This window comes from Aotus nancymaae, unplaced genomic scaffold (genome assembly GCF_030222135.1).
Source record: "Aotus nancymaae isolate 86718 unplaced genomic scaffold, 86718_ANA_hifiasm-v0.15.2.pri h1tg000263l, whole genome shotgun sequence".
Taxonomy (NCBI): Eukaryota; Metazoa; Chordata; class Mammalia; order Primates; family Aotidae; genus Aotus; species Aotus nancymaae.
The window spans coordinates 556,009-792,500 of NW_026988678.1; the positions used below are offsets into that span (position 1 = coordinate 556,009).

The following is a 236,492-nucleotide window of genomic DNA, read 5'->3' on the forward strand; positions in this document are numbered from 1 at the left end:
GAAGGCAGCACGGGAGGGCCAGGAGAGCGTGTGGACGCGCTGCATGCGGCTGCTGGAGCCAAGCGCCACCGGCGAGCAGCTTCAACAACAGGAATGTGCTCAGTCCTGGGGCCGGCGTCCAAGCGGTGGGCAGAGTGGGGGCCCTGGGAACGGTCCCAGGCCTGCCTCCTAGCTTCTGGGGGCCACCGGCCTCTGATGTTTCTTGGCTTGCAGAAGCACCACCTGGTCTTAGCCCCTGCATTCTCATGGTGTCCTCCACGTGTCCAAATTTCCTATTTTTTAAAAGTTTGTTTGAGGCAGGGTCTTGCTCTGTTGCCCAGGCTGGAGTGCAGTGGCATGATCACAACTCGCTGCAGCCTCAACCTCCTTGGCTCAGCGGTCCTCCTGCCCCAGCCTCCTGAGTAGCTGGGACTATAGGCATGCATCACCACACCAGGCTAATTTTTGTATTTTTTGTATAGATGGAGTCTGTCTACGTTGCCCAGGCTGGTCCTTAACTCCTGAGCTCAGGCAGTCCTCCCACTTGAGCCTCCCAAAGTGCACAGGCATGAGCCACCATGCCCAACCTAAATTTTCTCTTTTTATAAGGATAGCAGTCATGTTGGGTTAAGGTCCATCCCAATAACTTCATCTTAACTAATTACATCAGCAGCAACCCTATTTCTTTGTTTCGTTTTGTTTTTTAAGACAGAGTCTCTCTCTTGTTACCCAGGCTGGAGTGCAGTGGCTCTATCTCGGCTCACTGCAAACTCCGCCTCCCAGGTTCAAGAGATTCTCCTGCCTCAGCCTCCAGAGTAGCTGGGATTACATGTGTGCACCACCACACCTGGCTAATTTTTGTATTTTTAGTAGAGACAGGGTTTCACCATGTTGCCCAGGCTGGTCTCCAACTCCCGACCTCAAGTGATCTGTCCGCTTCAGCCTCCCAAAAGGCTGGGATTACAGGCGTGAGCCACGGCATCTGGCACCAATTTCCAAAGCATTCTAAGGTCCTGGGGGCTAAGACTACCATATGAATTGGGGGGTCACTACTCATCCTATGACAGAATGAAAGTGTATTGTAAGTGGCAGAGCCCAGCATTTGCCTGTTGATGTTGTCCTGGCAACAGCAGTATTGGGAAAGGGCTCAGCGGAGACCCCAGTTCCTGCCCGCAGAGTCTCCCGCAGCCCTGAACCTGTACCCGCCTGCCCTGGCCCTGGAGGAAGTGGATCACTGGCCCTTCCAGAGCACCATGGGCTGCTGAAGCTCCAGCCTCCACCCTCCACCCATTCATTCATCCTACCCATTTCACAATGGCTGCCACGTGAAACATAGTGAGACCCCATCTCTACAAAAATAAATAAATAAATAAAATTAGCTGGGTTTGGTGGTGTGTGCCTGTAGTCCCAGCTATTTGGGAGGCTGAGGTGGGAGGACGGCTTGAGCCCACGAGGTAGAGGCTGCAGTGAGCCATGATCACAGCACTGCACTCCCCGAATTAAGTAAGTAAGCTTTACTAGTTGCCAGCCAGCAGACTTCCCGCCCCTCACAGAGGTTTAGGACAGATGGATGGGGATCTGGCACTCTCACGTGCCAGGCCCTGAGAGTAAGCACAGTGGGTCCCCAGCAATGCTGAGTTCGCAGCCTGGCTCTCTCTGGACCCTGGTATGGCCCGAAACCACTGTTGCTTAGGAGCCAATTCCTGCCACTTCCCAGGAGTTGCTTGCAGACAAGGGCTTGGTCAAGGCGGCCAAACAGCCCCCACCGCAGGGCCTGCCCTTCTTCAAGCCTGGCCCAGGTGCCCCCTCCCACTGAGGCTTCCAGCTCTCCTCCTCCCTCGCTGGGCCCTGATGAGCCTGCCCCTCTGCAAGGCCTCTGTTAGATTCTTCTCGGAGGTTGGACTGTGCTCCGTGTGGCCCTCAATGTTTCTGGACCGCAGGGCAGTGGGGACCTCACTGCTGAGGCCCCAAGAGAGGGCATGGGGGCCAGGCGTGGTGGCTCACGCCTGTAATCCAAGCACTTTGGAGGCCAGGGTGGGCGGATCACCTGAGGTCGGGAGTTCAAGACTAGCCTGACCAACATGGTGAGACTCCGTCTTTAAAACAAAAAACAAAAAACAAAAAAAGAGAGAGAGAAGGCCTGGGGCTGCAGGAACCCAGTGTCAGGGCCTTGACAGGCCCTTAAAACTACAAAAGGAAAATTGCACCTTGTTCCTGTCATATAAACAACTATTTTACAGGGCTAGAACCAGGGGCCCACATACTGGGTTACTCATTAATATGCTTCCAGGGATGTAAACAATGGGAGCTTTTATTACCCAGCAAAGGGCACTCACTCACTGGACTGGAGCAGCAGCTTAGCAGTGGAAGGACAGCCCCTCCCTTGGGGCTGCCCTAAGCCTCTCTGTCTGGGAGCCCCAAGGGACCTGTGGCCTCTGGAGGTGACAGCCAGCTTTTAATTGATTGTCACCTGGCAAATGATTATTGCTTTATATGAGGTCTTTAGCTGGGAGAGAAGAGGAAGGAATTTTTCTGGGCAGTTCCTGGATAAAAAAGTGGGGATGGGGCGGGGGCGGTGGCTCACTCCTGTAATCCCAGCACTCTGGGAAGCCGAGGTGGGTGGATCACTTGAGCACAGGAGTTTGAGATCAGCCTTGGCAACATGCTGAAACCTGTCAGTTCTCCACAGGAAAGCCTGGATCCTGAAAGTCTGAAGTCCTGCTTGCCTCTGCTAAATTCTCCCGCCCTCTGCCTGCATTCGTCATTGTCCCTGGCAGAGCTTCCCCTGACGAGCCCCTCACCCAACCCTGCCATCTTAACTGTTATTATGATAATGTAAATAACTCTCACCCAACCTCATCACTGTAACTGAACTTACTCTGCAACACCCCCACCCCCCAAAAAACTACCCAAACCTATAAAACCAACTCCTATCCCACTGCCTTTTGCTAACGCCCTTTTCGGCCTTAGCCCACCTGCACCCAGGTGAATAAACAGCCATGTTGCTCACACAAAGCCTGTTTGGAAGGTCTCTTCATTCAAAGCTCCCGTGTTTCAACAAAACCCTGTCTCTATAAAAAACACAAAAATTAGCCGGGTGTAGTGGCACACACCTGTAGTCTCAGCTACCTGTGAGGCTGAGGTGGGAGGATCATCTGAGCCCTCGGAGGTTGAGGATGCAGTGAGCCAAGATCGTGCCACTGCACTGAAGCCTGGGCAAAAAAGTGAGACCCTGTCTACAAAAAAAAAAAAAAGAAAAAGGAAAAGGAAAAGCTCGGAGGAAAGAATGGAGCTTGCTTGAGACCCAGCCATCAAGGCATCGCTCAGCATTATCCACCCGGGATCCCCAGAGCCTCGAACAGTGCCTGGGATGCTGGGCGTGCTCTGTTATAGTTTGTGAATGAATGAGCGCAGTTAAGCAGGTATTATTATCCTCATCTGACTCACAGGGGTCCCATCCCTCACTGAAGCATACATGGCTGTGTTTGCGTTATCTGCCACTGCATAACAAAGCACCCCATACTGAGCAGCAGTCATTACCCATGAACTCGCACTCGGGCAGGTCTTGGTGGAGACGCTCCATGAGGCCTCGACTGGGTTTGCTCCACTTCGGACTGGAGGATCCACTCATGGTGGTGCATGTGGCTGGCAGGTGGGCTCAGGGTCAGGTGGGAGCCTGGCCATTGTTCCGTGGGCCTGGGTTCCCCTCCACATAGGCCCCTCTACAATCTAATGGGCTTCCCCACAGCATGGTGGCTGGGTCCCTAGCACAGGTGCCCCAGGAAACCAGAGGAATCTGCATCACTGGGTGTGATCCAGCCTCCACCGTGGTCACAAGTGCCCACCCAGATTCAAGGAGTCCACTCAAGAAAAATTACATGGCTGGGCACAGTGGCTCATGCCTGTAATCCCAGCACTTTGAAAGGCCAAGGTGGGTGGATCACTTGAGGTCAGGAGTTCAAAACCAGCCTGGCCAACATGGTGAAACCCCGTTTCTATTAAAAGTACAAAAAAATTAGCTGGGCTTGGTGGCGCAGGCCTGTAATCCCAGCTACTTGGAAGGCTGAGGCAGGAGAATTGCTTGGACCCAGGAGGTAGAGGTTGGAGTGAGCCGAGATCACACCACTACACTCCAGCCTGGGCTAAAGAGCGAGACTCTATCTCAAAAAAAAAAAACAAAATTACACTTTCAAATAATTAAAGTTAGTTTTACTAGGATTCCTATTGAGCACTGCAACCCAGGAGAGTCTTCCAGAGAGTTTCTGTTCCAATGCTCCAAAGCAATGTTTTGAGCCACAGCTTATAAACAGGTGGCGGGGGCTTTGCAGGTGCTCAGAGAATACCTTACAGCCGAATCTGATCATCAAAGTTTTGGTGCGAGAGTCCATCTGGTCATAGATTACAGCCTCTGATCCTGTCAGGCGTTAGCTTATGTACAGGAGGAGGCAAGGGCTAGGATCGTTGATTTTATCTTTTTAAAACTGCAGTGATTCAAGCAAGAGCCATGGGAACCTATGCAGTGCCTGCTCAGCCTGGCGGGGGAGAGGGGAGTGGGCATTCTTCCAGGGGGCTGCGCCCAGCCATGGAAGCAGGGTGCACATTTTTTGCACAGTTGCAGGGATGCCTTAAAATAAATTCCTGGAGGCCGGGCATGGTGGCTCACACCTGTAATCCTAGCACTTTGGGAGGCCGAGGTGGGTGGATAACGAGGTCAGGAGTTCGAGACCAGCCTGGCCAAGATAGTGGAACCTTGTCTCTACTAAAAATACAAAAATTAGCTGGATGCAGTGGTGGGTGCCTGTAATCCCAGCTACTCAGGAGGCTGAGGCAGGAGAATCACTTGAACCTGGGAGGCAGAGGTTGCAGTTAGCCCAGATCACGCCACTGCACTCCAGCCTGGGTGACAGAGCAAGACTCTGCCTCAAAAATAAATAAATAAATAAATAAATTTCTGGAAACTGGGTCACTGAGCCAAGGGCCTGTTCCTTTTTGATGTCTGATGGACCTCCAGTGCGCTGCAAAAGTGTCCCATGAAACACCATAGGCAGAACGATGAGCAAACATAGCTTCTGCTCTCTTACTTTGTTTCACAAAGGGTTGGAACACAAGCCCTACCATGGAGGGAGAAGCGCAGTGTCACATTATGCAAAGACAGTGTGGTTGGGAGAATCTATGTGGCCATCTCTGGAAGCCGCCATCTCCTGCAGCCAACAGGTGTGGGGCTGAGTTTGGAACCAGGTCTGCCTGACTCCAGCCCCTCTGGGGGAGCCCACCTGCCCACCCACCCCACCAACCCTGCCTCTGATGTCAGGGCCGGCCAGAACTTGAGCCAGCCAATCAGAGCACTGCAGTCCTCCTGGTCACTGGGATGACTCAGGGTTGAGTAACTGACCGGCAAGGCTGGACCAATCAGGGCCGATCAGAACAGTCCTAGGCTCCACTACAGCAGCTGGGGCTGCAGTCGGCATGTGTCTCTGCAGGGTGCTGGAGGACCACCGGACATCAAAATGAAACAATCCCTTGGCTCAGCCGCCTGGTTTCTAGGAATTTATTTTAAGGCATACTTGCAAGTATGCACACAGGTATTTTTAGCAAGATGTTCTGTGACAGCCTAAGGTTGGAAACAATGTGAATATGCATATCCAGCCATGCCCCCTAGAGAAACAGGCCGCAGTTAGAGAAACACTGTCTATTCCTCAGGAAAGAGTTACTTTAAAAAGAGGGCCAGACTCTGGGGCTCACACCTGTCATCCCAGCACCATAGGAGGCCGAGGCAGGTGGATCACTAGAGGTTAGGAACTCGAGACCAGCCTTGCCATCAAGGTGAAACCCCGTCTCTACTAAAAATGCTAAAATTAGCCGGACGTTGTGGCAGGCACCTGTAATCCCAGCTACTTGGGAGGATGAGGCAGGAGAATCACTGGAACCCAGGAGGTAGAGGTTGCAGTGAGCCAAGATCACGCCACTGTACTCCAGCCTGGACGACAAAAGCGAGACTCTGTCTCAAACAAAAAAAAAAAACAAAAAAGAAAAAGTAAAAAAGAGGCTGGCCCGGTGGTGGCTCATGCCAGTAACCCCAGTGCTTTGGGAGGCTGCAACAGGGGGATCACTTGAGCCCAGGAGGAGTTCAAGGCCAGCCTCTAGACTCTGTCTCTATAAGAAACTTAAAAAATTAGGCCAGGTGCAGTGGCTCACACCTGTAATCCCAAAACTTTAGGAGGTTAAGGCAGGAGGATTGCTTGAACCCAGGAGTTTGAGACCAGCCTGAGCAACATAGTGAGACCCCATCTCTACAAAAATAAATAAATAAATAAAATTAGCTGGGTTTGGTGGTGTGTGCCTGTAGTCCCAGCTATTTGGGAGGCTGAGGTGGGAGGACGGCTTGAGCCCACGAGGTAGAGGCTGCAGTGAGCCATGATCACAGCACTGCACTCCCCGAATTAATTAAGTAAGCTTTACTAGTTGCCAGCCAGCAGACTTCCCGCCCCTCACAGAGGTTTAGGACAGATGGATGGGGATCAACAACCCCACCACCTGCCACTCGGCAGCCCTTCCACTGTCCTGTCCCAGCTCAGACGGCTGCATCCCCTGCCCAGCAGCAGCCCTCAAACAGCCTCCGGGAGCAGGCTGCTGCAGGGGTGAGAGCACCCTCAGTGAATGCAGCTGACAGCCTGTGAGGGCTGTGGGATTTGAGGCCCCGCATGGGCTGCCCCGAGGTCTCACTCCTGTCCCTTGCCCCGTGGGGAGCTGATCAGGGAGGAGCTGGGTGCACATGGATAGGGTTTGGGAGAGGCCTGCACATCCCGAGTGCCACAGGGGCCCTGCTCAGAACCTGAGAAAGGCGGGGGGCTCCCCTCCAAGCTGGGGCCTGGGCCCCAACGCCCTGTGAATCCCAATTCTGAGGGGTGGCCCGGGCTGAGGGGCCCGGACTGGTGGGTCCACCAGAACCAGGGACAGAACAGTCAACATGCTCTGTCCTTCTCCCCGGACAGAGGACATGGATGCCGGACCCCAGAGGGCCCCCAGTCCTGCCCTCCCCTTCCTGGCCCCAGCAGGGCCTCAGCCCCACATTCCATGAAGGCCTGTAGCTTGAAGCCGCCCGCTGGGGGCTGCCCTGCGAACTGCTCACTCCACATTCTCGAGGTGGTAGGGAGGGTGGGTGAGGTGCGGGCACGCCTTCCAGGGGAGGCCCATGAAGGGTGGTGGGGAGGGTGGGGTGCGGCACGCCCTCCCAGGGAGGCCTATAAGGGTGTGGGGGGGACGAGGCCCTGGAGGGGAGCAGAGCCTCACCAGCCACGTCCTCATGGCCCTGCTGATCCTGCTGCTCCTGGGCCTCCTGGGGCTCTGGGGACTGCTCCAAGCCTGGGCCCAAGACCCCTCCCCAGCCCCCCGGTGGCCCCCGGGGCCTCGCCCGCTGCCACTCATTGGGAACCTGCACTTGCTGCATCTGTCGCAACAGGACCGGTCCCTGATGGAGGTAGGTCAGAGAACCCGGCAGCTCTCACCACCTGGGCAGACCTGTGTCCTCGCCCCACCTCTGGGGCAGCAGAGCCCTGTTTCCACTGTCCATGCCCACATGGTGCCGGGCCCAGCGGGGGATGCAGGAGGCCTGAGTGCCCACCCTGCCTTTGGGAAGGGAAAGCCGCCCTATCCCACAGGGAAGCAGACACCCTAGGAAGCAGCCCTGGAGGTGGTGCCCGGGTCTGGGCTCAGGAGCAGGAGTTTGGAGGGCTCCCTGGAGGAGGCAGTGACTGCTGGGAACCTGCAGGAGGCCAGGCTGAGAGACAGCAGAGGGAAGGAGGGCAGGGGCTCTGGAAATGGTCTGAGACAGGACCTGGACTGCACACAGAGATGGCCTGGGCAGGTGGGAGCCTCCCAAGTGTGGCCCCTTCCTTCCTGGGCTGGAGGTGGAGCCTTGGCCCCCATGTTGAGGGCAGGCTGCCCTTCCCCACAGCCAGGAGTTGGCTGCCTCTACCCTGCCCTGCCCCATAGAGGTGGCCAGCCCTGCTGCCTGACCGACAGGCACCCTGCCATCACCCCTCAAAGCAGTCCCCTGTGCTCAGCCTCTGAGGCCCTCGACAGGGACAGGCCATCCCTCCCCAGCCCTGCCCCCCAAGGAGCTCCTGCCAGGTGACCTCCCCCAGACCCTCCCTGCCTTACCCTACTCCTGCCCAGCACAGGCTGGGCTTTCAGGGCCCCAGGGGACCTGGTGGGTGGAGGCAGACCCTCACTGGAGCTGCCCATGATCTCCGAGGTGGCCTGGGCCTCACCCAGTACTGGGGCCCCAGAGGCCACCACCCACCTGGCTGTGCTGGGGGCTGAGCAGGCAGCCACGGGCCCAGGGTGGAGCCCCCTCTACCCTCAGGTGTACAACAGCAAACACCTCCCACTTCCCAGCCTCCATTTCCTCATCTGTGAAATGGGAAGAGGACGGCCGGTGCCTCCTGGGGCAGGGATGCTTAGGACAGAGGGCATGGGTGGGCACTCCAGCCTCCTGCATGCCCTTCTGGGCCTGGCATGGGGCACTGTGACCGGCACTGTCATCCTGTCCTTGCTCAGGTGGGCAGGGCCAGTGGGACAGGACTCACGGTCATGCCCGGGCCCTGTCTCTGGCTGCCCCCACATTGTCAGGCCCTTACTCTGTGCAGACTCTGGCCTTTCAGAACGTGCCACCCCAGCAGACAGCTCCCCATCCTGCTGCCTGGACTTGGGGCTCAAAGGAACCCTCCAGGAATTTTGGCTAAAAAGAGAAGACCACAACAGCCATGCCATGCACCAGATGGCGAGGGGGCTCTGGGTGCTCCAGGCTGGACGTTGCCCTCCACCCTGCACAGCCCGCTTTATGGCATCTAAGCACCCCCTCTACCTGCCCTCATTTTCCCCCTCTGTCTCCACCCCTACCCAGTATAGGCCCAGTCCAAGGGGCCCCAAGGGGGGCCTTGTGGTTGAGGGCTGCCTGGGTGACCCCTCCCATCCCTGCCAGCTCTCGGAACACTACGGGCCGGTGTTCACCGTGCACCTGGGGCGCCAGAAGATGGTGGTACTGACGGGGTTTGAGGCAGTCAAGGAGGCGCTGGTGGGCCCTGGGCAGGAGCTGGCCGACCGGCCTCCCATCGCCATCTTCCAGCTCATCCAGCGAGGTGGAGGTAGGTTTGTGGCCAGCTGGCACTGCAGGGACCTGCTGGGTGTGGGGGCACTGGATCCAGGGGGGTGGGGGCTCCAACAGCGGGAGAGGCTTCCCAGGGGGGCTGGGGAAGAGCAGGCAGGAGCCAGGTCTCCAAGCTGGTGCTGGGGAGAGCCAGGTGTCCACATGGCAGGTCAGGTGCTCAGGACCAGCAAGTGAGGATCTTTTCATCCCAAGTCAGGAGGGGCCAGGGGCCAACCCAGGGGGACAGGAGTAGGGATGGGGGTGAGGCCCCAGCCAGTCCCGCTGCCTCCGGGTTGGCCTGCTCACTTCCTGCCCGGTCACGTGGCGGGGCTGGCTGGGGTGAAGACATGGGCGCCGCGCCTGCCCACAGGCATCTTCTTCTCGTCCGGGGCACGCTGGAGGGCTGCCCGCCACTTCACTGTGCGTGCTCTGCACAGCCTGGGCGTGGGCCGGGAGCTGATGGCTGACAAGATTCTGCAGGAGCTGAAATGCCTCTCAGAGCAGCTGGATGGCTATGAAGGTGAGTGGGGGGGCCAGGGACGCCCCTGCCCAGGGCCTTGACGCACCTGAGGCTTGTCTCCTCTCAAAGGCCGGCCCTTCCCACTGGCTCTGCTGGGCTGGGCTCCCTCCAACATCACCTTCACGCTCCTCTTTGGCCGCCGGTTCGACTACAGGGACCCCGTGTTCGTGTCCCTCCTGGGTCTCATCGATGAGGTCATGGTCCTCTTGGGGTCCCCCAGCCTGCAGGTGAGGGGCTGCCTCCTGTTCTCAGGGTGGGGTGGAACCCAGGGCGCTAGGCATGGAGGGGCAGGACAGGGGGCCCAGCACTGTCCCTCTCAAGGAATCAGACTCAAGGGCCTGAATCAGGACCCATCTGACATTAGCTCGTCGTGTGGCCTCAGACCAGCCCCTGTGCTCTCCAGGAAATGTGGGATCCCAATCTCCCCAAATGCCCTCATCAGTGACAGATGCAGCTGCTGAAGGGTAGGGGTGGAGGCAGGCATGGCTTACCCAGGATTGCCGGGGCCCATGTCCCCCGGCTCTGACGGTCCAGGCACCTTCCAGCCAACGTCCTTTCCAGTGCCCCAGAACCACGAAAGTTGATCCTTCCGATGTTCAGAACTCACATGTGTCTCACTTTTCTTCAAAATGCAAAGTTTCCCTCTTTTTGGTCCTCACCATACTTGATGTGCATTTACCGAAGCCTGCATCTCAGGTGCGATATGCACATCAAGGCTGGACCCAGAGGCCATGGGTCATGGTCCTCCTGGCTTCCCAGTGGCAGGGTCGTGATGGGAGCGAGGGCAGCAGTGGGTTCACAAGGCAGAGAGTGGGGAGCACAGCATCCACTTGTCCTCGCCAGGGTGAGACCACCGTGCCTGCTGGTGGACACAGGCGGGCCCAGAGCCCACCTGGAGGATGGAGGCTGCACAGCACGGTGCGGTTGGGAGGGCAGCCCCAGGCAGCAGAGCATTCCCTGGCCTTCCCTGCCTGTGCCAGCTCTTTGCCAAGAGGCGCCGCATGCAACTCGCTGCTGGTGATCATGGATGCCCCAGGAAGGCAAGCAGCACGAGGCATGGTGGGGCGGCCACAGGCAGTCACGGAGCACTGGCTGGTGCCAGGCTCACCTCTCAGACACAGCCGACTCCAAGGCAGCCCCGACTCTCTGAGCGCTGAGCTCTGCACTGTCTCCCATTCCATTACTAACAGGAGGTTCAAGGTTATTTCCACGGCGGCAGCTGCCTCCCTCCTCCCTTTCCAGGATGGAAGGAGACCTTGCTGTGCAAACCCACCTGGCTGTCCCCTTCCAGGGCACGGATGGAGAATTTCCTGGGAGTCCCTGGTCTTCCCTTGAGGGCAAAGGGTCCCTGTTCTGTGGGTCTTCACCTCCAGCACCTCTGCCCAGAGACCCTGGGTGTGAACACAGCTGCTGAGGACTATTACCCCCTGCCCTGGGGCTGCACCCTTATCTCCATTCCCCCTGCCTCCTGCCCAGCTCTTCAACATCTACCCCTGGCTTGGGGCCCTGCTCCAGCTGCACCGGCCTGTCCTACGCAAGATAGAGGAGGTCCAAGCCATTCTGAGGACCCTCCTGGAGGCGCAGCGGCCCCACATGCGCCAAGGGGACCCTGTGTGCAGCTATGTGGACGCCCTGATCCAGCAGGGACAGGTGCACCGGGGGCCAATTTCCTCCCCAAAGTCTTGTGGGAGTCCTGAGGGCCCACCCAGGGGAGCAGGGCTGGGGAGGGGTCCATCCTGCTCCTGCACCAAGCTCCCCCACCTACTGGCTGGGGGCCCCTCAGAGCCTCAGTCTCCTCATCTGTGAAACATCCATGGTGCCTGCCTTGGGGAAGGTTGAGCCCAGATCGTAGCAGGCACCAGCTCCCGGTCCTTCCAGCCAGGCTTGCCCTCTGCCCCTTTCTTGAGTCCAGGGCTGGGCTGGGTCTGTGGGGTGGGGGACAGACCCTAGATCCTCCCCCTGAGTCCTACCCCACGCCTCTGCAGGGGGATGACCCCGAGGGCCTGTTTGCTGAGCCCAACGCGGTGGCCTGCATCCTGGACATGGTCATGGCTGGGACGGAGACGACCTCGGCCACGCTGCAGTGGGCTGCCCTTCTGATGGGCCGGCACCTGGATGTGCAGGGTGAGACCCTGGTGCCTGGCAGGACAGCTTCTTCTGCCCCTGGGGACCCCCCAGGGCTGAGGAATGGCGCTCCCACTGACCCAGCCCACCCCTTGCCCCAGGCCGGGTGCAGGAGGAGCTGGACCGTGTGCTGGGCCCTGGGCGGCCTCCCCGGCTGGAGGACCAGCAGGAGCTGCCCTATACCAGCGCCGTGCTCCACGAGGTCCAGCGCTTCATCACGCTCCTGCCGCATGTGCCCCGCTGCACCACTGTTGACACGCAGCTGGGCGGCTTCCTGCTCCCCAAGGTGGGGCCAGGCCTCCCTATCCCTTCCAGCTACTTTGGGGTAGGCTTCGGCAGGGGTCCAGGGGCACTGGGATGGCTGAGCCTCCAGTGGGTGCCTGATGGCCCCACTGACTGGAGACAGGAAAGGGTGTCCAGCCAGGAGCAGGAGGGAGGCAGCCCTCACCCCACAGCCCGGGATTCAGGGCTCTGACCAGCAGGCTTGGCACCTTCCTGCATGTACTGGGGTGGGGTCCCCTCCGTGTACCCTGGGGGGCCCCTCTCCGTATGTGTCCTGACAGGGTCCCTCTCCGTGTGTCCTGGGGTTCCCCTGTGTGTCCTGGGGGGTCCTCTCTATCCTCAGGGCCCCTGGCTGTGTGCCCTGGGGTCACTTGGCCTCCCTGGGTTCAGGTCCCCAACCTTCGAGGTGGGCTAACACCAGGTGTGGTGGGTGTGGCAGCCTGGAATGAAACTTCCCAATCCGGGTCCCATCCCATCTTCCCTGGGGCCCCTCTCTCCCTCTCTGCCCGGCTGCCCCCCCAGGGCACACCCGTGATTCCCTTGTTGACCTCGGTGCTCCTGGATGAGACACAGTGGCAGACCCCGGGCCAGTTTAACCCGGGCCACTTCCTGGATGCGGACGGGCACTTTGTGAAGCGGGAGTCCTTCTTGCCATTCTCTGCAGGTCTGCAGCCCTCATGGCCGGGGTGGGGCGGGCTCCCAGGCTCCAGGGGTGGGATGTCCCCAGCTCTGCCCGCTGACTCTGGCACCTACCTCCTGCTTTCAGGTTTTGAAGGCGGCCGTGGCTGCTCCTCCACTCCCCTGGGGAGGTCCCCACCCCTCCCCTCCAGGAGCAGGCCTGGTGCTAGCCCACTCTGTGCCTTGACTTTCTCTGCAGGCCGCCGTGTCTGTGTTGGGGAGCGCCTGGCCAGGACCGAGCTCTTCCTGCTGTTTGCTGGCCTCCTGCAGAGGTACCGACTGCTGCCCCCGCCCGGAGTCAGCCCGGCCTCCCTGGACACCACGCCTGCACGGGCTTTTACCATGCGGCCGCAGGCCCAGGCCCTGTGTGCGGTGTCCAGGCCCTAAGGGTTCCCCCAGCCCCCAGGTTCTCCCACCCACTCCCCTCCCAGCCCCTGAGTCCTCCCACCCACTCCCCTCCCAGCCCCTGAGTCCTCCCACCCACTTCCCTCTCAGCCCGAGTCCTCTCGCTCACTCCCCTCTCAGCCCCCAGCTAAGACTGCTCTGGGGGTGCCCTGAGGACTCCCACCCCCACCCCCACAGGGTCAGCAGCTGCCTCCAGCTATACCCAGGCCTCCTCCTGCCCGGCCCTGTGGGACCCCCACCCCTCTGGTGCTGCTGTGGCTCAGTCCCTGCCAGCCCCCAGGAGCGCCTTCGGGGCCCTGCCTGCTCTCCCCACCCCCAAAGCTTTGCCCTCACCTACCCAGCTTCCCCCAGGGCCCCTCAGCTCCTCCCTAGCACCTGCAGCTAGGGCTGCAGGGAGACAGCGGGTGGCCTCATCCAGCCAGAAACGGGTACAGATGGGTGTCCTCAGCATGTGAGCCCTGCACCCACCAGGTCCTGGGGCTCCTGCAGACCCCCCTCTGGTCCTGTTCCTGGGCAGCTGTGCCTGGAGGGAGTTGGCCTGCAGTACCGGGATCTGAGCCAAGCCACTGGGGCCACCCTTGGTCCTCCAGGAGCATGATGGGAGCAGGGAGGTGAAGCCCACATTCTCCTTCAGAGACGGGCACTGGGAGCTGGAGGCTCCTGGGTCTGCCCATTTCCTGGGGACCTGAGCAGACCTATCCACCCTGGGCTCAGTTTTGCCCTCCATGAAGTGGGTGATGGTGACCCTGGGACCAGCAGGCTTTGCCAGGAAGGCGTAGGGTGCTGAGGTGTCGCAGACTGAGCGCTGTCCATCAAGGGTCTGGCTGGGACCAGCAGCATCCCAGGAAGGATGGAGGTCACTGTGGAGGGAGGGCCACAAGGGCAGCCCCTGACCCCAGGAGGGTCACTATGTGCTAAGCGCTCCCAGGCAGGGGCCATAGGAGGGACGTGGTGGACAGAGATGCCCCAGGTAGGTCCTTTGGCACCCGAGTTCAGGGGACCCACCTGGCACCTCCACACCCTGGCCCCGGGGAAGCCACACAGTCCCTTTAGTGGCAGCCAGGCGGGTCTTGGGATGGCCCTCACCCCGAAGGCAAGATCAACCCCTGCTCGGGGGCTTCGCCAACCCCAGCCTCTGTGGGATCTCGTGTATCTGAAATTCAGACTGAATGAGGTCCTGTCTTGTGTCTGGAAACCTGGTGATCGGGCCTCTGTTCAGGCTGTGGGCCCTGGGATGCCCCAGCAGGCTGTGCCGAGGGGAGGGGTGTGGTCACCGTCTGGCTGGCAGTCGGCTCTGGGCCGGCCTCGGGATGCCCAGCCTGTGGGGAGCCCTGGGCCTGGCCATGCAGGCATCGAGGTTCCTGTTGCAAAGCTCGCCATCAGGACGGAGGGGCTGGCAGGGGGAGCGTGGAGCTTCCTGAAGGAGGGGACGCCTCAGCCCCATGAAGAAGAGCAGCACTGGAGAGGCACAAATGAGAACGCCGAGCTGCACAGTGTCACGTGTGCTGGTGGGTGATGGGATGCCTGGCATCCGAGACGACTCTGGCCTGGGTCCCAGCGCTGGGCATTTTCTCACGGAGAAAAGAGGATGAGCTGAGCGCGTTCCCACCTGCACCATGTGGAGTGGCACCCCGAGGCCAGGACGTGGTGGCCGGGACACAGACGGAGGCAGGGCTCATGCTCCCGGGTGGGGCCACAGGGTCCCTAAGACATGGGAGGAACACAAGAAGGGGACGGAGGGAGTGGGGGTTCAGCTGCTTCTGTCTGCTCACGTTTTTCTGGGGAAGAGCAGGGACCGCGTGCTGGCTTCACTCTTCTCGTCTCAGACATTTGAAATATGACGTTGAAAACTTGAAGGGCAGAGAAAACGGGGTCCCGGCGCCAGGTGGGTCCCTGTTCAGTGTGACTCCATCCTGATGAGCCCCTCCGGAGCCTCAGGTTGCAGAACCATTCCAGGGCAGGGGCTGTGGAAAGTCCGACCCAGCTGTTGCCGGGGCCTACTGGGTCAGGTGGAGGAGTCAGGCTCAGCCCTCCCCCGACCTCCGCAGGGGATGTGCCAAGCCCCCCGCCTTGCAGTGGCCTGGAGTATTCATCCCCGAGGGCAGGGGCCCAGGGAAGCCAAGACCCACATGGGGAGGAAACACTGACTCCTTCCCGCCCCACTTCATGGAGGCCCAGCTGACGTGAGGGACGCAAGTGCAGGGTGACGAGTGACGGCTGAGCTTCACGCAAAGCACTAGGACAATAAACGTAACCTCAACCCAACCTGACCCGCTCGCCTGACTCACACGACCTCTTACCCCATCTCACCCAGGTAGAAACAACCCAGCGGGATCACAGGGCTCCTTCCATGGGGTACAGCCAGGGTCCCCCAAGTCCAAATGCCTCATCCTCAAGGGTAAAAAGGCTTAACTTAGTGAAAACAGAGTGAGCAGGTGTCAGATCTCATTCAACTTCTGCCCAGGGGCGTGGGCAGGGATATGGGGTGGGTGGGAGGAAAGGGGAGGCCGAGTGAGGCCCGAACCCCGGAGGTACCACCTTCTCGACCAGCCAGACCTGGGTGCTCCCGTTTCTCGAAGCTGCACACAGGCTGCCGGCTGGGTGCACAGGCACATCCTGGGGGCTTGTTGGAAAACGCTGGGGCAGGTCACTGTCTATGCCTCATTTGCAAGTGTTTCTTTTTGGTTGGTATTTTTAAAAACTGTAATAAAATACACGTAGAGAAAATTCCCCATCGGCCATGTTCAAGCACATAGTTCAGGGGCACAGGGACATTCGCCGCACTGTGCTGTCACCAGTCACCCCCAGAGCCTCCTCCCCTCTGGGTCTGTGGATGTGAGGGCTCTGGGAGTGGTGAGTTTGTCCTCCTTTAACCACGAACCTGCCCCGGGGGTCCTTTTCAAGGGTCCCAGAGAACTCAGGTGGTGGGCAGCCAGAGAGACCAGCTTCCTCATGCGTGGATTTTGGGAGACGCCTCTGTGGACATCCACCCTACGGTCCCCACATATCGTGGGAGGGGCGGACAGCATGGACCCCACAACTCGTGACATGGCTGAGCTGCTCCCTTGATGCCTGTCCTCAGCAGCAGGGGAAACGCTGACCCCAGCCTCTGCAACCCCCGCCTCTGGGTCTCCAGGGGAAGACTCCCCTGGGGTGGGCAGGCTGCTCTCTGCCCTGCATCTGCTTCTGGGTCCGAGGCTGGCCCTCAGCCATGTGGCATGTGCCTCCAATTACCCTCCTAAGTCAAGGCAAAACAAAACCACACAGTCCCTGAGCCACCTGCAAACCTCCCACAGCCAGCTCGGAGGGTGAGGCCGCCGCTGGGTGCTGGGCAGGCTGAGCCTGGGAGGAGACCAAGCTCTACCCATGGAGATATCATTAAATACAATCCAAGGGAGCTGAGATACCACAGCCCAACCACACCCTCAGGGCACACACATGCAGGGGCTGGGGCCACGTCCAGTGTGGCAGGGTCTTGGTTCAGCTGTGGCCAGATGTCCTGAAGCTTCTCCCATGGAGTGGGCAGCCCCTATCAGGAAACTTCTACCCAGGACCCAGAGGCTGGAAGCTCGCCTCACTCTGGGACCTGGGCCCTCCCAGTGATTGCCCAGGCTCCCTCGGAGCAGGGGTCTTCTTCCCACCTTGGATGGTGGGAGGGCTGGGTGGGATCGCCAGGCTTCGGTCAGTGGGACTTGCACAGCTCAGCCCTCTGCCCAGCACTCTCTGGGCGGCTCTCACGAATGCCCCGAGGCAGGCCCATCACTGGCCAAATTCCCACCCCTGCTGCCTGGATCCAGGCCCTTGAGAAATCTAAGCAAAGTCCTAGGGTGTCTGAAGTCAGAGAGTGTATTGGTAGTTTCTGCTGGGTAACAAGCGGGTGGGCAGCCCGTGGCTGTTGACTGCTGGGCCATGGGGGTGACAAGGTGAGGCTTGGAGGAATCCGAAGGGTCCTAACTTTGATGACTCTTCGAGGTTTGAGGCTGTGCTGGACTTTCTCACCTGTGAAACCCATGCACCCAGCAGCAATGCGAGCAGTTCCGAGGTCCCAGTGGGTGGGGGTGGCCTGACCCAGGCAGGGCAGAGGGAGCGACTGGAGGGCGTAGTGGAGAGAGTGCCCGTTCCCTGGGAGCCACTGGAGGGCGCTTGGCGTACGCATCCGGCCAGGGTGTGACTGTGACTGGAGCAGGAGGACGGATGGCAGGTGCCGCCACTTGGTCTGTGAGGGGACAGGCAGGGACGGGCAGGGAAAGAGCCCAGCAGGGGCGGCCAATGCTCGAGGGAGGGGAGTCGGGAGCAGACAGCGCTGGACCCCGCTGGAAGGTCAGCTTGAGGCTTGGGATGTGAATGCTGGGTACTGAGTCACCCAGAAACAGATGCTGCCAGGCCCAGTGGCTCACGGTGGAATCCCAGCACCGTGGGAGGTCGACGCGGGAGGATCGATTCAGCCCAGGAGTTTGAGACCTGCCTGGGCAACATAGTGAGGCTGTTTCTACAAAAAATACAAAAATTAGCCAGGTGGAGTGGTAGCAACTGTGATCTCAGCTACTCAGGAGGCTGAGGCAGGGGAATTGCTTGAGCCTGGGAGATGGAGGCTGCAGCAAGCTGAGCTCATGCCACTGCACTCCAGCCTGGGCGACGAAGCAGGACCTGTCTTTGAAAAGATGCCACTGTCTTGGGGGCTTGGAGGGAGGAAAGTGCTCTGAGGGGTGGTGCAGTGCCTGAACCTGTCTTTCTTGGTGGAGGTCAGCAGACAGCACCCAGTGTGAGCTGTTTCTCAGACATCAATCCTGCAAGTAACTGCCCAGAGGCTTCCTCCGAGGGCGGGGCGGGCTGCGCCAGGGCCCGGTTTGCGGAAGTCTCACGGTGCTGTGAGGGGTCTCCGACCTGCTCTGACAAGTGTCATCCACACCCCCAATGTCAGGGAGGCCCCTTTGCCCAGGAAAGTCCCTGTCTCCATAGATCTCTGCTCACCCCCACAGGCAATGTGATTCTGACTTCCAAACAGTGCTCTTTTTGATTAAAAAAAAATTTTTTTTAACCACTGTTGACTCACTGCAGCCTCAACCTCCCAGTCTCAAGCCATCCTCTCACCTTGGCCTCTTGAGTAGCTATGACTATAGGCACATGTCACAACGCCCGGATAATTTTTTATTTTTTGTACGGGGGTGGTTTCGCCATGTTGCCCAGGCTGGTCTCGAACTCCTGAGCTCAAGCGATCCTCCCGCCTCTGATCCCAATGTGCTAGGATTACAGGCGTGAGCCACAACGCCTGGCAGGAGGTATCAATGTGTAGTTTGGTGGTTCTGACACCTGCACACACCTGTGTACCTACTGCAGGGGACATTCCTCCCTGAGCTCAGCCCGGACATGCTTTCTGTCACAGCTGATTGTTTATGGCCTTGGACGCATGCAAAGTAACAGCACACATGCGTGCACTGGGGTCTGGCCCCTCACTTGGCATAAGTCCCGATCCACCCAGCTTGCTGCGGGTCAGCAGCTGTCCTCACCACTGGGAGGAGTGCTTGCCCAGGGACAGAAGTGAGTGTCGCCTCCAGGTGGTGGTGGGGCTTCCTTAGCTGGAGGCTTCCTGGCTTGGGAGTCCCACACAAGTGCCAGGCGAGACAGGGACTCGTGGCCCCAGCACAGGTGGCCCCATGTGGTTGGGCCCCAGGGTTGCATGGGTGGGTGCCCTTGCTGACCTGCACGGGGTAGGGGGACCTCAAGGCCCTGTGTGGTTCTCTGAACTGCGTTCCAGGTGACATCTCTGCGCCACCCTTCAGCACCTTTCTCCAGGGAGCCCTGAGGAGCTTGGCACTTAACGATCCACAGAGGTGGGAACCCTTGATAAGAGAGCACTCCCCAGCCGGTGTCAGGGGAGCATGTGTGTTGACAAAAGGGAGGCCCAGGTCTTCAAGACCTTTTCCCATTAACTTTCGGTGAGGACTCAGCAGTACCCACATGTCCCTTTTTGACTTGGCTGCTGGGAAGCCAAGTTCAAGATCCCTTGACCCTGCCTTTTGGAGGCTGCTGCTCCTTCTCTGCACTTTGTGGGTCTCCCTCTGCTGTGTGTTGGTGTTTGTTTGATGCCTCCCAGGGTTGGGGTCAATCAATGAGCATGCTGACTGCAGGGGTGACCATGGAAACTTCTGAGGGGTTCTCTGCAAGGCTGTGCTGCCAGGACCCGACTGCAGGCGCTGCCTCACAGATCTGAAGGTTCAAGCTGTGCAGCATACCTTCCTGTTTGTGAGTTCACCTGACCGGTACCAGGACACCTGCGCTCCTCACCTGCTACCGGCGCACACAGCAGGGCCTGTGCTGTGGGAGGTCAGAATCTTGGCCACAACAGTGAGTGGGATGGGCAGAATGCTAGCCAAGGAAGAGCAGATGGCCTCACTGCCTTCCCACAGCTTGGTGGGTGCAGATGAGACCTGGGGGACACGGTCCTTAGGGTCTCCTCCAGCCTGGATATCCACATGGAGACAGCCTGAGTGGTCAGCCCGACCTTCCCAGGGGCTCCTGGATGTGTGGACCCAGCTCCTGGGCTTGAGCTACATCTTAGCCTGGCCCTAGGCATCTTAAGGGAGCCAAGGCGGAAGTCACAGTAGATGTGTAAGGGTCACTGTGAGGCCACAGTCACCGCTCTGAGGTGCAGGCCCTGAGGGTCACGGCTGAGGCCCAGCCAGGCCAGCAAGGGCCTCGGGAAGCCCCAGGCCCTCCCCAGGATGACGGCCTGGAGCCCGTGCCTCCCTGCTCTTGTTGGGCTGAGGCCAAGCTCCCGCCTCCCGGCCTGCATGCAGCTCTGTGGGTCATGGGAGCCAAGGCAGGTGGCCTCAGTCTCAGCAGCTCTGTCAGGGGTCAGGGCACCCAAGGGGGCACCCAGAGCCTGGGCCAGTATCCCAAGGCTGCTTTTCTGCTCCACCATCAGTCGAGGGAGCGCTGAGATGGCAGCACAAACCCCCCACCTGGGCCAGGCAGGAGGTGCCCTGCGGCAGCAGCACCTAAGTGTCTGCTCTGTGGAGGCCCAGGCTGGAGCCGCTGGCCTCAGACCTCCCTGAGGCCCATTCTGGAACACAACAGACTCAGCCTCCCAGTGGGGCACAGACCTCCTTGCCATGGCCACCTGGCCCTCCCCAGCAGCTTCCCAGTGCTCTGTGGTCACCACAGCTCTCCGGATGCTCCTCGCATCACCTGGGGGTGGGAACCACGTGCTGCTGGGAACTGGAAGTATGTCTCCTGATACTGTGCAGCATAAGTGAGTTTCCTGGCAGGGTCAGTCACTGCCAGCGCTGGGAAAAGGCCAGCCTGACGCAAGCGGTCAACCAGCGCCCACTGCCAGGAATGCCATGCACCGAGCGCCCCGAATCCCATCCTGGTGTGGGGGATACGAATTCCACAGCCCACAGGCAGGGGATGCGCTGCACAAAGCAGGAGCCACGGCCCCTGGTGGGTTGGGTTTTATTTCAAATGCAGCTGCAGAGACCATTTCTGCACAGGCACATGATCCAACTCCACAAGCCCCCAGCAGGTGCTCCCCCTCCCCAGGACTGGCAGCAAGGCTTTGTGGGGTCGAAGGAGAATGGACAGGCCACAGCCAGGCCCCTCGATGGACACAGGTGGGGGACCAGGAACGCGGCCCACGCAGCGGGGAACAGGCAGAAGGTGCACGTTTACAGCCAGCAGGAGGAGCCGCATGGCCCAATCTCTAAAACATCCCTGGGAGAAAAGTAGACATTTCCCTCCAAAGCAGGTTCCCGGGGCTTGAGGGCCTCTCCAAGGCCAGGTGTCTCTGGGTGATTCCAGAGCGTCCATGCTCTGGGACAAAGGCACTGAACCCATCCTCACTATCATAACTGTCTCTGGCCAAGAAGGGTGTGGAGGAAGGGGGGTCCTTGCGAGGCTGTGGTGCTGGGGAGGGACCCAGCCTAGAACCTGGATGCCCTTGTCCGGCCACTGCCCTGCTGGTGATCTCGGCCCCCACTGCCGGAGGAGGTGGGCAGCGGCACCCTGTGTGGCCCGAGGCTGCCCTGCACCGGGCTGCGGCCCCACTCGGAGCTGAACCCACTAGGACAGCAGCTGCAGCACCTGGCGGATGCGCTGGGCCCTCCCTGGCAGGAGGGGGTCGGGGCCACCCACACCCTCCTCGTCCAGCTCTCGCATCAGGGCTTCTGCCTTCTGCACCGTTAGCTCTCGGGCCTGGCCCTGAAGCCCCTCCAGGTAGGCCAGCAGGGTGGAGAAGTGCTCGTCGGGAACCTGGAAGGGGAAGAGATGGAGTTGGTCAGTGGCAGGGCGGGGCCCCTGGGCAGCGGGAGACAAGACGCCGCAGCTTAGGCCAAGGACGCCAGGCGCCTCAGGCTTCCTCTGGCCCCCAGGGGGCCCTCCAGCCCCACGAGTCCTCCCACTGCAGCCTAAGCGTGCGGGCGGTCTGGCCGCAGACCCTGCCCTGCCCCAGACACTGGAAGAAGAAATGCCTGTTAGAGGCAGATAAAACACTAAGTGAACCTGACTAAAACAGAAGCCACATATGGAGAAGAGCATTTCCAAAACATCACAGAAATCCTCAGAAAAATGAGAAAAGACGACACACATCAAACAAGGGGAGGCCGAGGTAAAAATGCACTCGGAACAAAAAGGTCTCGCCTGCTCCGGCACGTAGAGGGCTCGCCTTTCTGCTCTGGGTGGCAGCGGCTGCGTGGCATCAGGTGGCAGCTTGACCCTTGTCTGCTGGTGGCGGGGGCGCCTCTGCGTAGGCTTGCTGACCACCTGCGAATCTGCAGACAGGTGCCTCAGGTCCCTGCAGCAGGGGGGCTCTTGTTACTGAGTTAGCAGAGTTCTAATTCCATCTGAGAGTTTTAGTTTTAGCTATTAAATTTAAGCCTTTGATCCATTTTAAGTTTTGTATATGGTATGAAGCAGAGGTCATGCGCATTAAGTATCAGCATATTTGTAAACATGTGTGGTTATAATACAAGTGTAATAAAAAATGTGTAAGTAAAATGCACATTTGTGTTTGTAAATACGTACAGCTATGATGGTGTAAGATACTTTGCGTGTGTGTATGTGTATACACACAAAAATGGCTTTGCCTAGCCAAGGGTTATTTTTCTGTATAAATATTTTGTATAAAGTTTGCTTTTGGTAATAGTAATATATAAACAAAACCACCTAAACTTCTATTTAAAAAACCAAAATGTGGAAACCCAGTTGTCCCAGGCTCTGCTGGGAAGGGGTATTCCTGCACACGGAACGGGCTTGGCCTGCATGCTGGAATCAGCTGCCCAGGCATGAGGGATTCCGGGCTCCCCAGGCTGTTCCAGTCACTTCTGCTTCCAGCCTTGTGCCCGCCCCGGTGGTGTGATTACTGGAGCTTTGCAATAGGGCTCACAATTGGGACGTGTATGTCTTCTGACTTTGAGGAGAGAGGATGGCTCGCGCCCAGGAGGTCGAAGCTACAGTGAACTGTGATTGCGCCACTGCACTCCAGCATGGGTGGGACCCTGCTAAAAAAAAAAACCCACAAAAAACCAACAATGATAAAATAATGAAAGCAAGCGGCCGCAGGCTATGCCTGGAATGTTCCAGGGCTATGAGTGGGGCCGGTGGGACCGCCCCCACTTTGAGAGTCTGCAAACACAGGCAGAGGCAGGAGAAAACTGTCCCCTGCCCCCAGAGCACACACACACAGCACGAAAAGTCTGGCGTCTAGTAACATGGATGCCAGGAGAGCCAGCGAGGCAGGAGGCACTGCCCACAGGATACAGCTCAGTAGAACCGGGGGCTCCTCCAGCCTCGCAGGACATGGGCAACTCCAGCCCACCTCCCAGCAGCCAGGTTTACTTCAGAATTCTGTCTTGGTTCATCCTGTGAAACCCCATCTCACATCCTGCCCCTGCAAAGGAGAGCTGCCCATACATACATGTGTAGCCACACCTCACACGCACACAGGCAGGTGGGTATGTGGGCAGGCGGGTGCCTGCGCACACCGGCAGTGGCCTCCGTAAGTCACCCTGTGTTGGTTTCTGCCCTGAAGGCTGGTGGTGGCACTCCTGGAGCAGGCAATGCTGCTCATCTCTTAGAACAAGGGCACTGGGAGACCCACCCTGCAGTGAGCCCTGAGGGTGGACCTTTCAGATTATGGCTTCTGCTGTCAGGGCACCAGTGTGCACAGCCCTCGATCCCCAGGAGACGTGCCCTCCTCGCTGGACACAGACCTTGTCACTGTCATACATGTGGAGCAGGAGCCATGTCTGCCTCGTCTTCTGAAACCTCCAGTTCTCATGCTTTTGGGCCCATCTGGGGAAAGGAAGACAAATATCTCAGGTGCAGCCGGGCGCGGTGGCTCAAGCCTGTAATCCCAGCACTTTAGGAGGCTGAGGTGTGTGGATCACGATCAAGAGATCGAGACCATCCTGGTCAACATGGTGAAACCTCGTCTCTACTAAAAACACAAAAATCAGTTGGGCATGGTGGCACACGCCTGTAGTCCCAGCTACTCGGGAGGCTGAGGCAGGAGAATTGCATGAACCCAGGAGGCAGAGGTTGCGGTGAGCCGAGATTGCGCCATTGCACTCCAGCCTGGGTAACAAGAGTGAAACTCTGTCTCAAAAACAACAAAACGAAACAAAAACATCTCAGGTGCTGAGCAAAAGGCCCCCGGGCGCCTGTGTGCCCCGACAGATCTGAGCTGCCTCGTCTCAGGAGAGGGAACCCCACCAGATGCTGAACACCAAGGCCACATGTGGAGGGGGTTTTTTGGAGCCCCTCCCCTGCCCAAGGTGAGGAGCCGCAAAACCCACCAAGCAAAACCTGCTGCTGCCTGTCCAGGAAACACGTTGACGTCACTCTCAGTCCGGCCACCCTGGGCTCATGGCTGCCCCCAAGTGTCCTGTGGGCTCTCCCACCCCACGGGCCACACTGATTTTACAGGGGAGGAAGGATGAAGTCAGTTTCTCTGGGAGGAAAGGGAGCGACTTAATTGATTATGTATTTTTTACAGGTAACGGTAGACTGTAATGAACAATACCCCTTTCACAGCCAGGTTCCTGCGTGTCCCAGGCCCTCACAACAAGGGGGCAGTGGGCCTGGGGATGACCAGCTCCGGGGTGCCAAAGGGGCTGCTCCCTGGGGCCACAACTGCCCACCCCCCAACATCTCGCTCCTGCACTGGGCCTGTGGATATTGGGCAGCTGGGGACCGAGCGAGGCCCGCATGGTGGATGGGACAGCTCCAGGCAGGTTTTACTCCAGAGACCTCCTCCAAGACACGTGTTTCCAGGGCCAGGCACAGCAGCTACGCACAGATGCCTCCATCAACATGCAGGCCCAGGTCTCAAGATGCAGGCTCAGCAGTGGGGAGGGCATGCACCTGTCAAGAGTGCCACCCAGCCCACCTGTCCCTACCGTCCTGTGGGTGAGTGGAGTCCTGTGGGTGAGTGGAGTCCTGTGGGTGAGGGGATTCCTGTGGGTGAGGGGATTCCTGTGGGTGAGGGGAGTCCTGTGGGTGAGGGGAGTCCTGTGGGTGGGGAGTCCTGTGGGTGAGGGGAATCCCATAGACGGGGAGCCTGGCTGTGCACCTGCCATGTGACATGCCAGTCCCATGTGCACAGACACGCAGCCCCCGCGTGATGAGAGGAGCCTCCAAGAAGGTTTGGTCTTCATTCCTTTCTTTCCAGACAGTCCCATGTGGCCCCTGCCCCGAAGCCCAATCCGGCCAGCATAGGCCCCTGTGAGGTGCACGTGGCCAGACTGGTCAAGGCATCTGCCCGCTTCAGGGAGCAGCTGGCATCTCAGCTTTGCCACCTATCAACTCTGCCACCTTGAGCTGCTGTGTTCCTGTTTCCTCTCTGGGAACCTGGAGTGGTGATCCCACTTCACAGGTGTTTCCAGAGACCACACACGGCGGGTCAGTCACCTCTGCCCTGCACACGGCCCTCCTGTGGGGCCCAAAGCCACTACACTGCTGCCCACGGCCCTGAACTGAGGGAGCCTCTGTCTTGCTGAGCCCCCACCAGGCCGGCTTCAAGCTGAGTTCGTCTCCATCCTCTCCACCAAAGATGAGCCGTCCCGCTCGGCCTCGTCACTGGGGAGTGGACAAATCGAGGGGAGGGTGGGGTGCTCAATGTCACCTGTGGTTCCCGGGGTGCCAGGTGAGGCCTCCTGAGTGATGGCCACCTCTGCCCCCGACCCTGGGGACTGATCCCTACACAGCTGCAACCAGTTCACCGGATGCCTGACATGATCCCCTTTCTCTCTGCCTAGGTGGGGCGGGAGACAGGAGGCCCCACCTTGGAAAAGGAAAGAGAACAGCCAACAGAAGAGGGAAGTCCCTCGTCCTCAGCACAGCTGGGGCCACGGCCACAGCTGGGTCATCTCTCCAGAGCTGCCTGGAGTGGCCTGGAGAGAAAAGCCTCCTCTCCTCTGGTACTCACTAGCTGGGTGGAGAACCAGAGTCCCTGCTAACCCTTTAGCCTTTAAACAAAAGTGGGGAGTTCTTGGTGAACCCCCTTCCAAAAGAAAACCGAGGGAGGGTTTCTCTGCTGAGACAGCATTTGAAGCTGACCCATAGCCACAGCGTCCACATGCTCGTAACTGCAGCAGGAACTGCCAACCAGGGTGAGTTGACGACTCAAACCCCACGCAGGCCTGACTGAGTCCTGTGTGTCCTGATGAAGCTCAGAAGGTGAGTGACTTGCTCTCATCCCACTGCAGGTGAGTGGAGTACCCCATCTCGGCTGGATCTGTGCAGCCCAGGTCCCAGCTCCCAGCTCCTCTGTCTCCTGTGGGGGCACCACCTCCCACCTCGAGCAGACCCAGGCAGGGGGCCAGCCTCCCAGAAGGGTGAGCTGAAGCCTGCAGGGACCTGGGAGGCTGTGGTCGCCTCTTGTCCCGAGCTAGAGTGAACATACCCAGAAGTTCACTGGGCTGAGGCCCCTCGGGACGCTGGTTTTCCTTTTTCAGTTATATGGAAAGTCAATCTTCAATTTCCTACGTTGAGAATATAAACTTTTTTTTTCTCTTTAATGAGGAACAGGCTTGTCCACTGACAGCTGTGTGCATCGCTTCTGTAACGACCACAGTCCGGCAGCAGAAGAGCGGAGGGACTGCTCCCATCTCTCTCAAACTCCCACCTTCTCGAGGCCGGAGGAACACAGCTCTGGCTCCAAGCTGGAAAATTGAGCTGGGCGACCAAGCCTGGGGCCCCTGCTGGGGAACCGCAGGGACGGTCACAGCACAAGGAAAGAGCGCACAGAGACCACAACCCCTCACCCCCGCCTGCTGGCCCCCAGTCCCAGCTCCACACAAAGCCAGGAGCATCCCAGAAAGGCTGCAGAGGGGCCGCCCCCTTGAGGTTCAAGAACAGCTTGGGGTGCAGTCATAGGTCACAGGCCAAGGTCATGGCGTGGGGACGCTGCCTAGCTGGCGACCTAGGTTCCAGGGGGCAAGAGACCCCAAAGGCACTGGGTCCATGTGTCTGGGAGGGCAGAGTCGTCATGGGATCTAGAAGGGAGATACCCCAGGGCATCCTGGAATGGGTGGGGTGCCTCCCAGAGAGATGAGAGGAAACTCCACGATGAGGGGCTTGCCATGACAACTCGGGGTATCCTCCGCACAGAGCCCACCCGGCCGCAGATGGCTTTGCCTCCAGGAGGAACCCCTCGTGGAGAGCCTGGAAGATGGCCATGGCCAGCACGTCCTTCTTGAGTTCCAGCCCAGGGCCTCTACCGGGGGAGGACGACTCGGGGGCACCTCCCTTACCGCTGCCCCTGAGTGGGGGTCTGTAATGGGCCAGCCGTGGCATGGCCGATGGTCCCCAGACTAAGGACATTCCCCTGCAGAACTCCCTGGCTCCCTGTGAAAAACCCTGAGTTCCCAGGGATACCATGGGCCCCACGTGTCCATGTAGGCTCTGATCTGGCCGCCAGATATGGCTGGGTGTGTGGGCGCCCTTGGAAACCCCCAGGAAAGAGGAGGAGTGCTTGCCAGGGTGCCCACGTCTGTGGCTGGCAAGGCAGCCCCCTGGTGTGTGGATCCGAGGCCCTGGAGGAAGCTCCCGTGGGAAGAGGCTGCTTTGTTTCTGAGGAGTAAGGGCCACCCCCTCCTCACACATGCAGGACACAGTGACTCCCCACAGAGTTTGTGGCTGCGGGGTCATGAGTAGCACGAGGGGGCCACGGGAAGGTCCTGGAGGATGAGGACCAGGACAGGAGCAGGGTGGGCACCCAGGCACCCATGACATTCCCACAGGGTCCTCAGAGGACATGTGGTCATGGGAGGGGAACCAGGGTGCCTCCAAGGTGAAGACCAAGGAGTGGCAGCCACGCTGGAGGGTGGCTGGTCCCCCCTCTCCTGCCCACGTCCCCACCGGCCCCCTTGTGCTAAGAGTCCACTCTGAGAGCAGCCAAAGGCGCTGGCAGGTGTGGGGAGTAGGGAGGAAGGAGGCCCTAGGAAAGAAGGAGGCCTCGGGAGGAAGGAGTGCAAACCCTACCCACCCCTGCTCCCTGCTGGCCTCAGGCGTCAGGGCAGGCCCAAAACAGCTATGCCTCTGGGAGCCAGGGAGGGCGCAGGCGGCACAGCTGCAGGCATCTTCCGGGTCTGTGTGCCCACCTGCTCCTCTGTCCAACCCACACCCCACCCATACCTGGGCTCTAGGTGATGCCCCTTCTGTCTACAGCGACTGACCCTGCAGTGGCTTGTGGCCCTGCCTGCCGAGGAGCAGGAGTGAGCGCAGCGGGCAGCAGCCTCACACCGCAGCCAGCACTGTCCCCTGGGCCAAGTGCATTCTCGGAGCAGGAAAGAGCTCTTGGGGTAGCCCTGGGTGCCTGGCCCTCAGTCCCATGTTCCCCAGGGAGGGGGAAACTGAGGCTCCCAGAGAACTGATTTGGTGTAGAGACCCACGATGACCGAACTGGTTCTAGCCGGATCCATGGCTGAGCTCGCATTCTGGGACTCCAAGGCGGCTTTGGCCCCAAGAAGGAGGAGTGCTCAGCCCCCTCTATTTCCTGAGCCCAGCTCTCTGCCTGGTGCAGGGCGGCCAAGAGTTTCTCTCCTGGGGTAGAGGGCCGTCCTGGGGATGCACACAACACACACACACACACACACACACACACACACGTGCGCACATATGTATGCACACACATGCACATATGCATACACATACACACATGCACCCACATGCCCCACCACACAGGCACATGTGTACACAACACACACATACACATGTCCACACGCATGCACATGTACACATACAAGACATGTCCACACACAAGCATAAACATACACATGCACACACATGTTCACACACATCCAATGTGTGCACAAATGGGTGCACACATATACATGACATATATACACGTGCACACACACATACACATGTGTACACATCCATGCAGGCCCTGCTGCTCACTGCTCAAGCTGCACAGCCACACTTGGGGTAATCTCTCTGAGGGGCTCCCACAGAGGCGTGGTTGGAGTCTGTCTTCCCATGCAGGGCCAGCACCCCCTCACAGGATACCCTGCCCCTCAGGGTGACTCTATCAGAGGGACCCAATGAACAAGGCCTAGTTGTTGTCTCTGAGGACACCGGCCACATGGATGCCATAACATCCCTTCTCCTAGGCGCCATCAGCACTCAGGGAGAGGGACAGAGCAGACAGAAATGGACAGCAGCCGTGCTGGTGAGCGCCAGGGAGGTGGCCACAGCCCACATGGCTGCAGAGCCCATGCCGAACCTCTCACCCCTGCAATCCTGCACCGTCCACCCAGCAATGCTGCAGGCAGCCAGGGCGCCCCTCGGTCCCTGTCTCCTCTCTGGTGGCACTGCCACCTCCTGTTACTGTGAGTGAGGGCTGAGGGCCACCCCGAGTTCCCTCCTCCTCATTCCATGTCCAAGCAGCACCCAGGCCCGTGGATCCTCCCTGTGGCGACCAACACCTGGGACGAGGTTCACCATCAGAGCCATTTCTAAGAGCACAGTTCCGGGCAGCCCCTGCACAGAGCTGCTGCCCATGAAAGCTCCTGAAGGCTCTGAGTCATTCAGACAGAAAGGGCAGTGGCGGCAGCACAGGTGTGGCATAAACACTAATGCCCCACTTCGCTAAAACCTTCCACACAGCGTGTGCAGGTGAAGGCGGCAGCCTCCTTGTGCAGGGGTCAAGACACACACCAGGGACAGAAGTGCGTGGGGCGGGGCCACGTACCCACAAAGGTAGTCCAGGGCCAGCTCGGCCCCCGAGCGTCTGGCTGGTGGGTGCTGAGCCATGACGCCCGCTTCCCGCAGACGCTGCCGCTCCTTTTTCTTCCGTTCCTTCTTCAGCTTCCTTTCCAGGACTCTCTGCTCCTCTGGGGACAGCTCCGGCTCTGCATCCTGCACAGCCCTGAGCACAGCTCCACCCTGAAAGTTAGGGAACAACATCAGGCTTTGGGGATGGACAAGGGTCTCCAGAGATGGGTGCGCTACCTGGAGCCTCTTCAGCCCACCCTTCTCATGGCAGTGGCCAAAAGCTCTGTCCTCAAGCACCAAGCCCAGCCCCGGCCAACAACATCCCACTGAGCCTGTGCTGCAACGGAGAGATGGACGGGTCACATGAGGATGGCCAGTCCCGCAGGCAGGCGCCAGGTGCCAGGGTTAACTGCCCACAGGCCCCTTCCCCACCCACATGCACCTACCGCAGACTCCCACCTCTCGAGGCTCTGTGAGGCCCTGCCCCACCCCGCATGGCTCGGGAAGGTCTGGGCTGGGCCCCAGGGAGAGCTAAAGGTGTGCCGAGGCCTGCTATCACACAAGACAGGTGCTGGCCCTGGACATGACCCAAATCCTGATGACAGTGCCTGGGGCCTGCTGAGTTTTAGCAGGTTGCTGGCTGCCTGGCTCCACCTGGCCTGCAGGCTGGGGACAGGGGGGCGGCCAGGACCCCAGCGGGAGGGAGACGGCCCGCTGTGACCGTGTTTCTCCAGCCACATCTTACCAGGAAAGTCCAGGCCTCCCTCCTGTCCACCTCTCCCCTAATTAACAAAAGAAGAGGATGACACAAAGCGTTAGAGTGCCAGGGGCAGCCAGGCCTTGAGATGACCAGGAGGTGACCCCAGCCACCGTCCAAATGCTTCATCTTTCCTGGAAAAAGCCAGAACATCAGCGTTGACTCTGAGCAAGGCCAGGAGCCCAGGGAAATGGTGCGGGGCATGGGAATCAGAACCAGCCACTGCCCACTGGGAGCCAGGGCTTTCAGGAAGGGAGGTCGGGCACAGCCTCGACCTGTGCATCCCACCCCAGGAAGAGCAAAGTAAGTTGAAGCAAGGGCCCCCCTACACACAGGTATTTACGCAGCCCCACTCCACACACACACACACACACACACACACACACACACATGCAGACTCACAACACCCCCACCACAGCCCCACACTAACAGCCCCCACTCCTAACCCACGTCCCCACACCAATCCACATACACCCACATACACTCAGGGAGACATACCCCTAGCCACACCCCTAGAGCCTGCTGGGAGCTGGCAGCAAGAGGTAGGGCCTGGGGGGCGAGCGGCACCCTCCCTGGCAGGTGCCCAGCACGGAGAGGCTTAAGAGTTGTGGTGAGAAGGCCTGGGCCACCTAGACACACAGGCGGGAGGCTCTGAGACTCACCAGGCCAGGCCTGTGGGGTCTGAGGAGCAAGGAGTTTCATGGCAAGGACTATGTGGACACCCACAGGGGAACCCAGTGGCTGACCCGCTCCAGCTGGCTCTGCACCCACCTTCTAGGCTCACAGCTGCCAACAGGGCAGGCACAGTAGAACACCTGGCCCAAAAGGCAAAAACCCTTCTGGCGCCAGCCCCGCCTCTGTCCCCACCCCGTGGGCCCCCGTGGCCACAGAGGCCTCTGCTGACCATGCAGGCAAAAGTCCACGGCACCGTTGGGGCTGCAGAGGGGCCGCGGTGGTGGTTGGGGGTCTGTCAGCCCACATGGTGGGGTGCCTGGACAGGCCTTGAGCAGGTGGACAGGGCCCGGCAGCAGGGTCCTGGGATGGAGGCCAGGGCGCCGAGGGCAGGGCCAAGGCTAAGGGAGGCAGTGACGTGGGTGCTGGCCTGGGGTGGATGGCGAGGGGAACCCAGGCTGTCCCACACCGGGGGCCACACGGCGGACCTGCAGGTCCAGCTGTTTCTTGCAGGCTTCCAGAGTGCCAGGTTCAGGGCTGTCTCTTGTGTCAGGCACTAGCCTGGACGCTGCGGAAACAGCCTCCTTCACACCAACTCTTGCTTCTGGCCACCAGCGCTCCTGACCCGCCAGGGCTCACAGGAGCGGCCCAGGAGGTGGGAAGCTCAGGAGCGCCGCCCACCGTCCCGGGGTGTACCTACAGCTGGCCACGCACCTTTAACTTTTCCTAAGCAACCAACGAACCCAAGAGATGATCTCAGCTAAAAAACCCACATTCCTGCTTTCTGTGCTGGGCCTCAAGAGAAGTCGCAGAGGCAGGTGGTGAGGAAGCTGTGCCCAGGCAGCCTCGGGCCTTGGTGGTGCCCGGCTCCACTCTGCGCCATTGGCCACCCCCCGTGCTCGCTGCCCTGGCAGCCCCGACATTTCTAGCCTGGACCAGGTGATTCCCCTAGGCTGTGACCATGAGGTGAGCAGCCTTAGCTATCTTGGGATGACATAGGTGGGCCCTGGGAGGGTGTCCAGCTGGAGGGGGGCGGGAGGCAGCAGTTCTGGGCAGCATTGTCGGGGGGCAGCAAGGGAGGGAGGAGGGGCCACAAGGCTCAGGTGTGGCACTGTTGGGATGCTTCCTCCGCTTGGCCTGGACCTGGCCCAGAGATCACAGGTGAGCAAAGCAGGATGGCTGTCACTGGCGGAAGAGCAAGGACAACTTTCTCCCACTGCCACCCATGTGCTGACCCTCCAAAGAACTCGGGTTTATTAGCAAATGCTTTTAACAAACTTACTAGTACCACATATACCTCCCAAAGTTGCCCCAAGGGCTTGTAAATTGCCTAAGTATACACCAAAATTTTTTTAAAAGAATGCAAGTGTCAAATACAAGCCTGTGAGGGCCGCTTCTAGGGACCTGAGTTTCAGGCCTCAGATGCAAAGCCTGGCATGGCAGCCAGAGGTGACTCCAGGTTCCTGCCGGCCCCAGGAGTCTAGGAAGGGCGGATCTTGGGCCACCTGGAGGGCCTCTAGGCCCAGTGTCCAGCCCACAGACCCTGCAGGGTGGGGCCGCTCTCCAGGGAGAGGTGTGCTGGGTAGCTTTGAACCGATGCCGTCAGGGGAAGAACCTCTCTCCTAACATGACAGTTTTCTGACACACAGATGGGACAGGCCCCCGTGGAAGGAAGCATCGGCCACTCACAGATGTGTGACATCTACAGCTTAGTGTCTCTGGACCATCCCAGTGCAAGCAGAAAACTGTAGAAGGTGTAGTTACCTCATCTCAATGCTAGAACAGTTCTAGCATCTCAGACCAGATGAAATATAGACTCTCATATGAAGTGAAGAAAAATTAAAATTGTAGTCACACATTCTCTCTTCTGCATTTTTGGTTAGCTGTCTCGAGGATTCCACATAAAACAATTCAATGTGCATGGAAAGCGTCATACAGGACATGCCCCCACACAGGACGTGCCCCACAAAGAACATGCACCCACACAGGACACGCACCCACGCGGGACAGGCCCCTGTGCAGGACAGGCACCCACACAGGACACGCCCGCACACAGGACACACCCCCATGTAGGACATGCACCCACACAGGGCACACCCACACAGGACAGGTCCCCATGCAGGACACACCCCCACAAAGGACATACACCCACACAGGACAGGCACCCCAAAGGACACACCCCAACACAGGACACGCGCCCAAGCAGGCACCCACGCAGGACAGGCACCCACGCAGGACAGGCACCCGCGCAGGACGCACACCCACACAGATAAACTGCGACGCCAAGGGCCAGCATGGAGACATGGCCAAGGGACCCGTCACTTCATCTACACTGTGTATTTTACAATGTGAACACTCAACAGACTACACTGAGCAACGTAGCACTTGTGCAATTAAACATCAAGTCCTTACCAGCTTCTAGGGCAATGAAAATGTTCACTGCACTCAACAAACTGAAAACAAACCACAAAGTCAAACCCTGAAGGCTGGGAGGAGCAAAGCAGATCAACGGCCCAGCAGCTTCCAGAGAAGATATAACTGCATGACAATTATCTTCTTCCTTTATGCCTACAACTCCTGGCAAGAGACACAGAGAAGAAATGACACTAAGAAATGACACTAATTTGATTTGAAAAGATTCCCGTAGACTCAACTGAGGCAGCAGAGTCTCCACGGCGCCTTCCTGCGCACCCCACCCATCCAGCCCCTCTGCCTGACATGGGCCCTGTGTGAGCCGTGCCCCCTAGCGGGGGGCTTTGCCACGACGCACTGGCTCTTCCTGGAGATGTCCAAGGTGGGGAACACTTGCTAGTCACACCCCAACCAAAAGAACTGGCAAAAATAAACACCATGATCATCCCCAGGAGACCTGAGTGGCTTAGTGAATTTAAGCCAATAGGAAACTCGGAAGAAACACACAGGGGCTCTATAAAGCCGGCCTGGCACCGGCTCTGGCACCAGGTCCCTGGACTGGACACCAGTCTCCATGGTTACAAATATTCCTGACGACCATGAATATTACACCACACACAGAAACGAGCCCCAGCCACGGCCACAGCAGCGTTCTGGTTAATCTCACCCGGGCCTGAGCCCAGCTCTCGGATCCCGGCACCAGTTCCATCTACAGCCCCTTCCTCCCTGCGGGTCCTCCCTCCCTGCCCAGCCGTGCTGAGCACAGGCATGCACCAGGCAGGTACAGCAGGAAGCGGCCTTGGCGGCTCCTCAGTCCCTGCTAAGTTGTGGGGGGGACTAGGGAGTGAGGAAAGAGAGGAGGGGTCAGGAAGAGGTGTGAGCTCCCTGTCCCCCCAAGGCGTGAGGGCAGGTCTTTGTCAACCTGAGGCTGGGGATGAATGGGCAAGTCCCTGTCTCAGGACCAGGGCCATCGGGAGACGCTGCAGGGGCTGGGCTCATGCTTCAGCTGCCAGGGCCCTCAGGCATCCACGTTGCTTTGGATTCAGGGTTTAGAAAAAGTACTTCTTCTAGCCAGACTTTCTGCTACCACCCATGTCTAAGGGAGCAGGGGCTTCACCTAAGAAAGGAGAGTGGAGTGGGGAGACCCAGGGCTGACCCAGGAGATCAGGGAGGACCCAGGGCTGACCCAGAGAGCGGGGAGAACCAGGGCTGACACAGAGGGTGGGGGGCCCAGGGCTGACTCAGAGGGTGGGGAAGACTGCAGCTACGGTCTCTGTGGCCTTAATGCCCAGCCCTCATGGAGACACCAAGGCAGGAGTGCGTCCTGACACGTGGCCTGGGCTCCCTTGGTGGGCAGCTCCTCACCCACAGTGAAGCAAGGCCAAAGGTCATCGAGTGCTGACTGCCACTCTCCTTCCTCCGGAGGCCTGGCCCCTCTGCGAGCAATGCCCATGTGACACCGATGTCGCCTGACCAGATGGAAATACTCCCGACGCCCTGCAGTGACCCTGGACCAGCGTCTGTTTGGCAGGACCATCTGGTGTCTGAAGTGTCACACGAGGATACCAGATAAAACACGCTCCCACGCCCGTGTCACGGCAGCACACGACACACCAGCACATGCCAGCACACGGCAGCGCCTACCCACACACCTCAGTCCTCTGCTGAGCATTTCATTGAGGATGTGGGGTCTGCCAAGAGCCCGGACCACGCGGGCCTAGAGCACCTCAGGTTGTGGGCATTGGGCCACTGCCTCTGGCTCCAGGCTCAGGCTCCCTGGGGAAGTGGCGACCATGTGTGAGGAGAGACCAGGCAACAGAGAAAGGACCCATTGTCTCTCAGAGTTCCCTGCCCGAATCCCCTGACGTGCCCTGCTGTGCGGGTAAAGGGGTCACCCGGCCTGGACCCCGTCCAATAGACGTGCAGGGCACTCTGTGCTTGAGGCGGGCGCTGCTGTCCTGTGATGCCAGTGGGCAACAGTGCCAGGGCTCCAGTGCCGCTGTGTCGGGCCCTCGGGGAACATCCCTGGATGGCAGGGGAGATGGGGAGGGCTCCGCACAGGGGGGTGGAGGACAGGGAGACGGCCACACACCCTCCTGCACCTCCTTCTCAGAAAATGAGCAATGGACTCACGGCTTAGAGTTTCCCAGGCAGGGGAAGCTTTTCCAGTGTGATCTCATGCAAAACCCCATGTGAACTGACTGCCTCGGGCAGCTGCTTGAGGTAGGGGTCTTCTCTGCCCCCGCCCCCCACTGCACACAGGGCCAGGCACTCTGAGGTCCAGCATCTGGGACTCAAAGTCGCATGTGCCTTGGTGGCATGGCGCCTCGCCTTTCCTGTGCTGCAGTAGGAACACCTGTGTTTGTTCAGCGCATTCTATTTTGCAAAATGCGGTAGAAAGAAAATAACTCCAGCAGGAAACAGAAGACCCAGCAGAACTTGCCCAAATTTAAATAAAGATCCAAAGTCCTCATGGGGCTCAGATGTTCCCACATCCCAGGCAGAAATCCCCACCTACACGTGCACACGCACACACACGCACGAACCTGCACACATGTACACACCCACACATACACACGTGTACACATATGCATGCACATGCGCACATGCACCCACACACATGCACACACACACACACCCTGCTATCTGTGTTCTCCTCATTGAGCCCTAGCTAAGCACCAGCTCCCACTGGCAGGAAGTCCAGGCCCGGGGATATGCAGACTGGGGCTTAGCTGGTGGCGTCCAAGTCAGGAAGCCAGAGCTAGGGCCCTACAGGAACAAGGGGTTGCCACTTCAACAGGTAACCCACATAAAAAGTTATTAATGAAACTACATCATTTTTCTCGCCCCACAGCTTTGAAACCAGCGTGCATTGTACACATGGAGCCATCTCAGCCTCAGACTCAAGGTCTACCTGGCTCTGGCCGTTACCTGTGGCAACTCAGAGCCTGGCCCTGAGCAGACCAGAGATGTGATGAGGGAGTTGGGAAGGCCACATCCATGGCCAGCAGGCCCAGCCTGTGCCTCCCGGAGGCCTGCACCTCCTGCCCAGTGGGAGCAGGCGCCTAGCGTGGGCACAAACTGAGGTGTGAACGTGGCTGGGTGGGGTCCTCCTGCAGCCCGGTGACCAAAGGGGAGGCTTGCTCTCCTGTCAAAGCCAGGGAGTCTTGGGGAGCAGGAGTCTGAGGCAAACACACTGGGATGCGTGCCCTTCCATGGGGGGAGGCTCGGTTTTGGGGTGCAAACGTGAGTCTTGGGGAGCAGGAGCCTGAGAGGCATCGGGGGCAGCTCCCCCGGCCTGGGTCACACTGTTTGATCCTATAGGGGGTGGCAGAAAGCACAAGTCCCTTGGCAACACCGAGGTGACAGCTGATGACATCCCTGTAGAAGCAGCGCCCAGGTCACACTGGATGGGCTGTGTCTTGGTGCATTCAAGGCCCCCTGGACAGGGCAACGAACCCTCAGTCCACTGTGGTCTGCTTGTAGCCACCAGGAGCCCCGTAGCACCGTCTGTGAGCCATGATGGTGACGGTGGCTCAGGAAGAAGGACCAGAACCCTGGACACGTGCACATGGGGACTGTGTCACCCCAACCCTGCCCCCGATTCCATGACAACAGACGCAGGCCTGCGGGGAAGCATGTCCCTGCCCATAAGTGACTCCCCGTCCCAAGACGGCAGATGCAGGCCTGCGGGGAAGCACATCCCCACCCATGAGTGACTCCCTGTTCCAAGACGATGGACACAGGCCTGTGGGGAAGCATGGCTCTGCCCATGGGTGCCCCCTGGACTACAAGCGCCCACTCGACCATGAGCTTTTCTTTCCCCTGCATTGCCTTAGACGCCACCCAGGATTTCCAAGGTCAGGAGCCTGGTCCCATGTCTCACAGCCCTGTAGGGATTCTGCTCCAGTTTAAAGAAAACCTTAATCAGATTTATTACCCCAATTATTAGAATTCCACAGCATAACTCACAGTAGCAAATTGCTTTTTCTGAGAAACAAGAGTTTTTAAAATTAAGCCTTTTATTTTGAGGTGATTGCAGGTGACAGCCATCATGAGGGAACACGGGATGCCCACGTGCCCTCTGCTGCTTCCTCCCAGGACAACCCTCAGAGAGCAGCCAGGATCACATTCAGATCCGGACTCTGAAATGACAGTCCCTTGACCAACAGCATCAATGGGGTCTTCTTACTGATCAGAATCACACAAGGGATTAATTGACCGTTATTTCACAAAACTCACAAGCTCTCAAATCCTGCCCTCCCTCCCCCAACAAAGCACAGCGGTTAAGCTAGCGTGTGCATGAGACCCAGTTACTTCCTCGCTAGGACACCAGTGGATCACCACATGATCTCCCCTTCTACATTGATACCGATTAAAACACAGCATCTCAGACATATGCATCTGAGTCCGGAAGCTGCTGCTTTGATGAAGCCCAGGAATTGCTACAAAGTGCAGCAACATCTCCATGGCGAGCTGGCCACTCTGCTGTCCAGGCGCGGACACTGGGGTGGGCGCCGGCTCTGTCGTCGAGGCGCTCACAGGCAGGCACACGTGAGCTCCTGGAGGACAGGGAGAGCGGCCGCCCCGCCCCAGCAGAGCATGGGACACTTCCAGCTGTGATGCCGTGGCAACAGGTGGCACCTGCCTGTGGCCCCTTCTCAGAGGATGTTTGAAATGCATGAGGCCGGATGCACAGGCACAGGGAGACACAAGCAGACGTAGGCAGGCGTAGGCATCCAAGTTTTTATAACAGCGCCATCTGTGCCTCAGCACTGCATCCAATGATTAAACCAGCAGGGTCTGGCGGCTCCTGCAGCTGTGACGTGGGTTGAGCGCAAGTGACACGTGAGGTGTCCCCAATGGATGGCACAGGGAGCACCCACACCCGCCACTGCTGGGTCTGCAGAAGCTTGTGTCAGCTGGAGTGAAAACACACGGGGGCTTATTCTCCACCCAAGTTCAAACTCCCTGAACTCAAGAGACCCAGGCTGAAGACAGGACAGAGTCCCGGCCCCAGAGCCCCTCTAACCCCATACCCGAGGCGCCATGGGAACCTGGGACCTCCATGCAGGGTCGCAGGTTCCTTCCTAGGAAGGAGGTTCCCGCCCTACTCCACATTTCTCTGCATCCAAATTCCGACTCTTTGGTCTCATTCCAACTGGAGAACCTAACAAAGACTGTAGGGCCGTTATCCCAGGAAATACACACACACAGGCCAGCAATGCGCTCAGATCCCACTCCCTGGCAGCCCGACTCCTCATTCTACAGAGAGGGGTAAGGATCTCCAGGGCTGACGCTGCTCACATCTCAGCACATGCAGAAGGCTGGGCTGGAGCAGCGGCCCTACAGCCCTGGTCAGGGGACCCGAGGCCCTTCCATAGCTACTTTTTCTTTTTGATACATGGTCTTGTTCTGTGGCCCAGGCTGGAGTGCAGTGGCACCATCACAGCTTACTGCAGTCTTGACCTCTTGGACTCAAGCAATCCTCCCACCTCAGTCTCTCAAGTAGCCAGGACTATAGGCACGGGCCACCATGCCTGGCTAGTTTTTACACTTTTTTTGTAGAGACAGGACCAAGGCTGTTCTCAAACTTCTGGGCTAAAGTTATCCTCCTGCTTGGCCTCCCAAGTGCTGGGATTACAGGTGTGAGTCCACAGTACGCAGCCCCTGCTTTCCTGTTATTTTTAACAGGATTTTTCCTGCAGCTTGGCTGACAGCAGGACCTGCCTCCCTACGCCCGCCTGGAGGAGCTGAGAAGCCTCAGCTCCTCAAAAGCAGCCCTTGCCAGAGACGTGACTCCACACACGGGACCAGGAACGGGCCAGGCCCCGCAGAGGCCTTGCACCTGGGTTTCCTAAACACAGCTTCAGTTCAGCCACACACCAACGGCGCAGGCGGGTTACAACAAATGCCAGGAAATGCATCCATGGGACAGGAGAGATGTGGGAGCCCCATGTGCCTTCGGTGGCCAGGGCTGAATTTCGCAAGCAACATTAGAAATGTTTTATTCCAGCTTTTCTCTTAACTCAAGGGTTAAAATGGAAAGTTGTGGTGTGAGGCAGTCTGCTAAACACTAGGATGAGGGTGAGGACTGAGAGCTGTCCTCTCTGCTGCCACCTGCGCCACAGGAGCCTTCCCAGGGCCTCTATGGTTTCCAGCCTCTCTTCACGGAGCCTGACAGCGCCGCTGGACTGGATGGGAGGGAGACTCATGCAGAATGCACGGACGAGGAGCACTTTTTATAAAGATCAGATCAGGTTTCTGGAAACAAAAACCCGAGATCCTGAGAGCTGCTATTTAGACTTGACGCACACTCCAGAATTTCTCAGGTGTCCATTCCCCAGCATCACTATACACCCATCCCTGGCTGAAGAGCACACTCTTCAATGCGGAGGCAGAAGGGGCAGGCAGAAGAGCCCAGGGCGCTGGGGGAGTGGGCAGGGGGGCTCCCACACTTCTGGTCTGATCTGGTCGGAGGCATCACAAGGGAAGGTGTGGAGATGCTGGCAATGGGGACACAGGGCCAGCTGAAGAAGACAAAGGCACCCCCTTCACCCCACACCTTCCCAGCCAGAGGGAACCAGCCAGCAGCTGGTAGCAGCTCAGTCCTGACGGCTGGAGACCTAGCCCTAGGTGCGGGCAGGCTGGGATCTGCTGCTCAGGGCCTAGAGGCAGCTCTGGACCAGGGTGGAGGCTGGAGACCAGTCTGCATAGGCCATCAGCTCCATCACTGGGGTGGTGGCTGCTAAGAGAAAAGCCTGTGCTTGGTGCCTCAGGGACGTAAAAGAGAACCACTCCCTGTTCCAACGATTCCAGGTGGGGAAGGACAAGCAGCAGCTGAGGCTACAGAGTACAGGCGACTCACTGGGGTGCGGGTGCAGGGGACTCACTGGGGTGTGGGTGCTGGGGACTCACTGGGGTGTGGGTGCTGGGGACTCACTGGGCTGTGGGTGCTGGGGACTCACTGGGCTGTGGGTGCTGGGGACTCACTGGGCTGTGGGTGCAGGGGACTCACTGGGCTGTGGGTGCTGGGGACTCACTGGAGTGTGGGTGCAGGGGACTCACTGGGGTGTGGGTGCTGGGGACTTGAGATGGGTACTGTGCTGAGCAAGCCTGAGCAAGACAGTGCTAGAGGTGGGTGAGGAGGTATAGAAGTCAGGTCGGGAGGGGGACTCTGTCCTGGCACTGGTGCCAGTTGGGGACCCCCCAGTGCAGGTGAGGGGCTCACAGCTGCTAAGACCTATGGACACAGCTTTGTGTATTCTGAAGTCATGGAGCACAAGAGCTGGGTGCGGGGGTATGTGGACCAACCTTGCCTGTTCAGGAGGAATGGCGCTGGTACCAGAGCCCTGTAACCCCTCAGCACCTGCAGAGGCTGCATGGCTCCCCGATGGGAGTTGGGGGCCGGTGTTTCTCGCTCCGTATTTCCCTGCACTCTGGAAACTCCTGCATCCCTTGTCTTGGGCCTTTCACTGCTTCCTCCATTCCTTGGGCCACCAGAGGCAGGCTGGGGTCCTTTCCTTTCTCAGCCTCTACGACCAGCGTCTGGCACAGGACGTACACCCACCAGGACGCTGCCTGGGACAGAGGCCTACCTTCTCCCTCTGGCCGGGTGGGCCCTGCAGCAGCTCCAAGCCTCAGCTGCCTTGGAGGGAATCGTGAACTGCTGGGCAGAAGCAGGCCTCCTGACCCCAAAGCTGGTCTCCCTGGGTCTCCAGATCCCAGAGGCCCTGACCCTCTGTCACCTCCCAGATGCTGGCAAGGCCTCTGGGTGACGTTTACCCACATCCAGGGGAGTGATACAGGCCCCCACCGAACAGCCGCTTTGTAACCACATGTAGGGCTGGGCGGCTCTAATTTGAGCTTAAGTATGTGGACTCTAAGGATTCACGACATTCCTCGTTTCTTTCATTACTATTGGGCCAACTGAGGCGTGGAGCATAGCTGCAGCCTGCATCGCTGAAGAGCTCATGTGGGGCCACCACTCTGGCTGCTGGGCACGTGGCTGGCAGGTAAGGGTCACGCACAGCTGTGCTTCTGTGTTGCCAGAGGCTGTGCTGCAGCTCCCTGCCAGGCCCATGTCCTTCCCAGCTGTGAAAAAACGAGCCTGCCTTGGCTTCTCCTGTGGAAGCCACAGCTAACTAGCAGTTGGAGGCAGCATTGTTTCTAAGGGAAGGCAGCTCCAGCAGGCCTCGGGCAGCACGGCCAGGGCTGAGCCGCGCCGCTAAGCACAGGGGCGGTTAATACACAAAGCCCACTTCTCAACCACTTGCAGGAAGTCAGCTCCCAGCCGCTCCCAGTTCTTCAATGCTGATCCCGCCACTGTACTGAAAATCAGATCATTAATGTCTGAAAAACATACGGAAAAGTGCAAAGACATCCAAGCCCCTCTGTTGCTGCGGCTCCAGCACCTGGCTCGGAAGCCTGGGCAGAAGGCGAGGCTCCCGCAGCGCCAGAAAGGGCCTTACATGCTCCCTGAAGACGGAACCAAGCCACTCCGCACACGCGGATTTTCAAGCGTGCTGCCCACTTCACCAGGCAGCCTCTGGGCTTCATTCTGTCCATGTGGCCGGTTTGCTCTGTGTTGTTGGGAAAATGCCAGGGCTTTTCGTATAAACTGAAAACACCAAAACTACATTCTCATCTGAGGCCCTCCCCTTCCTTCTCACCCCAGGGTCTCCTGGGTGCGGAGTTACAGCTCAGGCCCTGCAGGAGCCTGGAAGATGTTTGAGCTACAAAAAAAATCAAGACACGTTACCGGCTCTAAAATGAGGACATGGCAGAATCAAAATTCAATGTCCATAAGCTATATCCATTTGTCAGTTTCGTTAGTTGTTACATAGTTTAAAACACTCACATTTGGGAACTAAGGATGGGTTAGGTTTTCCTCACTTTGCCACAACTCCTCAGTGAACACAACCAATTCCTAAAAACCACACTGTCAATGAGATGAGTTATTCAGAACCAAAGGACTGAAGCAACGGCCACCATTCTTGCCGTCTCTACAGCTGTGAGGCCAAGCAAAAGGCTAGGTGGACGCCTGGTCCCGGCCCCTGGCTGTGTGCACAGCCGCTCTGAAGATGCTCCAGGAGGCAGCACAGAACCAGCACGGGCCATCTCCTGCCCGGGTCACAGCTTCTTTAGAAGAGGAAAGATTGGCACCAAAGCCGTCTGCGCTCTCCACCCAAACCCGGGCGGGGTTGCGCAGGCCCGCGCTGAGCCTCTGGAAGGAGCGGCCGGCCTGCTGTGCCGTCCTCAGGAAGACTTCCGAGGAAAGGTAACCCAGTTGTTTTCACCGCGAGTCTTTTCTTTAGTTGACACCGCTTCTCACTAGCGTCCGCCGCGCCAGTGGGGGCCGCCTCACCCCAGGCAAGGAAGCCCCAGGCTTCCTCTCCCCAAGCAAAGGCAAAGGAAGGAGTGAGGCGGCGCTGCGGGTGGCACGGGCCCTCCCCGGGGAGGGGCGCTCAGGGTCACCTGGCGACTGCAGACCTCCCGGGGTCCACACAGCTCGAGTCTCCCCGGTGGCTGCCTCGCGGCTAGGGACCCTGGCCGCTCCTACAGCGCCCACATGGCCTGGACCCCCGCCCTGCCTCCCACGGCCGGGTCTCGCGTCCCCAGGAGAGTGGGAGGAGGAGCAAGGTTGTCCAGGGCCTGCCCGTGCTCTGCAGGGCGAAGCGGGGCCCGCAACACCGCTCCGACGCCTTAGCCTCCCGCGGGAGCGCCCACCTGCCGCCGCGGGGCGGGGCTGGGGCGGGCTCCTCTCCTCCCATCTCCCTTCCCCTCCCCTCCCTGTAGGCCGGGTCCGGGCCACGACCCCGCGCACTGACCTCTGCCCCGGCTGTCAGGTCCCGCGGGCACGGACGGCGCCGGGGCAGGGATACGGCCGCAGTGCGCACCGCCCGGACCGTGCCTCCAGCATCCCCCGCAGCGCCCGCACACCGCGCATGCCCAGCCGGCCCGGCGCGGCTGGAACCAGATCCAGCCGGCTGGACGGTGACGCCACCGCGCGCTGCGGGGACGGGACCTCGGCGCGGGGAGGGCGGGGCTTCGGCGGGGGGAGGGTAAGGGGACCCCGCTGCCGCCCCCGGCCCCTCCCACGAGGCTGCTCTGGCCACCACGGCTTCCGGTCCAGCTGCACGAGCCGTGTGGCTCTCGGCAGCTCCCGAACGCGCAGGGAACACCCCTCTCCCACCCCCCCCCCAACGCAGCGCCCCTGCCCGTGGCACGTGCTTGCCTCTTACCACCCCCACACGGCCCCCATCGTCCCCCTACTTCCCCATCTCCCCTAGTCTGTCCCCATCTCTCCCCCAGTCTGACTCCATGTCCCTCCATCTCCCAGGATCTGCCCCATCATAGCTTCATCTCCCCAATCTGCCATCTCCCCCAATTTGCCCCATCTCCCCCAGTCTGCCATCTCCCCAATCTGCCCCTTTCCCAAACTGACTCCATGTGCCCCATGTCCCCCAGTCAGCCCCATCTCACCCAATCTGCCATCTCCCCAATCTGCCCCATCTCTCCCTCAATCTGACTCCATGTCCCCCCACCTCCCCCAGTCTGCCCCTATCTCCCCTACCCAGGCCCTGCAGGCAGAGGCCCCGCTCCCCCAGGGCAGCCACATGTCCAGCAAAGGGGAGGTGCTCCATACCTGCTGGCTGAATACATGCATAAGTCACCGCAGCCTTTTCGTCACCACACAGAGGGCATCTAGATATCTTCCAGCTTGTGTGTTCCCTGCCCTGGGACTAAGACTGCAGATCAATGTTTTTGCTTGTTTTTGGAGATAGGGTCTTGCCCTGTCGCCCAGGCCAGAGTGCAGTGGCACCATCATAGCTCACTGCACCTTAACCTCCTGGGCTCAAGTGATTCTCCCACCTCGGCCTCCCAAGTAGCTGGGACTACAGGAATGCACCACTATGTTCAGCTAGTTTTTTAACCTTTTGTAGAGATGGGGGTCTCACCATGTTGCCTAGGCTGGTCACCAACTCCTGGGCCCAAGTGATCCTCCTACCTCAGCCTCCCAAAGTGCTGGGATTACTGGTGCACCACCCAGCCTAATTTTTAATGTTTTTGTAGAGATGGGGGTCTCACTATGTTGCCTGGCATAGGAGGCTGGAACTCCTAGGCTCTTGTGATTCTCCTGCCTCAGCTTCCCAAAGCACTGGGATTATAAGTGTGCGCCATGGCGCCTGCCTTGCAGACCAATTTTATGGAGCCAGGAAGCCGTACCGGCCACCCTAGTGCAGTCAGCCGGGAGGCTGGGCCAGTTCCAGGAGGAGGAGGGGCTTAGACTCCCTCCCTAGGCGTCAGCAGGGCGCCAGGGCCCGGGACACACCGTGCTCTGGCTGCGGGGCCTGCTCTGGAGGCCACCCCTGCCGGGGGAGAGGGTGTGGGCATCCCAGTCCCCCACTGGATAAGGATCTGCTAGGCAGGAGCCAGGCCTGGGGCTGCCTGTGTTTTCCTTGTGGCCGTTTCACCACCTCTGGGCGTGACCCCACGCAGAGGCCTGCTCTGTGGTGGCAGCAGGGAAGGCAAGGCCGGACTGGAGGCCTCCCGGAGCTGGTGGACACGAGGAGGCCAGGAAGGGACAGCCTGCCCGCTGCCCGTGGCCCCTGCGCTGCGGTGTTCCTGTTTAGTGGCTGTGCCGCTGGCATCCACACCCCCCTTTCACAGAGAAGGATGCGCGCTCAGTTACTGGTTTCACAGGAGGGACTCAATTCTGGGCCTTCTGAGCCCCAGTGTCCTTGTGTGCTGACTCCCCAGCGTGTCCCCAGCATGAACGCGCCAGCCCCACAGCCACCCGCCTCCATGAATGCGCCAACCCATGCAACCACCCGCCTCCACCAACGCACCAACCTACACAGCCACCTGTCTCTAGGAATGCGCCAACCCTGTGCATACGCCCATCTCTAGGAACGCACCAACCCGCACAGCCATCCGCCTTCATGAATGTGCCAATCCTCACAGCCGCCCCCTCCAGGAACACACCAACCCGCACAGCTGCCCCCTCCAGGAACACACCAACCCGTACAGCCGCCCCCTCCACGAACACGCCCACCCGCATAGCCGCCCCCTCCACGAACACGCCCACCCGCACAGCCGCCCCTTCCACACCTGAGCCCAGGGACCAGGTTTCTTCCCCCTGTAGTTCTGTGCCGGTGGCTCTGGGCTACTTTGGGAGACAAGGACAAAGGAGGAGGGGGAGAAGCTGGCCTGTGAGGGTTGGCGTGTTCATGGAGGGGGCGGACGTGCGGGTGGGCGTGTTCGTGGAGGGGGCGGCTGTGCGGGTGGGCGTGTTCGTGGAGGGGGCGCAGTGCCCAGGGCTGGGCCACCAGCCCCACAGGGAGGGGGATGTGGTGCTGGCTGAGGACCTGTGGCCACAAGAGTTTCATCCACTCCATCCATTCCATCTCAGCTCCCAACCACCCTGCTCTTTGAACTTCACAGGGGGGTAAACCGAGCCCAGCAAAGGTGGACATGGGCCAGCTGCTGCGCCTTCCTAGGCTCTGTCCAGTGACCCACCTGTGGGGCTCTGCTGTCCCCTGACCCATGAAGCCACACACAGACTTGAGGCATTGAGCAGGTGGGACTCTCCCTGACAGGTGCCACCGTGCCTGCTTTCTCGCAGCCCACACCTCTGGGTCCCAACACAGAGCAGCAGGTGCAGGGCTGCTTACTGCACCCTGCATATAACCACCTCCACAAACGGGCCAGCCCACGGATCCACCCGCCTCCACGAACGCGCTGGCCCACGCATCCACCTGTCTCCACAAACGCGCCGGCCCATGCATGCACCAGCAACTCGGCAGGTCCTGGTCAGGAGGAGGGGGCCAAGAGGGAAGGAAGGCACCCCAGATACCTGGTGAGCTGCTTCCGTGTACGGGATGCTGTTCTTCATGCTGCGTATCCAGCACAGAACAAGATAAAGACGCGTGCCCACTGAGGCTATGCTGAGGCTGCAGTACTGAGGAGAAAAATTAAAGGTAGGCTTAGCTTCTGAGATTTAAAATAGTTGGGGAGGAAGAAGGTCAGGGAAACAGCGCTGCAGGCAGCACCCGGGCAGAGACCTGCAGGGAGGGCACAGTGGTCCAGGCAGAGGGACGGCTAGCAAGCACCACCCAGGAAGGGGCCTAGGGTATGGGGTGGCTGCAGGGATGTGCCGAGGGGGTGAGAGCAACCTGGTCACCAAACCTTCCCCAGGTTGTAAGAACTAGCCTTTGAAACCAGGTACCCTGAGAGCATGTGGAGCCTTCTGAATCATTCAAGAAAGACGTAACTATGTCCAACACATTCTTTTAATTAGCCATCCTGCTCTGGTGGTCAGCAGGCCCCACTTCCCAGACATGCCACGCCCAGAGAATGCAGGGTAAATGGACCCCAGATCCAGAGACCTGCTCCTGGCCCAGGGGGCTGTCCTAATACATCCCTCGCACTCAGCCCGCCTGGAAATAAAGTCCTGAGGTGGAACCTGGGGCCAGGGGCAAAGCCCCTACAGGTGGGTCTGCTGTTGGCCAGAGCAGAGGAGGTGCCACAGAAGGACTCAGCAAGGCTCCCATCTGCCAATTCACTTCTGTGGCATCACAAGAATCCACTGCGGGGGTGTGAGGGCGGGGAGGCCCTGGAAAGCAGAGGCCCCGGCCCTCGGAGCCCACAGCCACCCGTGCACACCACCAGGCACCCCCAGGTGACGGTGGTGCCCCTGGGCTGCTACAGTCCACCCATGAGAGGCAGGGGCAGGAAAACCACACCAGCAGGTCCCTGAGAGAAAACACTGGTGGGAGTTGCCAAGCGCAATGCCAGGGTGCTGCATGTGCGTGGGCAGTGCCTCTGCCCCAAGCATCCTTCCTCCAATCACAGTTTGCCCAATCACACTGTTTGCCTGACCAATCCTGTACACTCCTCACCACCCTGCTGGGACACCCCCTCTCCAGGAAACCTGTGCGCCCGCAGTGCCGGCCTGGGCCATGGAGAATCTCGGCAAGTCCATTACACACGGAAAGAAGAGTTACCACTAACTTAATACGAGGGAACACAGCCCAACTCAGTCCATGAAGTTAGTATAACCCTGATACCAAAACCAGATAAAAACCAAACTACAGAGTAATATCCCTTATCGATATATACCAACATCCTACTCAGCAGCATGTAAAAAGAATCACATACCATGACCAAGCGGAGTTCACTCCAGAGGCAGAAGCCTGGCTCAGTATTTAAAAATCCATCAATATAATCCAGCCTATCAACAGGCTACAGAAGAAATACCACGTGGTCACAACAATGGATGCAGAGGGGCATCTGGCAAGGGACGGCCAGAGGGACGTCAAGACCCACGTGTGGTGAACACGCAGGAAATCGGTAATGGAAGCACCTCCTGAGTGAGGTGAGGAGCATCCACAGATGCCCCTCCGAGGCCAGGAGCAGGGCAAGGGTGTCTACCCTCCCCACGGCTGCCCAACATTGGGCTGGCCAGTGCAACAGGGTGGGAAAAGGAGCAGAGAGGAAGAAATACAACTCTCTGTATTTGCAAGTGGCATGACACTGGATGCAGGAAATCTCAGATAATCCACAAAATAATTCCTGGGACTGTGAGTAAGGTCAGCACAGTGCAGGACCCATAGGCAGGAGTCAGGGTGCTGGCAGCGGACCCGCAGAAACTGACCTTCCCATGCTAACACCACCGATGACTGTGCAGCAAAAAGGAAATGCTTAGTGGTAACTCTTACAGAAACCTGTATGGGACTTAAACGCTGAAAACCAAAAAACACTGATGGAAGAAAACTTTGAAGAATCAAAGTAAATGGAGAGACACGTTGTGTTCATGGACACAATAGACAGCATAGTAAAGACATAAATTCTCCCAAAATTGAGGTATAGGTTTAATAGAGCTCTTATCACAAATCCCAGGGTTTTTTATTTTTTGGTAGGTACAGAAAAGATTATTCTAAAATGTATGTGGAAAACCGAAGTAACAAGGATAGCTAAAACGGTGCTGAAAAAGGATGACTGGAAGGCACTGCATGCCTGATTTCGGGACATTGGACAGCTTCGGCACAGCACGGGCAGTGGGAGACACACAGAGGAACAGAGAACAGTGAACCCAGGAGGTGCCCCGTGTTACAATGTGATTTCCTCGGGGCCAGGCACAGTGGCTCACGCCTATAATCCCAGCACTTTGGGAGGCCGAGGCGGGTGGATCACGAGGTCAAGAGATCGAGGTCATCCTGGTCAACAAGGTGAAACCCTGTCTCTACTAAAAATGCAAAAATTAGCTGGGCATGGTGGCGCGCGCCTGTAGTCCCAGCCACTTGGGAGGCTGAGGCAGGAGAATTGCGTGAACCCAGGAGGCGGAGGTCGCGGTGAGCCGAGATCGTGCCATTGCACTCCAGCCTGGGTAACAAGAGTGAAACTCTGTCTCAAAAAAAAAAAAAATGTGATTTCCTCAAGCTTTTATTTTAGGGCCAGCGATACCTGTGCAGGTTTGTTCTATAGGTAAACTTGTGTCATGGGGGTTTGTGGTACAGATTACGTCATCACCCAGGTACTAAGCCTAGTACCCATGCGTTATTTTTTGGCTCCTCTCCCTCCTCCCACCTCTGCCCTCAAGTTCACTCCTGTCTGTTGTTCCCCTCTTTGTGTCCATGCGTTCTCATCATTCAGTTCTGGTTTTTCTGTTCCTGCCTTAGTTTGCTAAGAACAATGGCCTCCAGCTCCATCCGTGTTCCCATAAGACACAATCTCATTCTTTTTTATGGCTGCATAGTATTCCATGGTGTGTATGTACCACATTTTCTTTATCCAGTCTGCCACTGGTGGGCATTTAGGCTGACGTCACATCTTTGCCACTGTGAACAGTGCTGCAGTGCACATTTGTGTGCATGTGTCTTGTGTCTTTATGGCAGAGTGATTTCTATTCCTCTGGGTATAAAACCAGTAATGGAACAATCTGATTTCTGACAAAGTTTGTAAAGGCAATCCCATGGAGACAGAAATCTTTTCAACAAATGGTGCTGGAACAATGGGACATCTACAGGAAAACAATAAACCTTGAACCAAAGAAGATTTACAGATGGCAAATAGGCATGGGGACCAGAATGCACATCCTTTGACGCAGGGAGTGTCAATGAAAACAGCAGTGAGGTGGCACCACACACCTGTCACAATGGCCCAAATCCAGACACTGACATCACCAAACGCAGGCAAGGCTGTGGAGCAACAGGAACCCACTCACCACTCTGGGAAGTGACGGCAAAATGGCGCAGCCACTTTGGAAGTCAGTTGGTGGCTTCTTACAAAAGTAGGCAAAATCCTGCCAACAGGATTCAGCAAATGTGCCCTTTGGCATTTACGCACGAGTTGAAAACTTAGGTTCACAGAAAAACCTACACGCAGATATTTCGAGCAGCTTTATTCATAACTGCCATAGACTGGAAGCGACCAGGATGCTGTTCAGAAGGTAAGTGGCTAACCATAGTCTGTCCAGACACTGGGATAGTACTCAGCACTAAAAAGAAAGTTCTGGCATGCCGTGAAAAGACACGAGAAAGTAACAGTAAACTGCTAAGTAAAAGGCACCGGCCGAACAGGCGGCACACCGTGGGATCCCACTGCCTGACATTCTGCAACACGTCGCCACATGGAGACAGGAAAGGGGTCAGTGGTGGGCAGTGTGGTCAGGAGGGACGGATGAATGGATGGCACACAGGGCCCTCCTGGGGCAGCGAAGGTGCTGTGTGTGGTGCTGTAATGGTGGGTGCACAGGGGATATTCATTTATCGAAACCCACAGGGCGTCCTGCACCAAGAGGGACCCTCTCGTAAACTGCAGACTTTGGGTGATCATGATGTGGCCGTGAAGGTCACCATCGTAACAAATGCACCACTCAGGGTGGAGGGTGTTGATAATGGGGGAGGCCGTGCATGTGTGTCGGGGTGTGTGTATGCAAACTCCATCATCTGCTCAATTTTGCTGTGAACCTAATAGTGCTCTTAAAAAAAAAAAAAAAAAAAACAGGCTGGGTATGGTGGCACACACTTATATTCCCAACTGTTGGGAGGCTGAGGTGGGAGGATTGCTTGAGGCCAGGAGTTCGAGACCAGCCTGGACAACATAGTGAGACCTGCATCTCTGCCAAAAATCTTTAAACATTAGACAAACATGGTGGCACGCACCTGTACTCCCAGCTACCTGGGAGGCTAAGGAGTGAGGATTGCTTGAGCCTTGGAGTTTAAGGCTACAGAGAGCTATGATTGCACCAATGCACTCCAGCCTGCAAAACAAAACAACCTAAACCTCACAATGAACTCAAGTGGATCATCCATTCAAACATCAAATGTAAAACTATAAAGCTTTAACTGAGAAAACGGAGAAAATCTTTGGGACCTGGGAGTCATTGAGGAATTCTTAGCCATGAAACCAAAAGCAGATCCTTAAAATGAAAAAGGAAAATAAAAAATCGATAAATCAGACTTCACCAAAATTAAAAAGAAAAAAAACCTTTTCTCTGCAAAACCCTCATTAAGAGGATGTAAAAGATAAGCTACAGACGAAGACAAAATATTTACAAACCACACATGCACAAAAGTCTTTTGTCTAGAACACGTAAACATCGAGAAGGCGCAGCTCGGAGCAGGGCTGAGAGGATGAGCAATGGCAGACGTGCCGGCTGCAACTGCGCTCTGTGCGTGAGTGGCTGCTGCTTGCCAGGTCTCCAGCTGACAGTGCCACTTGGGGTCAACCTGAGGTCGGAACGCTGGGCCGTACGCTGAAGACCCATCCTGGGCATCTCCCACGTTCCTTGTGGGAACAGCTGCTTCTGCTGAATGTGGAAAAGGTCCAGGCGGGAAGCCGTGTGGATGGAATTTGGGAAGGACTGGAGAGAGTGCAGGCGAGGGAGGGAGGCCCCTGCACAGCAAGGTGGTGGCCACACTCCAGAGAAGAAGACCTGGGTTCTGTTCAGGCCATCCACAATTCCTTACTGATGTTACTGGGGCTCCGAACAACACTAAGTTTTATTAATACATTAACAGAGCATAGACTCACTTATGCTAAGGCTCACTCTCTCATTTTATCATCTCTAATGTCAGGGTATGCCTTATAATCAACAGGCCACAAACAAGGTCACAAGCCACACTCACAAGAACTAGGAAGTTAATTATAAAATATTCCTCGTCAGCTGGGTGCAGTGGCTTACGCCTGTAATCCCAGCACTTTGGGAGGCCAAGGTGGGCGGATCACAAGGTCAGGAGTTCAAGGCCAGCCTGGCCAATATGGTGAAACCTTGTCTCTACTAAAAATACAAAAATTAGCCTGCATGGTAGCAGGCGCCTGTAGTCCCAGCTACTTGGGAGCCTGAGACAGGAGAATTGCTTGAACCCGGAGGCCAGGGTTGCAGTGAGCCAAGATCGTGCCACTGCACTCCAGTGTGGGCGACAGAGCTAGATTCCATCTCAGTAATAATAATAATAATAACAATTCCTTATCCTTGATCAGCGTGGCACACAGGATCAGACTCACCCTGCAAACACAATCACTAGAGAAGGTACATCTCCAAGGGGAATGCCAGTTTGCCTTTCCCACCACCCCCGCCCACCCTGGGAAAGCCCAAATGCAAACAGACCCAGGCCAGGTGAGGTCTCTCCAGCTCCTGACCAGCAGCCCTGGATCCCTGGGTGGGGTGCAGCTGACCTTCCCAACCGCCACTCAGAATAACCAAGAAAGCTGCCCACCCGCCTGAATGTGGCAGGGGAAGGGTGGTCCCAACGTCTCTGTAAAACATGCAGCTGCATCACAGGAGCCTTGGCAGCACGGTGGGCTGCAGAGCGTGGTGCACAGCTGGGGCACCCCTCATCTCCCCCAAAACACACACACACACACACACACACACCCCCCACACAGCCACAAAAGCACAGCCCCAGACCAGGACCACATAACTGCCCTCAAATGCCCTCACCAGTCACGCAGGGGATGCCACATCCACGTGACTTCAAACATCAACACTAGACTAGGATGCAGCCGGGATGCTGAGTCAGGGCCACACACCTCCTACACCCCTATCTGTGCCTCCCATCCCTTCCCCCATCAACCGAGTCTTGTACAGCGGCTGGCCGGGACCCTTGGGTATACAGCTGCAGTCTCTGGAAGGCATTTACACCCCCAGCTATGAGAATTTATTGTGGTTCAGGTGGAGGGTGGCTTTCTCTGATGATCTCTCCAGGGCACACATGAGCTTTCCGCCAGTCATGGTGAGGCTGGCCTGCTTGGTCGGGAAGTCCCTGAAGATAAGGCAGTCTGCAGTGACCTGAGAGCTCAGTAGCTTAGAGGAAGCTAACCTCCAGCACTCCCCGGCCACAGAGCAACCATGGAACCTGGCAGGGACCCGACAGGCTGCGCAGACTCTGACCAGGGATTATAAGGTCTTGGGCCATTTATACCATGGAGATAATAAAGCTTACTTTTAGGCAAGTTGCTAGGAGGGCCCAAAGTCCCAAACACTGATCTAAAAAGCCGCGGTGCAAATCCTGGCTCCAAGGCCTGCAGTGTGACCTGGGGCAAGTTGCTTACCTTTTCACAATAAAATGTGAAATGCACATAGTGACCTATCTCATTGATGCAGGAGCACTCTCTCATTTTATCATCTCTAACAGGCTGCACCTTAAAATCAGCACTGTGTCAGAATGTAACCAGCAGATGGCCTCCTTTTTAGGAATCCATCAAGTAATGGCCTATCTAGCACTAATCATGTCTTAAGTTCGATGAAATACGGACGTATGTACCTCAAAACGACGGCTGAGGCTTACTTAGAACAGAACTTGACACAGAATACGCCCTCAGGTGTCAGTGTTGGCTGATCGTGACTGACTTTGGCAGGTAAGATCAGTACCTGGTACGTCTGAGCACAGAGACCTGGTGCCACGCTGGACAGCAAGTCAGTGTCACATCAGCAGGTGTGGGCTGTGGTGGGCCCAAAGGGGTCTGTCAACTCATGACCAAGATAGAGTGAGGCTCTCCCTGCCCTCCCACCAGAATAGAAAGCTGCCTCCAACATCCTGCTCCCACCCACGGTCAGGAAGCTATCCTGTCAAGGCAGGTGGCTGAAGTGCAGCCGTGAACACAGTGGGCCACAGCACCTTTCAGGGAGAGTCAGCAGTGGCTGCAGTTCTGCTGGTGTCCCACTCAGCCTGCGGCGTCACCCGAGTCTATGCTGAGCTGTGCAACCCACATGCTTCGATTTTCAGAAACGTTCTTAGATCCTGAACCAGAATATATATGTGTGTGTGTGTGTGTGTGTGTGTGTGTGTGTGTGTGTGTGTGTGTGGCGGTGGGGGGGTTCACCTCAAAAATTACAGCAGAGTCAATGTCCTTGTTTCAACTTTTCCAGTGTTTAACTCGTAACAATAGCTACCAAAGTAATCAGGCAGCAAACAATGTGTTTCTTTAAATGGCTTTCCTGTGAGTGTTCCCTTTACAAAGAAATTCCTAAAACCAGGAAGTAATTGAATTTGGAAGCAGCAAGCAAACTTCGGGGAAGACGGGCAGGTGTACCCGTGAGGCCTAGATGGCAGCCGCTGACTTGCTTTGGAGGGCGGCGGGGCCTGCACCCTGCAGATGAGGGTCTATTCTGACTCAGCAAACTAGGCACGAGCGCCTGTAAAAACAAACCGGATTGGGCACTACCAGAATTCTCAGAAACTCAGAGCGCTGGGTGTGCGTCCTCCCACAGGAAAGCTCAGGCGCACGAGCTTGTCAAATGGCTGGTCTCAGGTTACACAACCAGCACCGCCTCCGCCGCCACCGCCCCCCAACCGCACTGGTGCGAGGCTTCCCCGCTGCCAGGCCTTGGGGTTGGGGGGCGGAGCCGGGGGCGGAACCGAGGCTGGAGGGGCGGAGCCGGGGCGGGGGACGGAGCCAGGTTGGGGTGGGCGGGGCCAGCGGTCACGTGTGTACACAGGGCCCGGGCAGCGTGCGCACCGTGAGCCCTCGCAGCCTCCTCCAGCCCGAGCTGCCCGTCCGGGGCGACTGCGCGCGGGCCTCCGCCCAGCGAGCCGGTGAGTGGGGCTGGGGAACCTGGATCGGGTCGGTGGGGTAAATCCCGTCTCTGCCTGGGGGAGGGAGCCGGCCCGAACTGCTGTGGCTCCCACGGCGGGTGCGCGCTTGCTGGAACTCGGGTCCTCTGGCCGCTGCCCACTGCTGGGCGCCGTGCCCTTGTCCCCAGGCCGCCCTCCGAGCTGAGGCCTGGGGGCGGGCGTTTGGTCATTAACCTGGGGATGGCAGCCGAGTCGGCTGCCCGCGTAGGCGGCTCGGCGCAGCCCCTGGCTCTGCCCATGTCCGACAGGGCATAATGCTCCTGCTCTCCTGGGCCACTGTGGTGACTGCTTTCGGCCCCGTCTATGATAAGCGTTTTAAAGTGAGGTTTGGAACTGTGTCTACATGGAGATGTCAGATCTGCTGTCAGTTGTCTTGGACAGTTGGCAGGGCATGGGACGGCTCTTTGAAAGCTTCACTGGAAGGCAGTGCTCTCCAGCCGCCAAAACACCACTCTACCAGCAGCGGGCAACCCACTATTAAGTTAATATTACAGACCTGGCAAGTCAGTTCTCTAGGCATTAGACTGCGTGTCTTGATGTGACTGGTCACCATGGCTTATCTCTGCAGGCGTGCTATATGGTGGACCTGAGGATAATTCTATATTCGTCATCCAGAGCGGTGGCTATCACCTTTGATCTCTTCCCTGCCCATGAAGAGATACTTATTTGGGTCCTCTACTGCACTTTAAATAGTCAGCTTCTGTCCACACGGAACAGCACGACATCTTTTATCTTTTGTTATTGCAGCATCTAGCAGAGGCCAGCATTCAATAAGAAAGGGGCAAGAGGCTTGCTTTAAAGTCCTCTGCAAATTTGTATGAGTAAAACAGTTCTGACCATGTTCCAAGGCTCCTCATGCATAATGGTGATGAGGTATTTTATCGTCCTAACTGGGGCACTGTTGAGAGTGAACAGAGGCACTATTAATAATTAGACCAAATGCACACTCACAGTACCCATGAACTGCTGTGCACCTCCTTAAAGAACTACTGTAAGGCCCGGCTCCCTAGACAGAACCCCTGGTATCTTCCTTAAGTGACTTAAAAACATAGTTGATATTTATTGACTACTATTGTGCCTTCTCACAGAGAAGAGGTTGGGGCCAGAGCAGCGGTGCTCACTGCCCAATGCCACACACATCCGTGCTGATGTCCACATGTCACCCTGCCTCTCTAGTGTGCACAGATATAACCCGAGAATGGAGGACAGAGGAACGCAGATGTAGGGCAGAATGTAAATGTGAAGGTTGACTTGGAGTCCCTGCAACTCATAAACCCCTGGTAGGCTGATGAAGAGAGAAGGGTGAAGGGCACGCACTGCATGTGGGGCTTAGGTTAGGGTGTAAAGGCTGATTAGATCTATGATACAATGAATAAATGGCATGGTGCAAAGATGGCTGCGTGGGGAAATATGCTTGTGTAATTGACAGTTGGAAGAGGGTCGTGCTGCCCACTGGGGCAGGGAGAAGGAGCTCCCTGGGGAGCTGTAGCTCTCTCACAGCCCCTAGGATGTCATTTAGAATCCTGAAAAAATAACTGCCACCTGGCCTTTAATGACCCAACCACAGCAAGGCCTTCCCTTTGTGGAAGGGAGTGACCACCAGAGAACCCAGTTGACCATGTCACGCACATGACAATCCCACGGTGCTGTTTTCCTTTTTTCTTTCTTTTTTTTTTTTTTGAGACGGAGTCTTGCTCTGTTGCCCAGGTTGGAGTGCAGCGGCGTGATCCCAGCTCACTGCAACCTCTGCCTCAACCACTGCAACCTCTGCCTCAGTCTCCTGAGTAGCTGAGACTACAGGCATGTGCCACCACACCCAGCTAATTTTTGTATTTTTAGTAGAGACGGGGTTTCACCATATTGGCCAGGCTGGTCTCGAACTCCTGACCTTGTGATCCACCCGCCTCAGCCTCCCAAAGTGCTAGGATTACAGGCGTGAGCCACCGCACATGGTGCTGTTTTCTTTCTTCTTCTTTTTTTTTTTTTAGACAGAGTCTTGCTCTGTCGCCAGGTGCCAGGCTGGAGTGCAGTGGTGTGATCTCGGCTCACTGCAACCTCCACCTCCCAGGTTCAAGCAAATCTCCTGCCTCAACCTCCCAGGTAGCTGAGACTACAGGCGCATGCCACCATGCCCAGCTAATTTTTTTTTTTGTATTTTTATTAGAGACAGGGTTTCACCATGTTGGCCAGGATGGTCTTGATCTCTTGACCTCGTGATCCGCCCGCCTTGGCCTCCCAAAGTGCTGGGATAACAGGCTTGAGCCACTGGGCCTGGCCGGCCGGTGCTGTTTTCTTTAAACAGTGTTTCCCAGTCATTCCCTCCTGCCTGCTGGCTCCTTGGCTCTCCAGGGCTCTCACTAACCCACCTGCCTAGCTGGGCAGCCTGCATCTCTCCAGGGGTCTCAAAGGCTTAGGGCTGCAAGACACCATCCAGGTAGCAAAGAGTAGAGGGGACCCAGTCTGGAGAGTACAACAGTAACTTTTCTCTCTAATTTGAGATACCAAAATGAGATGCGGCCCAGGAGCTCCTAGGAACGGGCTGTCTACCCGGGAGCTTCCGTGTGCAAACAAAACACCCTGAGAGAAGCAGAGGGACAGGGTGGAGTGGGGCAGGTGTCCTGTGCACCCCCAGAGGCCCACACCTGGGTCCATTCCTGCACAGGCCAAGGAGTTTCCCATTTTAACTGGAGCCAGAGTGAGCCTTGCAGGCCACTGCTGCTACCAGAGCTAGTGTGATGAGTAGAAAGAACCAGGAAAGAAGCAAGGTGGTGATAAGATCTGTGGCTCTGAGCACTTCCCGGCAGGTAAGGCCGCGCCTAGGAAACAGGGCTTGGTCAGGGAGCCCAGAGTCTGCAGTGGAGACACTCTGTTCTCAGCCAGGTCCTTGAATTTCTGTGGAAGTGTTTTTTGTTTCTGTTTTTCCCTGGTCTGGTGTATCTGGAAAGGGAATTAGCCTCGAACCAAGTTAGTCAGTGAACAAAAACCCCAAGTAAACAAAAGAATGCTGTTCCACCTTCCTCCAGGGAACGGAACCCAGAGCTGCGGGCACAGGTGTCCAGCCTGCTCACTGGCCCAGCGGGTTGCTTGGTCTCAGGGCCCCAGAGCCCGTCCTGCAGCCACAAACATGCTCGCTGTTACCCATGGAGAAAGAGAGGCATTCTCTCTGTTTATTGTTTAAGCCAGATCACCTGATTCACTCTCACTACTCTGCAGTTTGGAACTGTAAAAAGCAAAAGGCTACAAAAATCAACACCACCCATCTACATAATGAACTATTTCTTATCATAGCCCAGGAAGGCATAGATAGGAATCAGTGTGCGTAAGCTCTCCACATTGAAACCCTATGAAAACAGCAGCCTTTCCTAAGCATCTGGCTCCTAGGAGCTGGATGTTAATTGTTGCTGAAGCCTGGGTTCATTACTACAAAAGGAAATAAACATTCCAGAGTCATTTTGAAAGCACTCTGATTGTTCCAGAACATTCACCCAAAGTTGAGCATCTCATGGTGCACGGCAGGCCTACTTCAAATAGAAACGACTGGCCAGGGGGCCCCTTGGCCAGGAGCTGAGCCCCGGCCAGGAAAGGACTTTCCACTCCTTGCCCGCCATCCTTCTGAGGATGCGATGCCGGGGTCTCGCAATTCTGTTTCCACTGAAATCCAAGTTTCTAAAGCTTCGACAACTGTCCTGGGACAGGAAGAAGTGCTGAGTCCCCACCCTGGCTGCTTATCCTTTCTACTCAGTGGGGAAATTGGATCATTCACCTTGGTGGGTCACTCGCCTTGGGGAAAAGCCTTTTACGTCACTGAATACATCCTCTTCTGTGGCTCTCATCCAATAGCCAGGCTGCTGCAGCGCAGATAAAAACTTCCCCTGCCTTCAGAGAGCTCCAAGTAGGTGGGAAAGAGATGGCTAGGCAGACAGTCTTAACGCAGCATGACTGGCTGAGGGGTGTGGAGACTGGTCGGGGTGGGTTCCCAAGGGTGCTGATGCCCAAAATAACATCTCCAGGACGAGTTAGTGTTTGCTGAGAGAATGAGGGGAAGCAAGAAAGGGTGTTCTAGGTAAGGGATCAACATGCACCAAATACAGCGTGGAAAAGCAGCTGGAAGCTTCGTGGGGCTTCGCCGGGCGTGAGACCTGCAGCCCCACCTCTGACAGGGCCCTGAGCAACAGAGGACAGAACTTCCCGACTAAGAGAGACAGGAAAATAAAATGCCATGGTGTTAGTGAAACAAATTCAGCCACCTTGGTGCAGAGGAGTCCTCCGCTGGCTTCTGTTTCTGCCAGCTCTGTGCAGCGCAGGCGCTACTGCACGCTCTCACACACACATGTACAGGTACGCGGGTGCCTCTCAGGCTGAGGGAGGTGGTCACCGTCCCCATACCCAGTCCCTGTCTGTCTCCAGGCCTGCTGCTTCTGAACCACACGGGGAAGCCCATTTCTATTGGGAAACCCTATCAGTTAGCCGCGGGTTTCAGCAAAGTTCACTTCACTGTTCACAGACATTCATTATTAACAGGCTGCTTGATAGCACTTTGGGCTCTTTTTAAATAAGACATAGGAAGAAAGATGCCAATGCTGCAGCATTGAAATTCTCCTGGTAGCTAGCCCGGTGGGCTCCCGTCACCCATCCACAGCCGCACCCGGGCTGAAGACATTTTCATGGTTATGAACCGAAAAGAACCAAGACCCCTGGAGCAGGTTCTCCTTGCCAATCCATGTTCCTTTGAAAGCGGTGAATATAGGCCAGGGAAGCGAATGTTTCTACTCCAGTTTAGTACTAGTGAAACATCGGGAAATTCATTGTGTTGGTACCAAAGCCCGAACCCAGAACACAAAGACCGTAAAGCCAGCAGTAAAACCCTGTAAAGCCAGCAATACGTTGCGGTCTGACTGCGGTACGCTCCCCGGGCCTCCCCAGTCTGACCATACACTCCCTGGGCCTCTGTGGTCTGACTGTGCATTCCCCGGGCCTCCACAGTCTGACTGTAAGCTCCCTGGGCCTCCGCGGTCTGACTGTGCACTCCCCGGGCTTCCACGGTCTGACTGTAAGCTCCTGGGCCTCTGCAGTCTGACCGTGCATTCTCTGAGCCTCCATGGTCTGACTGTAAGCTCCCAGGGCGAGCGCCACCCACAGGGTGCGTCCCGAAGGCTGCCTCCTCCACATTCATTGGCAGTGTGGGGTGTGACAGGGCCCATATTGTTGTCACCTTGCCCTATCCCATGGTTCCCCTGCAACACGTGTCCGTTCACAAAGATTCTGAGCAAAAGGTCACAGAACAGCTTCCTCTGCCCTTCATATTTGGGAGGAGGCTACAGATCTGCAGGCATCATCATCCTAGGCCAGGGCTGGTGATGGGGAGCACGCCGGCACCCTCCTGTGCTTCACATGGGTTGGTTCATTTAACCCTCCTGTCTCATGAGGATTTCCTAAGCCTGGGGAAACCATGGCATAGAGCAAGGAATTGACCTGCCTGCAAAGGCACCCGCGTGCAAGCCAGGACTGGAAAAGCTCAGCCTGGAGTGCAAATGTTGGCTGCCCACTCCAGAGCCCAGGACCCTGACCACTTCCTTCCCAGGAGGAAGGAGGGCAAGGGGGTTTCTTAATAGTGTTTTATGCCAGCTCCTACTGCCGCCCACCACTAGCCCAGGCCCCTGCAGATGGCAGGGTGCGGGCCTTCCTACAAGCAGGCTTATTACAAAGCCCCATCAAACATTCCCTCGTGTCAGGTAAGAGGACTTAGGCCAGAGGTCAAGGCAGTGTCTAGAATCAGTGCTGCTTTCTCAATGTAGGAAAACTGTTTTAGGTCTAATTTTGGGCCCCACTGTACTGAGTTCTATAACAAAGAAGCCACCAAGGTCTCTGTGTGAGGAGCCCTTGGCAGGGACAGCTGAAACTGTACACCTGGGCCCTCCCAGTTCCCTCCCACCAGCCAGGCCTGGCAGTAGCCACCAGCCACCCCGACAGTTAAGGAGAGCTGCCCCATACTGTCAACTCCCAAAGCTCAGGACACACAGGGCCTCCCCGGTCTCTGTGGCCAGCCAGGCCTCAGCAAGTCTCCCCGGTGGGCCCCACTCTGAACCACAAGCACAGAGTCTTCTGCAGTGAGGGACCTGCTGTCATCATAGGGCTGCAGGCTTGGGCCATGCAAGGGCACAAGGACAGGAACCACTGAGCAGCCTGTCCTTCCCCAGCCTGCCTCCGCCCCCTGTGGGCAGGGACTCCTCAGGCGCAGTGGCTCAGGGTCACAGGCCGTCCATCTGTCAGGGGCTCTCCAGGGAGCTGGACACATTCAGGGGCTGTGGTTTAGATCAGCGACAGAATAGATCCCCAGAGCATTTGCTCAGGCTCAGAGCAGGGCAGGGAGCCGTCCACCTGCATCAGGCGTATCCGTGGACTTCCAAGTCAACAAGGACAGGTGCCTGGACAGGCTGCCCAAACCAACCAGGAATCCTGTCCCATCGGTCCCTGTGGCCTTGGAGTCCGACATTCTTTGGTTTTCCTTTCTCAAGCTGCCCCAGCTTCTCCAAGCCCTGAGCCTGGGGCACCTGTTCTGAGCTGATGCCCTGCAAGCAGTGTCCCTGCTCTCCAGTGCAGGTGGACAGACACAAGAGAGCCTGCAATGAAGCGTGCCAGCCCAGCAGCCTCCGTGGGCTTGGAACGCTGCAGCCCAGGACGCATCTTCCTGGGACATTACAGTCGGAGCCCAGCATGGGATCTTGGAAGAAAAGACCCCACCTTCTGTCCTCAAGAGCACGCATTAGGAGTGAGCTCAGTGGATGACACAGAGGCCCAGTTGAAGACCCAGGGAGGGGCAATTGGGAAACAGCCTCATCCACAGGCGCTTGGCAGGGACCGGGAACCCACAAGGCCTGACACTCAGGGGATCTCGGAGAAACTCTACACCTGTCTGTCCCAGCCTCTTGCTTAGCTGGGTTTCACCCTAGCCTGCTGGAGATGGCGGCCGTGCCATTAGAGAGGGTGATGGGCAGATTGGCTGAAGTCACCCCACAGGCCAGCAGCAGAGGCCTAGGAGGGAGGGGGCAGCCTCACAGATGGCTGCTCATGGGGCCCAGAGGCCCAGGCCCCTTCCCATTATGCAGAGAAGCTGCTGTCCCCAGAACATGGGGCACCAGCCTCCCATCAACACTGGGTCCTTCCTGACCCCGGCCCGCTCAGGATTGTTGTGTGGAAATGTCACTTCTACCTCAACCCTCTGGGGTGCACCTGGCATCCAGCTCTGTTCTCTTCAGTTTAAACAGTGGCTGGGAGACCCTGAGCCAGGCAGGCCAAGGTTCTGAGCTTGTGAGGGTGCAGCAGTTCCCCACACAGCATGGGGAGCACATCTGTTCACGTCTCCCAGGCTGGCTGTATACTCTGAGGCCAGCTCTGGGCTCTGACATCCTCCCTGCTTCTTCTGGCTTATTCCCTCTTCTGCTGGCCTTCTATCCCCTCCCCTCCTGTCCACTGCTGGCTCATCATGGCCTGGGACCAGCCTTGAAGCTGGAAAGACGTCTCACCCCATCCAAATGAGACTGGTCAGGTACCTCCTGCATGTCAACCACCTCTGGATTGGGAAGAAGGGGTGGTAGGTGCAAGGCTGGCCCTTTTTATGAGAGTAATTTAAAAAACAAAAACAGGCCAGGCACAGTGGCTCACACTGTAATCCCAGCATTTTGGGAGCCTGAGGCAGGAGGGTCACTTGAGCCCCGGAGTTTGAGACCAGCCTGGGCAACATAGTGAGACCTTGTCTCAAAAAACGTTTTATGAAAAAAATCAGCCAGCTGTAGCGGCACACACCTGTAGTCTCAGCTACTTGGGAGGCTGAGATGGGAGGATCGCTTGAGCCCAGGAGGCAGAAGCTGCAGTGAGCTATGACTGCACCACTGTACTCTAGCTTGGGTGACTAAGAGAGAGCCTGGCTCCAAAAAAAAAAAAAAAAAAAAACTAAACTAAACAACAACAACAAAACAGAAGGAGGGGATAGATGAGTTGCATTTGTGTCATTAATGAATTCTCTTACAGGGAAAATAAAATGATTGAAACTGGGCCATCTTGGACAGCCAAGGCCCAGGCAGGGCCAGCTCCTTCCACCTTCCCAGCCAAGATGCTGCCTGCAGCCCCTCCCCTCCTTGTCCAAGACATGTCCCTGTCCCTAAGAGGCCCTGAGGGCTGCTTCAGGCTGAGTGCATGAGGAGCCTCTGAGCAGGAGCCTGAATCAAGGCGTGCCCTCTTGAGAGGCGAGGAGCATCCAGCTTGGCTGGGGACACTCACTTGGGAAGGGCCTGGTTCTGGGTGCCTGCCTTGGGGAGGGCCTTGGGGCTGCTCATGCTGGCACCAACATGGGCCTGGGGCAGGACCTGCATATGGGTGCCAGGTCCTGAGGAGTTGTTGGGGAGGGTTTTGGGAGGAGAGGCTGGTGGTGGTAAGAATGGGAGGCAGGTGGTCGAACCAGCAGTGTGGCTTTGGATGCGCTGGAGGAGCAGGGCCTGGAGGAGCAGGTGGGGAGCCAGGACGGAGCAGCTGCCAGGACAGGCTGGCCTGGGAGGGTGGCCAGGAGCTGGGGGAGAAGCTAGTGGTCTCTTACTGCAAGGGTGGGGCTGGCCTGGAGGAGAGGCCCATGGGGTCCCTGTTGGCTGAGGGTGCAGTGGCAGTCCCCAGAAGCTGAGTATCAGCCCTGCCACTGGGCAGGCAGTGCTTAGAGAGAAACAGGTGACGGGAGGGCATGTGCCAGCCAGCTCTGCACCTCGAACCCGGCCCAGGAGGGACCCGCAGCACAGGGGTCGGGGGCAGGTGGCCATTCTCTGTTATCTCTCCTGCCTCCTGAGGAGGGAGCCTCTGGAATCTTCCATCACTGCAATAAACTTAGGCTTTCACGTAGGCCCACTTCTGACAAGGCTCATCTGGGCTTTCTACCCCAGCCTCTAAGTCTCCCACCACCTGGCTCCCAGTTCCTCTTTCCCATGGAGGAAGTCAGCAGAGCGTGTGGCTGACGGGAAAGACAGCACAGCGGGCCTGCCCAGCGGGGGGAGAAGCCAGGCCATTGTTCTCCAGTTCCAGGATGCCCTGCTTCCCCAAACAGTCTGGCAGTGGGAACAGGAAGTCTCTGGGCACACAGGCAAGTGGGGGGCACAGAGGCAAGCGGGGGGTGGGGGTGCACAGAGGCAAGCAGGGGGTGGGGGTGCACAGAGGCAAGCAGGGGGCATAGAGGCAAACGGGCGCACAGAGGCAAGCGGGGGACCATGAACAGGCAAGGAGTGGGAGGCTCCACCTGCCCGGGCCAGGCCAGGCTCCCACAGAACCCCGCTGTGGCCAGGCAGGTGCATGGGGCCAGGCCATCCCCCTCACTCAGATGCATGGGCAGTGACGGTGGGGGAAGGGCATGCAGGGTAGCACCCAGAACGCTGGGCAGGACAGGACCCCTGCCAGAGTGCCCAGAACAGCTCAGTGACAGGGAGCTGGCCTGGCTGCGAGGGTTGGGCATGCGTCACGAGTCACCTGTGACCAGGAGAGGTGGGAACACTGGCTCACACGACTTGCTGGGCCCTGGCATGCTGTGGTTCTGGGGGTGCCGCCTGCTGCTCCCAGCCTTCAAAACCTGCACCTCATGCTTGCTCCTCTGGGAGCCGTGGCTAGGAACCCACAGTCAAGAGACTCAAACCGGCTCCCACAGGCACCCCCAGGGACCCCTGTTCCTACCACGAGCCTGGCCAGAGAGGAGGCAGGCCACAGAGCCACGTTCCCCAGGAGCCCCGCCAGAGAGGAGGCAGGCCACAGAGACTCATCCACCCAGCGTGGCTGAGGAGAGAGTTTCCTCAGACTCTTCCTTGTATGCCTCTCAGCCCAGCTCCTGACACAGGCCTGACCTCCTTGGTTCTAGGAATGCCCGCCCCCAGCTTGCTTCCCTCCGAAGATCTCTAGGTAATGCCTGGTAAAAAGACGGCCCTGGGGAGAATGGCGGGGCAAACACGCAAAGCATGTCACCTTCCAACCGATGGAAAGGGAAGGAAAACAGGTGCTGCTCAGCTCATAACCTTCCTTGGAAACAGAAATCATCTTTGTGGTTGATACCTAGTGAACTGCACAGAGAACAACCTGCAGCTTTGAAGTGTATAAATCCTTCAGTATCTGTCAGCTGCCAGTAAATAAAAATGCATGCAGGAGAACATTCCACCTGACCCCACCCGAGAGCCCGGCTGGCGTTTCCAGGTCCCGGCTGGGGTGAGAGCAGGCACTGGAGAGCGGCTCAGATGGCGAGCGGGACGCACGTGAGCTCATGGAGGAAATGCCAGCAGCTCCTGCTCCACGTGACACTCTCCCAAGAATCGAGCCATTCTCAGCCCGGCAGACGCTGGACGCTGGCCGCCTCCCTCCAGCTCGGCTGATGGTGGGGCAGGCATTAGCAGTCCAGGCAGCTTCTCTCGGACTCCCCGAGAGGAGGGGGCGTGGCAGGCCACAGGCTGGCCCGAGTGGTTCCACCTGCAGGAGAGCTCCGCAGAGGCATCCCTTTCAGGAGGCTCATGCATGGGGCCGGCTCAACTTCTCTCCAGCTGTGCCATATCCCATCTGTGCACAGACATGCTGGACGCACGTGCTCCTATCTCTGCTTCCGATTTGAGCCTGCCCTCCACCTCCACTGTGCCTCTGAGAACCTCTGTGTTCTGTGGGCTGAGTGAGCACGGCCCGGCCTTAGCTGTACAGTAGACCCTTCGTTGATTTTCTCAGGGAAAAAAAGGGCTTGTAACCAATGTCTCTGGCACACTGAGCACGAGGGGCAGCTGCCTGCACCTGGACAAGTCTCGGCCTGACCTGCCCCTGGGCGCTCGGTGGGACAGCCTGCAGGGAGAGGCCATGGCCCCCAGGAGCCAGGCTGTCAGAAAGGTGGGGCCAGAGGCCAGCTGTGCTCAGTTCAGCCCCTGGTTTCTGGAACCCGGCAGTAAACAGCAGGAGGGAGGGGCGGTGGTGCCTGCCAAGGGAGGCAGAGGCCCTGCGGGGAACTCGGAGGAAAACAAGTGCTCGCATCCTGGGGCCCTGGCTCGCACGCACGCGCAGGAGGCCAGGCGCACTGCTGATAAGAGCCACGGGTTTGCTGAGAAGCGCAGCAGCGCAGGTCCTCACCAGAGCTTGGTGGCCACCTCCATCCTACCATGCTGCTCGCCAACAGTGGCCAGGACCCACTGTGCCAAGAAGCGCGGGCCACCAAGTAAAGGTGAGAGCCTGAGAGGGGATATGGGGGGCTCTGTGCAGCACCACTGGCTGGCATCTCTAAGTGGGGAGTGAAGGGATGCCCAGACGGAGCACACTGAAGCGTCCCAGCCCTTGGCAAGCTCTGCGGGGTGAAGGCAGCCAGCTGGGCTGCGCCCTCCTGTTGGTGGTTGGAAGCGGCACACGGCGAGAAGGCCCTCTTGCTCCGATCTTCTCACCACAGACCCTGGACAGATCCAGAGTCCCTGGGTGCCCTGTGAGGCCAGGCCAGGATACTGACACTCAGCTCAGTGGCTGGTGTTTACTGGGACTCAAGTGGCATCTGGGGGGTGACATCCCCAAACTGGGCTCCCACTCAGCCCTGTGACAGCTAAAGCCATGCAGCCTCGAAGGCAGGAGCAGGGTGAGGGGGACCACATATCCCCAAGACCCCTGTCCTGTGGACCCTGGTACAGCATGGGGGGAGAAGGCCGCAGAGGCCTGGACGCCCCCCGGCTGCTGTGCTGGGAGCAGGTGCATCCTGTCTGGAGCTTGTGCTGGCCTGGCAAGTGGAGCCCCAGTGGTTCTGGTCAAGATGTGTTAGTGAGGGCCTGGGGCCGGGGGTTCAGGACCCGGGAGTGCTTGGCGGCACTGTGGCTGGGCACACCCAGCAGTGGCCTTGCTCGGCATGCCTGTCACCACCTGACCCTCACTGTGGGCTGCTGGGCAGCATTCGTCGGGATTGCACAATGACCCACAACTCCTGTCCTGCCCGCCTGCATCTGGATGGGAATTACCACATCATCTGCCCACCCATCTGCTGGCTGCCTACATGCCTGGCCCTGGGGCCGCATCACCTGCTGCAGGGTGCACACTGCTGCTGGCACTGGGGGCCTCAGGCCCTGGCCCCTCCGTGCTCTTCTCCTCCCAAGCTTCCTGTTCCTGTCCTGCTGTGGCCCTGTGGGTCTTGTGGTGGCAGGACTCGGATGGCGGGTGAGGACCCGCTCTTGTAGCCGCAGCCCCCAAATCCAGTCTCCATGCCACTCCTGTCTCTGGGCACAGAACGCCGCTGTCTGCCCATCTGCCTGAGATGCTTTCTACTCCACTCTGAGAGCAGGAGGTCAGCCAGGGCCAAACTGTGTGCTGGACATCAGGTTTCCCAAGACAGCTACAGTCCCCGAGGAATACCCATGCTTTGGAGGAGAGGAAATTCTTTCTCTATGATGGCTCCACCCACCAGGTTCTAATTCAGTGACGTCAAGACCAGCTGTGTCGCCGAGCCTTCTGTGGGCTTTGACCCATGGGCCACCCTCCCTGGAACCCAGGCTTTGTGAGGACTCCAAGGTGCCAGGTCCTGGGCTGCTGGAAGGGAGGGAGACCCAGGGCTGACCATCCACACTGCCTGTCCCTCACGGCACTTGGCACACCCACCAGAACTTGATAAACTTCGGGAATCACCATGCAGGGCCCGTCCAACAAAGTCAGGATGACCATCCAGGCCTCGTAGCAGCCCACGGAGAGTGGGCTCTGAGCCTGTGGGCTGTGCCAGGCTCCCTCTCTGGTTCCCATCCCCAGCCATTGAAGTGAGTGCAGGACCTGAGGTCAGGACCTGAGGTGGCCATTTTTCAGTGGTCACCTTCATTTTCACAGAAATGTACTCGAGGCAGCCTCGCTGTAGTCTCCAGGGTTCCTGTGCCAGGAAAAGGCGCCCCTGCACCTGTAGTACTTCTGGGCCAGGGCCCTGGGAGGGGACATGTGCTGACCTCCTGTTCCTTCTTTCTGCAGCGTTGCGGAGCCCCGCCGGCTGCCATGTGGGGCTGCGGCTGGCTCAATGGCACAGGACTGGTGGAGGAGCTGCCTGCCTGCCAGGACCTGCAGCTGGTGCTGCTGGTGCTGTCACTGCTGGGCTTGCTGGTGGGCGTGCCGGTGGGCCTGTGCTACAACGCCCTGCTGGTGCTGGCCAACCTACACAGCAAGGCCAGCATGACCATGCCAGATGTGTACTTCGTCAACATGGCGGTGGCGGGGCTGGTGCTCAGCGCCCTGGCCCCCGTGCACCTGCTGAGCCCCCTGAGCTCCCGGCGAGTGTGCCGGGACTCCCAGTGGCCACTGTGGAGTGTGGGCAGCGAGGTCCACATGGCACTCCGGATCCCCTTCAATGTGTCCTCGCTGGTGGCCATGTACTCCACCGCCCTGCTGAGCCTCGACCACTACATTGAACGCGCGTTGCCGCGGACCTACATGGCCAGTGTGTACAACACGAGGCATGTGTGCGGCTTTGTGTGGGGCGGGGCGCTGCTGACCAGCTTCTCCTCGCTGCTCTTCTACATCTGCAGCCACGTGTCCGCCCGTGCACTGGAGTGCGCCAAGATGCAGAACACTGAGGCTGCTGACGCCATGCTGGTGTTCATCGGCTACGCGGTGCCGGCGCTGGCCGCCCTCTACGCGCTGGTGCTGCTCTCCCGCGTCCACAGGGAGGATACGCCCCTGGACCGGGACGAGGGCCGGCTGGAGCCCTCAGCACACAGGCTGCTGGTGGCCACCGTGTGCACGCAGTTTGGGCTCTGGACACCGCACTACCTCAACCTGCTGGGGTGCACGGTCTTTGTCTCGCGAGGGATGACTATGGATGCCCACTACCTGGGGCTGGTGGACTTTGCAAAGGATGTGTCCAAACTCCTGGCCTTCTGCAGCAGCTTTGTGACGCCGCTTCTCTACCGCTACATGAACCAGAGCTTCCCTGGCAAGCTCCGGCGGCTGATGAAGAAGCTGCCTTGGGGGAACCGGCACTGCTCCCCGGACCATGCGGGGGTGCAGCAGGTACTGGCCTAGGCGGCTGGCCTTCCCACGTGGGGGTGCAGCAGGTACTGACTTAGGCGGCCAAGCCCAGCCCTCCCACACGGGGTGCAGCAGGCGCGGACATAGGCCCAGCCCTCCCATGCGAGGGTGCGGCAGGCAGTGATGTAGGCGGCCCAGCCCTCCAACATGGGGGTGCAGCAGGTGCTGGCTTAGGTGGCCCAGCCCTCCCACGCGGGAATGCAGCAGGTGGTGACGTAGGCCCAGCCCTCCCACGTGGGAATGCAGCAGGCAGTGATGTAGGCCCAGCCTTCCCGGGAGGAGGTGGCTCTGGTGGACGCAGAGCACCTTGCTACCCTGGACAGCCCCTGCGTCCTTCCCAGAAGATGAGCTGCTACAAGATAAATATGAAGGGTGTTTTTCTTGAACTTTTATTTTTCCCACAAAGGCCACTCTTGGGCCCAGGCCGTGCTGTCCCCAGTGGCTGGCGCCTGGCGTGAGTCTCCCCGAGACCTGTGTGTCTCCTGAACACACGGCACAAGGTCCACATCTGCAAAAGCCTCCTCGCCTTCAGCCCCCACAGCATTCAGTTTGTCAATGAAGTGATGAAAGCCTAGAGCCAGTATTTATACTTTGTGGTCAAAACACTTGGTTGCCCCTCATTTGTTTTATAAAAAGAAATGTTTTCTAGAAAAATGACAAGTATGAACATGAAGGAAACCCCATGAAAGAATGCCAGCAGACCAGGGTGACTGGGCCCTACCAGTGGGCGGCATGGTGCTGGCTGGGCCTGCCAGGTGTGCCGCGATCACCACAGGATTCTGAGAATATTTCACAGAAGTGCCTGAGACTTGAAGACATGGCTGGTGTTAAACGGAGTCATCCGGTAGCAGTGACGTGCTCTTCCCCAGCCACCACGTGTCCCTGACACCCTCTCCAGACCCCACAGATAACATCAGCTGAGGTTTTCTCAGTATGTATCTGTCCTTCTAAATCAACTTCCCAAAGTGTGCACAAAACTGAAGAATATCAATAAAATAAAGAAAGGTGTATTAGGGTTTCTGGCTGAATACCAGAGCTGACGGCTCCCCCACTGCAGGGGACAGAGGGCTGGAGGCTGTGTGGCGTGGGGTCTGGCGGGAGGGACAGGGAAGAACCTGAGGCCAGCTCCCAAGGCACCTGGGAGCAGCATCTGCATCTCCGCGGCCCTCACGGCCTCAGCTGGGGCCCAGACTGGCCTGTTTCACTTGGGTGCACAGGTCTGTAGTCAGGGGCCATCATCCCTCCTCAACCTCACTCGAGACCTTCCACCCACCGGCATTCTCTAAATCATCTACTTTCAAATGTGGCCATGAGAAAAGCCCCCATTCCTCCACACCATCTGTTCACCTCTACACGATTTTCTAGGATTAAATTACAGGCCCACAATCCCCTATCCCCAATTCTAAAACCCAGAAAGCTCTGAAAACAGAAAGATGTTCCCCAAAGTCTGCAGCAAATTCATGTGGCAGCGATCCCTGACCTGAAGAGATGTGAGGGCTGCACGTTCATGCGGGCCCCGCCCTTCTGGAGAAAGGTCGGCGTGGCTGTGGGGGCTGCCCCACGCTCCGGTGTTCTGTGGACACCCACGGCACACTTCCTCTCCACAACCTGAGCCCGCTGGAATTCTGAGTACGCCCGGCCCCAGGGACAGCGGGCCGGGAGCTGCAGCTTGCCACCATCGACATGGGGACGTCACGCTCTGGTCCCAGTCTCCTGGGACTTCAGCCGTGAGGTCACTGGCATTATTTACCGTGTGCTGTGAGTGGGTCAGAGTCGGCCTGGTGAGGACGCGCGGCAGCAGGCGACTGCTGCTGGGACTGAGACTCGCAGGACAGACTCCTAAGCTGCAGGATCAGAAAAGAGTTTTCTGAGCTGCTTCCATCAGTGTTTTCTTTCAGACGTGTCAGGATCACATGTGGACCTTTAAAGCCGCAGGCCTGACCTCCTTTCCACTCCCTCTGAAGCAGGAGCGGGTGGAAGGGCCGCGTCTCTGATAGTCCCAGGCTTCCCATCTCCATGCCTGTGTGAAAACCCTGGCATCCAATGAGGAAACGGTCACACCACCCTGCGGAACCCTGCCCGGCGGCTGGCGCTGAGTCACCCCAACCTTCCTCCCCGTGCAGCCCGGCTCTGCAGGGAGGGGTGTCTATGCGTGAACCAGGAGACCCCCTTCCTGGTGGATACGCTCCAGCCCCCTTGGTTCCAGGCTGAACTCCTGGGAGTGGGGCAGACCCCACAGCATAGGTGAGGGTGGCGCCGGGCTGCCTCTGCTGGGGAATTACCCCATCCAACTGGCCCTCCCCAAAGGCAGAAGGGGCCTAAAATCACTTCATTGCAATTTATTGGTGGCTCTGGGTGCAAAATGGCTCATTTTTGTGGGTCTGTTGGGGAGCCTGGGCTGCCTTCAATACCCCTGTTGGGCGGCTGAGTGGAGAGGCCCTGGGGACACCCCACAGCCTGGTCAGCTTTTCCTGGTGGGCCACACACAGGGCAGGCACGCGCCTCCAGTGCAGACCCCCGCCTGCTACCTGAGACCCTTTGCTACACATCATGGCCTCCCCTCACCCCTACCCAGCCAGGCCCCTCCTCATCCCCAGACCCCGCAGGCTCTGCCACCCCAGACCCTCCACTGTGTGCTGAGGCCTCCGTCCTCATCCCTTCCCCAGGCCGACAGAAGGAATGAGGACCCTGCCAGCCTCTGCCGCCTGAGACCCTCCACTGTGCACTGAGGCCTCCGTCCGCATCCCCAGACCCTGCCAGCCTCTGTGGCTGCTTCCCAGGAGCTGTGTTGCTGATGTTTCCTGAGACACCTGCTTGCCTATATTCTGTGCTGCCTTCGTCTGGGAAGATTCAGCGCCTCCTGTGCCTCCTGCCTACCGAGGGATTCCTAAGGCCTTCACCTCATCACACACAGGACACAAGAACTTAAGCCACCTGGGGGAGAAAAAGGTGTTACTTGTAAAAAGCCACGTAGCTGTCTGCCCAACTCCCTAATTCTTCCCACATCTGCGAGACACCAGGACGCGAGTTTTTCAGCGTTTGACGTCCCAGGGTCAGGAATGTTGCTACCAACACTTCTTGACTACTATAGTTCAACATAATTCATCTTATTTTTGTTTATCCACAAAAAAGCCTTGCCATGCTTCATTACGTAAGATTTCAGGAAAGGAGTTTAGTCATGAATTCGCTTTGTTAAAGGTGTGAGAGTTGTTGCAGGAAGCTGGATCTATTGCAAGTTGTGGCAGAGAGATTAGGAAATCTACACACATCTTTTATACACAACACACGACAGAAGGAAACCAGGAATAGACTGAGGGTTATGCTGCATGTTGAGGCCTCGAACCCAGGGAGATGTGGGCGCCCTCTGACCGCTCAGCAGCTCAGTCCTCCCCCATGGCCGCACCTGTTTGCCTGAAGATCTGTGAATATGAAAAGGAAGAAACTGCAGAAGACTATTAAATTATTTGATACTTATTAGTCAGTTTCAAAATTCTTACAATGTGCTTTTCTGCAGATGTGTGATGTACATCAGAAAACCAACAGAGACGGGTGAGGTGGCTCACGTCTGTGGTCCCATCACTTTGGAAGGCCGAGGCGAGAGAATAGCTTGAGCCCAGGAGGTTGAGGTTGCAGTAAGCTGTGATTGTGTCACTGCACTCCAGTCTGGGCAATAGGGTGAGACCCCATCCCCCACAAAATGAAAGAAAACAGCACAGAAAGTACCATAAAATTGGTTATTTCCCCTCAAATTATGTCTTAATACTTAAGTTATTCCTCCATAGATCCTCTTTGCAGAAATTCTGTCCACCCAATCACCCAGGAGTGGTTCCACTCCACACACACCCGGCAGGCGAACTGCATCTCCACGTGTCTCAAACAGTAGGGGAGGAAATGCGTCAGCTGCGTGTGAGAGGAGTCAGCCAGGCAGGCAGAAGAAAAAGGCCTGACCACTCAGAGGCGTTCCTCCTCCCAGAATAAAAAGAATCAAATCACTATTGATTACACCCCTGAAGGCTTCTGTGGCCCTGAGGACAAAACGGAGTATTGGGGTGCCCTGCGGCCTCCCGAGGCTTCTGGCAGAGATAAGAGTCCACGATCCTGCCTCCACCTGGCGGCACAGGGCCCGCCTGGCAACAGCCGTCAGTTTGGGAAGTGAAGGAAGACCAGAGTATCTAGGGAGGAAGCATAATGTGAACATGCCCATTACACACCAATTGGAACCCTAACCCTAACCACCCTATCTCTATCCCTATCCCTAACCCTAATCATTCTAACCCTAACCCCCAACCCTAACCCTAACCCATAGAGAATCGCTCTGGGTCTGCCTGGCTTTGCTGAGCCGGAGCGTGTGAGCGCACCTGACCCGCCCCCTCTCTTCTGTCTGGGCTCCTCCATCCTGTGTCTGCCGGCATAACTCACAGACCCATGCCCGATCCTGCTCAGCCACCTCGACTTGCTAAGGGACCACAAAATGAACACAGCCTTGACGCTGCCATCTGAGCCCGGGTGCATCCGGGGTTTTCATGAGACGCTCTCCCCAGACAGCAAAGCTCTGGGTGCAGATGGGAGGTGTCCTGAGGCCAGAATAAGGATTGGGCAGGGGCTGGCGGCTGGCTTTCCCTCTGCTCACCGGTGGCCTCTGCTCTCTTCCTCACTCTGCGACTGATCGCATGCTCCGGAGAAACGGGCTTCCTGTGCTGCTCCTAGGGTGCACGTCACTTTCCCACGTCCCACGTCCAATGGGTTCCATGTCACCATTCATTCGTCCACTCTGCTGCTGCTGTTCCCAACTTTAGGCGTTCATGCAGGGAGCGGCGGCAAGCAGTTCTGCTGTGTCTCCCACCGCCCACCACACGCCCCTGCGTGGGGGACTCCTCGGGACAGACATAGCCTCGGCCGCTCCCCTGCGTCTCCCTTGAGGGGTGTTGAACATCCTGCAGAAAAGAACCCAGGTGCTGCCCTAGTCACCACAGGACACTTTCTGCAGAGTCCTTTGGGGCACGAGGGTTCTTCCCAGTGCCAGTCTGAGAAACAATAAAGCCCAAGGCAGGAGGAATCACGGCCCCATCCTGTTCTAGGGGCCACGGCACCCCTTAGGGCCCCTCTCCAGACGCAGGGCTGGACAGGCTTCCTGCCCAGCTCCAGGCAACTGGCATACACTAAGTGTGCAGCTGAGCCGGTGAGAGGAGGGCAAAACGTACCCCACTGCCAAAATTAAGCACAGTTAACATCTGTTCTCACTGTCCCAGTTCCAGACATTTACCCAAGAAAAATGGGAACCGAAGTCCACACGAACAACTGTACACAATGTTCACTGCAGCCCCACACTGGAGCAACCCAACTGCACGGCAACAGGTGGACAGATAAACCGATGGGGCCTGTGCGTTGGAGGAATGCTGCTCGTCAGTGAAAAGGACTGACTGGGGACATGTGGGGCAACACAGGCCAACCGGGGACACACACGGCAACATGGGCCGACCGGGGACACACACAACACCATGGGCCAAAAGGGGAACGCACACAACAACGTGGTTCAACTAGGGGGAACACACAACAACACGAGCCAACTGGGGACACACACAACATGTGCCGACGGGGGACACACAACAACACAGAGCTGCACAGGATACTCGAGCAGGGAACCCACCTCACCAGAGGTCCAGGTCTGGGAGGGCGTGGCCCATGGCGGGGTGAGGGAACTTTGGGAGCAATGGAGCTGGTCTCCCTGCTGGGTCAATGGCAACACAGTCAACTGCGCCTGTCAGAGAGCACCAGGGTGGACATGGAGATGTGTGAGCTTCCCCAGTGCAGATCAGGGCTCAGTATCTCATGCAGAAGGGGCAGGGATATTGAAAACACCCAGGCAGAGGCTCTCTTCAGGACATGCTGTAAGATTGAAAGTGCAGGGAACTTTTAACACTCTGTGATCCCAAGGCAGTTCCAGGGCCGTTAGCGGCTTCCAGCCAGCCTCAAGGGCAGGCTCGGTTCTGGAGCTCCCTCCAGTGGCCATCGGTGGGGGTGGCACTTTCAGGGCCGAGCAGCACAACACTGGGAGAGCAAGAGCCCCGCAGAGGAGCCAGACAGCTGGACCAGAGGAAGCTTCTCGAAAGGTGGGATGAGGCAGACACAATTCGGTGAGTTCCTGCCACGGCTTTTGCTGGCAGCCAGTGGCTGGAGGACAAGGAGAGTGCGCCGTTCCATTCCCGAACAAGCCCCACGGCACTGCGGGATCTCCTCCCAGAAAGCCCACCCTCCCCCAAGATTTCCCCAGGCCCACAGAAGGAAATGGAAAAACTGCCCATGATCACACGTGCAGCAACGGTGCGGCGACAGGTGTCTGTGCATCCGGCAGGGCCCCTACGGGACCCCCACGCCGCCTGACGCCGCCTAGCAGATTTGGGGCCAGGCCAATCGGAGCCCATCTTAGCCGGCAGATGCCAGCTCCGGGCCATGCCGAGGGACAGGGGAGCAGAGGACACTGCCTGTTTTCAGGCAGCGGTGGGGAGGGGCCCTGCTCTACAGCCCTTCCCGCCCCCACAAACTGTCCCAGCAGAAGGAACCCATCCCTGACCATTCCTTATAGCAAGTTATGAAGTCCAGGACCAGACCGCAATGTGGACAAAGCTGGAGGAGGGAGGGGGCTGGGAGGGTTCTACCTGCCCTTCTGCCTGTCTGTCCACAGGATGCCAAGAGGCTCCTAGACCACCAGCCCCCCAGACCCTTGGTACTGTGTCCCCAGCTGTTGGCCAGGGGCCTGCTGAGGAAGCTGATGCCCATCCCTAAGCCTGAGCCTCCAGCCAGGCACGAAGGAAGGCCCCACATGCCCTGGAGGTGACGGTTTGGGGCACAGTCTTCACACAGGCTGGACTGCATCCCAGGGAGGCTTCCTGCCTCTGGTACAATCACCGCCATGTCAGTCACAAATGCCGAGCCCCTGCCAGGCCCTGACACTGCAGCGCACGTGTGGCCCCTCGCAAAGGATACCACGCTGCTCTCCCAGTGGGGTCTGCTCTGTGGAGCTCAGGGGTCCCTGAAGTACCCGCCTTAGCAGAGGGCAAGCCTTGAGACATGGATGCTCTGTTCGCAGGGCCCCACCGGCTTCAGTACAGAACCCCTTAGCGCTGTGGTGGGTCACAGCATCCCAGTCTCCCTTTGAGGTGCTCATGCCGCAGCCCTGACATGGAGGCCGGAACCCAGGTGTCAGTCCTGGGTCTGGCCACGACCTTGGAAAAACCACCCCTCGGACCTAGAGCCTTATGCATACCACTGTACCCACCGCCACCCTGCAGGAAGTGGGACAGGAGACATCTCCAGGGCTCTGGCAGCCCCCCAGTGGGGAGGTGTCTGTGACTGTCCCCAGGACATCAGCCTGAGAAACAGCACTGAGTCAGACGCCACCCGCTGTGGACACTGGCCCAGCAGGCACGTGGCTCTCCATAGTCATGCACATCTGGCTTTACAATTATCAGTCCTTGGTGAAGGAAATAATGTATACAGTGGTACTTCCAAGACAAAATGCCTTGATTGGCTTAGGGCAGCAAACTACAGAAGAAACTGGATGTGCCAGGCCCCTGCCTGGATGGCTGCTGCCTGCTCGTTGGCCTCCCCCACGTTTCCCCCCAACACTTAGTTGCCTTCACCTGAACCAAAGAAGTTGAGTCTAAGATGGAAAGTTTACTATCCTGCTGAATTGCTCGCTTTGTCTGTTCTTATCAGCCTGCCCAGCTACTTAGGTCATAAGTCAAATACCTGAAGAGCCCCTGAGGAGACTAGGATTGCAATGCACTGTGGGCTGCAAAAAAATGCAGCAGGACAACCCTAAAGAAAACACCTAAAGCTCCTACCCAACAGCCAATAGGCAATGTCTGGGAAGATGGTGACCACTCCCCCCCATAGTACTCAGCCTATGAGGAAATGGGGGAGTGGCCTGCACACTAGGGGATAAATTGCTCGTGACCGTGCTGGGTGTGCCTGCCCATCAGACACCCTGTCTTGCAAGACTGTTATTAAAAGCCTCACTTTCACTGTTCTACAGGTCTGAGTCCATTCTTTGGGTTTGGACAGGTGAGTCTGTTTTCACATCAGCACAGGGGACAGCCCAGTCCCCAGGTGCAATTCCCCACACATGTACTCACACACACTCATGCACACACTCATGCACACGTGCACTCACTCACACACACACTCATGCACACGCACGCAGATGCAGCTCCGAGACAGTGCTGCCAGAGCCAGCCCCACTGAGCAACCCTCCTCTGGGATACCAGGAGCCACAGAGCGGCCATGAGAGCAGATTCCACTGGCAGAGGCTCCCCGAACAGTGCTGTGCCAGGTGACACCACACTGACATTTCTGGTATCAAACCAAAGTCAATCTTTTAATGTCCCTCCCGCATGTCAGTAGCAGACTGGGAGCAAAGGCAAGAAAGCTGGTGAGAAACAGCTATTATGATAACATAGGCTTACAAATTCTTTTTTGAAAGAAACTTTAATAAAAAAACAACCCACTGGTGAGCAGCGGAACAGGAAGCCGCTGTGGCCGCGGGCTCTGTGGCAGTAGGATTGGCTGGCACGTGCGCCCTAAGAGAAGCCAGAGCTCCTCCAAGAAAAGCTGATGTGTGGTGGGCCTGGGCATCGGGCACCAGAAATCGAGAGAAGCTGGAGGCTCTGGGCACTGGTGGGGGCGGCAGGGTGGGGGGGCTCCCACTGGCCACACAATGCATTAAATTAAAAAGGACAAAAACTGATGAGTCCACAGCGACTCTCCAAAGAGCAGGAGGAAGAGGGAGGAAAGGAGAGGAGGAGAAGTGACATGGTGAGTCTTCACAGAAGCCACTGTTTTCACAGTGCTCCGTGTAGGAACCCATTTGGGAGACGCCAAAGGCACTGGGTGGGAGGCAGCAGGAAGGCGCCGTCTGCAGGTCCCACGCGCCGTCCCCACAGGATGCATTGCCAGGGAAGTCCTGCGAAGCATGCCCACCTCAACCAAGTGACCACGTTCGTTGTCACCAGCACAGGGACAAGCTGGCGTGGCGTGTCTGCGGGTGACGCCATGTACAGTAGGCTGAGTGAAGACAGCCTAGGACACCTTAGAAGACAGGCTTTGGAGCCCAAGACCAGACCCCTAGGCCCAGGCTGCACGGCTACAGCACAGGCTCAGCACCTGGTCAGCGCATGTGGGGAGGCTGCAACAGTCACACAGGAGGGGCCAAGATGACCACAGCCATGCAGGGGAGGGGCGGAGAGGGCCAAGCACTCAGGATGGAAGAACCCTGGGCAAGGTGTCCACAAAAGCCTTAGACTCTGCCCAAGCGGGATCCAAGATGGCTTTCTGATTCCTGGACTACACCCAGACCCTCCTTTGCGCATAGAGTGCCCCCACACATCCCCGTGGTCCTGGAGCCATAAGCATCCTGGGTGCCCACGGTCATCACACACTGACCACAAACTGACCCGCCCATGGTGCCTCTGCTGCCCTTCTCTCGCCACCGCCCACCTGCAGCACATGTGCAGAGGAGGGCATGGAAAAGGTCCAAAGCACACATGACTGCAGCTAAGCTCATGAAGGGCCTTGCACACGCAGTGGTGCAGACTCGCCTCAGCCGCGCCAGGCCCTGCACACTTGTGGGGCTGCCGCTGCTCCTTGGAGTTCTAGGGTCAAACAGGGTCCAGTCAAGGAAGGGCTGTGCATCCTGCTGGTGCGTTTAGCCACATGATTAAGCACATTTCATAATTAGACATGATCATCCCATCTGAGACACAGAGCTTTCCAGAGCGGTCTGAAGGCTGAGGTTACTGCTTCCCTAAATGTTTCAGAGGCGACACCAGGGACACCAGCCAAGCCTGCAGCCCTCCTTGTAGAAGGGCTTTAGTTATGGAGTCAACTTCTTTTTTTTTTTTTGAGATAAAGTCTCGCTCTATCACGCCCAGGCTGGAGTGCAGTGGCACGATCGCGGCTCACTGCAACCTCTGCCTCAGCCTCCCAAGCAGCTGGGACTACAGGTGCACACCACCATGCCCAGCTAAGTTTTGTATTTTTAGTAGAGCTGGGGTCTCACCATGTTGGCCAGGCTGGTCTCGAGCTCCTGACCTCAAGTGATCCACCTGCCTTAGCCTCCCAAAGTGCTGGGATCAAAGGCGTGAGCCATGGCGCCTGGCCTGGAGTCAATTTCTTTAACCTTTACAGGACTGATGGAGTCTTCAAATTCTTCTTGGGTCACTAAGGTAATTTGTATCTTAAAAGAACCTGCCCAGTATTGGCATACAGTTGTTACAGTGTTCCTTTACTGTCATTTTGTTGTCTCTCGAAGGATCTGAAAATGTCCTGGGCCCACCATCCAAAACCAGGTCCTGAAACCCAGGGCTGGCCACAGAGAGGAAGGCGCTCCTGTGACCTGTGTTTCTCATCCATTCTGCGGCTTCACACGGAAACACCATAAACCCTCCTTTGGTGTAAATTTCAAAATAATTAAAGACAATGAACAGAGCCAGCGGAAGGGAAGGGCAGAAAGCTTCCTAGCCACATTGCCCTCCCTCATCGTGTTCCACTCCCGTTTGGGAGACACGCGGCCGGCAGCTGCTCCCCAGCACGGGCGGCTCCTCCTGAGTGTCCCAGGTGAGCTCCCACCCACCCCTCAGGCTCAGCTTCCCAACCTGTAATCCTGCTGGAATCCATGGCTGAGCTACCATGGTGCTGACCTGCTGCTATTCAACAACTTAGAGCTTTCTTACCTTCTCACAACTCCCTGAGTCACTGTTTTCACTGTGGTTTCCTTCCCCGGCTGGTATGTGGTTCTTACGAAAACAGAAGGTCCGTGGGAAAAGTGAAGAATGCCCTTGAATTCACCGCTGCTGTGACACCCCCTTCCCCGACCCTGGCACCCTCCTTGGGGTCCCACAGCATACGACCTGGTAGCCAGCGTCTCAACACTGGGGAACACATTCCTCCCTCCTCTCCAGGGGCAGGTCCAGCCTGGAGGGTGCAGGGCCAGCTCCAACAAGTGCTTTCTAAACTGCAGTTTCCTCATCTACAAAAGGACAATCCCAACAACAGAACCCAGGGACAGGGCTGCATGAACTACAACCAAGTGGCGTTTACAGCAGCACACGGCACTCAGCAGGCCAGAGGCGCTCAGTGACCACTGCCACAGTGACCATCAGCATGGCGGGGTGGGGGGCAAGGAAGCAGCGCTGCAGATGTGGAGCCAACCCGAAAACTGCCTTCCTCGGAAACGCTTCTGTCCAAGAACCTGCAACTCCCCAAGGTGTCTGTGTCCCATGGCCCCAGGCCCCATCCTCTGAGGTCGCAGAGGCGTCCGAGGCCAGGAGGGGCACTGAGGAGATGCAGAAGAAACAGCACGGCAGCTGGGGAGGCGGCAGCCATGAGGCCCGTGCCTGGGATGCCACACAGCCTGCTGAGCAGCCACCCGAGGGACCCGTCCCTGCGTCATCAGCTCTGCCGATCAGAGAGCAGAGGGCAAGGCGGGTGGAACCCAGGGTGGGTACAGAGCTGAGAGCAGGACAGACATCCCTCCAGCCTGGCAGCCACCCCATGTCATAAGCAAGAAGACGCGTGAGCCGGGGGGCTCCTCCTTGTGACTGCAGATATGTGGGCTTTGGGAGGGCAGCGGAATGAACCAAGCGCAAAACAGTCTGTGGAGGGCGCCTGCAGCATCCCAGGACCAGGCTTGCCGTAGCCTCTGCCCAACACACCCCTTCCTCTGGCCTCCTTGAATTCTCCTGAGGACCAAATGTGTGAGGGGTATGGCTCCTAGGCCATCTGAGCAGTGACAAGCTGGAAGGATGGTTAGAAACAACCATTTGAAGGCTCTGGAAGCCAACCGAGGCCGCACAACAAATCAGGTCATGTTTATTAAAAAGACCTCCTGATCTCCGGTAAGAACAGCAGAGTCTGAGTCACCAAAGCCTGGGGATGTCACTCTCAGCTCCAGTGGTTGAGTCCACCAAGTCAGGATGGGTCCAAGGACCAGAGGGTGAAGCAATTCACAGTGGAGCTTGGGAAGACCCGCGCCTGGGGCCCTGTCAGAAACCACGGGGGTCTTGTGACGAGCAGTTGAGGGAGGCCAACGTGGCAGAGTCAGGGCTGTAAAATTGGCTGGAATAAGCGTTCAGACCCGCTAGAAGGGTAGGAGAAGCACTGCAGTGTGGAGCACACCAGGGATGGGCATCACCAGGGAGGGGCATGACAGGGAGGAGCACGCCAGGGAGAAGCACCGCCAGTGAGGCTGCGAGGGGCACCACCGTGAGGGGCACCACCTTTCCTGGGCCTGCATGGTGCTCAGCAGGTGGCGGTGGGGGGACCTCTCTCCCAGGCACGGGCTCTGGGGAGGAGTCCTCCTGCAGCACTGGTGGTCTCCTGTGGATGTGCTGTGTTGGTTTTCGGAGACTGCAGGTGGGCTGGGCGAAGTGTAAACAGGCCTGAGAGGGTTCCCCTAACACAGGCAAGCATCATCCACAGGGCATGAACACCAGGGAGAAATGTAAAGAAGGTCTACACTTGCAGTTTCCAACAGGGCTGACCCTGGGAAAAGCCGCAGAGGAAGGGAAGCTGGCCCTGAATTAATGTCCAAGATCTTTTCCTCCACTTGGCAGGGCTCTCTGTCTTCAGGGACCGGGGGCCTTGGCCAGGACTCTTCCCAGCCCACTGCTGCAGTCTTCTCAGCAAAGCTGGCGGAGGGGAGCATGGGGATGCATGTTGGCCTTGCCCGGCTGGGGAGGGGACCTGCTTCTAGCAGCACCTCCTGCACAGCCCATGCCTGACCCCTGGGTGAAGCTCCAGGTGCAGGCTTGCAGGGCGGTCAGCAAGGGGCTGGCCCCTGCTCTGCAGACAAGACTCAGGTTACCTGATATGCCAGTCCAGAGCTCTTGCTGTTCTGTATACCCTGTTGTTGGGGGCAGAGGGCTGAGCCCCCTGTCTGGGCTGAATGCTAATGCTGGCCCTTGGCTGGGGACTGTAGGAGGGGCTCCAGGGAAAGCGCTCTTGCACTTCCCGAGGCGTGAGCGCTTCCCCTGGTCTTCTTGGTAGGTTTCAGATCCTATTTTAAGTTGTCCACTCTGGCAGGGGCTGCTCTCTGGACGTGTAAGCCCTCAGGTGCCCGGTGCATGGGCACACAGGGCCTTTTCCATCTGCAGTACTAAGCTGGCTGCCTCTACCTAGGCCAGCGTGCATTTTCGTAGGTCACACGGCCAAACCAGATGCTGCCTACATGCAGTGAGTGTGGTAAATGGCTTCACACCAGATTCCTGTCTTCCTTACAGAACTCTAGGTTTTCTGCGCCTATTTTCGGTGAGCACAGAACAACTGAAGAGGGGGCAGGACAGAGATACGGGCGCACCTTGGTGCCACAGCTGGGCTTTGGCAGAGGGGAAGGCTTTGTGCACTTTCTCCTGGAAGCTGCAGCCCCACCAGCATGGCCTCTACCTCCTCCGCGGCCACCTGCCCTCTGACCGCTGGGCGTGTGCGCGGGGAGACGGGAGCAACCTCACAGCGCTGGCAAGTTTCTCTCTAAAAATCAAAGCTTCTCTATACTACAGATTGGCCCCACTAAATAAAAGAAAAGAGTGTATTTTTGTAGCGTTTGGGATTGGAAATGACTAAGATGCACAGTGGTTCTAGTCCTGTCTCCCAAAGACGTAGCTGGACGAGGTGTGCAGAAGGTCAGAAGACACGTCAGGGGCTCGGTTCAGCTGCCAGATATGCAGCTATGGTAGGATTTCCATCGCAGGGCAAGGAGGTGGAGGGTTCGTGTGGCAGAACACAGGGACACTTGCTTCCTAGCGGGCACGTCTGGAATGTGTGTGTTTTCACAGGGCACGAAACCCGAAATGGAGGATACCATCTGTAGGGGCTGGGGCCCAGGCACATCGGTGTTTCCACCCAGAGGGCAAAGGCCCCAGGGGACCTGGGTTGAAACTTCCACAGCAAGCAGGGGCCCCAGCCAGGCTCTGTACGAGGCGGGCACTGTGCTCGGGTGGGAGTCCTGTGCAATGCGCCTGCACCCCACACTCTGTGACCACAGGCGAGGCCTAACACCCCTGACACCAGGTTCACCTCATCTCCTCAGACTCTCACCAGGATGCTCATGATGGGGCCCAAATGTGCTCCTGGGGCTTGGCTAGTCGGCCAGGATTGCAAGCCGATCAGGTGGAAACCTGGGCTTTACCACCTTACCCCATGCGGGACTCACAGCCAGGCCAGGGCTCACCTGCCCGCTGGGACTCTGGGACAGTACCTGCTCCAGACAGAGGCTGAGAGCTCCGTGAAGGACACGTGGAGTGGGGCAGGGCCTGCAGCTCACCTGTTTGGCTCTGGCTGGCCAGGTGTCCCTCAAGCCCCAGTTCACTCTTCCCCCAAACACTCAGCTCCACCCCACTGCCACCCCAGCTGGTCAGGGATCTGTCAAGGCTGCTAGTGAATGGCTGGCGGAGGAGGTGCGGAGGCCTGTGGAGAGGGAGGGCTGGGGCCACGAGGGCCAGCAGGGCACGAAGCTGGCTACAGGAGGAGCAGGAAGCCAAGAGCCGCTAACAGCTCCACCAGGTCCTGCCAGGGCAAAGCAGCCAGCAAGGGGTGGCCACCGGGATCTCGGTCCTGACAGCCACCCTCACCAGGCGCCTGTGGAGCCACAAAACCCTGGCTGCCAGGGCCGAGACCCTCCCGCTTGCTGCCCAGGCCAGGCTCTCAATCTCAGGGGGCCTCTGGCTGCACATAGTCCATGGCAACAGGAGTGGGGTCAGTCCAGTCCACAGGGCCAGGCACCCACTGAGCTTCGTGAAGGAGTGCAGACGGGCTCACACAAAGTGGCCTCCATACAAGGGAGGGGAGGCTGACATGGCCTGCACTGGGCAGACAGGGCCATGGGTATCCCAGTGGGGCAGAAGCAGCCATCTCTAATGAGCTCCAGTCCTGTCCTGCTGACTCAGACCTGCTCTCAGCACCGTGGAACAGCCAGGACAGTGGGACAGTGGGAAGGGCTTCTCACGGGCAGGGGAGGGGCTGTGTGCTGTTTCTGGGTATGGGGACAGTGGGAAGGGCTTCTCCTGGGCAGGGGAGGGGCTGTGTGTTGTTTCTGGGTATGGGGACAGTGGGAAGGGCTTCTCCTGGGCAGGGAAGGGGCTGTGTGTTGTTTCTGGGTATGGGGACAGTGGGAAGGGCCTCTCCGGGGCAGCAGAGGGGCCGTGTGCTGTTTCTGGGCACCCTGCTGCTGAGGAGGGAAAGGGGAGCTGAGAAGCCCCAGGATTTCTCAAGGGAAGGTCAAGGGTGATGCATGGAGGTCCAGGGCCTTGGTCCGTCTTCACTGAGAGTATAGGGGTCCCACAGGTGTGCACTGGGTCTCCCGACCCAAGTGAGAAGCAAGATGTGCCCAACCTCCACCTCTGGATGGACAGAAACACATCCCGCAGCCTTTACTAGGGTGAGGCGGCAGTGGAGAAGCAACCACAGCCAAGGCTGTGTCCTGAGGCCTTTATATGATGAAGTCTGAAATTACACTCCCAAGCAACTAGCTGAGACCCGAGGGCCCACAGGGACAGAGCTGAGGCCAGGGAAGGGTGGCCAGCAGCCCTCCACAGCCATCCTGGGTCCCCAGGCAGGCAACGCCCGGCTGCTCGTCTGCTGTCCGCCTCCCTACATGGGCACCCCAGATCACACGAGAGAACTGTGACCTCAGAAGTTCACGCTGCTTCTGCACAGAAACAATAACGTGTGAACCACTCTGGGAAGATGTGTAAAACAAGAGCAGACCTGGAAAGGATCTATAAAAGCAGTTCAGAAACCGCTCAACTGTCCACCCAGGGGAAACGGTTTCGTGAACTACCGTCACAGCACTGTAATTACTTATCCATTAAAAATGATAATAAAACCCAGGAAGACGCCCGGAACATTCAATAAACCAATGTGCTGAGCGAATGTGCAGAACTCCCGCCCATGCCCGGAGCAGACGCAAGACGGGAAGTGGGGTGGGGGCAGCAGCTCCTCTGAGGCGCCCATGGTGGGCAGGCCCTGGCCAGGGCTGGGAGGCCCCAGGGGCAGGGGCGATTCCCGGATGCCCTCCAGGAGGCATGGGCCCACAGGAGACACCAGCCCTCATCACGGGAGTCCCCTGCCTCCCAGCTCTGGAAAAGCAGCCTGGAGAAGTGGGGCCCACGCTTTCTAGAACCACTCTGAAGGGCTGTTGAAGGAGCAAGAGCCAATACTGCCAATAAGAACATACGATTCTCAAGGGCCTGGCTTCGGGGAGCTCCCCAGGCCCCCAGCCTGACTTTGGCAGCCTCTCTGCACAGCTCGGGAGTGAGTCCCACAAAATCCGGGCTTTTGGCCCGAAACAGACTGCGCAGAGTTGGCCTCTCTTCCCAGGGAACTCCGGGGCTCAGTAACACAAAACTGAGTGATCACTTTGGTGGCTTCATATAAAGCTAAATGTGTACTCACTGTAAGAACCAGTAATGCCTAATCTTAGGGATCCACCCAAAATAAAATTTACGCTCACATGAAACCCTGTATGCAGACATTCAGAGCAGCTTTATAAGAGATGAAATCTGGAAGGAACTCGAGTGTCACCCCCACGGCGATGGACACAGACTGCGGCACGGCCTCCTGCGCTTAGCGGCGAGTAGGCACAGCCACTAGGCACACAACGTCACACACGATCTCAAGTGCAGGAGGCAGGGGACAGCCAGGCTCGGGGGCTCCACACACACAGGTGCCACCCACGCGATGGGCTGGGGAGTCTGATCACGGGAGCAGAGTGTAACCGCGCGGCGTTGGGTTGGGTGGAAAGAGGGGCCGACCACCCAGGGACGGGCAGAGGAGTCTAGAACAGAATGGTTCCGCTTGCTGCCTGCGAGCGCAGTGCTTCTGTGACTAGATGCCTCTGTGGTGTGTGCCAAAAGGAGTATTTTACCACACGTACATTTTTAAAATGGTCATTTAAAAAGTCCAGGTTCTCAGCCAAAGCACCCAGGCTCAGACTGCGGTCACATCAAGTAGCTGGGTACACAGCAATGATCTCATCCCTCTGACTCCGTAACTTCGACTGCAGAGGGTCATGGTCAATTATATTCAAAGTGCCCCACATGTGGGAAGCTCTCAGTGTGAGAGGGGGCCTGAGAGCCATCTGACCTGGGCCCTGCACCTTGGCCCACTCTGCTTGCACTGCCTTTAGGGGTAAGATAGGGGAGAGGGTGCCAGGCTGCCAAGGCCTAGGGTGCAGGGGGCCAGGTGGGAAGAACAGGAAGGCCAGCCAAGTGGGAGACGGCACGGGCCCTGCATGTCATTTTGCCTCTTAGGCTGCAGAGTGGCAGCAGTGGAGGACGGGAGCACGTCCCCCACCCGGCAGCCCAACAAGAGTGCAACCTGCGGCTTCCAAAGGGCTGGGTCCCTCCCAGGATGCCCTCATTCAGGGCCACCAGCGCCACCAGGGCCAGGAAACTGTGCCGGGCAGTGCCGCATAGAGAATGGCTCAGTCCCTCCCAGCGTGCCATTGTCCAGGGCCCTCAGGGCCGGGGGGCTGTGCTGGGCAGTGCTGCTGAGAGATGGGCTCGGTCCCTCCCAGCGTGCCGTTGTCCAGGGCCCTCAGGGCAGGGGGCTGTGCTGGGCAGTGCTGCTGAGAGATGGGCTTGGTCCCTCCCAGCGTGCTGTTGTCCAGGGCCCTCAGGGTGGGGGACTGTGCTGGGCAGTGCCGGCGGGAGACAGGCATGGTGCCCAAGCTGGGTGGGGGATCTGCTCCACCAGACTGACCTCGCCAGGCCTGGGACTTGAGAGGGCTTCTGGGATAACTGTGAGGACCCCTCTCTCCTAAGACCACCAGTCAGGTTCATGAAAGGTAGGGGAAGGGGAGCCTGTCTGGGGCCACTTGGAATTCTTCCCTTTCCTTGTAGAGCCTGGGCAGAAGAACCACAACAAAACCTACGTACAAACACACCAGCTTTAGCGGGGCATGGCAGCAAGGGGGCAGCCAGAGAGCCTGTGCTGGCACCCGCCAGGTGGAGGGGAAAGCTGAGACCCAGCGCTCAGGTCACGCGTGCACCATTAGGTAGCTGGGCACCAGGAGCACTGGCCTCATCCCACATACAGCAGGCAGGCTGTAGAGCCAGAGCCAGAGCCAGATCCAACCCCGCCTAGGAACCCGGGAGCCCCTGACCCAGACGAGGCACGGCTTCGGGGAGGGACAGGGAGGCCTCTGAAAGCCATGGCTTCCTTCTGTCTGTGTAGGGCTCCCTCCTGTCCACAAGAAAAGCCCAATAATAAGCAGAAAGCAGGCAGCGGCCTTCACCTCAACTCCAGACTGTGCTCTTGTGGCCAAGTTCAGTTGTGTGTCTGCCCCCACCCCCCACCCACTGGGTGGCCAGGCCTGGCTATAACCGCATGGGAGAGCAGGGTGGACCCCGCAAGCAGGGACAGCACCTGACGGCGACATCCACAAACACCATGCCGCAGGAGCACACACTCCCACACGAAGGTCTGCAGCTGATGGCCGCGGGACCGGACATCTGGACAGCCTCACTCGGCCTTCAGACTTGCAGTCCATGTTGAAAAGATCTTTTTCCAATTTGCCTGAATTAAACAAACATTCCAAACCACTTCCTCTCAGTCTGGCCACTGTCCTTAATTCCATGCCACTCGGAGTCCTGGGAGCTACTTATCACCGCTGAGTGCAGGTGGATGTTCCCTCACGGCGAGAGGGCCAGAGCACGCCTGCACGATGCATGGCTCCACAGCATCCTGCAGGCCTGAGAGAGGGTGGCAGGTGCGAGAGGCTTGTGTGCGAACACTGTGAGGCACGCCACGTGGGACCCTAGGGCACAGTGTCCATGGGGCTCGAGAGCGCACTCCTTACGGGCCGTCCAGCTGGCCTGAGCTACCCAGAGCAGGGGCTGCTCCATCCCAACTTAAAAACGAAGTGAATGGGGTTGAAGAGGTGGCCGGGATGCCTGCCACTTCCAGAACAGTGGGCTCACGACTCAGATTGACCCAGATGCACTCAAGGACCCAGGGCATCCGACAGGTGCCTTGCCATGACTGCACCCACCTGCATCCATCTTGTGCCTGCACTGTGTACATCCGTCTCCTCGGGCAGCTGCACAGCGGTCTGTAGGTGTGAGGGCACACATGCGTGCTGAAGCACAGCCTTGCTCGTGGGCCAGGCCAGCTGATGCACATGGTGTGACCGCAGACTGCAAGCAGCAGCTCAGACGCAGACAGCAAGAGAGTGTCTGGCGCTCTTCCCAGCGTGTGACAGCTAGAAGAGCGTGAAGTGAGATGGATGCACACGGGCACAGGCACGACAAGGTTCCTGTGGGACGCTGGCGGCCAATCTGCGTGTGCGGCAGCCTATGTAAGTGATGAACACGCGTCTCCAAACACGCAGCAAAGTCTGGGGGCACACTGTTCAAGCTGTCACATGCCAGGAAGAGCGCCGGACACTCACTCTTGCTCTGTAGTCTGAGCTGGGTGCTTGTGGTCTGTGGTCAACCATGTGCATCTGCCGGCCTGGCCCACCACCAAGGCTGTGCTTCAGCACACACGTGTGCCCTCACGTGGGGAGCCCATCCAGGCTGGGGCCCCTCCTGGAGCCACAGTGACGCCTGTGGAGAAGGCAAAGGTCGGCTGTGGGGCAGGCCTGCCTCCTAGCATCCACTAAAGTTCTGTCTCCAGAGTTACTGCCTTTAACATCCTCTCAATACACAGCACCACTGTCTCCCAGTCGTGTCGACTATTGTAGTGAAAATTTAAAAGGAAAGAGGGAATATTTGCACGGAAACTATTTCAGTGACACGGGATGGGCCTGCAGAGGTCTGCGACTGTCGGCACCACTGGTAACAGTGCTGGCTCCAGGGACGCGCAGGACAGCTGCCAGGAAGTGGCCACCCTCAGGGGCAGGAGACCGCAACGTCCAGGCGTGGGTGCGGCAGCTGACTTCCCAGTGCCGTCTGAAGAGCTCAAGAGGTCCCTACAAGAGCACAGGGCTGATCAGGCTTCCGCACCATCTCTCTGGGCCCAAAAGCCAACTGCAAATGCAAAGGCAACCTTGCCACCAGAGACTCCATCTCCACAAAAAACACAAAACTTAGTCAAACATGGTGGCACATGCCTGTAGTCCCAGCTACTCAGGAGGCTGAGGTGGGAGGATTGCTAGAGCCTGGGATGTCGAGGCTGCAGTGAGCTATGACTGCACCACTGTACTCCAGCCTGGGTGACATAGTATGTATGTATGCATGTATGTATGTATGTATAAATAAATAAATAAATAAATAAAATAAATAAAATCTCCATCTTTTCTGACATTGTTTGCAGAAAAACTAGTAACATATGAAATATAAAAATACAAGATACAGTAATTCATCTTATTCCAAAATGTACATTATCATCCCTGCTGAGTTTAAGCTGAGATTTTTCTTGGCTGAATGCAGGAAAGAGGAGTGTGAGGGGAGGATGCCCGCCCCCACCTGGCTTCATGAAACCTCCCCCTCTCACAAATCCAACCTTAAGGACTATTTCGATGTTCGTTTGCAAAGTAAAGAACAAAAGCTTATCTTTTCCCTTTTTATGTATTTGCCGTATTTCTTCAGAACAAGGATCTGGGGCCTCTAGGTTAAGGAGCTCCTGTGACACAAGATTAAAATGGTACAGGCTTTCAAAGGAACCCTCCTCTCACTTCTCCCCTTCAGTTACTCTCTTATATCCATAAACCCTCAATATGGCCCATGTGCAAGTGCAGGTCTGCTCACTGCATGCCCACAACGGGCTCAGCAGAGAAGTCAACCACAGGGCTGGGAGAATCTGGAAGGGAGACAGGTCCATTCTCCTGGAATGACCCAGACAGGCAGGAGAAACAGGAAGAGGGCTGAGGTGTCACAGCTAATTCCTCACCTTACTGTGATTATGACGAAGTGCCGAGTGGTGCACATTGCCCCGCGCATCTGAACTGCACGCCCTCCTTTAGAGAGCATAGACTTTGCTCTGGCAGGCAGCTCTCTCCCTGCAGAGGAGAAGGACTCTCTTGAGGGCTGTCTCTGGAGCTCTGTTACTGAGAATCCACGGTCGCCTAGCCTCAGGGGCTGGCTTCGCCTTAACACTTAAGGCGAGTCCTTCCTGGAGTCATCCACACTATCTGGGGAGCTGGAACCAGAGCAGCTCTGTATAAGCCTGGCTCACCGTCAGCTGCTCTGAAGCTGGGCTTCGGAATCTCCACACTCTGACTCCATGGACTCAGCTCACGACGCCAGCAGACTGCCATCCCGGGTGCAGGGCTCCTTCTCAACATGGCGCCTCGCCTTTTAGTCCCAAATCCTGACAGTCCCAGCTCCCTCGGCCTCCCGGAAATCCAGCCTCTGTCCCTGCAACCTAGCCGGTCATACTGGTCAGCTCGGAAACCCCCAACCTGGGCTGCAAACCAAAGACTGTGGCGGACAGGGCGGGAGGCCTGGCCTGGCTGGTTTCCCTCACCTCAGAGATCAAAGCTCGCACTGCTCACTGTCTGAAAGCGGCCGGTTCCTGTATTACATTCAGTTTTCCTGGTTATGGCAGGAGAGCAGTTCCCTGAGGTGACTCATGGGCAGAAGGAGTACCGACATTCATTTATAAATACACCGATGACATGCCAAGGCTCATTAGTTTCACAACCAAATGAAGTGACGAGCGTCCACGAGTGCCCAGGGCTCCTTGGGAAATGGCTGGCCCTAGGGAAGGGCAGGAGAGGCACCGAGGAGCTGGAGAACGACGGAACCAATTTCTGAGTATCTCAGCTGAATGAATCGTTGTAGAAATCCAGTCACAGAAATGCAAATGGGTGGTTCTCACACAGTTTCCTTACAGCAGTGGGACCCTTTCTTTAAACAAAAGCTTTTAAGGGTGCCAACAGGTGAAACATTTAATACGGTCTCTCCTGATGAGAGCCGGGGAATGGGGAGCCCGAGTGCTGGGGCCTCAGAGGACCCCAGAGTGCATCACGGCCCCCAGGGAGGGTGTCCCTGCACCTATCACTGACTCCAGGATGGGTGCCCCCCAAGCATGTGACAGCCCCCTGAGTGGGCACCCCCAGAGCACATTATGACCCCCAGGGAGGGCATCCCCAAGCATATCACAGACCCCAGGGTGGGTGCCCCCAGAGTTTATCACAGCCCCCGGGGAGGGTGTCCCCAGCATCTCATGGACCCCAGGGTGGGTACCCCCAGAATGCATCACAATCCCCGGGGTAGGTGTCCCCAGAACACATCACAGCCCCCAGGGTGGACATCCCCAGAGTCCATCACAGCCCTTGGGGTGGGAGTCCCAGAGAGCATCACGACCCCTAGGGTAGGCACCCACAGAGCATATCATGGCCCCTGGGTGACCCTGGGGGGCAGGGTAGGTGCTTCGTGATCCTGGTCCTGTGTCCAGCTCCCGCCACTGCCCCATCTTGTAACCATCTGGACACAGAGAAAGGGCAGTGTTCCATGTTAACGCCAAGGGGAAGAGCTAGCACCCGCAGAAAACGAAGGAAGCTCCTGGGAGCATGAAAGAATGAGTCATTTGCATTTATCCAAAGAAAGGGCTCATGAAGTCTTAAGTTTAAACAGATAAAATCAGACTGAGGTGGGGTGGGAGGAGCCTCCCAAGGCTCCTTGAGGAACTGCCTGGTACTGACTGAGGTGGGGCAGGGACAAGGCGCAGGTGCTGGTCTCTCCTTCTGGAATATTCCGCCACATGTTCCTGGGGGTGGATGGCCCCACTGCAGGCCGAGCTCGACTAGCACCACCCTGCCCACTCTTCTGTGAGCTGTCCCTGGCACGATGCTTCCAGAGAACCCAAGGACGCGCCCAGAGTGCTCCCAATGACCACTGAGGGGGCCCCAACTGGGAGACCCGCAAAACCATCAACGCCCCTTGGGCTAGCAGCTGCACGCACCTTCAGTGCTGGAGTCATGCAGCGGGGCTGGTGGACTAGATGGTCCCTGAGTGCAGTCAATTCTGTCGGTGAGGGAAAGCACTGGAGGACAGCCCTGCCCGAGGCACAGCCGCGGATGATGGGAAGGGACGTGTCACTCTGCCAGCAGAGACAAAGGGTGTGTGGTGTCTCACAGAACCATCTGGATCCACGCATCCCCGCTGTACAGATGGGCACTGAGGCTCAGGAAGGTTAGAGACATTGCCCAGTGTCACACAGCCGTTGAACCTGGGGTAAGGAAGAGGAACCCAGGCCAGAGCTGGCAACACTGAAGACCAGGTCTGTTTGGACAGCGGCAGGCAACTCCCCAAGGGCTCTGCTCCTGCAGAATCAGAGGACCCACATTGCTGCCTACCTCGAAAGCCACAGAGAGGACTGGGCATAGGACAAGGAGCAGGAGGAGGGGGCTCAGTCAGTTGGCGTGGCAGAGTGGGGGCGCCGGAAGGCACTCCAGGAGGGGAGCAGTCAGTCAGTGGCACAGAGTAGGGGGTGCTCAGTCAGCAGGGCAGAGTGGGGGGTGATGGAAGGCACCGCAGGAGGTGGGGGCTCAGTCATAGGGGCAGAGTGGGGGGTGCTGGAAGAATCCACAGGAGGCGGGGGCTCAGTCAGCAGGGCAGAGTGGGTGGCACTGGAAGGCACCAAAGGAGGTGGGGGGCTCAGTCAATCAGCGAGGCAGAGTGGGGGCACTCAGTCAGTGCAGGGGGGCAATCAGTTAGCAGGGCAGAGTGGGGGGCGCTGGAAAGCACCGCAGGAGGTGGGGGGGCTCAGTCACTGGGGCAGAGTGGGGGCGCCAAAAGGCACTGCAGGCCTGCATCTGGGGCCTCTCAGCACCAGGACTGGGCTTTGTGAGCGAGGGCTGAGGGTGCAAGGCCAAGGGTTCCTGCATGGGCGTTCCCTCAGGCGGGCTCCTGAAGCCGAGATGCACTCACTGCCTTACTTTGTGCGTCTTTTTCTCTGTGCATTATCCGATACTTGGCCTTGTGCACGTTTAACTCAATCAGCAATGATCAGATAAAATTCCCTGTTGAAGTTATTTCCTTTTATTCTGTCCCGGGGATGAACAGCAAAATATGTTCACCTATTAAAAATTCATAAAGACATCAAATCCAACAAGGGAATCTGTACCTGACAGATGACTGTTGACCCAGGACGCCTCTGGTGTTGGGTGGAGCCCATGTGCTTGGAGTCAGCCAGCAACTCCCAGACCTGCCCCTGGCCAGCTGTGAGGCCGCGGTTCCACAGCCCCCTGCAGTCAGTTTCTGCATCTGTGAGACAGGGATGAGGACGGCCCTGCCTCACAGGCTCTGGGGAGGGTTACCTGAGACCACGCACACAGAGCCCCAGGTACAGTGCCCAGCACCCAGGACGCACGCACTCAGTGTCACATTCTACACTGTAGGAGGCTGAGGCAGGAGGATCACTTGAGCCCAGGAGTTCAAGACCAGTCTTGGGAATACAGTGAGACCTTATCTCTACAAAAATAAATCAATAAATAAATAAAATTAGCTGGGAGTGGCGGCTCATATCTGTAGTCCCAGCTGCTCAGGGGCCGAGGTGGGAGGATGGCTTGAGCCTGGGAGGTGGAGGCTGCAGTGAGCTGAGAAGATCAGGTCAAAAAAAAAAAAAGTCAGATTTAAAAATTGGCAAAAGGTCTCTATGCCTTACAAACAGCCCATGAGATTCCTCCCATCCTGTCACCCATGAAGTATTAAGTAGGTCTTGACTGGAGTTCCTGCAGTCTGGGCTGGTCCCTTATACTAGCAGCTGTTTGATGGCCGACAAGTTACTCACCCACCCAGTGCTTACAGGAGAAGGCTGGGCTCCAAGATCCAGAGGCCCCGACCTGGCTGATTCTATCCTGAAAGCATGAAATCCAGGTGCATCAGCCACTCCAGGCAGGTTCTCCAGGAAACTCAGGGCGTGTGAGTGGAGAGCTTGGGAGTTGAGCTCTTCCTCAGCTGCTGGGACAGGCAGAGACACCAGAAGCCTTGGGTCTGCACTAGCAGGGAGCAGCTATTTTTAAGTGACATGTTTCAGCTATTTCGAGGTTTGGGTTTTTATTTTATTTATTTATTTCTGTACTTTCTCATGACTCACATATTTCAAAATGGTGTCTCAGGCATTTTTAATGCTGAAATCGTCTCGACTCCACAGCTGGTCAAAAAAATAGTCTAAGAGCAAATCAGCTCTTTATCATCCAAATTAAAAAATGTACGTATTAGAGTCATCAAACTGCCACTGCTGGAAGAAACCCATGTTAGTATTTTTCCATTAAAAATTTAACACAGCATTCAGTTTAGGAAATACGTGTATATTTCCTCAAATATGCTCTGAAAGACTTTGAATTAGTACCGCACAGATGCCATGAGGCGCTTCTGCAACAGGCTTCCCACATCACAGAGCAGGAAGCTCCCTGGCAGGCCGCCGAGGGGCCGAATGTACCTGAGGCCCTGCACCCCACCTCCTCCGCCTGCACCAGCTCTCCTGGGTTGGGGAGCCCACGCAGGCCTCTAGACCTGTGCCTCAGGCTGCAGCAGCCCACATTATTCACATTCAGTGGACAAAGGATCACTCAGCATTCAATCTCACCGCTTAATTCAAAAAATTACAGAGGGAAATGGCACACAGAAGTAGGAGTGCAATTCGCTGCAGTTCAGTTCTGAGGAAGACCCTCCCCTCAGCCAGGACTGGCATTGCCTGAGGATCCCCTAGGCCTGACCAGCCCACGCGGGATGCGGGGTCGGGTGCGGGGCCTCTCTGCCCTCACCAGGGTGGCAGACCACAGTTCTCCAAGAAGTGGGTAAAATTCGAATGGCCAGCAGGTGGGGCACTCGGAGGTGGCGTGAGGCTGTTCAGAGGCCCTGGGAATTGGGGAGGGAGGTTTATTCTCGGCCACACGAGTAGGTGAAATCGCAACCATGAGCAAGGGAGGTGGCCCTGGTGGCTTTATCAGCTGGAGGGCTGGTAAATTTGGAGGCTTCTGAAGCAAGGGCAGGCGCTGGGGCCTGAGGCTCAACCAACACTTAGAAAACTATGCGCTGAGGGCCCCCATCTGAATGCTTGGGACCAGAAGAGTTTTGGATTTCATATTTTTTCAGATTTTGGAACATCTGCAGGTAGAGAATGAGATATCTTGGGGATGAGAACCAAAGCTAAATACAAAATTCATTTGTGTTTCAGATACACCTTGTACATACTGCCTGAAAGTAACTTTATAAAATACTTGAAATAATTTCATGCATAAAACAAACTTTTAACCGTGCCTGGACTGCAACCTGACACATGACGTCGGGTGTGGCAGTTTCCGCTTGTGACATCATGGCGCTCCAACGGTGTTGGATTGTGGGGCACTCGGGATTTCAGACTTCCAGATACTCAACCAGTACTTGGATTCCTAATTTACATGTCAGAAATGCCTGCTATTTCTTGGGTTGACATTTCTTTCTGCAAATGTCTGAGATTCCTAAGTTAAATTTTCTATGTATCATCCACATGCTACTAAGCTATTATGAAATTTCAAATTTGAAGCTGGTCAGTTGCAAAAACAAGAATGTTGCTTGTTTCAACTCAGGATGACAGGTTATTACCTAAAGAACACACAATAGCTAGTATAATGCCTTCAAACTTAAAGAAAAGTTTGTATCCGTGGGTGAAGAAAAGCAGTTAAACCAGAAACTTCCATAAAAACATGTTTAGTGGAACTGAGCTGATTGCCAAAGTGTGGGAGAAAAAGGGCCAGCAAAAAAATGGTTAATGCTGCTAGCCTTCTGAGGAGGAGGCCTCCCAGAACCCAGCCAGAGAGGAGCGGGTGGAGGGGCCTATAAAGCCTGGTGCCAAGGGGCGAGACTCACTGGCTCAGAGGAGGACTCGCCTGCCAGCAGGGAAACTTCCCTCCAGCTCCCAGGGCGGGTCTCGTCCTCTCTCCAGCCCTGCTCAGGCATTTGGCAGGTTCGGGTCCGGCAGAAGCGCAGCTCCTGCAGCCGGGCTCCAAGCGTACCTTCAGCCTGATGGGACCAACCAAGGAGGCTCCCAGGAGCACAGGAGGGGCTGCAACCCAGGTAGGACTCAGCCTCAGGCTCCGGGTTCTGGGGCCTGCCGGTGCCGCCCCACTGACTAGGGGTGCAGGGGGTGGTGCCACCCAGGCCACTGTCCTGTTATGGGATCAGCTGGACACAGACGTGCACTGACACCTCACCCGCTGGTGACAGCTGCATCTCACTTCCCAAACTCAAGGCACAGACCCCTCTCCCAGTGAGCTCCCGTGGTCTCAGCAGGGGGCTTTGCCTGGATGGCCACAGCAGGGGGCTTTGCCCACCCAGCCTCTCTGAACAGGTGCTGAAAGCAGGGCCCAGGATTCCGTCACATTCTATCCTAGCAAGAACGTGTCTCACTTCAGGAAAGTGAGGGTACCCGCTCTGCCCTGCACCGTGGTGCTCGGTCACCCTCACTAACCCCGCAGTCCTGGAAGCGCCACACACCTCTTTACAGATGCAGACTTAATACGGCTGCCTCCAGTGTGGCTTTATGTTTCTATGATAAGCAGAGGAAATCTGAAGTGAAGTCTCGGACTGTTCATAACTCCATGGCCACCTCGGGGCCAGCGGGGAGCTGCACAGTTGGCTCCTCTCACCCAGGACACTAGACAGGAGACACTAGGACACATCAGAGAGACACCAGGCACCATGTCTTCTCAGTGTCCTCCAAGGACAAAAGACTCAACTTACATGGGAAAGAAATGAATGGCCCATTTATTTTTCCCTCGGAGTTCATTTAACAAAGTTAGGGAAGAAAAGAAATATATGTTAAGGGCTCTGTCCACCTTTAAAATGCCTGCCACGCTGCAGTCTAATACTTTCCGAAATTTCTATATGTGAAGAGCAAACCAAGTCCTCTGTGCCGTTTTTAAGAAATTAAATACAGAGGCCAAATACAGAGGCTTTCAACCTTCCTGACAGAGCCTGAGAACAGAGGCATTTATGCTGCTTAATGCTATTACCTACTAAAGATGAACCAGGAGTGCAAAATAACCAATAAAATCAAATCTAACAGCCACAGCTAAGTGAAGGTTATTGGATACTTTTTTTTAAATTGCATTTTAGGTTTTGGGGTACATGTGAAGAACATGCAAGATTGTTGCATAGGTACACACATGACAGTGTGATTTGCTGCCTTCCTCCCCATCACCTGTATCTGGCGGTTATTGAATACTTTTAAAATAACTGACACCAAGGCAGGGATTCATCTTGTCTTCCCCTACCCTTCTTTTTTGAGACAGGGATCTCACTCCAGTTGCTTAGGCTAGAGTGCTGTGGTGCAATCTCAGCTCACTGCAGCCTCAACCTGTGGGGCTCAGGCAATCCTCCCACCTCAGCCTCCTGAGTAGCTGAGACTACAGGCGCGCACCACTGTGCCCAACTACTCTGTATTTTTTAAGTAGAGACAGGGTCTTGCCATGTTGCCCAGGCTGGTCTCAATCTCAAACACCTGGACTTGAGCAATCTTCCCATCTCATCCTCCTAAAGTGCTGGAATTACAGGCCAGCCCTTTTTTTTTTTTTTAACAGGTATTTTCAGGCAATAGGTCAATAAATCTCTAGTCTGGTTTTGCGGCACCTCAAAACAATAACTCCTGGCTGGGTGTGGTGGCTCACACCTGTAATCCCAGAACTGTGGGAGGCCGGGGCAGGCCAATAGTTTGAGGTCAGCAGTTTGAGACCAACCTGGCCAATATGGCAAAACCTATCTCTACTAAAAACATAAAAAATTAGCCAGGCGCAGTGGCTCACACCTGTAATCCCAGCATTATGGGAGGCCAAGGCGGACAGATCACTAGAGGTCAGGAGCTCGAGACTGGCCTGGCCAACATGGTGAAATTCCATCTCTACTAAAAATATAAAAAATTAGCCAGGTGTGGTGGTGCACACCTGTAATCCCAGCTACTCGGGAGGCTGAGGCAGGAGAATCACTCTAATCTGTGAGGTGGAGGTTGCAGTGAGCCGAGATTGTGCCACTGTAGTCCAGCCTCGGCGACAGTGAGACTCCATCTCAAAAAAAAAAAAAAATCAAAACAATAACTCCTAATGATTTCAAAGGGTAAAATGAAAACTCCCAAAGGAAAAACAACTCAAACCCATTTTGAAGTGTTGGCTTCCTCCAGGGCACCAGTGCCATCTGGGCTGGGTAATTCTTTGCTGGGCTCGGGTGCCTGTCCTGTGCACTGTAGGGAGCTGAGTGGCTGCCCTGGCCCCACCAGCATGCCCCTAGCTGCAACAACCCCCACATCCCCAGAGACCACCAGTATCCGCAGGCTGAGAACCCCCCGGGCCCACTGCATAGAGAATTTACAAGAGCACAGTGAGACAGGGCGAGTGACGGGACCCTCCCCACCCACAGCAGAGCCAGGACACCGCCTCGGAGACAGCCCACTCCTCTCCCTGCAGAAGCAGAGCTTGGGAGGAGGGAGTCTCTCCCTAGTTTCTTCCTAGGTTACAAACAGCACTGCAAAATATATTAGGTTTTACAATAATTTGTTAAAACGTGGAATAAAACTTAAATATCATTTCCTAAAACAATGACCCCTTTCATTCTATGTTACGGAAATAAGTTTCATTTCTGGCACATTAAACATAGAACCAGCATGAGCAAACCACTGAATTTCTGTGATCTATTTTATTGTAAGAGAAGATTCTGCTCCAATTTCCAGCTTTCCAGACCCATTCTCTTTCAAGAACACTGGGCTTTCCCTTCCGACCTTACTTCTTGCTCCATCAGCTGCTGAAACGCATTTTCCTCTCTCCTCACAAACACCGTTTTCCTGGGGCTGCTGTGTCCACCCCCTGTTGCTTCCTGGGCCTGCTCTGTGTCTATAAAGGGAAAGAACACCCCTGCCTGTGGAGGTGACTCACGTCCAGCCTCCAGCTGCAGCTGAGCGGCCATGGGACCTGCAGGCAAAAAGGCCGCATACTTCCCACAGGTGACTCTTCCACCCCAGCTGAACCACAGCCACCTCCTGAGCTCATAAAGCTGAAGTTCTGGCCCTCCCCGGGCTCCTGATACACCCAGATTCCACGGACACCCGGTCAGGGGCGCCAGACTTTGTCCCAAAGCTGGGGCCACTTAATGAGACTTAGTCCTCTCCTGTTGCTTCTCCAGGTACCCAGAAAGTGAGCAGCTCCGTGCAGGACTGCACACGTCGGCCAACACCCACAGAGATGCCCACTGGACAAGCACGAGAGGGCCCTCGCCTCCATGGGCGTGCCATGCCAGCGGGCAGAGCATCTGTTTTTCCCACTCTTTGCAATTAACAAACCCTACCCAAACTGCCACAGGTGCTCCTCGTGGGGAGTTTCCTGTCTTACAAATGCCGGGCTCACTTCGAGGAGAGTCACGTTTCTTTCTAAAGATGGATTCATTGTTTGAAACAGATCTCTGGGAGCCTTTCGGCAAATCTTGAAAGCCGCACGGCGCAGAGACATGGATGTGACTTCCCAAGCCCGGGGCATGGGCCTGGAGATGTACCCAGGCACCGCGCAGCCAGCAGCCCCCAACAGCACCTCCCCTGAGCTCAACCTGTCCCACCCGCTCCTGGGCACTGCCCTGACAAATGGGACGGGTGAGCTCTCGGAGCACCAGCAGTATGTGATTGGCCTCTTCCTCTCATGCCTCTACACCATCTTCCTCTTTCCCATCGGCTTTGTGGGCAACATCCTGATCCTGGTGGTGAACATCAGCTTCCGCGAGAAGATGACCATCCCCGACCTGTACTTCATCAACCTGGCGGTGGCAGACCTCATCCTGGTGGCTGACTCCCTGATCGAGGTCTTCAACCTGCACGAGCAGTACTACGACATCGCCGTCCTGTGCACCTTCATGTCGCTCTTCCTGCAGGTCAACATGTACAGCAGCGTCTTCTTCCTCACCTGGATGAGCTTCGACCGCTACCTCGCCCTGGCCAGGGCCATGCGCTGCAGCCTGTTCCGTACCAAGCACCACGCGCGGCTAAGCTGCGGCCTCATCTGGATGGTGTCTGTGTCGGCCACGCTGGTGCCTTTCACCGCTGTGCACCTGCAGCACACTGACGAGGCCTGTTTCTGCTTCGCGGATGTCCGGGAGGTGCAGTGGCTGGAGGTCACGCTGGGCTTCATTGTGCCCTTCGCCATCATCGGTCTCTGCTACTCCCTCATTGTCCGGGTGCTAGTCAGGGCGCACCGGCACCGTGGGCTGCGGCCACGGCGGCAGAAGGCACTCCGCATGATCCTGGCGGTGGTGCTGGTCTTCTTCGTCTGCTGGCTGCCGGAGAACGTCTTCATCAGCGTGCACCTCCTGCAGCGGACACAGCCCGGGGCCGCTCCCTGCAAGCAGTCATTCCGCCACGCCCACCCGCTCACCGGCCACATCGTCAACCTGGCGGCGTTCTCCAACAGCTGCCTCAACCCCCTCATCTACAGCTTTCTCGGGGAAACCTTCAGGGACAAGCTGAGGCTGTACATTGAGCAGAAAACAAACTTGCCGGCCCTGAACCGCTTCTGCCACGCTGCCCTGAAGGCCGTCATTCCGGATAGCACCGAGCAGTCGGACGTGAGGTTCAGCAGTACTGTGTAGCCAGCCTCGGCCGCAGAGGAGCAGCCAGGGTGTGACTCTCAGGAGCTGCACGCACCTGGGTGGACAGAAGGCATAGCCACATCCTGTCTCTAAACCGCGGTCAGACGTGGCTACCAGCTCCTTGGGGCCTCGAGATGGTCATGGTCAGATGTGGCTACCAGCTCCTTGGGGCCTTGTGAGGGTCATGGTCAGATATTGCTACTGGCTCCTTGGGGCCTTGTGAGGGTCACACTTGCCTGGTCCCCCTGAGACTGCTGAGGAAACCTCAAGATCGGTCCTTCTTGATTTTGCAGTGCTCACATAGAATTGCTACAGTCAAAAAACGCTCACCCTGCAGGGTCCAAAGGCCAGCAGTGACTAGTCTGTCGCCCAGCTCCTCCCTGCACACTCTGCCTGCCGCCACAAGAAATGATTCTGACACCTTTGACCATGAAAGTCACACAGAGAGGCTGCTGTGGATGAAGTAACTCAGTGACATGGTGACCCTAAAGCAAATCCACCACTGTAGGAGAGCTGACGCCGGAGATACAAGGCACTGGCGGGGCTGAGCTACATGCCGCCGTGTGCCCTCCGCACCTGCGGTCTGGAATGCATGAGGTGCGAGCTAGCTAGCTAGCTAGCGTACCACTGAGTTAAGGAGGAAAAGGAAAACACGGTGCTCTGGTGCACACCTGCGCATCCTCCATTTTCCAGGACAGCAGCAACAGCGCTGCGCGGCCTCGCCAGGCCTGCAAGGAGCACCGGGTGCTCGGCCCACGGCAGCAGGAAGGTCCCTCTGCTGAGTGCCCACCGCCTGCTCCGAGGCATTCAGCCGCTGCTTGTTTACATCATCATGGCAACCGCACTCACATGGACAGAGACTGTGTGAGCGGCCGTGTGGGTTAATGGGGTGCCAGGACGATGAAATACTCCAGCAAGTGTGGCTGACGAATTTGCTTCTGCAGAAATAACAGTGGGGACAACTGCAGTGATGATGTAAAAACCTTCCCATAAAATGTAAGAAAAGCTGATGAGGCTGGGGATGTTCAGCCTTTGTCAATAAAACAGTCATGTGTGGATTTTTCCAGAGGCTCTGCCTTGGGGGTCTGCCAAGTGGGGTGGGATGTGGGGTGGGCATGGGGCTCTTGGGAACCCCTGTACCAGAATCCCTCCCCACTCACGGAAAACACAGCCCTCCTGTGCTGCCCTGAAAATTCTCACAAGGCCAGCCTCTAGGTCTGGCCGACCGGACCTAACCTAGCATTTCTAGGCCGTGCAAAATGCCGTGTCCTGACACTTCTGCTGTCATGCTTAGGCACCATCATGAGCCTCATATGAATGCAGGAGACAGGCCTCAGCCTTTCTTATGTCTCAGCAGCCTGTGTGACATAAGCTGCCTTTCTAGAAGACTCTCGGCTGCATTCGAGGCCAAAGTTCTCTGTGGTTCCCAGGCGCTCCAGGAGCGGCCGGCTGAGAAGTTTCCTGCTTCTCCTTCCACTGCTGGGGCCTGATCCCAGCGCTGCTCCCCTCCCTCCTGCCTCACCCACCTGGCAGCAGGCGGTCCCTGATGTCACCAAGGTGTGCCTGAGCCAGTGCCTGCTGCTCAGTCTGCACAGAAACCCGTGCAGGGAGCGGGAGGAAACCTCACGACTTGTCCTCCCAACAGAGGGTCGGGATATGTGGGTGAGGAATCGAACGCCTGCGCTCTACCCCTTCACTTCACCTGTTTGCGGTTCTATTCCGTTTAAAGCCATGATACTGTTTTTTATTTGTGATGACGTAAAGTTTGATTTGCAAATACGCTGAAAGGAAAAGGCAAGCCAATTTAAAGAAAACATCTGCAAAGGGAGCAGATGGTTCACAGATACGGCAAGCCCAAAGCCTAAACGCAGCCACACAGCGAGCCCCCAACTCTCATGTCTGTGGGACATGAGGGAACCACACAGTGAGCCCAGGAAACCCTCTCTCTCCTCCCCTCTGTGGGACATGAGAATTTGGGTCTCTCAGCCGGGAAGAGCCTTATTCTCCATGACCTCAGCACCGTGGTGCCAGGATCCTCTCAGAAAGAGGGCGCTCGGCTCAGACCGTGGCCTGCAGGCACAGCGTCTGCCCACTTCCATCGGGGTTGCCTTCCCCACAAACACCCTGCAGGGAAGCCTGGGAACAGGGCAGTGCCCACACACCAGTAGGTCTCAAGAAAGTGGAGACTGCTATGGGGTGGCCAAGCCAGAAGCCAGGCTCATGCGTGGCACAGTCCTGCAGAACACCGTGAGTGGCTTCAGCCATAACTCAGGCCCAGAGCACCCTTCCCTCTGCCCCCCAAAAGGCTGTCCTGCGTCACCCCATCTAAAAGGACACAGACACCACCCTGACGGCCGCGCTCCAGAACTCCTTCCAGGCCCCAGGGGCGGGACTTGCCCTCCTCCCAGGGATGTCCTCACTGCAATGCCCAGGACAGCCAGGCAGCAGCCCCCAGGAACCCCCCACGCCCGGGCACTGTCTTTACAAGACGCGTGATTCACATGAGTCCCCCTTTTGACCTCAGTGTTGTTGATGGGGAAAGACCATCCAAGTCCCAGAAAGCAGGTGGGATGGGCACTCCGCCACTAGGCCCTCCCCACACACAGTCTCGTCCACACAGCTTGAACAAGGCGAGGGCAGACGCTTTACAACACGCAGAGACTAGAGACCCAGCGTTTCTGACTTTCAGCTCTCACAGGCGGCTGTGTGGAGAGCAACATGGAGCGTGGTCTGGTCCCTGCTCATCACAGCAGCCTCACGGGGTGAGCATGTCCCTGCCATGTCAATGAGGCACCAGAAGGTCAGTCACTGCTCGAAACCTTAAATGGTGGGTGACACAGCCAGGAATCCAGCCACGCTCTCCTGGCCCAGAGCCCACGGTCCTGCCCCATCTGTAGCACTCAGCAACCCCTGGCGCCTAACTGGCAAAAGCACGCCATGCAGACATCATATGGAGCCGGGGCCACGGGCATCAAGGGGTCACCCAAGGTCACCGGACCATCCTCCTCTAAAGCCCGCTAGTTGGGAAGTGCAGGGACGGTGGGGGAGGCTCCCCTAAGGAGATTTGGGTGGGAATGCATCTGAACAGAGCCCCAGGGGCAGGACTTGACTCATTTCTCCACGTCAACCCACCACGGGGGACAGTGCGGGCTTTGTGGTGTCCTTCCCTCCCTGCCGCAGACACGGCTTCCATCAGGGCCCTGCTCCGTCTCTGGGACAGAACAAACCTGCTCCTTCCCGTCCGCAGCAGACACCGCTGTGAGTGCCTGGTAGCGACAGGCTGCCCCCCTACGCCACTCCCCATCACTGAGGCTCTTCCAAGGACTTGCCCCGAGGCTTAGGGCAGACTGAGCTGACACACTGCCATCTAGCCACAGGAAACAGACTCTCGACTGCGAAGCTGGTGGCAGCACTGCTCTGAAGCCAGTCACAGGAGCAACAGGCACTCAGCAGCCACGCCATGGGCCTGCAGTAAGGGCAGGTGCAAGGTTGAGTGAGAGGTCCCCACATGGTAGAGCCAGCCTGGGACCTGGGGCCCTGGAGTCCCTGACCCTGACATCCCAGAGCTGGGAGCTGTGGGACAGGGACCAGCAGGCCGGGCAGGGACTCTGCGGGTGCCGCCAGACCGGTCACACACGCCCTTCTCAAGCGCTTGTCTGGGAGCCAGGGCAAATGTAATTATTTTTGGCAGGCGCACAGTAAGATAAAATCAAGGCGTCTTAACTGCTCTGTTGTTTCCTGGTAACCCAACTCTCCTATACATAAGTACTTTTTAAACCCCATAAAGAGCTCCAAAGTACGTAACTGCAAGCATGGGAAAAACCCCTGTGTTGGCGGTGAACGTGACTTCATCGCTCTTTGTGCTTAATAATTAACTCTTGACCTCATGAGAGTGCACGGCCTACCCACCCTTCCCAGGCCCTGCACTGCCCGCTCAGTGAGAAACGGCAGTGGTGGGGTCACTGACGCTCATGCGCCCACTCACCTGCAGTCTTGGGGGGCGGGTGGGGCAGAGAACTACAAATAAACCTCCTTAGGAAGGTGTTTCTGCAGTGGTATGGGAAGCCATTCTGAGGCCATCCCAGACATCCATGAACCGGGCATACGAGGAAATGCGTGGAGCCTCCTGAAGCTGGGGCTCTCCCGGCAGAGGAGGGAGACAGGGCAGGTGAGGGGAGCCGGTGGGAACGGTCAGGGCTGAGGGCAAGGCTTAACCCAGACATCTAAAGTAAGCAGCACACAGACTATGCAAGTACATGCACACGTCTGTGTGTGCACATCTCCAGCGTGCTTGTGTCTACCGTGTGCATGTGTTTGAACACACACAGACACACACTCACCTGTTCCAAGCGCCATCGCTGCAGCCCACCTGTGGACCCGAACACCATCACCCTCCAGAAAAGCCCAGGGCTCCAGGGGAAATGGCTGATTTGGGCCGGGGCAGGGAGAGACAAGATGAGCCTGGGACACATGGTTTTGACGGAGTCAAGAAAGGCTCCAACAACATGTTGGGTGACACCTGAAGGACAGAGGAGACAGTGAGCAGGGCTCCCCTCACCAAGGCTGGGACAATGTGAGAAGTAAGATGAGTAAGAAGAGACAATCGTGATAGACCATGAAAATCCGGAGTCCACAAGTCCACTCCAAAAATAAACAGACCTAAATGTCATTTAAATAAAATGAACCAATGCATGAATGGGAAGATTCTCGCTTCTAACAAAGTGCTGGCTGGTAAAGGAGCTGGAAAAGCATCACTCTGCAGTTTTTGGAGGCAGACTGGTGCAGGTAAGAGTCACAAATGGAAAGCCAATCTCAGGGGGCGGTGAGGCATAGCGGACTGCAGAGACCCCCCATCCCCCACAGATGGCTCATTGGTGTTTGGGGAAAGGTCACCACATAGCAGACACAGGACAGCCCTTGCTGGATGATCACATGGGCAGCGCCAACAAGGAGGCCAGTCCAGACGTTAACACCCTAAGAAGGGAGCGTATCATGCTGTAATCTACGAATACACAGCCTGAGTTTAATCAGAGGGAATGTCAGATAAACAGAAAATGAGGACAGGGAGCCAGGATGCATAAAAAATGTGTATGCTGAGCCAGGCACAGTGGCTCACAGGTAGATCACGAGGTCAGGAGATCGAGACTATCCTGGCCAACATGGAGAAACCCTGTCTCTACTAAAATACAAAAAATTAGCAGGGCATGGTGGTATGTGCCTGTAGTCCCAGCTACTCAGGAGGCTGAGGCAGGGGAATTGCTTGAACCCAGGAGGCGGAGCTTGCAGTGAACTGAGATCACACCACTGCACTCCAGCCTGGCAACAGAGCGAGACTGTCTCAAAAAAAAAAGTGCATGTTATGAGACAAAGGCAGAGCAGTCGTCCCACATTCAGAAAGGGAAAAGAGCTACTGCAATTCGACGCAATACGGACCCTAGATGTGATGCTGTACCAGAAGAAAAAGTGTTGTGAAGGATTTTATGGGCTCAATTGACAAGACTGGAAAACCCTGGGAGATAAAAGTGCTGCATCAACATCCAACTTCCTGAGACTGGCCACTGTACTGTGCTTACGTGGAAGAAGGTTCTTATTCTTAGAAGCACACATCGGAGCACATAGAGGGAAGAGGCAGAACTTCACAAGTCACCCCCAAGAGGCTCTGTTGGGGTGCACACAGCAAACGCACAGGACAAATGTTATCCACTCCACACCCATGGATCAACCCCAAAGAACTGGAAACATGCGTCCAAGCAAGCATTTGTTTGTGAATGTCCACAGCAGCACTGTCCACAAGAGCCAACAGGTGGAAACAGCCCAGATGCCCATGAGCTGATAAATGGATAAACAATGTCAGCCTATCCAATAGTGGAATATGACTCTGCCATGAAAAGGAACGAAGTACTGACCACGCTAAGCACTATGGACCTGGACACGCGATGCTCGGTGAGATAAACCAGACACAAGCGCAAGGTCCACCATGTGCATCCACCAACATGAAATGTGTGCTTCAGCATCCTTGGCCTGGAAATGTGATGCTCGATGAGATAAAGCAGGCGCAAGCACAACGTCCACTGTGTGTCCGCCGACGTGAAACATGCGCTTCAGCACCCTGGACCTAGAAACGTGACACTCGGTGAGATAAAGCAGACACAAGAGCAACGTCCACCGTGTGCGTCCGCAGACGTGAAACAGGCAGGGCAGACAGGTCCACATGACAGAAAGCCAGGAAGCAGCTGTCAGGGCTAAGGCAAGGGAGGGACAGGCAGCCACTGCTGACGGGCATGGGGTTTCCCTGATGATCTAGAATTACTGTGGTGATAGCTGCACAAGTCTGTGACTAAAAATCACTGAAGTGCACATAAAAGAGTGAATTTCTGCTATGTCAAATACATCTCACTAGAGCTGCCATGGAGGCCACAGCAGCCACTCCAGCACCGGGTCGTGTTCCCGCAGCCGGCCTTCCCTTCTTGGAGCCACCTGGTCCCCGAATTCCAATTCTGTCCCTTTGAAGCACATGCCACCATCGAACAGTGCTGGCTAATGGCTGCCCCGTGCTGGTGGGACACCAGCCCGCCACTCCACACGCACTTTGCTAGCAGCCACAAAACATTTCCTAAGAGTGGAAGGGTTTCGGCCATCTGGAATCCTAGACGCCATCCTCTAACATTTATTGTACAGCTTCTAATTAAACTTTTCTCTTCTCATTCACTGCCTGGTAACTCAAGCTTTATTTTCTTCTCCACAATGGGAAACTAATTATCTGGGGTGTCTTTGGATATGCTTTTAAATTAAAAATGGAGGAAAAGAACGTTAGTAAAAATTAAAGCTGAATTGACTGAGTCATTCTGGGCTCCCTCATAAAGTGGAGATGCTGGCTCCGCCCCCTGCAGCGCTCAGTTACCAGGGCCAGGGACCTGCTCAGACTGCCCGGGTGTTGCTGTCTGACACGCACACAGACACAGCCACGTGAGGACACAGCTGTTGTCTCAATTGCTGTGTGCTGTTTGCAGACACTTTTCATGGGGCAGTTTGCTCAGTACGCCAGAAGACAAGGCTATATCATTCAGGCCATGGTGTGGCAGACGCATCTGACAGCAGTAACTCAGCTGCAGCAAACCCTGAGTGATGTGGGCACAAATGCACCTGAGTGTAGGTTCAGACTCTGCATGATGTGGGCACAGACACGGCTGAGTGTGGGTTCAAATCCTGAGTGACATGGGCACAGATACAGCAGGGCATGGGTTCAAACCCTGAGTGACATGGGCACAGATACAGCAGGGCATGGGTTCAAACCCTGAGTGAGGTGGGCACAGACACAGCTGGGCATGGGTTCAAACCCTGAGTGACGTGGGCACAGACACAGCTGAGCGTGGGTTCAGACCCTGAGTGACATGGGCACAGACACAGCTGGGCGTGGGTTCAGACTCTGAGTGACATGGGCACAGACACAGCTGAGTGTGGGTTCAGACCCTAAGTGACACGGGCACAGATACAGCAGGGCATGGGTTCAAACCCTGAGTGACGTGGGCACAGACACACCTGAGTGTGGGTTCAGACCCTGAGTGACATGGGCACAGACACACCTGAGTGTGGGTTCAGACCCTGAGTGATGCGGGTACAGGAGCACCTGAGCATGGGTTTGGAGTTCCGAGCTACGGAAGCTGGGGGTGGACAACTGGATAATCCACTCCCTATCTAAGAGGAACATCTGAGCCCCTCACCCCGTTCTGTGTACTGCCGGCCAAATGGGATGGAGAGCCTGTGTTTTGGGTGAAATGAAGGCTGCCAGGTGGAGGGTACTAAGTGGAAATGCTGTACACACCACATGCCTTTTGCAAGCAGGTAGTTCTCCTGTCCAGCTGGCTGCCACTGCAGCCTCCTCCGTATAAGCCCCCAGTGGAACCCCATGTCTCGTTTGCTGGCACTGGGCCTCTTCTTAGACCTCCTGAAGCTGCTGCTAGCCCATTGGAGCCAACAGAGGCTGGGTGCAGCCGTTCAGACTGCGTTCACTCTTCATGTGTGGCTGGTGACCAATTCTCTGGGACAGAGTGAACACCAGAGGCAGGCAAAGCTGCAATTGTGGGTGCAGGCCACGCGCAGGCCATGCAGATCGGGGCAGGTCTGAGCTCCAAGGTGCCTGGCCCATCTCTGCGGCAGGAGCTTCTGCCTGAGCCTGGGGAGGAAAAGCCTCCACTTGGCTAAGTGCCATCGGCTGGGGAACCCGGGCTGTGCACCCTTCAGAAGCCGTGACGACTTTGCTCCAGACGTGACCGGTCCCTGCCTTCCTGGCTCTCTGGCAGGTAGGAAGTCAGCTGACCCAGCTCTACCAGAAACAAAGTGAGGGCTGGGGGGAGGGGCCGTCTATGAAATGCCCCCAGCCGGAGCCCCTCCCTGTCCCCTGTGCCTCTAGCCTCCTGGGCTCCACAGGGGGTTCTTGTGGTAAAAGACCCTTTCTGAGCACTTTACCCAGCTTGCCTACAGGCATAGACTATACCCCAAAAGGACAGCTGCGCCCACGATACATCAGCATTCCTCCGGGAAGGGTTGTGGGGCAGAGATGGGCAGTCTCACCCATGCAAGCACAGAGCCCGCGTTGGGGACGGGCCGTGCAGCCAGCCCCTGCTCCCGGCCTAGGTGGTATCTGCAAAGGCCCTTCTATCCAGGCACAGCCCATCAGGGCAGCTCATGGTTCACTCAGAAGAACGCAGCCTGTTTCGGGGACATAGGCCCCGGCAGCTCTCACAGGCAGACACGTGCGGCATGAGGGCAGCCGTGTACGTGCACACAATCCCACGGACTCTGCTTGCACATGCTCAGGTGGTGTTGCTGGGAAACGTCACCTGCTGTGGTGGCTCTGTCTGATTTCTGCCATTGTCCGGTGGGTGGAGGATAGAGCCTGGGAACAAGGGTGTAAAAGCCAAAGGAACACAGAACAAAAGGCCCCAGAAGCTGGTGTGCTGCTAGGCCCAGGTACTGGGCGGAATCCATCTGAAACTTATCTCCAGAAGTCAGCTGCTGGGAGTCCTGGAAGGGGCCCAGCCACTCTGAGCAGCCGTGTGAGGCGTGGGATTAGGGGCTGGCTCTGTAGAAGGCAAGCATCTGCCGATGGAGTCTCTAAGGGCACACAACTCAGCTAACGGCTCCTTATACAAAGCCCCTTCCTTCCTGCCCTCGATCCTACCCCGGCTGTTCCTGGACAACTTCTAGAGCTCTCTGCCTTCAGCCTCTGGTCTGATTCTCGCTGGTATCAGCCTTCGCACAGCAGCCCGGGTTCCTTGTGGGGCGGACTGTCCAGCGTCCACTGTTGAGTGCCCGCACAGGGCCCTGCCCACTCTGCACGGCCATGGCAGCCTGAACTCCCAGCCTCAGTTTCCACGCAGCCCGCAGCTCTCTGTGACGAGGGGCTGGCCGCAGGCTCAGGGAGATGTCAGCCGCCCCAGACAGTCACAAGCAAAAAGGATGTGGGCATCATGGGCACAGCACGAACCCCTGCTCAGCTTGCCTGGCCTCCAGAAAGCGAGGCAGCACTCCTAAGTCTCGGCTAGCTGGGGCCACCCTTACCCTGCTCTCTAGTTCAAGAGGCAGTGGCCAAGCTGGCCAAGCCAGGAACAAGCTGCAGCACCCTGGCAGTGCGTGAAATACAGAAGGCTATTGGCCACAGACATGGTCACAGCACAGAAGGCTCTTGGCCACAGATGTAGTCACAGCAGAGCCCTCTTCCCACAGGCTGGGCAGCGTGTCCCCAGCCACAGACCTGGTTTTGAGGCATGTGCACCACCCATGTTAATCATCGAGAGCTACATGCAACAGCACGGTGCCAAGTGCAGCCAGAAAAGAAAAACACAAGAAAAGGCACCACACGACTCCATCCAAAGTCCACCCACATGCAAAACCAACCGTGTTATTCAGAGCCGTGCGCCTGGCACACGGCGCTAGAGAAAAGCTGGGAGCTGGGCCCAGCAGGAGCAGCAGCTCCCTTCCTTCTCCACGGGCGCAGTCTCGCTAAGATGCAGTCAGATCTTGACGTGCATTTGCTACAGTAAGTAAGAAGGGGAGGGGAGAAGAAGGGAAAAATCAGCATCTGCAGCCATAATCAGGTTCTTCCACTGAACCACAACCGTGACGCTCACAGCTCCAGGCCACGCTGGAGCTCAACACCAAGTCACTGTCACCCCCACAGAAAACGGTCCTGCTTCTTTTGTAAAACCAAAGGGGTGTTTGAAACCATGCCTCACCTTCCATTCACCTGTTTTTAAAAGCTTTTTTTTTTTTTCAGAGCAGGAGTGGGCATTTATTAAAAAGCTTTATGAAAGAAAGGAAGGTGCACTCAGAAGAGACCCCAGAGGGCGACCTGGAGAACGGGAAACCCACTGAACCATGATCCTGCGCCCCTTTCCAGTGATTCTTCCCTGAGGGTGGACCCCCGCAGGCGCAGTACCCGCCTGACCCTTGAGAAGTGAGCATGCGCAGTGGGTTGGGAAGTTGCACACGGCCAAGAAAGCAGGCACGGCATCAGCGACATCAGACACAGAATCGGGGGCTTCAGTAAGAAAAACGCCAGCCGCTCTTCCTTGCTGCAAAAGAGAGTTGGGAGGAAAAGAATGCATCCCCTCAGCAGCTTGAGCAGGAACATGGTGCAGGGAGGTGAGCACACCAGGGAGTGGGGAAAGACAGACACCCGGCTTCTGCCTAGACCCCAACTCCCGTCCCTATGAAGCCGAACCCACCCATGTCTGAGAGGGGAGAGACACTCTGCTTCCGCCTAGACCCAACTCCTGTCTCCATGATGTGGAACCCACCCATGCCTGAGAACAGCGCCTCTTCGGCCTGTGGGCTGGGGCCTGGGGGGCTCTCCTGGGCTCTCCGCATGGTGTTCTGATCTCGTGCCCCTGACTGCACCAGCAAGCAGAGCTCAGGATGCAGCCCCCAGCTTGTGAGAGCTCATTCCCCCACAAACACCTAAAGCATCCCGGGCTTCCTGCTCCCCCTAGGCTCCAGAAGTGCACGATTTTGCTTAAGAACTCTCAAGTGTCATCTGCCAGTAACAAATACAAGCAAACTGTGAAGAAAGTGATGTATCTGGAGGAGAGACCCGCCTGCTGGAAATGAATCGTCCTTTCTCTTTCCAGGCGGAGGCAGTGAGTGCCTGAGCCTGCAGGTGAAAGCAGGTCCTTGTGGGCTGGCTCCGTGGACTCTCAAGCTCTCAAGCGGGGTGCACTGCAGCCCCGCCCCGCTTGGCAACCGCCTGCACATTGCTCAGGCCAGTGCCTGCGGCCTGGGTGCCACGGGGCTGCGGCATGACAGACGGCTCCCCTGATTGTCTTCTTGAGTGAAGTTCCATTGCCCTTTTAAAGGTACAGTTCCCTGAGACCGTGCCAGTCGTCAGGGGGCGGGGTCTGGTATTCAGATCATAGGAGGGGGTCTGGTGTTCAGATTGCCTATCTGGAGAAGCTGGCAGTGGGGGAGCTGTGGGTGGGTTTGTTTTGAGGAAGACAACTCAAGAGGCAGACAAAAAACGTCACGTGTTTGAGATGACTTCTTACAAAATACAAACTATGAGGAAACCATTTCTACGCAAGGGAATCTCTGCAACCCCATCCCTGGTAAACGGACAGCCCTCTTTAGAAGCTGGCGACAGGACCCCGAGAGCAAACCAGGACAGGAGCCGCCAGCACTGCTCTGCGCCTCTCCTTAACCAGCCAGCCTGTACCTCCAACACGACTACACTGCCTGCCTCGGAGACCCGCACAGCAGGCTACAACCCGGGCCCACCAAGACGGTCAGAGCACAAAGGCATGTGTGCGGAGGGCGCCGAGGGCAGGGCACCCTGCGAGGCAGGAAGCTCCATGGGAGGAACCCCCAGCCCCGCGTGGGCTCATGCACACACGCGCGCCAACACACACACGCACGCACCCCATGTGGCACCCACACATCCATCTTGCTGGACTTGGGACCTCCTCCCTGGCAGCCCCGCCTAGGAGGCAAAGATGCGACAAGTTCACACACAAACGGAGGTGAACGCTGCGGGCCACAGGGAAAGGTGCTTACATGGCTATGGTTACCCAAATAAATTATCATCCCCCAAAACTCCCACCTCCAGCCTACAGAAGGGCTCTCTGTTGCCCTCATTCAAAATAAGCTCTCCATCTCAGAGGCAACACTCCAGTAGCTGACACAGTAAATCAGTCATCAAGACAAGAAAAATACCCACGCCTGATTCTGTGGTAACAGACAAGCGTCCATGTTGGGCAAGGATGAAAGCTTCATTCTCTGGGCTGATGATTTTCAGGTGACAGCGTCACAGTGGAAGCGGCAATTGGAGAAGAACCCTGATGTGGGAAGGCACAGTCATTAGATTTCTTTAAAAGAAAACCCCAGCTATCAGGTGCTATGAATACAACATTCATTAGAATGGCCTTACACCACACAAAACACAGTTATCTTGGCATATCTGCACCTGAGAAGCCTGTCACCACACGAATTATCCCTTGTCTTTTCATTTCCCGAGTTCAATCGTATCACAAGACATTTGCTGATGAAACTGTTGACAAAGCCAGACTTCCTGCTACAAAGCCTGACTTCAAAAATTCAGACCACACTTTCATTTATGACTGATTTAAACAAAACAAACAGTAGTGACAGTCCTTGCCCTGCACAGGAGAGCACTGTGCTCTGTCTCCTGTGCACTCTCTCACAGCACCTGCCTGGTCCCCGAGACGGGTTCCTATGCACTGTCTCAGGGCATCTGACTGGCCCCCAAGATGGGTCTGCTGTTGTCCCCACTTTGTGGTGAAACACAGGTGTACAGAGGGCACCAAGCCCAGAACTAGCATGGGGGTGTGCTCCCAAGGACCAGGCGGTGTGGACAGCACCTGATGGGGCACCAGGGGAAAACAGGAAGGGTGGAAGGAGCCCCTGAACGGCCCACAGCAGAGCTGCCCTGATCCAGGCCACTGCCCTCACTCAAGGCTCTGTGCTTTGGGATCTCGGTGCCACCTGAGCACCAGCCCCACACCCACCAGGCTCTGCCGTGGCACCCACAGGTTTCAGCCCCATCTGGTTAAGGTTACCATCTCACACTGCCAGGCAGTATCAGACTGCCTGCGTGGAAGTGGCAGTTGTGCTGAGTCCTCAACCATGAGTAGGCCACAGAGTCCCTGGAGAGGGCCAACCCCATGTGTCAGCACCAAGGCCAGGGGTGCAACACTGGGTTTTATTTACCAACCTTTAAAAGCATCATCCGCCATGCATGCAGTGGCCCAGGAGGCTGAGGCAGGAGAGTTGCTGAGGCCAGGAATTCGAGACCGCTACGATAATGCCTATGAACAGTGACTACACTCCAGCCTGGGAAACACAGTGAGATCCCACCTCTAATGTGTTAATGTCATCTGTGAGCAGTAAATGAAAGCTCAGACACCTGAAAAGCCAGTGGCTCCAAAGTGCTTGCACACCCTGATGCCTGCATGTTGCTACTGTGGCACTGGGTAAATCGAAGCAGGGCCCTCCTCCAGGTCAGCACGAGGGTGCTCCCGAGGGGCCCATGCAGCTTACGTGGAAAGGCCACCCCATGCCACTCAGAATTACCAGGAGCGCAGCAAGTTTAAACTAGACACTGTTTATGCGCCTGACAGCAGGAGACGTGAGCTGGGTGCCTGGGAAAACCATCTTCAAAGCAACAACTGTTTTCCCAGCTGTGAATGCTCTGTCCTGGGAAATCTGCTCATACTGCTACAAAAATAATTTTGAAAAGACTGTACAAATATGCAGCCTCATCTGTCCATTCTGGTACTTTAGACCCAAAAGTGAAGAACTTTCTGGAGTACACTGTCTGCTTAGCCAGTGACTAATATTCTTTATAAACATTAGTGAACGTTATAATGAAATAAACTTCCTTGAATAAATGTGAAGTTATTCAGAGGCTTCCTGTGAACAGTCAGGAAGTGGAGATAATCACAGCTGAAGAGAGGCACAGACAGGAAGCCTGCGCTTCTGCACTCTCTATTTTCTTAATATGTATTGTAATTTTATCAAAGAAAAACAGCTGTAATGAAGGAAGAGGCTTTACAACCCTGGATAGATGGCCGGGGCAGGAGCATGGACAAGCCACAAGCTCTTGGCACCTCCGGAACAAAATCTCACTTCAGCTGAAAATACCAAACGTATACCGTGACCAGCAATTTCAATATGGTGACCAAGTGACATGCCCCTTCCAATGTCAAGAAGACAGCAGCCATGGAAACAGCTTCAGTCAGGAGACCAGGGTGCCGGCCTGGTTCTGTCACTGGCCGTAGGAACAGACTTCTCAAGCGCGAGGGCAACTCCCCAGCCTCTGGCCTCTAAGAGCAGGTGCCTGAGAACGACCAGGGGCTGCCTCACTGGGTGGCCTATGGTTCAGTCTCAAAAGTGGCAAAGGAATAGATGATCTGCGGGACCCTGATCGTTACTCACTCCACAAATTACTGTGGCAATGCCACTTGCGAAACCAGGAGGCCAGCCTGTGCTTTTAAAAAGGCTCAGAAAAACATTACAAGCAAGTGAATGTTTACCAAACATCTCTCTTTCTCAACATTTCCATGTTTTCTGTATTTTTCACAATAGGTGTGCTTTAACGAGAGGAGGAAAAGGCTTTGTTTTTAAAAATTAAGAATGATATTAAAAGACCACGTAAAAATCGAGTGTATGCTGAGTGTTCAGCTGTCAGAAAGACCTGTCCAAATCACAGGAACAGAGAGGAGCACACGGAGGGGAAGGGTGAGAGGTAAAAGCAGAGGGGGTTGCTTGCTAAACCTTTCCTTGTATTACTTCGATGCTGTTTATTTAGTAGAAAAACGGGAAATGCAGTGTTTCCACGGCACACACTGCACAGATGCTGCAGAAGCAGCTTCTCCTCGCTGCTCACCATTCCCGCCCTCGATCTTGCATGCTGCCCAGCTGAGCACTGAGGCTGTCAGGCTCTGCCAGCAATGTGGACTCTTCATGTGGGGAAATCAGCCCCACCCCGGGTGTGTCTGGGCATCAGAGGGGCATCCAGATTCAGCCAGAGCAAAGCCCCAGAGATGAATCTATCCAGTGCTTTTGGGAACCCCTGTGTTCTGGGTGCCGAGTGGGAGAGAGGACAGAGCTGAGAGCGACTAGGACAGCAGGGCAGGGAGAAGATACAGGAGGGGATCAATGTGGGGAGGGGCAGGCTGCATTCCCCACTGGGGCCCTGCACCCCGGGAGGAAGCAGAGGAGGGCCGTGTCCCACACTGGAGCCCCGCGCCTCTGGAGGAAGCAGAGGAGGGCCAGGTCCCACACTGGAGCCCCGCACCCCGGGAGGAAGCAGAGGAGGGCCGTGTCCCATACTGGAGCCCCACACCCCGGGAGGAAGCAGAGGTGGGCTGTGTCCCACACTGGAGCCCCACACCCTGGGAGGAAGCAGAGGAGAGCCGTGTCCCACACTGGAGCCCTGTACCTCGGGAGGAAGCAGAGGAGGGCCAGGTCCCACACTGGAGCCCCACACCCCGGGAGGAAGCAGAGGAGGGCCGTGTCCCACACTGGAGCCCTGCACCCTGGGAAGAAGAAAAGGAGGGCTGTGTCCCACACTGGAGCCCCACACCCTGGGAGGAAGCAGAGGAGGGCCACGTCCCACACTGGAGCCCTGCACCTCTGGAGGAAGAAGAGGAGAGCCGTGACCCACACTGGAGTCCACCCCGGGAGGAAGCAGAGGAGGGCCGTGTCCCACAATGGAGCCCTGCACCCTGGGAGGAAGCAGAGGAGGGCTGCTCTCCTTGGCAGGCCTGTGGGCAGCTCTGCATCCATCTGCTGGAGACTCCGTGAATCCCAAATGCCCAGTGTGCTGACTTGTCAAAGGGGGGTTCCCATGAGGCAGGTCAGTGCACATCTGCCTGGGGCTCTGATTCTGTGTGAATGGCTTTCCGCCCACCCCAGCTTCCCTGCCATGTGTCTCGGCCAGCTAAGAGGATTTTGTGCCTCCTATTTGGAAGACAAGTGGCTCTCAGCTAGAAGGGCAGTTCAGTTCCACTCTCTGCTGCCTGAGTGTCCAAGGTCACCCGGGGTGCTGCAGCACTGGTGACATACCTGTCCCTATAGTGTACACCCGCTTTGATGCCTCTGGGGGCATCCAGCGTCCAGTCCCTCACCAGCATGGCTGCTGGGTCTCTTCTTTACCTCTTGCTTTTGAATTAGCTATGTTAAACAATGCTGCTGTTATGCTTCTTCCGTTTTTTTTTTTTTTTTTTTTTTTTTGAGACAGAGTCTCGCTCTGTCGCTCATGCCCAGGCTGCAGTGCAGTAGCGCGATCTCGGCTCACTGTAACCTCTGCCTCCCAGGTTCAAGCAATTCTCTTGCCTCAGCCTCTGGAGTAGCTGGGACTACAGGTGTCTGCCACCATGCTTGGCTAATTTTTGTATTGTTTGTAGAGACAGGGTTTCAAAATGTTAGCCAGGCTGTCTTGAATTCCTGATCTCAGGTGATCCGTTCGCCTCGGCCTGCCAAATTGCTGGGATTTTAGGTGTGAGCCGCCGTGTCTGGCCTTTTGCAGTATTTTTATGTATTTGAAGCAGAGGGACTATTTCCCATGTTAACCAGTCCACCATATTGACAGAAGTTTTATATATCTGCATTACATAAACTTTTATTATAGGCATGTATTTGTTTTATTTTAAAATACTTTAATCCAATAAAAGAATTAAGACTCTTCAACAGTCCCAATCCCAACAGGCTGAAGATCAGGTTGGGAATCCAGCCAACATGAGGGGTTCCTAACAGCATATAGAAAACGCTTTCCCTGCTCATTTTTGTGAAGGCTACAGTGTAATGCTCCATTTGACTTCCAGCTCAGCATCTGGTCCCTCCACACCCTGAGGTACAGTGAGTTTAGCCTGCAGGTGTGGACATGACCTCCCCACTCACACTGCTGTGGGCGGCATGACCCCTCCCCACCCGCCAGGTCCTCAGGCAGAACAGCTTCCTAATTCCTATGTGCCTCTGTGTCTCAGCGCCACGGCTGACTTCGGTCCAGATGTCAGCAGAGACGTTTCTGTCTTCCAGGCAACCACCTCCATCCTCACCTTCTCACAGGTGGACTCTAACTACATCCACTCTCTCCACAAATGTCACTGAGAGTGCCGCATCACTGGGCCCTGGGCTGGGTGAGCTGGAGGGCAGCGTGGGGAGGGCATCAAGGGCGGCACCTTCTCCCGAGCCGTCCACACCCAGACAAGGAGGCTACGCGAATCTACACCAAGCGCAGAGGCGAGCAGGTGCCACAGGAGGTGGGGGAGCTCGCACTGAGTCAGGTTCCATCTGTGGAGGGGCTCTGGCAGAACATGGGCATGCGGTAGCGATCTCCACGCAGCAGCAATCCCCACGCAGCTGGCTCCTAGCTTCCCGCCAAAATACCTTGAGATGCCAGAAAGACAAGCACACAACACCACGAAAAGCTGAGCTAACCAATCTGCTGTCAAATCGGGGAGGAGCGGCCTCCAACGACAAGGATGCCGAGCAGGGCTTCCATGTTTGTAAGGCGGCTCTGAAAGGAGCCCCGGCTGAACGAAAGACACGTTACCCTCTCCCTGCACTGGCACCTCCCAGGTCAAGGTCTCCAATGGACGCTGGGAAGGGCCCTCAATGGGAAGGCACAGCCGTCTGGGCAGCCAGAGTGCTCTTCCCGCATCCCCTGCCACGTCTTCCCATGGTTCCTGTGGGGCAGCGCAGGAGCGGGTGTCGGGGGTCGGGGAGATCCGCAGTGGGCCGTGTCCCTGGGGAGCAGTCTGGGACGCAGGCCTCGGGGGGCCTGTGCAGCCAGAGAGCTGTGGGGCGTGGGAGGCCGCTATCTGTGTAGGGCAAAAGCCATAAACACAAACAACTCAACTGGAAAAATATTTGAAACATGAAGGAAAGATAAAGGGCTCTTAGTATAAGAAATGTGTTTACAAATCAATATAGAGACAATAAATTACAATAGAAGTGGTAAAAACACACACACACAGGCAATTGACAAAACAAATGAACAATATGTACATGGAAAATGACCATCAACAGTCATCTAAGAAGGTGAAATTAAAGCCATCATTGTGTCCTGTCATACTGGATCACGGCACCCAGGGTGGAGGCGGTGTAACAGGTGCTCCGCTGTGGCCGAGGCCTCGCATAACTCTCTTGATGGCAAAGGTTCTCTCAAAGTGCGACTGTAAGGGAAAGGCATAAAATGAAACCAACTATTGTTCTCATCCATGGTGGAACACGATGACACTGAACAAGGGCCTGCTGTTTGTCGTTTTGCTTAAAGTCACAGTTTCTGGCCAGTTGCGGTGGCTCAAGCCTGTAATTCCAGCACTTTGGGAGGTCAAGGCAAGAGGATCGCTTGAGCCCAGGAGTTCAAGACCAGCCTGGGTAAAGGCCAAGGCAAGAGGATCGCTTGAGCCCAGGAGTTCAAGACCAGCCTGGGAACATAGGGAGGAGACTCTGTCCCTACAAAAAATACAAAAATTAGCTGGGCATGGTGGTGCACATACCTGTGGTCCCAGCTACTTGGAAAGCTGAGCAGGGAAGCTCACTTGAGCCAGGGAGGTTGAGGCTGCAGTGAGCCAGGATCACGCCACTGCTGATGACGAGTGGTGTGATCCTGGCTGGGTGACAGAGGGAGACCCTTTCAAAAAAATTTTTAAAAAGTACAAAAAGTTGCAGTTTCCAAGGACCTCAGGGCGGGCAACACTGAGAGAGGACTCGCTGCATATGGAAAAGCAAACACGCCTGCTGCAGAAATACTCAGAACATGCAGCTGCTACAGAACATTAACCACAGCATCAGCTCAGGGCGGCAGAATCAGTCTTTCCGGTTTCTTCTGTAAATTTTTCTGTTTTCTAATTTTTTTACATGAATCATGTATAACTCAGGAAAAATAATATATATTACTTTTTAAAAATTACATTTTGCTGAGTGATTTTCTGTTGACCACAAAGCAGCAGCACTTGCAAACATCTGGGCTGATCACAGCAGCAATTACAGCATGAGATACTGACGTGGAAATGGGGCAGCGGGGAGTTTCTGGAATATGGTGAAGTGGATCCTGTTTCCTTTGGCCCAGAGTGAGGATGGCCCGATCTCCCTGGCAATGAGGAAGGCTGCCAGGCCTCCAGTTTCTCACGGTTCTTTGGATCTGACCAGCAGGCTAAGAAAGCCCAGCTTAGAGACGAGAGAGGCCAGCTAACAGCTCGCCTGCCCTGCAGCCCGGCCTCCACCTGCTCACTCTGCATGATGCCTGGCAGGGTGGCTGGGACGGCTACTCCCAAAAATCTCCTGGAGAAAGGGACCACAGGAGTGTCTGTCCCATAGACAGAGCAAACGAGCCACTTTGAACAGGAATGCCATGGATGGCCCCACGTGAAGCCAGGAAAGTTCCCAGTACCTGGCACCTGGCAGCTTCCAGCAATGATGAGGCCAACAGCACATATCACAAGCCTTGGAAAAGCAAAAGAGCTTTAATTCTGCTTCTCCTAATTCCTAGGACATTAATTGGCTGTTCTTTTCAAAACAGGAGCGCGGTGATCCAAATGACCAAAACGAAAAAGCGACGACACCAAGTGCCAACCAGTGTGCAGGGGACCAGCCTCTGCCACGCTCACGGTGGGAACACAAACCAGCACACCCGCTCTGGAGAAGCACAGTGGCTTTGCCAACATTTAAACATGCATGCACCATGCAACCCAGCAGCCACGCCCTAGGCATTTATGCCAGAGTGATGGAAACTTATGATCATGCATATGTACAGAGCTTTATTCACAAAAGCCAAAACCCAGAGACCCAAATGTCCTTTGCTCTGTGGATGAATGAGAAGCTGTGAAGAAGCAGGACCAGGAGCCCTGCAATGCAGGGTCCTCCTGTATCTTGACCGTAATGGTGGTTACAGAAAACTACCCATATGCAAAAACTGCAGGACACACGCACACACTCACACATGCTCATGTGCACATGTGTGCACACACATGCATGCTCACACGCGTGCACACTCATGCACACTCACACACACACTTGCACACGTGCATACGTGCACATACGTACAACCCATGGGCTGTGAACGAGCTCTGTGCCATGCATGCAGGTCAATGTCTTGGTTTTGAGACAGCTACATCCAAGTATTACCACTGGGGAAGCTGGGTCACACAGGCCCCTCTTACATTGTTTTTTTTTTGAAATTTACTATAAATCTACCATTATTTAAAACATAAACTTGCTTTAAGAGGAAGTCTGAATGAGCGCCCTGATGGCACCATGCTTGCTGAGTCCTCTGTTTTCACGCCCCCACGCCCCCCCCAGCAACCGACACCCTGAAAGCAGCAAGTGCTTGCTCCTGGAAGTCACCACCTGGGCAGGAGCAGCCACTCTTGGGCTGCAGGCCAGTGCTTAGCCTGTTGGGAGCAGGTGTGCAACCCACATGGCAGGGGCATGAACCCGCTTCAACCACCCTCACTGAGAAGGTTCCGTAAGCATAATGAGGTGCTGATGGGTCACCAGGCCCTGCAGGACGCAGAACAGCTAGAATCAGATGGGTAGCGCTGGGCAGGGACTAGGAGGTCACCTACTTTACATCTCACTCCCCACAAGACTCCTTCCTGGGGCAACCCTTACAATACCCACCATGTCTCAGCCCCAGCATTTCCAAGGACAGATAACTCACTACCTCCTATTAGACAGCTCTGATTTTCTGAAAGTGTGCCTCATCCCAAGCCACCATCTCTGCCTGTAATTCTGCAGGTGCCAGCTCTGACTCCCAGGCGAAGAGTGGTACAGAAGCTCTGTGAGCCATGGCAGGCTTTGAGGAGCGAATGGGCTCCAGGACTCAGTCTGTACAACAGGAGGGAAAGGGGCTCCAGGACTTGGCCTGGACAGCAAGAAGGTAAAGGGGCTCCAGAACTCGGCCTGGACGGCAGGGGGTGGGGGCAAAGGGGCTCCAGGACTCAGCCTGGAGGTGGGAGGGACAAAGGGGCTCCAGGACTCAGCCTGAATGGTGGGAGGGGCAAAGGGGCTCCAGGACTCAGCCTGAATGGCGGGAGGGGCAAAGGGGCTCCAGGACTCAGCCTGGACAGCGGGAGAGCAAAGGGGCTCCAGGATTCAGCCTGGACAGCAGGAGGGCTGCGCTCCACTCTGGGGCTCTTCTAGAACTTGTCTCCTGGGAGCGAACAGAGAGGCCCAAGCTCAGGAAGAAGGGCAACATCAGTACAAACCTCTTGGTGGCTCAACTTCCCATCGTAGATACTAATTTTCTATTTCGAGTTAAATGAACTCTTGTTGCTCACACATGCCCTATTCTTCTCCTAATTAGCCTTCAGTGCAGCGGTGCCCATGGGAGCCTTTCCCACTGTAGCAAGGACACAGCACTGATCATTTCCTACAAGAAACCCAGAGTCCTGTCAACCTCCCAAGGGTCGCAGCCAGACCATGCAGCCACTGGCCCAGACACTTACTCAAAGTGCAGCCACTGGGCCTCTTCCACGCAGGAGGAGACCCAGAACTGGAGGCAGAAAGACCTGCTGCCCAAGTGCCACCATCTGTCAGGGCAGGGCTGCCCTGCAGCCAGGGAGGGACCTCAGATGCTGCTGGAGCTGCACGTTAAAGAGGTAAATCCACCCTCTCACCAGTGTGGATTGTGGCGAGCCTGGGGAAGTGCTATTTCTGCCTTGGGTGGGCTCAATGTTTAGACTCAGAGAATGTAAACTACAGCCCCCTGGGTCAAGCCCCTGGCAGCCTCTGTGGGTTAATCAGCTTTGTTTGGACAAGGCTGCCCCCACTGGGTCGCTCACTGCCTAAGGCTGCTCCTGCTCCACAGACCATGAAGGGTGAGGGCTAGCAGCTTCCCCAGGTGGCCTTTACGGAAGGACTGAGGCCAGCTCTCGCACGGGCGGGGGAAAGAGATGGTGATCAGGAACACCAGCAAACCAGAGCTGATAAGAGCAAGGAATTGCCAGGCCCAAACCGTGGGGTGAGCTGGGGCTCAGAAACCAGGGTGGCCAGGAAGGCTTTTAGCCCGGAAGATAGGCAGATGCTCGAGGCCCCACAGGGCAGCCAGGGAGGTGGAGGGACGCCTGGGAGGTGGGGAGGCAGAGGGACTCGAGGGAGAACTGCCCCTACCCACAGGAAGCAGCTGCTCTCACATGGTCAGAAGTGGGCAGGAGCCAAGCTCACTCTGCAGCCTTCCCAGCAACCTTGTAAGCACCAAACTCCCTGTGTTAAACCCCTTTCTGCTTGAGATGCCTGTGGGGGCTTCTGTTTCACCTTTGTGTATACTGTAGGCATGTCTTTAACTAGGCTACAGTCCAAAAAAGTGAAAACTCATGCTTTGGTGGAAATAATTCAAAGTCTCTACTTGCTTAAAAAAAAAATTCTCATCTTTTGAAAAAAACAGAATCCAAAAAAGTTACGTTTGATTTTATAATAAACCTTTGCTGTTTTTTAGGAGGAATGTTTCTTGGGGAGAGTAAAAAAACTGATTCTCTTCATGTCGGATGTTGAATTTCACCATGTTTCTTGGACATTACTGAGAAGCTGCCCCCACTGCCACTGCCCACCCTTCGGGAAATGCCCCCTCACAGACCCATCCTGTGGCCAAGCTTGCCTTCGCTGGGCATCCAAGAGCTGTCTGCTATTTAATGCAGAGGACAGGAAGTCAGTGAGAGCTGCTAATCACTTCCAAGGTCAGACGCCATCCATCCCTCATCGGTTTTCTCGGGTTCTGTGAGATCATCGCACCCAACAGTGACGGATGCGATCACAAACCCATATATTAAGCAGCACAGTTATTGGCATAGGTACAATTCACACACGGCTTTTTTGCAACAGGTGATCTGCTGGAAAGGCCTGCACAAATTACTGTGAACGTAAGGACTCTGAAGCTCCCTAATCCCTGCCCCATCCTACACACACACACACACACACACACACACACACACACACACACACAGTCTCAGGTTATTAAAATCCAACAAAAAAACATGGAACAACACTCACATAACCTATTACGTATAGAAGCATAGATGTTAACACAGCATTAAGTATGTGTTTTTAGCAGCACAAAAATACAACTGTTAACATACATTTGCTGAACAAGTTAAATGCTCTAACTTGATCTCAGAAAACTGTTGCTAAGTTATTTCTATCCATTACAGAAGAGTGAGGGCGAGGGTCCAACACAGAGAATGTGAGGAAATAGAGACTGGAAGGAAAAATAAAGGGCTGGCCAGGCCATGAAGACAGAAATGAAAGAAATCTGGGACCTAAAGAATCTGCCCCGGACAGCAGGGGCACAGCACGTGGTCGAGTTAGGACTGATGGGAAGGCCAGGGCTGGCAAGCAAAGCCCACGCAGGATGACATTACTGCAGCTCACAGGTCTCACGGAGCTACTAACGTTACTACAGCTCTCACAGATGGACTTTAACACCAACGTGCCTTTTTCATTTTGTTTGGTTTTTAGAGACCAGATCTTGCTACGTTGCCCAGGCTGGCCTTGAACTCCTGAGCTCAAGGGATCCTCCCACCTTGGCTTCCTGAGAAGCTGGGACTACAGGGCTGCGCTTATTAAAAAAATAGACAAAAAGGAAGGCCATCCTTGCTGCTATGGGAATGCTGCCGGCGTCACACATGCTGCCCATCTTCTCATCCAGAGCGCGGCACACGATGTTTCTTTTCTAATTCAACTGAGACCAAAACAAGAATACCATAGTACAACAGCTTACCCAGCAATCATTTTAAAACATGAGGTTTCTGGGTTATGCCAGAAACACAAAAGTAGTTCTGCTTTGGAAAATGTGAATAATATGGCCATATTAAGGATGATCACCTCTATCATACAACACTGGCTCAAAAGTCCTAGCTGTTGCTAGAAGAGAAACAAAGAAGGCATAAACACGAAGCAGAGACACATTTGTCATTCTCTGAAGACATCTTCATTTACTTAAAAAGCCCGATCCAAGAGAATCAACTGACAGTAGAAAGTTCAGCATCTCAGTTAGCTATAAGATCCACATCCAAATTATCTGTAATTTCCCAATACACCAGCAATAACCATTATGACATACCAAAGGAAGAAACAGACTCAAAAACATCTAACAATCCTAACAAGAAACAAGCAAGGCCTTTCCAGAGAAAACCAGAAAACTTTCCTGAATCACACAAAAGACAACCTCAATAAGTCACAGAAAAATTTTCGTGGAATATAAAAGCTGATTCCAAAATTCATACAAATAAAAGGCCAAAAACACTGTCCAAAAAAACAATGAAGAAGTCCTTACGGCCAGGCGAGGTGGCTCACACCTATAATCTCAGCACTTTGGGAGGCTTGAGGAGGGAGGATTGCTTGAGCCCAGGAGTCTGAGACCAGCCTGGGCAAGATAGTGAGACCCCATCTCTACCGAAAAAAAAAAAAAAAAAAAAAAAATCCTTACTTTACTAGATATTAAAACATTAAAAAAAAAAACAACTAAAGTATTAAACAGTGTGGCAAGGACCTCACTAAATAAATTACAGTAAAACAAGGTAATGGAATACTATGCAACTCTTAAAACAAATAGGTTATTCTAACCAGGATTCCGAGACAACTCAAATAATAAAAGAATCGTCTTTTCAACAAGTGGTGCTGGAGCAAGCAGATATCCATGTGTGGAAGCATGAAACTGGACCTCCACCTTGCACCACACTCAAAAATTAACAAAAAGCAAATCAAAAACGTGAATGTAGTGCCAGACACAGGGGCTCATGCCTGTATTTCCAAGCACTTTGAGAGGCCAAGGCAGGAGGATCACATCTTAGATGTGACATCAAAAGTACAGACAAAAAAAAAAAAAAAAAAAGATAAATTGGTCTTCATCAAAATTAAAAACTTATGTGCCTCAAAGGACATCATCAAGAAAGTGAAAGAGAAGCCACAGAATGGGAGAAAATAGCTGCAAGTCACATATCCAATAAAGAACTGTACCTAGAATTCACAAAACACTCCCGAAGCTCAATAATAAAGACACAAATAACCACTGTGGTTAAAATGGCGGAAGGGTTTCTTTTGTTGGCTTTTTGTTTTTTTTTTCAGGATAGGGTCTTGCTCTGTTGCCCAGGCTGGAGTGCAGTGCAGATCATAGCTCACTGCTGCCTCAAAATCTTGGGCTCAAGCGATCCTCCCACCTCAGCCTCCCAAGCACCTGGTACTACAGGCATGTGTAACCATGCCTACCTAATATTCTTAATTTTTTGTAGAGACAGGATCTTGCTAAGTTGCCCAGGCTAGTCTCAAACCTCTGGCCTCAAGTGATCCTCCTGCCTCAGTCTCCCAGAGCTGGGATTACAGGAGTGAGCCACTGTGCCCAGCAGCAAAGGTTTGAATAAACGTTTCTCCAAGGAAGATATAAAAATGACCAACAAGCACATGAAACATGCTCACCATCATGTGCCTTGGGGAAATGCCAGTCAAAACCACAGTGAGCTATCACTTCCCAGACACACTAGGATATCTGGAATCAGAAGGCCGCATATCACAGTGCCAGAGAGGACACGGGGAAAGTACAACCCTCGGCCGGACTCAGTGGCTCACGCTTGTGATCCCAGCCCTTTGGGAGGCCGAGAAGGGCAGATCACCCGAGGTCATGAGTTGGAGACCAGCCTGATCAACATGGAGAAACCCCATCTCTGCTAAAAATACAAAATTAGCTGGGTGTGGTGGCGCATGCCTGTAATCCCAGCTATTTAGGAGGCTGAGGCAGGAGAATCGCTTGATTCTCCTGGGAGGCAGAAGTTGTGGTGAACTGAGATCGCACCACTGCACTCCAGCCTGGGTAACGAGCAAAACTCCATCTCAAAAAAAAAAAAAAAAAGGATAGAACACTCAACAAAAGACTCTAAGTCAAGTGTATATTTCTTTTAGAACAAAAGAAGTTATATCCCTATCTCATATAAACATAAATACAAATTTTGGTTCTAAAAAATATAAAAATAAAAACTATAAAACAGAAAAAACACATAAGAAAATATGCATACAATTAATTGTGAAAGAGAAAAGCACTTCTTTTGGAAGAAAAAAAGAAGTCATAAAGAAAAAAACTGACATTATGTCAATTATACCTCAATAAAAAGGTGTTTTTTAAAATCACATACTCAGTATAACAAGGCTATACCCAGGAGAGTGGCCAAAATTCAGAAGCTAGCAGCACCAAGTGCCAACCAGGATGTGGAGACACCAGAACCCTCGCGCTTCTTTTTTGTTAAATGTTTTGGGGTTTGAGACAGGGTCTTGCTCTGCTGTCCAGGCTGGAATGCAGTGGTGCTCTCTTGGCTCACTGCAGCCTCGTGTGACGCTCCCTTCTCCGCCTCCCTAGTAGCTGAGACTACAAGTGCGCACTACCATGCCTGGCTAATTTTTTTATTTTTTGTACAGATGGGGTTTTACCATGTTGCCCCGGCTGGTCTCAAACTCCTCTACTCAAGTGATCCTTCTGCCTCAGCCTCTCAAAAGTGCTGAGATTAAGGCTGGGTATGGTGTCTCATACCTGTAATCCCAGCACTTCTGGGAGGCCGAGGTGGGTGGATCACCTGAGGTCAGGAGTTCAAGACCAGCCTGACCAATATGGTGAAACCCCGTCTCTACTAAAAATACAAAAATTAGTTGGGCCTGGTGTCGGGTACCTGTAATCCCAGCTACTCAGAAGGCTGCAACTGGAACCCGGGAGGCGGAAGCTGCAGTGAGTCGAGATCATGCCCACTGCACTCCAGCCTGAGCAACAAGAGTAAAATTCCATCTCAAAAAAAAAAAAAAATTTCTGGGATTACAGGCATGAACCACCATACCCGGCCAGAAGCTTCTTAAAAAATTAACCACACACTTACTATAGGACCCAGCAATTCTGGCCCTAGGAACTGACCCAACAAACAAAAGCAAAGAAAGACAGAGACACCAATGTTCACAGCACATTCCATTCCAAGAGGAAACAACTCAATTTCCAAACGCTGGTAAATGGGGGAGAGACTCTGTGATAATTCCGCGCCATGGAATATTACTCAGCCACAAAAATGGATGGACATAGGGGGCTGTGCGACCAGCAGGGACAGAGGAGGGAGCCGGCCTCCCGCCACCTACGTGGGCCTCAGGGAGACCAAGGAAGTTCTCGGGGGGTCTCAGTTTTCCTACACATAAGACAGTTCCTGAGGTCCCACCTGCTTTTCAGCTGTATGCGTCTATCAGTCATAACTCAGTCACAGACAGCCCAGCACGCAGCAGTCAGACCCAAGAAAAGAAAAACAATGTGGGTGGGGGTGGTTGGAATTCTACTAAGAAAAACAATTTGGGCTGCCAGGGAGCCTCCGCAGACACCAGCAACCACTCAGCCCCGAGAGTCAATGACAAAAATCCTACTGCCAAAGCAGTAATGCTTCTTGGGGCAAAATACCACTGTTATTAAGTATTCTGGCTCTGAGTAAATTCTCAAGGCCATGAAGTCCACAGCCTCATTGGATGGTTTTATAAAGCTGTGGGCTTCAGGCTCAGATGTGTAATTCACATCTGATTTTCAAGATTACAAAAGCAGCAACTCGAGAGCCTCTACATGGACAGTCCACGCTGAAGAGCCCTGCTCCCTTCCACCTGGCCACGACCTGCGGCCCCACGTGCTGGCCCTGCTCCCTTCCACCTGGCTACGACCTGCGGCCCCACGTGCTGGCCGTGCTCCCTTCTACCTGGCCACGACCTGCAGCCCCACGTGCTGGCCATGCTCCCTTCCGCCTGGCCACGGCCTGTGGCCCCATGTGTTGGCCATGCGAGGCGCAGGCCCTGCAGCCAGGCGATCATTCAGGTGGGTTTCAGCCAAGCCCACGAAACACCCAGGACCAGAAAGGCTGTACCTGGGAACATGGAGCCCTGGATCTATAACTGCCCTCACAGCCTTCCACGGGCCACTGCACTCACACAGGGCAGCACTCACACAGGGCAGCACTCACAAAAGGCAGTGTGCTGTACCCTCTGAGGCCTTGTTCAAGCCCCGATGGTCCTTACACGGAGCCTCAACATGTGGACCCTGCCCTGGGCTAAGCCTCCGCCGGCTCGCAGCCAGCCACAGGAAGGGATCCTGGTCTCTGCCAGTATGCTCTATGAGGTAACCAGAGTCAGAAACCAGGGGTAAGTCTCTCCCCTGGACTAGCTGGCCAGGTGACTGTAACCAGCATAGCACCCAAACCTCTGCCCTCAGCGCCTCCAGGCTGCTAAGAATCTGCTGTCACGAATCCATTTGTGTGAATGGAAAGTGCCTGTACACATAAGGGATTTTTATGAAGCCAGGACAGTTGTCTGACAGCAGTGGACTGGGAGAGCCCACCTTCCCATTTCCAGGCAGCCAAACGGCACTGAGAGCAGCAGAGGTGGCCGGGCTGTCACAGGGGCCTCCAAACCCACAGCCACTCGGCTGGCTCTGCATGGGGAGGTCACACATACGCTGCCTTCCCCTGCCTACAGCTCCGTGCCTCAAACAGAAACAGAGAAGCTAAGGGTCCCTTTTAGTGAGACTGGAGAGGGCGAAAGACAGAAAGACCTGCCGAGTCACACCATGACCTACTTCCACGTCCGCCACAGTCCACCCCAAGGACATGTGTTATCTAAAACCTCATCTTCATAACCCGCTGAAGTGGGAAACCAGGCCTGAAAGAGTTAAAGGAACGTGAAGACAGAACTCCTAAACCCCAGGTCCCAGGGGAGGGCTTAGCTAAGAAACAGGAAGCAGACAGGGAGGGCAAACCCTGGGGACCCCTCTGCCCCACATGAGGAAAGGCCCGAGACGCCAACCCTCGCGGCAGAACCTCCTGCCCAGAGAACTGAGGAGGACAGAAACGGCAGGTGCCAGTTCCTTCTTAGACCAGCAGGCAGTAATGTAGCCCAGTCACCAAGACACAAGACAGGCCCATGGGAGCAACTGTTCCTCCTGCGGGGCCACCACAAGCCCCCCAGCTCCCCAGCACTCCAGGCCAGCAGGGGCCTCCGGGATAGCCAACTCAGCAAACTACGCCCAGAGCCGAGGTCCTGAGGCCCTGCTGCCCGGGACTGAGGAGCGACCAAACCTCAGCGGTGCCAGACTGAGGCACCAGGCACAGAACCCTGGGAGAGTGAGTGCACTGGCTCAGGCAGCTTCCTGGGCCAAGCCCACAGGCCTGAGTGGAAACTGGAATGCTGAGGGAACACTCCCCAAGGGTTGATGACGTTCCCAGCGCTTGGGGACATGGCGGCGATCCTGGCACAAGCTCAGCGTGCTCTCACTGTGGGAAGAAGTTGCATGGGGCCCCGGGAGCGGCCGCTGACCCGTGGGCTCCTCAGATGGACGTTGCTGGGAGGACAACACGATGGCCCACAGGGGGACACAGGCTTCTCTGTCCTCCATGGCAGATTCCAGAGGTTCATCCAGGATCCACTGGGGGATGGGGAGGGAGCCAGCACAGTACTTTTCCACACGCTCCTCTGGAGCCCAGGAATGCTGCTCCCCAGGCCTAGCCACCCACCATTCTAAGCACTTAGGTTCCACTTCAAAAAAAAGGCCTGAAACAGTTTTTTAACAATTTCCCATGAGAACCAGGGAGAGTCAGCAAAGAACTATCTGTATTAGCAGAGACACTCCTTTTCATTGGGAGACTGGCTGCTGGACACATCAGACCATGAGCCCCTGGGCCCCTGCACTCAGTCACAGAGACCCATCCGAAAATCCTCCCAGCAGCCTGGACACTGGCCACAGGGCATGCACTTTGCAGAGAATCCCGCCAAAGGCAACTCCCTCCGCCAGCTCCCTCGGAAGGAGCGTGGCTGCCGACCCCTGCTGTTGAACCCAGCTCCACTGAGACTGCATTCCCCAGCTTCCCAGGCCCTCTTCCTGCTGCCAGCTCCTCCAAAGGCTAAGGAACCGGTTCCAGGTCGCTCCCCAATGCTCAACTGGGGGGGCCTGAGACCAACTCCTCACCAGGGGCTGGAGGGCCAAGCGATAGTGCGGGTGACTCTGCCGGTAGCCGCGTTACAGACTAGCAGAAACCAGGCCCTCAAAGGAGAGCTGAAGGAAACACCCAAAGGATCTTTTCTCTCCCCTCTTGCTCTCCAGCTTTCTTTTAATCAACATGTATTTTAATAACGAAAAACACTCACATACTTTTAAAAAATTACTTCAACTTAAAGAAAAGGACAGACACCACTCCCTCACTTGGGTGCGAGTTTTAACCTCTGCCCAGTCACCATAAGCCAAACCATCTTGCGGGTCCTGCCAGTGACCAGTGGCCTGTGTGGGGATCAGGCAGGAGGAGGGTTCACCAAGAAGGGAGACCCAGAAAACCTCACGACTCAACTCAAAGTCCAGGATGACACCGTGCCCACCAAAATCACATGTGCTTGAGGCTCTGAGGTGCTGTAGAATCAGAACTCGGTTGAATCACAGAACAAGAGCTCAAACAGCTCTCAGGAAACCAGCATCCATCTGGAACCCAGAAACCAAAAAGAACCTAAAAGCACCTGCATCACTGGACTTCAAGTTGTGAAGAAGGCGCGAGGAAGAGGCAGTCGGACTGGGAGACACAGGAATTCAACAGCCTGAGAAGCAGGATCCAAAATTCAGAGCGAGGCTGGGGTGGAATGCTGGGCTGCCTCCTCACTGCTGCACAGGAACCACGGGATGTCTGCACCTGCCAGGCCTCCGCCTCCGGGTAGCCTTTTGGTATCCCACTAAAGAGAGCCTAGGACAAGCTGTATGGCTGTGCTGGGGGTGCTGTCTGGCTTCCCTTGCCCCTTGAGGGGTGGCAGCTGAGAGATGACCCTCCGAGACACAGCCAGGACCTCCTCCAGGCCCACACCCCTGGCTTCTCCCCTCCACCCATGGCTGCTGAGCCGCCTGCAGTCACAGATGTGGACGTGATTTCACATCAACTTCCAAGAGCTCAGTGCTGCCTCACTGGACAGGATCCCAGAGTGATCTGGGCTACACCCATCAACCAGGCACACTCCACTGTCCCAGGCATCTGTGGCCAGGTGGCCTGGGGGGCCCCTCCAAGCGCCAGCTGTGCCTGCCTCCTGCTGGAAGCCACTTTGAAGAAGGGCCAACGTAGACTCCCACTTTCTGCCTCCCTCTGCACAGCAGTCCTTTTCTTATTTAATGAAAAACAGGGCCCCTGCCACCCCACATCTCATGATGGCATACTGCTCCAGGCACGAGACCTCTGCCAGGAAACAATGGCAGAGCTTGAACCCTGGCGTCACCCTGGGGAAGTGAACAAATGAAAAACAGGGCCCCTGCCACACCATATCTCACGATGGCATACTGCCCCGGGCATAGGACCTCCAGCACTAAACAGCGGCAGAGTTTGAACCCCGGCGTTACCCTGGGGAAGTGAACGAATGTAGCAAGCCAGCGCCATGCCCTAGCACAAGTCAGGTGGCTTCCAACTCTTCCAGAAACTCAGGGACCCAGTCCAGCTGTCACTTACTGATAGATCTTTAAAAATAAATTTTGAAAATAAGTGCCCCGAATTACAGAATGGTCTCAGTTTAAGGACTTAAGCAACAAAGCTACAACAAAACTCTCACTCCCGTTTACTCATCTGTGTCAACAAAGGCACTCAGCACCTAAGTCTGACCTGAGAACAGGAACAAAGGCCACGGAAACCGGGTCGCTCTCGGGCAATGACAGCCCGATCCACGGGGCCAACTGCAGCGACAAGGAAAGCCCTGCCCTTCCATGGGGTGATGACACAGTGTCACAATGCCCTGACTATGACATGACACATTTCACTTTATGTAGAATAACCTGTGAAAATTCCTAATCTATGATGCTGTTTTGATCAAGTTTATACTACTAATGGTAAACACAGCTCAATGCAGAGGAAAAATTTAACACTCAGAACTTGGTGGGTAACAAAAATTTTTTATATTTTCTAATTTAAATGTATAAATCTTTTTGTGGAGGACAAACATGATGCAGTAAGTAATGAAATACTTTCGAACATAAAAATGCAGCCCAGGTGCGGTGGCTGACCCCTGTAATTCCAGTGTGTTGGGAGGCCAAGGAGGGAGGATCACTTGAGGTCAGGAGTTCAAGATCAGCCTGGCCAACATGGTGAAACCCCAACTCTATCAAAAATACAAAAAATTGGGCCAGGCGCAGTGGCTCACGCCTGTAATCCCAGCACTTTGGGTGGCCAAGGTGGGTGGATCACAAGGTCAGGAGTTCGAGACCAGTGTGGCCAAGATGGTGAAACCCCGTCTCTATTTTGTAAAATACAAAATGTATCTATTTTGTAAAAATACAAAAACATAATCTGGGTGCAGTGGCAGGCACCTGTAATTCCAGCTACTCGGGAGGCTGAGGCAGGAGAATCGCTTGAACCAGCAGTAGAGGTGGCAGTGAGCCGAGGTCCCACTACTTCACTCCAGCCTGGGCAACAGAGTGAGACTCTGTCTTAAAAAAAAAAATACAAAAAATTAGCTGGGTGTGGTGGCATGCACCTGTTAATCCCAGCTACTTGGGGGACTGAGGCAGGAGAATCGCTTGAACCTGGGTGGCAAAGGTGGCAGTGAGCTGAGACAGCACCACTGCACTCCAGCTTGGGCGACAGAGTGAGACCCCATCTCAAAAAAATAAATAAATGCAGGCCGGGTGCAGTGGCTCACACCTGTAATTCCAGCTTGTTGGGAAGCTGAGGTGGGAGGATCACTTGAGGCTGGGAGTTCAAGACCAGCCTGGTCAACATGGTGAAACCCCATCTCTATCAAAAATACAAAATATTAGTCAGGTGTGGTGGCGTGCACCTGTAATCCTGGCCACTTTGGGGGCTGAGGCAGGAGAATCGCTTGAACCCAGGAGATGGAGGTTGCACTGAGCCAAGATCAAGCCACTGCACTCCAGCATGGCCAACAGAGTGAGACTGTGTCTCAAAAAAAAACAAGGAATAAAAATGCATAACTTTAGGAAAGGATTGTTCATGTATTTTTTTCAAGTGAATGGTGGTGGATATTCAAATCTCAATGTTATAATCCACTGCATGCAGTTTAAAAAGTGATGCTAACAGGTGATTTTCAAACTCACAATCATCGTGTTATTAGACATGAACATTTCTAGATGTGCGTTTTTCAATACAGGCTTCCAGGCCACACCCCTGCACACATATCAGTGAGGAGCTGCCACCTGCCCCTTCCCAGGGCACAAACAAAGGCCTGCTGCAGGCTCTTCCTCATCCTGTACACCGCCACCAAGTCCCCTACACAACATGGCACCCAAAACAGCAGTTTCCTGGTAGCTAAGAAAGGCAGTCATGGGGTTCCAACCCAAAATTCACTAAAATTCTTCTTTGCCCTACAGTCACTTCTGGAAGGCACCAAGCCCATCCATGGCTCAGCACCTGTTCCAGCCTCTGCTCCATAGAGAGACCAGCAGGCAGAGTCACCCCCTCTCCCTCCTGATCAAGTAACAGATGGATCCCAGAGGGCAGGGCCAGCGAGGCACTGGTGGCCTTACCTGGGGGCCGGCTCCATCACCATCCGGCACGGCCTCAGGACCCAGCAGTGGCCCCTCTGCTGACGCCTTCTTCAGCTTTTTGTTCTTTTTCTCCGTCACTTCGAGAACTTTTCTCTTCTGTTTTGCCATCCTGCAACAGAGAAAGTAAACTGCTAAAGGCAAGGAAATAAAAGGCTTGGCTCATATCAGATTTTTAAATAAAAAGTAGGACACTCTCATTAAAAAATAATATTTCAGAAAATAAAGAAAATACAGGCCGGGCGCAGTGGCTCACGCCTGTAATCCCAGCACTTTGGGAGGCCGAGGCGGGTGGATCATGAGGTCAAGAGATCGAGACCATACTGGTCAACGTGGTGAAACCCCATCTCTACTAAAAATACAAAAAATTAGCTGGGCACGGTGGCACGTGCCTATAATCCCAGCTACTCAGGAGGCTGAGGCAGGAGAATTGACTGAACCCAGGAGGCAGAGGTTGCGGTGAGCCGAGATCACACCACTGCACTCCAGCCTGGGTAACAAGAGCGAAACTCCGTTTCAAAAAGAAAAAAAAAAGAAAACACATACAAGTTAAAGCAAACTCAAACCCCCAAGTTTCATCACTTACGGATGACCAATTTGACATTTTGGTGTATTTCCCATCCGTCTTTTTGTTTTTTTTGAGTCAGTCTCACTCTGTTACCCAGTCTGGAGTGTGGTAGCGAGATCTTGGCTCACTGTCACCTACAGATAACCAATTTGACATTTTGGTGTATTTCCCTTCCGTCTTTTTGGTTTTTTTGAGTCAGGGTCTCACTCTGTCACTCAGGCTGGAGTGTGGTAGCACAATCTTGGCTCACTGCATCCTTGAAATCCCAGGCTCAAGCCATCCTCCCACCTCAGCCTCCTGAGTAGCTATGACCACAGGCATGTACCACCATGCCTGGCTAACTTAATTTTTTTTGTAGAGATGGGGTCTTGCTATGTTGTCCAGGCTGGTCTCAAACCCTGAGGCTCAAGCGATCCTCTGCTTCAGCCTCCCCAAGTGCTGAGACCACTGCTGTGAGCTACCATGTCCGGCCCCATTAAGTCTTTTTTCTGAGTGTTTTTATTTAACATAGCTGCAATCATACACGGATTATATATTCTGTATTTCTAACTGAACATGCACACAAAGCTTTTATTTTTTTTAATTTTGTAAACATGAACATTTTCCAATAATTGCACGTCTATTTTTCCAAACTATGAAAGACCAGGGGAAAGCGCGAACCATTTTTAGTGACAGTATCATAATATCCCAAAGGTGAAAATCTATCTTCTCCCTAATGACTGAATATTTTGAATTGTTTTCACTTTCTCCTATCATGGGCTCACTCATGCTTCCTATCAACTAGGGAAGCCGTGGCACACAGGTGGAGGATGCTGGCCCTGCGCATCACAGGACACCTGGCCAACACAGGTGGAGGGCTCAAGGACCACCGTGAGTCCAGGATCTCCTCTGAGTGTGCAGGGAGCATGGAGCAGGCCACATACGAGGGTAGATGCAGCATTTGAGGGCATCTGGTTAGGCCTCCTTTCCTCAGAACAGCAGTATCTAGAACATCACGCCCAGCAACAGAGAAGTCCAGGCACGGCGAAACCAGGGTCCTTTGTGGGACTGTGTGATGAGGGAACCAAGAGAGGCAGCTGAGGTCACCAGCCCTAGGAGCCTGTTGGAGGGGCTGGACCCTGATGGAGGGATGCTAAGGAAGAACCTGGGGTGTGGTGCGGGCAGAGACTGACCAGGCTGCTTCTGGGAGGGAGAAACAGAAACCCGGCCCACACCTGCTGCTGTAGCGAAGCCTCCTGCAGGCAATGGTGGCAGGACAACAGGAGAGGGAAGAAGCCCCCCGCCCGACCCCAGGCCCCTGTCCCCACCCCCTCATCCACATTCCTCCCCACCCTCCGGCTCCCAGTCTCCCCTGCCGCCCCTACTGGGTGGAGCCTTAAAAGGATCTGAGAACAGAAAAGTGTCCTGCAGAGCCCGAGACTGTGTGGGCCTCAGAGCTGAGCACAGAGGCGCTGTGAAGCCGGGAGACAGGAGCTCAACAGCCAGCACACCCAGCACACAAGCTACTTCCCCACACAGCCTCCAGCCCAGACATACACCCACAAAGAACCACCAAGAAAGCCAAATCCCACCCCAAAATTAAAATAATCCAGGCACGGTGGCTCACGCCTATCATCCCAGCATTCTGGAAGGCTGAGGTGGGCAGATTGCTTGAGCGCAGGAGTTTGAGACTAGCCTGGCAACATAGCAAGACTCTATGTCTACAAAACATTTTTGAAAAATTGGCCATGCATGGCGATGCACACCTGTAGTCCCAGCTACTCAGGAGGTGGAGGTGGGAGGATTGCTTGAGCCCAGGAGTTGAGGCTGCAGTGAGCCATGACTGCACCGCTACACTCTAGCCTGGGCAAAAGAGTGAGACTTTGTGTTTAAAAAAAGAAGAAGAAGAGTAAAGCAAGAAAGGTTATGACAGAGCAGCAGTTTTAAAAGGATGATCAACATGGAAAGAGCTTGGCAGCATTGAGCCCACCTAGAGCCCAGATGTGGGTCTAAGCACCATTTACTGCAAGAAAGCGTCAGGGGAGGGCAAGGAGGGCCTGGAATGCCAGGTGAGGCCAGAAACCAAGGAGAAAGTCGAAAAGCAAAGGGCATAGCCTGCACAAGGGCTCCCTCCATCCTACTCGGGGCTGCCACTGGTAACAACACACTGAAAGAATATTACTATTGTGGAATCAGAAAACTCCAAGCCCCTTATTCTTTAATTGAGCCTTATCTTTAAAAAGCATCAGAAGCCAGAGGCCACAGATTTCAATTAGCTGTATAATAAGAAATCTTGGAAGAATGAGAGACTGTTGACACAGGGGCTCTGAAAAGACAAAAGACCATGCCAGCCAATTACTTTGTGAGAGAAAGAAGAAAAGTTCAGCAAATATTTACATACCCATTACTATAAAAGTTAAGTCAAATCTATTTTCATTCTGTAAGTTATCACTTAAAAGCTTAATCACTATGTCTATTTGCTAAAAAGGGATAAAAGACTTTTCCATATTATGGAAAGGTTTAAGACTTCTAAGGGAAAGTGACTCATAGCTTTGAGATAATGAATGTTTGTTATGGAAAATGACATTTACTTTCATTTACTGACAACTGATTTTCAACAAGGCTGTCATGACAATTCAGTGGGAAAGACAAACGGTGCTAGGACAACTGGCTACCAACATACAAAAGAATGGATTCAGAGCCCTACCTCACACCATACACAAAATTAACTCAAAATAGATCAAAGTTCTAAATAGAAGAGCTAAAACTATAAAATTACTAGAAGAAAACATATGAGTAAATCTTCATGACCTTGGATTAGGCAATGGCCTCGTATATAGCACCAAAAATAAGCAGCAAAAGACAAAGGAAAAAAGAGATAATAAGTTGGACTCAACAAAATAAAAACCTTTTGTGCTGCAGGCCAGGTGTGGAGGCTCACACCCTCCTTTGGGAGGCTGAGGTGGGAGGATCATGAGGTCAGGAGATGGAGACCATCCTGGCTAACAAAGTGAAACCCTGTCTCCACTAAAAATACAAAAAATTAGCTGGGTGTGGTGGCACGTACTTGTAATCCCAACTACTTGGGAGGCTGAGGCAGGAGAACTGCTTGAACCCAGGAGGCAGAGGTTGCAGTAAGCTGAGATCATGCCATTGCACTCCAGCCTGGGTGACAGAGCAAGACTTCGTCTCAAAAAAAACCGAAACAACTTTTGTGCTGCAAAGGATGCCAGCAAGAACGTAAACAGGCCAGGTGCAGTGGCTCATGCCTGTAATCCCAGCACTTTGGGAGGCCAAGGCAGGAGGAGCATTTGAGGCCAGTAGTTCCACACCAGTCCTGGCCACATAGTGAGACCACATCTCTACAAAAAATGAAGCAGAAAGGAAACCCAGGCCGTGCACAGTGGCTCATGCCTGTAATCCCAACACTTTGGGAGGATGAGGTATAACGACTGCTTGAGCCCAGGAGTTCAAGATCAGCCTGGGCAACATAGTGAGACTCCGTCTCTACAAAAAAATATAAAAAATAGCCAGGAATGGTGATACACATGTAGTGCCAGCTACCTGGGGGGCTGAAGTGGGAGGATGACCTGAGCTCAGGAAGTCCAGGTTATAATAAGCCATGATCATGCCACTGAATCCCAGCCTGGGCAACAGAGGGGGATCCTGTCTAAATACAAATAAATAAAATTCCTCTCTACACTGTTGAGAAGACCGGTTGGCCTGGGTAGCCTGCACTAAAGATGTCAGGAAAATTCCGTATTGATGCTGGTTTGGAATCAGACACCGCAATGAAAAAAGTGGAGACACTGTGAAAACAAGCTGAGAAGAAAGAGAAAAAAGAGGAGCCCAAATCTAGTAGGACTGAAGAGATAGCAGAAGAGGAAGAAACTTTCCCCCAAAGCTGTTTCAAGTTAAAAAAAGAGCAGAGCCTTCTGAAGCTGACTGAATTCTCCTAAATCCAAAAAGGCAAAAAAGAAAGAGGAGCCATCTCAAGATGACATTTCTCCTAAAACCAAGAGTTTGAGAGAAATAAAAAGGAGCCCATTGAAAAGAAAGCGGTTTCTTCTAAAACCAAACAAGTGATTAAAAAATGAGGAGCCTTCTGAAGAATAAACTGATGCTCCTAAGCCCAAGAAGATGAAGAAATAAAAGGAAATGAATGGAAAAACTAGGGAGAAATCCAAACTGGAGAATGGATTTCCTCATTCTGAACCTGACTGTAACCCCAGTGAAGCTGCCAGTGAAGAAAGTAACAGTGAAATAGAGCAGGAAATACCCGTGGAACAAACCGAAGGCAATTTCTCTAATTTTCCCATATCTGAAGAAACTATTAAGCTTCTCAAAGGCCCAGGAGTGACCTTCCTATTTCCTATACAAGCAAAGACATTCTGTCAAGTTTACAGCGGGAAGGACTTAATCGCACAGGTGCAGACAGGAACTGGGGAGACATTTTCCTTCACCATCCCTTTGACTGAGAAACTTCATGGGGAACTGCAGGGCAAGAAGAGAGGTGTCTCCCTCAGGGACTGGTTCTTGCACCTACAAGAGAGCTGACAAATCAAGCAAGCAAAGACTTCAGTGACATCACAAAAAAGCTGTCAGTGGCTTGTTTTTATGGTGGAACTCCCTAAGGAGGTCAATTTGAAGGCATGAAGAATGGGATTGATATCCTGGTTGGGACACCAGGTCGTATCAAAGACCACATACAGAATGGAAACTAGATCTCAACAAACTGAAGCATGTTGTCCTGGATGAAGTTGACCAGACGCTGGATATGGGATTTGCTGATCAAGTGGAAGAGATTTTAAGTGTGGCCTACGAGAAAGATTCTAAAGACAATCCTCAAACATTGCTTTTTTCTGCGACTTGCCCTCATTGGTTATTTAATGTTTCCAAGAAAAACATGAAATCTACATATGAACGGGGGACCTGATTGGTAAAAAGACTCAGAAGATGGCAATAACCGTGTACCCTCTGGCTATGAAGTGCCACTGGACTCAGAGGGCAGCAATCATTGGGGATGTCATCTGAATATACAGTGGTCATCAAGGGCGCACTATTATCTTTTGTAAGACTGAGAAAGAAGCCCAGGAGCTGTCCCAGAATTCGGCTATAAAGCAGGATGCCCAGTCATTGCATGGAGACATTGCACAGAAGCAAAGGGAAATCACCCTGAAAAGTCTTAGAAATGGCAGTTTTGGTGGCAACCAATGCTGCTGCACGTGGGTTAGACATCCCTGAGGTTGATTTGGTTACACAAAGCTCTCCACCACAGGATGTGTAGTCCTACCTTCATCCATCCAGGAGGGCAGGCAGAGCTGGAAGGATGGGGGTATGCACCCGCTTTTATGAGCATAAGGAAGAATATCAATTAGTACAAGTGGAACAAAAAGTGGGAATTAAGTTCAAACAAATAGGTGTTCCTTCTGCAACAGAAGTAATAAAAGCCTCCAGCATAGATGCCATCAGGCTTTTGCATGCCATGCCTCCTACTGCCATCAATCACTTCAAGCAACCAGCTGAGAAGCTGACAGAGGAGAAGGGAGCTGTGGAAGCTCTGGCAGCAGCACTTTCCCCGTAATTCAGGTGCCACGTCCACAGACCAGCGCTCCTTGATCAACTCAAATGTGGGTTTTGTGACCATGATCTCACGGTGGTCAGTTAAAATGCCAAATATTAGTTAGGCTTAGAAAGAATGTAAAGAGCAGCTGGGTGAGGAGACTGGTTTCTAAGTGAAGGGAATGGTCTTTCTCAAAGGAAAGCTGAATGTGTGCTCTGATATACCGACCGCCATCAGTAACAGAAATACAGAAGAAAATGGCATGATTCACGACACTGGCAGCTCTCTGCGGCCACAGTGCAGCCAGAGCTAGAAGGACCACAGGAAGAATAGGGAGGCTTCAGGGGTCAGCGGGAAGGCAGTCGAGGCTTCATGGGACAGTGGGATGGAAACAGAAGATTCAGAGTACAGCCGGAAGGCAACAGAGGCCTGAGAGGACAGCGATCAGGAGGCAGATCCCAAAACAAAGACCAGAAGCGGAGTTTCAGTAAAGCAATCAGTCAATAACTAGAAATCAAAGATGTATATAGAAAAGGAGAATGATATTTGGCAATATAGAACTGAACATGATTTTTCATGCAAAGTTAAAAGCACATTGTGCTTCCTTCTGACCACTTGCTGAGTCCCTATCTCCTTCAGACACGGGCAAGCCTCATCTAAATTATTTCATCTGATCATTATCATTTATAACTGTATTGCAACTTCTTCATCAGTCTTTCCTTTTGAAAGGTATATGAATTCATTACATTTTTATTCAGATACATTATCTACAGATTAGAAGATACAATCAAGCATGTATCTGCCTATACTTTGTGAGTTCACCAGTCTTTATACTCAAGTGTCCTTCTCTAAAGTAAATACCTAAGGGAATGTACCTGCCGAACAGTTTCTCAGTTTCTCGTGTGGTCCTATTATTTGCCTACTGAGACTTAATAACAAGCAACATTTTAAAAGAAGATTTTGAACTCAGCTGGGCTGCAATACAGTTTAAGACGCTGTATACTCTAGAACTGGAAGATGTAGTATGTTTGATATAGATTACCTATACTTCTGTGCATTTTGATACATTTTTAGCTTCTCATAATAAGGTGATTCATGCTTCAGTGAACTCTTCACAGATAGTAGATATAAAAGTACATTTTAATAGAAAGCCATGGTCTTTAAGGAATTTCAAATGTATAAGGTGTCTCATAGCTTTCTTTGTAAGAAGGCTGGATAAATGGTGCTTACATGATAATGTACTCCACTTCTTCCTATTGGAAGATTAACACTGTTTACCAACATTATTTAGGGAGGAGGGGACAGATTTGCACAGCTGAAGAGTATGTAAAAAAAAAAAAAAACTGAAAAAATCAAATGCAAAAAGGTAACAAATTCATAAATGGAGATCAAAGAGAAGAATTTGCATGCTAAAGCATTGTTTCAATGGTGAAAACTCGCAGATCACTAATGTTTCTAGAGGTTAACTTTAAGCCCGCAAGCTGGGAGTTTTAAATAGTCAGTGCTCCAGTTCCTAAAGCCACACAGCATAGGATCTGTTTGTTAAACTGAATCTCTGTTGCAAGTTTGTTTTAGCTGCCTGGAGGCTTCCTTTGAAGACAAATTGTATGTGGTGAAGTTGTTTTGAGGGAACTAAGAACTCGATGTAGCCCTGGCTGCATAACTCTGCCTGATACCTCAGATACTCTTCCTCTGGGAAACATTCCACAAGGCACAGGAACTTAGAGTGGCGTTATCTTCCCGCCTTCATTTCCAGAGATTCTTTCTGCACTGGGAATCCTGGAACATACTATATGCTAGGAAATTTAAAGCCACATGGTCTGTCTTGTTTTCACATAATTACTGTGAACACCTAGAATCTTTCTGGGTCCTGGTTTCTCCTGCTGAATCCAGTCTTTCTCTCTAACCGCCCCTCATCTGCTCACTGTGTACTAGGGGCTCTGACAGCCAGCTCAGCTCCTGATCCTTAAGGCAACATTCTTTTTCTGTTTGAACTTCAGCTCTGTCCTTAAATCCTGACTACATCTGTCTTGCCCTCTGGTCTCAGAATTCTCGTGGCTTTCATTCCTTGACCCACTTGCCCGTTTTATCACTTCACCCTTGTTCCTAATGGCTTCCCATCAAGCCATGGGTATGAGGTGACAGCATAATTTATTAGATTCTGGTTTTGCCCAAATCCTGGGCATGCTGTAATAACAGCCGAACCATTTCATTATTTGGATAGGCGTGGGTACCTTATCAAGCAGATGAAAAGGATATAGTACCCATCCTTTAGAAAAGAACAGTTGTGGATTATGGATTTAGCATAAAGAAAAATAATCAGGCATAAATTAAGAGGGAATATTAACAGAAATTTCACTTCACAGCCGGGAGTGGTGGCTGACGCCTGTAATCCTAGCACTTTGGGAGGTTGAGGTGAGCAGATCACCTGAGGTCAGGAGTTTGAGACCAGCCTGACTAACATGGAGAAACCCCGTCTCTACTAAAAATACAAAATTAGCCGGGTGTAGGGGCGCATGCCTCTAATCCCAGTTACTTGGGAGGTTTGAGACAGGAGAATCACTTGAACTGGGAGGCGGAGGTTGCAGTGAGCCAAGATTGCATCATTGCACTCCAGCCTGGGCAACAAGAGTGAAACTTGGTCTCAAAAAAAAAAAAAAGAAATTTCACTTCACATAACTTAAAATAATGGCCATTTCAATATATGAAATTAAGATTTCCTGGATCCCAGAATTCAACCTGTATTTATAAATGTATAATATATTTAGCTACTATTTGGTTTAAATGAACTTACTGGGTAAATGTTATAATTTTTACTATTTTCTACAGAGAAAATATTTTCTAATTTAAGTTGGAGCTATCTGTGCAGTGGTTTCTCTACAGTTGTACATACAAGTTTTTACTCTAAAATTAGCTAATGTATAAAATACTACCCTATACCATAATAATGACAGTAATACTTTGAAAAAAAAAAAAGACCACCCATAATATTGGAAAAAAAATTCCTGCAAATCGCGTATCTGACAAGACACTAGTAACCGGAATATATAAAGACCTCTAACAACTCAATAATAAGAGACAAATAACCCAGTTTTAACATGCGGAAAGCATCTGAATAGCCATCTCTCCAAAGAAGGTACATGAAGGGCCAGTAAGCACACGGAACGCGGCTCACCATCGTGGTCATTTAGGAAATGCCAATCAAAGAGAAATGAACACCGCTACAGAAAAATGTGTACAGTGATGATCATGGCAGTGCTGTGCCTAAAATCCAAGCGGTGGAAACAACCCCAGTGTCTGTCCATCAACGAGTGAAGGGGGTAAACAAAATGTGATGTATTCACATGGGGGACACTATTCAGCCATAAAAGGAAATGACAGACGGACCCACGCCACAATACGGATGAACCTAGAAAACACACCAGGTAAGAGAAGCCAGGCACCCCGGACTGCCCACTGCATAATTCCATTCCTGTGAAATGCTCAGGTTAAGTAGGTTATAAAGACAGGAAGGAGATGAGAGGTTTTTTGGGGACAGGGCAAGCCGAGGCGAGAATGACGACTGCTAAGGGGAACAGAGTTTCTTTTGGGAGAAGGAAAAGTTTTAAAATCAGATTGTGGTGATGGTTGCACAACCCCTCCATATACTGGGAAAAAACCTATAATCCCTCTCAACTTATTTACCATAAATTAAAAAATGTAACACCCAAGTGCTACTTTACAATAACAATAAATAAATAAATGGGAGAAAGATCATTTGCTATAATGTTTGTTGTGAGAACCACATTTGTGCATTTTTTTCTACGAAAAATCAAGCAGTATGCCCAGCCTGGTGACATAGTGAAACCCTGTCACTACAAAAAAAATTTTGGCTGGATTGCGGTGGCACAATCATGTCTCACTGCAGCCTCAACTGCCCAGGCTCAAGCGATCCTCCCAATTCAGCCTGTGGAGTAGCTGGGACTATAGGTGTATGCCACCATGCCCACCTAATTTTTGTATTTTTTGTAGGAATGCAGTTTTGCCATGTTGCCCAGACTGGTCTCAAACTCCTGGGATCAAGCGATCCTCCCACCTTGGCCTCCCAAACTGTTGGGATTACAGGCGTGAGCCACCACATGTGGACCCAAAATACATATTTTTTAAGATTAGCTGGACATGGTGGTGTGTCTGAAATCCCAGCTACTTGGGAGGCTGAGACAGGAGAATCACTTGAGCTCCGGAGTTCAAGGGTGCAGTAAACCATGATCATGCCACTATACCCCAGCCTGGGTGACAGAGGGAGAGACCCTGTCTCTGAAAAAAAAAAAAAAAAAGGCATGACTGGGCGCAGTGGCTCATGCCTGTAATCCTAGCACTCTGAGAGGCTGAGGCGGGTGGATCACCTGAGGTCAGGAGTTTGAGACCACCTGACCAAAATGGTGAAACCCCGTCTCTATTGAAAATACAAAAATCAGCTAGGCAGGTAGGTGAGTGCCTGTAATCCCAGATACTGGAGAGGTTGAGGCAAGAGAATCACTTGAACCCAGGAGGCAGAAGTTACAGTGAGTCAAGATCACATCATTACACTCCAGTCTGGGCGACAGAGTGAGACGCTATCTCCAATTAAAAAAAAAAAAAAAGGCAGTACAGCATGGTTCCCAGCCAGGGCTGCACTCGCCTGCAGTATCAGCAGCACATGCGGGGCTTGACATCACTGTGTCAGAAAGCACCAAGACCCTTCATCAACATTATTTTTCCTTATAGGCCTTTCTGCAAATAAAATCTAGTGATTCAGATAAATTTCTATAAAGAGGAAGAAGATTTGGAGGGAGCCACTCACGGTAAGACTCACTACTAAAATCTGTGTGCACTGAGAACTTACAACCAGCCAGGTCCTATGCTAAGAGATCACATATTTAGCCCATTTAATTCTAGTGACCAGTGAGGTAGGTACACAGATGAGGAAACTGAAGCACATCTATCAGAGTAGGATACCAATAGATTATGCCTCAAAGTGGTAAACAAGCAAAAAAATCTCACTATAAGCATACTATTAATTAATTAATTTATTTATTTATTTTATTTATTTAGAGATGGAGTCTCACTCTGTTGCCCAGGCTGGAGTGCAGTAGTGCAATCTCGGCTCACTGCAACCCCTACCTCCCGGGTTAAAGTGATCCTACCACCTCAGCCTCCTGAGTACCTAGGACTACAGGCATGCGCCACCATGCCTGGCTAATTTTTTGAATTTTTAGTAGGGTTTCACCATGTTGGCCAGGCTGGTCTCGAACTCCTGACCTGAGGTGATCCACCCACCTTGGCCTCCCAAAGTGCTGGAATTACAGGCATAAACCAACACGCCCAGCCTAAGGATACTATTTAAAAATACGGGCCAGGCATGGTGGCACTTGTAATCCCAGCAACTTGGGAGGCCAAGGTGGGAGGATCACTTGAGCCCAGGAGTTTGAGACCAGCCAGGGCAACATGGCAAGATGCCACCTCTACAAAAATTCAAAAATTAGCCAGGCATGGTAGCAAGCCCTTGTAGTTCCAGCTACTCAGGAGGCCAAGGTGAGAGGATCACTTGAGCCCAGCAGTTCAAGACCTGCCTGGGCAACAGAGCAAGACCCTGTCTCAAAAAAAATAAATAAACAACCACTAACCTCAAGTGGATTTCAGTGCTGCCCAGCAATTCTGCTACACGTCCCTACTCCAGCCCTCTCCAGGATGACGCATTCTTTCACCTCTCCTACCTCAAACCTCCCACATCTCCCATTTCTCTGTTCTCGTTGGATGACCTTAGTTCCTGGTCACTGAGAACACAAATGCAATCAGAGGGAACTTCCACGAGATCCCACTACACCTACCCATCGGTCAGCAAGCGTGTGCTCCCTGCGAAGTGAACGCCCACTCCTGCACAAGGTCTCCTCGCCCTAGCCTGCTTAAGGGTATCGCTCTGAGCAACTCTCCGTCTCTGGCCTCCTTAGCTCCTGCATTCTGCTGAAGCAACTGCAACCTCTCACATCTTAAACTCTCTTGGCTCCACGTGCCCTTCAATGTGCACCCCACTTCTCAGCTCCCTTCTGCAAAAAAGTCCTCATGAGTCGTTTACCCTGGCAAGGGTCAGGGGCTCACACCTGTAATCCCAGCACTTTGGGAGGCCGAGGTAGGAGGATCACTTGAGCCCAGGAGTTTGAGACCAGCTATAATAACACAAGACTCTGTCTCTACAAAAATAATAAATAAACAGGCCGGGTGCAGTGGCTCACACCTATAATCCCAGCACTTTGGGAGGCCAAGGAGGGCAGATCACTTGAGGTCAGGAGTTTGAGACCAGACCTAACAACATGGCGAAACTCCACCTCTACCAAAAATACAAAAATTAGCCGGGCATGGTGGCACCTGCCTGTAGTCCCGCCTATTTGGGAGTCTGACGCAGGAGAATCACTTGAACCGGGGAGGTGGTTACAGCTAGCCGAGATCACGCCACTGCACTCCAGCCTGGGCAACAGAGTGAGACTGTGTCTCTAAATAAATAAATAAATAATCACCTACCTGTCGTGTCTCTGACTTCTTTCCTCCCCTATCCCATCAGGCTTTTGCCCCAACCACCCTACCACAATGACACCCATGTGGCTAAATCCCATTGCCGACCCCCAGTATGCAACTTATTTGACCTAACAGTGTTGGACTGTTGATCCGGCCTTCTCTGTTTTTTTGAGACAGAGTCTCGCTCTGTTGGCCAGGCTGGAGTGCAGTGGCAAAATCTCAGCTCACTGCAACCTCCACGTCCCGGGCTCAAGAAGTCCTCCTGCCCCAGCCTCCCGAGTAGCTGGGACTACAGGCATGCACCACCACGCCTGGCTAATTTTTATATTTTTAGTAGAGATGGGGTTTCACCGTTTTAGCCAAGCTGGTCTCGAACCACTGACCTCAGGTGATCCACCTGTCTCGGCTTCTGAAAGTGCTGGGATTACAGGCGTGGCGTGAGCCACTGCACCCAGCCCCTTCCTTCTCTCTTGACAGGCGTTTTTCACTTGGCATCCAGCACAGACAGCACAACTCCTGCTTTTGCTCTGACCTCTCAATCGCCCTGCCCTTGAACACTGAAGGACCTAGGCTTAGTGCCCAGCCTCTTCACTCCTTCAGTGATCCCATTTGGTCATGTGGCTTCAAATACCCACTAGTCGCTGATGACTTTGTTTCCTCATTTACAGGTCTCTTCTTAACCCTCTCCTTGAACTACACTGCCAACTCAACTGTGTCTTTGTATGATTATATACATACATGGTCATATACATGTACATATACACATATATACATGTATATATTGAACTCCTGACCTCAAGTGATCCCCCCGCCTCGGCCTCCCAAAGTGCTAGGACTACAGGTGTGAGCCACCGCACCAGGCCACATGCTGTTTATACACATATTACACGTGTGTATACATATATATACATAACGTGTGTGTGTGTGTGTGTATGGTGTGTATGGTCGGGCATGGTGTCTTACACCTGTAATCGCAGCACTCTAGGAAGCCGAGGCAGGGGGCTCACTTGAGTTCAGGAGTTCCACACCAGCACAGTCAACATGGCAAAACCCTGTCACTACTAAAAATACAAAAATTAGCCAGGCGTGCTGGTGCCTGCCTGTAATCCCAGCTACTTGGGAGGCTGAGGCAAGAGAATCACTTGATGGAGGTTGCAGTGAGCTGAGATAGCGCCACTGCACTCCAGCCTGGGCAACAGAGCCAGACTCCATCTCAAAAAAAAAAATATATATATATATATGTGTGTGTGTATATAAACTGTGTATATATCTAACTATATGTATCGTATATATACCATCTACACACAGATCATCGCAAGCTTAAGAATTCATAATCAAAACTCCTGATCATCCTTCACAAACCTGATCTTCCTGGTGTTCATTCTTTACATAAACATCCATCTCATGAAGTTCACATTGCAGCTCAAGCTGAAAACCTTTGTGCATCCACACGCTCTTTCTCACATACTCAGCCAACCCACCACCAGCTCCCATTGGTTTACCACTGAAATACACCCAGAGTGTGACTCCCTTACAATTCTCTGGGTATCCCGGTCCAAGCCACCACCTCTCACAATGGCTTCTAAACTCCTCAATCAGATTGTATGTCACCTCCACTCGAAAACTTCCCAAGCTGACCCCACTTCCACCTGGAGGAAAAGTAAGGTTCTTGGAGCTTGTAAAGGTCCCCACGATAGCCTTGGCCCCTCCCTGAATCTCTGGGGCCGCACCTCCTCTTTCTCTGTGCCTAAATTGGCCCAGCCACACTGGGCTCCCGGCTGTTTACATCTGCACCTGCTGTTTCCTCTACCTGGAATGTTCTGGTGCCTCACTCCTCCTCCTCTCCACCCTCGACCCCCCCGTTCTCATCTTCTCCATGGCAGTTATCACCACCTGCTCTGTGCACCCTGTTCATCTGTCTCTCCCCTCCAGAAAGTAAGTTTACTAGATCACAGACTTGTCTCCACTTGTTTACGGCTGCAGCCCAATGCCCTGAACAGTGCTGACACACAGCAGGAACCCTTTGAACATTTTTTTAACAATGAATGAATGAATGATGGCAGGAAGGAAATGGAAAGCATGCTTATGATGAAAAGTGAGGCCGGCCGCGGTGGCTCATGCCTGGAATCTCAGCACTTTGGGAGGCCGAGGTGGGAGGAACCATCGCTTGAGCTCAAGAATTTAAGATCAGCCTGGGTAATATAGTGAGACCCCATTGCTACAAAAAACATTTTTAAAAATTATCCGGGCGTGGTGACGTAGGCCTGTGATCCCAGCTACTCGGTAGGATGAGGCGGGAGGACGGCATGGGCCCAGGAGGTGGACGCTGCAGTGAGCTATAATTATGCAACTGCACTTTAGCCTGGGTGACACAACGAGACACTGCCTCAAAAATAAAAAAAGAGAAGGTGAGAGCTGAAAGCCTCGGGGGGCAATCAAGGCTTAATGAATTCTAACTCGCGTCTTCAAAGGAAGACAATGAAACCAGAGCCACCGCGAGGGCTGACGGCCTAAGAACTAGGAGCTGGCGGCGTCCCTTCCGCTCGCCCGCGCCGGGGTAAACCAGAGGCGATGAGGATGTCGTAGCCCGCGCCGGGCCTCCCCAGCACTGCAGACTCCAGGGCCGCCGCCGGGTCGCCCGCGCCAGGCCTTCACGCAACCACGTGGAAGGGGCGGAGCCCTGCGGGAGCCCGCCCCAGGGCTCTGGGTCTCTTTGGCCCCCTGACCCGTCAGCCACCCCGCCGCGACCCCACGCGCCTACCTGCGTCCACCTTGCCCACCTGCGTTTGCCAAGCAGCCCCGCGGACTCCGGCTTCCGGCAGGGACCCCCGCCTCAGGTACGCGTTAGTTCCGCCTTCAAGAGGGTGGAGCTTCCCTTTGGGCGAAATCTGCGTCCGTCTCTCCGCTGGCTAATGGCAAACATCCGCAGCACGGGTATCGGAGCCAGGCCTGGGCGCGGGATAGTGACGCCATCTCTAGGGGCCTCGAGTTGCTAGGATAGCAGCCGGTTGCCAAGGTAACCAGCTCTGCCCAGTACACGTGCAGATGACTGGGTTCGGGCCCTGCAGCGCTCGGGGTGTCTGGGATGCAGCTGCCCCGGCCCAGGGCGCCACAGGGTGGGGCCTCCTCCGAGAGTCATGGAGCTCCACTCGCAGTCGAAATGGGTGAGCTACGGCTGTTGCGAATAACACAAATAGGACTCAAACTTCGTGCTGAATTAAATAATCAGCATAGGTGCTAAAAAGTAAATATACAGGGTGGATACTATTTTAATAATGCTTGTGTCCGGGCTCGGTGGCTCTGTGATCCCAGCACTCTGGGAGGCCGAGGCGGGCGGATCGCTTTAGCTCAGGCGTTGGAGACTAGCCTGGCCAACATGGTGAAACCCCGTCTCTACTAAAAATACAAAAATTAGCCGGGCGTGGTGGCACATGCCTGTAATCCCAGCTACTCAGGAGGCAGAGGCAGGGGAATAATTTGCGCCCGGGAGGTGGAAGTTAAAGCGAGCTGAGTTTGTGGCACTGCACTCCAGCCTGGGCGACAGAGACTGTCTTAAAAAATAAATTAAAAAAAAATAAAAATTAGCCGGGTGTGGTGGCACGTGCCTGTAGTTCCTGATACTCCAAATGCTGAGGTGAGAGGATTGCTGGAGCCTAGGAGATAGAGGCTGCAGTGAGCTATGATGGAGTCATTGCACTACAGCCTGGGCAACACAGCCAGACTCCATCTCAAAAAAAAAAAAAAGCATAATTTTAAGTTACCCAGTAATTTAGTGCTTGGCAGCCATATTAAGTATGATGTACCTTGCCTCAGGAATCCAAAGGTGACAAGCAAAGAAGGTGCATTCTTCCTTGCTGGTAGAAGATTGCATCTGTTTCCTATTTCTGTGTAACAAATTAACCCAACATTTAGCAGCCTAAAAGAACATTTATTTTCTCTCAGTATCTGGGGGTCAGGAAAGTGGGCGTGGCTGAGCTCTGTGCCTCTGCCTCAAGGTTTCACCAAGTTGTGGTCAAAGTGTCTGCCAGGGCTGTGATTTCATCTGAAAGCTTGTCTGGAATGATCCACTCCCAAGCTCACACACATGAATATTGTAAGGACTCAGTCCTCCAAGGTCATTGCCCAAACACTGCCCTCAGTTCCTTGGAACGTGGGCCTCTCCACAAGGAAGCTCACAACACAACAGCTGGCTTGCCTTAGAGCCAGCGCACACAAGAGGGGGCACACACAAGACGGATGCCACAGTCTCCTTGCACCCTCATCTCAGAAGTGATTTCCCTTGGCTTTTGCCATATTCTGTTCATTAGAAGTTGGCCAGATGCGGTGGTTTACGCCTATAATCCCAGCACTTCATAAGTCTGAGGTGAGTGGATCACTTGAAGTCAGGAGTTCAAGACCAGCCTAGCCAACATAGCGAAACCCCATCTCTACTAAAAATACAAAAATTAGCCAGGCGTGGTGGCACACACCTGTAATCCCAGCTACTTGGGAGGCTGAGGCATGAGAACTGATTGAACCTGGGAGGATGGAAGTTGCAATGAGGCGAGATCACATCACTCCAGCCTGGGTGACAGAGTGAGACTCTGGCTTTAAAAAAAAAAAAAAAAAAAAAAAAAAGGCCGGGCGTGGTGGCTCAAGCCTGTAATCCCAGCACTTTGGGAGGCCGAGGCGGGTGGATCACGAGGTCAAGAGATCGAGACCATCCTGGTCAACATGGTGAAACCCCGTCTCTACTAATACAAAAAAATTAGCTGGGCATGGTGGCGCGTGCCTGTAATCCCAGCTACTCAGGAGGCTGAGGCAGGAGAATTGACTGAACCCAGGAGGCGGAGGTTGCGGTGAGCCGAGATCGCGCCATTGCACTCCAGCCTGGGTAACAAGAGCGAAACTCCGTCTCAAAAAAAAAAAAAAAAAAAGGCCGGGCGCAGTGGCTCGTACCTGTAATCCTAGCACTTTGGGAGGCCAAGGGGAGATGGATCACCTGAGGTCAGGAGTTTGAGACCAGCCTGATCAACATGGAGAAACTCCATCTCTACTAAAAACTACAAAATTAGCCAGGTGTGGTGGCATATGCCTGTAATCCCAGCTACTTGGGAGGCTGAGGCAGGAGAATTGTTTGAACCCGGGAAGCAGAGGTTGCGGTAAGCCAAGATCACGCCATTACACTCCAGCCTGGGCAACAGGAGCGAAACTCTGCATCAGAAAAAAAAAAAAAAAAAAAAAAAGTGAATCATACCAGGTGCAGTGGCTCACACCTGTAATCCCAGCACTTTGGGAGGCTGAGTCAGGAGGATGGCTGGAGATCAGGAGTTCAAGACCAGCCTGGGCAACACAGTAAGACCTCCTGTCTACAAAAATAAAAAATTAGCTGAGTGTGATGGCACACACCTATAGTCCCAGCTATTTAGGAGGCTGAGGTTTAAGGATTGCTTGAGCCTGGGAAATGGAGGCTGCAGTGAACTATGATCACACCACTGCACTCCAGCCTGGGTGACAGAGTAAGACCCTGTCTCAAAAAAAAAAAGGAAAAACAATTTTTTTCATTTTTGGAATTGATATGGTTTGGCTGTGTCCCCGCCCACATCTCATCTTGAATTGTAGCTCTTATAATTCCTATGCATTGTGGGAGGGACCCGGTGGGACATAATTGAATCAGTTTCCCCTGTACTGTTCTCATGGCAGTGAATAAGTCTCATGAGATCTGATTTATAAGGGGAAACCCCTTTTGCTTGGTTCTCATTTCCTCTCGTCTGCTGCCATACAAGACATGCCTTTTGCCTCCTGCTATGATTGTGAGGCCTTCCCAGCCACGTGGAACTTTGAGTCCACTAATCCTCTTTTTCTTTATATATTACCCAGTCTCAGGTATTTCTGTATCAGCAGTGTGAATATGGGCTAATACAGAAATGCTGAAAGGACTTAGACGCAATAACATCCCAGTGGCACTAAGCACTCCAAGTACCCGGAACACAGCTCCTAAATACCATCCCCCACAAACATGGACCAGGGCTCCTGGGAGAAATGGCTGATCCCAGGGTTGTGGCAGGGAAGGCACAAGATGGGCCTTGAATAGGTCAATCTGAACATCCCTTTACAAGACCCCCTTGTCAGGCCATCTGGGGGTCATTCTCACGTGCTCTCAGGCCGTGTCTTGCACTCGCTTGAGTCTTCCAAGAACAAGGACTGTCTTTCCATTGATTTCCATGTACTATTGTGCCTTTCATGAAACACACATTTTTCTCTTTTCCTCCCAAAATACTTCCTGAAACACATTTTAAAGTTTTATCCCGTACAGGTTTAACATGTCTCCGGTTTATTCCTAAGTGTTTTGTCTTTATTGTTGCTGTAAATGGGGTTTTCCTCTTCCGTTTCATCTTCTGATTATTGTTTATGGGAATGAAGGCTTTTGATCCTGTTAGTTTTATATACTATTATCGTACTATGTTCTCTGAGGAGGTATGCACGTTTTATAAGGAGTTATATCACTCACTTTCTATTTTATTGAACACTAAATTACTGATATCTGAGCTATGCAACTTTTTTTTTTTTTTTTTTGAGACAAAGTCTCACTCTTTTGCCCAGGCTGGAGTGCAGTGGCATGATCTTGGGTCACTGCAGCCTCCACCTCCCAGGCTCAAGCAATTCTCCTGCCTCAGCCTCCCGAGTAGCTAGGACTACAGGCACCCACCACCATGCCTGGCTGATTTTTGCATTTTTAGTAGAGGTGGGGATTCACCATGTTGGCCAGGCTGGCCTCGAACTCCTGACCTCAAATAATCTATCCACCTTGGCCTCCCAAAGTTCTGGGATTACAGGTGGCCACCCCCATGCCTGGCCAATTTATTTTTAGTAGAGATGGGATTTCATTATGTTAGGCTGGTCTTGAACTCCTGACTTCAGTGATCTGTCCACCTCGGCCTCTCAAAGTGCTGGGATTACAGCTGTGAGCCACCATGCCTGGCTGTTACTAGCTGTTTTAATAAGACCATGAACCATAGCTGATCAACCCAACTGTTGCAAAATATTCTTCACCATGTCCCAAGATCTCTGGCCCTGAAATTGGATGAAGCTGGTTTTCTCCACTTCAGCTTTCTTCCTACACACCTCACCTCACACCGTGGATGCCTGTTGAATGCTTATATTAGGTTCCGGGATCTGGTGCACCTCCTGTTGCAGAACACTGCGTGTGTGGCACTCAGTTCAGCTGTCTTCTTGGTAGGCCATGGAGCACCAAGACTGGTCGGGTTTCTGACACTTGAACAAGTTGAGGAACCACTGCTTCAGACAGAGCTTCCAAGATTTACCTTCCTCCATGAGACCCAGGGGTGTAGCACAATGGCGGACGGGCTTGGCTCCTACGGAACAGAGAATCGGAGGGTGCTCGTGATGGACAAAGTGTGGGTGCCACAGAAGTCCCTGGAACTGAGCAAACTCCCAGACAAACAATAGGCCCAAGTCACCCTTGCAGACGATCACAGCGCTCAGCATTGTGTGCGCGCTGACACCAGCTTGTTTAACGGCTGATTTTATCTCAGCTCTGGAATCCCATAAGCTTTTTACCGGATTGCCACAGAAACATTAACCTTTCTAATTGCCCTCGCACTCCAGGGACTGTTTAAGTGAAACCAGGAGAGGGAACGCTGGCCCATGAAGAGCCTCCTCTGGGTGGACTGCTGTTTCATTTGTTTTCTTCTTAAGATTCACCGCAGCACAGCTCTCTGCAGAAAAATGAAACAACCAGAATGTAAAATTAGAGAGCTGCTCTGCTGTGGGCACTTTAAAAAAAAAAAGGCAATTTTTTTTTTTTTTTTGAGACAGAGTCCGCCCTGTCACCCAGGCTGGAGTGCAATGGCATAATCTTGGCTCACTATAACCTCCGCCTCCTGGGTTCAAGCAATTCTCCTGCCTCAGCGTCCCAAGTAGCTGGGATTACAGGCATGCACCACCACACCCAGCTAAATTTTTTTTGTATCTTCAGTAGAGACCAGCCAGGTCTCTTCACCATGTTGGCCAGGCTGGTCAACTCCTGACCTCGTGATCTGCCCGCCTCAGCCTCCCGAAGTGCTGGGATTACAGGAGTGAGTCACTGCGCCCGGCCAAAAAAGGCCACTTTAAAAGGTATTTGTATGTAGCATGCATGAATTGCAAGAAAATCTTAGCTTTTAATGTGTTCTAAGATGATATCATAACGTAGCTCACAAGTGTGTGCAGCCTCAACACTGGGTGTCAGTAAAGCCTCCCCATCCCGATGTTGCAACATTGTGGGGTAGATATCCAAGGACAACATCTTCAGACAAAAGAAATGTAAAACAGGGCCAGGCACCCACACCTGTAATCCCAGCATGTTGACAGGCCGAGGTGGGAGGATCACTTGAGCCCAGGAGTTGGAGACCAGCCTGGGTAACAGCAAGATCCCAACTACAAAAAATTTAAAAATTAGTAGGGCATTGTGGCGTGCACCTGTAGTCTCAGCTACTTGGGAGGCTGAGGTGAGAGGATTGCTTGAACCCAGGAGGTCAGGGCTGCAGCGAGCCATGATGACGCCACTGTATTCTAGCCTGGGCAACAGAGCAAGACTGTCTCTAAATAAGACAAACAAAAATGAAAAACAGCAAAAAACATCTAACAGCATTCAACTACTATCTCGGCCTATATACTCTCCTCTTTGCTTTATTCACCTTGTATAATAAGCTGTGATTATAAGTTTTTAATATAATTTTAGCAAAATAAAGTAAATCAACCTTTATCTGCAAAAACTTCCTATCAACCAAGCAGAGAAGTCAGACCAGTTTCCCTGTCACTGGGATCCCCAGAACACAATGCTCCTCTCAAGACATTTGCAATATTGAAGGCCAGGTGCCATGGCCCACCCCATAAGCCTAGCGCTTCAGGAAGCCAAGGTGGAAAAGTCAGTTGGGCCCAGGAGTTCGAGGCCAGCCTGGGCAACATAGTGAGACCCTGTCTTTATTTAAAAAATATATATATATTTTAACTAGCTGGACATGGTGGTACACACCTGTAGTCCCAGCTACTTAGGAGGCTGAGGTGGGAGCTTCACTCAAGCCTGGTAGTTCAAGGCTACAGTGAACCATGAATGCCCTACTGCACTCCAGCCTGAGTGACAGAGCGAGACCTTGTCTCAAAAGAAACACAAAGACATTTACAATACTGAGTGGATGTGAAATATCCTAATTCTTAAGCTTAACATTTGCAAAACTAGGGCTATTTCAGCCACTGAGCTATTTTAGGAACTCATTTCAGAATTGATCTTTCAAGTGTGGTTTTAGGCTTACTGCAAAGAATACATCTGGAAGGTTCATGCGGAGTACATTTAAAAATATCCCCAATCCCTTTTAACTTTGTTAACCTAGAGAAACTGAGTTAGGATTGACGGGCTGGTTATATCCGTCCTTCCTGTGATTCTGGACCTCATTTCTTACCAGGAATCTGGATGCTGTCAACCCTCACCTGACTCAGACAAAGGTCTTCTGGGGGCATCTTGTGACAATGTTTGATCCTGTAGTCCATACACCAGACAGGAAGTAGCAGCCAGGCTTCCCAGGCTCCCGCCCAAGACGCTGGGCATTAGGAACCACAACATGGCTCTGGGCCCTGCCCAGGAAAACCAGTGATGTCAGCCAAAGCCCAGCTCGGGCCAAGGAGAGCCGCCGAGGCAGGGAGCGAGGACACGCCCCTTGGCGTGCTTCCCCCACTGCAGGTAGGTGGGGTGAAGACATCAGATGCCAAGCACCGGACTGCAAGCCTGTCCAACCCAGCAAGAGAAAATGTTAAGCATCTGCAAACATCTGCTCCCGCCACCATACCAGTCCAGGTCCAAATCCGCCTCCGAAAAGACAGGGCCCACCAGTGACCTCAACAGTTGACTTTGACACTCGAGCCAGCAGGGCCACGGCCGACCTGCCTGCTCTCAGTGGCGCTCTGGGAACACCTTGATTTCCATCAGTGATGTTTCGGGTTCCATCAATTTTTTTTTGAGACGGGTCTCACTCTGTCATCCACACTGGAGTGCAGTGGCACAATCATGAGTCACTGCAGCCTTGAAGTCCTGGGCTCAAGTGAGCCTCCCACCTCTGCCTCCCGAGTTGGTGGGACTACAGGCACACACCACCACACCTGGCTACTTTTTGTATTTTTGGTAGAGACAGGGTTTTGCCATGTGGCCCAGGCTGGTCTCGAACTTCTGGATTCAAGTGATCCACTCGCCTTGGCCTCCCAAAGTTTTGGGATTACAGGTGTGAGCCACTACACCTGGCCTATGTTAGGAAAAGCAGCAAAGGAGAAAGGACTGACAGACTGCCTACATAAATTCATTATGAGTAACACATAAACAAGGAACAACAAACTGCAGAAGGCCACAGGAGGCCTCTGAGGAGGAAGGCCTCTCCATGCCTCATGTTCCGGTGCAGGGTGACCTCGGCTCTGTTACCATAAACATTGTGCTCAAGGATGTAAAACCCCTTTGTGGCACTATGACGTAGCCAGACTTGTAGGCTCCTTGTAGGGCCAGCGTTCCATCAGCTGCACATAGATAATAAGCTAAAGAAAAAAAAAAAGATAACCATGTGTTCTTGTTTTGTGAAACTCGCAAACTGCCACTGTTATCAGTCCTCAGAATGACACACCAGTTCTGGTTCACTGATTCACTTCTGGCTCACTGATTCACTCCATCATCACTCCACCCCACCCTGTAGATCAAAGTGATTATAATCAATAAATAGTGTGGATGATCAGAACTCGGGGCCTTCACTGTCACCTCCAGAGTAATAAAAGTGACAGCCCCCTAGTCCCACTTTTTCTCTTAAATCTTTTTCTCATTCCTTTGTCGCCACCAAACTTGGGGTACCCACAGGTGATGTAGGGCTGGCTCCCTACAGGCCTAGCTTAGAAAAGTTTTATACTTCAGGACTCCATCAAATCGAAGACACAAAACCCAACACACGAACCAGGCACCACTCCTCCCCGCTGAGAAAATGCACCAGGGCTGTTTGGCCTTTAGTAGGGGTGCTAGACAACGCCATCTGATAGGGACAGAACCAAGCTGACCACTCAGTTTCAAAATCTTGAGCAACCACAGTAAAACCAAAAAAGTGATAATAATTTTAATGTTTTATTAACCCAGCATATCCAAAATATTATTTCAACATGTAAATAATACTTTTTAATCTTCAGGCCTTGGTTTTATTTGCATTTCTAGAAATATGTACACACTTGCTACTCTATACTACAAAAATTATACAGCAGTCCTCCTTTATCCTCTGGGGTTCTGTTCCAAGCCTCCCAGTGGATGCCTGGACCCCACTCTATAATATAGGCAACATATAAACAATACCTTTAACAGTGAGAGAGAGATATATAAATATTTGGTATTGTCTCCAAACTCTAGTGTGTTTTGGATATACCTTTTTTTTTTTTTGAGACAGAGTCTCACTCTGTGGGCCAGCTGGAATGCAATAGCACAATCTTGGCTCACTGCCACCTTCCCCTCCCGGGTTCAAGCAATTCTCCTGACTCACGAGTAGCTAGAATTATAGGTTCCCGCCACTGCGCCTGGCTAATTTTGGCATTTTTAGAAGAGACAGGTTTCACTATGTTGGCCAGGCTGGTGTCAAACTCCTGACCTCAAGTGATCCACCTGCCTTAGCCTCCCAAAGTGCTGGGATTACAGGTGTTAGCCACCACACCTGGCCTTGTTTTTTTTTTTTTTTTTTTTTTTTTAATAAGACAGAATCTTACTCTATCACCCAGGCTGCAGTGCAGTGATGTGATCGCAGCTCACTGTAGCTTTGACCTCCCCAGGATCAGGAGATCTTCCTGAGACCGCATGCACACACTGCCACACCCGGCTTTTTTTTTTTTTTTTTGAGAAATGAGGTCTTACTACATTGCCCAGTCCTGCCTCGAATGTCTGGGCTCAAGCAATCCGCCCACCTCAGCCTCCCAAGGTGCTGGGATTACAAGCATGAGCCACTGGGCCTGGCTGGATACATCTGAATTTGGACATTAAATTTTCAGAACGTTGTTTCTCAAGGCTTTAAAAATTGAAAACATTTTTTTCATTAGAACACGTGATCTGTATTTAGATTTCACAAAGTTCACAGTTCACATACCCAGGTTCCTAACATACCTACATTTTCCAATGACTGAACCAAGTTAGTGGTTTTTAAACTTAATCACATGGAACCCTGTTGTGCTGACTGCACTTCCAGAGCTCCACAGCATGTGTGGGCGGCAGAGGCTGTGCTGGAGACGCAGGGAAGCAGCTTGTCCAAGTGCAGTCCCAGACCAGATGCATCACCTGGGCAGCTCCAAGTGCAAACCTGAGTCCACCTCAGAATCAGGGCCTCGGGTGGGGTCCAGCACCCTCCTGTAAGGAGCCCAGTGTTTTGACACAGGCTAGGGCTTGGGAACCACCGGCCTAGGATAGACACCATAGAATAAGATAGCACAGAAACAGTCACTTGTCACCTAGCATCCGGGATGTGCCATGGTCAGGTGATGTCATTGTTGTGCAAACATCCTAGAATGACTTACACAGAGCTCGATGGTGCCGCCTCCTCCACACCTAGGCTGTAAGGCAGAGGCTACAAACATGTGCAAAGCGCAAGTGTACTGAATGCTGTATGCCATTGTGGCACAGCACTGCATGTTTGCGCTTCTAAACCTAGTCACGGGGCAGTCCAGCTTGCTGAGAGGATTACGTCCTAGTGTTCTGAGGTACTGCAGGGTGACTAGCTTGTTTTTTTTCAGATGGAGTCTCACTGTCCCCCAGGCTGGAGTGCAGTGGTGCGATCTTGGCTTACTGCAACCTCTGCCTCCCAGGTTCAAGCAATCCTCCTGCTCCAGCCTCCCAAGTAGCTGGGATTACAGGTGCACCACCACACCCAGCTAAGTTTTGTAATTTTAGTAGAGATGGGGTTTCACCACATTGGTCAGGCTGGTCTTGAACTCCTGATCTCAAGGAATCCACCTGCCTCGGCCTCCCAAAGTACTGGGATTGCAGGTATGAGCCACCAGGACCAACCCCTTATTTTTAAATAGCTAGAAGAGCAGATCTTCAATGTTTCCAAAACAAAGAAATAAGTGTTCGAGGTGACAAATATGCTAATTACTCTGATTTGATGATTACAGTCTACATGTATCCAAATATGACAATGTACCCCATCAATATGTACGTCAGTTGAGAGCAAAAAAGTTTGTCAGATTAAAACAAAAAGGTACAGTGAAAATACAGTATCGTCTTTGCAATCATCAGCGTATACATGGCCAGTCACTGACAGAAACACTGTTAGCTAGACTGCAGTCTCAATCACCTTTTGCAGAACAGAACTGAATTCAAACCCTTCCTGTTACATTTTTAGACTGTGAAACCAGAAAAAAAATTCAGTGGCTTGTATTTTTGTAAAGTGTCTCAGCGGGACATGTGGTGGGCACAGCCAGGTGGCCAGGGTGTAAAGTGTCTCAGTGGGATGTGTGGGGGGCACAGCTGGGTGGCCAGGGTGTACACTGTCTCAGTGGGATGTGTGATGGGCACAGCTGCATGGTCAGTGTGTACACTGTCTCAGTGGGATGTGTGGTGGGCACAGCTGGGTGGCCAAGGTGTACACTGTCTCAGTGGGATGTGTGATGGGCACAGCTGCATGGTCAGTGTGTACACTGTCTCAGTGGGATGTGTAGTGGGCACAGCTGGGTGGCCAAGGTGTACACTGTCTCAGTGGGATGTGTGGTGGGCACAGCTGGGTGGCCAAGGTGTACACTGTCTCAGTGGGATGTGTGATGGGCACAGCTGCATGGTCAGTGTGTACACTGTCTCAGTGGGATGTGTGGTGGGCACAGCTGGGTAGCCAAGGTGTACAGTCTCAGTGGGATGTGTGGTGGGCACAGCTGGGTGGCCAGGGTATACACTGTCTCAGTGGGATGTGTGGTGGGCACAGCCAGGTGGCCAGCATGTAAAGTATCTCAGTGGGATGTGTGATAGGCACAGCCAGGTGGGCAGGGTGTAAAGTGTCTCAGTGGGATGTGTGGTGGGCACAGCTGGGTGGCCAAGGTGTACACTGTCTCAGTGGGATGTGTGGTGGGCACAGCTGCATGGTCAGTGTGTACACTGTCTTAGTGGGATGTGTGGTGGGCACAGCTGGGTGGCCAAAGTGTACACTGTCTCAGTGGGATGTGTGGTGGGCACAGCTGGGTGGCCAAGGTGTACACTCTCTCAGTGGGATGTGTGGTGGGCACAGCTGTGTGGCCAGGGTATACACTGTCTCAGTGAGATGTGTGATAGGCACAGCCAGGTGGGCAGGGTGTAAAGTGTCTCAGTGGGATGTGTGGTGGGCATAGCTGCGTGGCCAGGGTGTACACTCTCTCCGTGGGATGACTGGTGGGCACAGCTACACGACCAGGGCAGTTCAGAACGAACTCGGGGGAATTTTGTTTTGCCTTATTTCCTGACACCCCCTAAAGTCTTAGGAAATCTCTGCACTCTTGAAGTGAATAGTGGCTGTCAGTATAAATCTAAGACCAGTATTTATGTTAACCCTGCTCATCGCTTCACAAAATCACAGACAGTGGTGGAAAGTGTCAGGCCACGAAGGATGCACCTGTCTGTCATCTAAACCATGGACTGTGGCTCTCACACCCCAGCTTACCCTCCCCTCCACCCCATTGTTTTGGTTTTCTGCTCTTCAAACCTGTAACACCCAGCCCCCTATAAACTTCATTACTTGAGGAAGCCCTACTGCCTACCCTTGTAGTTTTAAGTCACTTCTGGAAGTTTCCACTGCTTCATCACTGGACAGAGCCATGTTCAATAGGTGGTATTTTACAACTTTCTTCTTGGTGTTGAAATCTTGTCCAGGTGCAAAAAAGCTGTCTCTCAGGCTAGCTGGCTGCTGACAACTATGCCTTTTGTTGTTGTTGTTGAGATGGGGTCTTGCTCCGTCTCCCAGGCTGGAGTGCAATGGTGTGATCTCAGCTCACTGCAACCTCTGCCTCCCGGGTTCAAGTGATTCTCCTACCTCAGCCTCCTGAGTAGCTGGGATTACAGGCATTCACCACCATGCCCACCTAAATTTTTTTTTTGTATTTTTAGTAGACACAGGGTTTTACCATGTTGGCCAGGCTGCTTGAACTCTTGTCCTCAGGTGATCCACCCACCTCAGCCTCCCAAAGTGCTGGGATTACAGGCGTGAGCCACTGTACCCGGCCTAATTTGTGTATTTAAATGAAAAAGTTTCAATAAGGTTTCAGGCTATTTGCCATTAGAAATACGGGCTACCTGGTGTGGAAGTTAGAGTGGAAATAATCCACACGGCAGTGTGGACAGGAAGGACCTCATCATTTTACTTTTCACCAAAAAGAAAACAAGCAACAGTTCTTTTCAGGTTTGTCTTGATACAGGAGTGTTAATCATGTCAGAGGATCTTGGAGGGCAGAAAAGATGTTTCAGAAACCAGCTATGATGCTGCTGTGCTGAGAGCTTGTGCTGGAGTGAGCTGCTTTTGTAATCTGGGGTCCCCGTCCTGTGTCATCCACCCTGATGAAGTCAAACCCCTGGAGCATCGTGTCCCACCATGTGGTTACTCATTATCAGTCCTGATGGAGTCACACCACTAGTGCATCGGGTCCCACTGCTCAGTTTCGCACAGCACCCTTTCCATGTTCACTAGCCAAGAGCTGCAGCACCCCACACAGATGTAACACGAGTCTTGTGAACCAGTACCTGAGTCGCTGGACCAGCCTGCCAGGAGCCAGGGGGTGGAAATCTCCCAACGGCTTGGGTTAAGAGGCTGTCACGGATGAACACCTACACAGAGAGGGTGGGTGGGTGCCCGCTCAGCCTCTGTATGCTGACCGTGAGAACCCACACGGCTTCCTGTGGGTAGGCATCTACCTGTGGCCCAGCTCAGGGATGGACACGATTCAACACATAATGTCAAATCTGCCATGCAGATGCTACCCGACTTGACATTATGCGTTGAATCGTGTCACCACAAGATACGCTGGAGCCCTAGCCTCGGCCTCTCAGAGTGTGACCTCATATGGAGACAGGGTCTTTCCAGTGATGATCCAGTTAGGAGGTCATGAGTGTGGGATCACATGACTGGTGTCCTTACAGAAAAGGGAAGTCAGGACACAGAACACCATGTGAAGATGAAGGAGATGGGGGTTGTGCGTCCATGAGCCCCGAATGTGGAGGATGGCCAACGAACCCCAAGACACTGGGGAGACGCAGCCGACGCTGCCCGCAGGCCTCAGAAGGGGCCGGCCCTGCCAACACCCTGCTCCTGGACTTCCAGCCTCCAGAACTGTGAAAGAACTGATTTCTGTGGTTTGAGCTGCCCAGTCTATAGTTCTTGGTGAAGATAGCCATGGGAAATGAGAACAATTAGAATCAACTTCAGCATTCAATTTTATTCTATTCCCATCTACTTCAACAAACAGTTAAGATAAGCAGCTCAGTGTGGGACGGTGCTCAGTGTCGCTCCACTCCCCACTTTAGAGTCTAAGCTGGTTCCACATACACTACCATGTGTTCCGAGCCAGTGCCATCACAGCTGAGTCTCTTCTCACCCGGCTTTGATGGTGGGGCAGCTCCTGTGTCTGCAGCTGTGGTCCAGAGGGTGTCTGTGCTGGATACAGAAGTTGCCGTGACACTGGGCACACACCATCTGCAGCATCTCTTTCTTCTTGCAGCCCTCTTTTGAGCACCGGTATGTAAAAATCTGAGAGAGCAAAGTGACTTCAACAAGCAATTCTTTTTTTGGAGACAGGGTGTCCCTGTGTTGCCCAGGCCAGAGTGCAGTGGCTCAATCTCAGCTCACTACAACCTCAACCTCCTGGGCTCAAGCGATTTTCCCGTCTCAGCCTTTTGTTCCTGGTACTATAGGTGTGCACCACCATGTCCAGCTAATTTTGTTTATTTTCGTAGAGATGGGGTCTTGCCATGTTGCCCAGGCTGGTCTCAAACTCAGCCTCAAGTGACCCTCTTATCTTGGCCTCCCAAAGTGCTAAGATTACAGGTGTGAGTCATGTGCTGGCCTTAATAAGCAATTCTTTACAGCCCCCAATAACAACATTCACATTTAAACTAGATGCAGCTCCTGTCTGCACAGAGTACAGATGCCAAATTTCATTTGACCATCTTAATGCAGGCAAGAAGAGGAACATGGGGCTCACGCCTGTAATCCCAGCACTTTGGGAGTCCGAGGCAGGTGGATCACCTGAGGTCAGGGAGTTTAAGACCAGCCTGACCAACATAGAGAAACCCCGTCTTTACTGAAAATAGAAAAATTAGCCAGGCGGGGTGGCGGGTACCTGTAATCCCAGCTACTTGGGAGGCTGAGGCATGAGAATCGTTTGAACCTGTGAAGTGGAGGCTGCAGTGAGCCGAGATTGCACCACTGCACTCCAGCCTAGTGACAGAGTGAAATTCTGTCTCAAAAAACAAAACAAACAAAACAAAAACCCAAAAAACAAAGGAAGAACACTAAAGAGACAGAAACTTTAACAAGCAGTAAAGAAAGCCGGCATTGAAGCTGGGAGTTCCTGTGAACATGGCTCGGAGGTGCTGCTGGGAAGACGAGAGAGAAGCAGCAGGGACGCAGGTACTGGGAGGGAAGGAGGCCGAGCACAGGTGTGACAGGCAGCCCCACAGAGGCACCGGCTCCAGGAGCTCTGGGACAGTGGAGCTTATCTTCATCAAGGGAACATCTATCATGTCCCTGTACCCACCGGTCATTTTTTTTTATTTTTTGGTGGCAGGGGGTAGGTGGCAATATAAATTTCTAGACACTCAGAACTCCGAGAGGGGAAGGTGGAAAGTGGGGACGGGGTCCAGCAGCCAGGGGTGGCCCTTCAGCCAAGGCAGGCAGGCAGGCACAGCCACGCTGAGCAACCAGGCAGGAGGGGCCCATGCAGAGACACAGCAGGGGGAACTAGACAGGGTCAGAAAGGGAGGACTGGAGCGAGCTTCCATACAGAGGGTTTTGTGTGGCAGACTAAGGAACACTGATTTTATTCCATGTTTGAGGCTGAAAAGTAAGAGTTACTTGGCTTATGGTAATATAATTGTAAAGTATTGAACATCATATACTAAGATAGTTGGTAACCACCGACCAGGACCCACGACTAGGAATGGATTAAGCTTGACAGCAGCCAGTTCCCTAGAGAAGCTCCTTGAGCCTGGCACAGTGGCTCACACCTGTAATCCCAGCACTTTGGGAAGCTGAGGCTGGCGGATCACCTGAGGTCAGGAGTTCGAGACCAGCCTGACCAACATGGAGAAACTCCATCTCTACTAAAACTACAAAATTAGCCGGGCATGGTGGCAGGTGCCTGTAATCCCAGCTACTTGGGAGGCTCAGGCAGGAGAATCCCTTGAACCTGGGAGGCAGAGGTTGTAGTGAGCCGAGATCCTGTGCACTCCAGCCTGGGTGACAGAGCAAAACTGTTTCAAAAAAAAAAAAAAAAAAAAAAAGAGAGAGAAGCTCCTAGAAAAGCCAGCAGGGCCTACAGGCTCATGCTGAGGAGCAAAAGGAAGGAGGCGGCACTGTGCCTGAAGGCCTGAAGGTCGGCAGGCCTTAAGAAGAACTGGAGGAACCAGCAGGGCCTTGGTGAAGGGGAAGTGGAGCCGGCCCTGTCCAGACCCAGGAGGGCATGCAATCCCCGGGAAGGACAGCCCAGGATGGGCACCGCACGGAAGGAAGCGGACGTGAGCCTCCGGAGACACCGGGCTGAGCAGCAGGGAGGAGAGGTGGGATCTCAACACACATCCCGGTCCTGCCCCCTCCTGAAATACCATAAAATCCACAGAAAAGATTTTTGGAAAAGGATAAACCCACAAGGGCAGAGACGATGACAATGAAGACAGCAGCGAGATTTCAGAAGCTAAGAATGACGTGGACAAACAGGGACTTAACAGATGTCGGAAAGACAAACTGTCAACAGGCAGAGAGGCCAAAAAGCAGCCCCGCTTATGAATCAAAACCCCAACAGCTCAGCCAGGCGTGGTGGCTCACACCTGTGATCCCAGCACTTTGGGAGGCCGAGGCAGGTGGATCACGAGGTCAGGAGCTCAAGACCAGCCTGACCAACACGGTAAAACCCTGTGTCTACTAAAAATACAACATTTAGCCAGGTGTGGTGGCATGTGCCTGTAGTTCCAGCTACTCGGGAGGCTGAGGCTGGAGAATCACTTGAACCCGGGAGGCGGAGATTACATTGAGCCGAGATCACACCACTGCACTCCAGCCTGGGTGACAGAGCGAGACTCCGTCTCATAAAAATAAAAAAAAATTATCCAGGGGAGAGAGAAGAACAGAGGAACTGAGAGAATGTTCCAGAATCCAGGAGGGGTCCACTGTGTGCCCAACACATAGGAGACGGACCTATGGCAGGACAGGAGTCTGGTGTGACCCTTCCAACTCTGGTACAGGGCGAAGCTCCTGCAAGTTGTCAGAAAACAGGCCCCACTGAGGACGAAGGTCAGGACAGCATGGGAACTCTGAAGTCAGGGCAGATGTCCCAGGAAGAGTTCAACAGTAGGATGCTCACACCCAGGGAGGTCATTACAGAGAAGCAGAGGATAAAAGACCCACAGAGATGCATGGGGTCGACTGACCTCCCTGTCTCCCTCCCAGGAAGCAACCAAAGGATGGACTTCTGCCAAAATAAGGGAAAAAGAAGAATACAGAATACGGAAACTCAGCTCTACCCTGAGAAATGCAGGAACGTTGGATCCCTCAAGAGAAGCCAGCCTGGGCAACATAGTGAGACCCCCCACCTCTACAAAAATTTTTATTAGCCAGGCGTGGTGACATATGCCTGTCATCACAGCTACTAGAGAGGCTGAGGTGGGAGGATGGCTTGAGCCTGGGAGGTCCAGACTGCAGTGAGCCGATATCCCACCACTGCACTCCAGCCTGGGTGACAAAGCAAGGCCCTGTCTCAAAATAAAAAAAACAAAAAGCAAAAACGAAACAAAACAAAAAAAATCCAAAGGGAATCTCTAGGCTGTTGCCCTGAAGGTAACAGAGGCCTGGATCACCTACCCAAAAGCACAGCCCAACTCCACAGGGAGGTAGGTGCACGAGTGTGGGAAACAGCTGTGGAGGAAATTCTCAGCGTCCCTGTGGTGGGCAGGGAATGCCTGTGGCCAGACAGCGAGCAAGACAAACTCAGGATGCGACAACATTTACACGGGAAAAAGCGGACACCACGAACACACACCGCCGGCTAAGAACTGAAGGCTGGGGGGGGTGCCGCAGAGAACCAGGGCCTGCTGTTTCCCAACAGGCTTTACTACTAATGAACAAGTGAAAAACTTTAATAAAAAAACGCTGATGGCACCAAAGCAAGAACACAATTTTATATCTTCTTCCATTTTACTAGGAGAAGCTTAGAAAATAAACACACATTAACAGAATGGATCTAGAAAGCCACGTGAATACTCCATCTCAGGAGGAAAATCAGTCAATTACAGTAAAGAAAAACAAACCTGACCTGGGATCCCTTAAAAGAACATTTATAGAACTAAAAACTCACTCCACTCGCAGCATAGGGCAGGGACAATACAGCTAAGGACTCTACTTTGTATATAAACTATTGGGACTAATTTTCAGTTAGAAAAGTGACTTCCCAGGGAAAAAGCAGGCTTCGCAGTGAAGGAACCGACGCGGACTCTGTCCTTACCTTCTCTTTCTTCTTCCCAGGATGATAGCCACAGTCTCGATCCATGTGATCGCCAACCACCACATCTGGGACCTGTCCCTTTTTTACTGGGATGGGGATATTACAGAGTGGGCACACCGGGACCTGAACATCCTAAAAATAACAAAGGTGAGATGCCATCTGAGACTCAGACAACCTAAACTCACAAAAGCTTTAAATGGGTACTCTTGCCTGGCACACTTAAACACAAAGAGAGTACAAACACCGGGCACCCTGGCCCTCCCAGAACAAAGCATCGTTGGAGTCACAGATTAGCAGTGGCGTCTCTAGAATGTGAGCCTCAGCTGCCCTGAGGAGACTAGTGAAAGTTTCAACGAATGGACTTCAGCCGACTGCAGAAGTCAACCAGGGCCACCTCAGGATGGCACTGTCCAGGCGAGAGGAGAGCCTGCCCAGATGCCCGCAAAGGGGAGACAATGGAGGGAAACACGGACCACAAAGACCCTCCGGCTCCCCTCACTCATCAACTGTCTGATTCTTTTGTGGCTTCCCCTGAGACCTCTACCCCTTGCTCATGCCTAGATGAGGCCACGTGTACCAGGGGTGAGCTCCCAGATACTAATGACTGTCACTGGCTGCAGGCCAAGGTTGTGGGGGCTCCAGAGGGGATGACCACCCAACAGCTGAAGGCCCAGCACGGCTAAAAACTTGAGCCAGGACAGGTGGTGACGAAATGGTCAACGAGAAAACTGAGGTGGCACTGTGTATCAAATGGGTGGCAGGTGATCACGGAATCACGGGGTCTGCTGACTGCAGCCCAAGCTGGCAGAGTCACAGGTTGGGCACCCACTTTTGGCCAAATGAAGACATAAAGCATCAGTAAATGATCTCTAGCCAGATTCCGCCCCATGCTGGGGCAGGAAGGTGCAACCGGAAGACACATTAGGCAGTTTGGCTTTAGTCACCTGTGCCTGGTAAATGCAGGGATGTGAGTCACCGTCCCCACCCACCATGATCACCTAAAAAAGGCTGGAGGCCTGGCCAACACTGGTCAAAGCACAGAATGCTAGGTCACCCACATTACTCCCGCCACCAGAGTAAAGGGGCAGAGTTCTCTAAAATGACCTGTGACCCATCCAGAGACAAAGTGAACATGGGCTGGGAACCATCTCAAAAGTCAACAACAGAAGTCTCAAACCTTCGTCTTAAGAGTCCTCTTTTCGTTTCTACTGTGGACTCTGGGAATCACCTAAATACCATGTCAAGGCCGCTGCTATTCAACTAAGTAAGCATATTTACTGCCTTCCTGATTGGCTTCCAAGTCAAATATTAAAACCTTCCTTGCATCCTGTGAAGACACAGCCATGGTGTAAAACTGATCGAAGGAACCAAGTACTTGAACATCTAAAGTAAGCTTTGAACATAAGGTTACAAGTAAGTGACTCCACGAGTCGCTGAAAATAAAATCTCAGTTGTTGGAGAGCCGTCCAACAGATGGCAGAAATGCTCATCTGTACTGTAACACAGCAGTCACTTGAATGTGGCTAGCAGGACTGAGAAACTGAATTTTAAAATTTAATTTCCACTGAGTTAGCCACGCATGGCTAGTGCCTACTGTCCCAGCAGGACAGTACAGCTTTAGACAGCAAAGATGAGAATCTTTTGAACAAAGGATGAATTACCTTCTGGAATGCACACGGACACTTATGTGCAGCATATGTAAAATGATCTTTACAGAAATCTTGTTTACACATATCACATTTTACTGGAAGAAAATCTAAAAAACAAAAAACAGTGAAGTGTTTTAAAGACTGGAACAAAATAATTCTAGATGGTTCTATGAAAGTGTTTACCTATACTAAGTGCTTCAGGCCTGTGAGATTAGTATGTCCTTGAGGGTCACACATGTGAAAACAATCCTGGGGTCAGGCTGTCTTCTAGAGAGAGACCCCAAGTCATGTGGCATCACGAATATTCAAGCAGCACCCTGGATCCACTCAGCCCTGCCTGCACCCCCACACCCCTTCTGGTGGATGCGGAATGTCCAACAGACCCTGCACCAGTACAGTTGCTAATCCTGAAAAGCCAGGAAGGCCAAGACACAATTATCAGCTAATTCATCTAACAGCCAGCTTTCCCCCAACAAAGTACCACTTTCCATTAAGTCTTTAAAAAGTACTTACCTAGCTGCTTGCAAGTTTTTTCTGAACAATGCTTCCCCAAATCAGGAAACTCCATTATGAGAACAGTGCTCAAAACGCAGATGGCAGAGTTAAGTATCACCTACAAGAATTAGAATAGTTAGGAGGAAAGCCGTGACTGCCCTTCAGTCACCAAGATTTACAATTTAATTACAGCTAATGAAAGTCAACAGGCCAGGCACCATGGCTTATGTCTGTAACCCCAGCACTTTGGGAGGCCAAGGTGGGCGGATCACCTGGGGTCAGGAGTTTGAGACCAGCCTAACCAACATGGAGAAACGCTGTCTCAACTAAAAATACAAAAAATCAACGGGGCCTGGTGGCACATGCCTGTAATCCCAGCTGTTCAGGACTCTGAGGGAGGAGAATCGCTTGAACCCTGGAGGCGGAGGTTGCGGTGAGCCTAGATCGCGCCATTGCACTCCAGCCTGGGCAACTAGGCAAAACTCCGTCTGGGGGGGGGGGGGGCGGAGGGGGGGAGGGGGGAGAAGAAAATAAACAGCTGTGTGGGGAGCGTTCAGTGGGAGTTTCAGTACAAATAGCAGGTCTCAGCCGTTCGTAATCAACCCCATTAGGAGAAACGGATTCCTTTTTAGTCCTTTAAATTTCTAGTCTATGAAGTTCACCTTGGACCCGGGTTTCTATTTCAACTCATACTGAGGGGGCGATATTCAATTCACACAGCTGCCAGTGAAAATTACGACTTTGGTGAATTTCAAATCACAATTTTATCAATATACTTGTTGATATAAACAAAACTCTGTTACTAGGTGCTAAATCACATTAGTTGACTACACTATCCAGAGATTTAACTCTGTTCCTCGCCTCTCTCTTAACTCCATTAGGCATTGAGTCTTACTGTGAACTTATTCCTCGATGACATCAACCTAGATTTGATGAGGGAGAAGCCAAGCTGTTAACTCACAATGGAAAACAGGCAGACAGCTGGTGAAACTACTACACTCGAAAGAGAATCAAGGGGCTCACGAGGCCCCCTCCATGATCTAGTACCCACCAGCCCTCCTGGGGCCTTTTCCTGGCCTTCCCATCAGCTCTCTTCAACCTCCTGGAGGCCTCCTAGACTGTCCCCTGTGCCTGGAACACATGGCAAACATCTGACTCCCAGCAGGCAGTGGAACCCCCAAAAGACAGGCCAGAACCTCAGCAGCCTGACCTTAGGTAGGCCCGGCCCCCAGCAGACAGCCCAGACTCCCAGCAGCCCGACTCCCGGCAGGCAGCCGGACCCCCAACAGACAAGCCAGACTCTCAGCAGCCTGACCCCAGGCAGGCCCGGCCCCCAGCAGACAGCCCAGACTCCCAGCGGCCCGACTCCCAGCAGACAGGCCGGACCCCCCAGGCAGGCCCTGTCCCCGGGGGCGGCGGAATGCCGGCCCCGTACCTGGTTCTCGTTTGGGACCCAGGCAGCTGCGGGAAGCAGCAGAAGATGGAGACGGACACGCAGGTGTCCTCCTCCGCAGTCGGCTCCGGGGAGCGAGGCCAAAAGAGCCTCGACACCGGCACCGAGACGCCGCAGGACGCAGGCCCAAGCTCACAACAGAACGCGACATCTCGCCGCCCGCAGCCCACGGCCATTTATCCGCAGCTCCCGGACCTGCGAGCCGCCTCGGCCTAGCGGCTTCCGGGCGCACCCCAACGACGTAACCCTCAGACTGGCCAATCCCATCCGGCGGCGCCGGCGCGTCCCGAGTACGTCACCAGCCATCCGGCCAATCCCGCCCTGCCGCGCCCTGCAGACCCACCCGCTCTTCGCTCCTTCGCTTTTCTTCTGGAAGCGTCAGGGCGCTTCTCGCAGGCGGCAGGCGTGCTGAGTCACTGTGAGGCGGCTCCACGCAGCCGCAGCCGCTCGGGCGAGGAGCGGAGAAGCCGAGTCAGGGCTGTGGCTAGGGTCCCGCGGGGCAGGAGCGTGTGAGGCAGGCCTGAGTGGGGAGGCCATCAGCATTCCCCCACTCAACCTCGCGCACCCACCCACGGTTCCCCATCCTGCGGGTCCCAGGAGGCCTCTATCTCAAAACAACCTGTTTTTAGGTAATTTCAAACTTAAGAGAAAAGCTTCAAGAATAATACCGAAAATGTCAATGTCCCCAGCACCCAGTTTAACCATTTCCCATTTCACCGCCCCCGCCCCCGCCCCCTGCACTGCGGCTATGTGGGGTTGACTCTGACCAGGGCCACAGTGGCTGCACAGAGCGTCCTGCACATACGTGGCTCCGCCTGGGGAAGACCCCCGTCCTGCCTTTCACAGGCGGGCCGGCTGGGCAGGAGGAGAACCTGGGCCCAGGACATGGAGACCAGCCTGGGCAACATAGTGAGACCCCATCTCTGCAGAAATAAAAAAAATAGCTGGCCCAAGAATGGTGGCTCAAGCCTGTAATCCTAGCACTTTGGGAGGCCAAGGCAGGAGGATCACCTGAGGTCAGGAGTTCGAGACCAGCCTGGTGAACATGGTGAAACCCTGCCTCTACAAAAATAAGAAATTAAACTGGCACGGTGGCACGCACCTGCAGCCCCAGCCTCTTGGGAAGTGGAGGCCTTAGGGAGCTGTGAATATGCCCTGCATTAGAGCCTGGGCGGCAGAGCAGACCCTCCCTCAAATCCAAAAAACACCATGCCAACAGGACCAGATGGTCATCTAATCAATGGAGACTACCCTCAATCAGGTAAGGACAGGCATAACTAGGCACACATTTTTTGTTTCTTACACAGGATCTCCCTCTGTGGCCCAGGTTGGAGGGCACTGGGATGATCACAGCTCACTGCAGCCTCTACCTCCCAGGTTCACTGAGTAGCAGGTGTAAGGTTTGTTAAGTTCTCACCGAGTTTAAAACAAAGAAACTGAGGCCAGCACAAGAAGATCCAATGCAAAGGGTTTATTTGGCTACCTGGGCAAGGTTCTGTGGTCCAACAGGAGGGGCCAGAGAAGTCACACGGACTCCTCTCAGACTTGGGGTTTTATAGGGAGTGGAGGCGTTTGATTGGTTGTGGGAGAGCAGGGTGTGGAAGAGACAGGACTGCTATTGGGTAGGGTAACAAGACTTTGTTTGCATATAGGACTTGACTGCTATTGGCTAGAGTTACAAGACTTTGTTTGCATACCAGACTTGACTGCTATTGGCTAGAGTTACAAGGCTTCGTTTGCATACAAGACTTGACTGCTATTGGCTAGAGTTACAAGACTTCGTTTGCATACAAGACTTGACTGCTATTGGCTAGAGTTACAGGACTTCGTTTGCATCTTGGCTGGGTTTTTTAAGGGAAGGCTAGGCTGTGCAAGGGGGTGGACGTGTCCGAGCTCTCAGAAAAAAAGGGGGGGGGGGTGTGCGTCCGAGCTCCCAGCGAGGCAACCGGCCTTACAGCAGGGGCTACAGGTGTGCGCCATCATGCTGGGCTAATTTTTGTATTTTTCATGGATACGGGGTTTTGTAGTGTGGCTTAGGCTAGTCTTGAACTCCTGACCTTAGATGATCACTCTGCCTTGGCCTCCCAAAGTGCTGGGATTAACAGGCGTGAGCCACTGTGCCCAGCTTATTGTACAGTCTGTACTCTCGGTTTTCACCAGAGGACTCAAGGGGTGTGAAAAGAGCAAGACCTCACCAGCTGCACGGTGTTAGTGATCGGCTCCATCTTGATGTCCTTTCTGATCACGCAGCATCTCCCCCTGAAGGCTCTGCCCAGGCCCAGGACAACCCCCTTTCAGGATGTCTGGATCAGTGCAGGACCTTGACCACATCCCTCTCCTTGGACTGGTTCATTAACTGTTTTACCCACCTTCCGCACTCCCACCGCCTTTTTTTTTCAGACAGTTTCATTCTTGTCCAGGCCGGAGTGCAATGGCGCAGTCTCGGCTCACTGCAGCCTCTGCCTTGCAGGTTCAAGTGATTCTCCTGCCTCAGCTTCTCAAGTAGCTGGGATTACAGGTGCATGCCACCATGCCCAGCTAATTTTTTTTTGTATTTTAGGAAGAGAAGGGTTTCACCATGTTGGCCAGGCGGGTCTCAAACTCTTGACCTCAGGTGATCCACCTGCCTTGGCCTCCTGAAGTGCTGGTATTAAAGGCATGCGCCACCACACCTGACGTACCCCCCTTTTCTCTTGATGTAAGTGCTGCTTTGATATGGACATTTTAATCCATACTCTGTAACATTTATGTATTAACTTTACAACTATATATGGTTTGCAGTGTTGACTGACCTGTGGAGTGGCTTGAGCCTGAATGCCTGAGGCTGTGGCTACCGGGTGAATGGGTTGTGGTAAGGAGAATTATGTATTAACTTTACAACTATATATGGTTTGCAGTGTTGACTGACCTGTGGAGTGGCTTGAGCCTGAATGCCTGAGGCTGTGGCTACCGGGTGAATGGGTTGTGGTAAGGAGAATTATGTATTAACTTTACAACTATATACGGTTTGCAGTGTTGACTGACCTGTGGAGTGGCTTGAGCCTGAATGCCTGAGGCTGTGGCTACCGAGTGAATGGGTTGTGCTAAGGAGAATTGCCACCTTGGGAACCCCTGTGTAGTTGTGGCTTTTCTGATTAAGTATCAGTAAAAGTCTGACCTTGTAAACACATACACACACACACACACACACACACACACACACACACACACACACAGAGACGTGAGTGGACCTGCTTACGTTTCACCCTTCATTGCTCAGTGATAGCTCTGCAGAGTCACAGCAAACACAGAATCGTCTAATTATCGTGAACATTGGTGAGTAAACACTCCTAGGGCAGTGGCTCCCAGGGGAAATACAGAGTTCGGTTCCTCCGAGCCTCCGGCTGCAGCATTTTTGTGAAGCAGTTCACTGTTAACCTTGTTGGGTGTGTGTCTCTCTCTCAGGGTACCTTCTTTAATAATATATTGTTGATTCATTAACATGGAATTAATGGCCAATATACCTCTGTCACTTATGCCTGATTGAAGTTTATCGACATATGGATTTTTCTCCCTTAGGCACGTCGCAGCCTTCTTGCCATCAAGAAACTACATGGGGCTGGGTGCAGTGGCTCACACCTGTAATCCCAGCACTTGGGGAGGCCAAGGGGGTGGATCATCTGAGGTCAGGAGTTTGAGACCAGTCTGACCGACATGGTGAAGCCCTGTCTCTACTAAAAATACAAAAATTAGCCGGGCATGGTGGTGGGCGCCCTTAATCACAGCTACTCTGGAAGCTGAGGCAGGAGAATCGCCTGAAGCCCAGAGGTGGAGATTGCAGTAAGCCGAGATCATGCCACGGCCCTCCAGCCTGGGTGAGAGTGAGACTCCATTTCAGAAAAACAAATCAAGAAATTTAGCCAGGTGTGGTGGTGGGCGCCTGTAATCCCAGCTACTCGGGGGCTGAGGCAGAAGAATCGCTTGAACCTGGGAGGCGGAAGTCGCGGTGAGCGGAGATTGTGCCACTGTACTCCAGCCTGGGCGACAGCGCGAGGATCTGTCTCAAAAAAAGAAAAGAAACAACACGAAGGTCTGCTCCTCACACCACATTCAGATTTTGCCCCGTTCAGCTTTTTACTCCATTCACATTTTACACCAGTTTTTTTACCCCATTCAGATTTTACCCCATTTAGATTTTGCTCCATTCAGACTTTACCCTGTTTAGATTTTATTGCGTTTAGATTTTACCAACAGTGTCAACAATGTCTCTTTCACTTTCCGCTCCAGGAACCCATCCACAATCACAGTTTCAGTTCCCTCCCAGCTAGGATATGTCTTTGGATATTCCTGTCCTTGTAATCCCGCTCCCAAAGTGCTGGGATTACAGGCCTGAGCCACCGAGCCCAGCCATTGAGAACACCCTCTTCCTCGGCTGCAGGGACACCTCCTCTCCTTATTTTCCTCCTAAGTTAGCAGTGACTACACTCACGCTACGTCACTCGTGGTATTTCTTTTCTTTTCTTTTCTTTTTCTTTTTTTTTGAGATGCGGTCTCTCTCTGTCGCCCAGGCTGGAGTACAGTGGCACAATCTCAGCTCACTGCAACCTCCACCTCCTGGGTTCAAGCAATTCTCCTGCCTCAGCCTCCTGAGCAGCTAGGACTACAGGTGCGTGCCACCGCTCCTGGCTAATTTTTTGTACTTAGTGGAGGTGGGTATTTCTGCATCAGAAATGCCATCCTTGGGCTGGGCGCCATGCCTCATGGCTGTAATCCCAGCACTTTGAGAGGCTGAGCCAGGTGGATCCCTTGAGGTCAGGAGTTCAAGAACAGCCTGGGCAACATAGCAAGACCCTGTCTCTACAAAAAGAAAAAGCTTTTGAGTCATTCTTGATTTTAAAATGCTACTCTGGCCAGGTGCGGTGGCTCATACCTGTAATCCCAGCACTTTGGGAGGCTGAGGTGTGTGAATCACAAGGTCAGGAGTTTGAGACTAGCCTGACCAACATGGTGTAACCCCGTCTCTACTAAAAATACAAAATTAGCTGGGTGTGGTGGTGGGCGCCTGTAATCCCAGCTGCTCGGGAGGCTGAAGCAGGAGAATCGCTTGAACCTGGGAGGCAGAGTTGCAGTGAGCCCAGATCCCGCCATTGCCCTCCAGCCTGAGCAACAGAGCAAGACTCCATAAAATAAAATAAAATGCTACTCTGATCTGAGCTCCTGCCAGTCGTGGCCTCCAGATCCTTAGGGGTCTGTTCTCGAGAACGCGGGGCGGGGGGCCTTGTCCTTCATGGAATAACGACACAAAGTCAAAGGGTTATTTCGACTGTGTTCTGTTTTTCCCAAGGGGTTCTGAATAAACAACGACCACCCCGATTCCTCCCTGGTGCCATGTCCAGCCAGGCCCCCTTTTGACCCCTCCAATCTCCAAGTTAAATACGAAAGCCCTGCGTCCCAGCAGCTCCCTCTGCAGGCCGCAGCGGGTCTTTGTGAATCAGGCCCAGCACTGCTTGGCCCGTTTGTTCCTTATTTTAATCTTTGCACATGGGCTAGGACTGCAGCATTGTTTCTCTCTTCTACAAATATTAGTTTGAAATAGAGAGGAAATTAATTTCCCGTCTGGCTGCCGCACCTAGTGATGGCGTGGACTGCAGCCTGAGGCTGTGCCTTGCTCACTTTAACTCCCAGTCAGGCTGTAGGGAGCTGTTAAGGACCTGAGGACCTGCTCCACAGGAGATCCTTTGCTGGGGAAGGCATGACTGTAGCCTGTAAGCTCCATGGAGAATGCAAATATATATATATATATATATATATATATATATATATATATATATATATATATTTTTTTTTTTTTGAGACAGAGTTTCACTCTTGTTTCCCAGGCTGAACTGCAGTGGCACAATCTCGGCTCACTGCAACCTCCGCCTCCCAGATTCAAGCAATTCTCCTGCCTCAGCCTCCTGAGTAGCTGAGATTACAGGCACCTGCCACCACGCCTAGCTAACTTTTTTTATTTTTAGTAGAAATGGGTTTTCACCATGTTAGCCAGGCTGGTCTTGAACTCCTTACCTCAGGTTCCTGCATTGGCTTCCCAAACTGCTGGGATTACAGGCATAAGCCACAGCACACGGCCCAAATGTATATATTTTTAAAAGACAGCTCAACCCAAAGCAGCGCCAGCATGGACAGGCCAAGTGACAAAGACAGTCGCAGAGGTGCACAGAGGCTGTGGGGGCAAATGTGTGGCCGGCTAGACCTGCAGGGACCCTGGCTGTAGCAGGGAAGGGGACCAGGGGGTTTCTGGGAGACACAGGGCTCTGACCTCTGTGCAGGGTGAGGAATGGGTTTACGAGGAGAGGACGAGGTACCCTCCATGGATTGCCAGCCTTTGCATGAGCTTAGCCCAGGCCCAAAGTCAGCACTGCCAAGTGGCTGTCCCCTGTGGATCTTTGAGGAACACAAAAGTGCCTAGTGCTCTTTGTGAGTCTGAAATCTGAGCAAAGTGTCTGACCCTCAAGCTTCCGGGGGGACTCAGTTCATCTCCTGGGACATGTGCAGGCTTCATTCCTTCTGGACCAGTCTTCCCCCACGCCAACCTGAGCCATGCTGGGCTGGCCCTTCCGGGGTGCTGTGATTAGGTCTAGGAAATTCCACCAGGAGGGAAGGGTGGGCTGTGTCCTCGGGAGGGAGGCAGTAGGTAGCAGGCGCTGGCCTCCCAGGCAGCCCTATGTCCCTGCATCCCCGAAGGTCCCACTACTCCCTGGACTATTCTTTGAAAAGGGCCCCTGTGTCCATCTTTGCCAGCTACAGAAACTCTAAAAACAGACACTATCATAGCAATCAATTACCAAACTCTTCCAATGGAGCACTGGAGCGCAGGCAGAAAGCAAAGCACACTGGACCTCAGCCCAGGAACCCCCACCGTTCCCCTCCAGAACCTCCCCACTCACTCAGGTGGTCATCACCCTCAGGAGGGCCCCCCTCCGTCCAGCGCCTCCCCACTCACTCAGGTGGTCATCACCCCCAGGAGGGCCCCCTCTCCGTCCAGCCCCTCCCCACTCACTCAGGTGGTCATCACCCCCAGGAGGGCCCCCTCTCCGCCCAGCCCCTCCCCACTCAGGTGGTCATCACCCCCAGGAGGGCCCCCTCTCCGCCCAGCCCCTCCCCACTGACTCAGATGGTCATCTCAGGGCGAGGCAGACAAAACCTCTCCAGCTTCTCTGGTCTCTCTGGGCTTGAGTTAAGGCAGCTCTGGGGCTGGATTCTGTGTTAGGGTGTGGAATGGTGTTGGCCTGGGGTGGCCGGTGCCAGGTCCCTGATATTTTGGGTCTATCTGTGTGGCCAGCAGAGCAGCCGTCAGGAGCCCAGGGCAGGAGTCGGCAGTGGCGGCTGTCACCCACAGCACCAGGCCAGCCCGCAGGGGAGTCAGAACCCACTGCCTGGTGCTCACAGAGAAGGCATTTACTCCTCCCCACTTCTAAAACTGAGTGGATTTAATGAGCAGTTTGGGGCTCTACCCTGTCATGGCTTTGGTCTAAGATGATGAGGAAACCACAGACTTTCCCATTTTTGTGCCGCTTCTTGGATGGGCAAGTGGACCCAGGCACTGGAAGCCACGTGGCGTGAACCCGGCTCCTCTTGGGGCCTCCCGGGTGGGCCAAGCTCCTTTTCTCTCTGGTTGTTATATTATCCCAGAGAGGACAGAATGGAGGTTGCTGAAAACTTTTGAACACTGAGTCATGAGTGCGACTGACAGAGGACTGCAGATAGGAAATCTGACAGGGCTGCCGCTGCCGGCCATGTGGCTCCCAAGGGTGAGTGGGGTGAGCTCGGTGCCTGCCCATCAGTAGGAGACAGTTGGCTTCCACCGGGTTGCCAGGGCGAATTCTCTCTGGCTTCGGATAGTGTGAGTCCAGGGTAGCTGGGGGTGGGAGATTCTGTCCCCTGGATCCTCACAGTCACAGCACACTGTTGCCCACACACGGCAGCCTTGAGGCCATCCTCTCCTCTGCCCTTGGCTCTCACACATGGGGTTCAACTCCATCTCTTCTCTTTGTTTTTTTTGAGATGGAGTTTCGCTCTGTCGCCCAGGCTGGAGTGCAGTGGTGTGGTCTCAGCTCACTGCAACCTCCACTTCCCAGGTTCCAGCAATTCTGCCTCAGCCTCCTGAGTAGCTGGGATTACAAGCACCCACCACCATGCCCAGCTAATTTTTGTATTTTTAGTAGAGATAGGTTTCACCATGTTGGCCAGGCTGGTCTTAAACTCCTGACCTCAGGTGATCTGTCCACCTCAGCCTCCAAAAGTGCTGGGATTACAGGTGTGAGCCACTGCGCCTGGCAAACTCCATCTCTTCTCTAAGGACACACAGGCTCAAGTGTGCCTCCTGCTTTCCCTCTACCTGTCACATCTGTAGCCATCCACTTTGCACGTCCTGGTGCCTCGCAGAAGCTTGCTCGAAGCACACATTAGAAACAGCCATGACGGAAATCCATTCCTGTTAGGTCTAAGCAGGAAATAGGGCGGCAGGTGCCAGGACGGCTAAATGGGCACATAAAGAACCCGGCGACAAAGACTCTGTGGAATGTGAACAGAGCCCTGAACCAGGAGAACGGGGCGCTATGAAGACAGGCATAACCAAGGCAAATGAGTAATTATGCGGCTGCAGCCTCTGAGGCAGAACTCCATATCTGTGCTGAGGCTTCCCAGCCCCATTCATCCAGGGCCAGGAACGCAGCGGGGAGATGGGCTGGACGTGCCACGTGCACACGAGCATCGAAATTGAGTCCCACACACGTGGGACCCCATCCCTTCCCATTTTCCCTGACAGTCTCCTTGAGGGTAAAGGTATAAAACACCGTTAAGGTTTCTTACCTCCTTCCCCGCAATAATAATTGGCAGTTACTTGGCTCCCCAGGATGTCGTAAGTAAGGGGCGTGCGGGGAGACGAGGATGCTATCAGGAGGAAGCACTGGTTTTAGCTGGATTGGATGCATGTCAGCCAGGAGACGCAGTGAATAGAGTGAGGTGCTCTTGGTGAGAGCACTCCCATTCCACACCCTGATTTTTTTTTCTTTTGAGACAGTCTCACTCTGTCACCCAGGTTGGAATGCAGTGGCGCAACCTCTGCAGATGAGTCTCCTGCCTCAGCCTCCTGAGTAGCTGGGACTACAGGTGCACACCACCAAACCAGGCTAATTTTTGTATTTTTAGTAGAGACGAGGTTTCACCATGTTGGCCAGGCTGGTCTCAAATTCCTGACCTCAGGTGATCCACCAGCCTTGGCCTCCCCAAGTGCTGGGATTACAGGCGTGAGCCACGGTGCCCAGGCCCCGCCCCTGTTTCAGCTAGTCCTCAATTAGGTCTGACGTCCAAGCCCCACCTTTGGAGTCCAGCCCCCACTCCTACCTCATGTCCAGGCCCCTGACAAAACAGCCACGCCACTCACCTCTGCCGGTGAGCTTTGTGTGTTCTTCCCATGATGACTAGACGGTCAGGTGCACAGCCTGAGGCTCTGTCCTGGAGATTTCTGTCTACAGTGTCTCTCAGGGCCACCTCTGAGTGGGCCTGTAACATGGCCACCATCCATTTTCAGTGGGCACTCAGTCCAGAGCCAATCCACTTGAACCAAAGGCAGCCCTGTTCTTCCTCCATCTGCTGGTCACCAAGGTCCCCTCCTGTGAGCCCAGGTGGGAATGGGCGGAAGGCTCTGGCTTGGCAGGGCAGGGTGGTGTCTCCCTGCACTCAGGCCTGCTTGGGCCTGTCCTGTGGACCCTTCCACTCAGAGCACTGCTGCTGGGCTGCCTGGCCCGTGACTTGTTTCTGACAGGGTCTAGCTCAGAGTGGAAGCTCTCCCAGCATGGTCACTTCATGCCCCATGGCCAGATGGTCCCCTGTTCCATCTCCACCGGGGACAGATGGGCTGCAGGAGCTGTTCTGTGCTTCTCTGCTGCAGGGGACATGGGGCAGGGGATGCCTGGCCTTACTCTGGAGCCCTGGGAGTCTATGATGTTTCTCCTGTCGGGGCCATCATGAATTTCATGCCACGTCTCTTCCCACCCCAGAGACCCCTAGTTGCCATTAGGGTCAGCAGGTGGGTGCCACAGTGCCCAGTTAATGTATGTGCTTTGTAGAGATGGGGTTTCGCCATGTTGGTCAGGCTGGTCTTGAACTCCTGTGTTCAAGTGATCCGCCTGCCTTGGCCTCCCAAAGTGCTGGGATTACAGGTATGAACCACTGTGCCCGGTCAGTACAAAGATTTTTTTTTTTTTGAGATGGAGTCTCATTCTGTTGGACAGGCTGGAGTGCAATCGGCTTATGCAACCTCTGCCTCCTGGTTCAAGTGATTCTCCTGCGTCAGCCTCCTGAGTAGCTGGGATTATAGGCGCCTGCCACCACACGTGGCTAACTTTTGTATTTTTAGTAGAGGTGGGGTTTCACCATGTTGGCTAGGCTGGTCTTGAGCTCCTGACCTTGTGATTGACCAGCCTCAGACTTCCAAAGTGTTGGGATTACAGGCATGAGCCACTGCGCCTGGCCACAAAATTTTAAATGCATGCTCTTGTCTTTCCATATGAACGGGAACTGCTTCTGGCCTCCTTACTGACAGGGATGGGGAAAAGGCACTTTCCAATTCAGTGGCCAAAGTGGCATGTCTGCTCCAGGAAGGACGCCAGGCCTGAAGCCGTTTCAGGCTTTGACTTGGTGGGGTCTGCACTGTCCACTGCTGTATTTCATGACTGCTCTTGTTTTCTGCAGGGGCCAGAATAACTATTTAAATGGGCATGGGATGGGGACCTCTGAACCTTTGCAGCTGGCTCAAAGCCCTGCCCGTCTCCCAGGAACGCATCATCGTTTTGATTTCCTGTCTTGCAAGCGGGGCGGGGGCAGCAGGTGTCGTGGTTTCAGAGCCTTCTGCGTGGCCTTGTCCACTAGGACAGCTCCACTAGGACACTGCGGGACCCCATGTCCGAGTTCTTCCAGTTACCACGTGCGCCCTCCAGTGGTGTTTGGGGGAATGACGGCTGGTCACGTGCGCCCTCCAGTGGTGTTTGAGGGAATGACGGTTAGTCAGGACCCGAAGACCCACTGAGCACTATGAGGCTTTCGTCCCTTAAGTGTTAACCACAGCCTAGACTCCCGTCCAGCAGTCCCTGAAGTGTCCGGCGCCCCTTTCGAGGGAGGCTGAAGGGTCCTCTTGGGCAAGGCCCAGGCGTATCGTGACAGCTTGCGTGTGCTGTGGTTTGGGGAGGTCTTTCTCCAGGCGGTGAACCACAGGTCAGAGGCTGGCTCAGGTCTGGAAGCTTATCCATTGTTGACTTCTCTTGGTGATATCTTTAAGTAATACTCCCGTTGGCTGCCTGTCTGTGGGTCCGCTAGGAATACCATGTTTTATGAACCACCTTCACAGCCGTCTGCAGGTCCTCTTTCCCCTTCACTACCCAGCCTGCCGGCTTGCAAGGATTCCACCCACCTGGCTTTGATGAGTCAGCACTGCCACCTGCCCCCAGTTATTCTGGGGTCCCATTAGCCTCACTGTGACTAAGGAACCCTTTCTAGAACCAGATCCTCTAACATCTGCTCTGGCTTACAGAGGACAGACACTCCTGAGCCCCCTGACAACACCGGTGCCCCAGACCAGCTCATTCCTTGTTGATACAAAGTGACCATTCCCCTGGACCCTTCTGTGACATGTGGTTGGCTGGTGGTTTTTTTGTGTGTGTGTTTTCCAGCTTTATGTGGTATCTCCCTGTTAGCTGCCCAAATCTCGGAGCCTATAATTTTTTATTATAGAGATAAGATCTTGTTCTGTTGCCCAGGCTGCAGTGCAGTGGTATCATCACAGCTCACTGCAGACTCGAACTCCTGGCCTTAAATGATCCTCCTGCCTCAGCCTCCTGAGTTGCTGGGATTACAGATGCACACCAGCATGCCCAGCCAATTTTGTTTTTGTAGAGATGGGGTCTTGCTATGTTGCCCAAGCTGGTCTTGAACTCCTGGGCTCAAATGATCCTCCTGCCTCAGCTTCCCAAAGTGCTGGGATTACAGGTGCAAACCACCACATCCAGCCAGCTTTTTTTTTTTAGACAGAGTCTCGTTGTGTCATGCCCAGGCTGGAGTGCAGTGGTGCAATCTGGGCTCACTGCAACCTCTGCCTCCTGGGTTCAAACAACTTTCCTGCCTTAGTCTCCCAAGTAGCTAGGATTACAGGTGCCCACCACCATGCCTGGCTAATTTTTTGAATTTTTAGTAGAGACGGGGTTTCACCATATTGGCCAGACTGGTCTCGAACTCCTGACCTCATGTTATCTGCCCACCTTGGCCTAACAAAGTCCTGGGATTACAGGCGTAAGCCACCGTGCCCAGCCTCATTTCTTTTTATTCTCAGATAATATTCACTGACGGATGTGCCACACTTTGCTTGTCAGTCAACATTTTCCCCTTGAGGGTCATCTTGGTTGCTTCCAAATTTGAACAATGATGAATAAAACTGCTACAAACATTCATGTGTGGGTTTCTGTGTGAATATATGTTTTCAACTCATTTGGGTAAATTCTGAGAGGCACGATTGCTGGATCTGATGGCAAGAATATGTTTAGTTCTGTAAGAAACCACAAAAGTGTCTTCCAAAGTGGCTGCACCATTTTGGATTCTCACTGCCATGATGAGAGTTCCTGTGGCTCCACGTCCTCATCAGCATTTGGTGATGTCAGTGTCTGGATTTAGGTCATTTTAACAGGTTTGTGGTGGTTTCTACATTGTTGTTTTCATTGGCAGTTCCCTAATGACATAAGATGTTGAACATCTTTCCATATGCTTATTTGCCATCTCTATATCTTCTTCTTCTTCTTTTTTTTTTTTTTTTGAGACAGAGTCTTGCTCTGTTGACCAGACTGGAGTGCAGTGGTGTGATCTTGGCTCACTGCAACCTCCACCTCCTGGGTTCAAATGATTCCCCTGCCTCAACCTCCCAAGTAGCTGAGACCACAGGCATGCAACACCATGGCCAGCAATACTTTTGTGTTTTTAGTAGAGACAGGGTTTCACCATGTTGGCCAGGATGGTCTCGATCTCCTGACCTCGTGATCTACCCGCCTCAACCTCCCAAAGTGCTGGGATTACAGGCGTGAGCCACCATGCCCAGCCTATATATCTTCTTTAACATCTGATGCCCTTTATAAGGTCCAACTTATCAATCTTTTATAGATTATGTTTTTGGTGTGGTATCTACAAGTTCATTGCCAAGCCAGGTGTGGTGGTGTGAGCCTGCAGGAGTCCCAGCCACTGGGGAGGCTGAGGAGAGAGGATTGCTTAAGCTCAGGAGTTGGAGAACAGCCTGGGTAATGGAGCAAGACTCCATCTCAAATAATAATAATAATAATATAACAATAATAAAGATAATAAAAACTCACTGTCAAACCCAGGGTCACTTTGATGTTCTCCTATGTAATCTTCCAGAAGTTTTATAGCCTTGCATTTTATAATTAAGTGATTTTAAGTAATGATCCATTTTGAGTTAATTTTTGTGAAAGATGTAAGGTCTGTGTTTATATATATGTTTATGTACATGTATATATGTATGTGTGTGTGTGTATATATATATGCATATACACATACATATACACTATTTTATTTTATTTTATTTTATTTTGAGATGAAGTCTTGCTTTGTTACCCAGGCTGGAGTGCAGTGGCACCATCTTGGCTCACTGCAACCTCCACCTACAGGGTTCAAGTGATTCTCCTGTCTCAGCCTCCTGCGTACTGGGATTACAGGCATGTGCCACCATGCCTGGCTAATTTTTTGTATTTTTAGTAGAGATGGGGTTTCACCATGTTGGCCAGGCTGGTCTTGAACTCCTGAGCTCGAGTGATCCTCCCACCTTGGTCTCCTGAAGGGCTGGGATTACAAATATGAGCCACAGAGCTCGGCCCTTATTTATCTATTTTAATGAGACGGGATCTCACTCTGTTGCCCAGGCTGAAGTGCAGTGTTGTGATCATAGCTCACTGCAGCCTTGAACTCCTGGGTTCAAGCAGTCCTCCTGCTTCAGCCTCCCGAGTAGCTGGGACTGCAGGTACATGCCGCCATGCCTGGCTAATTAAAAAAAATTTTTTTGTAGAGATAGGGTATCACTGTGTTGCCCAGGCCGATCTCTAAACCTCAAGTGATCCTCCTGCCTCAGCCTCCCGCAGTGCTGGGATCACAGGTGTGAGCCACTGTACCCGGCCTAGATTCTTTTTTCTTTTTGTATATGCATGCTCAGTCATCCCAGCACCATTTGTTGAAAAGACTATCCTTCCTTCATTACATTTCCTTTTGCTCCCTTGTCAAGGATCAGTGGACGGTATTTGTGTGGCCAGTATCTGGGCTCTCCTTTCTGTACCATTGATCTATTTGTGTTCTTTCACCGATATCAGTATCTTGATTATTATAGCTTTATGTTAAGGCTTGAAGTCAGGTGGTATTAAAAGCCTTAAAAATGGTTTCACAGCTGAGCACGGAGGCTCATGCCTGTAATCCCAGCACTTTGGGAAGCCGAGGTGGGTAGATCACAAGGTCAGGAGATCCTGGCTAACATGGTGAAACCCCGTCTCTATTTTTAAAAATACAAAGAATTAGCCAGGCATGGTGGCGTGCGCCTGTAGTCTCAGCTGCTGGAGAGACTGAGGCAGAAGAATCACTTGAACCCAGGAGGTGGAGGTTGCAGTCAGCTGAGAGCACCACTGTGCTCCAGCTTGGGTGACAGAGCGAGAGTGTCTCAAAGGAAAAAAAAGGTTTCACTCCACTTGCTAGGGGTTATCAGAATGTAATCTACAACCACGGGTGACGGGTGCTGGTGGTCAGCGTTAATACAGGCTGGCAGGGGCCCGGCTCTAAGCCTCCCCTGCAGAGAGTACTTGCTGAGGCCGCTTCTGGTACCTACTGCTGAAGGTTGGGTTCCCTGGAAACAGACTTAGACGGCTCATGGCGTGCAGGGACCTCCTGAGGGGTGCATTCGTGGGCAGCACCTGGAAGGCCCTGCGGGAAGCTGGGGGGCAGAGGGTGAAGCTGAAATGCAATCCAGTGGGCTGGGTGTGGTGGCTTAAGCCTGTAATCCTAGCACTTTGGGAGACCGAGGTGGGTGGATCACCTGAGGTCAGGAGTTTGACATCAGACTGGCCAATGTGGCAAAACCCCATCTCTACTAAAAATACAAAAAAATAATTAGCCGAGCTTGGTGGCATGCACCTACAATCCCAGCTACTGAGGAGGCCAAGGTGGGAGAATCACTTGAACCCAGTAGGCAGAGATTGCAGTGAGCCGAGATCACACACTGCACTCCAGCCTGGGCGACAGAGAGAGACAGGGAGAGAGGAACGCAATCCAGTTGCATCTGAGGGCGCCCCAGGGGCTCCGGAGCTGGGCTGTCCCTTCACTATAGTCCCAAATTGAGGCCAAGGGCTGGGCATTGTCCGTGCATCTAGTAATGAGTCAGCACGACCCTGGGTGAGGAGGTCCCTTGCAGAGAGCGGCCCCTGGGGGAATGAGCGCCTCTGTTTTGCGGGTTTCTGGATGGTGGACCACAGCACCCACTACCCCCTTCAGATCTCAGCCAAATCTCGCTCATCAGAGAAGCTGTCTGCGTTGACAGATGCGGCTCCAGGTTCAGTGGTCCGCCCAGGCAGCCTCACTGTTAGGAGGCCTTTTAAGCCAACCTCAAAATCTGGAGACCTGTCTCACTGTGCAGGGTGCTGAGGATAGAGAATTTAAAATTTAATCTATATGTTAAGATACCATTGGTTTCTTGCCTAACAAGAGAGTGAGGGGGGAGACAACGCTCAGAGTTACCTGAAGGGCTTTCTGTGGCTAAGCTGGTCTCGGGACCCCCAGGAGCCAGAATCCCTTCCTGCCTGGTGTTTCAGTCACAGCCGGTCATATTGTCAACAATCAAATTTTCAGGAAAAGATTTGAATTGCTTAATCAAGGACAAAGGCTAAGAGACGAACAGTCAATATTAATAGAAGCAAGGATTAGAAATTAGTTGGTGGCTTAACCGATATTTTTAGCATCCACTAGAAAGGGATGAGGTGTCTAAAAACAGGAACGTGGTAAGTGCCACATAATTCAGCACAGGATCATGCTTAGCTTAATGTCCTTTGTAAAGAAACGATTACAAATTATGTGGGAGGACTTAGCTGTAAAACTGCTGGAAAAGCAGAATTTGATCAGAGACAGGCAGCCTAGATTTACGAGGAGAAACAGGCCCGTGCATCGCGTTGGAGATTTTAAAAGATATTATATTTATGACAGACAATGAGTGTGCTTTGTGTGGCCTACATCCAGGAAGAGATTGCTAATACTGGACTTAGGGATTTATTTCGAAGGTAAGAAGCGGGAACAGAGGTAAGAAGAAATACCGCCCTCCAAAGCCCTTCTTCTTCTTCTTCCCCCGCCTTTTCTTTTAAAAAAGATGGGGTTTCACCGTGATGGCCAGGCTGGTCTTGAACTCCTGACCTCAGGTGATCCACCCGCCTTGGCCTCCAAAGTGCTAGGATTACAGGCGTGAGCCACCGCGCCCGGCCAGCCCTGTCTTCTTCAAGCGGTGCCCCTTTGAACGGCAGAGGAAGCAAAGCGAGAATGATGTGTGGATCACCTCCCATGCCGTCCACTCAGCCTAGCACGGCGGGGGGCTTGGTCACTGATTCACTAGTGTGCATGGTGGATTAATCTTGTCTCACCAATACCTAGTCACACAGGAAGCCTGGGCAATGAGGAACGGGTGGACGCAACGACGAAATAACCCTCCTTTCCCTTTCTTTTCATTGGAAAGAGCAAGGACTTCTCTGTCTCGGAGAGTCGGTTGAGGAAGCCTCAGGCCACAGACGTGTCTGGTCTCAGGCCGTCCTTTGAGAGGCAGCTGGTGAATGTCCCTCAAGGAGACAGAGCCTCTGGGGACACCAGGGCCTTCATCTGGGAGCAGTGAGGACCCCCAGGGCGCATGGCGGGGAGAAGGCAGGACTGTAGGAACTGGGTGGCTCAGTGGGAGGTAGTCTAGGGGCAGGCAGGCAGGGCAGGGCCCGCAGGAAGACAGTATATGGAGGCCTGAGGCTTACAGAGCCAGGGCTCGGTGGTTCCGGAGCAGCTTGGGCCCAGCAGGTGGGACAGGAGGGAGCGGTGATCAGGAAAAAGCAGGGACGTCCCCTCCCACCATCCCCTCCCACCGCCCCCTCCGGCCACCCCCTCCCACCACCTCCTTCCACCAGCCCCTCCCACCTCCCCCTTCCACCCCCTCCTGCCACTCCCCTCCCACCTCCCTAACCCACCACCCCCTACCGCCACCCCCTCCCATGCCCTCTGGCCACCCCTTCCCACCACCTCCTCCCACCAGCCCCTCCCACCTCTCACTCCCATCCCCCTCCCGCCTCCCCCTCCCAACACCCTAACCCACCACCCCCTCCTGCCACCCCCTCCTATCCCCTCCTGCCACCCTCTTCCACCTCACCAACCCACCACTGCCTCCTACCACCCCCTTCCACGCCCTCTGGCCATCCCCTCCCACCACGCCATCCGACTTCTTACTGAGAGTCCCAGGGAGAGCAAAAAGAACAGAAAAGGAAATCACCAGATACAGATTGGGAAGGAAGAAATAAAACTTCTTTGTTCACAGATGACGTGATTGCAAAAAATCCTAAAGAATCCCCAAAAAATGAGAAAAGAAAAACACAACTTTTGGAACTCACGAGCAAATGCAGGTGCAAAGTTATCACACAAAAGTCTGTTGCTTTCCTCCGCAGCAGCGATGGGCAGTTAGCATTAAACACAGGCCAGGCGCGGTGGCTCATGTCTGTGATGTCTGTGATCCCAGCACTTGGGGAAGCCAAGGCAGGTGGATCACCTGAGTCAGGAGTTCAAGACCGGCCTGGGCAACACGGTGAAACCCCGCTCTACTAAGAATACAAAAAGTAGCCAGGCATGGTGGTGCACACCTGCAGTCCCAGCTACTCAGGAGGCTGAGGCAGGAGACATTTTTCCAAAGAAGGCATACAAATGGGCAAAAGGTATATGAATAATGCCCAACACCACTAACCATCAGAGAAATTCAAATTAAAACCACGAGGCTGGGTTCGGTGGCTCCCGCCTGTAATCGCAGCACTTTGGGAGACCGAGGAAGGTGGATCACTTGAGACCAGCCTGGCCAACATGGTGAAACCACGTCTCTACAAAAATACAAAAATTAGCCGGGTATGGTGGCACATGCCTGTAGTCCCAGCTACTTGGGAAGCTGAGGCAGGAGAATCATTTGAACCCGAGAGGTGGAGGCTGCAGTGAGCCGAGATCCTGCCACTGCACTCCAGCCTGGCCACTGAGCGAGACTCCATCTCAGAAAAAAAAAAAAAAAGAAAAGAAATGTTCAGAATGTATCCATTTGTAGCAGCTTTATTGAGATGTAATTCACACAAACCGAGTGTATAATTCAGCAATTTTGGGTATCCTCACTAGGGTGAGCGCCACTGTCAACACTGTATATTTCTAGAACACTTTTTTTTTTTTGGAGATGGAGTCTTGCTCTGTCTCCTAGGCTGCATGAGTGCAGTGGTGCCATCTTGGCTCACTGCAACCTCCACCTCCCATGTTCAAGTGATTCTCCTGCCTCAGCCTCCCAAGTAGCTGGGATTACAGGTGCCTGCCACCATGCCCGGCTAATTGTTCTGTATTTTTAGTAGAGACAGGGTTTCACCATGTTGGCCAGGCTGGTTTTGAACTCCTGGACTCAAGCGATCCACCCGCCTTTGCCTCTCAGAGAGCTGGAATTACAGTGTGAGCCACTGTACCCGGCCCAGAACACTTTTATTATCTCAAAAAGAAAACCCTTGGCTGGTGCAGGGGCTCACACCTATAATCCCAGCATTTTGGGAGGCAGAGGTGGGCGGATTGTTTGAGCCCAAGAGTTCTAGACCACCCTGCTGTAGAGACAGCAAAATTCCCATTTCTACAAAGAATACTTAAGTTAGCTGGGCTCAGTGTGTACCTGTGGTCACAACTACTCAGGAGGCTGAGGTGTGAGGATCACTGAGTCTGGGGAGGTTGAGGCTGTAGTGAGCTGTGTTCCCACCACTGCACTCCAACCTGGGCGACAGAGTGAGACTCCGCCTCGAAAGAAAAAGGAAAACCCAATTCCTTAGCAGACACTCCCCAATGCACCAAGTCTCTCACCTCTGGGCAACCATGAGGGTTTTGACAGTCTATTTTCTGTCTCTAGGGATTTGTGGAAATGGAATCACACAGTATGTGGCCTCTTGTGACAGACTTCCTTCACTCGGCATCATCTTTTCAAGATTCATTCACGTAGCACGTATCAGGACCCTGTTCCTTTTACTGCTGTATAATATTCCAGGACAGGTTGTATTTCTCCACTGATGGACGTTTGAGCTTCTTCCACTTTTATGAATAATGCTGTTATGAACCAACAGATATTTTTGAGCCCACCCAGGGATGCCAAAAAAAAAAAACCCAACAAATATTCGGTTGTATGTGATGGCTCATGCCTGTAATCCCAGCACTTTGGGAGGCCAAGGCCGGTGGATCACCTGAAGTCAGGAGTTTGAGACCTGCCTAACATGGTGAAAGCCTGTCCCTACTAAATAGAAAAAATTAGCCAGGTGGCGTGGCGCATGCCTGTAATCCCAACTATTTGGGAGGCTGAGGCAGGAGAATCGCTTGAATCTGGGAGGCATAGGTTGCAGTGAGCCGAGATTGCGCTATTGCACTCCAGCCTAGGCAACAAATGCGAAACCTTGTCTCAAAAAATAAATAAATGTGTGAATAAATAAATATTTTCCCAGCAAGGTGCACTGGCTCACACCTGTAATCCTAACACTTTGGGACGCCAAGGCTGGAGGATCCCTTGAGGCCAGGAGTTCGAGATCAGCCTGGGAAGCATAGTGAGATCCTTGCCTTTATAAAAAAAATTTTAAAAAATTAGCCAGGTATGGTGGCACACATCTGTGGTCTCAGCTACCAAAGAGGCTGAGTCAGGAGGGTCGCTTGACCCAGGAGGTTGAGGCTGCAGTGAGCCGAGATCACACCACTGCAGTCAGCCTTGATGAAAGATCAAAACTCTATCTCTGGCTGGTGTAGGGCACGTTGGGAGCCCAATGTAGGGCTGAGTGCCCACAGGGTCGTGGGGTGAGCCTTATGCTGTGCTGAGGTGCAGGATCCGAGAAATAAAGAGACAGGACACAGAAGTACAAGAAAAATGCAGCTGGGCTCGGGGGGCCATGCCACCTATAAGCGGAGTCAGGCGGGGCCCCAAATGTCCAGCAGCATGAGTATTTATTGTGTATAGGTTAGGGGGCAGGGCAGCGAGTGAAGTCATCTTTAAGGATTGTGATAGGGTCGTGAGCAATAAAACATGGGGTCCACCCCCATTAGGTCACCTAGGCCAGGAGGTGGACAGTGCACAGCAAGGGGCCCTTTCCTACGAAGGCAAGGGCTGTGTGCAGTAAGGGGTCCACCCCCATTAGGTCACCAAGGCTTGAAGGTGGACCGTGCGCAGTGAAGAGTGTGCAATGTTCAATACTTCTATCTATGGGCAAACTACTTCTAAGAAGATTTATAGGAGGATGCTTTAAGTCACATAGCAGTGACAGAGCTGTCAGGGTTACCGCCACCTTCTGGCAGTTTTCAATGGGTTCTATGGGAAGATGCTTTTCAAGCAGCACAGTAGCAAGAGCTGATAAAGTTCACAGTCACCAAGGTGGATTGCTGGTCTGAGGGCAGCCTTCCACAAGAACTGGAGCAAGGTCTTACAGCTCCTTTATCAGGAGTGGCTCTTGCCCCAAGCCTGCCATACAGCGGGTATCTTTACAATACTGAACACTGCCGCCTGGGTCATGGATTCTTGTCCTGGTATAACTGTTTTTCCCTTAAATCGTGCTCTGCACTGTGTCTACTCTAGGCATTCCTCCGATTATGAACTAAGATATAATTATAGGTATATATGTAGGGAAATATTCTTTAGGCACTCATACTATCAACTAATATATGATTATATATAGAGAAGTATATGAAGGAATTCTTCAAGCCCTATTTCTATAAACTAATATATGATTGTATAAAGGATTATATAAAAGGAAATAGCTGAGTAGTAACACTATAAAGTGAGATATTCCTCAAGCCCTAACTGTGCCAGGGTTCTGCTTAGCTCTCATTCCTCGGTGCCTATATGGGGGGGTTACCCACAGGCTGGGTGCGATGGCTCATGCCTGTAATCCCAGAACTTTGGGAGGCCAAGGCAGGTGGATCACCTGAGGTCAGGAGTTTGAGACCAGTCTGGCCAACATGGTGAAACCCTGTCTCTACTAAAAATACAAAATTAGCCAGGCATGGTGGCGCATGCCTGTAATCCCAGCTACTTGGGAGGCTGAGGCAGGAGAATCACTTGAACCTGGGAGGTGGAGGTTGTGTGCCTGTGGTCCCAGCTATGCAGGAGGCTGAGGCAGGAGGATCACTTGGGTCCACGAGATGGAGGCTGCAGTGAGCCAAGATTGCACCACCGCACTCCATCCTAGGCGACCAGAGTGAAACTCCATCTCAAAAAAAAAAAAGGAAAAGAAATTCTCTCTCTAAAAATAAATTAAATAAATGGATATTTTCTGAATGAGCGAATGCATTTGGCTAAAAACGGAATCCACGCTCAGAATATTTGGAGTGTTCAGAGTGTGAGTCCTGTCTCCTGTTGAGCCTGGGCAAATCTGCTTAGGCAGGAAGGAGACCCCTTTCCTACTTGCATGGGGAACGCAATGGTAAGACCAGGCCTGGAGCGAGGATGGCGTCCATTTGGTTCTGCACACAGTCCCTCACCCAGCTCAGCACAGGCATCACCTCTGCTGCGAACTTCCCCAGACGCGGGGAGCCCCAGAACCCACCGCAATCGGCACCTGACTGCATTGCTCTTGCAGATGCAGACCCGTGGCTACTGCCAATCCACAGCTTTCTGGATAAATCCTGAATGACTTGTTCTCCAGCAACTATGTCCTGTTCTCCTTTATAAAGGTTGACTTTCTTCTCTTTTCTGTTTTGAGACAGGATTTTGCTCTGTCACCCAGGCTGGAGTGCAATGCTACAATCTCAGCTCACTGCAGCCTCCACCTACGGGGCTTAAGTGATCCTCCTGCCTCAGCCTCCTGTGTAGCTGGGACCACAGGAACACACCACCGTGTCTGGCAAATTTTTTCTTTTGTACTTTTTTGTAGAGACGGGGATCTCGCTATGTTGCCCAGGCTGGTCTCAAACTCCTGGGCTCAAGCGATCCTCCCACCTCAGCCACCCAAAGTGCTGGGATTAGAGGCTTGAGCCACTGCGCCTGGCTGAAGGTTTTCCATTATGATTTGCTCCTGGGAAAAGGGTAACAAGATTCAGTTCTCCTTTGGTCAACACGCTGCCACCAAGTGGCAAGAGGCCGGCAAGACACCTGTTCCCGCAGCTGACCTGCCCTGGAGGGATGAGAACCTGAGTCCGGCTCAGCTGAGCACCTGGGAAGCACAAGGACTTTATCTCCTTTCAGGGTGTGGAGTGCCTGCCTTTCCTGGCAATAGTGCAAAGCCCAGAGTCCAGCTTTCTTTCTTTCTTTTGTTTTTTTTTGAGATGGAGTCTCACTCCGTCGTCTGGGTTGTACTGTAGTGGTGCCATCTCGGCTCACTGCAACCTCTGGCTCTTGGGCTCAAATGATTCTCCTGCCTCAGCCTCCCGAGTAGCTGGGATTACAGGCGCCTGCCACCATGCCCGGCTAATTTTGTATTTGTATTAGAGACTTGTATTTTATTAGAGATTTTTACTAGGGTTTAGCCATGTTGGCCAGGCTGGTCTTGAACTCCTGACCTCAGGTGATCCACCTGCCTCAGCCTCCCAAAGTGCTGGGATTACAGGCGTGAGCCACAGTGCCTGGCCCAGAATTGGGCTTTTTATGAGTTTAGCTATAGGTCGTCTCAGGCACTCACTCAAATGCTAGACCTGGCTGGTCCTGGCAGCTCCCCATGCCCATCTCAGCCGTGACAGTCCCAGGCTCTGGGGGTGAGACCCAGGCATCTCTATTTTAAAAACCTCGGCAGGTGGAGAATCCCAGGCTGGGGCCCCTGCTCACCACTGAGGCATCGGCTCTGAGCCCATACCTGCACCAAGAGCAAAGCCTGATTGAATGAATGAATTCTGTAAAGATCTTTACGAAACAGCCTTTTTGGGGACGGGGGATAGAGTCTTGCTCTGTTGCCCAGGTTGGAGTGCAGTGGCTCGATCTTGGCTCACTGCAATCTCCACTTCCCGAATTCAAAACAATTCTCCTGCCTCAGCCTTCTGAGTAGCTGGGACTATAGGCGCATGCCACCACACCCGGCTTATTTTGTATTTTTAGTAGAGATACGGTTTTGTCATGTTGCGCAGGCTGGTCTTGAACTCCTGGGCTCAAGCAACCCTCCCGCCTCAGCCTCCCAAAGTGCTGGGATTACAGGCATGAGCCACTGTGCCTAGCCTCATTCCCCGCTTTTTTTTTTTTGAGGCAGAGTCTCACTCTGTCACCCAAGCTGGAGTGCAATCTCAGCTTGCTGTAATCTCCACTTCCTGGGTTCAATTAATCCTCCCGCTTCAGCCTCTGGAATAGCTGGGACGACAGGCACGCACCACCACGCCCGGCTACCTTATTCCTTTTTACGTCTGAATAATACTCCTCATTTGTCTGTCCAGTCACCAGTTGCTGGCCAGATAAGACAGTTCTATTATCGTTTACTCCAGTAAAGCCAGCTCATGGGGACGCATCTCAGGGGTCCATCTGTGGCTTGTTTTACACGGCCTGAGTGACACTGGCCTCGCTCATTCTGTGACTCTCTGACCGGGCCTGCTTGCATCCTTTGTTGAGACGTGAACGCATGTGGCTCACCCCGTGGGGTATTTATGAAAATGTGGAAGGTTGGGTGTGTAGCTCCTGAGGGCAGCTTCGTAGCCTCTTTTCCAAAAGCTTTATTTGTTTGAAGCCTTTCCAATCGCCTTCATTTCAGCCTCAGAAACCGGACTCCAGCCCAGGATCCCCCTTGGGAGGGCTCAGCAGCCCCTTCTCTGGGCATGCACGGGTGGTCAGCATTCACACAGGCCACCAGGCTGCTGAGTGTGGGCTGCGGATGCTGAGGGCGGCCTAGGGGCCACGAGCACCGGGTCCCCCAGGAGAGCCTTGCAGGATGCCAGGGGCTGCGAGGGGCCGTGCACACTCACCACCCCCCAGCAGCCTGTGAAGAAGGGAAGCCCTCGGGGGGATGAGGTGATGAGGGTTCCTGCCTGCGGGCTGTGAGCCAACACTGGCCCCACACCTGAGACCCTGTTAGTAAGAACGAACATCTCGGCTGGGCGTGGTGGTTCATACCTGTAATCCCAGCACTTTGGGAGGCCAAAGCGGGTGGATCACAAGGTCAGGAGTTTGAGACCAGCCTGGCCAACATGGTGAAACCCCATCTCTACTAAAAATACAAAAATTAGCCAGGTGTCGTGGAGGGCGCCTGTAATCCCAGCTACTCAGGAGGCTGAGGCGGGAGAATCTCTTGAACCCGGGAGTGGGAGGTTGCAGTGAGCAGAGATTGTGCCATCACACTCCAAACTTAAAAAAAAAAAAAAAAAAGGACGGACATCTCAGGAAAACCCAGAGAGGAGTTTCTGAGATCCCTGGCCTGTCATAGAATAAATAAAATGCTCACCCCCATTTCCTCTGGGCTAGGGTCCCCCTGGGTGTGAGACCCTTAAAACACAGGGCTTTTGAAACTGAGTCCTGTCATATGCAGCCTTGTAAACAGCTGAGTATATTTCTAAAATTGTTTACAATTTTATAGTTTTTATTTTTATTTTATTTGCTTATTTATTATTATTTTTTTTTCTTTGAGATGGAGTCTCCTTCTGTTGCTCAGGCTGCAGTGCAATGGCACGATCTCAGCTCACTGCAACCTCCACCTCCTGGGTTCAAGCGATTCTCCTGCCTCAGCCTCCCAAGGAGGAGCTGGGACTACAAGCCCACGCCACCGCGCCTGGCTAATTTTTTTGTGTTTTTAGTAGAGACGGGGTTTCACCATATTGGCCAGGCTGGTCTCAAACTCCTCACCTTGTGGTCCGCCCACCTTGGCTTCCCAAAGTGCTGGGATTATAGACGTAAGCCACCGTGCCTGGCCTATTTGTTTATTTTTTGACACAGAAGCTCACTCTGTCACCCAGGCTGGAGTGCAGTGGTGTGAACATGGCTCACTGTAGCCTCAGCTTCCTGGGCTCAAGCAACCCTCTTGCCTCAGCCTCCAGAGAAGCTGGGACTATAGGTTCCTGCCACCACATCTGGCCAGCTTAGTGAATTTTTGTTTATTTTTTTTTGAGACGGAGTCTCACTCTGTCTCCCAGGCTAGAGTGCAGTGACACAATCTTGGCTCACTGCAATCTCTGCCTCCCGTGTTCAAGTGATTCTCCTGCCTCAGCCTCCCTAGTATTTGGGATTATAGACGCGTGCTGCCATGCCCAGCTAATCTTTGTATTTTTAGTAGAGACGGGGTTTCACCATGTTAGCCAGGCTGGTCTCAACTCCTGACCTCAGGTGATCCACCTGCCTCAGCCTCCCAAAGTGCTGGGATTTCAGGCATGAGCCACCGCGCCCGGCCTCGGGTTTTGTGAGGTTCAGCTGTGTGCCGTGTGCAGCACAGTTTACTTTACTTCCTTATTGTGTAGTACTCCATGATGAATGCATTTCAGAACTCACCCATTCTGTGATGGACATCTGGGCTGCTTCCTTTTTTTTTGTTTGTTTGTCTCCTATTTTTTTTTTTTTTTGTAGAGACAAGGTCTCACTTGGTTGCCCAGGCTGGAGTGCAGTGGTGCAATCATAGCTCACTGCAGCCCCAACTTCCTGGGTTCAATCGATCCTCCCACCTCAGCCTGCTGAGTAGCTGGGACCACAGGTGCATACCACCAGGCCTGGCTGATTTAAAAAAAAAATTTGCTGTCTTGCACGGTGGCTCATGCCTGTAATCCCAGCACTTTGGGAGGCTGAGGCAGGTGGATCATGAGGTCCAGAGTTTAAGACTAGCCTGGCCAAGATGGTAAAACCCCGTCTCTAATAAAAACACAAAAACTAACTGGGCATAGGGTACACGCCTGTAATCCCAGCTACTTGGGAGGCTGAGGTGGGAGGATCACATGAACCCAGGAGGTCAAAGCTGCAGTGAGCTATGATTGAACCACCGTGCTCCAGCCTGAGTGACAGAATGGGGCCTGTCTCAAAAAGCAAAGCAAAACAAAAGAGAAAGTGTCGAATGAAAACGTCTCCAGGTGCCTTTCACCTTGAGAGAAGCCTGAGGCTGAGATCGCTTTCCTATCTGCTTTGCATCCTCAGAAACCCCCTTCCGTCCCCGGCACTCTGCCTTTCACACTGTAATTTCTTTCTTGAGAATCAGCCGACCAAAATTAAGTCTCCCAAATTCCTGAGTAAGCTGAAAAGGTATTTTTCTTGCAAATCTTATATGAACATAATTTAATATAAGGCATAAATGAATACAATAAAGACTATATATTATAGCAGTAGCACGATTAAAAAGCAAGCCAACGGAAGAGACGAATAGACAGCGTGTTAACCGAGGGGGAAAGAAAATAAAATAGAAATAAGATGTAGGTTATATTCTATGCATAAATAACTTTAAAGAGGAGCAACAAATGACTTCTATAACTTTTAATATATGTGGTAAAGATTATTTAATTGCAGTGAAATAAGAGGCGATAATTTGGGCTGAATTTTCACATAATCACGATTAAGTTAGTTCCTGGTCAGTACAGTGGCTCACGCCTGTAAGCCCAGCACTTTGGGAGGCAGAGGCAGGCGGATCACCTGAGGTCAGGAGTTTGAGAACAGCCTGGCCAGCATGGTGAAACCCCATCTCTACTAAGAATACAAAAAAATTAGCCGGGTGTGGTGGGAGGCCCCTGTAATCCCAACTACGTGGGAGGCTGAGGCAGGAGAATCGCTTGAATCCGGGAGGCAGAGGTTGCAGTGAGCTGAGATCGCAGCACGGGACTCCAGCCTGGGCAAACGAGCAAGATTCCGTTCCCCACCCCACCCAAAAAGAAGTCTATCTTTTCTTTTGAGAAGCTTTGAATTTGAATTAGTGAGTCTTTGAGTCTATCTGTTTTTGTTTTCGTTTTTCTGGCAGGGTCTTGCTCTGTTGCCCAGGCTAGAGTGCAGTGGTGCAATTGTATTAATAGCCGACTGCAGCTTCCACCTCCAAGTTCAAGCAATCCTCCCACCTCAGCCTCCTGAGCAGCTGGGACCAGAGGCGTGAGCCACCACGCCCAGCTAATTTTTAAGTTTTTTTGGTAGAGAAGAGGGGTCTCTCTATGTTTCCCAGGCTGGTCTTGAACTCCTGGCTCAAGGGATCCTCCTGCATTAGCCTCACAAGGTGCTGGGGTTACAGGCATGAGCACTGCTCTGCCCAGGCTTCCAGGAGTGCCGGGGGTAACCTTTTTTCTCTGGCAAAAGCTCTAGCCTACTTTTCTTTGACTAGAAAGAAAGAAGCATGCATCTAACACATTCTGTAAATTAAAGTGATTTATCTGCTGTGACTTTGTAGACTCAAATGATGGCATTGCTTCCCATAAACCTAATCCTGACCCTAACCTTAAGTCTAACCCTTCTCCTACCAGGGCGGGAGAACTGTTTGAGCCCAGGAGTTTGAGACCAGCCTGGGCAACATAGGAAGACCCCATCTCTACAATTAACAACAATAATAAAAAAGCCTGGGCAAGGCCTTCTCGGTCTGCAACCTCACCTCCTCCACTGGCCATGAGGCACCTGGCTAGATGGGCTGTCTATAACCAGCTCTTTAACGCTGGGGTTTGGGGACCCAGGGGATCCTGTAACAAATCCCATCCATCACTGCGTCCCGCTGACCGGGGTCCCCCAACCCCTATGCCAGGGATCCTGTAACAAAGTAAGAAAATGGTCTCAGCCAGGCACAGTGGCTCATGCCTGCAATCTCGGCACTTTGGGAGGTCAAGGTGGGAGGATCGCTTGAGGCCAGGAGCTCAAGACCAGCCTGGGAAACATGGAGAGACTCTGTGAAATACACAAAAAGTACAAAAATACTAGTTGGGTGTGACGGCACATCCCTGCGGTCCCAGCTCCCCAGGAGGCTGAGGCTGGAGGATTGCTTGAGCGTGGGGAGGTTGAGGCTGCAGTGAGCTGAGATCACACCACTGTCCTGCAGCCTGGGCAAAAGAGAGAGACCCTGTCTCCAAAAACAGAATAATAATAAGAAGAAAGTGGTCTTAGGGGAAGGAGGCTAAGTTAACTACAGGATGTGCTCCGTGTCAGGTTTTTCTCTCTGCAGCTTTCTCAGATGTTGGGTACCCAGGACTGCCACCTGCTGACCATGAGGGCGCACGGCCGCCCAGCTGTCCACCACCAGCAGGGCTTTGCCATGAGAGATCCTGCAAGTTGGATTTAGTAAGTAGACTTAGGAAATGTATTTCTGTCTGGTGAAATGGGGTTTCTTGAAATATTACATTTTTAGAGTGAATTTTTAGGCGCAGAGAACTACATGCAAATTGTCCCTGGTGCAGTTTATTGGGGAGGGAGTCAAATGTATGCATAGTTCTAAATGTCCAACAAAACCCTGATGGCCTCTGAAGGCTCTGCTGCCTGAGCAAACTTGAGATTCATTGGCACACAGGGAATAACCATCTCTGCCTTCTGGAACATTCCCATGACAACTTAGGGGCTGAGCTTTTTGAAAAGGCCGCATCCTCCCCATAAAATTCAGAAGTGTCGCTGCGCACAGTGGCTCATGCCTATAATCCCAGCACTTTGGGAGGCCGAGGCGGGTGGATCACAAGGTCAAGAGACCGAGACTAGCCTGGCCAACATGGTGAAACCCCATCTCTACTAAAAATACAAAAATTAGCTGGGCGTGGTGGCAGCCACCTGTAATCCCAGCTACTGGGGAGGCTGAGGCAGGAGAATCACTTGAACCCAGGAGGTGGAGGTTGCAGTGAGCCGAGATTGTGCCACTGCACTCCAGCCTGGTAACAGAGTGAGACTGCGTCTCAAAAAAAAAAAAAAAAAAAAATTCAGAAGTGTATTTCAAGGAGGGGGATCAACTTTAGTCCCAGACAAAATTGGGACACAGCCTCCTGCCTTCCTTCCCCCTTGGGCAGTGGCTGCTGTGAGTGTCTGGCTGCTCCCTGGAACTCAGACAAAGCATGTCTGGAACAGAGCTCCAGAGCTGCCTCCTGCAGCCACCTCGGCCAACACCCAGGAGACACGGACGTCTCGTTTCCTTCCTAACCCCCAATCCCATCCATCACCCCTGTTGACCAGGGGTCCCCAATCACCACGCCACAGACCAGTCCTCCTCCGAGGTCTGTTAGGAACGGGGCGGCACACCAGGTGAGCAGCAGGTAAGCGGCAGGCAAAGCTGCATTTGTATTTTTTTCTTTGAGACGGAGTCTCACTCTGTCGCCCAGGCTGGAGTGCAGTGGCACAATCTAGGCTTACTGCAACCTGTACCTCCTGAGTTCAAGCAATTCTCCTGCCTCAGCCTCCCAGGTAGTTGGGATTACAGGTATGCACCACCATGCCTGGCTAATTTTTGTATTTTTAGTAGAGACGGGATTTCACCATGTTGCCCAGGCCGTCTTGAACTCCTGACCGCAAGTGATCCACCCATCTCAGCCTCCCAAGTGCTGGGATTACAGGCGTGAGCCAGGCACCTGGCCACTTCATCCATATTTATAGCCACTCCCATTGCTGACGTTACTGCCTGAGCCCGGCCTCCTGTCAGATCAGCAGTGGCGTCAGATTCTCATAGGAGCAGAACCCTACTGTGAACTGCGCATGCGAGGGATCTAGGGCATGCGCTCCTTATGAGAATCTAACGCCTGAGGATCTGTCTCTGTCTCCCGTCACCTCCAGATGGGACCACCTAGTTGGAGGAAAACAAGCTCAGGGCTCCCCCTGATTCTACATAATAGCGAGTTGTAGAATTACTTCATTACATGTTACAGTGTAATCATAAGAGAAATAAAGTGTACAATAAATGTGATGCGCTTGAACCATCCCCAAACCGCCCCCACCCCCACTGTCCACAGAAAAATCGTCTTCCACGAAACTGGTCCCTGGTGCCAAAAAGTTTGGGTATCCCTGCTGTTGATGACCCCCACACATCTCCCAACCTACCTTCTTCTAGTCTCTGTCCCTGTCACCGTAGCCGCCTCGCTCCCCAGGACGGCAGTAACACTTCCCAGATGAACTTCCTGCCTCTGGCTTTACCCTGGTAACATCCTTCTTTAACACAACGGCCAGAGTCATTTCTTTCAAAAACAGAAATACGTGATGTAATTTGCTCGTTTAAAGCTTCCTGTGGCTTCATGGTAGTCAGAGTCTAAACAGGAAAACGGAGTCACCTTCAGGTTGTGTAACCAAGGGAGCTGAAGGTGGGGAGTCGTTTACTAGTGTGGGGCAAGTCAGAGGCAACAGGGTGGCATCAGCAGCGACCCTCAGTCACCTGGAGAGTGGGGAGGCACCAGAATAAATGAAACTGAGGCCACGGGCTCACGGGCCCAAACCTGAAACCCCAGCACTGTGGGAGGCCAGTGTGGGAGGATTGCTTGAGACCAGCCTGGCCAACAGATAGAGACCTCACGTCTATAAAATATTTAAAAATTAGCTGAGCATGGTGGCTCTTGCCTGTGGTCCCAGCTGCTCAGGAGGCTGAGATGGGAGAATTGCTTGAATTCTGGAGGTACAGGCTGCAGTGAGCTATTGATATGATTGCACCACGGCACTCTAGCCTGGGCAACAGAGCAAGACCCTGTCCCCCCCTCACCAAAATACAAAAACCAAAACAGGCTGGGTGTGGTTCGCTCATGCCTATAATTCCAGCGCTTTGGGAGGCCGAGGCAAAGGATCACTTGAGCTCAGGAGTTCAAGACCAGCCTGACCAACATGGTAAAACCCCGTCTCTATTAAAAAAATACAAAATTAGCCAGACATGATGGTGGGTTCCTGTAATCCCAGCTACATGGGAGGCTGAGGCAGGAGAATCACTTGAACCCGGGAGGCAGAGGTTGCAGTGAGCAGAGATCGCACCATTGCGCTCCAGCCTGAGCAACAAGAGTGAAACTCGGTCTCAAGAAAAAAAAAGAAACTCTGTCTCTACTGAGAAAAATAAAAAACTAGAAAAAAAAAAACGAAAATTAGCCAGGTGTATTGGCAGGTTCCTGTAATTCAGCTACTCAGGAGGCTGAGGCAGGAGAGAATCACTTGAACCTGGGAGGCGGAGGTTGCAGTGAGCTGAGATCTTGCCACTGCACTCCAGCCTGGGCGACAGAGTGAGACTCCATCTCAAAACAAACACACACACACACACACACACACACACCCGAGGCTACCACAGCTCCAGTGCCTAGAGCAAGGCCTGTGTTGAGGCTGTGGGGGATGTCGGCGGGTGGGTGAATGCGTGAACAGTGAGTGAGTTACCCTCCACACCTGGCACCTCAGTCCAGTTGTCCCCATACACCTGAGGGGCCCTACGCAGCCGCACCTGGCTTTTCTCAGGCAGTGGCTCTTCCCATGTGGGTCTCCATCCGAGAGCTCTGGCACCCTAATGTCAGGGAGCGGGCACTGCTGTCAGGCACGCTGGCGCTGTCTCCAGACTGCTGCTTCCCAGCTGTGTGGGCCCGTCTGCCGGTTTCCTGGTCTGAAGAAGACAGATGGAGATAAACGTGGCTGCCTCGGAGGGTGATTGTGAAGAGGCTGGGCAGTTCTTTCGTGCAGCCTCTGGGCTATGCCGGAGCCATCAAATCTGTACTAGCTGTAGAGAGAGCAGGCTTGACCCCAGGGCAGCTGTCTCCCCGGACGAGCCCTGCTCTGGGACATTGCATGGGAATCTCAGCTGCACTGGGACGTCCATTCACCTGCCTCTCTCAGGACACCCTGGCTTTGCAGAGCCTGTTTATGAGCGTCTCTGAGCCGGGTGCCAGGGGGTGGCACTGTTTGCTCACCATTGGCCTCTGCTGGCAGAGTGGTGCCCAGCGTGGCGTGGAAGCCCTCGGCCTCCCAGGCATTCTCTGCCTCACAGGCATCCCTCAGGCTCCAAGTACTCCTGCTCCAACAAGTCTCAGGAAACCTGTGCTGCTCAGAGCTTTAAATTTATTATTATTATTTGAGATGGAGTCTCTGTCACCCAGGCTGGAGTGCAATGGCACCATCTCGGCTCACTGCAACCTCCATCTCCCAGGTTCAAGCAATTCTCCCACCTCAGCCTCTCAAGTAGCTGGGATTACAGGCACCTGCCATCATGCCCGGCAATTTTTGGCATTTTTGAGATGAGGTTTCACCATGTTGGCCAGGCTGGTCTTGAACGCCTGACCTCAGGTGATCCTCCCACTTCGGCCTCCCAAAGTGCTGAGATTACAGGCGTGAGCACCTGCGATCCCAGGCCAGAGCTTTACATTTAAAAATCATGTTGTTCTGGTTTGGACGATGCAACTTAGACATTTCCTTCAGGAACTGGATTGGCTGTGGAGAGGTCATTTAGAAAAACCTTTTATCTAGTCAGTTTCCTTTATCTGTATTTTGGAAATGCAGAGAGGGTGATTGAACCTAGCAGAATCCAGGGAGCATGTCCTTGAATGCAGCAGGTGTCCCAGGGACACACAGGTGCAGCTTTCTGCAGAGGACAGCGATGCTCTGGACGGCCTGGGCTCCCAAGTTCTCCCTTGTGCCCCAAGGGGGTGTGCTAAGGCACAGGAGGTTGTGGAGTTTACTCATTCCTGGAGGCAGGTATTCAGCTGAGATCAGCGGTCTTTATGTTGGGGAATAAATCTGTCTGCTTGGGGGGCTGTTTATTTAAGTATTGGGCTCTTCGCTGATAAAAACAGTTTCTGCCGGCTGGGCACAGTGGCTCATGCCTGTAATCCCAGTACTTTGGGAGGCCGAGGTGGGCGGATCACCTGAGGTCAGGAGTTCGAGACCATCCTGGCCAATATGGTGAAACCCGTCTCTACTAAAATATACAAAAATTAGCCAGGTGTGGTAGTGGTGCCTATAATCCCAGCTACTTGGGAGGCTGAGACAGCAGAATCACTTGAACCCGGGAGGTGGAGGTTGCAGTGAGCCGAGATGGTGCCATTGCACTCCAGCCTGGGCGACAGAGCGAGACTCTGTCTCAAAACAAAACAAAAAACTAACAGTTCCTACCATGCCCCTGTGCCCTTCGTGTCGTGCTTTGTCCAGTCTTCACAGTGACCCTGCAGGTGAGTGTGGGTGACAGTCACAGACACAAGGCTCAAAGCCGCGAGGGACTGTGCCCAAGGTGTCTGGCCTGGGAAATGCGTAGTGGGAATTCCACCTCAGGCTGTCTGACCCCAAAGACTGCTGCTTCCTGGCGCAAGGACTGTCCAGATCATCCTCCCAACTGGAGGAACTTCACCTTCCCTGCAGCCCGCGGTGCCTTCTTTGATTGTATTACCAGATCCAGGGTCCAGCCTGGTGTCTGGTTACTATTTCCTACATGCTATAAAGGGATTTGGGGCCAGGCATGGTGGCTTACACCTGTCAGCCTTTGGGAGGTTGAGTCAGGAGGATTGCTTGAGCCCAGGAGTTCGAGGCCAGCCTGGGCAACATAGAGAGACCTCATCCCCACAAAAAAATAAAAAAATTAGCTGGGCATGGTGGTGAACGTCTGTGGTCCCAGCTTCTTAGGAGGCTGAGGTGGGAGGATCACTTGAGCCCAGGAGGTTGAGGCTACAGTGATCTGTGATTGTGACACTACACTCTAGTCTCTGCAACAGAGCAAGACCTTGTCTCTCTCTCTCTCTTTCTCTCTCTCTCTCTCTCTCTCTCTCACACACACACACACACACGAACACACACACAGGTTGCGGGGTGGAGGGGATTAGACAGTGGTCAGCATTTCCAGGATTCACCTCCCAGGGCTGGAGAATGGATGAAGAGGGGCAGGTTGGGGGAATGCAGAAGACTGTGGAGTCCTTTATGATTCACAAACTGTGTTCACATCAGTGATTTTGGTTTTTTGCTTTTTTTTTCTTTGAGACAGGGTCTCACTTTGTTGCCCAGGCTGGAGTGCAGGGCAGTGGTGCAACCACAGCTCACTGCAGCCTCAACGTATTGACCCAGGATATCCTCCCGCCTCAGCCTCCTCAGTAGCTGGGACTGCAGGCACACGCCACCATGCCTGGCTAATTCTTTTTTTTTTTTTTTTTTTGGTAGAGACTGGGTCCTGCTGCATTCCTCAGGCTGGTCTGGAACTCCTGGGCTCAAGCGATCCTCCTGCCTCAGCCTCCCAGAGTGCTGGGATCACAGGCGTGAGCCACCACATCCAGCCTTAAATCAGTGATTTGAGACCTGAACTCTCCTTTCCAGCCTGCCTGGCTCCCTTGTGGGGCGGACGTCAGGTTACAACCCCCTCCAGGGGGGGCTATGCTTGCCCCCCAACATCTCGGAGCCACTCTCTTTTTTGAACCAGGATACACTATTTTAATTTTCTTTGTACTTTTTACTATTTGGTATTTTCCTTTCTATTTCAGTGACTATTTTTATTTTCTGTCTCTCTCCCCTAAAATGTGAGTTCCGTGGGATCAGAAACTTTGTCCTGTTCCCCTAGCCAATTGATAGTCATTAAATTAACCACTAAATTAATAATTCTCACACCAATAGATGAAAAATAAAGGAGAGACCTCCTAGCTTGCAGAGAAGAACATGCACACTGATCGTTTTAAAGAAATGGCTAAGCTGGGCGCGGTGGCTCATGCCTGTAATCCCATCACTTTGGGAGGCCGAGTCGGTCGGATCACTTGAGGTCAGGAGTTTGAGACCAGCCTGCCCAACATGGTGAAAACCCCATCTTTACTAAAAATACAAAAAATTAGCTGGGTGAGGTGGCGGGTGCCTGTCATCCCAGCTACTCGGGAGGCTGAGGCAGGAGAATCGCTTGAACCCAGGAGGCGGAGGCTGCAGTGAGCTGAGATCGTGCCACTGAACTCCAGCCTCGGCAACAGAACAAGACTCTGTCTCAAAATAATAATAATAAAAAAATATATAAATAGCTAAACTTTAAGTGCATACATAAATTCCTTTAAGACGGAATAAGACGGTATAAACAGCGGATTTTTTTCCTACAGTCTTAGATTTAGGGCCAAGTTGGCTGGAGCTAGAAATCCCATGCTTTCTTGTGAAAATCTCACTCACCAACAAAGCAAGGCCCACCAGATACCTTTGAACCAGGCACCAGACCAACACGGCCGTATTAGCAGTGTTGCCGGCACCATCTGGCCCAGCTGCCCGGCGTTGGAGGGATTTAAACACTTTTACTGACCCTCGTTGGTTGTAGCTCTGCTCTTCATTCAGAGACGAGGGTGAGGAGAGGGGTTTCTGGAGCATTAGAAACACTTTGGTGAAATGACTTCTAACCCAACACAGAACACCGAGCAGGGTCGTAAAATGAGGACAGAAATCCTCGTGATGTGGGAGGATTACTGTTGCCCATAAATATTTATGGAGTAACAGCAGCTTCTTAGATATGATACACAAGACATCTGCCACCGAGGCTGAAGCCCAGACTAGACAGTTCAACACAGACTCATGTAACATGTTTATTGTTTATGAAGAAAAGTCGTTTCTTTTTCTTTGTTTTGAGACAGAGTTTCACTCTTGTTGCCCAGGCTGGAGTGCAATGGTGCGATCTCAGCTCACTGCAACCTCCACCTCCCAGGCTCAAGTGACTCTTCTGCCTCAGTCTCCCAAGTAGTTGGGACTACAGGCACGTGCCACTGCGCCCAGCTAATTTTTTGTATTTTTTATTAGAGATGGGGTTTCACCGTGTTAGCCAGGATGGTCTTGATCTCCTGATCTCATGATCTGCTCGTCTCTGCCTCCCAAAGTGCTGGGATTACAGGTGTGAGTCACTGTACCTGGCCAGAAAAGTAGCATTTTTAAAGTGAAGTTAGGTGCTGGGCACGGTGGTTCACATCTGTAATCCCAGCACTTTGGGAGGCTGAGGCTGTGAATCACTAGGTCAGGAGTTCGAGACCGACCTGGCCAACATGGTGAAACTCCATCTCTACTAAAAATGCAAAAATTAGCTGGGTTAGTGGCGGGCACCTGTAGTCCCAGTTACTTGAGAGGCTGAGGCAGGAGAATCACTTGCACCTGGGAGGTGGTGGTTGCAGTGAGCCGAGATCATGCCACGCACTCCAGCCTGGGAGACAGAGCGAGACTTTGTCTCAATAAATAAATAAAAATAAAATACACAACTTTTTTTTTTGAAGTGAAGTTTGGGTCAAGGGTCTTATTTTCTTCTAACTTTCTCACCTACCAAAACTGTTTGCCTCTAAATCCTCAGAAGCCGTCCCTGACCCTGGCCCCACCAAATTCTAACGCTTGTCATCTCCGTACTAGAGATGGGTCCGTGCCTGTCCCGACAGCACCGGGTGGTAGCTCCCCGACTCAGGTCTCTCCAAGAAGTGCGCAGTTCTTTGGGGGCACTTGCCCACGGGCTCCCCGGCCTCCACTTGGCCTCGAGCCAGGGGCAGGCGCCGCGCTTGAGTTTTGCTGGCAGTTTTCCCAAGTTCCGCAGAAGCCCCCGCGAGAAGTGCAGTCCTCCCTCCTGGTGTTTTGGGCTGTTGTTTACGCGGTCCTCGGATACATATGGTGCGTGGAAGCAATTAAGGTAAAGATGCCGAATGGCCCGTCCCCCAGGGCTCCAGGCTGCCAATCTCCCATCCCAGGGAGGCTCTGCTCAAACCCAGGGAGCCCCGAGAATGGGCATGCACGAGAACAGCGCTCTTCAGAGCGGCTTGGTTCTGTTACTTCTTTTGTTTATATATATATACAGCTTGGGAAGCAGATTGTTGCTTCTTAAGATTGATTTTTAACCTCAGCCAACAAAACACCAGGAGTGGGTGGGGCGCGGTGGCTCAGGCCTGTAATCCCAGCACTTTGGAAGGCCGAGGTGGGTGGATTACCTGAGGTCAGGAGTTCGAGACCAGTCTGGGCAACATGATAAAACCCCATCTCTACTAAAAATACAAAAATTAGCCAGGCGTGGTGGCAGGCGCCTGGAATCCCAGCTACTCGGGAAGCTGAGGCAGGAGAATTGCTTGCACCCAGGAGGCAGAGGTGGAAGTGGGCCGAGATTGCACCACTGCACTCTAGCCTGGGTAACAGAGCGAGACTCTGTCTCAAAAAAGCAACAACAACAAAAAATCCCCCAAACCAGGAATGCTTCCTTGCAAAGTTGTGAAGAAGATTTACAGCTAGTACTGGCAGCTATGAACGCTGCAGCCGGCCACCCAGACCACGGCCACATTTGCCACTTCTCCAGTGGGAATGACACTGGAGTACTGGGAAGGGAAAAGTGTGTCCCCTTGAAATGATACAGAAGGCAGGAGGGGCCGGGCGCGGTGGCTCACGCCTGTAATCCCAGCACTTTGGGAGGCCGAGGCGTGTGGATCACGAGGTCAAGAGATCGTGACCATCCTGGTCAACATGGTGAAACCCCGTCTCTACTAATACAAAAAATTAGCTGGGCATGGTGGCACGTGCCTGTAATCCCAGCTACTCAGGAGGCTGAGGCAGGAGAATTGCCTGAACCCAGGAGGCGGAGGTTGCGGTGAGCCGAGATCGCGCCATTGCACTCCAGCCTGGGTAACAAGAGCGAAACTCCGCCTCAAAAAAAAAAAAAAAAAAAAAAAAAAGAAGGCAGGAGGGAAGTGCTGGGTAGAGAAAGGCGGGTCCCTGGCTAGGGCTCCACCCCCACAGACCTAGGTGAGGACAGGCATTACCTACTCCGATGTTTCATTTCCCAAGACCACCCTGGCCCACCATGCCCTCATCCTGGGCCTCTAGAAACCTGAGATCAGGCAGACACACAGGTAGCCAGAGGTGGAGAGGAGCATATTGGAGGAAGAAGATGCAAGTGGCTGGTTGTTGAGAGGAGCACGCTGGCAGGAGAGCACATCAACAGATGCTGGTATGCTGGCACGCTGGCAGACCATTGACCCATTGATCCATCTACCGGCGGACCAGGTGGAGTTTGGCCGAGGCAGTCAGAGGAGAGCTGGGGCCACCGAGATGCCCAACTCCAGGGAAAGACCATCTCCCTTCTGGCTTAATAAAACCACTTCCACTCAATAAAACTTTGCACTCATTCTGCAAGCCCAAATGTGATCCTTCTGGTCCACCAAGGCAGGCACTCAGATGCAGAAAGCCCTCTGTCCTCGCAGCAAGGTAAAGGCTTGAATTGAGCTGGCTAACACAAGCCGCCTATAGGGCATCCTTTAACACACACCCACTGGGGCTTCGGGAGCTGTAAACATTCACCCCTAGACACTGCCTGGGGTCGGACCCTTCAGCCTGCCTGTCTCTATGCCCCCCTACAGGTTGAGCAGCAGGGCACTGAAGAAGCAAGCCACACCCCCATGGCATGCCCTTCGTGCAGGACAAGGGAACCTTTCCAGTTTCAGAAGTGCCCCTGCCGCTTCTCCCAGGTGCATCTCTGCTATTGGGAAAGCGAGAGCTGGAGGCCCTGGAAAGCAGAGGTCGTGAGGCCTCTGTGCTGGCTTCTCGGTATTCCTGTCTCCATATTCCTGGCAGTTTGGTCCCCTGGAGGTGGCCATGTGGTGTTAACAGGGACCCTCATGCAGGCACTTTCAGCAACTGTGCTGTGCTGTCACAGCCACCTCCCTTGTCATCAGCCAATGCCATCTGCCCTCCATAGCACAAAAGCACGCTCAGGTGCTAATTTTATTTCTTGTTTTTTTTTGAGATGGGGTCTCACTCTGTCACCCAGGCTGGAGTGCAACCTGAGCTCACTGCAAGCTCTGCCTCCCAGGTTTGAGCAATTCTCCCACCTCAGCCTCCTGAGTAGCTGGGATTACAGACGCGTGCCACCATGCCCAGCTAATTTTTGTATTTTTAGTAGAGACAGGGTTTCACCATGTTGCCCAGGCTGATCTCAAACTCCTGAGCTCAAGTGATCCTCCCACCTCGGCCTACCAAAGTGCTGGGATTACAGGTGTGAACCACTGTGCCCGGCCTATTTTTTAGAGATGGAGTCTCACTATGTTACCCTGGCTGGTTCTGAACTCCTGGGCTCAGGCAATCCTCCCACCTCAGCCTCTCAAGTATCTGGGACCACACGTGTGTGTCACCATGCCCAGATACTTTTTAAATTTTTCCTTTATAGAGACAGGGTCTTGCTATGTTGTCTAGGCTGGTCTCGAACTCCTGGGCATAAGTGATCCTCCTGCCTCTGCCTTCCTAAGTGCTGGGATTACAGGCCTGAGCCACCATGCCCAGCCTACAAATTCTTTCTCTTCTCCCCTAAACTGCCACAGTAGTGTCATGCAGAATTATAGTTAAAACAGAGGGGCCGGGCGCAGTGGCTCACGCCTGTAATCCCAGCACTTTGGGAGGCTGAAGAGGGTGGATCGCTTGAGGTCAGGAGTTTGAGACCAGCCTGGCAAGCATGGTGAAACCCTGTCTCTACTAAAAATACAAAAATTAGCTGGGCATGGTGGTAGGCACCTATAACCCCAGCTACTCAGGAGGCTGAGGCAGGAGAATCACTTGAACCTGGGAGGTGGAGATTACAGTGAGTGGAGGTTGTGCAAGAAAAAAGAAAACAGAGGCTCCCTAGTTTTCTTATTTTTAGCCCCGATGAAAAAAGAATAACACTTCACTGATGAGAATCTGTGGACCAGTAGAAAAAGAAGGTTTACACGATGCAATGATCAAAGTACAATGGCCTTCATGGACTAAAAACTGACTTGATAAGCCACTGAATGGGACTAACTCATTTGTGAAAATTCAAATTCGACGTATTTGTGCAAAAGAGGTTGTGCAACAGAAAGAAGTCAAGTCGCATGTAACCTAAAGGGGGTAGCAATTTATTCTCCGTAAGGTTGGAAGGAGTATTCCTGAGAACCACAGGGGCTAAGGGGGATCTGGAAATGTATGTAAGTTACTGATACCTGGGAAGACCTGTCACATTCAGATTTTAGCCATACTCAGAAACTCCGACAACAGGTGCCGGAGGGAAGAGAGCTGCGGGTAAATTTTGATGGTGATTAAAGCTGGCTGAATGTGAAAAATTTCTCTTTAATATGCAGATTTGTCAAGTAATTTCCTCTGAACTCCCAAATAATAAACAAAATGTGAAATAAATAAGGCTGGCCAGGCTGGGCACAGTGGCTCACACAGGTAATCTCAGCACTCTGGGAGGCCAAGGCACACGGATCACTTGAGGTCAGGAGTTCGAGTTCAGCTTGGTTAACATTGTGAAACCCCCGTCTCTACTATAAATACAAAACTTAGCCAGGCATGGTGGTGCATGCCTGTAATCTTAGCTACTCGGGGGCTGAGGCAGGAGAATCGCTGGAACCAGGGAGGCAGAGGTTGCAGTGAGCCCAGATGCCCAGATAGTGCCATTGCACTCCAGCCTGGGTGATATCACGAGAGAGACTTTGTCTTAAAAAAAAAATTAAATAAGCCTACCAGAGACTCAGAGGAGGGTGGCATGCCAGCCACTCTGCCCAGGTACCCCACTCTGTCTTGGTTTTAGATCTGAGCCTTCTCAGCCAGGGCTGGCTGGACAAATGCCCCCCAAATAGCACATGTACATTGCCCCATTGGCAGCACTGGGCTTTGCTGGAGCTGTGTGTGTGTGTGCATGTACGTGTGTGTGCATGTGTGCATGCACACACACAACTAAGGATTTCAGAGAACAAGGCAGTTCCCCTCTACCTCTGATTCTATAGGAAAAAGCATGCTGCTTGTAGTCAGTCGCACCTCCTGGGCTGTGTGAGGAGCTCCGCATTTATTTTGGCAAGCCTCAGAGATGGTGTTGCTGTGAATTTCTGGTAGTATCTGGGCTCAGCTGGGCTGGGTGAGGTTCCCTGGGTTTCAGGCCTTCTTGCCTGTGTTCATTTAAAACCACGATTGGTGACACCAGGAACAGAACAGCGCCGAAGCAGAAGGTCCTCAGCTGCACATTTGGTCTAAGAAAATAGATGATCTCCAGATACCAAGCGGCGACTTCATTTTAAATACCACCCACAGATTCTGGAGTCATTTGAAAATCTAAAAGATGTAATTATGAATGCTCAAAGCATACGTGGATAAGGGTTTGAAGATAGGTTTCTTTTCTTCATTTTCTTCTTCTTTTTTTTTTTTTTTTGAGACAGAGTCTCACTCTTGTTGCCTAGGCTGGAGTGCACTGGTGCGATCTTGGCTCACTGCAACATCTGCTTCCTGGGTTCAAGTGACTGGCCTGTCTCAGCCTCCCAGGTAGCTAGGATTACAGTCGTTCACCACCATGCCTAGCTAATTTTTGTATTTTATTTTATTTTATTTTATTTTTGAGACAGAGTCTCGCTATGTCACCCAAGCTGGAGTGCAGTGGCACGATCTCTGCTCACTGGAACCTCCACCTCCCAGGTTCAATGGATTTCTCCTGCCTCAGCCTCCCAAGTAGCTGGGATGACAGGTGCCACCAGGCCCAGCTATTTTTTCTTTTTTTTGAGAGAGAGTCTCGCTGTTCCTCCAGGCTGGCATGCAGTGGTGCGATTTTGGCTCACTGCAACTTCTGCCTCTTGGGTTCAAACAATTATCCTACCTCAGCCTCCTCAGTAGCTGGGATTACAGGTGCCCACCACTATGCCCAGCTAATTTTTGCATTTTTAGTAGAGACGAGGCTTCAACACATCAGGCAGGATGATCTCAAACTCCTGACCTCAGGTGATCCACCCACCTTGGCCTCCCAAAGTGCTGGGATTAGAGGCATGAGCCACCGTGCCCAGCCTGAAGATAGCTTTCACGGGTTGCACAGGAAAAAAACAAATCCCAAACACTCAAACAAATTTGATGTCCTTCAACTAAAAGTAAGTTCTGTGACATGTGTTGCAGCAATGTTTCCAAGCTTCAGTCATTCACAGGCCATCTGCACGGGCATGGCCACATCCCTAGACCACCTGTATGATCAATTATGAATTGTGTTTTTTAAACCAATTTGCTTTTGTAGCTTAAATAAATTCACTTAAGATGAAGGTCTGTCTCACCGCCGTAGAAGTGTAAACTTTTGGGAGGAGAGCAGTGCCCCCTGATTTAAGGTTTTGCTTTCTGTTGTTTCAGTCTGAAAATGTCACAGTATCTTGGGAGAGAGAGAAGGACTACATTCACATAACATGTATTACAGTCTATTCTTATATTTGCTCCATTTTTTTTTTTAAGATGGAGTTTCTTCTCTCTTTGTTGCCCAGGCTGGAGTGCAGTGGTGTGATCTCGGCTCACCGCAACCTTCACCTCCTGGGTTCAAGCTTTTCTCCTGTCTCAGCCTCCCAAGTAGCTGGGATTCCAGGCGTGTACCACCACATCTGGCTAATTTTTGTATTTTTACATATGAAGTAGAGGTAGGTTTTCACCGGGTTGGCCAGGCTGGTCTCAAACTCCTGACCTCAGGTGATCCACTGCCTTGGCCTCCCAAAGTGCTGGTGTTACAGGCATGAGCCATCGCACCCAGCCTATAATTGCTCTATTTTATTATTAGTTGTTGTTAATCTCTTCCTAATTTATAAATTAAACTTTATCATAGGTGTATATGTGTGCACAGGAAAAAACCTAGTATAAGTAGGGTTCAGGACGATCTGTGGTTTCAGGCATCCACTGGGGCCTTAGAACATATTCCCTCTGGATAAGGGAGAACTCCTGTACTCCTATTTTTTTTTTTTTTTTTTTTTTTGAGACGGACTCTTACTCTGTCGCCCAGGCTGGAGTGCAGTGGCACAATCTCGGCTTATTGCAACCTCTGCCTCCCATGTTCAAGCAATTCTCCTGCCTCAGCCTCCTGAGTAGCTGGGATTACAGGTGTAGGCTGCCACACCTGGCTAATTTTTGTATTTTTAGTGGAGACAGGGTTTCACCATGTTGGGCAGGCTGGTCTTGAACTCTTGACCTCAAGTGATCCACCCACCTCAGCCTTCCAAAGTGCTAGGATTACAGGCATGAGCCACCACGCCTGGCCTACTCTTAATTTTTAATGGGGATACTTGAATTAACAAAATCTGCGATGAACCAGAATCTTACCCTCCTCCTGAACCAGATAGGGACCTTAGATTTCTTCAATTGTCATGACGATCCTCTGTGTTACATGCTATTTTAACTGGCACTTTGTTTCCATCCTGTTTTCATTTTTTTTTTTTTTTTTTTTTAAGACAGGGGCTTGCTGTGTTGCCCAGGCTGGAGCACAGTGGTGCAATCAACTTACTGCAGTCTCAACCTGGGCTCAAGTGATCCTCCCACCTCAGCCTCCTGAGTAGCTGGGACCGCAGGCATGCACCACCACGCCCAGGTAATTTTTCTTTTCTGGAGAAGGGGCTTGCTATGTTACCCAGGCTGGTCTCAAACTCCTGAACTCAAGTAATCCTCGCACCTTGGCCCCCTAAAGCTCTGGGATTACAGGTGTGAGCCACTGCACCTGGCCACCTTTTTTTTTTAATATCACCAATGCCTCATGCATCTCACTTCCCTCTTCTGGAATTTCCTTATTTCCTGAATAGTTCTTTGTCTTTTTAAAAATATTTTATTTTGAGATATGCTCTCACTCTGTCGCCCAGGCTGGAGTGTAGTAGCACAATCTTGGCTGACTGCAACCTCCACCTCCCGGGCTCAAGGGATCCTCGCACTTCAGCCTCTGAGTAGCTGGAACCACAGGTGCACCACACCCAGCTATTTTTTTTTTGGTAGAAACAGTGTTTCGCCATGTTGCCCAGGCTGGATTCGAACTCCTGGACTCAAGCCATCCACCCACTTTGGCCTCCCAGAGTGCTGGGATTACAGGCAAGAGCCACCGCACTTGGCCTGGTAGTTCTTTCAGCAAATGCCTGTTGAGGTAAATGTTCTTGTTTGAAAATGTATGTCCTGGGCTGGGGAAGGTGGCTCATGCCTGTAATCCCAGCACTTTGGGAGGCCAAGGTGGGCAGATCACAAGGTTAGGAGTTCAAGACCAGCTTGGCCAACGTGGTGAAACCTCATCTATACTAACAATACAAAATTGACCAGTGTGGTGGCGGGTATCTGTAATCTCAGCTACTAGGGAGGGTGAGGCAGGAGAATCACTTGAACCCATGAGGTGGAGGTTGCAGTGAAACAAGATTTTGCTACTGCACTCCAGCCTGGGTGACAAGAATGATACTCCGTCTCAAAAAAGAAAAAAAAAAAGAGGCCAGGCGCGGTGGCTCATGCCTGTAATCCTAGCACTTTGGGAGGCTGAGGTGGGTGGATCACCTGAGGTCAGAAGTTTGAGACCAGCCTGACCAACTTGGAGAAAACCCACCTGTACTAAAAATACAAAATTAGCTGGGCATGGTGGCTCATGCCTGTAATCCCAGCTACTTGGGAGGCTGAGGCAGGAGAATCACTTGAACCCATGAGGTGGAGGTTGCAGTGAGCCAAGATCGTGCCACTACACTCCAGTCTGGGTGACAAGAGTGAGAGAGACTCCGTCTCAAAAAAGAAAAAAAGAAAACATATGTCCTTATTTCACCTTAAGACAGCTTACATCACCCCAAATAATATCTTACTCATTATACAACCACAATAACCATTTGTTCATTTAATTTCATTTTAAGAAATTTCAGGCTGGGTGTGGTGGCTCACACCTGTAATCCCAGCACTTTGGGAGGCCAAGGTGAGTGGATCACCTGAGGTCAGGAGTTCGAGACCAGCCTGGCCAACATGGTGAAACCCTGTCTCTACTAAAAATACAAAAAATTAGCCTGGTGTGGTGGTGCACACCTGTAATCCCAGATACTCAGGATGCTGAGGCATGAGAATCTCTTGGACCTAGGAGGCGGAGGTTGCAGTGAGCTGAGACTGCACCACTGCACTCCAGCCTGGGCGACAGAACGAGACTCCATCTCACACACAAAAAAATTTAGCCAGGTGTGGTGGTTTACACCTGTAATCCCAGCACTATGGGAGGCCAAGGCAGGTGGATCATGAGGTCAGAGGTTCGAGGCCAGCCTGGCCAATCTGGTAACCCTGTCTCTACTGATAATACAAAAATTAGCCGGGCGTGGTGGTGAGCACCCGTAATCCCAGCTACTCGGGAGGCGGAGGCAGGAGAATCGCTTGAACCCAGGGGGCAGAGGTTGCAGTGAGTGAGATAGTGCCACTGCACTCCAGCCTGGCAACAGAGAGACTCCATCTAAAAAACAATTAATTAAACAAATAAATGAATAAATAAAAATAATAAAATAAACAAAAATACCCAACAAAATAACCAGGCATGGTGGCGGGCACCTGTAATCCCAGCTACTCAGGAGGCTGAGGTGGGAGGATCACTTGAGCCTGGGAGACAGAGGTTGCTGTGAGCTGAGACTGAGCCACTGTACTCCAACCTGGGTAACAGACCCTGTCTCTAAAAAAAAAAAAAAAAAAAAAAAAAAAAAAAAAAAAAAAAAGCAAACAACAACAAAAAAAGAAATTGCGGGAAGAAACACCCAGAATTCCACTCAAAGAAGGTTTTGCTTGAGAACGCCATCTAAACAAACAGGACTGCCTTTATAGACTCCTCTCTGAGACGCCTGGGTTTCTGCTGGCAGCCGGCCCGTTTCTTTTCGGCCCGCCCTAATTTATTTTTGGTCCCACGCACAGGAGCCAGTGCTTATTTTGATAACTGCATTTACGCTTTCAAGCTTTGACAGACAAATCATTGCCCTGGGCTTCCTGGCGGCCGCGAGCTCCGGCTCACCGCCCGCTCCCAGGAGCCGCGGACCCTCCAGCAGGCCGGGGTCTGCTCTCCGCAGTTAGTCATCTCACAACCGAGCCTCTCTCGAAAGAGAAAAAATGCAAACGCGGGATGTAAAGCCCTTTCTAAACGCTCATCTTGTGTATCAATGGCAGGAGGCGGTGCTCACTCTCGGGAAGGGTTACAGAGGCACGTCAGCCACGGTGGGGGGACTGTCTCGGGCTGCGTTGCCGCCCACAGGCCCCCTCCAGCCACGCCCCAGGCCGAAGGCCCCTACAGGGGAGGTTCCTAATGTGTGCGGGGTTGTATTCCCAAAGCCGAGTGGAAGCCTCTCTCCACGACATTCCCAGGAAAATCATCCACCATCCGCTGGTGCTGGAGCTCTGTGGAATGCAGATGCCTCTCATCCCAGCCTCTCTAATTAGGCAGGAGACGTCAGCCCAGCACCTCCTGCCCCCTCCTTCTCCAGCCTGAGCGCAGAAGGCTGGGTCAGGCCAGGGTACGGGGTGAAAAGCCAAGCCCGGGCTCCCAGACAGAGGCTGCTTTGCCGTTTGGCCTCCTCCGATTCAGGAGACGACTCCAAATTGTTCCTCGGGTACCGCGGAGCATGGCGAGGTCAGAGGAAGGGGAGCGGGGTCCCGCCTGCTGGCCGGCTGCCAGGCGGAGCTGGAACACCTGGGCTCCAGATGTGCCCTGTGCCCAGGGTGTGGGGGGGCGCTGTTGACTCAAAGGCCGCACTTTGCACACCCACACCGTAGCTGCTTTGCTTAGAGGGACCAGGGCTGGAGGCCGACCTGAGACAGGCCTGGCTGGTTTCCTGTCCCGCTCTCTGCTATCTGCCTTTCTCCTCTCTGCACCACCCAGACCCGTCGCACCCCTTCCTGTCTGACAGTGCAAAGGAGCGGCTGCCCGGCCTCCATTTGGCGACTGCAGCGGCAGACGCTGATGTCTATGTGGGTTATTCACGCCTCAGTATCTCTGCTGGGATTCACCTGGGAAAAGCCACAGGAAGTGAACTCCGTTTCCGTTCTCAAGAGCAGGTGGGGTTGGACCATGTCACGGCCGTCCGTTGTGATGCTTGGCCCACAGGGTCCCTGGACACAGACCCTGGAGAACTTTGGGGCCCACGGCAGGAGCTCGGGGGCTTGATTCAACTGGCAAACCCATCAGCATTGTCATTACAGGAAGACCCGGCTGCTGGGCACAGATGAGGACTTGTGGGGGCCAGGAAGGAAAGCCAAGCCAGCGACGTGGGCAGCCCACACCGCCCAGCCCGGTGGCCCCATGTAGGAGGCTCTGGAATGGCTGTGATGTCCTCTCAGCCAAGAACGTCCAGACCAGGGGAATGCAGGCAGCCAGGGTTGCCTCAGCTCCGTTTGCTATTCTGTTTTTGAGACCGGTTCTCACTGTCACCCAGGCTGTAGTGCAGTGATGCGATCATGATGCACTGCAACCTTGACTTCCTAGACTCAAGTGATCTCCTGCCTCAGCCTCCTAAGTAGCTGGAACTACAGGTGTGCACCACCGTGCATGGCTGATTTTTTTTTTCTTGAGACAGGGTTTCACTCCTGTCACCCAGGCTGGGGTGTAGTGGTGTGATCTCTGCTCACTGCAACCTCTGCCTCCTGGGCTCAAGTGATTCTCCTGCCTCAGCCTCCCAAGTAGCTGAGGTTACAGGCACACACCACAGTACCTGGCTAATTTTTGTATTTTTTTTTTTTTTTTTTTTTTGTAGAAATGGAGTCTTGCTCTGTTGCCCAGCCTGGTTTCAAACTCCTAGCCTCAAGTGATCCACCCACCTTAGCCTCCCATCTCTCTTGCTGGGATGACAGCATGAGCCCCCATGCCTGGACTGTTTGTTATTTTATTTTTAATTGTTTGAGACAGAGTTTCACTGTCTCCCAGGCTAGAGTGCAGTAGCACAATCTCGACTTACTGCAACCTCCACCTCCCGGGTTCAAGCAATTCTCCTGCTTCAACCTCCCAAGTAGCTGGGACTACAGGCGTGCACCACCATGCCTGGCTAACTTTTGTATTTTTAGTAGAGATGGGGTTTCACCTTGTTGGCCAGGCCGGTCTCAAACTCCTGATCTCCAATGATCCACCCACCTCAGGCTCCCAAAGTGCTGGGATTACAGGTGTGAGCCATCATGCCCGGCTGCTTCTCACTTTAAAATAGTGACTTTCAGATCATGTGAATCTAACCTCAATTTAAACTCTTAGAACTACACCCCTGGCCAGGCATGGTAGCTCTTGCCTATAATCCTAGCACTTTGGGAGGCTGAGGCAGGTGGATCACCTGAGGTCAGAAGTTCGAGACCAGCCTGGCCAACATGGTGAACCTTCATCTCTACTAAAAATACAAAAGTTAGCCAGGCGTGGTGATGCACACCTGTAGTCCCAGCTACTCGGGAGGTTGAAGCAGGAGAATTGGTTGAACCTGGGAGGTGGAGGTTGCAGTGAGCCAAGATGGTGCCACTGCACTCCCACCTGGGTGGATAACAAGAGGGAAACTCCGTCTCAGAAAAAAAAAAAAAGAGAAAAGAAAAAAAGAACTGCACTCCTCAAAACTGAACTAAAAGAGTAAATTGGTATGTGTTTGTTGATCAGAATTAATAAGTAAGAGCCCCTTTCTTTTTTTTTTTTTTATTTTAAAAAAATAGAGACGGGGTTTCACCATGTTCACCAGGATGGTCTTGATCTCTTGACCTCGAGACCTCGTGATCTGCCCGCCTCGGCCTCCCAAAGTGCTGGGATTACAGGCTTGAGCCACCACGCCCAGTCAAGAGCCCCTTTCTTCAAGCGGAACGCGGAACTTCACCTGAGTCCTTCCTAGATGAGGGGAAACTTTCTCCCAAGACTCCACCTTGCTGACTCAGAGCCTCAGTCCCAGACTTCTTCCAAGTCTGAATGTGCGTTTGGAGATCACTCTTGCTCTTTTTCTGGCTTGACTTGTTTCACATTTGAGGTAATTTGGGATCGGCTCTGATACTTTTTTGCTTTAGAAGAGTGGTAGAAATTAATTAATCTACAATTGCACTGATAGCAAAAGTTAATATAAATTTTAATAAAAATACAACCTCAATAAGCTCTCCCGTTGTTCTAATAAATGCAACAGTAGTTTAAAATTGTAGATAAAAAAATTAAAAAACAGCCGAGGCTAGGGACCGTGAGGCTCAAATATGGGGACACAGTCTGTTCTGCCAGCCGGGTGGCAAGGGGGCCAGACAGATGCCCTCCAAGTGCCCTTCCCTCACTCTGTGTGTCGAACATCTCCCTGCACCTTTAATTAACTCTCCCTTGTTTGGTGGCTTATTTTTATTTTATTTTAATTAATTAATTAATGTATTTATTTTTATTTATTTTTTTGAGACGGAGTCTCACTCTGTCTCCCAGGCTGGAGTGCAATGGTGCAATCTCAGCTCACTGCAGCCTCCGCCTCCCGGGTTCAAGTGATTCTCTTGCCTCAGCCTCCCAAGTAGCTGGGATTATAGGCACGTACCACCATGCCCAGCTAATTTTTGTATTTTTAGTAGAGACAGGGTTTTACCATGCTGGCCAGGTTAGTCTTGAACTCCTGATCTCAGGTGATCCACCTGCCTTGGCCTCCCAAAGTGCTGGGATTACAGGAGTGAGCCATTGTGCTTGGCCTTATTTAATTTGTTTTTTTGAGATGAGGTTTCCCTCTGCCATTCAGGCTGGAGTGCAGTGGCATCATCACAGCTCACTACGGCCTTGACCTCCCAGGCTCAAACTACCCTCCCACCTCAGCCTCCTGAGTAGCTGGGACCACAGACACATGCCACCACACCTGGCTAATTTTTTATTTTATTTAATTAATTAATTAATTTTTTTTAAGGTGGGGTTTCACCATGATGACCAGGCTGGTCTTGAACTCCTGACCTCAGGTGATCCACCCACCTCAGCCTCCCAAAGTGCTAGGATTACAGGCGTGAGCCACAGCACCTGTAAGGCCGATTGCCTTGCCGGGAGCTTGGATGCACATCCCCCCAACCCTTTTTTCCGAAAGCTCGGACATGTTCGGGTTGTTCCCTTTTCCCCTTCTCACACAGCCTGGCTTTCCCTTAAAGAACCCAGTATGCAAGTGGGGTCTTGTGATTGTAGCCAATAGCAGCCGAGTCTTTCTAGCCAATAGCAGCCAACTCTTTCTAGCCAATAGCAGCCAAGTCTTTCTAGCCAATAGCAGCCGAGTCTCTTTAGCCAATAGCAGCCGAGTCTTTCTAGCCAATAGCAGCCAAGTCCTGTATGCAAACAAAGGCTTGTAACCTTACCCAATAGTAGTCCTGCTCTCCCACAACCAGTCGAGTTCTTCCACTCCCTATAAAACCCCATATCGGAGAGGAGTCCGTGCGACTTCTCCGGCCCCTCCTGTTGGACCGCAGAATCTTGCCCGGGAGCCTGAATAAACCTTTCATATTGGATCTTCTTGTGTTGGCCTCAGTTTCTTCCTTTTAAACTTGGCAAGAACCCAAGAACAAACCTTACAGCGTCCAGCCAATTTTTTATTTTATTTTACTTTATTTTTTATTTGTAGAGACAAGGTTTTGCTATATTGTCCAGGCTAGTCTCAAACTCCTGTGCTCAAATGATCCCCTTGCCTTGGCCTCTCAAAGTGCTGGGATTACAGGTGTGAGTCACCACGTCTGGCCTTGAAGCTTATTTTTAATTATTCAAAAATTTTTTAAAGCCTCTTCATTTTATTTAATTGAGTGTTTTGATATTCAAATTTTTTGATTTGATGCAAAAAAAAAAAAAAAAAAAAAAAAAGAAGCTTGGAAACAGCTATAATGTCCAAGTGTCAAAAACAGTAAAAAAAATTCACGGAGGAAATGGCAGGACAAGGATTTTAAGAAAACCAAAAGACAGGGGCTGGGGGCAGTGGCTCACGCCTGTAATCCTAGCACTTTGGGAGGCTGAGGTGAGCACATCACGTGAGGTCTGGAGTTTGAGACAAGTCTGGCCAACATGGTGAAACCCGTTCTCTACTAAAAATACACAAATTAGCTGGGTGTGGTGGCCCATCCCTGGAATCTCAGCTACTTGGGAGGCTGAAGTGGGAGAATCGCTTGCACGCAGGAGGTGGAGGTTGCAGTGAGCCGAGATCACACCACTGCACTCCAGCCTGGGCAACAGAGCGAGACTCCATCTCAAAAGGAAAAAAGAAGAAGAAAAGAAACCCAAAAGACAGATGTGGCTTCAGGGACAGGGAAGAGCAGGATTTTCAACATTCACAAGGCATGCATCTCCAGGTGGCGTTCCCAGAAGAAGATGATGTTTGTCTGATTGGTTTTACTTTCCAAGACAGAAACAGGGGGCAAAGGAGCCACTGACCCTGGGGGACACACAGACAGATGCTTCCTCACAGCTGCTGCCACATTCCTGCCTCTCCAGGGCTGGGTCTGCCTGCTCCTCAAGTTGGGTAAAGAAATTCCAAGGCCGGGCGTGGTGGCTCATGCCTGTATTCCAAGCACTTTGGAGGTCAAGGCGGGCGGATCTCCTGAGGTCAGGAGTTCAAGACCAGCCTGACCAACATGGTGAAACCCCATCTTAAAAAAAATAAAAATAAAAAAAAGAAATTCCAAGTAGCCAGGCATGGTGGTGTGCACCGGTGGTGCCAGCTACCTGGGAGGCTGAGGTGGAAAGATCGCTTGAGCCCAGGAGTTCAAGGCTGCAGTGAGCTATGATGGTACCACTGCACTCCAGCCTGGGGGACAGAGTGAGATCTTGTCTTGAAAGAGAGAGAAAGAGAAAAAGAGAAAAAGAAGAAAGAGAAAGAGAGAGGAGGGTAGGAGAAGAGAGGAGAGGAGAGGGAGGGAGGAAGGAAGGAAGGAAAGAAGGAAGAGAGAAAGAAAGGGAAAGAAAAAAGAGGAGGAAGGAAGGAAAGGAGGGAGAGAGAGAGGAAGAAGAGGGAGGGAGAGATAGAGAAAAAGAAAGAACAAAAAAAGGAAGAAAGAGAAGAGAAGAGAGATGGAGGGAGGGTAGAAGGAAGGAAGGAGCTGGGCATGGTGGTTCACATCTGTAATCCCAGCACTTTGGGAGGCCGAGGCTGGCAGATCACCTAAGGTTGGGAGTTCGAGACCAGCCTGACCAACATGGAGAAACCCTGTCTGTATAAAAATACAAAATTAGCTGGGCGTGGTGGGCCAGGCCTGTAATTCCAGCTACTTGGGAGGCTGAGGCAGGAGAATCACTTGAACCCGGGAGACAGAGGTTGCGGTGAGCCAAGATCGAGCCTTTCTGGGCAACAAGAGTGAAACTCTGTTAAAGAAAGAAAGAAAAGAAAGAGAAAGAAAAGAGAAAAGAAAGAAAAGAAAGAAAGAAAAGGAAGGAAGGTAAAGAAGGAAAGAAAGGAAGGAGGGGAAGGAAAGGAAGGAGGGGAAGGAAAGAAAGGAAGGAAGGAAAGAAAGAGAGGAGGAGAGAGAGGAAGGAAGGAAGGAAGGAAGGAAGGAAGATCAGGTGAGGTGGCTGACACCTCTAATCCCAGCACTATGGGAGGTTGAGGTAGGTGGATCACTTGAAGTCGGGAGTTGGAGACCAGCTTGGCCAACATGGCAAAACCCCATCTCTATTAAATTACAAAAAATTAGCCAGGTGTGGTGGTGCATGCCTGTAGTCCCAGCTACTCGGGAGGCTGAGGCAGGAGAACCACTTGAACCCAGTAGGAGGAGGTTGCAGTGAGCTGAGATCATGCCACTGCACTCCAGCCTGGGTGACAGCGCGAGACTCTGTCTCAAAAAAAAAAAAGAAAAAGAAAGAAAAGAAAGAAAGAGAAAGGAAAAAAGAGAACGAAAGGAAGAAAGAAAGAAAAAGAAAACAAATTCCAGGTGTGATGTGTGATCACAGGAGAGGAGGTTTTCCCTTCTCCTGCAGAGACGCTGCCTCTGCGGGAAGCATGACTGCTGTGGTTTGGAAAAGAGCCCGTGTCAGAGCCCAGGGCTTGTAGTCGGGGTCTGCTCCACTGAGAGATTCTCCCCTGGCCGGCTGATCAAATGGGAATGTTTTTGGTCAGGCAGAGGTTTTTTGTTTTTTGTTTTTTTTTGAGATGGAGTCTTGTCTAGGTTGGAGTGCAGTGGCATGACCTTGGCTCACTACAACCTCTGCCTCCTGGGTTGAAGCGATTCTCCTGCCTCTGCCTCCAGAGTAGCTAGGAGTACAGGCACCTGCCACCACACCTGGCTAATTTTTGTATTTTTAGCAGAGCTGGGGGGAGGGGTCTCGCCATGTTGGCCAGGCTGGTCTTGAACTCCTGACTTCAAGTGATCCTCCCAACTTGGCCTCCACAAGTGCTAGGATTACAGGCGTGAGCCACTGCACCCAGCCTGACAGATTTTTTAAGACGAGGAAAGTATAAAAATGAAAGCAATAGGTAAGAGAAAAGCATACTTGGTGTGGTCTTCATGCAGCAAGCTTGCTTCCCTAGATGCCAGAACTAGAATTGGAAATAATTTAAACTTGGCCAGAAATTGGTGACCTGCCCTGCAGAGAATCTGGGGGAGATGGAGCACGAGGTGTGACCTGCGAGGCCTCCAGGCTGGGATATGCAGTGGGACTGATGTCTGCAGAGGGACCCTGAGGGAGCAAGCAGTGGCCAGAGCCTTCCGGTGCCTCCCGCTTGGGGCCGCATCCTTGGGAACCAGGGGGCACCAAGGAAGCCCTGCGTCTTGAGTTTTCGCAGAGAGATGCAGGGGGAGTCCTGGGTCTTGTTTACGCCTCCTTAGAAAGGAGGGGCAAGAGCCACCCAGAGGAAGAAAGGCTGGCTTGAGATGGAAGGAATTGGATCGAGAAGTCAAAACGATGCTCTCAGCTTTCCCCTGAGGACCTGTTTTACTTCCCTGCCTCCATGGACTTTATGGCTTTGCTCTGAAACCCGAATTGTGCTCAGGTGCGGCATTCAGACCTGCCCAGTCGAGCTCAACCAGCACCCAAGACCCTGTTCCTGGGGGAGCCCCACTTCTGCAGAGAGATAAACAAGATCAGCTGTTCCTGGGGGAGGCTTGAGAAATGTCTTCTTTTTTTTCAGTTGCTGCATAATATCATGTTTATTTAGATCATTACACATTGTATCCATGTATCTATGGATACATCGTATACATGTATCCAAATATCACCCTGTACCCCATATTTGGATACATGTATACAATGGGTAATGATCAAATCAGGGTAATTCTCAGACCCATCAATTCTAACGTCTATCATTATCTGTGTAGGGAACATTACAGTTCCACTCTCAGCAGCTGTGGTGACTCATGCCTGTAATCCCAGCACTTTGGGAGGCCAAAGGAAGAGGACTGTTTGAACCCAGGAATTTGAGACCAGCCTGGGCGACATAGTGAGGCCCTGTCTCTACAGATGAAAAAATGATCAGGGCATGGTTAGTGCACACCTATAGTCCCAGCTCCTTGAGAGGCTGAGGTGGGAGGATCGTGAAGCCTGGAGGCTGAGGTTGCAGTGAGCCGTGATCGCACCACTGCACTCCAGCCTGGGTGACAGAGCAAGACTCTATCTCATAAAACAAAAAGAAACAAATAACCCTCCCCCAAGAAAAACCCAAATCTGCCTTTCTAGCGTTTTGAAAATGTATAATAAATTATAGTTAACTTGAGTTACCTTACAGTGTCATGGAACACTTGAACATTCCTTCTGTCCAGCTGTAATTCTGCCTCCATTAACCAACCTCTCTTCTTCCTCCCTCCCTCTTCCCCTCCCAGGTTCTCCTAACACAATTCTCCTCTCTACTTCTAGGAGCTCAGTTTTTTTAAGCTCCCACACATGGGTGAGGACAAGGAGTACTGTCTCTCTGTGCCTAGTTAATTTCTCTTAATGAGCTCTAGCCCCACCCATGTTTCGGCAAGTGATGGGATTGAATTCTTTTTTATGGGTAAATAGTACTCCATGGTGTTTATATACCACACTTCCTTTTCTTTTAAACCTAGATCCTGCACAATATATCACATTTTCTTTATCCATTTGCCTGCTTTTGAGATGGAGTTTCGCTCTGTCGCCCAGGATGGAGTGTGGTAGTGCTATCTCTGCTCACTGCAACCTCTGCCTCCTGGATTCAAGCAATTCTCCTGCTTCAGGCTCCCAAGTAGCTGGGAATACAGGCCTGAGCCACCACACCTGGCTAATTTTTGTATTTTTAGTAGAGACAGGGTTTCATCATGTTGGTCAGGCTGGTCTCGAACTCCTGACTTCATGATCTGCCTGCCTCGGCCTCCCAAAGTGCTAGGATTACAACCCTGAGCCACTGCACCCGGCCTCCATTTGTCTGTTAATGGACACCTAGGCTGCTTCCAAGTCTTGGCTATTGTGAAGAGTGCTGCAATAAAGGAGGTGTAGGTATCTCTTTTCTTCCTTCCTTCCTTCTCTTTCCTTCTTTCCCTCCCCCCTCCCTCCCCCTCCCCCTCCCTCCCTCCTCCCTTCCTTCCTTCCTTCCTTCCTCTCTTGCTCTCTTTCTTTCTTTCTTTCCTTCCTTCTGTCTTTCTTTTCTTTCCTTCTTGATGGAGTCTTGCTCTGTCACCAGGCTGGAGTACAGTGGTGCAATCTTGGCTCACTGCAAACTCTGCCTCCTGGGTTCAAGTGATTCTCCTGCCTCAGCCTCCCAAGTAGCTGGGACTACAGTGCGCACCACCATGCCCAGATAATTTTTGTATTTTTAGTAGACACGGGGTTTCACCGTGTTGGCCAGGATGGTCTCTATCTCTTAACTTTGTTATCTGCCCACCCTCCCAAAGTGCTGGGATTACAGGCATGAGACACCATGCCCAGTCTGTTTCTTTGTTTTTTTAAGACAAGGTCTTGTTCTGTCACTCAGGCTGGAGTGCCGTAGTACAATCCTAGATCACCATAACCTTGAACTCCTGGACTCTAGCAATCCTCCTGCCTCAATCTCCTGAGTAGCTGGGAATACGGGCATGCAACACCATGCATTATTATTACTTTTTAAAATTTTCGTAGCGATGATGTCTCAGTATGTTGCCCGGGATGGTCTCAAACTCCTGACCTCAAATGATCCTCCTGCCTTGGCTTCCTAAAACATTGGGCTTACAGATAAGAGCCATTGTGTCTGGCCTTCAGTTTTCATTATAGAGATCTTTCACCTCCTTGGTTAAATTTATTCCTAGATTTATCATTATTTTTATGGCTATTATGAATAGGACTGCTTTCTTGATTTCTTTTCCAGCTAGTTTGTTATTAGTATGTAGAAATGCTACTGAGTTTTGTGTATTGATGTCATATCATGTAACTTTACTGAATTCGCATTTCACTTCCAAGAGTTTTTTGAGGACCTTTACGTTTTTCTATAGGTAAGATCATGTTGTCTGCAAAGAGGGACAATCTGACTTCCTCTTTTCCAATGCAGATGCCCTTTATTTCTTTCTCTTGCCTGATTGCTCTGATAGGACTTCTCTGAGAATCTTTTTAAAAAATTACTATGGAAAATTTCAGTCATGATCAAAAGTAGAGAATCAGTAGTGTGAATCTGCGCACACCTACCACCGGTTCGTTCATCTCTCCCTTCCATTACAGTAAAACACACATAACATGAAATTTACCATATTAACCATTTGTTTTCATTTTTTCGAGACAGGATCTCATTTTGTCTCCCAGGCTGGAGTACAGTGACATAATCAAGGCTCACTAAAGCCTTGACCTCCCAGGTTCAAGTGATTCTCTTATCTCAGCCTCCCAAGTAACTGGGACTAAAGGTGCATTTTTAAATTTTAATTTTTTTAAATTGACATTTAAACCAAAAAAATGTTTTTAGGCAGAGGAGTCTCGCTCTGTCTCCCAGGCTGGAGTACAGTGGTACAATCTCGGCTCACTGCAACCTCCGCCTCCTGGGTTCAAGCAATTCTCCTGCCTCAGCCTCCCGAGTAGCTGGGATTACAGGTGTGTGCCACTACACCTGGCTAATTTTTGTATTTTTGGTAGAGACAGGGTTTCACCATGTTGGCCAGACTGGTCTCGAACTCCTGACCTCAAGTGATCAGCCTGCCTCCGCCTCCCAAAGTGCTAGGATTACAGGCATGCTACCGAGCCTGGCCATTTTTACTCTTCTTTACTGAGATTCCCCCAAACCCCTAGACAGGCGGTGTCTCTCATGGCCATGGCAATAAACCCGCCCTGTGCAGGTGGGGCCTGGCAGTCTTGGTGGAAGGCCTGGGACACTGCCTCAAGCTGGGGCCCTTGCGTGTACCATGCACCAGGCAACGAGGTCGCTGGCACCCCTCTGACCCCTGGGCACTCAGGCAAGTGGGAATTTCTCCAGGACTCTGGAACAGGCTGTCCTTGAAAGGGGACAACAAAAGCCTCCTTTCTAGGGCAGCTCCCAGCCACCCCTGCACACGCGCCACTCACCTTCTCGTTCACTTATCGGAGCTCAGCAAAGCATCGCCCAGCTTCTCAGGACGGCGGCCACAGGAGCCTCCTGGTGACACAGGTCCTCTTCCCTGTCTCTGTTGTCCTGTGTTTTGTCCGGGCCCGAGGCACTGACTTGTGACCGTTTCCTCCATCTTGAAGTCTGTGGTTCTTCCATCATATGATGATGGAACTCTGTTTGAAAAGTCATTCTTGGGGGCTGGGCACGGTGGTTCACACCTGTAATCCCAGCACTTTGGGAGGCCGAGGTGGGTGGATCACGAGGTCAGGAGTTCGAGACTGGCCCAGCCAAGATGGTGAAGGCCTGTCTTTACTAAAACTACAAAAAATTAGCCAGGCATGGTGGCAGGCACCTGTAGTCCCAGCTACTTAGGAGGCTGAGGCAGGAGAATTGCTTGAACCTGAGAGGTGGAGGTTGCAGTGAGCCGAGATCGCGCCACTACTGCACTCTAGCGCAGGTGACAGAGCAAGAACAAGTCTCCGTCTCAAAAAAAAAAAAAAAAAGAAAAGAAAAGAAAAAGAAAGTCATTCTTTGGGAGGCTGAGGTGGATGAATTGCTTGAGGTCAGGAGTTTGAGATCAACCTGGCCAACACGGTGAAAACCTATCTCTAGTAAAAATACAAAAATTAGCTGGGTGTGGCGCCTATAATCCCAGCTATTTGGGAGGCTGAGGCAGGAGAATTGCTTGAGCCGAGGAGGTAGAGGTTGCAGTGAACTGGGATCACGCCACTGCACTCCAGCCTGGGTGACAAAGTAAGACTCTGTCTCAAAAACAAACAAATAGAAGAAGAAAGTCATTCTCAGCTGGGCACAGTGGCTCATGCCTGTGATCCCAGCACTTTGGGAGACCAAAGTAGGAGGATTGCTTGAGCCCAGGAGTTTGAGAACAGCCTGGGCAACATAACATCTCTACAAAAAATATAAAAATTAGCTGGGCATGGTGGTGTGTGCCTGTATTCCCAGCTAGTCAGGAGGCTGAGACAGGGGGATCGCTTGAGCACAGGAGGTCGAGGCTGCAGTGAGCCGAGATACCTTCATGGTGACAGACTGGGTGACAGCCTGGGTGACAGGGAGACCCTGTCTAAAAATAATAATAATAATTTTGGTTTTTTGAGATGGAGTCTCACTCTGTCTCCCAGGCTGGAGTGCAATGGCACAAGCTTAGCTCACTGCAACCTCTGCCTCCCAGGTTCAAGCGAGTCTCCCACCACAGCCTCCCAAGTAGCTCGGGATTACAGGCAAGCACCACTACGCCTCGGTAACTTTTTTTATTTTTAGTAGAGAGATAGAGTTTCATCATGTTGGCCAGGCTGGTCTTGAACTTCTGATCTCAAGTGATCCATTCATCTCGGCCTCCCAAAGTGCTGGAATTACAGGTGTGAGCCACCATGCCGAGCCTGATAATAATAACAAATTTTTGTTAGTGAAAAGAAGAGTCATCTTTCTTGTCTCAGTGAGTTTGAGGGTATCTTATCTGGGGGGAAATGAAGTTCCCTAGAGCAGCAGAGAGAGGGTTGGCCTGCCCTTGCCAGCGGCCCTGAGCCAACCTGAAGGTGAACAAGACAGGTGCCCGTGACCTCTGCTGTGCTTTGACAACGTTGATGAAAGCAAAGGAGGCTTTTTCAGCAATGCTGGCAGCCCCAGGAGTAGGGCATGGTTTGGCCACTCCGTGGGAGTGGCCTGGGTTCTGAGACCCCAGACACGATGCCGTGGCGGAACTTGGTGGGGCTCTCCCACCACCCTGCCCTAGCCGGTGCAATGGGCAGAGAAGGAGCAGCAGGCAGCCCCCGCCCGCGCTTCCCACAGGCTGCACTCCCTCTACGTCACAGTGGTCCCAAGCATCCGATGGGCCAATGTGCCAAACTGCCTCCGCTCAGGCCATTGAGACACAAGCTCCCAGCTTTCCTCCTGCCTGTTCTGAACATGAGGTGCACCCTGGGTGCTTTGCGGTGTCAGTCTGACCGCCCCAGAGCTGCAGTGGCCCGGTGGGAGGTCATGAAGCGGTTCTGAAAATGAGCCAGGGATGAGGGCAAAGGGTCAGGATGGGCTCTGGAGTGGAAACCCCTGCACCTGCCAGGCTGATTTCCCCCCACAAGCTGGGCAGCAAGGCTCCCAGACAGAGCACCATGAAGTCCCATATCTCCTGGTCTCCTGAGCTCACTCCTCTGACCCACTGCTATTAATACTTGTGTCTAGGAATGAAAACTCTTTGGAGCAAGCCACAGAGAGCCCCTCTTGTTCTTGTGTGGGGGCTGAAGACCAGGAACCCGGGAAAGTTACGGTTTAAACCTCTCTGCCACCTTGGCTCTCACTCACAATGGTGCCAGTGAGCTCCAGTTCATGCTCATGACCCTAACTGGGATGCATTTCTTCTTGCAAATTCACTGCATTTCTCCAAAGACATATGTCCTACCCCCGTCAGTCCTGGAACTCATTACCCACGGACTCCTTAACTCGAAGTTAATGTGAATGATCTCAAGTTTCTTGTTTTTCTCCTGGTGGGTGGAATATGACTGGCCTCTGACTCTGCAGGAAGGTCAAAGGCAACAGGAACATGATACCTTTAGCTATGCCTTTGTTTATGAATTCTTCAGAGCCATTTAGCCACCCTCTGACTGTCAAACACCCCTGGGCGGGAATGAGTTAGTAAGACTGGAGGGGCCTAGGTCATAAAGGAGCAGGGGGCAGGAGGGAAGAGCTCCCTTCCACCTCACCCCTTACCCCTGCCTCAGTTTCTCTGTGTGTAAGTAGCTGGAAGGGCTCTGCTGAGAATTAATTAACAACTGTCCATTAAATGTTCCCGGGGTAAGTGTTCCTTGGCTGCTAAGTAGTGTTAAATAATTGCAACCCTCAAATGATGAGCCATCGTGTCGCTGATCTGATGCATGAAAATGTTGTTATATGTCTTTTCACAATGACTTTATTTAACAAGAGCTGATCTTTGCAATTTGGTTTATTTTCTCTATCCCTTTTAATTTCAGACTCAGGGGTTATTAGCAGATAACTGCTTGTTTCTGCTGTAAATCAAGAAAATATTCATTAGAAGCCTGACGTCGAGATTGCCAGGAGCGGGGGCTTGTAAAGGATTGCGGGGGAGGCAAAATTTGGTGTGAAAATAGGCTAAGTTCAGAAGTATTTTTGTTCGAGGAAAACAAAATGGCATTTTCTGAACTGAGCAACCTCTGAAGTGTATTAAACCCCAAATCCAACCTGGTAAGGTCGTAGGACACCAAGCCAGCAGACAGCCAAGGGAGTCCTCAAGGCCAGAGGGTGGGAAGAGATGCGTAGGCTGAGAGGACCCGCCCCAGGGAAACTTTGGGGCACCCAGCTGGACCCACAGGTTGGCATATAATTCAGGAGGGGTTGGACTGAGAGGATGGTTGTGGCCTCCACCATGCTGGCAACCACCGTACACCCATAGAATGCAGACATTGCCAGCAGAAGGGGCTGGGGAGATTTTAAGAGCATATCTGTAAACTCTGAAAAAAACAAGAGTGCTGATGTTTAAACCATATGGCAGGGGCCGAGGACGCAGGGACACAGAGCTTGGCTTCTGGTCCTTCCCAGCCTCCAGTTCCCAGGAGGTGTTTCCCCCTCTTGTTTCTTTCTCTCGTGTTGATCACAGGAGAAAGTATTTTCAGTCCTCACCCCGCCTTTCCTCATTTTATACTCCTTTCCAGACGGGTAGGATCTCTTCTTGCAAAATTATCCTCGCCTAATCCATAGAGACAGAAAGTGGATTAGTGGTTGCCAGGGGCTGGGGGAGGGGGCTAGGAATGGGGAGTGACTGCTAATGGGTGCCAGGTTTCTTTTAGGGGTGATGAAAATGTTCCAGAACTAGAGAGGGGTGGTGGCGACGCAGCTCTGTGGATGAATAAACAGACACCAAATTGTAAACTTTAAAAAGAATGGATTTGATGGTGTCAATGATATCTCAATAAAGGTGTTATTTTAAAAATCAGCCTTGGCCGCGCATGGTGGCTCACACCTGTAATCCCAGCACTTTGGGAGGCCAAGGCAGGCAGATCACAAGGTCGGAAGATCGAGACCAGCCTGGCCAACATGGTGAAACCCCGTCTCTGCTAAAAATATAAACAATCAGCCAGGTGTGGTGGCACGTGCCTGTAGTTCTAGCTTCTCAGAAGGCAGAGGCAGGAGAATTGTTTGAACCCGGGAGGCGGAGGTTGCAGTGAGCTGAGATCATGCCACTGCACTGCAGCCTGGTGACAGTGAGACTCCGTCACAAAATACAAAAAACGAACAAAAACAATCAGTCTTGCCTTTTGTTGTGGTCGTATTCCAATGGCTGAGACCGTGAGTCTTCAGCCCTCGGGTGGGAAACTCATGCGAGGTTGCTCCAGTGCTCCTGGGAGTTGCTCTCAAAGCTTGAATTCTCCCCTAGCTTTTGCCCGAACACTTGTACAAGTCGGCCAATGTGAAAGACCTCTGGTGTCCCATCTGGAGTCCGTGTGCTAAGCGGTATCTGGAGCAGACACACGGCTTGAATTTCTTTCTTTCTTTTTTTTTTTTCTGAGACAGAGTCTTGCTCTGTAGCCCAGACAGAGTGCAGTGTCGTGATCTGGGCTCACTGCAACATCCACCTCCCGGGTTCAAGCAATTCTCCTGCCTCAGCCTCAAGTAGCTGGGATTACAGGCATTCCCCACAACTCCTGGCTAATTTTTGTAGTTTTAGTAGAGACAGGGTTTAACCATGTTGGCCAGGCTGGTCTTGAATCCTGACCTCAGGTGATCCATCCATCTCGGCCTCCCAAAGTGCTGGGTTACAGGCGTGAGCCACCGTGCCCGGCCAGGGCTTCGATTTGTAAGTTGTAAAATGAGCTTATGAAAATCTTGTAGCAGCAAAACTGAAATGTGACTTGGGCTGCAGTGAAAGGGAGGAGGGGAGACAGGGGGGACCCTGCTCTTTCTGGGCCCTCAGAGCCCACCAGACTCTCCTAACGGAATTTTAAAAAGACCCTCCTTTCACCAGGTTAGCTGCAGGAAATGGCAGAACTCCCAGAACCGGGGCTCTGGTCCATGGAGCCCAAGAGTGGGGCATGGAGGTCCTGGCAGAGGGGCCGGGAGGCCTCCCGCGTTCTTGCTATGCTCTTTCTTTTTTTTTTTTTTTGAGACAGAGTCTCGCTCTTGTTACCCAGGCTGGAGTGCAATGGCGCGATCTCGGCTCACCACAACCTCCGCCTCCTGGGTTCAGGCAATTCTCCTGCCTCAGCCTCCTGAGTAGCTGGGATTACAGGCACGCGCCACCGTGCCCAGCTAATTTTTTTGTATTAATAGAGACGGGGTTTCACCATGTTGACCAGGATGGTCTCGATCTCTCGACCTCGTGATCCACCCGCCTCGGCCTCCCAAGCTATGCTCTTTCTTGTCCTTGCAACTTCCTGATTTCAAATGTTTAATGAGTTTGAAAAACAAGAAGATAACCCAGGCTGAATTTGATGCTGGAACCCCTTCACCCAGCCTGGACACAAGGTGTCCCCATCCTTCCAGGGACTGGCTTGGTGTCTCCTAGGATGGCTCTGCAAAGAGCATTGCTGAGTCATAGGGCAGAAAATAACAGGTCAGTGCTCGGTGAAAAAAGTTTTCTCGAAGCTGGACTCCAAGACCACACTGGCTAAGCACCCGTGGTAGGTCTCAGCACCGGCTGAACCAGTGTGAGGCCTCCTGCCAAGGTCCCAAGCCGGGCTTTAGAGAGAGGTGACCTTCGGGTGGCCTGTGTGATGACACTCCAGTGACCTCCACTTCCTCCTGTCACCGTGGTCAGAAGAAGGCAGCCCTGGGAGGAAACACCTCTAGGAGAAGGAAGATGCAGGCCACCCTGCAGACAGTCGGCCCGGAGGCTCCCCTCCGCCCCCAGCCCCCTCCAAGGAGTTGCCAGGCGTCAAGCTACTGCACAGGTCCCAGCGAAAGAAAGCCTTGAGCCCTTCCTCTCCAATGAGCTGGAGTGGAAGAGGATGCACGCCCCGGAGTGGAACCACGACTCGAACACAGAGGTCCCGGCCTCCGGGAGGGTGGTGGGTTGGGGAGGGGGCCTGGGGAGGGGGTCAGGACCCTGCTGTCTTCGGGACTATGGGTTTTCTGCCCCAGGGGTTTCACGGTGTGGGTCTGAGCGCTGGCGTCTGCTCTCGAGCCACAGCGCGAGCCGGTGGTGCGCGCCAAGGATCCGCCGCTTTGTGGCTTTCTCTGGGAGAGGAGGGGAATCTGGAGGTTTAGTCCCAGGCTTCCTGGTCTTTGTTTATCAGGCCCCAAAGAGAACCTGCCTCTCTCCCGCCACAGCCCGGGGCCTCCAGCTCGCCAGTTTCACGTCCAGGGAGGGACAAAGGGGGCCGCGGTCGGATTAGCCTTGGCGGCGCCCGGTGGGTTCCCGGGGTGAAGCTGCTCCGCCGGCCCCTGCAAAGGGCGACGCGCCCGGCTGCAGCTTCTGCAGGAGGGACTCGGGCTCGGGCAGGCCTCCGCTGGCACTTTCCCGGCCAGCTCCGCTCCCGCCCCGTCGGGCCGGATTGTGCGGCGCGCAATGTCCGCGGCGGACGATGGGGAGGGAGAGCTCGTCGATCCGATTTCAGGCCTTTGTTGCCGGAGCCTCGTGCCGATGGGTTAATGGGGCAGAAGAGATCGGTGAAGGGCGACAGAAGCGGCCTTTGAAAGAGGGTGTCAGCGCAGGGCAGCGAGACAAAGGCCAAAACACACATGGGCGGATAGGGACAGATGGGGACGGGCGAGGGAAGACAATTAGGCAGCAAGTGCGGGGGCGGGGCGCGGCTTCATCGTTTTCCAGTTAACCGGGCCCGGCCGGCGCCGGCCCCACGCCGTAGGCTGGAGCGTTGCCGGCGCTCAGACCGGCGCGCCAGCGCGAGTCCTGCACCCCCGGCCTGCGCCCCGCACCGACCTCTCCACTGTGCGCTGCGTCCGGTGCCAGGGTTGGGGAGCAGAAGGGGAGGCAGAGGAGAGGGAGGGAGGGACGGATAGATGGAATGAATGAGTGAGTGAATGAATGAACGAATGAGCGAGTGGATGGATGAATGAATGAATGAATGAATACCCCTGTCCATAAATAACAGAAGAGCTGCGCCCTGGTGGCTGGCCCTGGCCACCCCCAGTCTCCCTGCAGGATGACCTGAGAGCGTTTCCTTGCAGTCGCGCAGCCCCTCTCGCTGCCTCCACCATTGGGGACGCTCACCCTCTGGGGACTCTGGCCCCTGAACCTGGGACCCAGGCCCAGTCCGCGAGGCTCCGGCCCCGTGCGCGCTGTCCGGGCGCGATCCCCACCAGGCGGCGCTGCGCCCCTCCGAGCCCGCCCAGCCGCGCTCTGCAAACCGAAGCTGTTTAATTAACGTGCAAATTGAGTAGATTAAATGACTCTAAATAATTAGCCACAGATCCTATAAACAGGATAACATATTTAATTAAGCAGCGATATAGATTTTGGAAACTGTTAATGTATTTTTAGAATGGCAGCTCGGATCCTTCACTTCCCCGCACCAACTTCAAACATGTAACTACAGCCCTCCGAACGTGGATAAATATCTGGAAACAAGATTATACCTGTTAACTTCAACTAATAGAAATGTTGGTTTAGCAGGAACTTGCACCGCTCGGGCGCCTGCACCGCTCCAGCCCGTGTGGCCTGGGCCGGCCCGGTTCTGTTTGACCTTGTTGTTCTTGGTGCGCGTCGTGGGGCGCCTGGGCCCCCTGGCCCTGGGCAGAGAGGGTCAGAACATACAGAAGGAAGGGGAAGGAAGAAGGTGAGTGAAAAATACAATCCAATTTCATTATATCAATCACATTTAATTGGCAATTTGTACGAGCAATGACCGGGCTGGCTTTAGGTAAAACTATTAGACGACAGGCGGGTGTGCTACTAAAATTCTTGGTTAGTTAATTAGTGTCTGAACTGCGGAGGGAAAGGATCCTAGATTTACTCTCTACAAAGAGAGAGCAGCCCAGACAATTCATTAGGCAGGCGGCTTGTAAATTAGAGCTAAGTTAACCTGATTTCCCTTAATTAAAACATCTTTTCTCGTTTACGATGTGGATATAAGTAGATCTCCAGGGTTTTGAATTTTCTGCAACAGCAGATGGTCAGCTAGAAGCAGATAATAGTTAACGCTTTCTCTCTACCAGATCCGAACAACGTGAGCCGCCGGCCCATCTGAGGATTAAAAGCAGCGATAACAAAGAGTGTTAACCCTTCACAGTCTTCTGGCTCCTGAGACTCCGAGGGCAGAGCTGCCCCTGGCCTGGGGGGACCCATAGGGCACAGTGACCAGGGCCGCAGAGATCCTGGACCTCTGAGGTGGTGGGACAGGGGCTTGGGGTGTCAGGGAAAGTGGCCACGGGCTGCCCTCAGGGGAAGGGGGGTGCTGGGAGGAGGGATGATGACTGCTGGCCGGTGGGCTGGCACGAGGTGGCCACCTCAGACTTCCACAGATGGGGCTTCTCAGTGCCTGGCCACTGCCTGTCCCGGCAGCCCTCTGTTCTTCACAGCCTGAGCCACACTCTTCCTTCGCCCTCCTGCCTCCAACCCTAGCCCTGGTGGTGGGGCCCAGCCTGGGGCGAATGGCTGGCTTGGGCCCAGCGGACCTTCACACCTTCTCGTGCTGCTGTGGCCTGGCACCACCATGTAGCTGCTCCCTGGACTCCAGTGCCTTCCAAGAGGTGTGGGGAGGAGACCCTGCAGCTGTGGGGACTGTCAGTGTGGTCTAGGTTGCTTCCCTAGTAGAAGAGGACCAGAGGCCCAGGGTCTAGGAGCTTGGAGACCAGCCTCCCCGGAAAAGTCAGGTAGGGCCTGGGAAGGGCTACCTGAGGTTCAGAATGTCCCCCTGCATCATTTTCATGGGGTCCTGCTAAGGCCCAGGCTGGTGTCCTTGGCCACAGGCTTCAGAGGAGATAGCACGAAGGCCAGCTCTCTTAAAACAACAGAGGAAGGCCCCCCGCCAGCCAGCCCCTTCTCCTCCCGGGCACACTCTGCCACTGG

The 236,492-nt window shown here is 53.4% G+C and overlaps 5 protein-coding genes, 1 long non-coding RNA gene and 2 pseudogenes across 12 annotated transcripts; 5 read left to right on the forward strand and 3 right to left on the reverse strand.

Moving 5' to 3' along the window:
- Positions 1–7,282: 7,282 nt before the first annotated feature.
- On the forward strand, positions 7,283–13,118 carry CYP2W1 (cytochrome P450 family 2 subfamily W member 1). Its single transcript, XM_012470885.2, has 9 exons — positions 7,283–7,456; positions 8,963–9,125; positions 9,498–9,647; positions 9,717–9,874; positions 11,124–11,297; positions 11,633–11,771; positions 11,873–12,057; positions 12,576–12,717; positions 12,931–13,118. The coding sequence occupies exons 1-9, from the start codon at positions 7,283–7,285 to the stop codon at positions 13,116–13,118; spliced, it is 1,473 nt and encodes a 490-aa protein (XP_012326308.2).
- Positions 13,119–16,949: 3,831 nt separating this feature from the next.
- On the reverse strand, positions 16,950–148,909 carry CUNH7orf50 (chromosome unknown C7orf50 homolog). Of its 5 annotated transcripts, none has more exons than XM_021668814.2 (6): positions 148,786–148,909; positions 133,347–133,476; positions 29,329–29,522; positions 23,345–23,426; positions 21,219–21,386; positions 16,952–17,625 (listed from the first exon to the last, which is right to left on the reverse strand). In XM_021668814.2, the coding sequence occupies exons 2-6, from the start codon at positions 133,473–133,475 to the stop codon at positions 17,578–17,580; spliced, it is 621 nt and encodes a 206-aa protein (XP_021524489.2). In that variant the 5' UTR covers position 133,476; positions 148,786–148,909; the 3' UTR covers positions 16,952–17,577. The 5 variants fall into 5 exon arrangements, with proteins under 5 accessions (XP_021524490.2, XP_021524489.2, XP_064228104.1 ...); XM_064372034.1 differs by having other exon boundaries at positions 148,767–148,908; XM_021668815.2 differs by lacking the exons at positions 133,347–133,476; positions 148,786–148,909 and adding an exon at positions 43,841–43,939 and having other exon boundaries at positions 16,950–17,625.
- On the forward strand, positions 63,478–71,068 carry GPR146 (G protein-coupled receptor 146). 3 transcript variants are annotated; one of them, XM_064372031.1, is made up of 4 exons: positions 63,478–63,999; positions 64,045–66,806; positions 67,248–68,282; positions 70,967–71,068. In XM_064372031.1, the coding sequence occupies exons 3-4, from the start codon at positions 67,272–67,274 to the stop codon at positions 71,027–71,029; spliced, it is 1,074 nt and encodes a 357-aa protein (XP_064228101.1). In that variant the 5' UTR covers positions 63,478–63,999; positions 64,045–66,806; positions 67,248–67,271; the 3' UTR covers positions 71,030–71,068. The 3 variants fall into 3 exon arrangements, with proteins under 3 accessions (XP_064228101.1, XP_064228100.1, XP_064228102.1); XM_064372030.1 differs by having other exon boundaries at positions 64,045–68,282; XM_064372032.1 differs by lacking the exon at positions 70,967–71,068 and having other exon boundaries at positions 64,045–69,310.
- On the reverse strand, positions 71,392–73,308 carry LOC135273105 (uncharacterized). The gene is made up of 3 exons (XR_010340967.1): positions 72,931–73,308; positions 71,798–72,472; positions 71,392–71,719 (listed from the first exon to the last, which is right to left on the reverse strand). It is a non-coding gene; the product is annotated as an uncharacterized LOC135273105 (long non-coding RNA).
- Positions 95,107–99,943, forward strand: GPER1 (G protein-coupled estrogen receptor 1). The gene is made up of 2 exons (XM_012470911.3): positions 95,107–95,299; positions 98,393–99,943. The coding sequence occupies exon 2, from the start codon at positions 98,714–98,716 to the stop codon at positions 99,839–99,841; it is 1,128 nt and encodes a 375-aa protein (XP_012326334.1). The 5' UTR covers positions 95,107–95,299; positions 98,393–98,713; the 3' UTR covers positions 99,842–99,943.
- Positions 99,941–100,899, forward strand: LOC135273104 (uncharacterized; annotated as a pseudogene).
- LOC105729926 (nucleolar RNA helicase 2-like) lies at positions 137,607–139,981 on the forward strand (annotated as a pseudogene).
- A 13,501-nt stretch (positions 148,910–162,410) lies between the features above and the next one.
- Positions 162,411–170,519, reverse strand: ZFAND2A (zinc finger AN1-type containing 2A). Its single transcript, XM_012470910.2, has 5 exons — positions 170,288–170,519; positions 168,871–168,970; positions 168,370–168,464; positions 166,709–166,840; positions 162,411–162,741 (listed from the first exon to the last, which is right to left on the reverse strand). Exons 2-5 carry the CDS (start codon positions 168,923–168,925, stop codon positions 162,586–162,588), a joined length of 438 nt encoding a protein of 145 aa, XP_012326333.2. The 5' UTR covers positions 168,926–168,970; positions 170,288–170,519; the 3' UTR covers positions 162,411–162,585.
- Positions 170,520–236,492: the final 65,973 nt, after the last annotated feature.

Excerpts from the sequence above, each read along its gene's own strand:
- ZFAND2A (XM_012470910.2), bottom strand. The coding sequence starts at position 168,925 with ATGGAGTTTCCTGATTTGGGGAAGCATTGTTCAGAAAAAACTTGCAAG. Across the intron at positions 166,841-168,369 it reads GTCCGTGTGCATTCCAGAAG|GATGTTCAGGTCCCGGTGTG; the intron begins GTAATTCATCCT and ends TGTTATTTTTAG. Across the intron at positions 162,742-166,708 it reads CTGGGAAGAAGAAAGAGAAG|ATTTTTACATACCGGTGCTC; the intron begins GTAAGGACAGAG and ends TTGCTCTCTCAG.
- GPR146 (XM_064372030.1), top strand. The coding sequence starts at position 67,272 with ATGTGGGGCTGCGGCTGGCTCAATGGCACAGGACTGGTGGAGGAGCTG. Across the intron at positions 68,283-70,966 it reads ACCATGCGGGGGTGCAGCAG|GCCGACAGAAGGAATGAGGA; the intron begins GTACTGGCCTAG and ends TCCCTTCCCCAG.
- CYP2W1 (XM_012470885.2), top strand. The coding sequence starts at position 7,283 with ATGGCCCTGCTGATCCTGCTGCTCCTGGGCCTCCTGGGGCTCTGGGGA. Across the intron at positions 11,772-11,872 it reads CCGGCACCTGGATGTGCAGG|GCCGGGTGCAGGAGGAGCTG; the intron begins GTGAGACCCTGG and ends CCCTTGCCCCAG. Across the intron at positions 12,718-12,930 it reads CTTCTTGCCATTCTCTGCAG|GCCGCCGTGTCTGTGTTGGG; the intron begins GTCTGCAGCCCT and ends CTTTCTCTGCAG.
- GPER1 (XM_012470911.3), top strand. The coding sequence starts at position 98,714 with ATGGATGTGACTTCCCAAGCCCGGGGCATGGGCCTGGAGATGTACCCA.
- CUNH7orf50 (XM_064372033.1), bottom strand. The coding sequence starts at position 30,312 with ATGCCCCGCACCATTTCCCTGGGCTCCTGGCCTTGCTCAGAGTCAACG. Across the intron at positions 23,427-29,328 it reads GCCCTGGACTACCTTTGTGG|ATGGGCCCAAAAGCATGAGA; the intron begins GTACGTGGCCCC and ends TCCTTTCCCCAG. Across the intron at positions 21,387-23,344 it reads ACATGTATGACAGTGACAAG|GTTCCCGACGAGCACTTCTC; the intron begins GTCTGTGTCCAG and ends TTCCCCTTCCAG.